Source organism: Nyctibius grandis, chromosome 3, assembly GCF_013368605.1.
Source record: "Nyctibius grandis isolate bNycGra1 chromosome 3, bNycGra1.pri, whole genome shotgun sequence".
In the NCBI taxonomy this organism is placed as follows: Eukaryota; Metazoa; Chordata; class Aves; order Nyctibiiformes; family Nyctibiidae; genus Nyctibius; species Nyctibius grandis.
The window spans coordinates 114,956,521-115,190,656 of NC_090660.1; the positions used below are offsets into that span (position 1 = coordinate 114,956,521).

A 234,136-nucleotide genomic window follows, 5' to 3' on the forward strand; every position below is an offset into this window, starting at 1 on the left:
TCTCATCACCCATGGGTGCCAAGGGGCTGTGTGGGGGTCTCGCAGCACCAGTGGGTGCCAAGGGGCTGTGAGGGGGCTCCCAGCACCCGTGGGTGCCGAGGGGCTGTGAGGGGTCTCGCATCACCCATGGGTGCCAAGGGGCTCTGCGGGGTCTCGCAGCACCCATGGGTGCCAAGGGCTGTGTGTGCGTGCACCCGTGGGTGGCAAGGGGCTGTGAGGGGGGCTCCTGGCACCCGTGGGTACCAAGGGGCTGTGTGGGGCTCATGGCACCAGTGGGTACCAAGGGGCTGTGAGGGGTCTCGCGGCACCCGTGGGTGCCAAGGGGCTGTGTGGGGTCTCTCATCACCCATGGGTGCCAAGGGGCTGTGAGGGGGCTCACGGCACCCATGGGTGCCAAGGGGCTGTGAGGGGGTCTCGCATCACCGGTGGGTGCCAAGGGGCTGTGAGGGGGTCTCGCATCACCGGTGGGTGCCAAGGGGCTGTGAAGGGTCTCGCAGCACCCATGGGTGCCAAGGGGCTGTGAGGGGGTCTCGCATCACCCGTGGGTGCCAAGGGGCTGTGAAGGGTCTCGCAGCACCCGTGGGTGCCAAGGGGCTGTGTAGGGGTCTCGCATCACCCGTGGGTGCCAAGGGGCTGTGAGGGGTCTCACGGCACCCGTGGGTGCCAAGGGGCTGTGTGTGCGTGCACCCGTGGGTGGCAAGGGGCTGTGAGGGGGGCTCCTGGCACCCGTGGGTACCAAGGGGCTGTGTGGGGCTCATGGCACCAGTGGGTACCAAGGGGTTGTGAGGGGTCTCGCGGCACCCGTGGGTGCCAAGGGGCTGTGTGGGGGTCTCGCAGCACTGATGGGTGCCAAGGGGCTGTGAGGGGGCTCATGGCACCCATGGGTGCCAAGGGGCTGTGCGGGGTCTTGCAGCACTGCTGGGTGCCAAGGGGCTGTGAGGGGGCTCCCGGCACCCGTGGGTGTCAAGGGGCTGTGAGGGGGCTCACGGTACCCATGGGTGCCAAGGGGCTGTGAGGGGGCTCCCAGCACCCGTGGGTGCCAAGGGGCTGTGTAGGGGTCTCGAAGCACCCGTGGGTGCCAAGGGGCTGTGAGGGGGCTCCCGGCACCCGTGGGTGCCAAGGGGCTGTGTGGGGGTCTCGCATCACCCGTGGGTGCCAAGGGGCTGTGAGGGGTCTCGCGGCACCGGTGGGTACCAAGGGGCTGTGAGGGTGGTCTCGCATCACCTGTGGGTGCCAAGGGGCTGTGTGCGTGCCCTCGTGCGTGTGGTGCCATCTGAGCCAGGGCTCGTGCCAGCGTTTCCTGACGCAGCCAGAAGCGAGAGGCGCGGAGCCGCAGCTGCCAGGGAGAGCTGCCCGCGTCAGGGAGAGCCCGTGGCCCCGGGGAGGGCTGCGGGTGCCAGCGCCCGAACCTCTGCCAGGACTCTCCTGGCGTCACGGGCAGAGTTCGGTTACTCAGAGTTTCCGTGGGGCTGACGCCTCCTGTGCAGGTGCCCGCACCCAGCGTGAGCTGCGGGATGGAGGAGACGGCCCCGAGCGCAGGGACCCCCCGCTCCCAGCCCGCAGCACGGGACAGGGCGACCCCCTCCCCACCCACCCAGGTGGGCCCCTCGCTGTGCCCCACCGGGCACAGACCCCCCGAGTGCCCGCCCTGCTCCCCGCACCCAGCGCGGCTCCGACGCCCTTCCCGGAGGCAGGAGCAGCGCCCAGGCCGCCCGCCCGCCGTCCCCACCTCTTGGCACCGGAGCCAGGCCGCCCGCCCGCCGTCCCCACCTCTTGGCACCGGAGCCAGGTGCAATCCTGAACCTGCGCACGCCAATAGTGCTGCCCGGGCAGATCCAGGCCCGCGCCGCCGCGCTCGCCCCGACGTCACGGGGCCCGCGGGGACCTTCCCGGGACGGGCAGCGAGCCTGGAGCGGGGCCGGGACGGAGGAGCCATCGCAAGGAGAAGGTGCTGGGGCGGCTGGGGGGGACTGGACGGGGTGGGGTGGGGACACAGGGACGAGCTGGGGTGGGGACACAGGGATGGGATCGAGTGGGGACACGGGGATGGAGCTGGAGGGGACACAGGGATGAGCTGGAGTGGGGACAAGGGGCTGGAGTGGGGACACAGGGATGGGATCGAGTGGGGACACGGGGATGGAGCTGGAGGGGACACAGGGATGAGCTGGAGTGGGGACAAGGGGCTGGAGTGGGGACACAGGGATGAGCTGGGGTGGGGACACAGGGATGAGCTGGAGTGGGGACACAGGGATGGAGCTGGAGGGGGGACACAGGGACGGAGTGGGGACACAGGGATGAGCTGGGGTGGGGACACAGGGATAGAGCTGGAGTGGGGACACAGGGACGGGATGGAGTGGGGACATAGGGATGGAGCTGGAAGGGGGACACAGGGACAGGCTGGGGTGGGGACACAGGGACGGGCTGGGGTGGGGACAGAGGGATGAGCTGGAGTGGGGACAAGGGGCTGGAGCGGGGACACAGGGACAGGCTGGGGTGGGGACACAGGGATAGAGCTGGAGTGGGGACACGGGGATGAGCTGGAGTGGGGACACGGGGATGAGCTGGAGTGGGGACACAGGGACGAGCTGGGGTGGGGACACAGGGATGTGCTGGAGTGGGGACACAGGGATGTGCTGGAGTGGGGACACAGGGACAGGCTGGGTGCACAGAGCCCCGTTGAACAGACTGGTCTGCGGTGAGCAGGGCCCCAGCACAGCACCCGCCGGCTCTGGCGCTGGCACTGGCCCTGGCACCGGCACTGGTGCTGGCACCGGCACAGGCGCTGGCACCGGCACAGGCGCTGGCACGCTGCTCTGCACTCCCCGGTGTGTTTGCGTTGGGGACGGACGTGGGTCTGGGAGCCCCAGGGGGTCTGCGCTAAGGGATGGGACTCACGAGGGAATAGGAGCCATGTCTGCTGCCCCGGCGTAGCACGGTGTGCTGATTTTTGGGAGCTTTTCTGTCCCACGCTGTCTCAGTGTGTGCCCAGCTGTGGCTGGTGATGGAGGCCATGAGCAGTTAAACCCCGGGCAGCTGCCCCAGGCTGGCCCAGGTGTGTGCTGGGACATTGACCTCAGGGGCACTAGAAATGGGGCAGTTGCTGGGGATGGGGGCTCTTGGCTCTGCTCTCTGCTCCCCTCCCTCTTTCTCCTCCTCCTCTCTTCTCAGTGGTTGTGATCCCAGGAGGATCTTGCCACCACTCTGTGGGCTCCCCTGCAGCAGCGTGTGCCGCAGCCGTAGCCCCAAGGCCTTGGTTGCCCGCGGCTCCCACTCCTCCGCACAGCCTGTACCCAGCCACGGGCCCCCTCCAGCCCTCTCCTGTGCACAGCCCAGCGCCGACGGCCTCACGCTGCCTCCAGCACCATCACTTGGGTGGGCGATGGCTGCGTTGTGGTTGATCTTTGTCTTTTTTCCCCCCATATTTCACAGAATCAATGAGGTTGGCAGAGCCCTCTGGGCTCATCGAGTCCAACCATTGCCCTGACACCACCATGGCAATTAGACCAGGGCACTAAGTGCCATGGCCAGTCTTGTCTTCAACCCCTCCAGAGATGGTGACTCCACCACCTCCCTGGGCAGCCCCTTCCAATGGCTAATGACCCTTGCTGAGAAGAAATGCTTCCTCATGTCCAACCTGACCCTCCCCTGGCCAAGCTTGAGGCTGTGTCCTCTTGTCCTAGCGCTGGTTGCCTGGGAGGAGGCCGACTCCCACTGCGCTCCAACCTCCCTTCAGGTAGTTGTAGATGGTACTTTAGCAGGCAAACCATCGAAAAGTTGATTTCTCACCGAGCTTTCGCATTCTCTCTCCAGAGAGTCTCGACAGCTGTGACAGGAGTGCAGCGGGAGGATGGAGAGCAAGCCAGCAGTGAATGGCCATGCTGGCCCCATGTCTCACCAGGGAGACACGCCGGGAGCAAACCACCTGTGCCAGGACACGTTGCCTGGCAAACAGAAGAAAGCAGCTGGCAGGGATGTGGTGGTGATGGATGCTCCCAGTGAGCCCTCGGAGGCAGCTGGCAGCATTGCTGGGGTGTATGTAGAGGCTTCAAAGAAGATAATGAGCTTTTATGATGCCACCAGAGAGCATCTTCTGAGCTTGGATCCGGCACTGTGTCTTCTCGAGGCCCAGGCAGCCACGGGCTCCGTCACTGACCCAGTGAAGAACAGGCACGTCTCTGTAGCGGAGGCCGTGCAGCTGGGGCTGGTGGGGCTGGAGCTGAAGGAGAGGCTGCTCTCTGCAGAGAGAGCTGCCACCGGCTTCGTGGACCCCTACACAGAAGAGAAAATCCCCCTCTACCAGGCGATCCAGAAGGAGCTGGTCGGGAGGGAGCAGGGTGCTCGGCTGCTGGAGGCCCAGGTTGCGACCGGAGGCGTCATGGACCCAGCCACAGGCTGCCGGCTCCCCGCAGACGTTGCCTGTGAGAGGGGATATTTAGATGAAGAGATGAGACAGCTCCTCTCCGACCCCAGCAATGAGGACAGCAAAGGCTTCCTCAACCCCAGCACGATGGAGAGGGTCACTTACACGGAGCTTATCAAGAGGTGTGTGGTTGATCCGGCCTCAGGCCTGCTCCTCTTGCCCCTGCAAGTCACGTTCGCGGGGCTGGGAGGGAGGGTGAGCAGCAGGGATCTGCTGGACTCCGGCATCATCAGCCCTGACGTGTTCAGAGCTCTTGAGGAGGGAAGAGTTTCTGCCCAGGAGGTAGCGGAGAACGACGCCGTTCAGCAGTTCCTGCACGGGACGAGGAGCGTGGCGGGTGTTGTCCTGCCTTCTGGTGAGCGGAAAAGCCTTTACCAGGCACTGAGAGAGCATCTCCTCGTGCCTGGTGCTGCCCTGATGCTCCTGCAAGTCCAGGCCTCCACCGGCAGCCTGACAGACCCCATAAAGAACAAAAGCTACTCAGTGGATGAGGCTGTCAGGGTCGGTCTTATCGGCCCGGAGCTTCATGAGAAACTGTCTTCAGCTGAGAGGACCATCACTGGATACAGGGACCCCTACACTGGAGAAATGCTCTCTCTGTTCCAAGCCATCAGGAAGGGCTTTATCCCCAGGGATCACGGCATTTGCCTTCTGGAGGCTCAGATGGCCACAGGGGGTATCATTGCTCCGGGCAGGCACCTCCGTGTCCCCACAGAGACAGCTTGCAAGTGGGGGTACCTGGATGAGACCACAAGACAGCTCCTCTCCAGCCCTACTGATGACATGAAAGGGTTCTTTGACCCCATCTCCAAGGAGAAGCTGATCTACGCAGACCTGCTCAAGCGCTGCGTCACTGATCCCAACACGGGGCTCCTGCTGCTGCCGCTTGGTGGAGACAGCAGAGAAGGTTCTGAGGGAACCCACCTCTTCATTGACCACAGGACCCAAACGACTCTGGAAAACACACAGGTACCCATTGCTTTAGGTAAATTCAAGGGAAAGTCGGTGTCTCTCTGGAAGCTCCTCTTCTCAGACCACATCCAGAGCGAGCAGAGAGCCGCTCTCACCCAGCAGTACCTTGCAGGAACGCTCTCTACGCAAGAACTGGGCAAGGCCGTCAGCGCTACCATCGAGGAAATGGCTTCCACTGCTAATGTCACCTTTGAAGGACTGAGGGACCGGGTGACAGCTGACCAGCTCCTGAGCTCGGAAATCATCAACAAAGATTTATTTAAGAAGCTGAAGGAGGGAGAAACCTCAGCCAAAGAAGTTGTCGGCATGGACACGGTCAAGAAGTACCTGCAAGGGACAGGTAGCATTGGTGGGCTCCTACTTCCTGACTCGCAGGAGAAGATCAGCATCTACCAGGCAAAGCGGAAAGGACTTTTAAGGCCAGGAACGTCACTGATCCTCCTGGAGGCCCAGGCTGCTACTGGATTTATCATTGACCCAGCTGCCAACAAAAGGTATTCTGTGGATGAGGCGCTACGAGCGAACGTCATTGGCCCAGATGTTTATGACAAGCTACTGGCTGCAGAGAAATCAGTCACTGGCTACAGAGATCCTTACTCAGGGAACAAGATCTCCCTCTTCCAGGCCATGAAGAAGGAGCTCATCGTCAGGGACCACGGCATCCGCCTGCTCGAGGCCCAGATCGCCACCGGCGGCATCATCGACCCCGTCAACAGCCACCGCATCCCCGTGGAGGTGGCCTACAAGCGGGGCTACTTTGACAAGAAGATGAATGTAATCCTTTCTGATCCCAGTGATGACACCAAGGGCTTCTTCGACCCCAACACCCACGAGAACCTCACCTACCTGCAGCTGAAGGAGAAGTGCATCGCAGAGCCATCCACCGGGCTCTGCCTCCTTCCTCTGAACAGCAGGAAGCGCCAGTTCATCGATGAGGCCACCAGACGCGTGTTCAGGAGCTCCTGGCTGCCGGTCAGGTTTGGGCGGTTACGGGGGGAGAAGGTCTCTGTGTGGGATCTGCTGAACTCCGAGTACTTCAGCGAGGGGAGGCGCCGAGAGATATTCAACCACTACCAGCTGAGGAAGCTCACCCTGGAGCAAATCCGAGTCATGTTAGAGGAGGAAATGAAAAAATGGGCCCCCATCAAGTTCCCAGCCCTGAGAGGCAGCGTCAGCGCTTACCACCTGATGCAAACGGGTGTCATTGACAAGGTCCTGTTTGAGAAGGTGTTGGAGGGATCCATCACGCCGGAGGAAGTCCTGCAGATGGACTCTGTCAGAAAGTACCTCTATGGCTCCGGCAGCATCGGGGGGATTGTACTCCAGCCATCAAACCAGAGGATAAGCATTTACGAGGCCATGAAGAAAAACATCATGGTACCAGGAGTAGCCCTCCCACTGCTAGAGGCCCAGGCTGCCACAGGCTTCATCATCGACCCAGTGAACAACCAGAAACTCTGTGTGGATGATGCCGTCAAGGAGGGAGTCATTGGGCCAGAAGTCCATGAGAAGCTGCAGCATGCAGAAGGGGCTGTAACAGGCTACAAAGATCCTTTCACAGGCAAGAAGATCCCGCTCTTCCAGGCGATGAAGAAGGGCCTGATTGCTGACAAACAGGCCATGCAGTTGATGGAGGTGCAGATGGCCACAGGAGGCATCATTGACCCAACATGTGGCCACTACATCCCCGTAGAATCTGCCCAGAAGAGAGGGTGCCTGGATGAGGACACAAGCAAGGCCCTTTCCAAGCCCACTGACAACAACAGAGCCTTCTGCGCCCCAGACAGCAAAGAGACCATGACCTACGCCGAGCTGATCGAGCGCTGCCAGAAGGACGAGACCTCCGGCTTCCACTTGCTGCCTCTGCCACAGACAGCTGCTCCTGCCTACACCGACGGAGAAATCCAGCGGATTTTTAAGGAAACTGTGGTGAAGAAAAAAGGGGTGTCCCTCTGGGAGCTGATCCACTCCGGGTATTTCACCGAGGAGCAGAGGAGTGACTTCGTGGAGGGGTTCCGGTCTGAGGAAATGTCGCTGCAGCAGCTGGTCGCTCTGGTGCTCAGGCTGGTTGGGGAGATGGAGATGAAAGCCCGCACCCACATCACCCTGGAAGGCTTGCGGGGCAGTGTCCCTGCGGTCTGGCTGCTGGACGCTGGCATCATCACTGAGAAGACGTTTGAAGAACTGGCTCAGGGCATAAGAACTCCCGAGGAAGTGGCTGCGATGGAGAGTGTGAAGAGGTACCTGCAGGGCACGGGCAACATCGCCGGGGTATTCATAGAGGCATCCAAAAAGAAGATGAGCTTTTATGAAGCCATGAAAAACAATCTCCTCCTCCCTGGGGCTGCTCTGAGGCTGCTGGAAGCTCAGGCAGCCACAGGATACCTGACTGACCCAGCAACAAACCAGAAACTCAGCGTGAGGGCTGCTGTGAAGGCAGCCGTTGTTGGTGAAGAGCTCACCGAGAAGCTCCTTCTAGCTGAGAGGGCAGTGACCGGCTACACAGACCCCTACACGGGGAGCTCCATCTCACTGTGCCAAGCGCTCAGGAAAGAGCTGGTTCCCCTGGGAGATGCTATTCCCTTGCTAGAGGCCCAGCTGGCCACAGGAGGGGTCATTGATCCCGTTCACCACCATCACCTTCCACTCCAGGCTGCACTCAAGTACGGCTTCTACGATGAGGACCTGAACCAAACCCTCTCTCAGCTGAATGACAGCACCAAAATCTTTTTTGACCCAAACACAAAGGAGAACGTGACCTACCAGCAGCTGAAGGACCGGTGCTTCCAGGAGGCTGAGTCGGGTCTCTGGCTCCTTCCTCTCTCAGAGAACGCGATGTTCTGCGTGGATGAACAGACCATGGAGGTGCTGAAATCTGTGACCGTTTGTGTCAACATAGGGCGGTTCAAAGGACAGACGGTGTCAGTCTGGGACCTTCTCAGCTCCGAATACCTCTCAGACAGCAAGAGAAGAGAGCTGGTGCAGAAGTACAAAGATGAGAACACTGAAGTGCTGCATGAAATCGTAACAATTGTCACCACCATCATCACAGAGACTGAGGCACAAGGCAAGAAGTTTGCATTCAAGGGCCTGCGGAAAAGAGTATCTGCCAGTGACCTCTTCCAGTCTCAACTGATAGACAAAAAAACCCTCGATGAGCTGAACCAGGGGAAGAAAACAGTCAAAGAAGTCACTGAAATGGACTCTGTCCGCAGGTACCTGGAGGGCAGCAATTTCATAGCGGGGGTCCTCATACAGCCAAGCAATGAGAAGATGAGCATCTACCAGGCCATGAGGAAGGGCATCCTGAGGCCAGGGACAGCGCTGGTGCTGCTGGAGGCACAGGCTGCCACCGGCTACATCATTGACCCAGAGAAAAACCAGAAGTTTTCAGTGGAGGAAGCGTTAACTGCAGGTCTGATTGGAGGGGAGATCTTTGAAAAGCTCCTCTGTGCAGAAAGAGCTGTGACAGGCTACACCGACCCCTACACAAAAGCCCCGATGTCCCTGTTTGAAGCTATGAACCAAGGACTGATTGTGAAGAGCCACGGCATCCGCCTGCTCGAGGCCCAGATCGCCACCGGCGGCATCATCGACCCCGTGCACAGCCACCGCATCCCCGTGGAGGTGGCCTACCAGCGTGGATACTTCGACCAGGAGATGAACCAGATCCTCTCCGACCCCAGCGATGACACCAAGGGCTTCTTCGACCCCAACACCCACGAGAACCTCACCTACATGCAGCTCCTGGAGAGATGTGTCCAAGATTCGGAGACTGGGTTGCACATGCTACAAGTTGTCCAGGAAGGAGGAAAGTACTTCTACATCGATGAGTTTACGAAACAGGTTTTGCGCTCAAAGCCCCTTGAAGTGAAAGTTGGAAAGTTTAAGGATCAAACAGTTTCCACCTGGGAAATTCTCTGCTCTCATTACGTCTCCGAGCAGAGAAGGAAAGAACTCGTGATGCAGTACAAATGCAAAACCCTCACGCTGGAAGATCTTACAGCCCTCATCCTCAAAATAATTGAGGACACAGAGCAAAGAGCAGAAGCCCTCAAGGTTAAAGGACTCCGGGGGGATGTGTCGATATCAGAATTGTTCAACTCTGAGATCATTGACAAGAAAACTCTCGATCAGCTACAGGATGGGAGCCTCTCGCTTGACAGCCTCGCAAAGAGTGACACCATCAAAAGGTACCTGCATGGCACTGGATGCATCGCTGGGGTTCTACTCCCGTCGAGGAAAGAGAAGATGAGCATCTACCAGGCCCTGAAGAAGGGCCTCCTCACAGAGCAATGTGCACTGGGGCTGCTGGAGGCACAGGCTGCCACTGGTTACCTCATCGACCCACTGGAAAATAGGCACCTCTCTGTGGATGAGGCCGTCTCGGCCGGGCTGGTGGGCACCGAGCTGCACGAGAAGCTCTTGTCGGCAGAGAAAGCTGTGACAGGATACACAGATCCTCACGCAGGAGACAAAATATCCCTCTTCCAGGCCGTAAAGCAAAAGATAACAGTCAGGGACCACGGCATTCGCCTGCTCGAGGCCCAGCTCGCCACCGGTGGCATCATCGACCCTGTGCATGGCCACCGCGTCCCCGTGGAGGTGGCCTACCGGCGCGGCTACTTGGATGATGATACGTTTCTCCTACTTTCTGATCCAGATCATGGTAGCAAAGGTTTTATAGATCCAAACACTCATGAGAAGATCAGTTACAGTCAGCTCCTGCAGAGATGTTCCAAAGACAGAGATACGGGATTGCACCTGCTGCAGGTCATGGAACAAAAAGATCACTACTTCTACATCGATGAGCAAACCAAAAATGCACTATTATCTACAAAGGTACAAGTGCCTGTTGGAAAATACAAAGGACAGGTACTATCGCTGTGGGAACTTCTCTGTTCTGAGTACATCACGGAAGAGAAGAGGAAAGAACTGGTGAAAAAATATAAAGAGGAATCCCATCGCATTCTCCAAGGGATCATTGATACCATATTAAATATCATTAAAGAAAAAGAAGAGGACAGAACTGACGTCTGGTTCCAAGGACTCAGGCAACAAATAACAGCATCAGAACTCCTCAGTGCGCAGATCATTACAGAAGAAACGATGGAAAAGCTCCATGAAGGAAAAGAGACGGCACAAGAAATAGCACAAATGGATACTGTGAGAAGATACCTTGAGGGAACGGGAAGCATCGCTGGCGTGCTAGTGCCCTCCAAGGCCGACCCCACCAAGATGGAGAAGATGAGCATCTACCAGGCCATGTGGAAGGGCATCCTGAGACCAGGGACAGCACTGGTGCTGCTGGAGGCGCAGGCTGCCACCGGCTTCATCATTGACCCGCTCACCAACCAGAAGCTCTCCGTGGACGAGGCCGTCTCGGCCGGGCTGGTGGGCAGCGAGCTACAAAAAAAACTTCTTTGTGCAGAGAGAGCCGTGACGGGCTACACCCACCCGTACACAGGACAAAAGATGTCCCTCTTCCAGGCCATGACGAAGGAGCTCATCGTCAAGGAGCACGGCATCCGCCTGCTCGAGGCCCAGATCGCCACCGGCGGCATCATCGACCCCGTGCACAGCCACCGCCTGCCCGTGGAGGTGGCCTACCGGCGCGGCTACTTCGACCACGAGATGAACCGCATCCTCTCCGACCCCACCGACGACACCAAGGGCTTCTTCGACCCCAACACCCACGAGAACCTCACCTACATGCAGCTCCTGCGCCGCTGCGTGCCCGACGCGGACACGGGGCTGCTCATGCTGCAGCTGATGGACAAGGGCTCCGTGCTCTACCAGCTGACCGAGGACGCCCGCAAAGCCCTGCAGGCCGCCCGCACCACCGTCAGCGCGGGGCTCTTCCAGGGCCAGAGCGTCACCGTCTGGGAGCTCCTCTTCTCCCGCTACGTCCCCGACCACCGGCGCCAGGACCTGCTGCGCAAGTACAAGGCAGGGACGCTCACCATCTCGGAGATGATCGCCCTCCTCACCGCCATCATCAGCGAGGCTGAGGGCCAGACCCACAGCACTGCCCTGGCCCACGAGCCGACACAGAGGGAGGCCCCGCCGCCGGCTCACAATGGCGAGGCCGCGGGCTCCCAGCAGGAGCAGGAGACGGAGCTGGAGCGGTCCCTCAAGTCCCACACCGTCCAGGTCTCGGCGGGCAGCTTCCAGGGCAGGAAGGTCTCCCTGTGGGAGCTCCTCTTCTCCACCTACGTGTCCGAGGCCAAGAGGCACGAGCTGCTGGGGAAGGTGCGGGCCGGGAGCCTGGCGCTGGACGAGCTGGCGAGGCTCCTCACCGTCCTCATCGAGGAGGCCGTGGAGCGCAGCAGCACCGTGAAATTCACAGGCCTCAGGAGGCAGGTGACCGCCTCGGACCTGCTGGACTCGGGCATCATCGACAAGGACACGCTGGCCGACCTGGTGCAGGGCTCCAAGACGGTGGAGGAGGTGACGCAAATGGCCTCCGTCAAGCGCTACCTGGACGGCACGGGCTGCATCGCCGGCGTGCTGGTGCCCTCCAAGGCCGACCCCGCCAAGATGGAGAAGATGAGCATCTACCAGGCCATGTGGAAGGGCATCCTGAGGCAGGGCACCGCCCTGGTGCTGCTGGAGGCGCAGGCTGCCACCGGCTTCCTCGTTGACCCACTCACCAACCAGAAGCTCTCCGTGGATGAGGCCGTCTCGGCCGGGCTGGTGGGCAGCGAGCTGCACGAGAAGCTGCTGTCGGCCGAGAGGGCCGTGACGGGCTACACCGACCCCTACACCGGTGACCGGGTCTCCCTCTTCCAGGCCATGAAGAAGGAGCTCATCGTCAAGGAGCACGGCATCCGCCTGCTCGAGGCCCAGATCGCCACCGGCGGCATCATCGACCCCGTGCACAGCCACCGCCTGCCCGTGGAGGTGGCCTACCGGCGCGGCTACTTCGACCACGAGATGAACCGCATCCTCTCCGACCCCACCGACGACACCAAGGGCTTCTTCGACCCCAACACCCACGAGAACCTCACCTACATGCAGCTCCTGCGCCGCTGCGTGCCCGACGCAGACACGGGGCTGCTCATGCTGCAGCTGATGGACAAGGGCTCCGTGCTCTACCAGCTGACCGAGGACGCCCGCAAAGCCCTGCAGGCCGCCCGCACCACCGTCAGCGCGGGGCTCTTCCAGGGCCAGAGCGTCACCGTCTGGGAGCTCCTCTTCTCCCGCTACGTCCCCGACCACCGGCGCCAGGACCTCCTGCGCAGGTACAAGACGGGGACGCTCACCATCTCGGAGATGATCGCCCTCCTCACTGCCATCATCAGCGAGGCTGAGGGCCAGACCCACGGCGCCGCCCTGGCCCACGAGCCGACGCAGAGGGAGGCCCCGGCTCCAGCTCACAATGGCGAGGCCGCGGGATCCCGGCAGGAGCGGGAGCCGCAGCAGGAGCTGGAGCGGTCCCTCAAGTCCCACACCATCCAGGTCTCTGTGGGTGGCTTCCACGGCAGGAAGGTCTCCCTGTGGGAGCTCCTCTTCTCCACCTACGTGTCCGAGGCCAAGAGGCACGAGCTGCTGGGGAAGGTGCGGGACAGGAGCCTGGCGCTGGACGAGCTGGCGAGGCTCCTCACCGTCCTCATCGAGGAGGCCGTGGAGCGCAGCAGCAACGTGAAGTTCACAGGCCTCAGGAGGCAGGTGACCGCCTCGGACCTGGCGGACTCGGGCATCATCGACAAGGACACGCTGGCCGACCTGGTGCAGGGCTCCAAGACGGTGGAGGAGGTGACGCAAATGGCCTCCGTCAAGCGCTACCTGGACGGCACGGGCTGCATCGCCGGCGTGCTGGTGCCCTCCAAGGCCGACCCCGCCAAGATGGAGAAGATGAGCATCTACCAGGCCATGTGGAAGGGCATCCTGAGGCAGGGCACCGCCCTGGTGCTGCTGGAGGCGCAGGCTGCCACCGGCTTCCTCGTTGACCCGCTCACCAACCAGAAGCTCTCCGTGGACGAGGCCGTCTCGGCCGGGCTGGTGGGCAGCGAGCTGCACGAGAAGCTGCTGTCAGCCGAGAGGGCCGTGACGGGCTACACCGACCCCTACACCGGCGACCGGGTCTCCCTCTTCCAGGCCATGAAGAAGGAGCTCATCGTCAGGGACCACGGCATCCGCCTGCTCGAGGCCCAGATCGCCACCGGCGGCATCATCGACCCCGTGCACAGCCACCGCCTGCCCGTGGAGGTGGCCTACCGGCGCGGCTACTTCGACCACGAGATGAACCGCATCCTCTCCGACCCCACCGACGACACCAAGGGCTTCTTCGACCCCAACACCCACGAGAACCTCACCTACATGCAGCTCCTGCGCCGCTGCGTGCCCGACGCAGACACGGGGCTGCTCATGCTGCAGCTGATGGACAAGGGCTCCGTGCTCTACCAGCTGACCGAGGACGCCCGCAAAGCCCTGCAGGCCGCCCGCACCACCGTCAGCGCGGGGCTCTTCCAGGGCCAGAGCGTCACCGTCTGGGAGCTCCTCTTCTCCCGCTACGTCCCCGACCACCGGCGCCAGGACCTGCTGCGCAGGTACAAGGCGGGGACACTCACCATCTCGGAGATGATCGCCCTCCTCACCGCCATCATCAGTGAGGCTGAGGGCCAGACCCACGGCGCTGCCCTGGCCCACGATCCGACGCAGCGGGAGGCCCCGGCGCCAGCTCACAATGGCGAGGCCGCGGGATCCCGGCAGGAGCGGGAGCCGCAGCAGGAGCTGGAGCGGTCCCTCAAGTCCCACACCGTCCAGGTCTCTGTGGGTGGCTTCCACGGCAGGAAGGTCTCCCTGTGGGAGCTCCTCTTCTCCACCTACGTGTCCGAGGCCAGGAGGCACGAGCTGCTGGGGAAGGTGCGGGACAGGAGCCTGGCGCTGGACGAGCTGGCGAGGCTCCTCACCGTCCTCATCGAGGAGGCCGTGGAGCGCAGCAGCACCGTGAAATTCACAGGCCTCAGGAGGCAGGTGACCGCCTCGGACCTGGCGGACTCGGGCATCATCGACAAGGACACGCTGGCCGACCTGGTGCAGGGCTCCAAGACGGTGGAGGAGGTGACGCAAATGGCCTCCGTCAAGCGCTACCTGGACGGCACGGGCTGCATCGCCGGCGTGCTGGTGCCCTCCAAGGCCGACCCCGCCAAGATGGAGAAGATGAGCATCTACCAGGCCATGTGGAAGGGCATCCTGAGGCAGGGCACCGCCCTGGTGCTGCTGGAGGCGCAGGCTGCCACCGGCTTCCTCGTTGACCCGCTCACCAACCAGAAGCTCTCCGTGGATGAGGCCGTCTCGGCGGGGCTGGTGGGCAGCGAGCTGCACGAGAAGCTGCTGTCGGCCGAGCGGGCCGTGACGGGCTACACCGACCCCTACACCGGCGACCGGGTCTCCCTCTTCCAGGCCATGAAGAAGGAGCTCATTGTCAGGGACCACGGCATCCGCCTGCTCGAGGCCCAGATCGCCACCGGCGGCATCATCGACCCCGTGCACAGCCACCGCCTGCCCGTGGAGGTGGCCTACCGGCGCGGCTACTTCGACCACGAGATGAACCGCATCCTCTCCGACCCCACCGACGACACCAAGGGCTTCTTCGACCCCAACACCCACGAGAACCTCACCTACATGCAGCTCCTGCGCCGCTGCGTGCCCGACGCGGACACGGGGCTGCTCATGCTGCAGCTGATGGACAAGGGCTCCGTGCTCTACCAGCTGACCGAGGATGCCCGCAAAGCCCTGCAGGCCGCCCGCACCACCGTCAGCGCGGGGCTCTTCCAGGGCCAGAGCGTCACCGTCTGGGAGCTCCTCTTCTCCCGCTACGTCCCCGACCACCGGCGCCAGGACCTGCTGCGCAAGTACAAGGCGGGGACGCTCACCATCTCGGAGATGATCGCCCTCCTCACTGCCATCATCAGCGAGGCTGAGAGCCAGACCCACGGCGCTGTCCTGGCCCACGAGCCGACGCAGCAGGAGGCCCCGCCACCGGCTCACAATGGCGAGGCCGCGGGATCCCGGCAGGAGCAGGAGACGGAGCTGGAGCGGTCCCTCAAGTCCCACACCGTCCAGGTCTCTGCAGGTGGCTTCCACGGCAGGAAGGTCTCCCTGTGGGAGCTCCTCTTCTCCACCTACGTATCCGAGGCCAAGAGGCACGAGCTGCTGGGGAAGGTGCGGGCCGGGAGCCTGGCGCTGGGCGAGCTGGCGAGGCTCCTCACCGTCCTCATCGAGGAGGCCGTGGAGCGCAGCAGCAACGTGAAATTCACAGGCCTCAGGAGGCAGGTGACCGCCTCGGACCTGCTGGACTCGGGCATCATCGACAAGGACACGCTGGCCGACCTGGTGCAGGGCTCCAAGACGGTGGAGGAGGTGACGCAAATGGCCTCCGTCAAGCGCTACCTGGACGGCACGGGCTGCATCGCCGGCGTGCTGGTGCCCTCCAAGGCCGACCCCGCCAAGATGGAGAAGATGAGCATCTACCAGGCCATGTGGAAGGGCATCCTGAGGCAGGGCACCGCCCTGGTGCTGCTGGAGGCGCAGGCTGCCACCGGCTTCCTCGTTGACCCGCTCACCAACCAGAAGCTCTCCGTGGACGAGGCCGTCTCGGCCGGGCTGGTGGGCAGCGAGCTGCACGAGAAGCTGCTGTCGGCCGAGCGGGCCGTGACGGGCTACACCGACCCCAACACCGGCGACCAGGTCTCCCTCTTCCAGGCCATGAAGAAGGAGCTCATCGTCAAGGAGCACGGCATCCGCCTGCTCGAGGCCCAGATCGCCACCGGCGGCATCATCGACCCCGTGCACAGCCACCGCCTGCCCGTGGAGGTGGCCTACCGGCGCGGCTACTTCGACCACGAGATGAACCGCATCCTCTCCGACCCCAGCGACGACACCAAGGGCTTCTTCGACCCCAACACCCACGAGAACCTCACCTACATGCAGCTCCTGCGCCGCTGCGTGCCCGACGCGGACACGGGGCTGCTCATGCTCCAGCTGATGGACAAGGGCTCCGTGCTCTACCAGCTGACCGAGGACGCCCGCAAAGCCCTGCAGGCCGCCCGCACCACCGTCAGCGCGGGGCTCTTCCAGGGCCAGAGCGTCACCGTCTGGGAGCTCCTCTTCTCCCGCTACGTCCCCGACCACCGGCGCCAGGACCTCCTGCGCAAGTACAAGGCGGGGACGCTCACCATCTCGGAGATGATCGCCCTCCTCACCGCCATCATCAGCGAGGCTGAGGGCCAGACCCACGGCGCTGCCCTGGCCCACAAGCCGATGCAGCAGGAGGCCCCGCCGCCGGCTCACAATGGCGAGGCCGTGGGCTCCGGGCAGGAGCGGGAGCCGCAGCAGGAGCTGGAGCAGGAGCTGGAGCGGTCCCTCAAGTCCCACACCGTCCAGGTCTTGGCGGGTGGCTTCCACGGCAGGAAGGTCTCCCTGTGGGAGCTCCTCTTCTCCACCTACGTATCCGAGGCCAAGAGGCACGAGCTGCTGGGGAAGGTGCGGGACAGGGAGCCTGGCGCTAGGACGAGCTGGCGAGGCTCCTCACCGTCCTCATCGAGGAGGCCGTGGAGAGGCAGCAGCAACGTGAAGTTCACAGGCCTCAGGAGGCAGGTGACCGGCCTCGGACCTGGCGGACTCAGGGCATCATCGACAAGGACACGCTGGCCGATCTGGTGCAGGGCTCCAAGACGGTGGAGGAGGTGACGCAAATGGCCTCCGTCAAGCGCTACCTGGATGGCACGGGCTGCATCGCCGGCGTGCTGGTGCCCTCCAAGGCCGACCCCGCCAAGATGGAGAAGATGAGCATCTACCAGGCCATGTGGAAGGGCATCCTGAGGCAGGGCACCGCCCTGGTGCTGCTGGAGGCGCAGGCTGCCACCGGCTTCCTCGTTGACCCGCTCACCAACCAGAAGCTCTCCGTGGACGAGGCCGTCTCGGCCGGGCTGGTGGGCAGCGAGCTGCACGAGAAGCTGCTGTCGGCCGAGCGGGCCGTGACGGGCTACACCGACCCCTACACCGGCGACCGGGTCTCCCTCTTCCAGGCCATGAAGAAGGAGCTCATCGTCAGGGACCACGGCATCCGCCTGCTCGAGGCCCAGATCGCCACCGGCGGCATCATCGACCCCGTGCACAGCCACCGCCTGCCCGTGGAGGTGGCCTACCGGCGCGGCTACTTCGACCACGAGATGAACCGCATCCTCTCCGACCCCACCGACGACACCAAGGGCTTCTTCGACCCCAACACCCACGAGAACCTCACCTACATGCAGCTCCTGCGCCGCTGCGTGCCCGACCCGGACACTGGTCTTTATTTCCTCAATGTTTTATAATATCATTGTAAATCCTTTTGCATTTTTTTCTTTCATGTTACAGCAGTTAACAATTTAGCTATTGTGAATATTTCTTTTGCTGTTGGTATTTTTCTTTTTTTTTTAATTCTTATTTTAAAAAATTCTAATTCTGTTGTGTGGATTACGTACAGACTCAGCCTACAGTGGTTTGGCCTCTCACTGGTATGTACACCCAATTTACTCACATGCTGTGCTTTCCATCCTCCAGTTCTCCAGCTCTCCATGGGATCATAGAATCATAGAATTGTTAAGGTTGGAAAAGACCTAAAAGATCACTAAGTCCAACCATTGACCCAATGCCACCACACCCGCTAAACCATGTCCCTCAGCACCACATCTAGACGTTTTTTGAACACCTCCAGGGATGGTGGCTCCACCACCTCCCTGGCAGCCTGTTCCAATGCCTAATGACTCCTTCAGTGAAGAAATTCTTCCTAAAATCCAGCCTGAACCTCCCCTGGCAAAACTTGAGGCCATGAAGGAGTTTTTCCTCATATTCAGATGGAACTTCCCATGTTCCAGTTTGTGCCCGTTGCCCCTTGTCCTGTCGCTGGGCACCACTGAGAAGAGTCTGGCCCCATCCCCTTGACACCCCCCTGAGGTATCTGTGAGCATTGATAAGATCCCCCTCAGTCTGCTCTTCTCCAGCTGAACAGCCCCAGCTCCCTCAGCCTCTCCTCGCAGCAGAGATGCTCCAGCCCTTGGACCATCTCCGTACCCTCCGCTGGACTCTCTCCAGTAGCTCCTGGTCTCTCTTGAACTGGGGGGCCCAGAACTGCCCACAGTTGCTCCAGGTGTGGCCTCACCAGGGCCGTGTAGAGGGGCAGGAGAACCTCCCTCGACCTGCTGCCCACACTCTTCCTCACGCACCCCAGGACACCATTGGCCTTCCTGGCCCCAAGGGCACATTGTTGGCTCGTGGGGAACGTGGTGTCCCCCAGAACCCCCAGGTCCTTCTCCGCAGAGCTGCTCTCCAGCAGGGGCCATTGTCAGAGAGCTTAGAGTCGGGTCAAAGTCACAAAGACACCAAGGGAGAAGCCTGGCCCAAAACGCCAGCTCCAGGGCAAGGGGAGGCGAGCGGACAGACAGACGGGGCGGTGGCTGGGTGCGCCGAGACCGGGCTGGTGGATCGTGTCGTCTGCGTCAGGAGGAAGGGCAGAGCCTGGGCGGGGATGTGCGAAGGGCATGAAAACATAAGTGCCCTGGGCAAGGCAAGCAGGGAACCAGTGTTTGGTGTTTCCCATAAGAACTACAGAATCCCAGAATCAATCAGGTTGGAAGAGCCCTCTGGGCTCATCGAGTCCAACCCTTGCCCTGACACCACCATGGCAACTAGACCAGGGCACTAAGTGCCATGTCCAGGCTTTTCTTAAACCCCTCCAGAGATGGTGACTCCACCACCTCCCTGGGCAGCCCCTTCCAATGGCTAATGACCCTTGCTGAGAAGAAATGCTTCCTCATGGCCAACCTGACCCTCCCCTGGCCAAGCTTGAGGCTGTGTCCTCTTGTCCTGTCGCTGGTTGCCTGGGAGAAGAGGCCGACTCCCACTGCGCTACAACCTCCCTTCAGGTAGTTGTAGACTGCACTAAGGTCACCTCTGAGCCTCCTCTTCTCCAGGCTAAACACCCCCAGCTCCCTCAGCCGTTCCTCGCAGGTCAGACCCTCCAGACCCTTCCCCAGCTTGGTCGCCCTCCTCTGCACTCGCTCCAACACCTCAACATCTCTCTTGAAGTGCGGGGCCCAGAACTGGACACAGGATTCAAGGTGCGGCCTCACCAGTGCCGAGTACAGAGGGATGATCCCTTCCCTAGATCTAGGCCTTGGGGAAGCGGCAGGAGAGGTTTCTGCGCGCAGCAGACGGCTGAGCTGCGGCGCTGGCTGCTGGGACGACACGAGGCAAAGGCTGCAAATGCCCAAAGGAAAGAAACGGCACGAGCAAGCGAGCCCTCTCCTCGGGGAGGGGGTCAGGGGACCCGTGCTGGGAGCGGGGCTGTTCAGCACATGCAGAAGCGTCTGGGAGGTGCTGTGAGCCGGGAGGAGCAGATGGTGTTCGATTATTCAGCTCTGCAAATAAAAGCGCCAGCTGCAAAACCGGCAGGGAGAGCAGGCAAGGCAGAGCGACCGGAATGAAACCAGCAGATTGTGTTCAAGGCAGGTGAAAGGGACACGCGGGGAGGAGCAATCCTGGTGTCCACACACGGCTTGGAGCTGGGACTGGTCAGCAGCAGGAACCGTAACGGATCGTTTGACGCGTGCTCACAGCAGCCGGAATAAATCACCCGTCAGGGTTAGCAAGGGAGCGCGCCCGTGCCGGGGTAACACAGGAGCTGAGCGCATCCAGAGGCACCACGTAACGCCCCGAGAGCAGAGCGGGCTCCCCGGGGGGGCTGCAACCAGGACCTCAGCGGTGGCCCAGCTCTGGTGGCCAGTGGGACCTGGGTGGCGCAAGGCAGCGTGGAAGGAGAGCACCGGCTCCTCTGAGGGTGTCTGCTCAAAGGAGCCACCAACGAGAACACCCAGGGACAAACCCAGCCGACAAGTGATATGGGAGGCGGTGATGGGACCAAACCCAGCCAGCTGCACCGGTTGGCCGGGGTGTGTGGGGTGAGAGGATGCTTATTTTTTTCTGTGGAGATTATAAGGAAACAGGGAGGCAAACACAGAGACACAAAACCTGCCCAATTAGTGTTAACGAAGAAAATAACCAGAAACAAACACGAGCCAGCAAAGTCCCCCCAGCAGCTGGGTGTGCATGTCCCCCCCCGCTCCACACCCGCTGTTGGAGGTCCATGGAGGTGGACACGGAGCTGTTGGAGCGAGTCCAGAGGAGGCCACGGAGATGCTCCGAGGGCTGGAGCCCCTCTGCTCTGGAGACAGGCTGAGAGAGCTGGGGCTGTTCAGCCTGGAGAAGAGAAGGCTCTGGGGAGACCTTCTAGCACCTTCCAGTGCCTGAAGGGGCTACAGGAAAGCGGGAGAGGGGCTTTTGACAAGGGCCTGGAGTGACAGGATGAGGGGGAACGGTTTTAAACTGCAAGAGGGGAGATTGAGATGAGATGTGAGGAAGCAATTCTTTGGTGTGAGGGTGGTGAGAGCCTGGCCCAGGCTGCCCAGAGAAGCTGTGGCTTGGCAGTGCAGGACCACCCTGGCTTGGCTGGTGTCACGGAGGTTCACCAGAACAACTCCACACAGATAAGAAACTCAAACAGACCTGACTTCCCAACTGAAACCAAACAGCCAAAACCAGCAAATAGGGACAACCAAACCAACCCTGCGATGACATTTAACGAGGTGTGGGTTCGTTAGATGAGTCAGGGATGTTGTTACTGCCCAACATACCCAAGAATGATGCTCTAAAGTGTGCACACACTCCCTCACAGATGGAAATCTCTCACCCAAGGGCACCCAGGCGACAGGATCACTCACCCAAAGGGAAAAGGGCTGAGGGCTCACTCAAGGCTCTATCCAGAAGGGAAAATCACTCACCAAGAAGGAGGTGAGGGCACTCAGTCCCAGGGTAGTTTCCTTGGGTGGGTTCCCTTCACAGACCCACTGCTGTGAGGAGAACCACTGCAAGGGTCCCATTTATACCCTGACCCAATCTGAACTGTGCCCATATATGGTCATGGTCCAGAACCTTCTCTGGGCCGAGGCGCCCCATTGGCTGGGAGCCTGCCTGGTCCAGAACCTTCTCTGGGCTGAGGCGCCCCATTGGCTGGGACCCTGCCTGGTGATCAGGGGGTCCCACTTTTCCTGCTCTCCCCACTGGGGCGGGGGGTGTGCACCTGCCAAGCAGCACGTGCCACCCTAAGGGCGCCAGCTCCCTGTCCCCTGCACGGAGGGGTGCCCTGACCACCCGCGTGGAAGCTGCCCATGCTGACCCCATGCCACGGTCTGTGGGGGCTGTTCTCGCCCCCTCCCCACCTTCCTCGAGCTCACAGCTCCTGCACCTTCACTGGCCAAAGCCAACAAGCCCTCGAGCAGCCCTGGGGGTGGGTCTGTAACCTCGATAGCCCCAACCCACAGCCCCAACAGTGCCCATGGGCACGTTCGAGGGTCAGCTGCTGGCAAAGCCAAAGGGGGCAAGCATGAGAACTGAAGGCCCTGCTGACGGCGTAGAGGGACAGACCCACCTCCCTCCCTGCCCGCAGCCAAAGGCGGACCTGCCGGGGCGCCCTGGGCACCTTCTGAGGGAGGGGTGCAGTCAGACCACCCTGTGCCCCAGCTCTGCACGGCACAGCGAGCCCCGTGTCCCAGAGCACCTCCTGGACGTCCAGGCTCCTGGCAGAGGAACATCTGCTTTTGCTTCATGCCCAGCCCCGGTGGGCGCGTTTCAGGGGTGCTCGGCCGAGCACTGTGAGTGGCAGCGATCAGCACGGCCTCTGCGAGTCCCCAAGGGCTCAGCAGGAGGGAGCACACATGGGCTCAGGCAGCCCCGAACCAGAGCAGAGCTGTTACGAGGGGCCCGTCCACCAGGCGATGGTCTCTGGAGCAGGATTGTCCCCTTGCTGCTCTCCGCAGGCTGTTCTGCCAGCGACCACCATCCATCATCTGTGTCTGGGGCACGGGGAGGAGTGGGGGGGACATCGCTCTGCATGGTGCCCCAAGGTCAGCTTGGGCTGCGGCGTGTCGAGGGTCCCTGTCCCTGCCGGAGCAGGAGCTGGCCCTGTGCCACCTCGGGGGAAGCCAGGAGCGTGGCGGGGGGACCTGGGCCATCCATCAGCACGCACCCTTCCCCTCGCTGGGCCCAGGAGCTGTGGAGGGAAGCTGGAAGCCAAACAATCAGCAAGTTCCTGGGAAAGGGCGTCAGGGAGCAGCTGCTGCCGTGGTGCAGCCCTGGCACAAGCCCAGCACCCCCGGCTCGTCACCCTCCCTGCCGCGGGCCAGGTCGCCCGAAGCACAGGGACAGCCTCGCCCATCCCCGTTTCCCAGGAATCACGTGTCGGGGTAGAAGATGCTCGAGAGCTGCTTTCCCACAGAGATCAGTTGTGCAATCACGTATCTCCCAGCCAGAACAAAAAGGATTTTTGTCCTCTCTGTTTGTCCGTGGTTACCTGCCCGTGCCCGTCCCCCAGGTGCTGGGCTTGGCCGGGTCCTTGTGAGTTTGAAGGAGGACATTTTTGTTGTTCTTTCCTCCAAAAGCATGTCGCGTTGCTCGGCGCATCTGGGCGAGAGCAGGCAGAGCAGCAGGAGGCACCTGCAGCCGAGGTGAAGCTCCCCCTCGGGTCCAGCCCCGCCGTCTCACACGCTCGGCAGGTCCCCGTAGGCTCCACGCCTGCCAGGAGCACCCGCGCGGCGCATGGGCAGGGCCACGCTCCGGGAATCCCAGCGCACGAGCTCCACACCGTGGGTCACATCGGGTGGAGGTGCTGGCTGCTGGTGGCTTTCTCTAGTTAATATCACAGGATCATCAGGTTGGAAGAGCCCTCTGGGCTCATCGAGTCCAACCATCGCCCTGACACCACCATGGCAACTAGACCAGGGCACTAAGTGCCATGGCCAGGCTTTCCTTAAACCCCTCCAGAGATGGTGACTCCACCACCTCCCTGGGCAGCCCCTTCCAATGGCTAATGACCTTTGCTGAGAAGAAATGCTTCCTCATGTCTAACCTGAACCTCCCCTGGCCAAGCTTGAGGCTGTGTCCTCTTGTCTTAGTGCTAGTTGCCAGGATCTCTCCCAGCTAAACAACAACCTGTTCTATCACCCCAGACCCCTCCCCAGCTGAGAAAGGGAATTGGGAAAAGGAGGGAGACTCCTGAGTCAAAATTTAAACAGATTTAATAAAAGAAACCCAATATCAATACTAATACAAAAGACACAAAGTTATACTTAGCTCACAGAGTGGTGGCAAGTTCCTCCTGGGATCACAACCATTGAGAGGAGATGGAAAAACAGAGGGAGGGGATAAGAGAGCAGAGCCAAGAGCCCCCTCCCCACCAGCTTCCCCATTTCTAGTGCCCCTGAGGTCAATGTCCCAGCACACACCTGGGCCAGCCTGGGGCAGCTGCCCTGGGTTTAACTGCTCATGGCCTTGATCACCAGCCACAGCTGGGCACACACTGAGACAGCGTGGGGCAGAAAAGGGATTCTGTACATTTTATTCCCCAAAACCAGGACACTGGAGGTGTGCTTGTGGGCACCCTTCTTCATCGGCCCTTCTCGGGGGGTGGCAGAGCAGCGGGTGAGCCCCAGGACCGTGCAGGGCCAGGTTGTCCTGTGCTAGTGGGCTCAGTCCCCCTTGGTGATGTTCGGGGCTGGTTCACTGCAGGCGATGTTTGTATGCGGCACAGGTCACCCGGGCTGCCCCTGGCAGAGCAGGTCCGTGCGGCCGGTGGTTGCTTTGCGGACACGTCCTGCGGCAGGCGTGTGCGGGCGGTCAGAGGAGTCACGCTCCGGCGAGCGTCCTGCTGTGCTCTCCACAGCTGTAACAGGACCTGGGCTCCAGCTCGGCGGAGGCATCACTGTGGGGGGATAAACCACAGCCTGGCTGACCAACGCGGGGTAACGCACCGTCCAGGGGAGCCACCAGCACCCCAGAGGTGTCCAGATGAGCTGGGCCAGCTCCAGGCCATGGTCCAGCGTCACCAGTCCAGCCCTGAGGAGCGCGGTGCTCGGCCAGGGTAACCAGCCAACGTAACACAGGTGGAAAATAGATGTCAGGCAAGGAAGGGCTTCTGAGGAGGGAGCAAAGACAGCAGAAGCGGGTCCCGTGTCCCCCCACACCCATGTGAGCAGAGGGGCCTCCTGCCCAGGTGCGTTCCCCAGAGCCAAACCCACTCAGTGAGTCAGAGGGAAAATGCCTCCATGTGCTGATCATCCAGTCGGGCCGGCGCCCACGCGGGCAGGAATGTGCACCCGCAGCAGGACACCGGGGCGGGCAGCAGCTCCTGCGCAGGGGCACCGGGCCACGCGCACCCACGCAGGGCACGGCACCGCGGCACACGCCAGCGCGCACGGCCGCGTCTGGGCGGCTGCACATGCAGGCTGCACAGGCACATATATACAAATATACATACACAGGGGCTCTCCCTTGCACACACACACACAGTCACACGTGCACACTCACGTGGAGTCACCCCCACGCAGAGCCACACGAGAGCACATGCAGTCACACACACGCAGGGGCACACAGAATCCCAGCCTGGTTGGGGTTGGAAGGGGCCTCTGGAGATCATCCAGCCCAACCCCTGCCCAAGCAGGGTCACCCAGAGCACGTTGCACAGGGTCGTGTCCAGGCGGGTTTGAATATCTCCAGAGAAGGAGACTCCCCCCCTCCCTGGGCAGCCTGTGCCAGGGCTCTCGCACCCTCAAAGTCAAGAAGTTCCTCCTCATGTTCAGATGGAACTTCCCATGTTTCAGCTTGTGCCCGTTGCCCCTTGTCCTGGCGCTTGGCACCACTGAGAAGAGTCTGGCCCCATCCCCTTGACACCCCCCTGAGGTATCTGTGAGCATTGATAAGATCCCCCCTCAGTCTGCTCTTCTCCAGCTGAACAGCCCCAGCTCCCTCAGCCTCTCCTCGCAGCAGAGATGCTCCAGCCCTCGGACCATCTCCGTACCCTCCGCTGGACTCTCTCCAGTAGCTCCTGGTCTGTCTTGAACTGGGGGGCCCAGAACTGCCCACAGTTACTCCAGGTGTGGCCTCACCAGGGCAGAGCAGAGGGGCAGGAGAACCTCCCACAGGTGGGAGCACACACGCAGTTACCCATGCCCTCAGCCACAGCACCACGGCACGTTCACAGCCACACCAACGATTGCACACCAGAACAATCCAACCAAATCCACCCTGGTCCTGGAAGCGGGCTCCGGGCGAGCTGTTCACCAGAGCCGTGGCCGCGGTCCGATGGGACGTGGCCCATCCCCATGTCTCGCACCAGGGCCAGTCACAGTGTCGCAGCCCCTTTCACCCCACATGGGCTGCTGGGGATGCCATGACACTGTCCTGCGGTGGTGGGATGTCTGTGCCTCAGCCGTGTCCTGTGTGCCAGCACAGGGCAGGGCCACCGTGTCATCCCCAGGGGCGGGGAAGGGGAGGATTTAAATTGGGCTCTTGCCTCTGCTGCTCATCCTGACTGAGAGGCGGCGGGAGGAGGAGGAGGAGGACCAGAGCCTGTGGGGAGCCAGCCGCCCTGGATACGTGTCCAGCAGGTAGGACAGAGGCACCGGGGCCACCACGCAGCCCCGCTGCATCACAGCACCCCCTGTGCAGATCCCTGCAAGGGATGCAAGGACCTCGCCTCTACCCCAAAACCTCGTGTTGGAGGGCGGCTCCGAGGCCCGGGGGCTGGTGGGCAGGAGGTCTCCAGGCAGGACTCGGTCCTTTCCAAGGGACAAAGTGATGGAGCAGCACTGGGGCTGGATGGAGCTGCTGCTTTGTGTCCTCAACGCTTCAGCTGGGCAGGTCGGGGCACTGGGGTATGGAAGGGAAGGAACCGGAGCTGTGGGACCTGCCTGAGCCTGCAGGCATCCGAGCCCGGAGGTGGCCGACCCACGCAGTGGGTCTCGGTTGGGGGCTGGCTGTGGGGTGAGCACTGGGCTGGGGGGGCCGGCGCAATGTCACCCCTTGGGGTGCAGGCAGGGCTTGGGACCACGGCACCGCCAGGCCACCCCTGCCCACCCTGGCTGGAAACCGCTTCCACTGGGGCCTCTTGGGCTGGGCTGCTGTGACAGCTCGACAGGACGGCCAGCTCCTGCCCCGGGAGCGGCGTGTGCAGCCCAGCCCCAGCATCAATCGGCAGCTCTGATTAGAGACCAGCTAATGACAGCTTGCAGCTGGGCAGTGTCTCTCCAGCACAGGGTGTTCACACGACATCCAAGCCCTACAGAGGTGTCGCCTGCTCCGGGGTGTGACACAGCACAGCGCTTTGTCCGGGACCCGGTGCCACCCCAGCAGGCAGCACAACCAGCCCGTCACCCCCCGGGAGGCTTCGGCTGCGCCGGGCAGGGGAGGGCAGGGAAGCTGCTGGCTGGGGCTGGAGCCACGAGTGGGCCAGAGCTGCCGGCCCAGAAGAGCCCGAAGCCATGGGCTGCCCAGAGAGGCAGGGGCTGGTCTGGGACTGACAGGTTACACCTCTCCGAGATCCATCTACACAAGCATCAATCCAATATTTAAATGGATCGAAAGCCATGACTCAGAGACTTCTAGACCAGTTAGGTAAACAGTCAGAGAACTAAGCTGCGGCCCTGATAGTGAGCTAAACGTATAATTAACGTCAGTCACTGCAGTTTATGGGAGATGGGTGTTCCCCAAGAGGTGTTTTGGGTTTCATTCTGCTGTTTTTACAAGCCAGTGGCCTCCATGTTGTGGATGCTGAAGGTTTACTGGGCTTCCAGAAGAGGCCAGGTGACCACACAGGAGACATCCCTCGAGGGTTACTGCACAGACCTGACAGCGTCCAGCTCACGGGACCCACGGAGCTGAAAACAGCCAGAGGTTGACACAGAGACCTGGGAAATATGACACACATCACCCTGCTCTCCATCCTGCCCTGCTGTCCACTCATGGCTCGGGATGGGAACATGACCCTGGGCTACGCAGACCCCTGGCCTGGCTCGGCACGGCTGCGCCGATGTCTGCTCGAGAGCACGGCTCCTTCCTCCAAAACACTCCAGACAGCACAGCCAGCACCTTGGCTGAGGGTGCTGCAAGTTTATGGGTGCTGCACGTCTATGGGTGCGGGGCCGAGGGCACCCGCTGGGCTGACTGTGACTGGTCACACGAATTGCAATGTAGGTGCCTGAATGGGAGAGCCCACGGCCAGCAGCCACCCGCAGCAGGCTCCTGAGGTGCCTGCTCGGAGTCCCTCACTACTGTCCAATTGTCATTTGTGTGTGTATAGAACTTTATCTACCGCTTTACCCACACCCCAATTAGCTAATAACAAAGCCCGGCCGTTCATGACCTCCTGCGGCGCAGGAGCTAGAAGCTCCCCGTGACAATCCTTTCCCTCAAAGTGTGATTAAATCACAGGCCCTGTTGCCACAGGGTGCTGCAGAGGCTGACACCAGAGCTGGACCTGCGGGCTTGACCGCAGAGGTCCACGGAGGTCCTGTGGTGGCTGTGGGCAGCGGCCCAGGGCAAGCCCAGCTGAGGATGTCTGGAGGGCTGCGTGCCAGAGGGCTTGGCCAGAGGAGCATCTCTCTTCACTGTCCCCTGGAGTATCTGGAGAGAGCGCCTTGGCCCTGCTGCAGGGAGAGCACGCAGTCAGACAAACCCTCCCATTGACTCTGCCCTTGTTCCCCAGTTGCTGGAACTGGTTAGAATGGTCCCTGGGATGGAGTCTGGCACCAGCCAACCAGCCCTCCCATGGACAATGCCCATGCACGGTTCAGAAGTCAGCATGGGCCAGGACCAGTGCCAGCGCGCCTGCGGCAGCAGACCCCAGCTTTGGAGGACAGGAGAGCCAGGCTGTCCCTGCCACCCTGCTCGGTGCTGGCTGTGTCCCACCACACTCGCAGCCTACCCAGGACCAGCATGAAGCCCTGCATCATGTTGGTCTAAGTGGACAAGAGCAGAAGATGACCTGCAGCCCTAGCCAGCACCTCTCTGCAGCTGGGCAGTCGCTGGTGGCAGTCATATCAGGTAGTCACTGCTGTTTCTTGGCATGACCTGTGCTTGTCAGATGACCACCAGCTAAATCTGCCAGTCCCAGGGCAGCACTACTGAGGGAACAGGGAGGTGACAGTGGCCCTGCTTCCCGCTGGCACCCTGCGGCATCAGCCCAAAAGCGAGCAGTGGCTGTGTCACCCAGGAACAGAAGATGTGGGCTTTGCCACCACATCCAGGGAGATGGCTTTCCTCACACACACCATGAAACCTGCACAAGAACCTGTGTCTTACCGAGTCTTTTCTTTCTCTCTCCTCAGAGAAACACGGTGCCCCACAGCAGCAGGACTGCTCCCCAGAGACAGAGCAGAAGATGAGTGGGCCCCCTCAGAACAACAAGTCAAGCGACACGGGAAGCGACCTGAGTGCAGGCGGACACAAAGAGATGGGTGGGGGCGGGAGCAACTTCATAGCTGGAGTCTTCATCCAGGCCATGAATAAGAAGATGAGTATCTACGACGCCATGGTGAGGGGGCTCCTGACACCAGGTACGGCCCTGGTGCTGCTGGAGGCACAGGCTGCTTCGGGGTTCCTCACCGACCCCGTGAGGAACGAGAAGCTGTCAGTGAAAGAGGCGCTGACGGCAGGACTCATAGGCAGAGACTTCTACGAGAAGCTGCTGTCGGCAGAGGGAGCGGTGGCAGGGTACACCGAGCCCTACACGGGACACAAGATCTCCCTCTTCCAGGCCATGAAGAAAGACTTCATCGTCAAGGAGCACGCCACCCGCCTGCTCGAGGCCCAGATCGCCACCGGCGGCATCATCGACCCCGTGCACGGCCACCGCGTCCCCGTGGAGGTGGCCTACAAGCGGGGCTACTTCGACCAGGAGATGTGCCAGTTTCTTTCTAACGCCAAGAATCAAACGAGAAGTTGCTTTGACCCCAACACGCATGAAAACCTCACTTATACACAGCTGCTCCGCCGCTGCGTGCCCGACGCGGACACGGGGCTGCTCATGCTCCACGTGATGGACAAGGGCTCCGTGCTCCACCAGCTGAACAAGGACGCCCGCAAAGCCCTGCAGGCCGCCCGCACCACCGTCAGCACGGGGCTCTTCCAGGGCCAGAGCATCACTGTCTGGGAGCTCCTCTTCTCCCGCTACGTCCCCGACCACCAGAGAGAGGAGCTGCTGCGGAAATACAAGGCGGGGACAGTGACCATCTCGGAGATGATCGCCCTCCTCACCGCCATCATCACCGGCACAGAAATGGAAAATGAGGATCTGAGCTCATCCACGGTTACACCCAACACCGAGGCGGGAGCATCACAACCAGTTCAGGACACGCACTCCCAGGAGCAACAGTTGAGAAAGTCCTTGAAGTCTGCAACCATCTGTGTCACTGCTGGTGAGTTCCAGGGGCAGAACATTTCCTTGTTGGATCTGCTCTTTTCCAAATACGTCCCTCAAGGGCGGCGGCAGGAGCTGCTGGAGTTGTACAGAGCAGGGATACTGACCACAGAACAGGTGGCTGCTGTGGTCACCACCATCATAAACAGAAGAGAAGCTGCAAATGCCGTGCTCACGGCAAATGCCAGAAGTCCACACAAGGCAGTGACAGGGGCAGAGGAAAATGGAGATGATCTTTCAGCACAAGGTGCACAACTAGATAACATCTTGAAGTCTACCACCATTGAAGTACCAGCTGGTGAGTTGCAGGGGAGGCAGGTCTCTGTGTGGGACCTGCTCTTCTCCCACTACATTCCTGAGGAGAAAAGGCAAGAACTTCTGGAGCTGTACCGTGAAAGGGTATTAACTCTGGAGCAGATGATAACTGTTGTCACCACTCTCATTAAGAAAAAAGAGTCTACAAGCAGGAAATTCCTAATTGCAGTCAAGACTCCTGACAAGGACACTGTGTCAGTGGCAGGGGAGAAGGATGCCAACTCCCCCAAAGAAGAACCATGGGAAACAACCTTGAAAACCACACTCGTTGACGTGGAGGTTGGGGAGTTTCAAGGCCACAAAGTCTCTGTGTGGGACCTGCTCCACTCCAAGTATATCCCCGAGGAGAACAGAAAGGAGCTGCTGGAGCTGTACCAGGCGGGAGAGTTGACCCTTGAGCAGGTGAAAACCGTTGTCAGCATGATTGTAACCAAGGCAGAAGCAGCAAGCGCAGAGCAATCCACAAATGCGAGTAGTCCAGGAGCAGAGTCGACAGTTGCAGAAGCTGAGCACGCCCACGTGCAGGAGGACAGGACGTGGGAAGAGACCCTGAAGTCCACCACGGTCGATGTGTCAGTGGATGGGTTCCAGGGGAGGCAGGTCTCTGTGTGGGACCTGCTCTTCTCCGACTACATCCCTGAGGAGAAAAGGCAGGAGCTCCTGGAGCTGTACCGTGTGGGGACATTGGCCTTGGAGCAGTTAATAATTGTTGTCACCACTCTCATTAAGAAAAAAGAATCTACAAGCAGGAAATTCCTAATTGCAGTCAAGACTCCTGCCAAGGACACTGCGTCAGCAGCAGAGGAGAAGGATGCCGACTCCCCCAAAGAAGAACCATGGGAAACAACCTTGAAAACCACACTCGTTGACATGGAGGTTGGGGAATTTCGGGGCCACAAGGTCTCTGTGTGGGACCTGCTCCACTCCAAGTATATCCCCCAGGAGAACAGAAAGGAGCTGCTGGAGCTGTACCAGGCGGGAGAGTTGACCCTTGAGCAGGTGAAAACCGTTGTCAGCACGATTGTAACCAAGGCAGAAGCAGCAAGCGCAGAGCAATCCACAAAGGTGAGTAGTCCAGGAGCAGAGTCGACAGTTGCAGAAGCTGAGCACACCCACGTGCAGGAGGACAGGACGTGGGAAGAGACCCTGAAGTCCACCACGGTTGAGGTGTCAGTGGACGGGTTCCAGGGGAGGCAGGTCTCTGTGTGGGACCTGCTCTTCTCCGACTACATCCCTGAGGAGAGAAGGCAGGAGCTCCTGGAGCTGTACCGTGCGGGGACACTCACCATTGAGGAACTCGTCAGCACCACCAGCAGTATGGTGACAGATGGCAAAGAAAGGCACCTTGCCACCCTTCCCCAGCAGACAGTGGATCTCCTCCAGTCCGAGGGCTCCTACATCACTTTTGGCCAGTTCCAGGAGCGGAGGGTGTCAGTGTGGGAGCTCCTCTCCACCAAGCAAGTCTCCGAGTACAAACGAGAGGCACATCTCGACACGTACGGCACGGGAGGGCTGACCGTGAACAAGATCACCATCACCACCACCGTCATCACCGGCCCACCGCGCCAGAAGCGGCTTCACCAGGACCACTAGCAGTGCCCATGCCAACAGAGGAGCGAGCTCTGCCCGGGCACCCGCGAGGGTTTGCTCTCCACACAGCTCAGAGCGGTGACAAACCTGCGTGGGGAACGGGGCGGGCGCCTGGGTAAACTCCTTGCTGTCTCAACCACTACTTTGCTGAGATTCTTTTTGCCCAACAGAGCTTTCCTGGGGGGTCTGGGGAGGGTCCGGGAAGGCTTGTGACTGCGGCGGTCTGCCCTGCACTCAGGCACTGACACAGGACGGGGAAATCGTGGCCAGGGGGGCTAGTGCCAGGGCTGGGGGCTGCCACGGCGAGCGGCCGTGCTGCTGCGGGGCGGGAGGACACCGCGCGCTGCTCCCACGTGTGCCGGGGAACCCCAAGTCCCCACGCTCGTAAGGTCACTGCCCGTCACGGGGGGAGCAGCACACACGGGAGCACCCCCCTGCTGCTCAGTGCGGGGAGGGGGGGCAAGCGTGGCTGCCTGCCCCTTACCCCTGCGCGCACACGCGGAGCTCTGTGTGCAGAGGGGTGTGCCATGGAGCCGTGCACGCGCGTGCCGCAGAGCGTGTGCCACACAGGGGTGTGCCATGGAGCCGTGCACACGTGTGCCGCAGAGCATGTGCACCAAGCCGTGGCGCAGGTACCACAGAGCCACGTGCCGCTGTCACGCACACACGTGTGCGCAGAGCTGCCGGGCCGTGCCCTGGGGACCCCTGTGTGGTGCGGGGGTGCCAAGGGGGACACGGGGCACATCCCACGGTGGCCGTCTCTGTGTGTGTGTGTGTGTCGCTGTTACCAGGCTCTGTCTGTGTCTGCGTGTGCCCACGTGACACGCGTGTGACACCGTGTGTGACACAGCTACCGCCCCCTGCCGGCACAATGAGCCTCTGCCGGGCCCTCGGCCAGGCACTTCGCTGGGCCAAGCCCTCGGCCAGGGCCTCTCCTGTGTCCCCAGCCTGTGCCTCACTCTGTCCCTCACCCTGTCCCCCAGTCTATCCCTCACCCTGTCCCTCACCCTGTCCCCCGGTCTGTCCCCCAGTCTGTCCCTCACCCTGTCCCTCACTCTGTCCCTCACCCGGGGCCCCCAGCCCGCATGCCCATGGCCGCCCCTCACCGCTCCCCGGGGCCAAGCTGCCCTCTGCGCCCCGTCCCGCCCGGTGTGGCCGTGTCACCCCGTGCTGGTGGGGCCTGTCCGCCCCATGGTCCCCGCAGCCCGTGGCCTGCCCAGCCAGGGACGCGGCCCTGCCCAGAGACACCTTGTGCAGCCGGGGGGGACAGGCCGTGCTGCCCCCAGGGCGGGGACCGCCAGCCCAGGCCCCCAGACAGCCCCTGCCCCAGCCTAGCCCCCCAGCCTGGGTCCCCCCCCCAGCCCAAGGCCCACCAGGGTCCCCCACACAGATCCCCTGCACCATGGCGCCGCCATGGCCCCGCAGCCCAAGGCCACAGCCCTGACCAGGCACCCAGGCCTTGGCCTGCCGTCCCCTGGGGTCTCATCCAGGCACCCAGCAGGTCCCACATTCCCCTCCTGAGGTGCCCTCGCCCACGGGCTTGGTGCTGGGCATGGCACGGCCTCCCTGCCACGCACCCCAGTGCCAGGGCCCATTGGGGCTCCCCAAACCCCCTGCCACCCACACAGGGCCACGGCGCTGGGGCCAAGGGGCTCCGCGGGGCTCTGGTACACACGGGGACGTGTCCCCCAGCCCTGCCAGCCCCAGCTGGGAATGGAGTTGCTGGAAGTTACTGGGACGGGCACAGAGAACAGAACACCATCTCCAGAGGTGTTCGCTGTCCCATCTCATTGCCCCATCTCGTTGCCCCATCTCATTGCCCCATCCCGTTGCCCCATCCCATTGCCCCATCCCATTGCCCCATTTTGTGAGGGCTCAGAGAAGCATAAGATTGATGAAGCACAGGGAAGGAAAGAGGAAGGACTGAGCAGACTCCCCCGACGGAGAGATGACCAAGGAGGATGGCACAGTAGTTGGCAGTGGGGAGACGAGTTTCCAACACGAGGATTGAGGGTCATTGCAGAATCCAGCCTGAAGCCAGCTGAGGTCAAAGGAAGTAATTGTGCATACGCTGGGTAGCTGAGCTGAGGAACTCCCTGCTGCAGGATGTCCTGGATGATAGAAGTTTCTATGGATCCAAAAAGCACCTGGAGTAAGTCACGGAGGAAAATCCATCAAGGGCTCCTAAACAGGAAGAGAGATCGTTGTTTCAGGAGCCACCAGAGGCACAAGCCTCTGGGGCCTGCGAGGACGTGGCAGAGCAGTGCTGGTGTACGCTTGCCTTGTGCTCACGCCGCGTCCTGCACAGCGGCTGTCGGCGGGTGCCAGGCAGATGCAGCCCCCCTCCACGCTCCTGCTTCTTGCAGGGGACTGGCACCAGCTCGTGCCACTGGCGCTGGGGCGGACGGGGGGCCTGGATTGCGCAGAGGATGGTGGGCAGGGGGCTCAGGTAGCCAGGGCAGTGAGGCTTCAGAAGGGGGTCAGTGCCAGCTCCAGCCTGCCCGGGAATCCGAGGCCGGGGGGTTCCAGATGGCTCCTGGGGCTGCGCTCCCACGGGAAGCGCTGGATTGCCAGAAAAGCAGCTGAAAGAAAACAGGACACTGTGTGAGGGAAAAGCTGCATACATTTGCATAGTTAAACGCTAGTTGCATAACCCAACGCATCTGAACAGAGTCTGAATACTCTTTGGAGGCGTGGGGGCAGCAGGGGAAAAGAAAAGGCTCGGGCAGGCGGAGTGTCTGGTGCCCAGCCCATGCGGGGACATCGCAGCGCAGTGGAGGTGCCGGGTAACTCCTGGGTTGTGGGAGAGGACGGGGGCCGAGCACAAAATCCCCAGCACCTGACCTGCTGGAAAAGGAACGGGCAGCCAGCAAGCCCATCACCGTGCCCACAGGCCAGGCGAAGCTGCAGCCCTGCAACCTTCACACACCGTCCTGCAGCGTGGGCTGGCTCCTACCCACAGATATTATCCTGCACCGTGGGTTGGCTCCTGTGCCGCTGCTCTGGCAGTTTGCTCCAGCTGCCTCCTCCAGCAGCCAGACACGTCCTCCTAGTTTTCAGCCAGCTCAGGCCTATTTCCTCTTACGCCAAACCTCTCCATCAGTTTAAGCAGATCTCCTCCTGCTCCGTGTTTACCACCGATGAAGCCACCCTGCGCAATCTTATCTCCCCTCAGCGTCTGTTTTGACAAGCTATCGAGCTGGGCTGCTCTCACCTCCTCCCTGCATTCCCTCGCTCATCTCAGTTGCTTCTCCGCCCTGTTTCTACAATGAATTCGTGTTTTTAGCACGGCTGGTCAGCCCGGGTGCGTGGTCTGTGAACAAGGCTCTCTACACAGCATGGGCACGATCTCCTCTGGAAACACACCCCAGCAGGGCTCAGAACTCACCACGTCCTCGTGCCGGCATCACACGGCAGCCTGCGTTCATCCCGAGGCAGGCAGGCCTTTTCCTCTTTAATACCTTCCAAATCAGGGGCGTAATTCATGGCATAAATGTTTGTTTAGTGACTCCAGGGCATGACTTTGCATTTTGTACCATTCCATCTCCTCCCGTGACTGTTAATTCAGCCTTCAATGTCACCCGTTGCCCCTGGACGCCGCTCCAGCCCTCCGCTCCCCCACTTCACCGCCTCACCTCTTAGCTGAGCTGACTGACTCGCACCTGGTATTTTATGACAAAGTCATTGATAAAAACATTAAATTAATTTGGCTCTTAGAGCCGACATCCTCACTCATAACCCCCCTTCCAGCGCTATCCAGTCTCCCCGGGGCAGACGGGACACGGGATGTGCCCACATCTCCACAGCAGCAAGGCCGAAGGCTGCTGCAGGAGACAGAAGTGACTTTTCTGTCCTCGCTGCTGTTTTGTGTGCAATTGTCTTGGTTTCTCTTAGCAGCACAAAGGGGGCTTTTAGCACCAAAGCTCCAGGGTGTCTCCAGTGACTTTTTCCCCCAAACCCCAAACGTGACAGCTACCATCATCTTTATGCTCAGCTGAAAGTCAGTCAGTTTCTCCTAACACAAGTTTTTAACTCAAAGAGAAAAGGAACAAGAGAGATGGTTATGGTGGAAGCCTCGCTTCATTTTCCACTTAACTGGTTCTATTTCTTTTTCTTAATAAAAGGTCAAAAAAAGTGTTTACGGGTTGTGGGAACAGGGAACTCCTCAGCTCTAATGTGGTGTAGCCCAAGCTACGCTTACCTCCTCACTGCTCTAACAGCGAAGATCACAGAATCCCAGACTGGTTTGGGTGGGAAGGGACCTTAAAGCCCATCCAGTCCCAACCCCCTGCCATGGGCAGGGACACCTTCCACCACACCAGGTTGCTCCAAGCCCCATCCAACCTGGCCTTGAACCCTGCCAGGGAGGGGGCAGCCACAGCTTCTCTGGCCAACCTGGGCCAGGCTCTCACCACCCTCACAGCAAAGAATTGCTTCCTCACATCTCATCTCAATCTCCCCTCTTGCAGTTTAAAACCGTTCCCCCTCGTCCTGTCACTCCATGCCCCAAAGATGGGTTATTTGCCCCAAAGATGGGTTATTTGCCCCAAAGCCCCCCAGGCCGGAGCCCCCTGGGCGGCAGCGGGCACCCTCCCTCTCCTCTGCCCAGAGCACTACCTGCAGCCAGGCTTCCCTCTGCGGGGGCCAGGAGCCAGGAACCCCTGGCCGAGGCCCCTGCCAGCGCTGCGGAGCGGCACGGAGCCCGTCCAGCTGCCTGCAGGCGCCTGCCAAGGCGGGCAGAGCGGGCAGCGAGGGCTGACACAGGCCAGGTGCCCTTTGTGCACGGCCAGCTACACGCAGCAAACGGGATGGAGTCAGCCTTGTGAGCTGTCAGCAGTCACTGATGGTGCTCCCAGGGTTTGATGCCCACCTCCCCGGGCATCCCTGCCCTTGGCCCTGCTCTGCGTTACTCCCAGGAGAGCTCTGGCCCCGCAGCGTTCGGTGCACGCCGGCCTGCCCGCCGTGGATCCACACGTCTGAACCACGCGCTGACAGCAGCGGGCTGCACACGCGTGTGGGTCACGCGTGTGTGAGGGACGCGTGTGGGGAGCTGCAGGGCGGGGGAGGCTGGAGCCTGCTGCATTAACTCAGCAAACACAAACAGATTCCAGAGGAGCGATGTGCTGGCCACATGTTTGCCCCGCAGAAACCACCAACAAACGCGCTGGAAGGAGACAGCGCCGCGGGGAAGATGTTTGTTGGCTGCCCAGGGCCGGTCTGGCACCAAGACTGACCCTTAAACCGGAACAAAGTGCAAGTTGTGCAAAAACACGCGACGTCATCACATCCCAGCTCTACCCATCAAACGCGGATAAAAATAGCCGGCGAGCCAAGAGGGGCCTCCGAGCAGGGAGGGGAGGCAGGGACGGGGCTGGTCGGCCATCGAACGCCAGCGCCCTGCGGAGCCAGCGCGGCCCCGGCCCTGGAGCAGCCGCTCTGGTACGGGGGGACGGTCCCAGATGTGTGGCATCACCGGGGCTTTCCTGCAGAACCCCATCCTGCACAGCCTTCTGGAGAGGAATCAAAGCAAACTAACGCAGCTCGCAGCCCTCTGCACCCTCCCAGCCGTGCCGTGGCTGAAAGCAGCGCGGTGCAGCCCCAGCCCCAGTCCTTGAGGGTGCCCGGGTCACCGGGGGAAGCTGGATGGCACCAGAAAGGAGCCCAGTTCCACATCTCCCAGTGTCCCCTTGCCCAGGGACTGCCGAGCAGAGCTGGTCCCTTCGCCCTTCCAGACAGTGGAAAAGGAGGACTCACCCCGAGCAGCAAATCCTTCCTGGAGCCCTGCATGGAAACCAAAGCCCTTAGACCCGTTCCCTCCCTGCCTGAGCTCCCCAACGTCCTTCGCCAGCCCCCAGCCCACACGGAGGCACTCCAGAGGTGCCCCTTTGCTCCCGACAAGCAAAGAGGGGCTCAGGGGAAGAGGGGTTAAAGGCAGCAGAAGCGCCGTGAGGAGGCTGGGTGCAATTTATGTACCTCAAAGGACCTTTGTGTATGAGCTGCCGACGCACAGAGTGGCCGGTCCAGGGACACAGCAACGCCCAGCTGAGGACACATCCAGCACGTGAAATGACGACAGCAGAGGTCCACAAAGAACCCATGAAGACCAGAAGTGTTTCCTCCGCAGACAGCACGGAGCAGCAGAGCGAGCAGCTCCCCCGGGTCAGATCTAAGCCCTGCATGTCCCTCCATCCTATTTTTGCTGGTTGCTAACAGTGGATCCCAGGAGGAAGAGCGCAGGAACCGGAGCAGGGCCGAGAAATATTTCATCTGTTGCAGACTCACAGCTTGACAGCCGCAGCTTAGGGCCCTCTTGAGCCAGAGGCTGCATCTGCGTCTCTGTGTTTAATAGCCCTCAATCAATTTTTCTCCCACAAATTTGCCTAATGGCTTTTAAAATCCTTTTCTGCTTTGGCCGCTGTAAACACCCTATGGCAAAGGATTCCACAACGTGTCACCCACGATCGTTTACCCCAAGACACACTCAGTAACAGCTTACTCCCATTCATGTGTTTCACAGCTCCTGCGTAGCCTTGTCACCGGTCTGGGTGACATGGTGAACACCCACCCCCACGTGCTCTCTCCGTGCCGCTCCTGGTGCTCTCAGCCTGCGTGTCCCCAGCTCAGCCGCTGCCCTCTGAGCTGAGCAGTTGGTTTCATGCGAGAGCTTGTCCACACTGGTGCCCCGTCCCGTGTCACAGAGCCTCTGCAGCTCTTCGCAGCCAGCTTCAGAGCTGACTGTCAATTCCTCTAACTCTCCTGTAAGGAAAGGCTTCCTACGGAGTAAATGCTACAGCAGAGAACAAACTTTGCATTTTTACTGTAGTCCTGTGTCTCCCATGACGCGTTTAGACCCTCATCACCCTCGGGCTCGGCGCACCCCCTGCTCACGTTCCTGCCTTCAGCGTTTTTGAGCACCGCCTTTTACCTCTTGGCCAGTTATTTGCTGACATCCCTTTTGGTGTACGCTTGGCCTATCTTCCCTGTCTGGACACGGCTTCTCCTTGCAGAGGGTGCCTGCCACCCCTGGCAGATCACCCCCAGCACAGGCTGTCCCCCCCGTCGGGTGCAGCCCCTCGGCAGAGCTGCAGCGGGGCTCCAGAGCCCGCGGGAGGTGGGGGCTGTCACAGGGGTGCCGCGGGGGCTCGCAGGTAGGAAGGGCGCCTGGGGTGTGGTGTGTGTTTTGTGTTCGGTTCCAACCTCTTTACTCCTTGTCCTTGTACTTATTCCCAGCTGAACTTTTGCCTTCCACTCTGATAAGAACCGGGGGTTTACTTTCCTACAGGTCCCGTCTGGTAGGCACAGGACAAGGTCACCGTGGGCGCTTGTGGCACCCGGCTCACAGCTGGCAGCAGTGGTGTGACGGGCATGTGTGCCTGGAGGTGGCCATGGCCCGGGATGTGCTTTCACAGCCCACGAGGTGGTGACAGGGTCTGCCAGGGCCAGCACGGGGCTCACGCTGGCAGCCAACAGCCTTCCCAGGGGGGTTTACCGAGGGCTTGGACAAGGCTGTGCCACGGGGAGCTGGCAGCAGCGGCGCGGGCCCGGCAGGGCCACAGGGCTGTAGCTGGTGGCACTGTCAGAGCAGCCCCATAGGCTGCCAGGCAGGACCTGGTGGTGGCCCGCACAAGGAAATGCCTCCTGTTCGTTTACACGGTGTTTCAGGGGACAGGATTTTGTGGACGACGCCTGGTGTGCACCATCGGTGCCTCCTTGTCCGATGGCCACCCTCCCTGCGGTCCCTCTCGGTTAACCACAGCGGCGAAAAGGAGTGACGGTGTGGAGGGACAGAATGTCTCCCAAAACAGCAGAGGCACCGGTGCTGTGTGGAAGCAGGGTGGGACAAATAATGAACGTGCTAAAAGAAACCGGAGATGGCCAGAAAGAGAAGAAAAACATCCCACGAGCCAGAAACTTTTCCAGAGGAATGAAAACATCTGTAAGACTTCTTGTGCAGGGCTGGTGAGGCGGTTTCTGGGTGCACAGAGCCTGGGTGGGCATGGGAGCCCAGCTGGGAGGGACTGGGAGGGTGGCAGGTGCCCAGGCGGGGGCTGGGGTAAGGAGAGGGCCCGGTGGGTCGGGGGATCATAGAACCACAGCGTCGTTTTGGTTGGAAAGGACCATTAAAATCATCGAGTCCAACCGTTAACTGGCACTGCCAGGCTAAACCCCCCCAGGTCCCTCAGCCGCTCCCATCACACTTGTGCTCCAGACCCTTCCCCAGCCCCGTTGCCCTTCTCTGGACTCACTCCAGCACCTCAAGGTCTTGCTTGTCGTGAGGGGCCCAAAACTGCCCCCAGGATTCGAGGTGCGGCCTCACCAGTGCCGAGCACAGGGGGACGGTCCCTGCCCTGGTCCTCGCCACACCATGGGACAGGCCCTGGGACCGCTGGGTCAGGCCGGGAACCGGGGCTCCGGGGCGGGTGGGACAAGCCCCGGGACGTGCGGGGAGCAGCCGGTAGGTGCGGGGTGTGCGGCGCTGGGGGCTGTGGGGAGCGGGGCTTGGGGGGCACCAGCCGGCCCCAGCGGCGGTGCGGGGTCCCCATGGAGCATCCAGGGACCGGGGAGTGTGCGGGGCCCCTCCTGCGGGGCGGGCCGGGGGGTGTGCGGGGCCCCTCCTGCGGGGCGGGCCCGGGGGGTGTGCGGGGCCCCTCCTGCGGGGCGGGCCGTGCGCGGCCGCACGTCCGGAGCGGGGCGGGCTGAGCCCGGGGCCGGCCCCGCACGGCGCTGTCAACCAGCGGCTGAGCTCGGCTCGGTTCATCTCGGCTCGTCTCGGCTGCCGCGGCGGGGATGGCGGTGCCGGAGCCGGACGCGCGGCTGGCGCAGGAGAAGGAGGAGGAGAGCGAGGAGGAGAGCGAGATCCTGGAGGAGAGCCCGTGCGGGCGCTGGCAGAAGCGCCGCGAGCAGGTGGGCGCGGGGCGCTGCGGGACGGGCGGGGCTGGGGCCGTGCGGGGCTGCGAGCCGCCCCCGGGCCGTGCGGGGCTCCGAGCGCTGCCTCTCGCCCGCCGCCGCCCCGCAGGAGCCCGCTCGGGGGCGGGCGGCGCCGCTGGCCCGTGTCCCGGGGCCGGGGCTGGGGCCGGGGCCGGGGCGGCTGCATCCCCCGGGCAAGGGCAGCCCGGCCGGGACCCGGTCGGCTCCCGCAGGTGCCCAGGGCGAGGGCGGTGGCCGCGGCCGGAGGCCGGTGGGGAGAGCTGCTCCGGGGGGAGCGAGCCGCCGGGGCGGCTGGAGGCGTGAGGGGCTCCGGTGCGGGGAGCCGGGCTGCTGTGCCCCGGTGCGGTGTGTCCCGGTGCAGGGAGCCGGGCTCGCCGTGCCCCGGTGCGGGGTGCCCCGGCGCGGGGAGCCCCGGTGCGGGGAGCCGGGCTCGCCGTGCCCCGGCGCGGGGAGCCCCGGTGCGGGGAGCCGGGCTCGCCGTGCCCCGGCGCGGGGAGCCCCGGTGCGGGGAGCCGGGCTCGCCGTGCCCCGGCGCGGGGAGCCCCGGTGCGGGGAGCCGGGCTCGCCGTGCCCCGGCGCGGGGAGCCCCGGTGCGGGGAGCCGGGCTCGCCGTGCCCCGGCGCGGGGAGCCCCGGTGCGGGGAGCCGGGCTCGCCGTGCCCCGGCGCGGGGAGCCCCGGTGCGGGGAGCCGGGCTCGCCGTGCCCCGGCGCGGGGAGCCCCGGTGCGGGGAGCCGGGCTCGCCGTGCCCCGGCGCGGGGAGCCCCGGTGCGGGGAGCCGGGCTCGCCGTGCCCCGGCGCGGGGAGCCCCGGTGCGGGGAGCCGGGCTCGCCGTGCCCCGGCGCGGGGCAGCCCCGGGCGTGCAGCCCGCAGCGAGGGCACTGTTCGCCGGGGACCAGCCGTGCTGGGCCGCCGCTCGCAGCCGGCCCGTGGGCCCCGTCGAAGGAGGCCAGGGCTGTCGGAGCCAGCGCTGGGCTCGGTCTCCGAGCTGTGCCTGCTGGCAGCGGTGCGGGTGGCCGGTGACCACGGGCAGGCCCTGCGGGAGCGAGGACTTGCTGGGTAACTCGCGGGGCAGGATGGTGACGGGGCTGGTCCCTGCACCATCGCCTCCAGGGCTCCACAATCCGGTTCCTCCTCTCCAGACAAGGGATTTGGCCCGTTTCAGCTTCTCTTCTCAGCCCGGGGGCTCAGCACAGCCCCCCTGCAGCGTGTCCACCAGGGTTTGGCAGTGTCACCCCCCTGCCCTCGCTCTTCCAGATGTGTCCCCCACACCAGCGTAACGACCACCTCCCCTGGCAGCGGAGCCCGAGCCTCCCTGCCTCTGTTGGGGCACCTGGGAACAGGGAGCAGAGGCAGCGGGTGAATCCTGACCCCAGGCAGGGGTGGGACAGCACTGACAGGCGCTATCAGCTTCTGGAGGGTAAAAGGGCCCATCAAAGGCCAGCCCTGATCTTTATCTTCCCACCACCACCTGCCAACGACCTGTCAGTCGTCCACAGTGCTCTAGGCTGGCTGCAGGCTGCCCAGGTTTTAGGGGCTTGGCTGAGATCTTGATAACCCGCTAACGTCGGTGCCATCAGCACCTGCCCTTCTCGTGTCCCTCTGTGCCTTCTGGTGCTTCCACACCCACACGTCACCCTTAGATCTCCGTTCCTGCTACCCTACCACCTCTGCCCGTGTCTCTACAGCAGGGTGTACGTGCTGCTCGGCTGGTGCCTGGCCCTTGTCCCACGGTGTGCACGGCACATGGTGAGTGGCACCACGTTCAAAATACCACGGCTCCTTCCCCTGCTTGTCCTCGGTGCTCCCGGAGTGTCAGATCCCACCCGCGTGGCACACCCGGGGTGTCGGAGCCAGCTGTATCTTTGTCTTGTGCTGTTCCATTTACCTTTTTGGGGACGGGCTTTGCTGTGCCCGTTGTTGGCCGTCCCTCTGTGCCCTGCGTCTGACCGAGCTCCAGCTGCTGGCGCAGGCGTCGCCGTGCCAGTCACCACCTATTCTGACCTAACGGTGACATTTAATGGTGTGGATTTGAACATTTAATTTCGACATGGGAGCGTTCTGGAGTGGTGTTGCAGTGGCTGGAACTGGCCCCTGGAGCTTTGTCCCCCTGTGCCAGCATGTGGGAGAAGTGGAAACAAATGTGGAGCGCAGCCCCGTCGGTGCCGTTCCCGTGCAGATGTTTTGGTAGCAGGTCGCTGTGCCGTGCTGTCCATCCGCAGGGAGGTTTTCTTGCCGCAGAGGTGAGGAGGGTGGATCGGCCTTTCCCAGGTGTCGCAGGGGAGCAGGCAGCCTCGTGACCCTCGCTGGTTTGCGACGCGGTCACGCATCACAGCGATGATTTGCGGTGCCTGAGTCACACCTTTGGCAGCACAAGAGGCCCGTGGACCGCTCCCCGGGTCCATGTGCCGTGCCGAGGCTGCGTGCCCCGGGGGACTGTCCGCTCCCCGGGTCCATGTGCCGTGCCGAGGCAGGCTGTGTGCTCCCCAGGTCCATGTGCCGTGCCGAGGCTGCGTGCCCCAGGGGACCAACCTCTCCTTGGGTCCATATCCGAAGCCCAGCAGCCTGTGTCGCAAGCGCCGGTTTCAGGGTCCGGGGTCTGTAAAGCTGCCGTGACAAAATACACGTGAACCCGCACGGGGAAGTGGTAGCACTGCCTAAACCGCAAACATAAGTGCAGGAAGTTTTGTGTAAGAGCCTCTGTTGCAAATCCATCGGTGCTGGGTTACGGACCAGGGAGAAGAGCCACCTCTTGCTGTCTGTGAGCTGTCGATGTGGGGTCTTCTGGCACGGCCGAGCAGCCGCTCTGTCTAACACACGTTCTGGTTGCCGTAAGCGCTTCAAGTATTTTTACCAGTGGGGATTTTCCCTCACTATCCTGATGATTCATTATCATTATTTATTCTGCTTTTACCAGAACAGCCAAGTCCTGTGAGGGATGCTCAGTGCTGTGCTTGGTCCGAGGTCTCGTTGTTTCAAGAACGGGTCAGCAGGGTAGGGGTCAGGGACCTGCTGTCCCTGCCGCAGGCAGAGCCCGGGCACGCGGCGTGGGGCAGTGCTGGAGCCGGGGGAGCTGGAGCGGGCAGAGCGAGCGCCCGGTACCGTGTGCTGATGCTCGGCAGCGTAGGCTGAGAGCAGGTTACGGTAAATCGCTGGTGTGTGTGTTAATGACGGGCACAAGGACCGCACCTCCGGTTCTACCCGTGGCCCTTGTAGCCGTGCCGCACCAGGAGGAACGGCTGAGGGAGCTGGGGGTGTTTAGCCTGGAGAAGAGGAGGCTCAGAGGTGACCTTAGTGCAGTCTACAACTACCTGAAGGGAGGTTGGAGCGCAGTGGGAGTCGGCCTCTTCTCCCAGGCAACCAGCGCTAGGACAAGAGGACACAGCCTCAAGCTTGGCCAGGGGAGGGTCAGGTTGGACATGAGGAAGCATTTCTTCTCAGCAAGGGTCATTAGCCATTGGAAGGGGCTGCCCAGGGAGGTGGTGGAGTCACCATCTCTGGAGGGGTTTAAGAAAAGCCTGGCCATGGCACTTAGTGCCCTGGTCTAGTTGCCATGGTGGTGTGAGGGCAATGGTTGGACTTGATGAGCCCAGAGGGCTCTTCCAACCTCATTGATTCTGTGATTCTGTGGGAAGATGCCGAGCAGCAGCTCACGGCCCTCCTGTGCAGCGGTTCCCCACGGTTCAGGTACGGACACAACGGCTAAAACGTGCCATGGCCGCAGGGCTGGACCTTGATGCTGAGCTGGGTCTGCCTGTGCCCACCACAGAAGAAAACAGTTCCCTTCACCGCTTCCCCTGCCTATTTATGGTGCATATATTTATGACAAACATGAAGTCACCGATTTCCACGAGCGGTTCAGGAAATAAAAGCCCTTACAGCATCTCTGTGACGCCTGTGGAGAAACAGCCCTGTGGATCCTTCGGTGGCCTCACTCCGTGTCGGCACAGCCCCGGTCCTGCCTCTTCCAGTTCCCTCCCTGTCGGTGTGGGAGCGCTGCTGCTGGAGACTTTTCCGTTTAGGAAGACGGGTTTTTTTCAGCGTTGGTTTGATGACTTCATTTACTTTTTCCATCCACCCTGTGGAGTAGGAGTGGAAGGGAGAAGAATCTTGGTTTACTGCTGACGTTTTGCAGCGTTCCCTATGAATACAGTTTCCTGAGTGAACCCTACACCTTGTTACTGAGATCAAACCGTTTTTATCCATGTTGCTTTGCTGTTGCAAACCCTTTATCGGTTTGGAGAGGGGACTGTTACAACCAGTAGGTATTTGTTGACCCTGGTGTTCACAGGCACTGTTACCACCGCGTTAACCTGTGACACAGACTGGGTTCAGGCTGTTATTTCAGCCAGCTCTCCAGTATCTCTCTGGGTGTCCATCGCTCCCCTCTGGTCACCTTGGTTAGTAAAAGGGTTAACGACTGAACGTGCGGTGATACAGAGCCCTTGAACTATGAGCTTTAACTTCCAAAACCAGCAGGACGAAAGAAAGGGAAAAGGGAAACAGTGACAGAAAGAAAGAGCAGAAATGCTGAAGCAGAGTTTAAAGAAAATAAAGTGATATTTAAAAATGTGCAAGAGGGGGAGGGTTTGAAGTGTTGCCATGGGCTCCCGCAGAGCAGAAAATTAAAACAAAATAAGGAAAAATAACCTGAGCATTTGAATGCGCTGAGGTGCGAGGGGGTTCCCCTTTTTAGGCGTTAATTGTGTTTGCAGTTTGCAGTGAGCATAACCAGTTCTGTGACAGATTATTTGGAAAGCCTCCAACTGTTTAATACTTGCCACCAGAGTTATTTTTGAAAGCTGCTTTGTTGCCAGCCCTCCCCGGAGACTGGGAGCTGGAGGGTGCTTTGTTGTGAAGTGCTTTTCCAGCACAGAGGGATCAGCTGAAGGACTTAGCTCCTTCTTTTCATGCCTTCTGTTTTTCCTGCTCTTTCCTGGGTTTGTGGCTTTTGTTTGCTGCGGTTTAACTTTCTGGGATGAGTTCACTTGTTGACCTCAGCTCATCAGACAGGTTCGTGTCCCAGGGCTTTGCTCCGTGCCCCAGACAGGAGGTGGGGCAGTGGTTTTAATCGAGGGTGCTTGTGAAGGCAGGACCACGCTGGTCGGACTCAGGCGGCACAGCTCACCGAGAGATGAGCTTTGCTGGCAGCAGGCAGTGAAGCCCTCAGCGTGTTCCGTGGGTCTGGCAGCAAACACGGCTTCGCACGCTAAATCTGGCGTCCTCGTCGTCACCGCTCTGGTTCGCGTGGGCGATGCGCGAGGGCTGTTTTGCCTTTGGCTTCGGGTCCGCTTTCCCTGTGCTGCTTTCTCCATTTCAAGGATCCTTTAATCCTTCGTGCTCTTACACCCGGTCATAACAATCCTCTGCCTTGTTCTCGCTGCTGGGGCGGGGGGTGACGTCAGCCGCGTGGCAAAGGTTAGTGCAGAAACTTGTCCTTTTTCATGCAGTAACATGCTCTTTTTATTCCCCTTCATTTTCCCCACAAGAAATGCCTTCCTGTTTGCAGCTCGTTGCTCCTCGGTGTGCTCCCGAGGCCCTGCGTGTCTGCTCTGGCTGCGCCGTGTCCCAGACACCCGCAGGGAGCAGTCCTGGGCTGCTCCCTCCAAACCACACACCGAAGAGAAGCACTAAATTTACCAGCTTTCTCCATGTTTTGTTCCCTTTCCTGGTTTTAGCCAAGCTTTCTTTGCCCTTTCATTGCTTTTCCCAGGCAGGTGGTTTTTGTTTATGGTGGCCACACGTTGCACGTGAGCCTTGCAGGCTCGTACCCCTTGTGTGTCCCTTGTCTTCTCCTTTCTGATGTGACCAGAGAACGTGCACAGTCCCAGAGGTTTCTATGTTTTACTCATGGGACAAGGGAGGTGTCCCACGGTCGTGTTACAAAATGGATTAAGAGGTGATCAGGTGCTCGTTGGTTGGCTCTTCCCTTTGGCACGCCGGCGTTTGATGGTTCACACGTGAACGGCGATGTTTTCTCTTCAGCATCCCTCCGTAGCGATGGGGTACCGGTCAGCAGGGGGTTTGTTAGTGCTCATTGAACCTGCCCTGCCGACAGCTCAGCTCCCGGCTCGGGCTCGCTCCGTGCCAACGCGGCAGGAGGGCAAATCCCCTCCCAGCGCGGTCAGCGGGGCAGGTCCCACCAAATGCCTCTTAACCGGGCTCATTCCTGCCGGTCACCGGGCTCCCTGCCTCACAAAGGGCTGCTGTTCGCTGCTCCCGGCCGGCCTCGGGTGACCGGCCAGCGCAGCCTGTGGCTGTCTTGGTGGCAGGGAAATAACGACACTCGCGTTGCCTCCAGCGTGCAGGATCCCAGAATCAATCAGGTTGGAAGAGCCCTCTGGGCTCATCGAGTCCAACCATTGCCCTCACACCACCATGGCAACTAGACCAGGGCACTAAGTGCCATGGCCAGGCTTGTCTCAAACCCCTCCAGAGATGGTGACTCCCCCACCTCCCTGGGCAGCCCCTTCCAATGGCTAATGACCCTTGCTGAGAAGAAATGCTTCCTGATGTCCAACCTGACCCTCCCCTGGCCAAGCTTGAGGCTGTGTCCTCTTGTCCTATCGCTAGTTGCCAGGATCTCTCCCGGCTCTTAGCTGGGCAGTGGAAAAATGCTCTTCTGTGCCTTCTTCTCAGCAGCGGAAGGAGAACAGGGGACACAGTGTTTGCTCGGGCAGCTGCTGGGCAGGAGGGAAGGGCAGCCATGGGAGTGGAGAGAAAGGAGAGGCTTCATCCCCCACTCCGGCGGGCAGAGGGGACGGGCTGGCCGGGGCTGCCTTTCTGCTCCGGATCCTGCCAGGAGAGGCTTCCTCTCCCTGTCCGCAGGTGTTAAACAGCGACCTCCCCGCTGCTGCTGATGGGCAGGGGGTCTCCTGGGGATGGACAGGGAGAGTTCGTGGAACAGGGCTGGGTGGAGATGCCACTTCTGCCCGGGGATGGGGGAGCTCCACCGCCTCACGTCCTGCTGGGGTACCACGATCTGCTTCCCTCCCTCGGTGCCCCCTGCCCGCAGCGGGGCCGGGCGCCTGGTTGTTGTTGCTGAAACGCCGCTTGTGCTTTTGCCCAGAGCTCTGCTCCTCCTCTCCTTCCAGTCAGGTTGGAAGAGACCTCTGGGAGCATCGAGTCCAACCATTGCCTTGACATGGTGGTGTCAGGGCGACGGTTGGACTCGATGAGCCCAGAGGGCTGGCAGCACATCAGCCCCGTGTCCACGTGGGCCTGAATTAGTGCCGAGAATCTGTTTTTGTGAGAGGCAGGATCGAATGCTTCACTGGAATCAAAACATTTGCTGTCTCATGTGTCCCTTCACCTGTTCGTTGTGTAACAGGATCGCCCGGAGAGAACAGGTTTGTCTGGCACCGCAGAGCCCTCGTCTTGCTCCTGCGCTCCCTGTGCCCTGCAGACAGCAGCAGGGTGGATGTCACCACCCGGCTCTCCTGTCCTGGCCCGGGGTGTCCCTGCCGCAGTCTCGGACCCTGGTCGGAGAGGGGCTGTCTTGGCTCTTCACCCAGGGAACCCCCCGTGCACAGCGGGACCGCGGCTGAGCCCCCCTCGCCCCGGGTGCCCGCTGCCCGCACGCTGCTGCTCCTGCAGCCTCAGCCCTCTCACATGTTTTCCTTTCCTTTTACACGTTTTAAAAAGTTATTTCCGTGTTGCGACAGCTGCCCTGCGTGTTGCATAGCACGGGGTGGTGGGGAGAGGGGTGCTCGGCCAGGGCCAGGGAGCCCCTGGTTCAGGCAGGCGAGGGGAGCCCAGCCCCTGCAGAGCACAGCCCCCGTTCCTCCGAGGGGACGGTCCCCGCTCCCCGAGGCTCGTCCCCGTGCCTCCGCAGCACCTCCTTGCTAACCGTAACCTGAACAGACGTCCCTGGAGAGGCCCAGACACAGCCTTTACTGTCTCCCAGGCTTACGAGGCGCTGGCGCGAGGGCCAGGTCGGGATTTGCTCTGCCGAAGGGCTCTCCAGGCACGGTGTGTTCCCGGCTCAGCCCAGCAAATCCCACCAGCTCCCGGCGCCCAAAGGGATAACGTGTCACGAGGATCAGGTGAACTGTGCACGCAGCGAGCATCGCCGTCGGCATGTCCTGCCAGCTCCCCTCATTACCAGCAGCCAGGGGTCCTGCTCTGTGGCAGGGCAGCACGGGCGCTGCCCCCTGACATGGGCACACGAGGGTTGTCACCTGTAGCATCGACACGTGTCTGCTGTCGCCGTGCGGCCAGGTGGGTCCTGGTGCTCTCGCCAGCGCGGCGTGGCTGGTCCTGGAGATCCTGGGGCCCCGTGATCTGGGAACCGCTCCTCTTGCTTGGCTCTCCCGTTGCGGGGCTCTTTGGCTTCGCCCCGTGTCCTCCAGACGGTGCCGTCCCTTACGGGGCTTTCTGTCCCCAGGGTCGACTCTGCAGCACCCATAGTGGTGGCTGCAGCCCAGGGGCAGGCCGTGGGGCCATGGGTGCTCGCAGGGTTGCTGCCAGCCTGTGCTGGGTGGGAAAGGGCCCCGTCCCGCACAGGCTGCGTGCCCGTGTGCCACAGGCGGCAGCTCGGGAAGCTCATCCACCTTGGCTCCGGTATAGACAGGGCGAGCGTACGGAGCGCTGGCAGCTGCTTTGCTCTCGTGCACATTCACGGGCCTTTGATTCCCAAAACTTCACCTTTCCCCTGGTCTCTGGCTCAGCACCAGTCCAGAAAAACCCCTGAAGAGGTTTGCTCCTCTTCCTTCCAGCCTCGGGACACACTGAGGCTGGGGGTCAGCCTCCTGGTGCATCCTCCAGCCTGGCCGGGTGTCTCCTCGTGGGCCCTTTAACGGCCCCTCGGTGTTTCTGTGGTGCAGCCTTTTTTGGGGATGGTTACGTGATGGCGATGCCTGGGCTCGGGGTGTGAGAAGGAGACGCACCATTTCCCTCCCCTTCCCCGCTGCTGCTTCGCATCTGGACGCTTCCCTCGCGCAGCAGCTGCCTGCCCGCATCCTGCTCCTGTGCCGAGGTCCTGCAGCGGGGCCACCGGCGGAGGAGGCCCCTGGGACCGCTCCGTGCTCAGTGTCCCGCCGTGGCTGGTGTGTGCTGGCACGGGTGGCGTGGAGGGGTGCTCGGGGGGGGCAAAGGAGGGTGGCGGGGTGTCCCTGTCGAGGGATGGGGCCAGCATGTGCTTGTCCTGAGGGTGTGAGTGGGGGTTTCTGGGGAGAAGGAGAAGGCTGGCAGGGTTCCCCAGTCTCCTAGGGCGACCCAAGAAAGGTGACAACCACCTTGTCCTTATTGTCATCTTCCAATGGGGTCCAAACGCCGGTGGCAGCGGGATGCCTGCCCGTTGCTCTCCAGCCCCGCGCCTGCCGTGCTCAGCCGCTCTCTGCCCCCGAACCGCATCACTAAGCCTTTCTCTGTGGACTGTTCCAGTCCTTGTTGACGTAAAAAGCTCAAAAGGGAGCGATTTATTGTAAGGTGCAACCTGATCTGTTGTAAACCCTCGCTGACTGGTCCCCAGTGGTCTCTCCAGGCCGGGCTCAGCTCCTGCCAAGGGCTTTCTGGAAGCAGCCTGAGCAGCGGGTTTGCCCGGTCCGGCGCTGGAGCCGTGCCTGTCCCACACGGTGCCCAGCAGCACGCAGAGCTGCCAGGAACTCCGAAGCCACGGCGTGAGATCATCAAGGTGACCCGTGCCGGTTCTGTTTGCCTCCAGTCCCCTCCGTGATTAGGACGCAGCGTTGATTTATTCGTGCGGCGCCGGAGCTCGCCGCGCAGGGCAGCTGTTCAGCATCAGTTTTATTGTCGCTCAGCACAAGACCGAGCACGTTCGCGTCTGCACGGAGCAGGGAACGTTCCCGCCTCTGTCTAATGCTCCTCAGCACGTACTGCAGCCTCCCAGACACCCGCGGATCCGCTGGCCAGAGCCGTAAGCACCAGGACACCCTTTGATGCTCCGAGGGCTGGGGGGCGGCGGCGGAGGGACGACCCCGTCCCTCTGCTGTGGGTCACTCAGGCAGGCGGCCGGTCCGCAGGGACATTGTGGCCGTGGCAGGTGAGGAGGTGGCCCCTGAGGGTCTCGGACACGGCGGTGCCTTCGAGCCAGGCGTCAGTGACCTCGGTGCAGAGCTCTGTTACCCCAGCATGTCCCTGTGGCTGTATGGGGCCGTGCTCTCCATGTGACCCCTTGTTCTTGGCCCCGTGGCCACTCACTGGTTTGAGGACAGGATTTGTCTCGAGACCATGAGCTGATTTCCCAGTGACATTTTTGGAGGGAGGCGGCGGAGCACCTTCCCAGAGCGCTCTGGGACCAGCAGACCCCCGTGGTGCTCGGGTGCTTGCCCCCAGCCACTGTCCCTCCCAGCACAGCCTCCACCGAGACCCGTCACTGGCTGCCGAGGGCTCCAGGACTGGTCCCCCTTGGCCAGGCCAAACCCTCCTGCTGCCGCCCGCCCTGGCTTTCACACCAGCACCATCAGCCTCGCCAGGCCCACGGCACGGGGCCCGCAGCATGGTGCGATGGCCCTGCCGTGGGGCAAGGGCTGAGCTGTGTCCCCGCCGCCCTGGCAGCCACCCCACCAGTGCCGGCTGTGTTGGCACTGGGAGCTCTGGGACTCGCTGGTCGCAGGCTGCGGTCAGCGGGGCCGCCCGGCCGTGTCACCGCTGTCCCTGCCGGGCTTGGCGCGAGGCACGCGGAGCACGTGAGCGGGGGAACAAGGAACAGAGGTGCTTTGTGTGTCCACAGCAGGAACTGGGCCACGAGCCACTGTCTGTGCCCTGCTAACGAGCCGCGGGGGCTGCAGGCCCGCGCCTGCGCCCGCTGTTGCCCCGTGCCGCCGCTGTCCCACCCCGCAGGTCAGGGCCTGCCTGGGACTCGGTGGTCCTGGCCTGGGGACTGGTGACCTGGTGCTGCCCCCAAGGCAGGATGGGCAGAGACCCAGCGCAGGGACAGGGCTGCGTGGCTGGGTCCTGCTGGACGTGGCCTGCGGAGGTGGCATCAGCAGAGCAGGTCCCCGCGAGGGCCTGGGGTGCAGCGCCATGACCTCAGGGGTGGGAACCCCTCGCATGGACCCCAAGGCATGGGGAGTTGCCCCCAGTCTCCTCGGGATCACAGAAACCCAAACTGGTTTGGGTGGGAAGGGACCTTAAAGCCCATCCAGTTCCACCCCCCTGCCACGGGCAGGGACACCTTCCACCACACCACGTTGCTCCCAGCCCCATCCAACCTGGCCTTGAACCCTGCCAGGGAGGGGGCAGCCACAGCTTCTCTGGGCAACCTGGGCCAGGCTCTCACCACCCTCACAGTACAGAATTGCTTCCTCACATCTCATCTCAATCTCCCCTCTCTCAGTTTAAAACCGTTCCCCCTCGTCCTGTCACTCCATGCCCTTGTCAAAAGCCCCTCTCCCGCTTTCCTGTAGCCCCTTCAGGCACTGGAAGGTGCTAGAAGGTCTCCGCGGAGCCTTCTCTTCTCCAGGCTGAACAGCCCCAGCTCTCTCAGCCTGTCTCCAGAGCAGAGGGGCTCCAGCCCTCGGAGCATCTCCGTGGCCTCCTCTGGACTCGCTCCAACAGCTCCGTGTCCTTCTGTTGGGGCCCAGAGCTGGATGCAGCACTGCAGGGGGGGTCTCACGAGAGCAGACGTTAAAATGATGATGTTCTGGCTTTGGTTTGTCTGCACCTTCTGATTTCCCTGTCCAACGTGAGTGTGACCATCAGCCGTGGGTGTGGGCTGGTCCCCCACGGCTGCTGGGAAGTGGGGTCCGTGTGGGTGTCCCCAGGAGTGGGCCTGGCAGGTGACTGTCACCGCCGGCTTCTCGCTGGGCTCGGAGAGTGGCGAGGGGCTGGCGTGGGGACTGCTCCGAGTCGCTGTCTCTCTCCTGCACCCTCATGTCCTGGAGAAGCGGTGTGGGCTGCCGGGGTGCCTGAGCTCCCAGGCAGGCAGGTCCCGAGGGCAGGGCAGGACGGGCAGCGCGCTGGGCTTGGCTCCGCTCGCTGTGTCTCACGCCTTCCCGTGCCTCGCAGGTGAACCAGGGGAACATGCCGGGCATCCAGAGCACCTTCCTGGCCATGGACACAGAGGAGGGCGTGGAGGTGGTGTGGAACGAGCTGCTCTTCACGGACAAGAAGGCCTTTAAAGCACACGAGGTGAGCCATCCCCCCGGGGGGAACCGTGCCCACCTCCCCTGAGACCCCCAGGGCGACAGCACCAGTCCCGGCTGCCCGTGGGCAGCAGCGCTCAGCGCAGCCTGTCCCACTGTGCCCCTGTCCTCGTGGCATTGTGCTTCCCCTTGGTCCTCTCTCAAAGACAGCTCCGTGTGCCCCCTGCACCCCAAAACCAGCCTTGCCCGTGGCCGGGGGCACGGCTGCTCCCCAGCCCCAGGTTTCCTTGCTCTCAGAGGTGTCCCGCTGTGCCCCAGGACCTGCCACCTCACCTGTCCTCTCTGTGCCCACAGGAGAAGATCAAGACCATGTTTGAGCAGCTGGTGCTTGTGGATCACCCCAACATCGTAAAGCTTCACAAATACTGGCTGGATGTGAAGGACTCGAAGGCGCGGGTAGGGAGGACTCGGGGAGACAGTGTCTGGGGGTCCCTGGGCTGGGGGAGGGATGCCAGCGGGAGCCAGGCAGGATCCCAGCTCTGTTCCTCACCCGGCTCCCCGAGACCCCCCGTCTGTCACTCGCGTGCTGCGGGCTGGTGCAGCCCCCGGGCTGGGCTGGGAAGGTGACACCTCTCTTCCCTCCCAGGTCATCTTCATCACAGAGTACGTGTCCTCGGGGAGCCTGAAACAGTTCCTGAAGAAAACAAAGAAAAACCACAAGGCCATGAATGCCAGGGTAGGTTCCTGGGAGCACGCACGGGGTGTCCCAGGTGAAGGGGGCAGCTCTGGGGGGGTCTCTGCTCTCTTATAAGGCACAGCAAGTGTCTGCGGTTGTTCCCTGAGTCACGCGGGGACTCCCTGCTGTAGGGAGATGGCACCATGGTGAGGGCCAGAGCAAGAGCAGGAGGTCCCCGGGCCAGCGCAGGAGCGGGTCCTGCTGTCAGGACGTGGCCCCGAGGGAGGGGGACCGGCTGGGGCTGCTGCAGCGAGGTTCAGCTGTGTGGGGCTGATGGCTCCCGGGGCTGCTCTGTGCTCCGGGAGGCCTCATCTCCACCATCCTCGGGGAGGGAAGGTGGGCTGGTGGCTCTGTCACTGCTTGGGCTGAAGGACTAGTTTGACCTGCAGACCCACTCGTTCGGGGTCTGGTGAATGGTTTTGCGGGCAGGTCTCAGCTGGCCGTGGCTGAGGAGCTGGGTGACCGTTCTGGGGACCCTGTGCTTGGCCTTGCAAGCCCTGCCGTGAAGCCTGAGCTCGGTACCACTCCGGTGCCCTTAGGCACTCCTAGGATTGAGACTCACTGTGGGTGTCTACGGAGAAAACCATGTGCACAGGCCCCACAACCGCAGCTGGCTTTGCCTCCTCGGTGACGTGTCTGTCCGTGCTCCCACCGGGGTTTTGGGGCTCAGGGGAGCTCTGTGTGCCGGGAAGGATGAGTGCTCAGCTTTGGTGGTGTTCTCTGAGCAGGGGGTGGAAAGGAGACTGTTAGAATCGCAGACTGGTTTGGGTTGGAAGGACCTTAAAGCCCATCCAGTTCCAACCCCCTGCCACGGGCAGGGACACCTTCCACCAGACCAGGTTGCTCCAAGCCCCATCCAACCCGTTGCTCTGGGCCAGCGTGAGGCACACCTTTGGTGACAGTCTGTGCAGGGTGGCGGAGGGCAGTCCATGGGTGGTGGGGAGGAACGATGTGATCCAGCTGCGGGGCTCCCACAGTGTCTAGCCTGACAGCCGCCCTGCTCTCTGCCCTAGGCCTGGAAGCGCTGGTGCACGCAGATCCTCTCCGCTCTCAGGTAAGCTCGCCATCGCACGCTGCCAGCCGTCCTCCTGGCCGGGCTGGGCGCCGGCATGTGCTCAGGGCCGCTCTGCGCTCCCCCAGCTTCCTGCACTCCTGCGAGCCCCCCATCATCCACGGCAACCTCACCAGTGACACCATCTTCATCCAGCACAACGGGCTCATCAAGATCGGCTCAGGTGGGGGCTCCGGGCGCTGGGAAGGGTCGGGAGGGGGAGGCCGAGGGATGGAGGGTGTGGGATGGCGTGCAAGGGGGTTCTGCTGGGCAGAAGGGGCAAGAGCTGCGGGGTCCCTTGGGGCATCACCCGTGCAAGGCCTGCAGGTACCTTCTCTTCTACCAGTCTACAACTACCTGAAGGGAGGTTGTAGCGCAGTGAGAGTCGGCCTCTTCTCCCAGGCAACCAGCGATAGGACAAGAGGACACAGCCTCAAGCTTGGCCAGGGGAGGGTCAGGTTGGACATGAGGAAGCATTTCTTCTCAGCAAGGGTCATTAGCCATTGGAAGGGGCTGCCCAGGGAGGTGGTGGAGTCACCATCTCTGGAGGGGTTTAAGAAAAGCCTGGCCATGGCACTTAGTGCCCTGGTCTAGTTGCCATGGTGGTGTCAGGGCCATGGTTGGACTCGATGATCCCAGAGGGCTCTTCTAACCTCATTGATTCTGGGATTCTCTCTGTCCCCTCTGCTCCACGCCTTCTCCCTCGTCACTCCCGGGTCGGCGCTGACGGCAGTCTGGCACAGGGTGTTTGCGAACGGTGAGCGTCCCGCTGCCACCTCCCCAGCACGTTGGTCGCGTCCCTGGGTCACCCTTCCTCCCCCACGGGCCCGGGGCACCTCGCCGGGAGGCTTTGCAGCACGGAAGGGCAGCCCTGGGCTCTGCGGGCATGGAGACCTCGTCCCGCAGGGAATCGCTGCTCCTGTCTGCGAGCAGAGGGGTCTGCGGGGGAGCGGGACCTCGCGGGGGGTGGGCACGGGCGGGAGGGCACCCGTGGGTGCGTGCACCCCTGGGGAGCAGCTCCAAGGAGTTGTGACACCGAACGCTCCTTGTTCCCCCCGCAGCCCTCCCGGACGACCTGCGAAGCCCCATCAAGATCGAGAGGGAAGAGCTCCGCAACCTGCACTTCTTTCCGCCGGAGTACGGCCGTGAGTGAGGGGTCTGTGTGCCAGGGTGCGGGCAGCGTGGGTGCCCTGGGGTCTGTGTGCCGGGGTGCGGGCAGCGTGGGTGCCCTGGGGTCTGTGTGCCGGGGTGCGGGCAGCGTGGGTGCCCCGGGGTCTGTGTGCCAGGGTGCGGGCAGCGTGGGTGCCCTGGGGTCTGTATTCCGGGGGTGCGGGCAGCGTGGGTGCCCCGGGGTCTGTGTGCCGGGGTGCGGGCAGCATGGGTGCCCCGGGGTCTGTGTTAGGGGTGCGGGTAGCGTGGGTGCCCCGGGGTGTGTGTTGGGGGTGTGGGCAGCGTGGGTGCCCTGGGGTCTGTGTTGGGGGTGCGGGCAGCGTGGGTGCCTGGGGTCTGTGTTGGGGGTGCGGGCAGCGTGGGTGCCCTGGGGTCTGTGTGCCAGGGGGTGCGGGCAGCGTGGGTGCCCTGGGGTCCGTGTGCCGGGGGTGGGTGCCCATGTGAGGCGTGGGCACAGCGTGTCTGCAGCAGCCCAGAGCTGTTCAGAGCATCCCTAACGCGCTGTCGGCCGTGAGTCACAGATCTCGTGAGAGCAAGTGACTGCGATAGCGTTGTGGGTGAGGGCAGAGCGGTGCCCGTGGGGACAGCAGCGGTGCCAGCACGGGGGCAGGCTGTGCGTTGGCAGTCACTGGTTAGGGGCAGGGTCTCAGCTCTGGGAAGGTCGGCGTGTAGCTCAGGAGCACTCAAAAGCGTGTGAAGTGGCACCGCGGTGAGGGAAAAAGGAGCGAAGCGTCTTCGTGCCACGTGAAAACTCATGATGTGATCCTCATCTTGAGTGTTTTGGGGCAAATTTGAGGGGAATAAATGAGAAAGGTTTGTGCAGGGAACTGGGAGAAAGTGTGTGCTGGGGTGGGGGGAGCAGGCGTGAGCAGAGGGGTGGGCAGGGGCGAGGGGGTGCGCGGGCAGAGGCGTCTGTAGGGCTGGGGCAGGGAGCAGGGGCCGCTCCCAGGGCGAGCAGGCGGTGGCCTGTCCCTCTGGCCCGACGTGGTTCTGGCGTGCTTTTGCAGAGAAGGCCGACGGGACGGCTGTGGACATCTTCTCCTTCGGGATGTGCGCGCTGGAGGTACGGAGCGGGACGGCTGCAGCGCCGGGGGACCCGCAGTGACGCCCGGTTACGGGGCAGGATTGTTTTTGCTGAGCCTGCTGGGGGTCACGGTGGCCTGGGGACCCTCCCGAGGAGGCTCCTTGCCCTTGTCCCAACCTCCCTGTGAGCTGGGATCCCTTGCAGCGATGGAGACATCTCTGCTGGGGTCAGCAGAGCATCTGCTGCTGCTGCAGCCCGCCCTGCCCTGGGCACAGCAGCGGGCTGAGCTGAGCTGAGCTGAGCTCGTCTGTGCTGGGCTGGTGCCTCCTCTTCCTCGGTGGGCTGGGAAGGGAGGGCGCAGAGGGCAGGGACCGGCAGTGCCGCTCCAGGAGGATGCGCAGCACCAAGCCCAGCTGGCCCGGGCAGGTTGGGGGGCTGCTGGGGCTGCTTGTGTTGTCCCAGGTCTGTGCGGTGCCCAGGGAGCAGCTGCCCGTGGCCGCGCCGCGGTGACCCTGGGAGCAGCCTGGAGCGCTGCTGCAGGGAAGAAACGGGCCCCGAGCGCAGCGACCCGGTGGCCAGGGAGCTCCGGGGAGCCCAGGGGGTCCAGAGCCCGGCCAGGCTGCGTGTCCTGGTGCTCCACAGGGGATGTCCCTTTGGGAAGCCCTCGGGGACTGACCCCGGGCTTGGCCGCGTGTGGACATGGCTGCGCTCCTCCCTCCTCAGATGGCCGTGCTGGAGATCCAGAGTAACGGGGACACGCGGGTCTCGGAGGAGGCCATCGTGCGGGCACGGCACTCCGTGGACGACCCCAACATGCGGGTGAGTGCAGCTGGGGACAGCCTGACCCACCGATGGGTCACGCGTCCCTCCTGGGGCGTGAATCTGCCCGCCAGCGTTCGTCCCCTCGGCTGGTACCCAGCACATCAGAGCCAGCCTGGCATCCCCGCGTCCTCCCTGGCCCAGAGCACGCCATGGCCGGGCTGCTGGTGGGTGCCAGCACCGTGCTGCCCGCCCACAGCACAGCCACATCCCTCGTGCTGCCAGGGACAGCCCCGGGGCCGGGAGGGAGCCGGGCTGGCAGCCGTGGGCAGGGAGCAGGGAATGTCCCGCTTTGCCCCCGGTTTATGCCTTTTCTTTGACCCCCAGGAGTTCATCCTGTCGTGCCTGACCCTCAACCCAGACAAGAGACCGACTGCCAATAACCTGCTCTTCCACCGCGTGCTCTTCGAGGTGCATTCCCTGAAGCTGCTGGCAGCGCACTGCTTCATCAACAACCAGTGTGAGTGACCACGGGGCCACCCGGCCCCGTCTGGGCTTGTGCTGCTGCCCCGGTGGAGCTGGGGGGTGATGCCCAGAGGGCTGGAGACAGGCTGAGAGAGTTGGAGAAGAGAAGGCTGCGGGGAGACCTTCTAGCACCTTCCAGTGCCTGAAGGGGCTACAGGAAAGCAGGAGAGGGGCTTTTGACAAGGGCGTGGAGTGACAGGACGAGGGGGAACGGTTTTAAACTGCAAGAGGGGAGATTGAGATGAGATGTGAGGAAGCAATTCTTTGGTGTGAGGGTGGTGAGAGCCTGGCCCAGGTTGCCCAGAGCAGCTGTGGCTGCCCCCTCCCTGGCAGGGTTCAAGGGCAGGTTGGATGGGGCTGGGAGCAACCTGGTGTGGTGGAAGGTGTCCCTGCCCATGGCAGGGGGTTGGAACTACATGGACTTTAAGGTCCCTTCCAACCCAAACCAGTTTGTGATTCTTATGATGTGGCAGAGACTGGGGAGGAAGGTGGTGATTCACAGACCTTCCCTGGGGTCTGTGCCGCTGTCCTGCTGCAGGACCTCCCCGCTGACAGCCCCTGTCTGCCTGTGCCCTAGATCTGATGCCCGAGAACGTGGTGGAGGAGAAGATAAAGGAATTGGACTTGAACATGGTGATGGCAGAGATACGGAGAGAGGGTCGGCCTGGAGCACAGTGGAGGTGAGCATCAGTGGGGGAGATTTCATCGCTGTGAGCCCAGGACTTGCATCCAGCCTGGTGACCCTGGTGCCATGGTCTAGTGGTCCTCTGTTCTGCTCTTCTGTCCTGCCTCTCCCAGTAACCTTCCCGTCCTGTTTCTCTCCCAGGTACTCAGAGGTCTCCTTCCTTGAACTCGACAAATTCTTAGAAGACGTCAGGTGGGTTGAGGGTGGTGCTGGCTGACCTGTAACGAGGGGGGCTCTGTGGCCTGCCACCTCCTCACCGTGCTGCCACTCCACGGGCTCAGATCCCCGGGCTGGGCCATGGCCTGGGCCATGGCCTGGGGGGAGTCTGGGGGGTCAGCACAGGCTGACCTGTGCCAGGGCTGTAAGAGGACGGGGCTCAGCCGTTTGTCCTCCCTCTGTGTCCGTACCAGGAATGGGATTTACCCCCTGATGAACTTCGCTGTTTCCAGACCCCACGCCCTCCCACGCGTACTCTCCCAGCCCCAGGAGGACCCTCAGAAAGCCAAGACTCCCACCCCGGAGCCCTTCGATGTGGAGACCAGGAAGGTAAGGTCAGCTCCAGGTGGGGATCCGTTTCGCCAGGGGAGGTTCAGGTTGGACATTAGGAAGCATTTCTTCTCAGCAAGGGTCATTAGCCATTGGAAGGGGCTGCCCAGGGAGGTGGTGGAGTCACCATCTCTGGAGGGGTTTAAGAAAAGCCTGGACATGGCACTTAGTGCCCTGGTCTAGTTGCCATGGTGGTGTCAGGGCCATGGTTGGACTCGATGGTCCCAGAGGGCTCTTCCAACCTCATTGATTCTGGGATTCTGTGTGATGCAATGTGGGGTTTCCACAAGAAAATCCATGTGTCACTTTAATAATATTCAAGGTTTCAGTTTTGCTCTTCTGTCCCATTTGAGGACTGGTCGTCCCATAAGGACATGAACAAGTATAATATTAAGACGTAACCAAGAGTTTGGGCAGAGTTTTAGGGGAAGCCTACCCCTGGCAACTGGAGCAGAAGAATTCATCCTGGCTGTAAAGTCTTCCCAGCGCTGGCCGTTGCGCGGGGCTCCCTTAGCCACCTCTAGCCAGCTGACGATGGGCACGGTTCTTTGGACGCTGGACTAAACTAACCCTCAGCTGCTCCAGCCAGGCCATTGCTAGAAACGTGGGTAGAAGGGGAAGGTCAGGCTGGCAGCTGGAATTGAGGAGTTTCAGCAGGAATTTGAGAGTCGTGCTTGGAGAGCAGCAGTAGAGCGGGGCTGGGGGAGCCAGAGGGACTGCCTCCAAGCTGATGTTGATTTTGGCCTCTTCCAGGTGGTGCAAATGCAATGTAACATGGAGCTGAATGAAGACAAGACCCAGTGGCACGTAAGTATCTAGCTCCTACTCTACATGAGGCACTGGGGCAAGACCTGCTCTCTGTACCCATCTCTGGCATCTCACCAGGGAAAAAGTTTGGCCTCGGGCAGTTCGCTGCAGTGCCCAAAGGGCTTGCTCTTGTCCCTGTATAATAAAAGAAGAACAACAAAGCCACCAGCCCCCTCTGGCTGCAGGACAGGAAGACCTTGACATCTTTGGACATGTTTTAACTCTACTTCTTCCTAGTTTAACAGCTGCAGGTTAGCTGTAACTGTGGAGAGACCATTCCTCTAGGACTCAAGCTGCTCTGCCAAGGACATCCAGCATCTCGGCAGTCACCAACGTCCTCCCCGCTCACCACTGCCAGCAGTTTCTGGTGCTGATGGTAGAGCCAGCACCTTTCTCTCTTATGGAGAAACTGGTGGTTGTAAAGAGCGCTCTCTTTTTTCTGCAGCTGACTCTTCTGCTGATCCTGGAGGACAAACTGCATCGACAGCTGAGCTACGACTTGCTGCCCAGTAGGTTTCCTCGCGAGTACGTTTGTGTGTGTGAATGCAGAAGGATTGCGTGGTGGCCCCGGTTGGGTTTAGGCTCAGATTGTGTTAGACAGATTGTATTTACAGCCAGCTTTTCCTTCCTCCTTGTACTGGGAGAGCAGACTGGACCCTAATATCTGTGTGGTACCAGTTCTTGTCCACTCAGACCCTGAGCACACGGCCTCTGGCACGTGGTGGTAACCTGCACTCCAAAGTGAATGCTGGGAGTCCACTGAGTGGCCATCAAGAACAGGCATTTCACCCTGGGACGTGTGGGGTGTGACTCGTGGGGTAACACCAGTGAATTCTTCCCTCATGCCCAACAGTGGTGGGGTCCCTGCACCACCTTCCAAAGAAGGTGGACTCTCCCCCAAGGGAACCCCGTGGCTCTGGGGAAGGGGCTTCTCCTCAGAGTAGGTCCAGCACAGCAGGCTCCTTCCTAAAGCACGCAGGAGCCTTCTGGAGGCCGTGCAGCTCGAGTCCCTTGATGGCTCACACCAAAACTAGAGCATAAAGCTTGGAAATCACTGCTGGGGAGTTGCTGCCCCACCAGCTCCCGTGTTTTTCTGCCTGCCTGCTCTGCACGCTGAGCCAAAACAAGCAGAAACTCCCCATGTGACACACAGCCAGGACCATTGTGCTGTGTGCGATGTGGGGCTGCAGCTCGTTCCTGCCCAGCACCTTGCTCAGCTCCCGGTCACTGCCCGCCTCTGCGCTCCCTTTGCCCCGGGGTTACTCAACAGTTACGGAGCCAACCAAGAGTTTACAGCTGAGAGACGTGTGAGCTTCCGTGTCCTCACCGTTCCTTGTCTCTGCAGCTGACAACTCCAAGGACTTGGCCACGGAGCTGGTGCATTACGGATTCATCCACGAGGTAAGCCTCCTGCCACCCCGCAGCCCAGCCCCCAGATCTGTGACCCCGCGTGCCTCAGAGGAGCCAGAGCTCCTCCGTCCCCTATTTTTGTGGGATTTTTTCTCTCCGTACTTCACTCATACCTAACTCCGGGTGGCTGTTTTGAGGGGACACTCAAATGGTGACGGCGGGGTTAAGCACAGGAACCTCGCAGTGATTCTGAGCGAGAACCAGCGTTGTGCCAAGGGAAGGAAGCCGAGGCCACCTCCCCTCTCCCAGAGGAGTCGCCCGGTAGCCGGCGTTGCCGGGACGGCTGTGCTGAGCTCACCCTGCGGATTTCTGCCTGTCGGAGATGTCCTGCCCCGGCGTTGGCCAGGCTCTCCCTTAGGCATTGCAGACAGCCCCAAGAAAGAACTCAGGGCAGCCCAGGCATTCAGACTGCTCAGCAGCGTGGCCTCCAGGAAGGGCAGCACAGAGAGAATTAAAAATATATTTATTTTTATTCTGTACAAGTTAAGAATTCTGGGGCTGTAGGTAAAGTTTTGGAGAATTCCCCATTCCGGATGCTGACGTTAGACAAGGAAGGGGTCAGCTTCCTCGAGCGAAAACTTTGTGTGAGTGCACCTGGAAAAAAGTACATTTAGCCTTTCTTCCTTCATTTGATTGAGAATTTTGAGTTTGTTTCTGGCAATTCCAAAACCCCTCTGTGATACAAGGCGGGGGTGTTTGTATCCTTTACATATAGTCGTGTATTTTGGTAATCTCTTTCTTAAGGGATAAACATTCTAATTATACTAGAAACCACCCACTCCTGAATGTGTCAGGAAAGAGATTTCTGTACAAAATAGTTGCCAGACCAATAAAAAGTGACGTTAATTTTAATTTTTGTTAGCAGTGAGGGTATAACTTTAGATCCAGTGGTCAGTTAATTAAGTTGAAATTAAACAAAAGAAGCTGGACCTGTTGTGTCCCTTCAGATTGGAAGCTCCAAAGAACTGTCTGCTCTTTTGCTTTTGTATTCCACCTGATACAAAAAGGCTCCATTCTTCATTGGGCGTTATTCAGTAAATATTATGGTTATTAACAGTGTGTTCCAGGTGTACTTGCGAGTTGTTCTCTTCCCAAATCAAATCTCAGATGTGACATTGGTGGCTTGGGATGGAGTCACATAAGGAAGGCGATGTCCAAGGTGGCCAAGGCAAACTGATCTCCTGGCGTGGTTTTTGTTTTATTTTATTTTATTTTAGGACGACTGTGAGAAGCTGGCTAACTTCCTGGAGAACACCTTCCACAAGTACCGGTCTCCTCCCTTGTGAGTCACCTCCCTGCAGCCTGGGACAGGGAAGTGCACCAGACTGGAAGAACCTGCGGGGCTCCTGACCGCACCTCCTCCAGCAGGACTGCCCAGGCGCTCGCTCCTGAACCCTGGCAGTCCTGAGAGGTGCGCGCCTGAGCTGTGGTGTGAGAAGGCAACGGCAAGTGGAGGCGTCGTCAGCAAACACAAGAAATCACACGTGCATCATGAGGAGTCGGGACCAAGCAGGAGCACGCGCTCCAGTCCCCGCTCCTGAAGCAGCAAGCCAGAGGGAGTTGTGAGGTGTGGGGGAGCGGGGCTGCACCCCCTCCCCGGTGGTGTTTGTGACGATGCAAAGCTGCTGCAAGAATCCCCCAAACTGATTAATTTCCCTCTGGGAACGATAAGCTTTTTTCACTGCCAGTCCCAAAGCTTTTCCTTTCCTCTTCGCCAGCCGGTGATACTGGCAGAAGGGGGGAGGTGAGCAGGCTTGGGAGGCTGTGGTGCAGCTTCCGAGCTGCCACGTTCCATTCCTTGTACCCAGTTTCTCCCGTTTTGTTAAGGTTTCCCCAGCACAGATGAACCGCTGTGATGCCTTGTAATGAGAATCGCACACCTTGGTGTAAGCTGGAGAGGACTCTGTGAGCTGGGCTTGGTGCGGCGTGAGAAATCCCAGAAATCCAAACCCACCAGCTGGATCCAGACACGTGGACCAGCGTAACCTCACTGGTGCTGAACACAACCCTTGTCATTCCCCCTTGCCCTTCTTATGGCCTTCCAAAATCTTGTGGCATCTTAGGGGGAAAACCCCTGATGTCTCTTCCTTCCCTGCTCCTCCTGTGATGGTTGGAACTTCTGCCGTTAGCCTGGAGAAAGGGGCAATCGGCTGCTGCGCACGTCGGGTTCGGTGGGTGAACAGTGCAAACAGGAATTATTTGTGTCGCCAAAGCCACGCAGTGCTGCCCCGTGCTGTCCGCGTTGTGCTGTGAGGAGCCAGCTGTACCATGCTGCCGCGCTGTGCCGTGCCGTGCCAGGTCCTCCGCGTGGGACCGCCCGCGTTACGCTGCCCGCGCCGGGCTGGGTTTGCCGTGCCGGGCTGCTGTGCTGAGCTGCCAGCTCGTGCTGTGTGTCCCAGTCGTGCTACGCTGCGCCAGCTTTACAAACACAAATCAATAAAGCCGCTGAAAGCCGCTCGTCTCGTCAGAGCGCTCGCTCAGCAAACTGCTCGGTCATTGCTTAGTCGCTCTTCCAGTTAAACTAAGATGTGAAATAGCTGCCCTGAGCGCACCAGGCTGACCCACCACATCGGGCAAAGTGGGTTGAGAAGGAATTCAGTGGAGAAACTTCATACAGCCGCTTGGTTTGGAGTCACTGTTTCTCCTGAACGAGTTTGCGCTTGCCTCTGCAAACCGAGAACTCCCTCCCTGTAGCGCTGCTTCGTTGCCCTGACGAGCTGGGTAGCTCTTCGTTAACACATTTCACCCGACCGAATTGATTAACGCTGTCACAGCTCAGCTTGTCCCGGGGGTTTCCCTGCTGCTGGCTGTGCCACGTTCAGCAGCGCTGTGTTCATTAACCAGCTACCGCAGGGTGCGTCCAGCACGCGACAGGCTGCACCCACGGCATCACAGAACCCTTCAGGCTGGGTGGGACCGCTCGAGATCTCAAGATCTCTGTGATCATCTAATCCAACCCCCCTGATCAGGCAGGGTTGGCTAAAGCAGGTTGCCCGGGACCACGTCCAGGCAGGTTTGAGTATCTCTAGAGATGGGATCTCCCCTGGTGTTCAGCCACTCTCACAGAAAAAAAACCACACGTGTTTTCCTACGTTCAAAAGGAATTTCCCATTTTTCAGTTTGTGCCCGTTGCCTCTTGTCACTGGGCACCACTGAGGAGAGCCTGGCTCCATCTTCTTTACTCTCTCACCAGATATTTGTGTACATTGATGAGATCCCCCTGAGCCTTCTCCAGGCTGAACAGCCCCAGCTCTCTCAGTCTCCTATGACAGATAGAATCATGTAATTGTTTTGGTTGGGAAGGACCTTTAAGATCATCAAGTCCAACCGTTACCCCAGCGCTGCCAAGGCCACCACTAACCCATGGCCGTCAGCACCACATCTACACGGCTTTTAAACCCCCCCAGGGATGGGGACTCCACCACTGCCCTGGGCAGCCTGTGCCAGCGCTTGACAACCCTTTCCAGGAAGAAATTGTCCCTGATCTCCAACCTAACCCTCCCCTGGCACAACTTGAGGCCGGTTCCTCTCATCCCATCACTTGTTACCTGGGAGAAGAGACCGACCCCCCTCGCTACACCCTCCTTTCAGGCAGTTGTAGAGAGCGAGAAGGTCTCCCCTCAGCCTCCTTTTCTCCAGACTAAACCCCCCCAGGTCCCTCAGCCGCTCCCATCACACTTGTGCTCCAGACCCTTCCCCAGCCCCGTTGCCCTTCTCTGGACTCGCTCCAGCACCTCAAGGTCTTGCTTGTCGTGAGGGGCCCAAAACTGCCCCCAGGATTCGAGGTGCGGCCTCACCAGTGCCGAGCACAGGGGGACGATCCCTGCCCTGGTCCTGCTGGCCACACTAGTGCTGGTACAAGCCAGGATGCTGGTGGCCTCCTTGGCCACCTGGGCACACTGCTGGCTCATATCCAGCCGCCACCGACCAACACCCCCAGGTCCTTTCCCTCAGGCACTTTCCAGCCACTCTCCCCCAGCCTGTAGCAGTATGGGGGGCTGTTGTGCCCCAAGGGCAGGACCCAGCACTTGCCCTTGTTGCCCCTCACACAGTGGCCTCGGCCCATCGATCCAGCCTGTCCAGACCCCTCTGCAGAGCCTCCTGCCCTCCAGCACATCAACACTCCTGCCCAGCTTGGTGTCATCTGTGAACTCACTGAGGGTGCCCTCGATCCCCTCGCCCAGATCATTGATACAGATATTGAACAGAACTGGCCCCAGTACTGAGCCCTGGGGACACCACTTGGGACCAGCAAGTGATGCTCCAGTCCCTTCAGCATCTTGGTGGCCCTTCACTGGATTTGCTCCGGTAAGTCCATGTCTGTCTTGTCCTGGGGACCGCAGCTCTGGATCCAGCACCCAGATGTGGCCTCACCAGTGCTGAGCAAAGGATCCATCCCCTCAACCAGCTGGTGAGGCCTTGCCTGGTGCAGCCCAGGATGCCGTTGATGGCCGCGAGGGCACATTGCTGGCTCGCAGTCAGTTTGGTGTCTGTCCTTCACAAAACTGGCAGCAGCAGTATGGCAATCCTGCCCTCACACTCGCAAGTCAGACATGACTCTTTGGAGTCCTGTCTTACAGCAAAGGGGATGTGTCCTCAGGCACTGATAGTCAGGTCTGATCAGCTAATTAGGATTGTAATTCCTGGCCATAGAGCTGTGGCACGCACACCTTTTAGCAGAGTATCTAGCCTTCCTTTCAAGATTGCATAATGTAGGAATCCACTGTCTCAGTCATAATGTTTTCCAGTGGTTAACTGCTGTCACTTAAATTTAGGCTAGAAATAAGGCACACTGTTTTATGTTCCAATTCAGATATTGTACCTTTATCTCCCAGATGAAAAGAACTTTTGCAATGCAAGACTCTCTCATCATAACAGAATTGAGATGTTAATCCATCTTTTAACTGCTTTTGATAAACTTTATTGGCCTGAACTTTCTAAATCTTTTCTCAGATAGGCTTTCAGAATCTGTAAATGTCTCATAGATTTTCCTTAGCTTTGCATCTCTCTTGTAGGGAGGCCAAGAGGCCAAAACATTCTCACGCCAGTTTAACTAATTAAGTGCAAGATGTAAGAGCACATCTGTCTGTCCCCTACTAACAGCATTTTCTCTTTAAAGCAGAACTGCCACCTTGGGGAGTGATGTCTTTTGGGGCCCTGTTTCACAGTAGCACTTCCATCCCCTGTGACAGGGATCACCCATGCCAGGCTGTTTGACCTTGCCTTTAAATTTGGATGCCAAGAGATTGGACCCACCTGAAAAGAATAAACAGTAAAAGGGACAGGCTGGGGACAAAGTCAGACACCAGGGCAACGGTTCAGCTCAGCAGTTCTCAGCTGACCTGCCCCAGATCTGCTCTCAAATTACACACTCGGACACTATAGATCTCCACAACAGGTAACTGGGGCTCTTAGCTCTGGATCACAGAATCCCAGCCTGGTTGGGGTTGGAAGGGACCTCTGGAGATCATCCAGCCCAACCCCTGCCAGAGCAGGGTCACCCAGAGCACGTCGCACAAGGCCGTGTCCAGGCGGGTTTGAATATCTCCAGAGAAGGAGACTCCCCCGCTCCCTGGGCAGCCTGTGCCAGGGCTCTGGCACCCTCACAGCAAAGACGTTCCTCCTCATGTTCAGATGGAACTTCCCGTGTTTCAGCTTGTGCCCGTTGCCCCTTGTCCTGTCACTGGGCACCACTGAGAAGAGTCTGGCCCCATCCCCTTGACACCCCCCTGAGGTATCTGTGAGCGTTGATAAGATCCCCCCTCAGTCTGCTCTTCTCCAGCTGAACAGCCCCAGCTCCCTCAGCCTCTCCTCGTAGCAGAGATGCTCCAGCCCTCTGACCATCTCCGTACCCTCCGCTGGACTCTCTCCAGTAGCTCCTGGTCTTTCTGAACTGGGGGGCCCAGAACTGCACACAGTTACTCCAGGTGTGGCCTCACTAGGCCAGTGCAGAGGGGCAGACATTACATGGACGCCCACGTAACGCCCAAGGACACCCTGCGGCAGGCAGGGCCCTGTTCTGAGTGCCTCTATCACGGCACGGCACGGCACAGCCCCTGCCTGCAGGACGGGCCAGGCTCGCAGCTGGCAGCAGCAACAGCAACAACTGGCTGGATGGCCGAGCCCAGAGAGTGGTGGTGGATGGGGCAAAGTCCAACTGGCGGCCGGTCACTAGCGGTGTTCCCCAGGGCTCAGTTCTGGGGCCGGTGCTGTTCAGTATTTTTATAGATGATCTGGACGTAGGGATCGAGTGCACCCTCAGCAAATTTGCAGATGACACCAAGCTGGGTGGGAGTGTTGATCTGCTGGAGGGTAGGAAGGCCCTACAGAGGGATCTGGACAGGTTAGATAGATGGGCCGAGACCAACGGTATGAGGTTCAACAAGAACAAGGGCCGGGTCTGACACTTCGGCCACACCAACCCCCTGCAGCGCTACAGGCTGGGGGAAGAGTGGTTAGAAAGAGCCCTGGGGGTGCTGATGGACAGCCGGCTGAACGTGAGCCAGCAGTGTGCCCAGGTGGCCAAGAAGGCCAATGGCAACCTGGCCTCTATTAGGAACAGTGTAGCCAGCCGGGCTGGGGAAGGGATCGTCCCTCTGTACTGGGCACTGGTGAGGCCGCACCTTGAATCCTGTGTCCAGTTCTGGGCCCCGCACTTCAAGAGAGATGTTGAGGTGTTGGAGCGAGTCCAGAGGAGGGCGACCAAGCTGGGGAAGGGTCTGGAGGGTCTGAGCTCCGAGGAACGGCTGAGGGAGCTGGGGGTGTTTAGCCTGGAGAAGAGGAGGCTCAGAGGTGACCTTATTGCAGTCTGCAACTACCTGAAGGGAGGTTGTAGTGGGGTGGGAGTCGGCCTCTTCTCCCAGGCAACCAGCGCTAGGACAAGAGGACACAGCCTCAGGCTTAGCCAGGGGAGGGTCAGGTTGGACATCAGGAAGCATTTCTTCTCAGCAAGGGTCATTAGCCATTGGAAGGGGCTGCCCAGGGAGGTGGTAGAGTCACCATCTCTGGAGGGGTTTAAGACAAGACTGGACATGGCACTTAGTGCCCTGGTCTAGTTGCCATGGTGGTGTCAGGGCAACGGTTGGACTCGATGAGCCCAGAGGGCTCTTCCAACCTCAGTGATTCTGTGATTCTGTGACCGCCCGAGGCCCGCGGGAGGATTCTGGCGGCGGCGGCGGCAGCGCTGCAGACCCCCCCCACCCAGCCGGGGACGACACCGCCGTGCAGGCCCGTGCAGGCCCGGGCCGGCCCGGGCCGCCCGGCTCCGGGGCACGGCCACCCTCACACCCCCGTCACGTGACCCCTCGGAGTTCTCGCGAGACGCGCCAGCCGCCGCCGCCGCGGGAGCTCTCGCGAGAGCGTCCGGTTTCGCGCGCACCGCGGAGCCCTCGCGAGAGTCGCGCGCCGACTGCCGACGGGGTGGACAAGATGGCGGCGACAACGACCATCTCCCTGGTGAGCGGGCGGCCGCCGCCCTCCCGCGGGCCAGCCGGGGCGGCGGGGCCAGCCCGGCCCGCCCTTGCGCGGCGGCGCCAGCCCGGCCCGCCCTTGCGCGGCGGCGGTGGAGTCGCAGGGCGGCGGGGGCTCGCCTCGGCCGCGGGGTGTCGCGTGCGCCGGGCCCCGCTGGGCCCGCCTGCGGCCCGGCCCGCCTTGGCCCCGCTGGGGACCGGGGGGCGTGCGGCGGGCGGGGGTCCCGGCGCGCCCGGCCGCAGGTCGGGGGCTGGGGCGGCTGTCGCGGGGTGACGGCGGGCCCTCCGTCGTCCGCGGGCGGCCTTTCCGCTTGTGCGGCCCGTTCCCGGGGCCCGCGGGTGAGGGGGGTCGCGGCCTCCCGCGGCCGTGCCGGTGAAGGTCCCGCTGGTGCAGCGGCCGGCGCTCCTGCCCCGCCGGAGCGGAGTTTCCCCGTCCCCCCTCCGGGCTGTCCGGGCGGCCGCCCCTTGGAGCTCGCCGGGGGCTGGAGCCGGGGGGCCCCGGCGGCGGGTCCGGGCGGGCGGTGCGGGGCTGCCCGGGCGGCCGCCGGGCCGCGGCCCTCATGGGTCGGGTGTTCTCCAGGGACAGTCGGTGTCTCGCGTGTGCTTTGTACCAGCTCTGGTGCTGAGATGGGTTCCGCTGTGCTGGGGTACGTGCACGTTACTCTCCTTGGGCTTGGCTGCTGGTTTCAAATATTCCCTTGTTTAAACAGTAGCTGGGTGCTGGGGCTTTTTAAAAATGTATTTATCAGGGGCTTTTCTCTCCCGGAGCCTTGCAGCCTGAGGTCAAAACACGAGCTGCTGGTCAGCTTTCGTGACAAAACGGCTCTGGTGCCCAATGGGCAGTGGTTATTTTTATAATTCCTGTTGCTCCTTCTGTGCATTCATGAAAGGACCCCAACAGTATTGATTTTTATGAGTCCTCTGTGTTTTCGGGAACATTCTTTAGAGCTTTCCAGAGCTTTCCTGAACGGACTGCTAAAGTTGTAAGAGAGCAGAACAGCACTCATTTCAGAGGCTTGTTTGTTTTCTCTGTGAGTTAGCCTTAAATAGAAGAATTAAAGTACTTCACTGGGGCGCTCTTCAGCCTTCCTTGCACCAGTCCTTTTTATTTTTGGCTGACTGTGGAATTGTGTAAAATGGAAATAAGAAACCTCTTAGGAGTGAAGCCTCCAGGGAAGGTAGCCTCTAATATAATTACGGATGCTGGGCAAGGGTGTCCAGGCTCACGTGCACCCTCCAGATACCATCAGATGCTCAGGGAGTACCGGCTTGGACAGACCATTGCTGTGACACAGCAGGATATTTCTTAATGTTTTTGTGTTTTCTGCTTCTCCTCCCCATTGTTTTAATAGAAAATACTGAATTTATTTCATTAATAGATCTAATTCTAAAGCTGCTCTGTTTTTCTTTAGGGGTCTGCCTTTGAACCCTGAAGGAGTTGTCTTTTTTCCTTTTTTTTGGATTCACAAATATTGGTGCTCATAATTGGGAGCAAATACAAATAACTCTCACTTTGTTTCCCATCTCCTCTTTGCTTGGTTAGGACTTTGTTGGGTCTGGCATTCAGATTGAGTGTTAAGATACAGTAAGGAGTTTGGTTTCAGAGCTGGTGCTGCCGTCGTGGGTGGCTGCATGAGCAGGAGCGAGGAGGTAGCAGTGGCACAAGGAGTTGCTGGCAGGGAGGACATAAGTGCTGTGACAGATACGGGTGGTGAGGAGCAAGGTGTGTGTTTTGAACATGCTGATGTTATTCAGCAGCGTTTGGCTGTAGAAGAATTCAGAGTGGCCGCTGTAAACTATGTCTCTGTTGGTACACATGTCACTTCTAGCATGTTTTGACAAGAGGCAGTAGATATCAGGAGCAAAGTGAAAAGGATTCTGATGAAAGATCATGTTAGGATACAAGCCTTGAGATGGAAGTGGAGTGTTTTATTTCACTTGCTCCCAGACTAGGTGGTACCTCAGCACGAATAACAAAGGACACAGTAAGAGACAGCCTTCAGGAGCAGGAATTGCAGCTTGACTGAGTGTTGCCTGCTTTGATTCAGTGTGGGCTTCTGTAGTGTGACTGGAAGAGATTTATGTTAAACTTCAGGACTGTTAAACATCTTAAATAGAGCACTCATTCCTGCCGGCTTCACACAATGAGTTAAAACACTTTTTTTCAAGTAGGTTCTTTCATAAACTGCGTGTTCTTTATGTGAGATTAGTTCTTGTCTTGCTGGAAATAATGTGAGTCTGACCATCCAGTATCATGTGTTAATTCATCAGCATTTTTGCCACTGTTTTTTTCCTTGCTGTGCTTGAAAAACTGACGTGTGGTCTTAGTGTTAATGGTCCTTAAAGTGAAGACACAATTCAGATGTCACAGAATCCCAGACTGGTTTGGGTGGGAAGGGACCTTAAAGCCCATCCAGTCCCAACCCCTGCCACGGGCAGGGACACCTTCCACCAGACCAGGTTGCTCCCAGCCCCATCCAACCTGCCCTTGAACCCTGCCAGGGAGGGGGCAGCCACAGCTTCTCTGGGCAGCCTGGGCCAGGCTCTCACCACCCTCACAGCAAAGAATTGCTTCCTCACATCTCATCTCAATCTCCCCTCTTGCAGTCCCCACAAGCACCTTTTGCGTGATCGCTGGCTTCTCTTCAAGTTCAACACTAGTGCCTCCATCTGTTTTAAATCTCCTTTCCAGGCTGGAAAGAAAATTGGCTGCTCTGTGATGTGACCAGGAAATTGGCCTAAAGGAAGTGCAGAGCTTCTGCAGTCTTCCCAGAACAGCTGCAACATTTACTTTGTGCTGGGACAATTTAAATCACGAAGGCTGGCTAGAAAAGCTGGAGAATTAAGGACAAGGGAACCTCAATTAAGAGGAACTCAGTTCTGGAATTTGGTAGACTTAGTTTTTCCTTTCAGCTAACTTTCTGAGAGTAGATTTGCGGTTCAGGCTTTGTACTGGAAAGAGTTGAATGGGAAAAATAATTAAAACAGAAAGCAGAGGGCTTTTGTTTGTCAAAAGGGGTGCATCTTGTAGGGAGACTGAGTTGAGTCTTATGAATTATAAACTCAAAGTTCAAAATGTTGGATGCTTTTCGAGTTTAGTGTATGCTTGTCAGATGTCATCAATCTCCTCACATTGAGCCCATCAGTAAACGTTTTTTGAATGCATCTTGTGTGAAAGCCACGCAGCTTGGTTAGAATATAAGACAGGAATCATCACTTCTTTACCCAGCCTGTCCTTTCTAGTCTCCTGCTACTGAGAAAAAGCGTCCCTATTTCTCATTTGAACTTTAGATAGAATTAGACTTTATACTGAGGTGGTTTTGCAGCTATAATTTTATTTGGTGCCAGATGCTATTGGTTACAAGAACAGGTCTGTGCTCCTGCCTTCTGTTACCCAGAGGGTTACTGTTGTGGCACAGGGCATCGCTGCCCTGGGGTGGCTCTGCTGGCTCTATTCACAGAGCGAAGGAAGTGCCCTCCATGTCCCAGTGAGGGATGTAGGTAAGGAAAGGACTGCCATATGCTGCTCCTGTGCAACCTTTATCTTCCCAACACAAGTATTTTGTCTGGTTCTCATCAGTAACTGTGGGAATCCCTTAAAATGGTGTTTTACTTCTAGGACAAACCTAACAGATATTTAATTTAGGTTCCTACAAAAAATGTTAGTAGCAGTAGGTCCTCCTCGAGTACGTGTAACTGTAAAAATTAAACTAACCAGCCTTGATTTTGACTGTAAAGTCATGTTATGGGAGGTAGTTTTGTATCTGCATTTGAGATCTAAAATTCAACTATAGTATTTACGGGATAAATTTCCTTAGCCTAGAACAGGTAATTAAGTTCCCCATGAAGCTTATGAGCACCAGTACAAGTTACTTCAAGACTGCATATATTGCTTTTGACCTGAAGTAGTTCTTAAATCTCTTCTGCATAGTTCGTATTTTCTGTACTACTGCCACAAGCAAGATAACGTTTGTAACGTGCAGTGGGCTGTTTGTGTGCTGCTCCTGGGGACAGAGTGGGCAACAATGCAAAATCCTCATAAAAGTGTAGATAATTATCAATGTAGAGCTGATGAAATGTCTCAGTAACTTGGTTGGTACCTTTTAGTGGTAGAAATGGAATCACCTGTGATAACTGATTAAATCGTTAATGTCTTGCTGAGGAAACTTATTTTTAAGCAATTAAATAATCCGAGACGTTTGGTGCCGCGGCTTTTGATCTCAGGACTGTGAAGGTGGTGTTGTACGTCGTAGCTGCAGGTGCTGGTCCTTGGTGGACTTCGGTTGTAAATGACCCTTCAGTGCTTCAGAACGACGTGTGGTGCTGCTTGTTTGGGTATTTACCCCAGTTCTCGGTCTTGTGAACTTTTTGCATCACTTCTGTGTTTTTCCTGCGCTCTTTCCAGACTCTTGAAGTTCTTTAGAATATATAGATACACCAAAAAAGGATACTTCATGTCTTTATTTGTCTCACCAGTTCAATTTATAAGGATAAAAACACTAGTGTTATTTCTGTGCATTCAGTGATGTTATTTGCCCTTTTTAACATCACGTAATACACTTGTGTGCAATTGCTTGCCTGTCTTTTTGCATTCCTAAAATCACAGCTGAGTTAACGTGTCCTTTCCTGCAGGAGGGATGCACGTGCTCTGTTGGTGACTTCGGTGACAGCAAGTTTTACCAACCCAGATTACGTTCCCTGAGCTGTTTTGTGCAGCTCTGGAGCCCTGAGGTGACCGCAGGGTTCTCTCCTAACTCATTTAGGAAAAGCAATCTGTCTGCTGAGTGCGTTTGTATTTTAATGAGGCGAAGGTGAGATTACTGTGAATATTCCTAATTGGGATGGTTGATTTTTAAACAGAGCTGATAACTAATTTTAGGAGGGAAGCTGTGTACGTGTGAAGCTCTGCCGGCGGAGCTTGGCGGTGCAGAGGGCTGGGAGGGAGAGCAGCAGCGAGGAGCAGCTGGTGGTCCCTCTGCCCTGCGAGGTTCTTGCTTGGTGTCTCCAGGCTTCCTCCTCGCCCTCACCTCCCTGGGGCTCTGCCCTCGCTTGTGGCAGGGGCTGGACCAGCTGTGGTGAGGCTTTCACTGAGCACTGTTAACGAGGTTCTCATGCTAAAAGGATTAATTGGGGAAATGGTTATTGGATAGCACTTAATAGGCTTTCTGCATGACGGGTACTGTGGCAATCCTGAGCGTTATTTAAACCACCCAGTTCCCTCAGCCTCTCCTTACAGGGCAGGTGCTTCATCTTGGTGGCCCTTTGCTGGACGTGGCTCAGTTGATCTGTATTTTGTGTTGGGGGCTCCAGAAGCGATGCGGTATCTTGGTGTGGCCTGAGGAGTGCTGAGGGGAGGGGAGGTCACTGCTCCCTCTCTCCGTGGGCTCCGTCCCTGTTGATGCAGCCCGGGGTGCTGTTAGTGGTGTGCTCTGGCAGCAGGGAAGGTTGGCTCATGCTGAGGCTACCGGGACCCTAGTTCCTTCTCCACAGAGCTACTCCTTAGCCTGCACCATTGCCAGGGTCTGTCCCAGGTGCAGGATGTAGCATTTATCCTCCTTGGATTTCATTAGCTTTTTATTGGCAGTGAACTTTTTTACCTGTGACATAAGCTGTGTTGGGAATCTCAAAGAGTTTCAGTTGTGTTTCACATGGGCTCCAGAATGACTTTTGCCAGATAGTGTCAAGAGCGAGCAGGAGAGCTATCTTCTGCTGAGAGCAAGTGGTGGGGAGAACTTGTGGGTTCGAGGAACCCAGCATGGACATTGACATTATGTGTAAGCTCTCTCGCTGCACACTGTGTTGTCTGCAGCTGCATTGAATGGAGAAGTGTGAGCTGAAGGATTTGTCAGTAAGAAGGTGAGACGATGGTCAGGGAGAGTGGTGGTCCCTTTTGGGAGGGAGGAATATGTTTCCTTGTGGCTTGCTTTCCTGTTTGTAATCAAGAGGGTCATGTGTGTCTTGATTTATTTTAGCACTGTCAGGAACAGCAGTTTTCTTCCTTTGAGAGCTGAAAATCGAGGTGCAGGTGGTTTCTGGGTTCCATGACAGAAGAGTTATAACGCAGAGCATACTGCATAGAAAGGTGACAGCTAGAAGATTTTTTATTTCTCAATGCTGATCCAGCAGGGAGGAGTCCTATTGAAGGCCATGAAAATGTGTCACAAGGAGTTGTTTGAAGGGTACGTAGATCAGTTGTGTGTGTGTATTTAAGACCTTCCATATTTTCAGGTGTTGGGCTTGTGTAAAATTTGGACGGTGGAAAAACCTTGGGCATGCCCCATGGTCTGGACTTCGGCAGCGCGTCAGTTGCACACGCTAACAGTAACAGAAGAAATAACCCACCAGCACTGCTCTTCCTGTGGGGAAAAAGTGTTCTGTAGGGGGTGGAAAGGAGCAGTTGCTGAAGAAATTAGTGAATAGTAAAAGGTCATCGAGCACAGAAGGGCTTGTGAAGTTAGTTTACAGCTGAATCCATGAAGATGTAGGTAGTAAATAAGGGCAAAATACTTAAATGTATTTATATATGAGAAGAAATATATATATTTCTGAAAAATAACCTATTGTGAAGTAAACACGTTGCCTTTGACCAGGCGCTGGGGTGATGCTTCTTCCAGGTTCACTACTGGTATGGGGTGTTGTGGCACGAAAATATTCAGATGAATAGGGGTTCCCAAGCACTGATGAGGATGGTAGAGCAAGGATTAAACTGAGTATACTGGCCAGGTGCTTTGTCAGTCCTTTTTCCACCTCTGTTTTATTTAATCTTCATGTTGTTTGCTTGTTGTGGTTCCTAAAATAAACAAGATTCTGTGTTTTTCTTTCTCTTGTGTGTGTTTATACTTCAGAGAAATTCTCAGCCATGTAATAAATTCCCAACGAGTGTGCCTGAACTCTTGGAGTTCAAACCACCTTAAAGGGCCCAGCAGCGCTGAGAAGCGATGTTCATAGCAACAGGTATACAGTTTCTACTTTCTTCTCTTTTAAAAGAAGCTCCTGTTCTCCTGCTTCTGTTGTCAACTTCTCTCCCATTTCTCTTGTTCCCTCCTGTTACAGTGCATTTCAGTAAGGCGGTTTTGCAGGTCGCCAGCCTTCGTACAAAGCACCAGCTGCTTTCCAGCAGTCGCTGTTACGTCGCTGCCTGGCAGACGCAGTGGATTGTGCTGAGCCTTTTCTGGGTAGGGGTATTGCCCTGGGGTGCCAGGAAAGAGAGCAGCAATAGGCTTGGTTCTCTGTGAATGGTGATAGACTGGGATTATTTTACACACTGTTGCTTTTCAGCTAGACTGGAGTATCCTCAGAGAAACTCTCAGCCTTCAAGGGTACATGGTGATAAATTCGTTACAGCTGCACCATTGATCAGCAGAGGCGTGTATCTCTGGCTGCTTTCCAGAGGGGCGTGTGGTGGCAAAGAGCTGGGAACCAGTAGTGCCTGGGTCTGGCTGCTTGGATGCTCTTTGTCACTTCTACATCACTTCAGCATCTTTAGTTGTCATTTTACCCTCCATGCTGTTATCAGCCAGTTTTCAGAAGCTGTGCCATTTAATGAGCTCAAATGTCTAAATTCCATTGAATGTAGTTATGCAATAGTCTTTATTTCTAAGGAATCATAACAAATTCTAATCAGTGGAGTAGCTTTTTTGATTGTGAACGGTTAAATTTGATAGCCCTTCCACAAATGTTTTTCTTCTCCCAAGTGTCACAGCTCCTGAATCACAATAGTTCAATTCTTAAAAGCTGAGAGGAAATGGAAATAGCAATAGAAAAAGGTGTGTGGGCTTTTTTAATTGTCTGCAGAAAACGAAGGAAGTCTCTGGAGTTGACTGTACAATAGCATATACGTAAGATGTAAACAGAGGGGAAGGGGAGCCGGGAGAGCTGGGTGGAAAACTTCTTTTCAGCCAGTTGGTTAAGAACAAGAATGATTTTTTTTAAATTATTTTTCGAATGTTCCACAATCAAATGAATCTTCCTGTCCCACACAGGTCACCGTTACTGTATCATTTTGCTGATACTTGTTTTCAGTCTGCCTGTGGGCTGTGCAATAGTATCTGTTCCTCAGCAGCGTGCACTGGAGTGTCCCAGTTCACAGCCGTTAAATGGCTCCAACTCCTCTGTCCTTATTCACGTGTCAGCTTTCTCTCGTGGCAGTTTTATTCCCCATGGGTCCTTGTGTGTTGTTCAGTGTAGCTCTGAACATCGATCCAAAGGGACCAGTGAAGTAACTGCAACTCCAGAACATTGTATTCAGATACTTGTAGAATATGTTTTTGTGTCAGGAGGGTTTGTTTTGCATCTGCTCTGTGTTTGTTGATCCCAGAAAATGCTCACAAACCCCTTATGGTGAACTTGAGACTGAGTGCACAAAACCAGAAGTCTCAATGGTTGCTATAAAATAGAGAGTAAGAATGATCTGGGACGTATCTCTCTGAACATCAGCGAACTCATCCTGCAGCTGTCTTTACTTTCAAGGTAGATTAAAAAAATCTTGTTTTCTGCAATTAACTTAGGTTTTTCCCATTATAATTTTTATACTGAAACCAGTGGTGTTCGCAGACAGTGTCCGTTCAGCCTGATCTGTGTCTGCTACTGCACAGATGAGGATTTTTGTCCGTTCTGGTATTTAAGTGGTTGAGGTTGTGAAGTGGATGGTTCCAACAGTGGGACCGTCGTGCTGTAGTCACACTCTCGCTTCTTCCCCGCTTGCATTGGTTTGGTAGGAAAATGGAGTTCCCCCGTGGTGCAGCGTGTGAGTCGGTCAGACCAGACCTGCTCTGCATCCTCCCAAGAAGTGGACGAGATCCCGTTGGGAAAATGAACAGAATTTACCTCATGAGAAGTTTCTGGTCCAATAGTCACCGCCACTTAAGTAAATGAGTTGCCAGAGGATCTCAAGATAAAGAATGATGAGGCAACGTGATGGCAAATGTTGCATTTAATATGTTAGAACATATAGTAATGTGTGTGTGGTGGGGAAAATAAACTGATTACGTGTGCACTGTGACAGGCTTTAAAATGGCCTTTTTTTCCTCTGTGTACTAATTAGGGCTTATCTCCTTAAAAGGAATGTGACCCCACTTTATACCCAGTAACACAAAAAATTTGGTTAATGAGCTGGCTAAGCAGCATTTAGCATCACTCCCCCCCGGTCAGTTGGGGGAAAGGATTCGTGGCAGCCCTGCCTCGAGGGAGAAGTAGGTGCAGGCCTCTGTGAGAGCTTAGAGGGGTGTCAGCTGAGGAGGTTTATCCTGCCGAGCTCTGTAAGGTCACAGTCCCTTGCCCAGGGCAAGGAGAGCACCTGGGCCAGCAGGAGAGCTGGGGCTCGCAGCCTTCGCGGTGGGGCTGATGGCCTCGGTGGTGGAGGGCTGTCACGGAGGAGCTTCTGTCCTTGCAGCTAGAACTGGGAATTGCTGTAGGTGAAGGAGGTGCTGAGGAGGCCGCGGGTTTGGGGGCTCCCTGGGCTCTGCGTTCCCCTCCTTCCTCGTGGGAGGACTTGAGGACTGTGACCTCGGGCCTGTGCTTGTGCCGAGGTGCCTTCTGAGAACACACGAGGAGCTGCTGCTTTTCTCCCCTCTCTGCTGCTGTTTACTTCTTGAACTTGGCAACTTCTGTGACTTCCGTAGTAATTTTTAAAACCTGAAGTACTACCCTAAGTTGAGAACACCATGTGAACGTGCTTGAGCTTCATTCATATTGAGGTGGCATCTGTCATTTACTGTGGAAAGAATTCATGTGGTTAAAGTATCTTAACTGTTGTGTGCTTTTCCTCCCTGTCACAAACAGAACATTCTACTTATCAATAGATAGAAAAAATATGAAAAATTGAACTGTCAGGGACCTTGTGATTGTGGAGGAACTGGGTGGCTGCTCTGTTGACTCCTGAGCATCACCGCAGTGCAGGAAGGGGCTGGTGTTCTCGGGAGCAGTGAGGTGGACGGTGTCGCCTCTCCTTGTGGAAACGTGCGGGTGCTTCTCCCTGCATCGCTCTGCTGTCAGGTACTGGACAGCTCTGGTGTGTCTGCAGAGTCGTTGCAGCAGCTCGTCTCGTTATCAGTGTGTGTTCCCCTTTGCCTTGTGGTAGGATGAAGAGGATGCAATGAAACACACAGGTTGTGTGCAGCCGTGATGTGGGATCTTCTGCTGCTGAAAGACACGTTTTTCTCTCTGAGGCTTCAGATGTAGCCAGAAAATGGCTTTTTGCTGTTCTGCATTTTGGCGTTACGTTCGTAAGATCTTGATGTACCTGGAAGATTATTTTTCTTCTGGAGGAGATGATCGGTGTCTTTCAGAGACATTTGTGCCCACAGGAAGCGTCTACGTTCTTAGCCAGTACCACGAATGCCATGAGCAAGTGATTATTCTGAGTGAACGGAACCAAATTAGTGGGAATACTTGCTGTTCCTCCTGCTAAAATGCCAATTACTTTATTATGTCTTTTCCAAGTGACAGCTTTGTTCCTATGCCAGGGGAGCTGGTTTGGTTTTGCCATCTGTATGGATCTGTTCCTCTTTTCTATACTGGATTTGTTACAGAGTGCTTACATATATCTCTTTTTATTTGGGTTTGTTTTTACTGGAGAACTGAGACATATGTAATAGGCTTTTAATGATGAACCCTATTTTGACTGGAAATTATATGATGGCACTTTTGGGATGCCAAAGAATAACACCCTGAGAATACAAGTTGGTGGATGCTTACCAGAAAGACATAAGCTCCCGCATCCCTTTAACCCAGACCGGGTCGATGCGTGTACCTTAGAGAAACCTGCTCCTCCTTAGGTGGTGGGAGTAACTGACCAGTTGTTTCACAGGACAGTGTAAAGCTGAAGGATGGAGGTGATGTGAGTGAGGACTGGGGATTATTTCATTCTTCTAACTGAAAATGTGGTGCTTAGGGAACTCTAAGTATCCGGTGTGTTCATCAGTGTAAAACTTACGATAGCTCTCCCATAGGGAGCGGCTAGAACATTAACAGGTTTTCATGAATTACTAACACTTTTGGGAAGACTTTTTAGCCAACTGTGACATTCTGACATTAAGTGCTTTGGGCTTCTGGGAACGAAGAAATGGGTCACTTTTGTGAGAACAGTTTTTCCACGAGTATTTTCTATTTTCTCAGGGTACGGAGTCCATTAAGATGGAAAATGGACAAAGCACGGCAGCTAAGCTGGGACTTCCTCCCCTCACCCCAGAACAGCAGGAAGCTCTCCAGAAAGTGAGTGAACCTGATGTGAATTTGCTTCTTGGCACTCTTGTTTGTTTGTTTGGGCTTTTTTTTTGTTTGTTGTTTTTTTAAATGAGCATCTGTTGCTGATGTTATAAAAGGGAACTCGCCTACCAGGAATATGTGTGGGGTAATGGTCGTGCTGTGTGTGGATTCACACTTCCAAATTTGTGCCCAAGAATTATTTGTTTTGTTTTAGAGTTTATAGATGCTTTTTGGGGAGCATGATGTGGAATTTGCTGTTGGGGTGGGGAGAGTGTTTTTAATTTAAAAAAAAAAATCAAAATCATAAGTAAAATAACATCTTAAGATCCCATTGTAATTCTAAGACAATATGCAACTGCCACAAAGTTACTGCGAGGAGCAGCCTGTACTCCACAAGAAATAGGTTTCAGATATGCTCCAGCTGGTCTTTTATTCTGTCCCCACAAGAACACATCATGAAATATCTCTGGTTTTCCCTTATGCTCCTTCCCATGTTGTTAAGAGACCCAGTAGCACGCAGCAAGTATCTTCAACCCCTTTGAGCCGACCTGTTTTAATCTAGACAAAGTTTCAGTCCAGCTCTGATCTCTGGTTGTTGGTCCTGTGTTATACAGCTGGTGGGGAGGTTACTGCTGACTTCTTGCCCACTTCCCTGATGGGAGGGAGTGATGCCTGGCTTTGAGAGGAGAGTGGAGCTGGGAAAAGAGGGGAAGGAAAACAAAAGGAGGGAGTGGGGGAACTGTGGGCTAGGTGTTTTCTGTGCTCTGGTGAGGCAAGTAAAGTATTGTTCTAGGCAGGCTTCGTGTGAATGTTCCCGTGATGTTGAAGCTGCTTGTGTGTGTGTTGTTTGGCTCACAGTGTGAAACGGCCTCGTTTCCTCTGGCTTCTCCGTAGCTGACAGCTGTAAATCCCCTTGTCCGTTTCCAGGTTTCCGAAGCACACGTCTCAAATCCACGGTTTAGAGCCTGCCGTTCCCTGGCACCTCCCAAACACGTACAGCCATGGAAAGCGGGTGCCTGAGGGTCTGGCTGGATGTGTTTGTACCATCCCACAGGAACAGGCACATACGTGGGTATTAGGTTTCCCCTGACAAAGAGCCTCCATGTCAGCATCACGGGGTGTGAAGCTCAGGCTTTCTCAAATCTGTAGAAGACAACGAAAAAGCCAAATCAGTGTTGTGTCTGCAGGCTAGGAACCAGAGGAGGAGAGCTGGAGCATTTTAGTGAGCAGAAGCAATGGGTTCTCCAAAGTAGAACAGGCCAGATGTGATAAGAGAAGAGAGGGAGTGCCCAGTCAAGAGACTGGACGTGGGGATTTGGGGCCCCCTTCCCTTTTGTAGAACCTCTTTGTCCAGATGTTCTCTGAGTGGAAAGGACTTGAAGGAGGCTATGTGTCCTGCCCTCGTCCCAGCAGGTAAGGTGCTCTGGTGGGCTCTAAGGGGCAGAGGGCGGAAGAGGGGAGATGCGAGGTGTTAGTGCATGCTGCTTTCCTGCCGTCGCGCCTGCTGCAGGTGGAGTCTGTCCGATCCTCTGCTCAAGCACTGTGCTGTATCTCAGGGCTCACCACTCCCAGATGCAGATCAAGATGTTAGTAAGCTGTTGGCCACTGGGCTAACGTACAGAGTGCCTTAGTGCTTAGGGCTGGAGTGCCGGAAAGTTCCACTGCCAGCCAGTGTGTGGTTCTGGGGAACTGTGGTGTAACATCAAGCATCGTTCCCTGCTCGGTGGTGTTGCCCCGTGACTCAGAGCCTGTGTTTCATTCCAGGCAAAGAAGTATGCGATGGAGCAGAGTATCAAGAGCGTGCTGGTGAAGCAAACCATCGCCCACCAGCAACAGCAGCTCACCAACCTTCAGGTGAGAGACCCTCTGAGATGCTCCTTCTGTGTCTTACTCTCCCCAACAAGGTGGAGTTCTTTTTGCACTTAGAACCAGAGCACAGCCCTGAGGCCTGCCTGGAGCCCGGTACATGGGCTTGTGTTTCCACAGTGAAATTGAAGTATACTGTCTTCAGCCCACTAAAGAAACACCCTTTATTCACCTGCACAAATTGCCCCCAAATTTCAGTCCAAGAGTGAATTTTTAAGGGTTTCTCTCCTGTTGGGTGGGCAAATGCTTCCTGAAATGCCAGAAGCCAAACAATTTGCTGTTTCACTTGCAGCTTACATCTAAGGTGGTGTCTAGGGTTACTGGGAACAGTATCCTTTCACCATCTCTTCTGCTCGAGGGGAGGGTGCCTGTCTCTCCTGGGTTATTGGCAGTGCTACCCTGTTTCCCTCCCCTTCACCCAGGTGCACTCTCAATTTCAGAGGAGGTCTGTTGGCTGTTCCTGCTAATGCTGGGATGCCTGTGCACTGGGAGAGCCCTTAACTGGTATTTAAACCTCCCTTCCTTCAGAGGTTTCTTGAACACATCTCACTGCCTTCTACTCAAAGTCAGGAAGCCCAAAATAATGGCTTTGGGATGTTGGATTTTTTTTAATGAAGCATCACTGTGGATGTGCTTGCCACATGAGGCAGCTCTGGCCTTTCAGGGCTGTGCATGTTTCTGAGTGTCTGACCTAGTTGAGGGGCTCCTTTTTAAATGCTGGGGGTGAATCAACGACAGTGGTTGCAGAGGTTACTATTGCCTTGAGTCCCCCCTGGGAGAAGACCCTGCTTCCTGAGGCAGTGGCAGCAGCACAACTCCACCCTGGCCTGGTGGGACTGGAATCTGCAGGGTCCCAGCGCTGGACAGTCCTTGGGACCAGGCAGTGAGGGGCAAGGAAGGAGAGGCCTCTCTCGCAGGTTCCCTGTGCCGCCGCTCTGCTTGAGTTTTTACAAACAGCCGTAGTATGCTCAGCTCCAACAGACTGAACTCTGTCTTTACTGTCTTTCAGATGGCAGCAGTGACAATGGGCTTTGGAGATCCTCTCTCACCTTTACAATCGGTCAATAGACATATTCACTTCTTCTTGGGCACTTTGTCTTAGTCAGGGCCTAGAGCGGGGAAGGATGTAGTGGTAACGCAATGCTCTTAATTCAACCCAGCACAACCCTCCCACATACCCACCTGTTATGGAGAAGCACAGCAAGCAGAGGCAAAGTGTAAGCTCCCCAGAGGAAGACGCTAGGCTGGGTGCAGTCTGCTGTGACACGGGCAGTCGGGGTCCTGGAGTCAGTTGGCAAAGGAAGCTTTAGATTTCCAACAGTTCTGAACACACCCGTGAAATTGTGGGAGCTGCATTTCTAGGGATGCTCCAGCTCTGAGGTCCTGACCTAAAACTAACTGCCAAGGTAACTCACAAACGGGCAATTTCTTGTGAAGCACAACCACAGCACTGGAGAGCTGGCAGCCGAGGTGCTGGGGAGGACTGGGGCACTGTAAGTTTGCAGAACATACTGTAGCCCAGACGTAAGACTGCTCTTACTGTGCATGTTTCCAGACTAGATGGATATGGCATGTTTCGAGTAAAGAAAAAGCAGGATGGAAGTAACAGAACCTGTGCAGTCCTTTAGTGCTGGAATTTCTAATCAGATGCCACAAAGAGCCTAATTCCCTGGGATTATGCATCCCCTCCTTTTTCCTAGACGTGTTGGACAATGGCCACTGCAATGAGTGTCCTATAAGCTCCACTCCGCATGCAAAAGTTCATGTGTAAATTCATTTGTAAATTTGTAAGTATTTTCCCTCTTGCTGGAATATAATATTTCTGCTTGGTGTAAAATGCAACTGGAGGCTTGTGCTCCAAAATGAAAGATGCACTAAAAAAACACCTGTTTTCCTTCCTTTAACACTGCCACAGTAGGTAGTCTGTCAGCAGGGGAGCCAAAATAACTTCCCTGGGGGTATGTAAGTTTGGAATGGAATAGCAGCACACATCTCCACGTGAATTCAGCATAGCTGGTTTCGGAACCCTCAGGCCCAACAAACTTCTACCAGTTAATGTAGCTGCTTCCTTGATTTTAAGGTTATTTTAAGGACTCCATCAGTTTTGCTTAAAAAAAAAATTGTCTCATTATTCGCAGCTGGGCAACAGATGAAAAGCGTGTACTGATAATGTAACAGGAAATGTTTAATTTCTCGTTAGCCTCAAGGGCATCGTCAGTATTGTGAGTCCCTTTCCTGAGACGTTCCTCCCTCCCTAGAGAGTCAGAGGCCACTGCTGATGGGACAGACCCTAGAAGCAGGGGGCTGCTCTGGATCATCTGGCTGTGGTACAGTTCAGGGTAGTTAGGATGCCCTGTCCTCAGCAAGGGCTTTATCCCAGAGCCCACCAGGAGGGTACTAAACGCACAGACCTCTGTCCCAACACTTCCTCCTCTTGACAAGACTCATCAGTTCTACACGAAGGAAGCGCAGCCTGGACTTCCCATGGCGGTACCTTAGTGCCGAGGTTAAAGCTTCCTGTCTGCTCAATCCTCCAAGTGTTACAGCTCAGGATTTCCACGTCACTTCAGCAAGATGAGTGCAGTTTCCTGGCGTCGTTGTGTTAAAATTGAAGCCAGTGATGATGGTTTTGCATCACCTCCTTTGTTTAAAGGAGCGCTCCAAGATGATGTTTTGGCTTGTCCTTAAAATAACCTTCATAAGCACTTCACAGGGACATTATATAGATACAGCCATTAGCTGCTGCCTTTATGAAGGTTGCAGATGCTTTAAACTCCATTTTATAGGTGGAGAAAGAGGGCCAGTGGCCAGTAACATGTACTTGGCGTAGCCAGTGACAACAATGAGATGTCCAGTCATGAGTTTGACGCTGTCATGTGCTCAGTTCACAGGTTACCTTGCATCGTCCCCCTAACTTGGTGCTACCGATTCCTGTTAGTGACCCACTTCTGCCTGTAGACATCACGGTCCACCTCAGCGCTGCCTTTTGTAGGCCCAGGCTTCTGTTATGTTGCTGGTGTAACAGAGTCCTCCTGACTCCACCCCACCTGTTTTGTTAGGATCTCTGCAGCAGTGTAAGATGTGGATTTCCTCCTGTAGGGATTGCTGCCACGGGAGAGGACAAATGCCGTTTTTCTTGCACCTGTTGCAGTGATAACTGAAAGGAAGGGAATGTCCTCTCTGTGTATAGACCCTTCAGGAGGTGAAACAATCCCTGTGCCTGGTGCAAGGCTGCAGTGTCTTGTCAAGGAGCACTCCTAGTAAACCACTAAATTTCTATCACAATCTGTGGCACCACGGGTGAGGCCCTTCACCCGGACACCTGGGGTTAGGATGGTGATGGCTCTGAACCCATAAACGGACACACTGCACAGACTGAGGGGCTGCTGATCACTGGCTTTCCTGCACCAAAGCTGGGAACGTGTTGGAGAACCTGGGAGACAACACGTCAGCTGCCCTGCGTGTACACGTGCCATAGTCCTCCTAGTCACAGCATTGCAGAGTAAATTGAAAACTTATTTTTAACTGTGTGAAACACTTAAACGCAGTCAAGAGGCAAGCTTAATGTCACCTCAGGAGCAGCAGTGTGGGGTGAGAACAATTCCTGTTTATAGTATCCGTGCTGTATTGAAAATAGGAGTTGAACCTTTACAGTTTGTTTCCTCCTATGGTCAGTGTCACTCACATGTGGGTACGATGAGGGAGGAGGTGTTCAGGTACAGTTTGTGTCCACGCCTCTGTGCCTGTCACAGATAAAACGCTGTCCCTTCCATTTTGGCACTGGAGTTGCAGCATCCCCAGACACGCCGGAGCCCGTTGTGCTCGTTACAGCATTCTGAAAGCCGGCCTCTCATCAAGGCTGTGATTAAAGACCCTCTTGATTGGGGTGGTGGGGAAGAGGTGGCTGTTCAGAGCTCCCTGCTTTGGGGCTGGGAAGGGAGAGAGGCACCACGCCTAACGCTGCGGTTGCCTGCTCTGCAACGCTCCGTGGCCCTGACTGCTTCCCTCCACGCAGAACAGGAGTGGGGCCCTGTGCACATCTCCAACGCACCGTAATTCAGTCTTGCTGGTCTTAGGGAGCTGCCTCTGCAGAGACCTGATTTCTGCCTTGGTCCCAAGACGTGCTGCTGGCCGAACCCGGCGTTTTTTGTAGGCAGCGTCTTCCCAGAGTAACGTTCGTTAGTAGCAATTCCAGAATTGCAATCAGGGTGACAAACAATTGAAGGATACTGCTTTTTTGGATACCTGCTGTAAGAAATTTTTGGATTTGTCTTGCAAACAGGTTTTCAGGCATACTTAGGAGAAAATAGCACAGAGACCTTCTCTGCACCGAAACTGATAAGGGCGGAGTCTTTGGGGGCTGCACCACTATCTGAGCCAGTAACGACAGGCAGTGATAAGTACTAGCACCACACACTGACCCGAGAGGTTTCGTTTAACCGTTTGATTTTGTTTGCTTTGCTTTTGAACTGTGCGGTGGAAGTGGTGCCTAGTACTGGATCTCGTACTGCCTGGGGCGGGGAGGGGGGAGGTGGTGTGTGATGCCTGAGGGAGCGGGGAGGAGGTGCCCAATGCCAGATCCTTTGGTGCTGGGGAGGACAGGGGGTGGGGGGGTGGTGCCTAGGCGGTGCCCAGTATCGCATCTCTTGCTGTCCCTTGCGGGAGGGAGTGGGAGGGGTTGCTAAGAGTGTCTAGAATTGAGACCTTTGCTGCCTGGAGGGGGAAGCTGTCCTAGAATGAAGTTCTTTCCTCCTCTGCAGGCGTTGCTGGAGATGTGATCAGGCTGGGGAGGGTTAGACCTTGTCAGTGGGGTTGGAGTTAAGGCTCCTGAGGTGGCAGACCCCATCTAAGCTTTGACTGCCCGTGGGAGTGAGCTGTACTGCTTATCCGCTCCAGCAGTCTGTGCCCTGAGCAGGAAAATACTTCTCTATCACTACGTGTGCCAGGCTGTGCTGCAGCCCAGTGAGGAGCTACCTGCTGTTGGGCCATAGCTCCTGGGAGGGAAGGAGGAAGGGAAGGAGGTCCTGACATCCGTGACCACCCCCCAATCTAACCAGCCAGTTCTTCTTTCCGATACAGATGGCAGCTCAGCGGCAGCGCGCCCTGGCCATCATGTGCCGCGTGTACGTGGGCTCCATTTACTACGAGCTGGGAGAAGATACCATTCGCCAGGCCTTTGCCCCCTTCGGACCTATAAAAAGCATTGATATGTCCTGGGACTCTGTTACAATGAAACACAAGGTTGGTTAACAGTTTTTTCTTCTCTCCAAGGCCTTCCTGAGTATATCCACAGAGGAAGGAGCCTTTACCCTCGTAGAGAGCAGGCTGCGTTTAGCACTTGGAGATAAGTGTTTGTAGCTGCCTGCTCCACTTAGCTTTGCAGGATTCTGTGGTGGGAACCAGAGGTGCGTGGGGGTGGTGTGCATGAAAGGTGCCAACCAGCTCGCAGTCCTGTCTGCAGTGGCCGTTTGCTGGTAGGCCTCTGAAGTATGAGAGGTGCTGGGAGCACGTAGCCTTGTGGCAGTACTTCTGCATGCGATTTTCTGCTTTAATAAAAAGCTTCTTTGAGGAAACATCTTCTCAGGCCACAACAGTAGGAGTCTGGTACGTGGGAAGTCTTGGCTGCATTAGCTTGGCACTGGATTCGAGACAAGGTACAGCTGGTATGATTCAACAAGCGTATCCTTCTGTCCTAGGGTTTTGCTTTTGTGGAATACGAGGTACCTGAAGCCGCTCAGCTGGCCTTGGAGCAGATGAATTCTGTCATGCTGGGGGGAAGAAATATAAAGGTGGGTAGCAGGCGTGCTCTGAGAATTCTTAGTTCTCTTTATTGTGAATGTGTTGGAGCGAGTGCAGAGGAGGGCGACCAAGCTGGTGAAGGGTCTGGAGGGTCTGACCTCCGAGGAATGGCTGAGGGAGCTGGGGGTGTTTAGCCTGGAGAAGAGGAGGCTCAGAGGTGACCTTAGTGCAGTCTACAACTACCTGAAGGGAGGTTGTAGCGCAGTGGGCGTCGGCCTCTTCTCCCAGGCAACCAGCACTAGGACAAGAGGACACAGCCTCAAGCTTGGCCAGGGGAGGGTCAGGTTGGACATGAGGAAGCATTTCTTCTCAGCAAGGGTCATTAGCCATTGGAAGGGGCTGCCCAGGGAGGTGGTGGAGTCACCATCTCTGGAGGGGTTTAAGAAAAGCCTGGCCATGGCACTTAGTGCCCTGGTCTAGTTGCCATGGTGGTGTCAGGGCAATGGTTGGACTCGATGATCCCAGAGGGCTCTTCCAACCTCATTGATTCTGTGATTCTGTGATGGTTTTCTGCCTAGAAATGCTTCCCACAGCACTGTGATGTGGAAGATAACCAAAGTCTGTTCCCTGACAGACCTTGATATCCAGCCTGTTGGGTACACAGTGGCTCTGGGTCCAGAGCAGGTTGGATCCCAGAGCTGAGTCAACTGTTGCCCTTTGCTAATTACGGCCTTACGAGGCGTTATGTGGTTGGAAGAGGCAGTCAGGTGGCCGAGTGCTTGGCTGCTGTAACTCCTGGTGAGTCACGCTGCTGCTCCTCAGAACGCCCATGGCCTGTTTGCTGTGTTCTCTGCAGGTTGGGAGACCCAGTAATATAGGTCAGGCACAACCCATCATAGACCAGCTAGCAGAAGAGGCGCGGGCGTTCAACCGCATCTACGTGGCGTCTGTTCATCAGGACCTGTCAGATGACGACATCAAGAGCGTGTTTGAGGCCTTTGGGAAGATCAAATCCTGCACGCTAGCCAGGGATCCCACGACAGGGAAACACAAAGGCTATGGCTTCATTGGTAAAGTGGCTGGCTGGGGTTTGGTGGGGCGTGGGGAGAGCGGTTGGGAGCATCCTTGTCTTTCTTTTTTTTTACTGTAGTGGAAGAGTTGCATTAAACAACGGAATAGAAATAAATTTGGAGCAGATCTGTGCCCGAACTTAGAAATATAATTAACAGCCAGATATTTTTAGTGAGTGTTGTGTAGGTTGAGAGAACTTGCCATGCTGACTGTTCTCAAGAGTGCTTGTGTGATCACGTGGGTGAGCTGAGTGAGCTGAGCACTGAGGGTCTTCTCACTGGAACTCTTAAGCAGTTGATTTTTGCAAACACAAATCACAATTGTGTGATGAGAGAGAGGCAGAGTTGAGGAGTGAAAAGGCTCATTTGTAAATACTCCTCTTCCTCGCTGCAGAGTATGAGAAAGCGCAGTCTTCTCAAGATGCCGTTTCCTCTATGAACCTCTTTGACCTTGGGGGTCAGTATCTCCGGGTTGGTAAAGCTGTGACCCCTCCCATGCCTCTCCTGACGCCTGCCACGCCGGGAGGACTGCCCCCAGCAGCAGCCGTGGCTGCAGCCGCTGCTACAGCAAAGATCACTGCACAGGTAAGGCACAGGGGATGTTGTGACCCTGCTAGAAACCAGCACGTGAGCTGTTCCAGCCAGCTGTGTTCACTGGTCTGAATGACTTGGCCTGGCTCGTGCTCTGTTCCCAGGACTTCACGCTTGCCCCTGCCACTTGTGAGGATCTGGTACACCAGGATTTGGGAATGGAGTCTGGCACAGCTGGTCAGAACTGTATTTAAAGAACTGGTGGGGGAAGACTGGAGGGGATTCCTTGTCTGGATAGGCAAACCAGTGATTAGCGAATGATTTTAGTAGAGGCTAAAAGAATGCGTGGAAGCACATGAAAGAGGGCAGGCTAATGAGGGCAGTGATAGTGGCATGAGCAGGACTCAGCTGTTGAAAAGACTCTGCCTGTGTGGTAAGCTGGAAGGCAACTGTAATGGCTTTAGGTGTTCAGAAACAAGGAAATGCAGTGATGGAGCAGAACTGGGTGTTGATGCAGGAGTCGAGGGGTTATCAGATTCAGTTTGCTTGAAGTACCAGAAGCTCCTGGCTGTGACCACTCGGCACTGGTGGAGGAGGGTTGCCTTTCAAAGCAAACCCCCGTATCTGTGTCCATCGTCCTTGCCTTGGGCAGCAGAATCTCCCCCTGCATTGCCATAGCCCATGGAAGAAAGAAGTTCCAGCACTGTTGGGTTCTTGGATTCTCTCAAGAAAAAAAATGGCTGAGGTGTGCAGCCTGTGTGTGCTGCTGATCAGCTGTGACTGGATTTAATTTTGTAAACAGCTCTTTTTTTGGAAAATATTTCTCTGAATCACAAGGTAAAGGCAGGAGTGGGAGGGGCTGCCACTAATGTGAAGCTCTCAGGTGGTTTGCATGTCCCCAGCAAAAAGTCCACAAGTCTTGGAACCTCTGCAGTCAACTAAGAAAGGAAGCTGAGGCCTGGCTAGAAGAGTTATTTGAATCAAAATCACTTTGGGAAAGAACTATTAACTCTTTTAAGCAAAGCGGTAGAATCTGTTACAGACCTGGGTAAATCTTACTGTCTGTTTCTCCAAAATACTGCAGGATTTGTTACTGTGAGGACAATTTAAAATTCTGTATATAGAAAAAAAGGTTCTGAAAGACCTCAGAGATACCTGGCAGTCTTGTTGCCTTCACTTAGACGTGGTACAGATCGAGGTACCCTGTCTGATTTGCCGTGTGGGTGGTTGTAGATGACCAGGGAAAAGAGTAAGAGAAGTTAGCAGAAGGCATTGTCTCTTATTTATGCTCCTGGCATGCTTCTTGTATGGAACAGCTTATTTTAAATAAGAACATACACAGTCATGGTCTGTAAGAGCTTTAATTTCACACTTTTTTAAACACAAGCTAATCAGTAAACGCAGTGGAGCTAAAGAAATCATGGAGACGAGAGAGAAACTTCAGTCAGACAGAAGAAGGACACGGAGCTGTTGGGGCGAGTCCAGAGGAGGCCACGGAGATGCTCCGAGGGCTGGAGCCCCTCTGCTCTGGAGACAGGCTGAGAGAGCTGGGGGGGATCAGCCTGGAGAAGAGAAGGCTGCGGGGAGACCTTCTAGCACCTTCCAGTGCCTGAAGGGGCTACAGGAAAGCGGGAGAGGGGCTTTTTACAAGGGCCTGGAGTGACAGGACGAGGGGGAACGGTTTTAAACTGCAAGAGGGGAGATTGAGATGAGATCTGAGGAAGCAATTCTTTGGTGTGAGGATGGTGAGAGCCTGGCCCAGGTTGGCCAGAGAAGCTGTGGCTGCCCCCTCCCTGGCAGGGTTCAAGGGCAGGTTGGATGGGGCTTGGAGCAGCCTGGTCTGGTGGAAGGTTTGGCAATAGCTAAAACATCCCTGTGTTATCAGCACAGGTTTTTCTCCCAAGCCTTGGTGTCTTGGAGTTCCTACGTTGCTCTGGTGGGCTGGGTGGCATACCTGTTGTCTTTGACAGTAGCACTGGAGAGCTGTCATGCTCAGAACCTATATCTGGTATTTCTTAGGTGTGAAAAAAGCTGAGCCTCAGCTGAGTGCACCCACAGTATGACTTCTTGATGCAGAATTAACACTTGGGGTTATTTTTGTCTTGCAGGAAGCAGTGGCAGGAGCTGCAGTTCTTGGCACTTTGGCAACCCCTGGGCTGGTATCGCCAGCCCTGACGCTGGCCCAGCCATTAGGGGCGTTGCCCCAGGCTGTGATGGCAGCACAAGCACCGGGAGTCATTACAGGTGTGTTTACTCTTTGTTTTGTCACTTGTGTACCTGTTGCAGAGCACAGTTCCCTATAGGTGGGGTCACAACTAAAGAGAATTTGAAGCTGAAATCCTCCTCCATCCCCTGCTTTGTAAAGAACTTTTATTTTTTTATTATTTGTGCAGCATAGCAGGAATTTATTTTGGTATATAATAGATACGACAGGAACATGAACTTCACAGCAGGAGTGCCTGGCACTCTGAAAATCTGGATGTTGTTACTCTGTGCACAGTCCTGCACTCTGTCTCCCTCCTGGGCAGGTTCATGATGCAACACTGAGTACTTACGTCCTGCACGCTGAGTTGCTGCTTATGTCTCCCTGGTCGTTGTTGGTGCAGAGCAAATAAAACCGTCTCGATTCTGTGATCCTCTTTATCCCTGGCTGGTGTGTACCCAGATGTTGCAGAACATGAGTTCTTTATGCTACAGAGTTTGTACTCTTACAGGTGTAACCCCTGCCCGACCTCCCATTCCTGTCACCATTCCACAAGTGGGAGTTGTGAATCCCATCCTGGCGAGTCCCCCAGCACTGGGCCTGATGGAGGTCAAAAAGGAGAAGGAGGAAGAGGAGGTGTTCCAGGAGTCGGAGAGGCCAGAGATGCTGAGTGAGCAGGAGCACATGAGCATATCTGGCAGCAGTGCCCGCCACATGGTGATGCAGAAGCTGCTTCGTAAGCAAGAGGTGAGCGCAGCGTGGCTGCCCGGAGCTGCTTCCAGCTGTAGGTGCCCCACAGGGCTCATGTGGGGCTACAAAGGCGACCTGCCTGCGTGCTGCTTGTGATGGTTCTTACTCTGCCTTTAGGATCTCCTCAGAGTTTCTCCGAGGGTTCAGAGCAGTCACTAGGCCAGAGGAGGCTTGGCTAGGAGGTGCCTCTGATTAAGCTGTGTGTTTAGCATCATTAAAGCAAACCATGATGGCCTTTTGGCTTATAATTAAAGTGAGACTGGCATGTGGTCAGGGGCAATCTGTTCCCAACTGTTGAGTCCACCTTTTCCCCATAACCTTTTACTGTAGGATGAAACTCTGAGGTGTTTATAAAACTAAACTTCACAGAAGCTACAATGAGAAAGAGGACAAGAATGAATGATAGAAAAAGAACATTAAACAGAACAATGGATTTATAGATTGGGGTTTTTTTGGGTCTGGGAAGGGGCTGTATTGATAATCATGGAATCACAGACTGGTTTCGGTTGGAAGGGACCTCAAAGATCATCTAGTTCCAACCCCCTGCCACGGGCTTCTCGTTTGGGCATTGACCAGAGGTTTGTTCCTACACAACTGAGTTTCCTGACATGCAGATTTCCTGAGCTCTGACACTGAATCGATGTTTCTTCTGTTTGTGAAACAGGGATGATGCTGACTTGCATGTCCTAAGGGAGGGCACGAACGAGGTAGCAGCAGTTGTTCTCCTTCACTTTCAAAGGGTACATAATTTTAAATATCTTGGAGCTTCTGGCTTAGCAGCCAGTTTGCCTCTGTCACAAGTCCTCAAAGAATCCAATTCATTTGGCACACTTGCTTGAAGTGTAGTAGTGTCAAAAAAGAGTCTTAAACTCCATCATTCCCAAAGCTGCTGGGCATCCTCACCCCATCAGTACCCTTGTTTTTGCTGTTCTCTCAGTAGGCCCCTGAAGGCAGTTACACAGACATGGGAGTAAGAACTGGAACGAGTATTTTTACCTTATTCTGAGCCTGAAATGCCGTGTCTGCCAGCCTGTGGTGTTGGGCAGGGCCAGGGCTGGGTGTAATGCATGAACAGAGAGGCTGCCCAGAGGGGTTGGGGAGTCTCCATCCTTGGAGACATCCAGAAGTCGTCTGGACATGGTCCTGGGCAACTTCGGGTGGCCCTGCTTGAGCAGGGGAGCGTGGCCCAGGTGACCTCCAGAGGCCCCTTCCAACCTCAACCATTCTGCAATACAGAGAGGTGCTCGGGCACAGAAGGGCTTGATGGGGGATGCAGGTGAGAGGTGTGTTGCCGGCGCTCTGATGGACTCATACGTCATTATCCCCTGTAGTGAAAGTGCCTGGTCAGCCATCAGCTGTCAGAGGTGTAAAAGCCCTGGTTAATCCTTCTGCTTTATTTGGAGATGAGGAAAAATTTTTAAAAAAAAATACATGGCAGTGGTGTTCAAGGTAAGAAGGCAAAAAATAACTGGGTAGGAATCGCACAAGAAAAATCAGAGGCCTCCAGGTCACTTGTGCCTCAAAGCTCTTAGGTGTAATTAATTCATTTGTCTTGGCTTGCCTTCTGCAGTCCACTGTGATGGTGCTTCGCAACATGGTGGATCCAAAGGACATTGATGACGACCTAGAGGGAGAAGTGACAGAAGAATGTGGCAAATTTGGGGCTGTAAACAGGGTCATCATCTACCAGGAGAAGCAAGGAGAAGAGGAGGATGCCGAGATCATTGTCAAGATCTTTGTGGAGTTCTCCATGGCATCAGAGACTCACAAAGCCATTCAGGCTCTGAACGGGCGCTGGTTCGCAGGAAGAAAGGTGGTGGCAGAGGTGTATGACCAGGAGAGATTCGATAACAGTGACCTGTCAGCATGAACTCTACTTGAGAGACTTCACCCCTGCCCCCGCTGCCTGTCTGGGGTTTTTTTAGCCATGTGTAAAGACCGCTGCAGGGTGGGCACAGATCTCTGTGATGTACTTGTAGTTTGGATAAAAGCGCAAAGAAAGCTGGTGTGATCCGTGTGTGTGTTAAAGGGGCCGGCGTCGGGTCAGCTGCGTCCGGCCCGGGGCTGGCCTCTGCCTGGAAGAGCTGCCTGAGCTCCTGCCTTACACTGTGGTCGCTTCAGAAACACTCAGGTCAGGATCCCACTGCGCCTCTTCAGGGGCTGCGATAGCAGATTTCTTCAGCGATGGGCCAGAAGTGGCTGGGATGGAGGAGGGAGTCTCTTCATAAAGTATTTCAGCAGCACCCTTGAGTGCTGCCGCATTAACAACACGGAGGGTGGCGTGGGTGGTGCTGGGGGGAGCTTTCCTGCCCAGGACCTGCGTGTTGAGCTTGGGCTCGGGAGCCCAGACACGGCTCAGAGCCCAGAGCTGAACCAGCTGGGCCTTTGTGGAGTGTTCACATCATGTTTGTTCTGATACCAGAGTTCGGACCTCCCAGTTTATTGGTGGGTCAGAGTTACCCTGGCTGATGCCTCCTTAACGTGCCAAAATCCGAGCAGCAGGTCCGGCCCTGAGCGTGGCCAGTGTTGGTGTGCAGCACCTGAAGTGCGTTTATGAAATAAACACCCAGCCCGTGTACTGTGGACAGCGAGAGGGAGCACAGGCCTGAAAGGAAAGTTTGGGGGTTTTTGTGTTGAGGACTCAAAGCTGCAGTAATATTGACAGAGCTTAAATGCACTTATTTTAGTAATCTTTCTGTCCAGCTAATGAGTAGGAACAGAATTAGCTCGTTATTTTTAATGCTTTGACTGTGCAAGGGGGTTACTGTGTCGGTGGTTGTGCACAGCACAGAGCTGAGGAAAATCATGGGTTTAGTTTAGAAATTCAAGTAAAGGAAGAACAGTCTCAAAGGAGCTTCAGGGGGAATTCAGGGTTGAGCCTGCAGCTGTGGGTTGCTTCTAAGCTTGGAGATGTTTTTAAAATTAAATTTTTGTATTTTGTTTCAAACACTCAAAACAGCCCTTCTTTATTGTAGGTTAGAAATTTGTATTTGCGGTTTATTTATGATGAATCTATGTTTACTTCTTGTACTACTATTGCCTGTTAGTTTAAATAACCTTTCTTCTTCCCTGTTCCTACACCCATTCCAAGTTAATACAAGCCTGTCGTTTGCAACCTGTGCTTTGACAGCCAAAGTCTCTTGGGACCAGCTTGCTCCTTCCCTGGCCATCTGCCCTAGCCGCCCTCCTTCGCATTTGTTACCTTGAATTTCCTTTTCTTGAAAGTACTTGATTGGAGCTGCTAAATACATCGTGCAGTGGGATTCGTCCTTCTTATCTGTGCTGGAATTGCATCATCCCGTGCCACCCGTGAGCCCCGTGACCTCTCCCAGCCACAGCACACTGGGAGCTCGCAGTTGCCCCAGTTTCACACTGCAGCACAGCTGCTTTGCTGCTTTTGTTTGTGATGCAGGAGAAAATTCACTATTTTTCATTGTTCCAGAGTTTTATTATTCCTACTAAAGAAAACCAAAACACCCCTCCCATGACTTGGTTGGTCTGTCTAGCTTCCACTTTCTGCTGTTTGCTCCTGTTCTGTTGGCTGGGTTTAGGAGGATAAAGACTGCACTGGGAGTTTCCTTGTGGTGTTGAGGGTTTAAAAAACCAAAGTGGATAAAAGCTGATGCAAGGGGAGATCATAGATTAAAGAATGACAGCTGAAGTGTTAATCAAGAAAGTTTTTGTGCACAATCAACCTTACTTGGCCAACAAGATGATATTTTACAGAAGTAACTTCATAAATGTCTTGACAACTCAAACCTCTGACAAAAGATTGTCAGTCTTGACTTCTGTGTGGCCTTCGCCCCAGTCCTCCACGACAACCTTGTAACTAAACTGGAGAGACACAGGTTTGGTGGATGAACTATTGGGTGGATAAGGAATTGGTTGGGTGGCCACATCCAAAGAGTTGTGGTCAACAGCTCCATGTCAAAAAGGAGATCAGTGCTGAGTGGTGTCCCTCGGGGGTCCACACTGGGACTGATGCTGTACAATACTTCATTGATGACAGTGGGATTGAGCACACCCTCAGCAAGTTTGTGGATCACACCAAGCTGGGTGGTGCAGTTGATACACAAGAGGGACAAGATGCCATCCAGAGGGACCCTGACAGGCTTGGGGACCTTGAGGAGTGGGCCAGTGTGAAGCTCATGAAGTTCAACAGGGCCAAGTGCAAGGTCCTGCTCATGGGTCGGGGCAATCCCAAGCACAAACAGAGGCTGGGCGGAGAATGGGTTGAGAGCAGCCCTGAGGAGAAGGACTTGGGGGTGATGGGTGACGAGAAGCTCACCATGAGCCGGCAACGTGCGCTGGCAGCCCAGAAAGCCAACGGTGTCCTGGGCTGCATCCCCAGCAGCGTGGCCAGCAGGGCGAGGGGGGGGATTCTGCCCCTCTGCTCCGCTCTCGGGAGACCCCCCTGCAGTGCTGCGTCCAGCTCTGGGGCTCCCAGTGCAAGACAGACATGGAGCTGTTAGGGCAGGTCCAGAGGAGGGACATCAAAATGATGCGAGGGCTGGAGCCCCTCTGCTCTGGAGACAGGCTGAGAGAGCTGGGGCTGTTCAGCCTGGAGAAGAGAAGGCTGCGGGGAGACCTTCTAGCACCTTCCAGTGCCTGAAGGGGCTCCAGGAAAGCGGGAGAGGGGCTTTTGACAAGGGCCTGGAGTGACAGGACGAGGGGGAACGGTTTTAAACTGCAAGAGGGGAGATTGAGATGAGATGTGAGGAAGCAATTCTTTGGTGTGAGGGTGGTGAGAGCCTGGCCCAGGTTGCCCAGAGCAGCTGTGGCTGCCCCCTCCCTGGCAGGGTTCAAGGGCAGGTTGGATGGGGCTGGGAGCAACCTGGTCTGGTGGAAGGTGTCCCTGGCCGTGGCAGGGGGTTGGAACTGGATGGGCTTTAAGGTCCCTCCCCACCCAAACCAGTCTGTGATTCTATGAATCTGAGATCAGGTGTTGTACAACACTGTAGTTAAAATGCTACAGCGTGAGCTAAACACAAACTGGATAGGAATAGCTGACAAAATGTAATACTTAATAGAAATAAAACTACCATTGAATGAGGAAGGGGTTTTTTCCCCTGGGATCATAGAATCAGCGTAGTTTGGGTTGGAAGGGACCTTTAAAGGTCATCTAGTCCAACCCCCGAGTATCTTAATAGAAATCTGATTTAGGCCAAATGTGGATGTGGCTTCTCCACGTCAGCCTATTAGCCAGGCTTCAATCTTTCTTGATATTCCTCTTAAACGGTTGTAGCCTGAACAGTTTTCTGACAGGGTGACGAGGTAACAAGGTGTCTTCAAGTCACTTCACCTTCAGGCTCTTTCAGACTATTCCTGCTGGCAGAACGCGCCGCTCTGCGGTGACGGTTTCCAGCGGGTTTTATCTGTGTGGGGCTGTCTCAGCTGGTCCTGGGACAGCACTGGTCTTCGGGGTGAACTGTTTGAAAAATGCAGGCAATTCAGAATGAGCTTTTTCCAGCAGCAACTTCAACATCTGGAAGCCTTGCCACGTGACTCCACACCCATGGACTTCCCTGGATTGGCACCCCTAAATTAAGACAGAGAACTGTGGTGGTCTCGTTAAGATTCAGTCTGCAGTAATTGCCTGAAAGAGGCAAGAAGGCTGAACCCGTCCAAATCTGCCTTCCTGTAGTTCCTGGGGTCTGTACCTTTAGGTGTGTGGGTACTGTGTGATAATCACACTGGCAGCTGTGGTGTGTCACAGAGGCCCGTGTGTATCTTGAAGTAGAGTGTGTGTAACTTGCTAGTACCAGGACTGACCGAAGAGGCACAGAACCGAGCAGCTGGGATGCCTTGTTGCTGTATTTATGGCAGCATCACTGGTGCCTCATCGGCACAGGGGTCAGAAACTTGAGCGTGGGCCTTCCCTGTAGGCCAAAAAGCACGGCTTTAGAGAGGACACAGCTTCAGTGGAGGTGAGCAGAACGCTGCACCACAGCAGCCTGGTACCCGCTGGGCAGGACTGGTCCTCAGGTGCTTGAACTGGATCATTTCGGTGTTACAGGAGCTTGCGAGCTCCCACACCTGTGGTCTCTGCTGGGGGACCTCTCCCGCCTCGGCAGGATTGCTTCCCTGAGGAACGGGGCTGGAGGTCTCACCCTGGCGGACACGGGTGCTTGAGTGAGCTCAGTCAGGGGTTTTGTGGTTCTGGGAGACTTTCACTGGAATTCACCTTGAACTGTTCCCCGCCGTTCCTGCGTCTGTCGCTCCTGCTTCTCCCCACCCTGCCTACCCCAGCTCTGAAACACTTCTGCCTGAGTCCCGTCCCTTAGATCTGAATGCTTGGGCAAAAGGATCACTAATCCCCAGCTTAAACCCTGCATATATACACCTAATTATAGAGCCGCATACCACTGGTGTTGTTTTTGGCCCAGGACCTCGAGTTTCAGAGCCTTAACCCGTGCAATGCTGCTCTTGTCTAGTCCTGCTGCTGACTTGTGCTCCAGTTTAAGGTCTGTAAGTCCTGTGGATTACTGGTGTGTTCCTGCATGGCGAGGAGAGGGCCAAACGCCACCGCAGAAGGCTGGTTAGGATTCATGCTTCTGAGACAATAGTCCTTCACCTCTAGCTGAAAACAAGGGCAGCTGAAATAACCTGAACCTACAGCCAAGGACTTTTTTTTTTTTGTATGAGCTGCTCCCCAGACTCTTCACTGGCAACTCTGGAGAGTTACTGCCGAAGCAGCCTGTCAGTCTTCCCTGCCAGTCCGTGCCTGGATCTCCCACACACAGATCCTGAAGCAGAGCTTCAGCTTTATCCCTTCTGTTCCCGTTGACATGAGACCTCTCAATGATGATGCTGCTTTCCTGCGAAGACCTGGTGCGGCTGCTGCTGGCAAAGATTGATCTCTCGCACACGCAATGGCACTGGGGTACCTGTATTTCCTCTTAGCTCTAACCTGTAACTCCTGGGGACTGGTGCAGAAGAGCTTGAGCCTTGAAGCCACAGGTCTTCCATTCTCTTTGACGCGGCTGCTTTTACCTTGGCAGTCTCTTCCCCAGTGTTCAGGAAAGTGCCTCGGCAATGGGGTAGTTTTCCATAAACGGGGCTGTATCACCTCAACTTTTCATCTGCTCTTCCAACACCCAGTCCTTGCTTTCTACAGAACAAGCCAAGCGGACCTGCACTAGGTGCCAGCTCTGCTGTTCAAAGGGCCCACCCCGCCCGAGGCAGTGGCCTGCGCAGGTTCCGAGAGAGAAGCGTAGAACAGGGCAAGCATGGAATGAAAATGCTTCAGGTGCCAAGAACTCAGAGGGGAGGGCTGTCCTAAGGTGGAGGCTGCGTCAGTCCATGCACCGCTAGCTAAATCCTCCGTTTCTGGGGCATCGTACGGCCCTGGACCTGGTGGATTTCTCATCCTTTCTAGGATGCAAGTTCCCCTGGCGCAGTCAGAGCCCTTTGTGCACAGCTCGGCTTCTCCCACTCTCTTTGACCCTCCTCCACTTGGCTACGAAGCTGAAGTACTTGGGCCTTCTTAGAGAAGAGGTTTTTCCTCTGGGCCTGTTTCAGTGAACTTCCCGCTGAAGCTGTCCCCGGTGCCTCCATGGGTGACAGATCTGGCCACCTTCTCGGGGGTTCTGAGGCTGAAGGGGGAGCGCACCAGCAAAACCCGCTGACGCAGGGCAGCCGTCTGCGACAGAAAGAGCTTCTGGGCTGTTTTTCGGGACGTGCTCTGGGCCCAGGCTTCCCGATGGACCCGTCATTTAATGGAAGCACATGGCAAATGGGGTGCAGTTTTCCAGTGAAAACAGAAAACCGCGTGGCTTGAATTGTCCAGTGGAATTGTCAGGTGCTGCGGGGCAGAGGAACGGCGTTGTCACCCTCGGGGGCTGCTCTGTGGCAGCCGAGCGTTCGAGTGTAATGAAGCATGGTCACAGAAAACTGGGTGTCTCAGAAACAGTCCTGCAAATTAAGACAGCACCACACGAGATGGAGACAAGGCTGTGGAGGGACTTTTCCAGGAATCTTTGATAAACTTTATCCTCAGTTTGGTTTGTAAGTCAGCGTGTGTGTTAGCACTGATTCAGCATCAGATCCTCCCCGCAGTGGGTGATCAAACCCTGACAGCAGTTCAGCGTGTGGGAGGCAGAGCTGGCCTCGTGCTGCACCTGCAGCAGCTGGATAGGGCAAGAGCAGCTTACACAGAAAATGGGGTTTCCTTCTTTACCAGTTAGGGAAGACAGGCTGCCAGAGAAAAGCACATCAAATCCCTGATTTGGGGAGAATCAGTCTGGTTCAGTGGCATTTCTGTGTCTCAGTGGTTTGAAAGATGAGCAATGAGCAAAGCCCTCGGAGCTTCCGTGACTGAGGGCTTACAAATGCCATCCTGTTGGGTAGCTGCTGTTAAACAGCTGCCATTGCTCAAAGGTGCTACAGAATTTTTGTTCTACCTCGAAGATTTAAACTCTTTAGTGAAACCATTTTCTTCCCACTCACAGAGCCCTTGAGAATCGTATCCAAACGAGTTAGCGCTGGGAAGACGTGCAGGTTCGTGATCTTAAACGCTGAGATTTACAGATCGATTTTTTCCCAACTTGCTGAAGTCAGAAACCAACCATTAGCAACCAGATTCATACCTGCTCTTGTATTAACATCTTCGTTAGCTTAGATGGGTCTTTTTTTGGTTTTACCCCTTATTTGTGTGCTTTCATAGAATATTTCTTGCTATTATTACTGTTGTAGTAGGCTGGATGAACCAAATTTATAAAATCTCCTTCCTGAAGAGTTTTCAGTTATTCTGATGGTTCTAGAAGCTGGTCTGAACGGGGATACAATTTGTAAGCTATTTTTTCTCGAACTGTAAGTGACCAGAACTGAGGCCTTTAAGATGTCTACAAGGACCTGTGTGATGCTTGTTTACCTGTCTGCTGTCACTGGATACATCCAAACAGTCCCCGTAGTTCAGCTCCCTCACAGGCACCTTTTGGGGCTGATTTCTACTCTGGGTGAATTGTTTCTGTTTCTCCTACATCATGTCTAACCTGGAGCTTGTGCGTAACTGAAACTCTTGTTCTTTGTCTCTGACATAACCTTGCTCTTGTGCTGAAATTTAGGCAGACCTATTCATGAAACCACCTCCAGAATATTGCAGGGTTTGCTTCCTTGTGCTGCCCCTCCGTTTTCTAGGAAACACAGCTGGGACACTCCTACGTTTTGGTACAAATGCTAATTGCTAAAGTTTAAATCTCCTCTTTCTATTTCTTGGTGGCTGATTCATCGTCTGTCTTACAGTTCCTGTAGTCACCCCTGGTTTTTTTCCTAGCTACCTTCGTGATTTCTGATGGGGCACTACACCAGCTGATGCATTACACCAGCTAGTACTTTTGCCCAGAAAAAAAAGAAACCAAACAATTTGTGTTAAGTCCCAGGTTAATGTGGTGTGATTTCTCTGTTATAGAATGCACTGCAACTGAGGCAAATGAAGGATTAATAAACCCAAATGTTTAAAAATTCCTTCCTTCAGAATTTCACAGCTGTTGCCCGTTAACTGATGGTGATGCTGAAAGGCCCTGCAGTTGCTTGGATAACTCTCACCTCCTTCTGCTTTTCACAAGTACTGGTGCCTCGCTCTTCGCTGTGTTGCAGAAATATTTCTGACTCTGCAGGATGGGGAAAGCAGAGTACACGGAAGGAGCCTGTGTACTGCCTGGGTTGGTTGGTGTCCGAGGCTGCTCCTGGGGTGCTGGGCTCTGCTCAGGGTCGCACAAGCGTGTGTGTGAAGAGATGCCACGTTCAAACAGTGAGGAATCAACAATTTATCTCTAAAGGTTTTACTGTGAGATAAACGTCCACTCTGAGAACTGGTGCGGAGGTGGAGACCTGTGTGCAAGGCAAAAATAGCTGGGACAAAGAATCTTGTTTGGAGAGGAGATGAGTGCAATGAGGAGGTGACACAGCTGCGCTGGAGGTGGGAAATCAAGAGGTTGTAAACTTGAGTGAGCAGAAATAACTGGGCAAGAAAGATAAAGGGTGATAAAGAGACCAGGAAACTGTGAAAGCGGTACGGGATGAGAACAGGGAAGACTGCAGTGTGCTGTGGACACTTAGAGGTAACAACTTTGGAGTTTATGCTTTAGTCCCAAAGCAACATCTTGGCAGCGTGTCCCAGGACTGAATGCACGTGTCGATTTGAAACCTCCTCGGTCATGACTGTGCCTTGCTGCGTGCGGGGGAGATGGAGATGGTAATTGCTGTTCTTTATTTCTCCTTTCGCAGCACTTGTTTCACAGCCTCTGCTCCCTTGACTCACGTTCTGTGAGGCATTGTTCGAGCTCTCTTCACAGACAACCTGTTTCATACTCCCGATTGCCTTCATATACTATCCTTAGTCTAACTAGTCTTTTAAAAACGTTGAAGGCTCACAGCACTTCACACAGCGATAGCTTTTCTCCAAAGTATTTTTCTAATAACGTCTCACATTGTAAACTTGGTACCCAGCAGCTGCCCGTTAAGGGTGCGTGTGTGCATATGGATTATTTAGGAAGCCATCACGGCTCTCGCTGTATAAATAAATCGTGGGCTACTGCTCCCTTCGCATGTTACTTCTCGTGGGTGCAGACCAAGAGCTCTCGGGGCGGAGGGTGACCGCACCGGCCCCCGGTGATCCCGGGCCGGGTTTCGGGGTGAGGTGCGGTGGGGTGACACCGCCCTCGGCAAGGCCGGGGGCTGCCCGCTCCGCTTCGCTCCCCCGGCACCCTCCCCGGGCCGGGGCTGCCCCGGCCTCTCGCCCCGCTCGGGCCTGGAGGGCCCGGCCCGCGCCCGCTCCCCCGCGCCCCGGCCCGGGCCCTGCCGCGGTGCCGGCCCGGGGGTGGCCGGGCGGGGCCGGGCCGGGCGCGGGGCAGGGCGGGAGCGGGCTCCGTTTCCCAGCGACGCTCGCGGGGGGCGGTGCGGCCCCAGGAGCCGAGCGGGCCCGAGCGCGGCGGCCAGGCCCGAGGGGCGGCGCGGAGCCGGGGCGCAGCCGGACAGCGGAACCGGGGCCGCCGCCCGGCCCGGCCCGGCCCTGCCGCAGCGCCCGCCCCCCCCGCCCCGCGCGTCCGGGCCCTCCCCCGGGCAGGCCCCTTCCCGGCGCGGCGGCTCCCCCGCGCCTCCCCTGCCGCCCGGCGCCGGTCGCGGCCGGGCCCCGGCGCGATGCTGCGGTGCATGCCGCCGCTCTGGCGCTGCAACCGGCACGTGGAGGCGCTGGACCGGCGGCACTGCTCGCTGCAGGCCGTGCCCGAGGAGATCTACCGCTACAGCCGCTCGCTGGAGGAGCTGCTGCTGGACGCCAACCAGCTCCGGGAGCTGCCCAAGGTGAGGCCGCGGCCCGATGCGGGCCTCCCGCGCCGCCGCGCTGGCCCGGCCCGGCTGGGGCGCTCGGCCGCGGGCCGCCGGTGAGGCCTCGGTCCGCTGCGGCACGGGGAGCGCGGCCGCCGCCCGACCCCGGGGGCCCGGCCCGGCCTGGTGGAGCTGGAGGCCGGCGGAGCCCGGCTGGGCCTGGCGGGAGGCCGCCCCTTGCAGCCTTTCCCCCTCAGCCGCCCCTCCGCGGGCACTGCCCCGGCCCGGCCTGCCCAGCCCCGCTCCCGGGAGCGGCCTTCTGCCGGAGGTGCCGCTTTCCTTGCCCCGGGCCCTCGGTGGGGGCTGGCGGGGCCGGGCGGCTCCGGTGTGGGAGCCCTGGGGGGCTTTCACGCTGCCCCGGGGGCCGGCGGTGCTCGGCCGGGCCGGCCCCGGGAGTGCCCGGCGGGGTGGTGGGCGCCGTGGGGGTGGGCTCGCTCCCCTGCCCGGTGCAGGGGTCCCCTGCCGCGGAGGAGAAGCGTTCTGCCTGAATCAGCAGTCCCGTGAGCCGCGCTCGCTGCTAAGCTAAGCACAGCGCGCAGCTGAAAACTCTGGTCTAATCCGTAAACCACAAAAGGTACCAAACGAGTTTGCTGAAAGCGGTGGAGGTGCTTCACGCTCATTGTCCGGGACTTCAGCCTGCGCTTGCAACTTCTGCCACGGTTCTGTTCCGCCGCAGCGCTCTGCACAGGTGACGCTGGTGGTAAATCCTCGCTGTGCTGCCACACACCACGCTGACACGTTTCTGGAGGAGCAGAGATTGCTCACAGACAGCTGCCGGCTCGGCCCAGACCCCCCTGGCTCCCAGAGGGTTTGGTTTCACGGGGCAGGGGCTCGAGCTCTTGTGCTTGGGCCCTGGAGGACGGTTCAGCAGGAACCCGGACGATGGTGGTCGTGTTCTGCTGGGTAATCTGGAGCACAGCACGCTGCAAACAAGAGCTGGAATTTGAACCTGCCTCTCGGGAAGGAGAAGGCCTTAAGGCATTACTGGGCCGTAGGATAGTCTGGAGGAAGTTTTACCATGTGTCTGCTGTGGTAGTTGTACCATTTTTAAAGAGTTGGTTAGGTATTACTTGTGCCAGAGAGAGAAGGTATTTGACTGGAGGTTGTTTGGATAGGTGCTCGTCAGTGATATAGAGTAAGCCACCTTTTTATTTAACAAAAATGAGAAATAGGTCATTATTTTTTCTTTTAAAGTTTCCTGTTGAATTACTGACACGTTATGGAATCTGCCATGAAATCTGGAAAAAACCCGACATGTAAACTAAAAACTTGGTGTTGATTCAGGCCAAAATAATTTGGTTCAGTTTTGTTAAACTGTACAATTTATGCATCCCTACCTAAACAGATCCTCTTGTATAGGAACGGCAGATTCTTGCTCTCCTGATGTCTGTAATATTTTTGTGTTCTGTTTTTCCTGCTTGTCTTCCTCTGAACTGCTGTGAGCCAGGCGGCTTGTGGGGCTCAGCTGTGAGGGCGCGTTGTTCAGGTGTGGAGACACTAGGATAACGCTTTACCAGCTCTGTTCCACCATGTAGCTTGGGATCTTGCGATACCTTAGGCAGGAATGTTTGTCAGACTACTGGAAAATGTGTGTTACAGGCAGGTTAGGACTTAGGAATGAGCGTGAGCCTTCCCTGCAGAGGAGGCTGATTGCAACACGTCTGCAGGGAACTTGCCGATCCTTGCGCTGCTCAACTCCTCCGTGTCCTGCTGAATAGTCACGGTCCTGCCTCGTGTTTGTGTTGTACCCGCTTGGACTGAGATATTACTGCGTTTTGGTTAGCTTTTGAAGAGCGCCTTTTGGATTATAAATGCAAATTTTATACTGACATCTTATTTAGTCTGTGATCAGGTGGATATAATCCTGCCTGCCAAAGCAGGTGCTGTGTATCCACAGTCCTAAACACTGTGTCTCCTCCTTGTTGTCACCCAAAGAGCTCGTGTTTGTGTTGTGTCTGTTCAGCTTGGGAGCATCGGAGCTCTTGCCATGACCCATCATGGGTTCCTCTCTGGTGTTGGAGTTCCCCCAGATTTTTAGACTCTTTGGCAAAGAATTATTAGAAAACCAACAGAGAACAGACAGATGAGATTCTGGTCCTCTAAAGAGATGTCGTGAAGTCAGAAGAGGTACAGAGAACGGGGAGCAGAAGATGCTGTGGTCAGACCCAATACTGCACAAGGAGCACAAACGTTTACAGGATCTCTTCAGTCTGTCTGGAAAAGATGGTGCCATTCTCCATCAGATGACAGAGGTCGGGAGTCTCACAGGTGGGCTGGAGGGAATGAACAGGGAGCAACTGGCCGCTGTTCCTTCCTGCACAAGGACTGGAGGGCATTAAGTGAAACCAGGAAGGGCTCAGTTCAGAGTAAAGGAGATCATTTTTCACGCAAAACGGAGTTGAGCTGAAGTGTGGAACCACTTGCCATATGATGTAATGGATGCTCAGACTTTACATGAGCTCAGGAAAGGTGGACCAGTTCATGGAAGAGAGAACGACCAAAAATGAGTCCATACAAAGACACCACCTCGCTTGTGCTGCGTGTCCCAGGAGAGACGCAGAGGAAGAACCAAGGTTCCTCGCGCTGGTGCCATGGGTGATCTGGAGGAAGCTGATCAGGAGGACCGCCGTTTGGTGGGACGAGGACGCAAGGTTAGATCCACCTGACGTTTGACCCAGCATGTGTCCTAACGGTTTGTGCTGATGGGACTTCCTTGAGCAGTGAAGAGGTGCCCTTCTTAGTCCCAGGCACACAAGTCTCGTGCAGGAAGGGCGTTATTTGAAGATATTGCTGTTGGGGGCCGCGTGGGTAGGGACGGGTACCAAACGTAGGAGTAAGGATCTGCGTGTTTTACAAGGTGGGCATGGGATGAAAATTGTAAATAAATTGCCTTCCCACCAGGGAAAGAGGACAGCACTGCTGGATTTGGGCACGTCTTTTCTCTGAGGGAGGGTTGGGGTAGGGAGGGTGCTTTCCAGCTGAGGAGCACTTCATGGAAACGTGCCTTTTGTGTGGGCGAGAGACGGGGAGGAGGATTTGTGTGTACCACAAAGGACGATGTGGGAAAGCGAAGTGTGCTTGTTTCATGGAATGGGGCTGCATGGACCCGTCCCTTGGGAGAAGGGTTTGAAGGGCTGCTGAGGTGTGCGTGGAGGGGCGGGAGAGGAGAGCAGCAAATGGAGATCGGTTAGAAAAACGCGAGTGAGAGAGTATGTACGGTCTCTGGTAGCAAGTGTGACCACAGCAAGTTTGTTTTTAAGGGCTCAAGCAGGATTCTTGGAGAAGGCTCCCATGTGGAGGTGGTTTTTGAAGCAGAAGTGGGTGGCTGGCTTTTGGAAAGGTCGTCCTGTTTTACAGTTAGCGAACAACTGCCTTTGAAAATGTTTGAGTTTATCAGACTCCTGTGGGTTTTCTCACCTAGCGCCCACTCCGAGCCCACCTCTGTCTGACGTGCCTTTGTTTGTCTTTATTCTGCTTGTTCCAGAGTCCAGAAACACCGGCAACCTCTTGCTCTTTCTGTGGCACCGTTGTCTCTGTACCAGAATTCCCCTGTCCCCTTCCTGCTGCTGCTTTGCTCTGATCCATGCGGTGACCCGCCTCCCTCCTGGCATTTCTGAACGCACCACTGCGCTCTCCTGAGCTCTCTCTTCCAGGCTGTGGAAGCAAACGCTTGTTTCTCTCCATCCTGCGGTGCAAATACTCTTCTATCTGCTCTTGCTTCTTTTTTATTTCTCCCATGTGGAATCTTGCCTGTTTTGAGTCCAGATTTTTCATTATGGTGGCTCTACTCTGGTTTGAGGTGACAGATTAAATCTGCGTTAGGAGCATCTGCTGCCTCGTTGCAGGCATTTGCTGCCAGGGTGATGCAGCGTGACTTAATGGAAAATGGTAAATTCCGTTTGATAAGTTCCCCGAGCTCTTCACAAAGGTGTCAGGATTCCAGAGGAGGAAACGCCTTGCTCCGTGCTGGCTTCTGCTCTACCTGGCTTGCATGAAGTGGGCTCTGCAGGACCGTGAGTGTGTGGCTCACCCCAGCAGCAGGATCCGTAGCAGGTCCTTCAGCGGGGGGTGTAGGTGGCGAGGATACAGCCTGCTAAATCATTACGTTAGAGCTACAAAAACCACCCAACTCATGTATTCCACGCTCTGTGAGCACTTCAGAGGTGCAGGTCTCGCCAGAGAGGAATGGACGCGGTCTGGAACTTGGAGGAGGAATTTGGAGGTGGCGGACGGAGCCAGTCACAGCCCAGGAGCGGCTCCAGAGGCTCTTGCTGGGTGTTCAGGGGAGTGCTCAGGTTTGGAGTATGGGAAGGCAAAAGGGAGAGGTCGGAAGAAACCTGGGTGGAGAAGAGCCGGTGTAGGACCTGGTGTAGGAGGAAAAGAGGGTGGAGCTGAGTAGGGACTGAAAGTTATGAACGTCAGTGCGGAGGAGGGAGGACCTGCTCTTCGTGTCGGCAGGAGCGTGTGGAGGGTACCGGGGCGGGAGGTGTCTGGGGCTGGGGGCAGGCCAAGGCATCATGCAGAGAGGGGAAGAAGGAGGAGATTGAAGAGCTAGCTGTGATACCAAGCTTTTGAGTAGTGGTGGTGCTGAAGAGGCAAGCCCTGGGGATGTCCGATGGCGGCGTTGCAGTTTCTCCATTTTGCTTTTTCCTTACTAAATCTCCCATGGCAAGTTGGGCCCAGTGCAGAAAACATTTTGTTTCCTACTGCCCGGTGAGCGGTTGTTAGCTTGCACTGAAAATCATGAGGGATGGACACCTGGCTAGAGCACGAGGGAGAGGAGGCCTTTGGGCCCAGTGCAGGTGCCTTCCTGTTCTGGCTTGTTGCTGTTTGCACCTCGGCCAGGCCGTTTCTAGGCCGGTAGAAACAGTCTGGGTTTCAGTGCTTCCTCCTCTTGGGCTGCCGCTGGCCTGGGGCAGGAGCGTCGGTGTCCTTTGTCCGGAGCCTGGGATCCTGCACCGAGCAGGGTGAAACCCAAGAGCCGTGTTTGTCACTTTCCCAAGACTAGGTGGGGCCTTGCAAAGCTAATTAAGAGCAGCTTTTAATTTCCTGGCATCTGGGGCCTGCAAGGAGGATCTTGGGGTTTATTTACTTCCATGGAGGAGTAAAGCTGCTCCTTTTAATCTCTCCGTGCTAATAGCCCTTCTCTGAGAAAGTCGGGGAGCCGCAAGTCATCACCAGACTCCTCCATGGTTCACCACACTGGAATGAGACTGGGCCAGCTTCGGTGCCCATCGAGGCTTGAGTGTGTGGTGGGCACCTCCCGTGTTCCACATGTGGATTCTTTGCATCCCAGGCTTTGTCAAAACTGCAAGCTGCATTTGTTTAACAAAACCAGTCAAGAAACTGGTTTCACTTGATTGTTGTAAGTCCTGTGCATAGAGTTGGCATGCCTCTCTGTTCCTTCCAGGAGTTCAGGAGCCCTGTGAGTTAGTGTGCACAAATGGATGGGATTTTGTTCCTCCAAAAACCAGGTATTCTGGATGTGCTGCTACCCAGAAGCTGAAATAATTACAGGCCATTTCACCGTCATCTCTTTCTGTGCAGTAACTGTCTGTCTGACAAATCCTGGGTGGTGGCTAGGGGGATTTAGGATTCGTGCTGGAGTGGTAGTAGCTGAGTATAGGCTCAGTTGTGGAAAAAAGAGCTAATAAAAGTCTTGGACATACAAACAGGGGAACAGGAAAGAGGAGCACGGGAGTGATTTTATGCGTTAAGGTCTACAAATGAGAGTTGACTGTTAATATTCACTTCTCTGAGCTCCAAGGTGTGTAGCTTCGTTGTTGGACAGGGCGTGCTGCCCTGTGTGGATCTCGAAAGGAGCTCAGGCCTTGGAGGAAGTTCAGGTGAGTGGAGCAGTGAGGTAAGAAGGCACACTGGGAGGCAAAGAGTTCATGAAGATTTAGGTGAGCGGCCTAAAAGGTGCTGCCTCTCACCAAATGTTCCTTTGCACCGGTTTTGTACAGTGTAGGGAGGTCATCAGTGAACGCACCTACTCGATCAGGGTTCAGCTGACCCAGTTATTGTGAACCTCTAGATACGGCTCTGTCATGGGGTCAATAACATCTCCCATGTCTTTGGGTGCATTGGCTGCTGCGTTTGCTGCGTGGGACGAGCTTGCACCTTTGGGGTTCCTCCTGCTCCTCCATGACCATTGCTGGCATGGGTTCACCCTCCCTTGCTGGTGTTCCAGGACGCTGTCTCTAAAGCACAAACGCGGTGTCACGGCGGCCCCGCAGAGCGTTGGCTCGTTACCTGACCTGCTCACACCTCTGCGATCTCTCCATTCCCTTTGGCTACTGTCTGAACGTCTGCCAGGAGTGGTTTAGGTGGCGTTTCATTGATGGTTAGAGGTAAAGGCAGAACTAGGTTAACCTCTTTAGGTCTCCTCTGACCTGTTGCGTGTGTTCCCCCGAATATTCCTGCATTTCAAAACCTTGCTGCACCGCCTGCCTGATGGGAACGCGGACGAGGCGGGGAGCAGGGGGGGATGGTAAGACACGCTGCGTGCTGAGGGATGTGACGGCCCGCAGAGCTCTTGCATTGCACGGTTCTTCGGGGTTTCTGACTCCTTTTCCATTTCTAGTCGGGGGTGTTTAATGGTGTACGTCTGAGCCGTTCCCCTGGGAGCTGCTTTGGCACCTTCCTGTTCTTTGTACTCTTCCTGCTCAGAGGGGTTGTTTGTGTCTTTTGTGTCTGAGAATCTCCTGCTGTCTCCTTCCACACAGGGACACTCAGCTCTTCTTTAAGACTTTTCCAGTCCCCCAAATGTGCTTCCACGAACCCCGGCAGTACAGTCTGCTGCACTCTCAATACCTTCCTCTGTACCAATTAATGAACTTGATCTTGTCTGCCTTGTCTTGGTTTCCCAGTTTCAGGGTTAGAGCTTATTTATTGGGGTTTGTTTGTTTGTTTTATGGTGCCTCTCTGCTGGAGATCCATCTCTTGTGTAAACTTACAGGGTGATTTCTGCCTCAAGAAGATACAATCCTATTTGAAACAATTGGAACAGGTTATTGTATAACTCTCGGCGTTTTTCCCTGTTGCTAATATTTGTGGCCGTACAGAAAAATGAATTATTTTTTTGTGATTGCTAGTTGACTTTGCTCAGAAGATGGTTCAGAAGAAGAGAACTAGGCTGGTGGCGCAGGTCCCTTAGTTATCCTGGAGAAGGCGGTTCGGAGGTGCCGGGGAGGGGGCAGGGTGGGAGAGATAAATGGAACAGATAAGAAAGGGAGAGAGGTCTTTGCGTGGTACTTGGGGTATATTGGGTTTTGCTTTTTCACCTGTAGCCAGAACGCTGTCCTGTGAAACGATCTTAGTAGGTCTCTCCAGATTAACCCTTTTGTGGTATTTCAATGGAAATGCCACTGCGTGCTCGGTGTGTGCTGCAGGGAGCGTGGCGTGTCGGTGGCACTGTCACCGTGCGGGACTGGGGTGGAGGCCCCAGTGCTCTGGTGGCAGTGAGGGGCTCTCTGTTCGCGCAGGTGTGCGGGGCTGCTCTCGGGTTGAGGACGCAGCCTGAGCCCGTGAAATGCTGCGGTCAGTAAAACCCCCTGCAGCTCTTCCCAAGAGTGCGGTGTTGTGGTGTCACGATCTAATTCTGGCGTGGGGATTCCCTTTCCGTGGCCCTGAACTGGTTTGTGATTTCACGTGGAGCAGAGCTTCCCCTGTGCTGCGCGCTCTGCGGGGAGCAGCTGCCGTGCCCGGCCCCGCTTACACGCCAGCTGCAGAGCCTTTGGCTTGGAGACAGACAGCTTTGTCTGGGCTGGAATGTGTTCCTGACGCCTAAGTACTGTTATATGTTTGAAATACATTCCTCAGGGCCTGATACGTGGGGTTAAATACTCGGAAATCCGGGCAGTCTGCGTTAGGGCGGGCTGTGTCGAGCAGCGGGAGCAGCCTGTGTGTGTGCGGGGTCGGTGTCCTCCCCAGCGCTGAGCTCCGGTGTGAGGGGCTAAACACCCAGGGCTAAACAACAACCTGTTCTATCACCCCAGACCCCTCCCCAGCTGAGAAAGGGAATTGGGAAAAGGAGGGAGACTCGTGGGTTAAAATTTAAACAGATTTAATAAAAGGAAACCAATATCAATACTAATACAAAAGACACAAAGTTATACTTAGCTCGTAGAGTTAACTTAGCTGGTAGAGTGGTGGCAAGTCCCTCCAGGGATAGTAACCGTTGAGAAGAGAGGAGGAGGAGAAAGAGGAAGGGGAGAAGAGAGCAGAGCCAAGAGCCCCCATCCCCAGCAACTTCCCCATTTATAGCACCCCTGAGGTCAATGTCCCAGCACACACCTGGGCCAGCCTGGGGCAGCTGCCCTGGGTTTAGCTGCTCATGGCCTCCATCACCAGCCACAGCTGGGCACACACTGAGACAGCGTGGGACAGAAAAGGGATTCTGTACATTTTATCCCCAAAAACCAGGACAAGAATGAAATGCTGCTGTATTGGGGTCGGCTGTTTGGGAAGATCCTTGTCTGTGCGGGCAGGTGGGTCTGTGTCCGCTGCCTGTGGTCTCGTCCCACGCCTGCTCAGGTGATTCACACCGAGTCTCCAGGGAACGCCCAGGTGCGAGGGCCTGTCTGGACCGTGGCAGTGGTGCCCTGCCCGTGGCACCAGAGCCGACCTGGGCCATGACAGCGGTGCCCTGCCCGTGGCACAGGGCTGCCCACAGGGCTGAGGTGCGGCCTCTCTGCTGGAGCACCGAACTGATGTCCTCGTCTCCCTGCAGTGGTCACCACTCTTTTGACCTCTGCTGCCATTAACTCCGTTATCCTCACTGAGTGTCAGGTGGAGTGACCCTTCTTCTTGAATCTAGCTATTCTGGGTGTGCGTATTGCTTGGGTTGGTTTGATGAATAGGGAGAGGCGTGTCTTGAGGTCACTGCTCTGGTGACGCAGCCTCGGGCTGACTGGAGGCGCTGGGCTCTGCTGGGAGCGGACGGGCTCCTGCTCTGCCGCGGGAGCCGTGCAGCCTCCGGGGCTGGCGTCCTGCCCCAGCTGCCCACTGTGGGATCCGAGTCTTTCTGGTTCTGTGGCCTCACACCTGCGAGGTGTTGGCTTTGATCGCAGTGACTGGGAAGGGCCGAGTTTAACCTTAGAGCCGATCAACTCCCAAGCATTTTGCTTTGCAATTTTTGCTTCCAGCTCCGCTCGAATCCCTCCCATTGAGCTGGCTTTCCCCAGGGGCCATCCCGTCAAAGATCAGCTCTTTCTTTCCTCAGAGATGTAGAAGGAGGGATCCCACCCGGTTCTGTTCACACTTGGACCTGTAGGTCTCCAGTACTGGGAAGGCAGGCACGCACGCTCCCGCAGAGCACGCAGCAGTCTCACTTCTGCGCACAACGCTTAAGGTGTCAAACCCACTTTTCACCAGGGAAATGTGAGTGAAACGCAAGGCTCAAACGCGTGGTCTGGTTTTGCTGCCAGCGTTTCGAGGAGCTGGCCGAGCTGCTGACGGACACCTCCTGCCCACGGCAGCACTCCTGTGCATCCCTCCTGGTTGGGGACAAGCATGGAGCGGTGCTGCATGCTGCTGCGAGCCCGGCCCGTGGTGGCACGGGAAGCCAGGCCGCCTTCTTGCTCGTGAATCACCAGGAGAATTGTAATTATTTTCCTGCTGCACAGCTTGATCCTGCCTTTAATTAAACGTGTGCTGTCCCGCTGAAGGCGGTGGGACTGCACCGGCCGGGTTTGAGAGTTGGACTCAATTCTCTCAAGAGTAATGAGCTGTAAGGAGGCCCTGTCCTTGTCACTGGCACTGCCGGGATCGGAAAGGTCAGCAAAACCTCTGCCGAGGGTCCCTTAGCCTGTGTTGGAGGAGGAGTAACACAGCAGCACTACTGGTGTGCGCAGTCCCTGCAGCAAATCCCCTGCTCCAGACGCCTCTGGCCGTTGTCTCGGGGGCAGCCTGTGTTGTCACAGGGTTTTTTGAGGAAAAGGAGACGTCTGAGGCCCGCTCTGTGGCTGGCAGAGCTTGGGAACACCTCGATGGTTTTGGCTGCAGAAGCCAAGCAGGTTTTGTGCAATTCCAGTGTGCAGACCGTGGTTATAGCGTAGGCCCAGTTCCTGGTCTCCAGATGTATAAATTGTCGCCGCCTTATTTCAGAGATGGCGTTCGTGTAAGATCACTGTGGCTCTGCGGTTGTGTCCGTCGGGTGTCTGACTCCTCCTCTCCTGCTGGCACGTGTCCTGCGCCCCTTCAGCAGCGCTGCAGCCGTCTCACCTTGGGAAATGCCCCGTCTTTGTGAGTGTATTTCGTTGGTTGAGGGGAGAAGTGTCCCTCCAGCCTGGTGGCACTTGACAGCTGCCCCCCTCCTGTCTGCTGCCTGCAGCAGGGCTCCTGGCCCCGGGCAGCCCCGCGAGCTGTCTGTGCTGCACAACAGCCTGGCTCCTTCTCCGGAGAAGCTGGTCGAGGAGCCCGGGTGTCCATTTGCCCTCCTCCCTCCTGGCCACTGTGGAGGTGGCTCCCCTCCAGGTACAGGAGGGACCATGGGGGGTGACTGTTGGAGGAGAGCAGCGAGGTGATGCTGGGGAACAGACCCCCGTGTCCTAGTCCCCTTTCCCTGGGTTTAGGCACGGTGCCTTTGGTGGGACTGATGTTTGGGGTGTGAAACAGGACAAACGCATCTGCCCAGATGCCTGGGACTGCTTCACACGTGTCTCAGTGTGTGCAGTGGAGGGGAGCAGTGGCAGGTGAGGGAGGGGCTGGAGTTCAGCCTCGGGCAGGCCAGAAGCCCCTTTGCTGTAGCCTCAAGAAAACAACGATTCAGAAAAGGGTCAAGAAACTAACCTGGGCCTGGGGCCGACCTGGAGGTGGAGAGCGGTCTGCACGCAGAAGCAGTCAGAAGTCCCAGGCTTCAGCACCCAAAGGCTTTCTCTGCTTGCTTGGCCGCGAAGATGCGGCGTTCTGCAGGTGGGATGGGAGCTGCAGGACCTGCGGGCTTGTGGTGCCACCGTGTGAGCCGTGGGTGGGCACGGGGCTCTGGCCTTGTTGCAGGGGCTCTGGCCGTGGCTGCCGCAGGCTGGATGCCAGCGTCACAGGCAGCTTGGTGCTCCCAGTAGATCTGCGTCCCTGACCCTGCGGTGCATCCTCCGGCTGCTGGGGTCGGTAGCGTGGGGGTGGCCGGCTGGGCTGGCTCTGTGGCCATTAATCCCGTGGGGAATGGTTGGCTTCCCAGTCCTGCCCTCAGGATTTTGCCGTTTCTGGGAAACGGCATAGTTGAGTGGTAGCTCAGAGGGTTTGTTCTGATCCTTTTATCCGTTGTCCTTTCTCCTTTTTTCCTTTTCCACCTCTTGATCTGACTGAATAAGTGAGCAGGGGGAGCAGGCAGGGCTCTGCTAAGCATTACTCTCCAGCAGAAAGGAGGCCCTTGGAGGTCATGTCCAGATTCCCAGCATCACTGTCCGAGTACTGCGGTTCTCCAGACTAACCTAATAGCTCCATTAACCTTTTGTTCACGTCCTGGGGCTTTGCCACAGCCTCAGTATTAATACTGGGAGCTTCGCAGGTGTGAACATCGACAGTCGAAGAGGCAGATTGAGATCTGGAGAAAGTACATCACGTCAGTAAGCTGAAGAAACATAACAGTTGGAGGTGTGCTGCTTGCAGGAGGAGGGTGGAACCTCCTTCAGACGTTTTCTAGGGCCTCTTATGGACACGAGACTGGGCTTACGAGGGCCCTTCATGACTTTGCTGTGTATACCCGTACTGTGTGACTTTGCACGTGCTGGATTGTTGTGCTGCTGCTCAGAGGGACCTTGACAGGCCAGAAGAATGGGCCAGTGGGAGTTTCTGTACCTGGGAGGAGTAACCTGGTGCATCAGTACAAGTTCTGCACTGGTGAAAGCACATCTGGAGGACTGTGTCCAGGGCTGGGCTCTCCAGTGCAGGGAAGGCATGGACGTACAGGAGCGTGTCCAGTGAAGGGCCACAAAGTGATTAAGAGATTGGAGTATCTGATATGGGGAGAGGCTGAGAGAGTTGGGACCGTTCATCCTGGAGAAGAGAGGGCTCAGGGGGATTTTACCAATGTGTACATGATGTCAGGGAGCAAAGGAGATGGAGCCTGACTCTTCTCAGTAGTGTCCAGTGGCAGGACAAGAGGTCGCAGGCACAGACTGAAATAGAGGAAATTCTGTTTAATCATAAGGAAACACTTTTTTTGTGTTACTGAAGGGGTGGTCAAACACTGGAACATGTTGCCCAGTGAGGTTGCAGAATGTCCATCCTTGGAGACATTCAAAACCCAAGTGGAGGCAGCCCTGGGTAACCTGTTCTAGCTGACCCTGCTTTGAGCAGAGGTGGGACTAGCTCATCTCCAGAGGTCCCTTCCATCACATGGTTCTGCTGGACCTGCCTCCACCATGCACGTTTGGGGTGAACTGCTGTATTTGGAGGTCCGCATCCCTCGCTGTCCTGCTACGTACTCCTTTGCAGTTTTGCAGACATTGGCTTTCTAGAAACTTACTCTGCGTTCTTAATTCATCTGGAAGCTCTGTGCTGGTGTCCGTGGCAGCGAGGTGCCTGTCTCGTGCTGATCGAGGCTGGGTGTGAGGGCAGTGTTGGCTCCGTTCCCTCGCTTGCAGGTGGCTGATGCAGCCGGTTTTGGAGCTGGACAGGCAGAGTTCCTCACGTAAGGGATGAGGAAGGGATGCAGGGGACTGTCACACTTCTGTCTGCTTAGAGTTAGGCATCTCCCTCTTAGTTTTGGCCAGCACCTCCTCTAGTGTCACCCATCTGCGTTGCTGGGGAGCAGTCGTGACATGTTGAGGGTGTGAGGCCAGCAGCTCCTTTCTGAGTCAGGTGAGTGTTTCCTCCTTCCTGGATTCGCTCTGCTTTCCCAGGCAGGAGCACGCCGTTGGCCAACGTGGGAGCCGTGGGCTGACCTGGCTTATGAATCAAGTGCAGGCAAAACGCTTCATGTGTGCTGAACTCCGTGGGCTCAGGGACTTCTGTGCCTTTGGGTCTTGCTGGGTGAGAAGCTCTGCAGAGTGTCGGGCATCATGTGTCCTAGATTGGTGGGCCTCGTCGTCGGTACGTGAGGCTCAGGGCTTTCTCAATCCACAGGTATTTCAGCAGAAGCCAAAGGTGAATCTGCCAGATGGAGCCTGTATTTGCTGCTACCGGTGTTTCTTGTTCTCATAAACTGGCTGAGCCTGTTGTTGTTGCTCTGGATGAGCTCAGATAAAACCACAGTGTGCTGTTTGGAAGCGTTCCTTGAGGAGACCTGACCTCGCCGCTGAAGATGAGTGCTGGGTGGTCAGGGGAGCTCTCTGCTTGCCTGGTTGTAATCTCTCCATTTGAAGCTGTCGTTTCTTTTCCTTTGCAATGATAGTTTTGACTGTCGTAGCAGTCATTCTGCTCTATTAGCCTGATACTTCTATAAAATTACTCCAAAGACAGAGGTCTGGACCAAGATGGTTGTTGTTAATGGCACTGGGGTTTCATCCTTTCTCCCTTCTGCCTGTATCATCATATTTCGTTATTGAAGTGGGTCTTCCAAAGTTGCTGAGGCATCAGACTTCATTAAGACAGAAGTCTTCCCAGGTTAATTGTGGTTAGCTGGACCTAGCGGACAAGCAAGTGTCGTGTACTCTTAACAGGAACAGAATAAATAGCTCGGGGTGGTCGGTTGGACTCGATGATCCCAGAGGTCTCTTCCAACCTGGTTGATTCTGTGATTCTGTGGTTGGCTTACCTGGAGTTTCTTGGGAACCCAGCCCATTTACAGCAGGGAGCTGCGTAACTCACCTACGTGTAGTTTCCACGTGACTGGTGTGGTTTAGTTGTGAAAGGTTTGTCACGGTCAGGGGTCTCCTGAAGTTTTGAAGGTTCTCTTCCATGGTTTATAGTGGTTGTGCACTTCAGTATTCACCTGGCAACAGCAGAAAGGGGCATTTGAGGCTCTATTTGGTTATGCAAACGGGCCTGTGAGTTTGACTTCATGTTGCAGGTACTACTGTTGACAAGGTTCTTTGTACATGACCACCCCCTCTCCACTCTTCCTGTTGGATGTTGTGCTAGAAATTCTCAGCTTTCATCCGTGTCTCTGGAGTTCAGGTCCTCGCAGGGTGAGGATGGTGTTCAGCTCCTCGCAGCGGTGCCCTGGCACCACGGAGGGCCAACAGCACATGGGTGTACCGACAGGAGCACACCAGAGACTGGAGGAGTCATTACTCCCCTCTGCTCAGCACTCCACAGACCACGCCTTGGTACCGCATCCATTGTGAGGGCCACGGTACCAGAACGGCATCGTCGAACTGGTGTGAGCTCAGGAGAGGATCCGTAGGGTGGACAGGGGCTGAAGCACTTTCCCTGACAGGACAGGCCGCAGGAATGGGTCTTCTTCAGCCTGGAGAACACGCTGCTTTGGAGGGGCTTCATGGCAGCCTGCCGCTGTGTACAGGGGGGTTATTGAGGAGACGGAACCCTGCGGTGCATGAGGGAGGGCGAGAGGCGGGGGGCGTCCTTGAACACGGTGCTTCCATCTGGTACAAGGAAGCTTTTTCCACTGTGAGGACAGTTAATTGGTGGACCCAGGGGTCCAGAGGATTTTTGGATCCTCCATCGTTGGAGGTTTTGAAAGACTTGACAAAGGCCTGAGCAACCTGATCTGACTTCATAGCTGACCCTGCTTTGAGCAAGAGGTTGGACCAGTTCAAGAAAGACCAGGAGCTACTGGAGAGAGTCCAGCGGAGGGTACGGAGATGGTCCGAGGGCTGGAGCATCTCTGCTGCGAGGAGAGGCTGAGGGAGCTGGGGCTGTTCAGCTGGAGAAGAGCAGACTGAGGGGGGATCTTATCAATGCTCACAGATACCTCAGGGGGGTGTCAAGGGGATGGGGCCAGACTCTTCTCAGTGGTGCCCAGTGACAGGACAAGGGGCAACGGGCACAAACTGAGACACGGGAAGTTCCATCTGAGCATGAGGAGGAACGTCTTTGGTGTGAGGGTGCCAGAGCCCTGGGACAGGCTGCCCAGGGAGGGGGGAGTCTCCTTCTCTGGAGATATTCAAACCCGCCTGGACACGACCCTGTGCGACGTGCTCTGGGTGACCCTGCTTGGGCAGGGGTTGGGCTGGATGATCTCCAGAAGTCCCTTCCAACCCCAACCAGTCTGTGAGTCTGTGAGTAGAGATCTCCCAAGGTTCCTTCCGACCTGAATTATTTCATGACTCTGTGGTAAAGGTCTGTGATATACAAAGGATTAGAAGGATATTACTTCATTACCACTTTTGACTGAAAAATCTGTGGATCTGCGTTGCCTTTTTTTTTTAAAGAGATTGAATTAATTCAGTTTTGTTTCAGACATTTTTTTTTTTAATAATATTCAGAAAACTTTGAAGTTGCGTGTGTTTCATCTCAACAGAGACAGTCGATATGGTGCTAAATTAGTGACTTGGTTTTTCTGCCAGCTGTATGAAACGGGGTTAACGTTGATTAGAAAAAGGGATAATTGCCAGTCTCTGAAGAGACCTTCGCTTAAGTTTTCACTTTTAGTTCCAGTAACAATGTTAAAATTAATTTGTTCTCCATTTCCAGTGTCACAAGTGAATCCCTTGTGCAGGCTCGGTAAGTTTGGCTGTTGGAGTTAGGAGTTGAAGTTCTCACTTCACAAAATAGGGAACTGAAAATGACGTGCTTGTTTTTGTGATCTCCACTGATGACTTGTGACTAGTTCGATTTTTTTTGTCACATCAAAATACTTTGTTCAAGTCCAGCTGAACTGAACCTTAAGAAGTGGGATGTGCTGATCCTGTTGTCTTGCTGTTTGCTGAGTGGAGATTTGTGCACAGATCTGATCACAGTCGTCAGCACAGCGGGGTTTGGGAGGTTTTTTGGTTACCTTTTTTAAAAAAAAAAAGAACGCTGGGGGACAAAAAATGCTGTTTAACTGACATAAAGCGGTAGCACACAAAGCAGGGTATGTTGGGACATTGTAGTTAGTAGATGTGTCTGTAAAGCAAAGTTAACTGGATGGGAAGAATTGTGAGATTGTCAGGACAGCCTAATCCTCCCTTGTGTCAGTAAACGCTGCCCCTGTGTCTCGCAGTGCCGCGTGTAGCATGACTTTATTCCAGTTTATTCTAAAAAGGTTTTTTTTTAAAAAAGTGTCCCCGTCTATTTTGAGACTGCCTAAAATTTGTGTGCAGAGGTGCTCGAAGTTTGGACTGCAGATGTTCTGTTCCCCTTGTTGTTTTCCAGCTTGCAGACTCGAGCAGGTCAGCACAATGTCTTGCCTGGAATTTCCTTGCATTCTAAAATTAGGAGAAGGATCTAGGAAACAATAGCAGGTCTCTAAACCTCCTGCTCTGGCTTGAACCTTGGTTGTCATTTAGACTTTCACCTACTTCCTTCTTACTAAACCGATTTGCATGAGATAAACTGAATTAGAAAGAGCTTGTGCTGTTCAGTGTCAAGAGGACCTCTGTTTTTTTCTTCTTTTTTTCACTTGCTCTGCTGGCAGTGGTGTCCTCTACTACTTCAGGACATCAGGAGTATGGATTGCGTCTCGCTGCTCTTCATCCCAGAGCACTTCTCCCTTTCAGCGTGGGCAGTGGCAGTACGACACCTCAGCGCAGCAGCGGCCATGCCGTGTTCTGCAGCCCCTCAAACTTGCCCCTGCGCCCAGCAGCGCTTCCTGGCTGAGATGTTTCTAGGGGAGACTGCAGAGGTTTTCATCGACAGCAGAGAAACTTCTGAAGTGATGTTGTTAGACCTCGTCATCATCCCTTCTAGGGGAGCGAGCAGCTCTGTGGTCTGTGCACCTCTCCACGGTTATGTTGTGCATCACCTTTTCGTGCCTTACCCCACCCCTGTCTGCTCCATATGATGGTGTCAGGGCAACGGTTGGACTCGATGATCCCAGAGGTCTCTTCCAACCTGCTTGATTCTGTGATATGATTGTTCTTTGCAATGTTAGAGCGACAGTTGTGGGTGTCCCACCACCCCGAACCAGAACAAACCTCAGTACCCCCACGGCTGTTCTGGGGAGGTCTGTCTCTGCAACCTTTTATGCAGATGATTACTGGAAAGGCAGCTGAGAAAGAAGGTTCAGACCTCAGATTCTCGTTTGACCCTTCCCAGTGTGGTCTGTGTAAGCAGCCCTGACTCTGGATGTGTTTTCTGATCTGTGAGTAATCCTGTGATTACATGTTCTCTTGCTTACAGCAACTGCCTCTGGCACAGGACAGATGGGATGATACACGGATTAGAAAGGGCTCCTGCGTGTCACTTTGTAGACCTCAGTTTGTTCCTAACCTCATTGCTACTTTCTTTTGCATCACGGCTTGAGTTTCCAGCTGCTTAAGGTTTGGCATCTAAAACTCGTGAACTGTTGGAGGTGACAGAGCTCTGGTCTGTACCGTGGCAGAAAACCGACACGTGACCAGAGACACGGCGTTACTCCGTGTGTGTGCAGCAGTCTCTGCCTTTGTCTGCCTGTGCACTTTGGGGAAACTCCTTAAAACTCTCTCGTTCTCTGCAGCGTCCCAGTGTTGTTTGTTTGTTATTCCCAGCGCTCCGACAGGATCCAGGAAATGCAGCAAACGCCACAGCCTTGGTTTCCATCCTGTCCAGTATCCCACGTCCGACAATAGTCAGAAGCAGCTGCAAGATTTGTTCAGTTGATAATTATAGTGTGTGTGTTTAGTAAACTTACAGAGGCTGTTGATGTCTAGAAGGAGTATGATTGATGGATCTTGTAATTTACCATTCATAGCTAATATAATTGACTCTGAGAGCAAGGGTAGGTGTGAAGTTGGATGCTGTTAGATGAGGACACCTCTAGAGGTCCCTTCCAGTCAACATTTCTGACTGGTGTTTCTAGAAAGGCATTTTCTTTCCTTCTCTAACTCTGTGTTGCTTGGGCCCCACAAATGGTTTGTCTGCTCCTCTTCTTTTTTGGTACAAGTGGCACAAACGCTTTCCCTGTTGGGGTAGGGACCTGTCGCTGATGTCCTGCACAGCAGATGTGTGCGACAGCAGGGACAGGACTTCCGTCTGGACGTCCTCATGCTTCTCCTTCGTTGGCTTCTCTGGACCAGACTCATGAACACTAGTGTCTGCTGGCAAGCTGCTTTACAGTGACCTCCTCGTCATGCTGGTATTTGAATGCCTAAGATGACCTGTTGTCTCAGGAAACAAGGAACATCCAGTTTGGATCATGCAAGGGAGGGAGAAGAGCAGTGGGATAATAGAGATGCTAAATGAATCATCAAGCTAAACTCATTAAATGCCTTTCTTCTTTCACCCTTGTCTCCTGTAGACCTTAATTGGGGTTCTCATCTGTGCAGCGACTGCACGTTGAGGACCTCACCAGGACAGAGGTTATGAGAGAAGGCCTCCAGGGATGGGTGCTCAGCTTTGCCCTGAGGTGGGAAGACAGATTTCCCACAGAGCTGCTGCTGACCCGGTTTTGTTCTCTCCTGTCGTAGCCTTTCTTTAGGCTTCTGAACCTGCGCAAGCTGGGCCTGAGTGACAATGAAATCCAGAGACTTCCCCCCGAGGTTGCCAACTTCATGCAACTGGTGGAACTGGACATCTCCCGGAACGGTAAGGTCAAAGCTAAATGGGAAGTGGCTGCCCCACAGCCCTGCATCCCTCAGCGTAGTGGTACTACCCTGTGCACTCGTCTTCTGGAAGAGGCAGTACCCTCTCACAGCCCTGCAGTCGTCTCTCATGGGTCCCCAGCTATGAAAATATGGTTGTTTTACTGTGTCTTAGGCTGTCACCAGTACCTGGTGACCCATTTTCCACATGATAGGCTCTTCTCAAGCCTCTTCTTTTCTTTCATGTATTTTTTCCAGATATTCCAGAAATTCCTGAAAGCATCAAATTCTGCAAATCCTTGGAAATCGCAGACTTCAGTGGGAATCCTCTCTCCAGGTAGGAAGGCATATGCAGCCCTTTTGACCAGCTGAGAGTGAGGGCTGAAGTTCCTCATTCTCCCTGGCTTTCTCTGGTCTTCATCTTGTCCTTGTGTCCCCTTGAAGTGGAGGCCTGGGATCAGCCTTTGCCCAGACCTGCAGGTGTCTGCTCTCCTGTCAGGTGGAGCACTCAGCGTAGGGAAGAGCTGGTGTGTGCTCCCTCTTCTGCAGGGCCTGTGGCTTGGGCTGATGAGCCTTTACTCATACTGGTGTGAATGGTGAGGACTTCTGTCCTCTTGGAATAAGTTTGTGACTCCCTCCCCACCCCTTCAGCCTGGTGCACAAACCAGAATGGATGTGGAGCTGTTGTACTACAGAGGAGCAGAGAAAGGCCTGCACGCTGTCCTCTGCTCTCTGTCAGTCCTTTCTGCTCTCTGTCTTCGTTAAGACTCATGATGGCCATCCTTTGAACTCTTTGATCGGTTTCCCTGATACCTCAGTGCCCAGAGCTGTGTCCAAAGATGGGAGACTCTGACTTGTCTCTTCAGTCTTTACAGCTCTTAAATTCCCCAGACATTATGGATTAAGTGTGGTTTCTCTGTTTGGTGAACCATGCTTTCAGGCACTGGTGTCGATGCGCTGTCTGCCAGGGTCCCTGTAGATGCCACTCTGACTCCAGATGCCCGAGCCCTTTGTGCCCCTGGGCAAGCACTGCCCAGGTCGCCCTTTAGATAGATTTAACCCCATGCTTCCCCCCTGTGGTGCCAGACACTGCCAGAACGGGGCAAGATTTTCAGTTGGTGAGAAGCCCTGCACCGCAGGAAGGACCAGCTCTTCTACCCTAGAAGTTATTTATCAGAGTCTTTCTGTGGCCCAGAGTTGTAAGATGTGTGTGGTGAGCAGTGGGGCAGGGAAGCGCCAGGAACTGCCTGTGAACAACAAGGGATTCCTCGTTTTCACGGGTCTTCTCCTGTTCTATTGCACCTTGGAGCTGTTATGATGGTACTGTTTGGTCCTGGGGGATGCTGCAGTGTCATCTACAGAAATAGCCTTAGATGGGCACTTGGATTGCTTGGTAGCCCTCCCTGCTTCCAAGTTTAAATGATCACATGGCATAATTTAGTCTGGGGTTTGTGCTTGAGTTACTGCAGAGCCAAGCTAGCACACTTGGACATGTCGTGACCTTGGTGGAAGGCAGTATTGTCTTGGAAACGGGGCATACCCTGGGTCAGGAGTCAGGGTCAGAGTTGGTTCCTGCTCTTCTCCTTTCCACATGTTGATGCCAATTGGGATAAGACTGACTTTGGACTCGATGATCCCAGAGGTCTCTTCCAACCTGATTGATTCTGTGATTCTGTGACTTTTTGGGGATTTAAGTGAGGAATTTAGGGCTTGTTTTGTGCACAGAATTAATGGTGTTTTTTTCTGTCATGCTTTCACAGGCTTCCAGAGGGCTTCACACAGCTTCGGAGCCTGGGCCATCTGGCCTTGAATGATGTGTCCCTGCAGAGCCTCCCCAATGACATTGGGAAGTGAGTATGCCCCCGTTCCTCATAACGGGGAGGAGGGTTGGGGTGGGGACACCAGGCTATTGGCGTGGCAACACTAGCAGGACTTGGAGGGGAAGAGCGTGCCATCCCGGTTGCAGCTTGCCCCTGTGCTCGACGTGCTGTGTGAGCACCTCTAAGCATTATTCTTGTTAAAAGACAACCTTTTTGCAAAGGTTCCTTTCCTGGTCCCAGCTGCATCTCCTCCTCTGTGGTCTCTGGCACAGGCAAGGAGTTCATCCAGGCTTCTCAAATCCCCTGTCGTTCCTTATTTTACGAGTGCCCGTTTGCCCCTTTCCGAGCAAGCGTGGTCTGTCCGACGATGTTGGAATGAATTATGCTGCTGGCAAAGGGCTGAGGCAAAGCCCCTGGTGCTTTCCCTGTGGGGTTCATTGCCCCTCCCATGGGATTTGGCTTCTACACATGAGGGATTTAATCTTTTTTGGGCAAACAGGCCTGTATGTGATACCGTGTTTCCTTGTCCTGAGTTTGGGCACAGTGTTGTTTCACCGTGATTTTGCAGTAAGCAGTCACCTTCATCAGAAGTCATTTAAGATCCTCTTTGTTTTTTGTTTTCCCCCGTCACCTCCATCCGTGTGTACACACTCAAGTACGTGCATTTGTGCAGGCCGTGAGGGATGGTCCCAAGGGAGGGGATATGAGCATCTCCTTGTATCTCTGAAGCCCTATTCAGTGAATCTGGCTTTCTTGCTCCCTTTTCTCTTGCAGTTTGGCAAACCTGGTGACTTTGGAGCTTCGTGAGAACCTGCTAAAGACTCTCCCCACGTGAGTGTGTCTGGTGGCTGCAGGAGTCTCCTGCCTGATCGTTCTTACTGGTTCTTCAGGACTTGCTGTTTCTGTAGTGCAGGCTCTAGCACTTTGCTTGGGAGGGCTCAAGGCTTTGCATAAATTAGCCACATCTTGCTGGATTTTTGTAAATTGGGGTGAGGAGGGAGAGAGGGCTGGAGAGCAGGGAAGGATGCTCAGAGTCTGTACTCAGCCTCTGTGTCAGGATTGACTTGGAATGGACAAGGTTCCACAAGAAAGCTGCTGGAAATAGCGAGAACCATTTTTCCTGGAGAGGTGGAGCAGATGATGGGTTCTTCTGGAAAAAGAGAGAAAAATGTACTGATGGTGTGTATAGGAAGAACTCTGTATACAGCGAAGTTCATAGTTTGAAGAGCAGCAGAATACGGCTGAAAAAACATCTTGCTTCTGACCTGTCTGTTTTCTTGGGTGTCCCTTCTGATTTGTTCTGGTTGAGCAGTTTGTGGGAATGGGTGGGCTGACTGGCTTTCCTGCAGCAGACAATCAATAAGCCAGCAAGAGAGAAGAGGTAAGTCTTGTTAAATGTTTCAGAGAGCTAGGGACAGAGGTGAATTCCTGGTAGAGGATCTGGTTGGTAGAGCTGATGCTATCAGGAGATAGGGTGTAGACAACTAATGAGTCTGTACATTAATCTCTGGTTTGGAGCCCATGAGAGTTGTTTCTTGAGTTTTCTAACCTACATTAGCTCTGTCAGCTTGTTTTCTGCCTGCTTGTCCATCCAATTGGTGGTTCCCCCAGTCTTCCTTGGATATATGTTGGATTCTACCTGACTTCTTTTCAAATAGCGGTGTGTTTTGGGGCCACACAAACTCCTCAGTGAATGTGTGAAGCATGCAACTGTTGTCACCTTTCCTCAGTGCCCTCTTCTATTCAAGTATGCAGTTTGGCTGTCTGTACTTCCCCCCCTTGCTCCTCTGCTTTATTTAAAAACGAGGGCAAAAGAGGCATCTGATGATCCAGTGTTCAAACAAGGCTTTGAGACTCTAAGTATTAGGGCTTTAGTCTTGCTGCTTCTGTGATGGCCATGCCTCCCTCACTGTGAGGTGTTCCTTTGACTCAGGTGCATGCTCTTCCTGATGGTTACTTTCCTCTGGGACCTGCAAGTACAGGCTTTATGTGACATCAGTTATAGCTGCTTATAGAATTCATGTGTCAGCTTTGACCCAGAGGACAAGACGCTTCCAAAAGGAGCTGGAAGAGTCTGCACTGGTCAGCTCCCAGGCTTCACGTCTGGTGGTTACACAGTGTAGAAGCATAGTTCAAATTAACACTGTCCTCTTGTCTCTGATGCCAAAGTCACTGGATCTTTTCTGCACAGAAGTTGTCAGCATTAACACCCTGTCATGGAAGGGCGATATTAAGAGACCAGGTGAGATGGCCTCACATGGAGTATAGCCACAAGGAAGAACGTGAGAGCCAAAGCTCCTTATGGCAGGCTGAGACCAGGCAAGCAGGAGAAGTTTGGGTCCTGGTGTTGGGACCTGTGTCTGTTCCTGCTGCCTGTTCCATGTGTTCTTTGTGTTCATACAGACAGGTACCACCACTGTGATACACCATGTAGATGAAGAGGTGCAGTAGCTACATCCAAAGTTGGGCTTTCAAACTGCAGTGAAGAATGGTCCCAGTGGCTTTTCACCATCTAGGAACCAGCAAGTATCTGGAGTTTGAGGATTCAGTCTATGACCAAATCCATATGATTTCTGGGGAGATCTCTCATGCCCAGTGCTCCCTTGTTTCCCTGTGTGACTTGTATGCCATCCAGCAAGATACTTGTAGCATGCTGTGAGTTTTGGGGGTTTTTCTCTGAAAGATAAGTCCAGGCTTGATGCTCATTCTGCAGTGGAATTCCAGCTTCTTTTCATCTTCCCCCAATTCCCCAAATTCTACTTCTGGGTGATTTCCAAAAGTAGAAAGAGGATCTCGAAGGCCAGGGCAATTTTCATCACATCTGTCAGTTAAATATGAGATCAAAATCAATGGCCAAAGAAATTTCAGTGGTACTGTCAGGTCTGAAGCTCTTGTACTTAGTCTGGTTGCAAATTGTGCCCAAGAATGGCTCTAAGCAAGTCCAAGTGATGTTGCCAAAGAGTAGAATGACGTATCCAAATGGATGGTGCTGTCAGTTTTCCAGGTTACTGAGCCCACTAGGTAGATGGGCTTCAGTGCTGTGAGTTTGTGACTGCATAGTGCACCAGTGTCCTTTTGATTGTTGTTGTTGTTGAGCTCCCTAAAAGATACAGCTTGCAATGACCTTGTCAAAATTTAATTTCACTGGTTAGTCTTCTGCTGTCACCTGAGTTCTGAAACAGTTTGTCGTGTACAGCTGATCATCACTCCTCATCTCTCCCATGCAGATGGGGTGCAGCTTGCCAGTCATTTGGGAAGGGCAGCTCTTGTTGAGGTGTTCTCATGGAATACACCGTGTTACCTTATTGCCATGTTCCAGTATTTAAAGGGTGGCTACAAAGAAGATGGAGACTCCCTTTTTACAAGGAGTCGCATGGAAAAGATGATGGGTAGTGGATACAAGTTATTCCTGGGGAGGTTCCAACTGGATGCAAGAGGAAAATTTTTCACCCTGGAACAATCAGCCATTGGAATGAACTCCAAGGGAAGTGGTGGATTCCCCAACATTGGACACTTCTAAGATTCAGCTGGACAGGGTGTGGGCCATCTTGTCTAGACCATACTTTTGCCAAGAAAGGTTGGACCAGGTGATCCTCGAGGTCCCTTCCAGCCTGGTGTTCTGTGATTCTGTGAGTAGTGGAGGGTGATCTATACTGAGGCATTTTGCAGGACCTCCCATATCAAAATGGATTCCACAGCTCCCTTGTTCCTATTTTGGGAATTCAAACTGTGAAGGGGCAGTCAAGGCTACTTCACCCTTCACAGAAGTCAAAGAGCAAAGGTGCAGTCATCATGAGAGACTGCTACACAACAGAATCCTTTTGATGGTCCTGTTGATAAACCTTTGCTTGAGTTAATATCTCAAAACCCACCACTGCATGCGGTAAGAACTTGATTTTCCTGTGTAGCCCACGTATTTTTATAGGCTGGCCCAGGCAAGACAGGTCTTTCTTATTGCTTTCTCACATATTTTCAGCCCCCGGCTTCCTTAGTTTGGATGGCGTTGAGATGTGTAGCTCTACTTCCAGAGAAATATAGTGATTTCTGTATTAGGACAATTCCTTATGAAGAGAATAAAAAGAACTGAAGACCCTTCACACTGGGGAAGTGGCCAGGGCTGAGATGATGGTTCTGCCCTGGTGCAAAGTAAAGAGAGAGCAACCTCCGTTTGGGGCAGTGAGAGTTGGAGTAGGTGGGGTAGGACTGAGAGCTGAGGACACATGAACACCTGGGCCATGTCAGAAGAACTGAATCTTGGTATCGTGGAGCTGCAGCATACAGCCTCTTGTATCACCAGGTCATGATGTGATGGGATACTCAGGGGCGTCCTCAGACCACCAGTGGTGATGGCCTTTGGGTCCCGTGCAGGCTTCTCGCAGTATCTTGCCTAGTGAGCTTCTTGTGTGTACGTCTTGGCCTCACCTGAGACATCGTGCCAGTGTTGTCTTTCCCTTCCTCTTAAGCAGCGTGGACATCCCATCGGGGCAGTTGAGGCTGCTGAGTTTGTCGTTCCTGTCTCTCCACGCAGCTGTGCTCCCCTTGCCTCCCCAGTACGTGTTGTCCTCTGCTGACTCTCCTGTTACCTGTTAGTCCGTGCCCAGGTCCCCATCCTTGCTACAAAAACAGGCAGCGGTGTTAAGGTGTGGCTTGTCATTTGTCATGTTTTTGCTCAAAGAGTATTTTACGGTGGGAGGGGGAGAAGGCAAACTGGTGACAGTGGAAACTGGCCGCTTTGGGACTGGTGCTGCTGGACCCAGTTCCCTGGGGCAGATGGTCTGGCCTGGGGAAGGGTACCAACTCCCCTGAACTGCTTGGCTCAGAGGGACTATGAAAGGGTCAGGATTGTCCCACCTGCTTTAGGAGCTATTAGAAATGATGTCATTTGTGAGATGCGTGTCCCACATGCTAACCTTTCTTTCTTTCTTTCTTGCTTTTCTCTCCTCCCCTCTCTGCTCCCCGTGTCTTGCAGTTCCCTCTCCTTCCTCGTCAAGTTAGAACAGTTGGACCTTGGTGGCAATGACCTGGAAGTACTGGTAGGTGCGGGATGGTGGGGAGGGACTGTGGGTGGTTGGTAGGGGCAGAACCCTGCATGTCTGTGGAAGCAAGTGGTTTTTCATCTGAAATGCAAAGAAATAGACCCCCAGGTTGTTTGGGAAGATTCTGATCTGCCCACCATGGCCTAGTCGTTGTTCCCAGCATAATGTTCTCTTCACGTGTTGGCCCTTGTGTCTTGCTTCCTGCTGTCGTCGTGCACAACTCGCTCTGCTCTTCCCAAGCACTTCTGCTCTGGGGTGTTAATCTTGCTGTCCAGCTCCTAAGGATCTTTCCTTTCCAGTGGACCCTTTGGTACCTCCTTTCTCTTCTGCGTTGCACCGCCCCCGCTGTTGGTTTTCACTTCTGCTAGGCCAACTTTCTGCCTTCCTCCTTTCTGATCTGATTTCTGTACTGCAAAGTGCAGGACCGTTCCACGTTGGTCCTGGCAGTGAAGTCCACCAGGCACGGGGTGGGTGCCCTCAGGACGGGGGTGCCTCCATGGAGGGCTCTCAGCGGAAGCGTCCTGAGAGCCAGGGCACAGTCTCGAAGTTCAGCTTGTCTTGGCATCCAGGGTCATCTAGTGATATTCCTTAATTTTGCAGCTATGGATTAAGCTGTTACTGAATCCCACTGTTAATGTTCTGGAATGCTTTTTGGCAGAAACTCCTCTAAACTGGGAGGCAAAGGAGCTCGTGCAGCTTGCTGTGCACGAGGCTGCAGCTCACTCGTGAGAGCAGTTGTGTGACGCCTGAGCCGTGCTCCAGCAAACCCAAACGCTGATCAGCGTGTGGGGTGTTGGTGGGGTGATGCTGTGAACGCACGCCCACCGTTGCTGATGGTGCTGCTCTAGCGTGTTGACTTGGCCGGTGTTATCCAAATGTTTGTTTTCATGTCTGAGAGGAGGAAGGGGAGACAGACACATTTCTTCTGTAAGGCCACAATTGCCAAAACCTTGTTTAGTTCTTGCCTTGCCTGCTGCCAGACAGTCCTTGCTGTTGTCTTCCATGTTTCCTTTTGGGACCTTCTGCAGTCACTTTGCCATCCCAGACATTTCCAAACACGTGTGCTTCTATATCGTGGCACCCCGACACGTTACCTTCATAAACCATGTGGTGACTGGTTCCAGGAGGTGTGAAAGCAGTAACAGTGTCTAGCTTGGCAGAGATGTGGTGTGATTTGTAGCATCCTAGAGCAGCTTCTCCCCTGCGGAAGGGACTGATGCTACGACTGTCCTGCTCTGTTGCAGCCAGATACTCTGGGAGCGCTGCCAAACCTGCGTGAGCTTTGGTTGGACCGGAACCAGCTCTCAGCCCTGCCTCCAGTGAGTACCTGTTCGGGACCATTGATTCACCACTTTGTTCCCTTCGTCAGCTGTTTCCTCAAGCCGTAGTGTCTCCTTTCTGATCCTAGGAGCTGGGCAATCTCCGCCGCTTGGTCTGTCTGGATGTGTCGGAGAACAAGCTGGAGCAGTTGCCCAACGAGGTCAGTGGGCTAGTAGCACTGACGGACTTGCTCCTGTCACAGAACCTGCTGGAATGCATTCCGGATGGGATTGGTGAGTGCTGCGGGGTGGGGAGCAGTGCAGGGCTTCACTGCCCAGGCAGTGCTCCTGGGGGGGGCTTCAGGCAGGAGTGTGTGTAACAAGGTATTGGGGCTTGATGGACATAGTCACAATAGCTGAGTGCAGCACCAGTAGCTGATGCTGGTGAGCAGAACTCTACAGGATGAGTTCAGGTTCTTGATCTGCATCGTGCGTGGGTGAAACACGTGAAGCAGCCTGGTGGGGAAGAAAGGGAGTGCCTGTGTTGTTAGTTCACATCGTCCCTGACAGGAGGCATTTCGGCCAGACGAACGCAGAACAGCGTCATTCTCTCTGTGGCATAGTTCACACCTAGCTTGTTGCCCTGGCCAGGTCAGCTGAAGCAGCTCTCCATCCTCAAGGTGGACCAGAATCGGCTGACAGAGGTGACGGAGTCAATTGGGGACTGTGAGAACCTGTCAGAACTCATCTTGACAGAGAACATGCTGACAGTAAGTACACCAGCAGCCACCCTGCCTCTCCTGTGCTGTTCAGTTTAGCCACGTGCCAGGGATCTTTTCCCATCTTCTGGCCTCTGAGACAGATCCCTGAGCATGTTCCAGCTGCTCTCCCTTCAGCTGCTTTGATGCACAGAGTTTCACCTAGCTCTCAGGCTGCTGAGAAGACCCTGGTGGAAGCTGCTTTCTCTCACTGTTTTTTTTCTCTGAAAAATTCTCTAGGATGGGTAGGATGCTGGCTCTAGGATAGCCCGTCCTGAAGCCCATCCAGTCTGATGGGAGCAGGACTACATCAGAAGCCACATTTGGCAAGGGGCCATGGAGTGCCGTGATTTAAGATGGCCCTGCTCCAAACTGCTCATGACTTGGTTGTTAAAACACAAGTATTGGGAATGGACAGATGAACAGGAGGAACATCTTGACCAGTGGTGTTCTGAGTGTGCTGTGCTGAGGTGAAGGGGTGGCGTGTAACAGTCTGTGAACCTGAGGGAAAATCTGTCCCAAAGTTGTAGTGAGAACTTTATCAAAAATGTGTCTGTTAGGAGAGAAGGAGCTTTTTCTCCCCAGCTGGAGGGCTTTGTACCTTTTTTATACCTTTATTCTACTGCTCTTATCTTCTGCAACTCCTGAATTGTCTCCTTCCTAGGCCTTACCGAAGTCCCTTGGCAAGCTGGCCAAGCTGACGAACCTGAACGTGGATCGGAACCGGCTGACGTCCCTTCCAGCTGAGATTGGAGGCTGTGCCAACCTGAACGTGCTGTCCCTGCGAGACAATCGCCTGGCCCTCCTGCCACCAGAGCTTGCCAACACCACTGAGCTTCATGTCCTGGATGTGGCTGGGAACAGGTCAGCAGCAGGAAGGGTAAACAGGCTTGTAGGCGTGTTCCTGAGGAGGCTGCTGTGGAGGAGCAGCACGGGCTGGGCCCTGGTGTGTTCTGGGAGACACTGGACCTGTGCTGGTCCCAGATCTGTGCTTTGGAGAAGCCCAGGCTGGCTGATGAGGGCTTTGGAAAGAGGGCGTGTGTGTCTCAAGCTTTGTCTGTGAATCCCTTCTCCATGTTACTTGGATACAGAGCAGAACTAATGCAGAAGCGTGGGGGCGTTTTGGCTTGCGTGAAGTAAAGATCAAGGGAAATCCCTGCTCCACTCTCTGCCTTCCTGCAGATTTTGTGGGTTTATGTCCTCAGTCCTCAGGTGATTGGTGCCCAAGGTGTGTTTATGATGTGCACAGCCCCACGGTGTGCAAACATCTTGTTATCTCTTCTGAACGATTCTGCAGATTTGAGCTGCAGTCCTGTTAGCTGAGGCTGGTATTTTTTGCAGTGGTTGGAAGCTGACCAGAGCTGCTGTTTGGAGCACTCTCTGTGTAGTGCTCCGTGAAAGCGTAATTTTTCTGTCTTCAAACCCTTCTTCAAAGTTCAGCATTTTCACTTTGCTGATGGGAGTCGTCCTCTGCTAAAGACTGATGAGGGTGGGTTGCTGGAGTCCAGTCTGTGGCTGTGGCGGAGCCACATGCAGCACGAGCCCGCTGCTTCAGTGTGTAGGAGTGAGGGATCCTGCAGTGGCTTTGTCCTTCTCCAGTGCAGGCGAGGCCGTCTGGAGCTAGGCTGAAGTTCTTTCATTGCCAAGTTTAACCAGCAGTTCTTTTCTTTGCAGACTGCAGAACTTGCCGTTTGCTTTGACAAACCTTAACCTGAAGGCCCTGTGGCTGGCAGAGAATCAGTCCCAGCCCATGCTGAAGTTCCAAACAGAGGATGATGAAAAGACAGGAGAAAAAGTTCTCACTTGTTACCTGCTTCCCCAGCAGCCCTCTCCCAGCCTAGGTAAGAGACTGCCTTAGGAACGCTGTCTGCAGTACCATGTGCTGTGGGGAAGAGGCCTTGGACCTTCCTCTCTGCTTGCCTGGACTGTTCCTCGTTACTCTGATACCTGCAGCACACCCAGGCTCCTGAATGGCTGGTGGCAACTTTCCGAGGCAGAGTTTGTTAAAACTGGGAAATTGCTTCTCCACTAGGTGGAAAAGAAGCTGCAGCCTAGTCTGCAGGTCTTCTGCTTTGATCTATGGACTGAGTAGTTCCTTGTCTGTAAGGTTTGCTTCCTGCCATGATGACATTCTTGTGTCAATGCTGCTGATTCATGCCTTAATCCTGCCTTTTTCCTTAGCTCTGTGGTAAGGAGTGCTAGAGATGAACCGTTCAGGGCTGCTGTAGGTCTGGTGGGAGATGTACGAGAGGTGACAAGATCTGGAGGCTGCATCCTTTGTCTTCAAGGCCTCTGTGGTTTGATGCCATGGGCAGATACAGCAGAATCATTGTTCACAAAGTAGCTCCCACTGTGTTATCTTTCTCCCCAGAGAATCTTTTGCAGAACAGTGTGGATGAGAGCTGGACAGACACCAATTTAAACAGAGTCAGTGTGATTCAGTTCCTGGATGAACCCAAAATAGATGATGAAGAGGAGTCTGGAGCTGAGAGACGGGTAAGAAGAAGAGTTTCTGGAGGCTTGTTGGCTCCCTGTGGAAACGTGGGCCCAATCTAAACTTTTTTCCTAAGATGGGGAGCCATTATGGTGTTCATGTTTCACCCTGAATACCGCTGCAGACGTGTGTTTCTTCAGTCCAAAGGGCATTTGGTGCCCTGAGGAGACAGGCAGGTGTAAAAGAGAACTCCCTGAGAGCCTTTGTGCAAATGTACCTTTTGGCAGGTGTCCCGTGGGAGTTGAGCTGCCTGCTAACGTGCCCCTGGAGTGTTCGAGTGGTCCAGAGATCCTGACAGAGCGCTGTCAGGGCTGGATTTTAGTTGACTCCCTCATGGGGAAGAGCTGCACAGCCAAACTCGAGCTGGGAAGTCTCTGCCCCTCCAAGCACGGAGCCAGACGCGAGCCTGTGCTGTGGAGTATCCTGGTACTAAAGCAGCTGAACACTGGAGACAGCCTCAAAAACTGTGGAAGATCATTGTGCTTTGATTGCAGATGCAAAGAGCAGGAAGAAAGTTTCTGTTTTCTGCAAGGACTCTGTTGGTTTAAATCTCCTGCAGGATTTTTTTCCCTTTTTACCTTGTGGAGAGCGATTCTCTTGAGTTCTGAATCCTTCTAATAAATTGTATTTGCATCTCTCCTTGTATATGCTGCTGGTGTTTGGAGGTTTTGTGGGGTTTTTTTACTGTTTTTAACATTGTTATTAATTTTAGAATGCTGTTTTTCTTGACTCTTAGCTGGGGTGGAACCAGCTAAGCATCACAAATTCTGGTAGCGTACGGGCTTGTCAGGCAGGTTGAGAAGCACCAGAGGGATTAAGAAGCTGCTCCACCTCTGTGTTCCTTCAGGGCTTTCTGTGTTGACAGTTTTGCATTTCCTAAGCCTGAAGCACAATGTAAAACTTCCCATCTCTAATTCCTCCCAGTCCCTGTGTCAGATGGAGAGCAGGGTAATGTCTGAGAGCGAGCTCTGAGAAGCGTTCCCTGCCTCCATTTCTCTTCCCTTGCCAGCTGGTGGAGAGGCCCAGAGAAGATCCTACAAGGTGACATTTGTCACATCCAGCTGGGGCTCTAGCACTGATAAAACCAGTGGTTCAGTCCTGAGGCGTGGCACACGCCGCTCTCCCTGTTGAACCTCCTGCCCTGAGTGTTTTTCTCTGGCAGGGCTTACAGCGCAGAGCAACCCCTCACCCCAGCGAGCTGAAGGTGATGAAGAAAGTGATCGAGGTTCGGCGCAACGAGGTGTACGCTGCAAAGCCTGACCTGGACCCGGGTTCCCCCAGCTCAGAAGTGAGTGCTGCTCGCTCAGAAGTGGGTAACCCTAGAGGACGTGTGGCAGAGCTGGGGCACGGGGAGGCAGTGGGGGTAAGCTGGGCAGAAGGGACTTGCTTTTGGGAAAGATGGAAGGGGCTGAGCAGGGATTGCCTGGACTGCGGGGGTGGGAATTGGCCTTGTGGTGTCAGCTGGGGCCACTGAGGTAGAGCAAGAGATGCAGCCAGGAGACACAGAATGGTGTAAGGGGAGCTGTGTGCATTGGTACCACCTTTGTCGTGATGCAGGGAGAGGAAAAGAATATTCCCAGTAAAGAATGATGGAAACAGAGTGCTCGGAGGAGGCACCTTGCTGCCCAGGTGTGGTACTAAGGATAAATGCTTACACAGATGGTGGAACAGGGGTGGACCTACGCGAGGTGCAGCGGGCTTGGCAGGGAAAGCAGCGGGCAGCCTGGAGGAAAAGCTGGTTCTGTTGGTACTGGATCATACCCCACCTCGCACCAGTCACGCTACATTGCCCCACCTGCTGCTTTGGTTTCCATCTTGACTTTTCCAATCGTCTTCTCAGGAGAAGAGGCTGAGCGCCACGTCAAATCGCAGCGAGGACTCCCACCGTTCCAACAGCACTGCCTCTGCTGACTTCAGGGGAGAGGAGCAGGGAGAGGAGGGAGAGAGGAGCTGGCCAAACGGGCAGGTGCCTGAGATACAGGAGCTGGAGAAGGAGGCAAAGCCCAGAGCTGAAGAGGAGCATAAAGAAGCTGCTGACCAAGAGGAGGAAGATGTGGAAGTGGAATACAATGAGGTAGGAGCCTAAGAACTGCAGCAGGGTCACGATAAAAAGTGGAAGGGCTTGAAAGTTTTGGAGAAAATGGTAGATGGATGTACAAAGTGGGCATCACTGGGGGCAAATACAGGCCATGGAAGCCAAGTGCAAGTAGAGATTCAGGCAGCCTGTGGGAGCTGGGTCCACGGGAGACTGGGAAGGACAGTGTGGGAGCAGACAGGGACTACGGGAAAATCAGGGTTACAGGTCTGAGTGCCCTCAGTCCGTGGAGCTGACAGAAGGTGAGTCTGGGTGAAGGAGTGGATATGGAAAAAGGAAAAGTACGGTGAAATTTTAAGGTGTTCCTGCATCATCTTTAGCACAAAAGCAGCGACACTGGCGTTGCCTGTGTTGGTAGTGGGGGACAGCAGGTGTCTGCACTGCCTCCAGATATGGCTGTTACCTGAGGCTCACAACCTTTCTGGGGCTTTGCCATTGTAGCCCACTGTACACTTCGCTGAGGACACACTAATACGGAGTGAGGATGAAGATGAAGATGAAGAGCGACCGTTCCCAGTGGAGAAACAGAGGCTTATCCGCAAGGACACACCCCATTATAAGAAACACTTTAAGATAACCAAACTGCCCAAGCCAGAGGCAGTGGTGGCACTCCTGCAGGGGCTGAACAGTGATGGAGTCCCCAAAGAGGAAGAGGAGTTAGGAGGCTGCAGTAACAACACAGAGCCTGAGGATCAGGAGGAAGCGTGGGATGAGGATGACAGAAAGAACGGAACTTTATCTGCTCAGCCGTCAGTGAAGGTAAGGTCTTGTGGGATGGGGGAAGGTCAGAGGGGTGCCAGGCCTCCCTGCTGCTACTTTGAACTACCAACCGGGTCGGTGTGGTACCAATGAAAACGTTGGCAAGAGGCTCCAGCACTTCAGGAGACACATGCTGGGGGTGGGAGAGCTGAAGTTCGTTCTGGGGCTCTCGTGATTGTCCAAGAGCTGAGCCATGTTGCTTGTGTCTGACTCCTTGTGCTGTGTCCAGATTCTTGCACCCTCCCCATGACGTGTGATGTTGTGTTCTGTGCTGCAAGAACAATCCTGTTGTCCCATCACTGACACGTTCTTCCATGCCTTGCAGTCGCCTCCTCGCTTGCTGGTTGTTGCACCTCATTTGCAGCAGGATGAGCTTTATCCCTGGGTGGATCTGATCTCAGGGTTGTGTTCAGGCTGCTTACACTTGTCTTTCTGCCACAGAGCTTCCTGGAGAGGAGTGGGTAGTGAGAGCAGACAGGAGCGTCCCTTCCCGTGGCTCCACCCTGTGCCTGCCCCAGCGCAGGGGCAGTCTGGTGAAGTGGGCGCTGGGATTTAGGGGAACTTGTGCTCTGGAGTTTTGCTGTTGCCATGGGGCCGCGATGGGCCTTTCTGGTTGTGCTGGAGGCTGGTGAGATAGGAGGTCCTTGGCTCTGCTCAGCCGAGTCACCACGTTTGGTTAGGGACACACAGAGATTCTGGCTTGAGGAAGATCCTGACAGTGGAATAGGAGTCTGCTGGTGAGGGACACTGCGTGAGGCTAGACCAGTTCTTAAGCTGGTGTGATGGTTTTGTGAGGTGTATTTGGCAGGTAGGGGTTAGGATGTGGCTGAATCTTCATCACAGTCTGGCACCAGCACATCTCATGGGTGAGATGTGGGTCTCTGAACTGGTGGAAGATGCTGGAGTAAAATCTGTTCTTATCACACACACTCCAGACCGTTGGGATCATTTCCACCCCACACTGAGGCTCACATTGCTCAGGGGAAGGTTCTTGCCCTCAAGTTTGCTTTGGAGCCTTTCTCTCAGTGGCTGCTTGCCTTTCTGTATCCGAGCTGATACAGCTGCTGCCTAGGGACGAGGCGTGGAGTTCCCTCACTGTTTGTGACGTTCTTTGGAGTGAAAAGGAGTTGCTGCTGTTTGTAAGAATGAGTGAAGCCGTCTGGAGTCCCCTTCATCCAACACCTGCCATACCTGGGAAATGCCCTTACCCAAAAAGCTTGTTTTAGTCAGGGACTCAAAGGTGAGGAGGCACCGACCCGTTGATGGGCAAACCCTGTAAGGTCTACACAGGCGTTGAGACCACGGGTTTGGTGTATGTGTCAGAAAGTTCCCTTTGTTGTCGGCTAAACCTTCTGCCTGGAAATCAGTCCTCCTTTTCGTGGGGCTGGTTGGACACTTGCTCCATGAAGGCAGATTTATTAGCTTGCCTCCTGAGCCATCGTCCAGAAGTGGGAATGTGGGGAGCAGTGTCCCTGGGCAGTGGAGTTTTGAGTAAAAGGTGCTGCCTACATTCATTGAAGAAGGAGGTAGGATAGGGTGTGCATCCTTGAGGAGGCTGAATCCTTAAACCAGAGGGGTTTTTGCAAAGACAGTTGGTTTTCAGGAGAAATACTGAGGTTTTCTGCATTGGGGAGCAGGCTCCTGGGTGTCTGGCAGGGTGCCCTGTTCCACTGGGGGCTCTTCCCTTTGCAGGAGGGACCGATGCAGTTTGATGTGGGATCGCTTCATTCCCGTGCAGCAGCTGGGTGGCACCAGAGGTCCCTTTGTGCTCTTCTCCTGTGTTGTTTAATCCTTCCTTCTTCACTGAATGACCTGGTACAGAGTGGGCAGAGTCAGCTAATAGTGTTCAGCTGGTGAGCTTGGTGGTCACAGCCTCGGAGTGCCAACGTGGACAAAGTGTGGCCTTAAAGATGCAGCTTCCAGCTGGCTGGGCCAGACGGCGCTGGCACTCTGCACGCTGTGAGCCCCGGGAGCGGCCCTGTCGCTGGTACTCGCTGGTAGGTGGTGAGGAGGAGTGGTGTGAGTGGGGTCTGCTCTGGGGCTGCGCGGCCAGACCTGTCGGAGCGGTGTGCGTTTGTGTTGGGTGGTGGTGGTAGTGGTGGCGGGTTTGGTTTATGCTCCACTAATCCGCATGCCTCTTTGCTGGTTCCTGTCCTAACAGGGGGTGTCGTTTGATCAAGCCAATAATCTGCTGATTGAACCTGCTCGCATTGAGGAGGAAGAGGTCTGTACCACTCCTACTGTTCTCTCTCTGCCAAAAATCATTCAGTCTGCTTGATTTGCTTCCCAGGCTCACCCGTTGTTGTAGGGGGAACTCTGATCTCTCTGGGTCAAGTGGCTTCTGGACCTGACTGATCACAAACACACAATGATTGTTTCCTCCCCTGCCTTTACCTCCTTTCCCTACTTTTCCATACCTGAGGTGAGAATGGCTGCTGCAGAGCAGGAGTGAGATGGAAGAAATGTAAAGAAACCGAAGGGGGCTGAGCTGGAAAGTTCAGTTCCTATTTGCTGTGCGCTGAGGAAAGAGAAGGTGGGAGAAAATAAATGCATATTCCTGGGAGTGGTGGGTAGCCCTGCAGGAATAGAGGCCTCGGGATCTGCTTGGTGCTGTGTATGACCCTTTGGGAGCGGGAGGAGGATCCAGCTCAGGACACCGTGCCACTGCATGAGCAAGGTGGACTGGAGCTAAGGATTGGAGCATCTCCTGGAGCCCCACTATAGAACCCCTCACATGTGGCACTGTGGGATGTCAGAACAGGGCAGGTGGCACTAGCGGGTCCGTAAAGCCCTTGGCACGTGGATGTGCCAAGGTTTAAAGTCCAGTGTCTCGCTGCCTTTGCTCATCCTCTGACCATGATTAACTCCCCGAACTTGTTTCCCAGCTTTCCGTGGGCTTGCCTGATCCTTCGGGTCAGCGGGCTTCCTGCGGGCGGTGGCTCCAAGGAGGCAGAGTGCTGCTGCCACTGGCAAGGGGCAGAAACTTGTCAGTACTAACGGCTCACCTGGAGGTGTCTTCCCTCAGGACAGCAGTACCAGACCAGGTATCCCATGAGAGTGCTGGCCTGGTTGTCCTGTGAGCTCGGCTCTTTGCTGCTCCATCAGGTGTACAATGGAGGCTTTTCTTGGTTTCAGAGCAGGACTTTCTGGGAGGGAGGTGACAAATCCTTTCCACTTCAGGCGCAACATGAGCTGGCTCAGATGTGGTCCACCATTAGTGTGTCCTGAAGATTTGTCCATCTTAGCTCTAGATCACTGAAAAACATATTAATATTTCTTGTGTTTCTCTTCTGCATGGCTCTTCTGCCACGCAGAGGCAGAACTGAGTACAGCCAGGTGCTTCCTGATCCCTCATTTGGGAAATCACTGTTCTTGGTCCTTCTCTCCAGCTGTTGGGCGTCATGTTCCATTTGCAGAGTTTTCTTGCTCCTCAAGGTGCAGTGGCCCAGGAGACATCAGTCTTGTATCAGGAAACAGTCTGCCTGCCTCCTCCTTGGCTCCTGTCCGTGCTCCACCTGCATCTGGTGGAAGTGCCTAGAGCTTCCCCGTGGTGGCTAGAGAGGTAGCTGGGGTGAGGCCCCAGGTTTGCTCTGGTGTCCCTGTGGGGCAGTCTCCTTTGCGCAGGTCTGTTCCCTCACAGTAAAGAGCAACACGGTAGGACAAGCACGCGAGAGATCCACCAGGTGGGTGGTGGTAGCTGAAGTCTCCCCAGAGCAGACCAGCTTTGGGAAGCAGTTGATTGTCCTACAGCTCTGGGGCAGTGCTCAGCTCAGTGGATGGTTGCTGACCTCTCCAGTCAGTGGCACTGTCGTCGTGGAATCATGCTGGGCACCTACCAGGGCGGCAGCTCACGTGGAAGACTCGGTCTCCAGAAGCACCAGTGAAAGCAACCTGTGTGACTCGGGCTGAGAGTGCCAAGAGCTGGACTTGGGCACTGCGTGGCTGGGACACCTCGCTGGTGCTCAGAGGGGTGCCCCGGCCATCCCTCCTGGCACATCGGCTGTGGAAAGCACGTGCCTCAGTGAATAGGTGGAGGACAGCAGGAGAAACTTTCAGGGCCTTAAAGACTACTTAGCACCTGAGTAGAGAATTAGCTGGGGAAGTGACCGATGCCAGAAAGAGCATCTACCTGCTGTTCCCAGGGATGACTTTGTGTCCTTGAGCAGAGCCTGTTATAGCTAAAGCGATGGGCTGATGAACCTGAGCAAGGCTGTTGGAGTGGAGAGCCTGGTGCCCCTGGAGCAGCACAGTTCAGGTTCATAATGCTGCTGTCATGTTCCTTGTGTAATTCTATACATCTCCTAGAAGGAACTGATGATTGTGTGCTCTTTAAGCCAAAACCATCATCCTGAGCCAGTAGAGCTGGAGACATCTGCCTGACTTCTGTCGGTACCCCAGCATGAGGGTGCAGGGAGGCTGGTGCTATGGGTGCAGCTGGTGCTTCCAGAGCTCCTCTAGCTGTTGGTGCTGATGGGACTCTATTACAGTGAAAGAAATAATTTGTTAAAGCACGTGATACCTGATGGTGGGTATCTGAGTTGTGCTGCTGACTCTGTTCCCAGTGGTTTTTGTCTCGGTCTCCACCTGCGCTGCAGAAGTGGCTGTGTCGGGGTTGTAGGGAGGCTTTTGGAGGAGAGGAGCAGCGTATCGAGCTGCTCTTTGAAGGCACGAGGTTGCACCTGGAGTCTGTTTTCAGATAATTTTTGAAGAACTAGTCCAGAAAGAGCTGCTGTGCAGGATGAAGATAATAGTGGAAAGAGGGTCCCAAATTCTGTTTAAGTGACCGATGCTGCTTTGTCTGCAGTCATGGCTGGTGTCATCTCTCTGCGTTTGCCCAGGCTTAACCCATCTTCTGCAGAGCACCTGAAAATACGAGTCACGAAGGGCTCTGCGCTGGCAAAACTTGTACTCGCTGAGGAGCCTTCAAGGTTTTTGCTTCTCCCAGCTGCACGAGGCCACCCAGAAAGGATGTGCTGCTAATTCCCCTCCTAGGAAGAGCTCGACTGACTAGTTGTCTTCAGAGCACCTTGACCTCCTTGCTCTGGAGTCAGAAGTGAGTAAAGTCTCCTCCTTAGAGGAGCCTTGTCCCGTGGGCATTGCTCAGGAACGTTATGGTGTGTTTGAGTGCAGGGCTCACGGCTGGCACCGCAGTTACTGTTTGCCCGGGGCAGACCGTGACAGCACGGCGTGGCCTGGCAGCGTCCAGAGCTACGGGGTGAGTACCTTGGTGCGTGGCGTGGGGCTGCCCCGCTGCTGCAACCGTCCCACTGGCTCCGAGGTTCTGCTGCCGCGCTGCCTTTGCGCTGGGACCTGTGCCTTGGGCTGAACGGCTGAGGGAGCTGGGGGTGTTTAGCCTGGAGAAGAGGAGGCTCAGAGGTGACCTTAGTGCAGTCTACAACTACCTGAAGGGAGGTTGGAGCGCAGTGGGAGTCGGCCTCTTCTCCCAGGCAACCAGCGCTAGGACAAGAGGACACAGCCTCAAGCTTGGCCAGGAGAGGGTCAGGTTGGACATGAGGAAGCATTTCTTCTCAGCAAGGGTCATTAGCCATTGGAAGGGGCTGCCCAGGGAGGTGGTGGAGTCACCATCTCTGGAGGGGTTTAAGACAAGACTGGCCATGGCACTTAGTGCCCTGGTCTAGTTGCCGTGGTGGTGTCAGGGCAATGGTTGGACTCGGTGAGCCCAGAGGGCTCTGCCAACCTCAGTGATTCTGGGATTCTGCACTGGGTGAGGCCGCGTACTCATCAGGGCATCGTCAGGCTTAGGGTTCCTGTGTAGCAAATAGGATTTCCCCACAATGTGTCCTGTAAATTTTAAACCCTGAGAAGATGAATAAACCTCTCTTGTATAATGCAAGAAAGATCCTGTCACCTGTATTTGCTCCTCTGGCTTGACTAGAATGTGCTTTCTGACAGAGCAGAGTCCTCTCAGAGTTATGAAGAGATACAGCACTCTGCTTTCTCTCAATTTTTTAAATGACTCCGGGTCCCACTGAGCAAGGAAAAATATGCCGTATTTTCTGTTTGAATTTGTCTGACTTTAATTTGTTGCCATAGGAATGTCTTTATGACCTTTTCCTGTGGGGTCGAAGGGCCCTTGGTGTGTTCTTTCTTATGCTGTGACCCCCCACCAGTTTGGAGGTGGAGATTGTGATCTCTGGTAGATGTACAGCTTCCCGTTCAGGTCTGATAAAGCACAGTTTGGATACGATCCACCTACAAAGTGACAGAGGTTATTTGTGTGTTGCTGCTTGTTCATCATAACGTATCACTGTGTCAGCTGCAAACCTCACCTGGTCTGGAGCTTCCTTAAGGACCAAGTAACAAACTGTGGAAGAATTTCTCACACAAGTGCAGAACTATCTGCGAGTTTCCTTGTCCTGCTCTAAGTGTGTCACAATCCTCTGGTTTGCTCTCTCAAATAGAACAAAAAGCAATAGAGGAGTGTTTTAAACAGAGAGAGAAGGTACCGTGTTTAAACAAAACACTGCTGCGAATCTGATTTTCACTTTTGAACTAGGCAAACGCGATGTGTGTAACAGATGTGGGTCTGGCTGCTCAGGATGAGGGTTATACAAAAAATTTAGGCGTTAAAATAACCCGTGTAGAAGTTAACGGGGCCTTAAGCATGTGCGTGCCTTTAAAAAGTGGTCCCTGCTTGCAAGGTCAATAGTATTTTCTGTCCGTCTCAGTGGAGGAGGAGGATGACTCCTGGAGTAGCTGTGAGACTTTGTGATGGAGGACAGTCACCAGCTCGGCTGCAGGAGCTGAGAGGAGGCACGACGAGGACAGGCTGCCGTTTCTGGAAGATACGCTTTGCCAAAAGAGCACCGTGCTCAATTCAGGAGCGACAAGCTGGGTTTGCAACGAAGATAACAGATTATTTGGAAGAAATCCTGAAGTCAAGTCTCCTACCACCACTAGCAACCAGATACTGTACTCTTATTTCACATCAGTCAAACTTTTTATTAAATATAGATTGTTTCCTCCTGTTACTCGACGCTTGTGCACACACTCAGGTTCCTCCTACTGGGAGAAACTAAAAACTTCTCCAGAGATTTCTATTTCTTCCATGATTAGAAAACTTTCTTGCAAGCTGGACTTGCATTTGTTAATTCATTGTTTTCTTTATATTTTACCTTGAAAAATCTCTTTCCTGCTGTCTGACCCTTTGTCTGCTTTTACGGACAGCAGTCACAACTCTTCTAGCCTTCATTTTGCTGGATTAAAGAAACCAAATTCTTCTCGTGTTCTCTTGTAAGACAGGTTTCCATTCCCTGTCCTTCTCGAAGCCTTTTCATTCACCTGTTCTACATGAGTTCAGGTTTGCTGACCATGGATAACGTGACAGAGTTTATTCAGACTTTAGTTCACTAAATTCCATTTTCTTCACTTCAAATGTGGTGGTTTCTGTTCGTGGATGGGAATGCTCTTTAGCTACCTGGCTGTTGTTCCTGCGCCCAACCTCAAGGTCCTCAGTGAGTTTTGTCCTCCAGACTGTTGGTGTACTTAAAGATGTCTCTGCTTGATGCCAGGTTTGGTGCAAGAATTTCCCATTTATCTCACTGTCACCTTGGACAAACGCTCTCCTACTGTGCTGTCTGCCCTTAGCAGCACGAAGTTGAAACAGATTTTAGAGAGCTGTAAATTCTCCAGTCCTTTGATTGTATATTAAATTATGGGCTAAAATGGACCTTTAGAACAGTAAGAAGTTATTGGGCTGAGAGGAGTTTGTAAGTGAAGTTTTGTGGTCAGAATGATGCACAATGAATGACTACACCAGCGATTTTACCACACAGAAAGGACAGGAATAAAAATTCTTTGCTGCTGAAGAGGGGAAGAAATACGATGTGTTTGTGTCGCTCACTCCAGCTGGATCTGCGGGACTTCCAAGGCTTTGCTCCTGTTCTGGGACTGGCTCAAGGCTCGGTGGCTTTGTCCAATACTCATTTTGTTTCCCTTTAGCTGAGAAATTTAACGTTTTTGGTTCCAGAGGGACCCTGCCCTGTTGCGTACCGTGGTTCAGCCAGCCCAGCCCCTTTCGGGATCCCCTCTTCTGCTGTTGGCGTTTCCATGCCTGTGGCAAACCTGGGTGCCCGTTGTGGTGAGGAGGAAATACGAGCTGCTTAAATCCCTGTGTCTGGAATTCATTAAAGAAAGAACTAATCACAGAACCATAAAACAGCCCAGGCTGGAAGGGACCTCGGAAGGTCCAACCTTCTGTGGGAAGGGCAGCCTGGATGAGGCTATCCAGCACCCTGACCAGCCGCAGCTTGAAAACCTCCACTCATGGGGACTCTGCCATGTCCCTGGGGAGTTTGTTCCAGTGAATGGTTGTTCTCACTGTGAATGTTTTGTCTTCTGTCAATGAAATAATATCTCTATACAGACACACACATATAGGTATGAATATTCATATCTATATCATGATATATGACTCTTAGATATGATGACCGAACCATCCGAACCGAGCAAGAAATAACCTCAGAGCCAGAAGACCTTCAGCTTGTCCCCAGCAGGCTGCTCCTCTGCCAGGGCGTGATCTTTCCTTCGTGTTCCTTTTTCCATTGTTCGTTTTTAATTTGGTTCCCAACAGCTCATGCAGCAATCTCCCACCTCCCATGCGGTCACTGATATTTTCAGCCTGTCCCCTTGGCCTCGCAGCCAGACACATTTAGCTCTTCTAATCTTTCCTGGTGAGTCAGTGCCCCTGGCTCCTGGACTCCCGTGTCCCTCACATTTACGTGCTCCCTGAGCACCCTCTTTTGTTGAGGAGTTCCTGGAAAAAGGACACGTAGAGCTGACTGCGCTGTCTGTGTAAAGGCGTCTCTGGTGGTGGGAGTGGGGCTTTCTTTGAAGCACAGACCTCAGTGAGACGTGGTGACCCTTTGGCTGGTGTGTCCCCAGGTCCTTGCGATCTGTAGGTTGGGATTTCTGGGCTGTTCGTACCGTTGTGCTGGGCACGGCGGAGCTGCTGCCCGTGACATTGCCTGATCTCTCCAATCCCTGTTACACACTTCAGTTCCACAGTATTTAGTGGTAATAAGTTATGTAATTTACTTGTGCTTTATATTAAAAAGCATTTTTTTAAGCCTGCTGCTGAAATGTCATTGGGTATCCCTAATTCCTCTGTTGTTACAAACATGGAATAATCAGAGAATCAATCAGGCTGGAAGAGCCCTCTGGGCTCATCGAGTCCAACCGTTGCCCTGACACCACCATGGCAACTAGACCAGGGCACTAAGTGCCATGTCCAGGCTTTTCTTAATCGTTTCCTATAAAGTTATTAATGGCATGAAAAGACAAAAAGATGTCTATCCCCACCATGTTTGAAGGCTCCTAACCTCCCTCATCCAGAACTATGAACACTTGCTCTGTCAGTGCTCTGGAATGAGGTCGGGCCTGGTGCAGTTCTCGGCAGAACCCCACTTCTTGGTTCCCCGCTGGCCACTGGGACTTGGCCTCTGCTGGTTCTCAGCTGGGGTGATGCACACCTAAAACCAGCATCACACGACGTCGGTGAGAATGTCTTGTGATGACAAGTTTCATGTTTTACAAAAGTCTGCTTACTAAATCTTTGCGGTTACTTTGTCAGCCAAGTTTGGAGTCTTGTTGAAGGACGAAGCAGAGGGGTGTGTGGTTTCTGAGAGATCTAATTTTCACAAAATGCAGCGAGTTCTTCAGTCCCTTTGCTGGAATTGATGCTGGGACAACGAGCTGATCGTTACAGGCATCACCCTGTGTGACCTCGGAGTCTGACAGCACAATGTCAGTGCTGCTTCAGGGAATCAAGATTCCAGAATTTTCTAAATGCTCCGTGAGCATATCAGAGATCTCAGTCAGTTGGTAGGACTCTTGGGTACAGGTTTTCCAGTCCTTTTGGCTTTCGATATGGTTATTACTTATTGATGATATTAAATGGTGACTCACCACCTTCACGTGATGAGCGCAGGTCATCGTGCTTCTGTCCCAATACGGATCAGAAGTGTTTGTGGCACGTTTGCCTTTGCTGTGTCCTTGTTGACAATCCAGTCTCACTAAAGTTCCCAGTGATGTAAGTGCTGGGAGTAGACACCTCTATGCCTCCAGATGCACAGCAGAAACTTGCTGCCTTCTGGAAATAAAGCCCTTAAACCCCCGCTGCCGTGGGTACGTCTGGAGGAGCAGCCTGGTCTTCAGCAGGTTCTGAGGTACGACAGCTTCACGCTTGGGCAGTTGAGTCCACGAGTGTCTGGTTCGCTGCCTCCGTGTCTGCCGGCCCCTGCAGGAGCCTTTAGCTGGCCCTCGCGAGGCTCAGCATCAAATTCTGTCTCAAGTCTGTCGGGCAATCCTCAGGGTACCCCTGGCTGCTGCTGAGGAGTGAGCCTGTCCGTGGATGCGGCACCTCTGGTTTCTCCAGAGCGGTGCGTTTGCTCACTGCGAGCTGGAAGATCTCGCTGGATCAAGTGATGCAGTTAAAAGGCAGAAAAATGTGTGGAAAACAGGTTGGGATGGAATGAGCCCTTGTTTGTGTTCCCCAGAGAGGAGCAGGCAGAAACAGAGGTGGGGCTGAGTGGGACAGAGGAGAGGGGAGGGAGGCACAACTGCGTCCTTGGCTTGTGCTTTGGTGCCATCGAGGATAAATGGGTTCCCCCGGGTCTCCAGTGGGGGTTCAGGGAGGTGACAGCTCTCAGCTGAAGTGGCAGCTTGTTCCGTTTTCCCACTTTTCTCCTCCCCCAGCAGCACATTTCTGTAGGGGTCACGGGTGCTCGTCTGTCCGGGAGGAGCCGGGAGGACACTCGGGCTGTGCTGCCCTTGGTGAAGGTTTGCCCGTCCTGCGGAGGAGGGAGCCAGGATCGGCTGGGCAGCGTGGCTGTAGGTGGGGAGCGTCACAGATGGGTTGTTAGGGCTGAGATGAGCTGTTGCTGAGCGGCTGGTGGATCCCTGGTCTAGGGGAAAAAATGCCAGAAGAGAAAAATACCAAGGAAGGTCACTGGGAAGAGCGATTGCGGGGTGGAAGCTGCGCTGTCCCGCTGCCAGGGCGGCTGCTCGCTGGGCTTCCAGGGTGTCAGGCGAGACGTCGCGGCAGTCAGGGCTGCTCTGGAGCAGCCTTAGCACAGATGCACTTTGGGGAAGAAGTAACTTACTGGTTTAGGGCCAAAAGCAGCGTGGGGGGTGTAATGGGGAATATTGGGTATATAACTGAAAGGCCACTATAGGCTGCTGGATCCAGTTCCTTCTTTCTCAGGTTTATGTTCATGTCAATTACTCTTTTCATAGACTTCAAACAAACATTCACCAGTTCAGTTTCTTGCCGTACTGTTTTTATGGGAGAAATAGTTTGCTTTGGGAGTTTGAAATCTTCTGTCCAGCCTGAATATATTTATGTCCAATCCAAGCCCATTTGCTGTTGTTCTAGCAGCGTCTTTAAGTTTAATTAGGTCTGGTTCCTCCTTGGTGTGTTGCTTTTTCTCTGTATGCTGATAGACATAAGGTTCTTAACCCTCAGTCCAGGTGACTTTTCTGGCAAATTTCCCCATATTTTTGGTCTGGTTTCTATGAATTTGTGAAATCCCTGGGGTTTGTTGGTTGTCTTTCAGTTAGTTTACACAATCAACTTACTGTGCAACTGAAAGTGACTTTCTGGAACCAGTGACACTGTCCATTCCTCGTTCATTGTCAAAGTGATCCTGTCCTGTTGATCCTGGCACTGAGCAAAACCATCAGCTGTCTTGGAAATACCTGGACCCTGTTATTAGAATATTCTCTGGTCCTTGTCTGCAGACCTAGTTTTCCATCATCTTTAGAAGTTTTTGTGTTGAATATGGATGTAAGTCTTTAGAGCATTACTAAAGTCCAGTGAGACTAGGAGAAAATAAGTGGTGTTTATTAGATTGTTAGATCCTAATAGACTTCTTCACCCAGGAAGCGTTAGTCTAGTCTGTAACTGGTTTTGAAGTGTGCTGTCCATGACATGCAATGCTGTCTCATGACTACCACATTTCTCTGTCTCACCTGGATAATCCCTGTCTCCCGATACTTGGATTTTACTCGGTCTCTAGGTCTTGCACTGGAGGTGTGTTCATGGTCTGTCTAGAATCAGGGGTTGCCTGTGAAGATCCCAGCAGCTTTCTGCTGCGCTGTTGACTGGGCACCAAAGGAAAGGGCAAGGAACCTCAGTTTAATTCTGCATTTCCTAGTCATGGTGGTTTGGTTTTGTTTTAAAATTAGCAGAATATGAAGCCCCACAGTCTGTTGCTTCTGTCATTGTAGAAGGTGAAGGGGGATTTGAAGGGAAGGGGTTAAGGGAAGCAAGTCTCCTGCTTCTCTGCCGCCCATACCATGGCCCAGCATACGCCAAGCAGCCCCGATGTTGAAGCTAGGCACCTCTGCAGCAGCCGCTCTCTGCTCTGGGCTTTGTCTCCAGAGAAGTCACACCTGGAGGGCAGCAAATCTGGTTCTCTCCAGGAGTCTACGTACATTTCTGTCACCTCACCAGCTCCTCGGTCCTTGGCCCTGACAGATCCCTGAGAGAGTCCTGTCTGTCCCATTCCTTTCCCTGTGTCCTACCACATGCTCCCTGTCTTCCTTCTCATGACCGGCGCAATGTGAACAGTTCCTGCTGGTGTCCTGATCATAAACAATTTCAGTTCAAGTTTGACCAAAAGTTCTGCTATTGGAAGTGGGCATAATTTGGTATGTAGAGGTGGGAGATAGGACGGAGAAGAGACTCCTGGAATGCACAGCTACAATCCAGAGCCTGCCTGAGCGGAGGGGAGAAGAGGCAGGAGCCAGCTGGACAAGGCAGATGGCATTTCTGGAATCATCCATTGATCTCCATCAGCAGAGCAAAGCCAAGTACCTGTCCAGGGTGTTCTGGAAGAGGTGCCATTCTTGTTCCTGCACACGATGTTGGGGTGGCCCTTAATCTCCCAGTAGTTGTGTGGAATTACACCCCAAAGGGAGCCATGTGGTAGAGCTGGGCTGTGATGTGAACACTGTCCCTGTTTCTTTGTCCAGTCCCATCCCACTGCCGCTCAGTTTGCGTTGTGGTGGACATCTCGTTCCGATGTTCATTACAGGCAAACTGACTCTTGGTCTTGAGATACGGTTCAGGACTCAGCTGGGGAAAAGGATTTGTTTGTTTAAATGTATTGGGACTTCGGTGCCTTTGGGGCACGGACACCACAGCTTACCCAAGCACGGGAGCCGATGCATGCAGATGAAGTCTGTACTCTTGTGCTTACTCTTTAAGTAGCCACCCCTTGCTCTTCACAATGTTTTGGGCGCTCTCCCGTCTGTACTGACCCGTAACCTGTGTCCGTTCTGCTTCCAGCTGACGCTGACTATCGTGCGGCAGACGGGGGGGCTCGGCATCAGCATCGCAGGGGGCAAGGGCTCCACGCCCTACAAGGGTGACGATGAGGTAAGACCCTGCACTGTGTAATTATTGAAGCACCCACTTTCAGGGAGTAGCTGTGTGTAGCTGGAGGTTGGATGTCCGTGTGTATCAGCTTTGGGGCTGGGCTGGGCTTTCCGAGCGAGGTGGGAGCAGCCCTCGAGCCACCGCGGAGCAGGAGGCTGGCAGGGCTGAGCAGGCTCCTGCCTCTGGAGTACAACGTGTTGTACCCCCCTGCTACAGACCGTGGTGAGAACAGCTGGTTCCTTCTCATCCGTGTCCTGATGTGCAGGGCTCACAAGACAGAGGGTATGGGGCTGTCTGCCACAGATGTGGTGGCACCAGCTGCGTCATGTTCTTGTCCCACTGGGAAAGGATTAAAGTGTCCTTCCCTTTTCCCCTTTGTCACCTGGGGGGTAGCCCTGCGATGGGATTTCCTGCCCCAGCTCCTGAATGGGGCGATGTGGCTGTCCTGTCCCCACACCCGGGTGTGGGATGGGCGAGGGATTTCCCATTTCCCTCAAGTTGAAGAGAGTGGAGTGGTCTCTACACTTTGGAGGGCTGAGGAATGGGCTCCACCTCTGCTAAAGAGTAGTTTTGTTTCCAGGGCATCTTTATTTCCCGTGTGTCAGAAGAGGGTCCTGCAGCTCGTGCAGGGGTTCGTGTTGGGGACAAGCTTCTGGAGGTAAGAACCTCGCTACTGGGAAGAAGTAAACACTTGTAATGACTCGAGAGGGGAGGGAGAGGTGTGGTTTGGTGTTTATTTGCGTCACGCTAGTTTGTGGGCCAAACTAAGCATCAGGAGCTGTGCAAGAGCGAAACAAAATCCCCCTGCCTCAAAGAGTTCGTTGTTTGATTAACGTTACTGTTAATCTTCTGCTGCTTTATAAGGACAGAAGTTGCTCTTGCGTTCCCTTTCCCCCAACCCTGAAACGTTGTGTAACCCCGGTGGGAAGAAGCACTCAGCAGCGTGTGCCCACGTCCGCAGGAGGCTGGCAGCGGCCTCTGCACGTCTGCTTCCCTGGGGGGGCCAAAAGCAGACCTGGGAAGGTGACTGGGTGACCAGGGAGCCAGCCACGTGCCGGGCTTGCCTGGCTTCACGTTATTTAAAAACAAGGTTAATTGTACAGGCTTGAGGTGCACTTGAGGAAGGATTGTTTGCGTTGTGGAGGGGATAGATGCCAGTACGGTGCTGGACAGAGATCAGAGGAGTAAGTGGTCAGTGTTTGGGGCACTGGCCTGGTGTCTCTGGGTATCTCGTGCACTCCTGCTCCCTACGTGTCAGCAGTGGAGGCCTGGGCATCGCCTGAGGAGATGTTCCAGCCTTTCTCACCTCTACCTGGCATTAACCATGGCAGAAGTCAAATAAAGAGCTGGGTGGTTCTGTAGTTAGAAGGTTTTATGTTGCTTCATGAGAAAAACTTGATTCTGGCGTTTCAGAAGTTGCCTTGTTCCCTTGTGCAGTTATCACAGGATTGTCTTGATAATTCCATGAAGTGTAAGTCCAAAAAGGAACATGCGCTTGGTCTGGCCTGGTCTCTTGTATGTTTTAGGGCCTTAAGTGCCACCGAGCATCCTTGTGCTGCGTGTGTCATACTGCATTTTGCTGCGGAATGACTTCCCAAAGGGAGTCAGATCTTGAAGATTTTGAGATGAATGATTGTTCCCTTTCCCAACGGTTAAATTCACGGCACCCACTATTTCCTGTAGAGTAGATCCCTCTTCAGTTACAGCTTTGGGAAAAGACACTTTTATTTTTCACTTCTGAGTCACTTCCCACGATGCCTGTTCATCTACGACTCCTGCCAAAGTGGATGTGCCCTCACAACGTAACTCGGAGATTTGGCATGTTCCTTCTAAAAGGCTGCGTGACGTCCACAAGTGAGATGAGACGTGGCTGAGGCACATCAGACCTGGGTTCCGTTCTTATTGGCTGTGAATTGTGAGGAATACCTCCTTACCCCTAGAGCAGGGGTACAGGGCGTTGCTCAGTAATGAAGCCCGTGGTGGGAAGAAACCCTAAATGCCACGAAGTGGAGGAAATCGATTTGAACATCTAGTTTTCAGGGTGAGAGCCAGACAGTCTTTCTTGTAAGTGTGTGTTGATAGGAAATGAGGTGGCTGCTGTGAAAAGAACGTTCTTCAGCTCCATGGGCCCCCACTGTGCATTTCCTGAGTCTTCTGATGTGGTGGGACTTTTCTGAAATCAGGGGAGCAAGAGTGGAGGGAATCAGGTGGCTTCCCTGAGAGCTGCAGAACCTGGTGACCTCCCTGTAAGTACTGTACTGGTTTTGCATGGAGGGGAAGGAAATGGGTGTTTCAGGGTATGAGGAGGTAGATGTCCTCCTTGAAGGTGAACAAGAAGTTGTGTCCACCTGAGTCGTACTGAGCTTTGTTAGGGGAGATAGTTCTGGGTGAGTGATGATCTGCTTGGGTGTTTGTTGCCTGCAGGGGTGATACAGGTGACAGGGAAGTTGGAGCTCCCCGTGAGGGAGAAGTCCTCTGAAAGGGCCTTTCCTGTGCTTGGCAGGGGCTGGCCTGGCCTGGGACAGGCAGCGCGTGTTGTGGGAGCCCCCTGTGCTGGGAAACTCCCTTCTGGGCAGGAGGCGAGGCCTGGGTGCCCCGCGGGAACAAGGTGTCCACCCAGCGCTGCAGGGGATGAGCTCTGCTTCCGTGGGGCAGCGGCTGCCAGGGCTGGAGCTGTCTGTGCAGCTCTTGGAAGGGCTCCCCACGGAGGAAAGGGTTGTGCCTGTCTCTCTTCGTCCCCAGGTGAACGGCGTGTCCCTGCACTGCGCTGAGCATCACGTGGCGGTGGAAGCTCTGCGTGGGTCAGGGAGCTCCGTCTCCATGACGGTCCTGCGGGAGCGGATGGTGGAGCCGGAGAACGCCATCACTGTCACCCCGCTGCGCCCCGAGGATGACTACAGCCCCCGCGAGAGGCGAGGGGGTCTGCGCTTCCCAGAGCGGCCCGAGGGGGCACCTCCCACGGAGAGATACTCCACCTGCCTCATGCGGAACGAGAAGGGCCTGGGCTTCAGCATCGCTGGTGGCAAAGGCTCCACGCCGTACCGGGCTGGTGACACGGTCAGTGGTGATGCCCTGGGAGGGAAGGTGCTGGCTCCCCGGGTCTCGGCACTACTTGTGGGAGCAGCGTGGGGTCTTCCTCCCCCGTGGGCAGGCAGCAGGGCAGCGTGGCGCTGGGCTGGTGGGCTGGGCGAGCTCCATGAGCCGGCATCTGCTCAAGTTGGGAAGGAGAGAAGTTCAGAAGGAGGTGGGGCTGGGGCTCACGGTCCCTGCCAGTGACATTTAATCTTGCCACTGTCCTCTTGACATATATTCTGGGCTCTCAGCCACATGAAGGCTTTGCTGCAGCTGGAGGTTTTGCAGGTGGCTCTAGAAGCAGAAGAGGGTTTGCGTGGAGTGAGGAACGAACGGGAAGTGCCAGGGGAGGGGAGGGGTCTGCGAAGGGGAAAGGGCTGAGACCTGCCTCGTGTCCAGGAACGGTTCTGGAAAGCCAAGCCCTGGTGAGGGGAGGCACAGGCTGCTCTGACCCTTCTGACTGTGTTTCAGGGGATCTTTATCTCACGGATTGCAGAGGGTGGCGCAGCCCATCGGGACGGGATCCTGCACGTAGGAGATCGGGTCATCTCGGTGAGTGTGGGTGTGCAGGGAAGGGGTCTGAGTCGGCTCCCTGCGCTTCCTCATACAGGGGCTGGTTTTCTGTCGTTGAAGCTGGATTTTGGGGGTCCTTTTTTCAGCTCCTGAGCCTTCTGGGAGAGCATTTAATCTTGGTGGTTCTACGCCTGCCTGTGACTGGTGGTGGGCGCAGTTAATGCCTCCGCTTTCCCCAAGCACTGCGTGTGAGCGCGTCCCCCCCGGGCTGCACTGGAGAGGGGTGATGGGACAGCACTGCCCCAGCCCGGTGCCCACCAGAGCCTTGGAGGACAGCCTCAGGGCTCTGCCGTGGCACGGTGTGCGGGGAGGGGAGCCTTTGGGGCCCAGCTGGCCGGCTGAGGCTGCCTGAGGGTGGTGTGGAGCTGGGCAGGGCGTACCGCAGTGCTTCCCCATGCTTTCCTTTGAAACTCTGACCCCAGTTTCCCCTCCTGTTTGTGCCCATGGGATGGATCTCTCTGCTGCCTCTAACCTCAAGTCTCTCTGCCTAATGTGTCACTTGCTCCCACTCCTGTGGGGAGAGCCTGCTGAGCCTCCCGACCCTCTTCCCGAGCTCGCATGCTGCCTCCGAGTGAAAGCTCCTGCATCCTGGTGCTGGTGGTGGGTTTCTGGTCCAGCTGGTGTGGTAAGAGCATGTGTTACCACAGAGCTGGCGTGAGTAAACACTGATACAGCCTTGTCAGTGCTGGCTTCTGTCTGCTCTATCCCTAGGCTGGGGGCTGTGTTGTATTTGCTCTGGCACAAAATTTTAGTGGAACTCTGGCCCAGGTCTGACATTCATCTCTTGGCAGGAGACTTGAGCTGGTACAGCATCTCTCTCTCCTGGCTAGTGCTCCCCCCTCCTCCCAAAATCAAGCCCTGACCCTGATTGTTGCCAGATAGCCTAAATTATTTTGATTTTGCTCATCTTTTGATGCTCCACCGGGACAGAGGCATGACTGAGAGGTGTAATTGCAGGCACACAGCCTGTCACAAAATCGTAGGATCATTTTGGTTGGAAAGGACCTTTAAGATCATCAAGTCCAACTGTTAGCTCAGAGCTAATCTTGGGGTGTTGATTTGCTCTACCTGTGGCAAGAAGGAAGCACAAGATCTCAGAATAGAGTCAAAAGTCAGACCTGTCTCCACCCCGCATTAGCAGCTCTATTTATATCTGTGGGCAGCCCCATAGGAAAAGCAGATCTAATTCCCTGGTAATAGCTGGCAGTGTGTGGGCTCGGGGCTTACAGAACCCGGGGCCTTTGTCAGATTTTGATGTGGACGAAGGCCTTGCTGTCATCCGTCCCCTGACACCCCCCTGCTGCACAGGTAGGAGGTCTGTCCGTGCTCAGGAGCGTGGCCCTCTGCTCCCAAGGGTGTTACCTGGGCTGAAGCGGGTGCAGTCATGAAAGGTTTGGTGCTGAGCATCAGCTGCAGCTCGAATCTTCTGCTCAGTTATGATGAAGCAGGAACAAATTATTGCCTTTCAGGAGAGCACGTCCCTAGTGTGGGCTGTTCACCTAACCCCCATGCCTTCCAGCAAGCGCCCGACTGCCGCTGCCCCAGCAGCTGTGCCTCCTGGCAGCACCTGCCCTCTGGTCGTGGGCTTCACCGCCAAGTGTGATGTCCGTGGAGTGGCAGCGTTACGTCCTGAGGCCTCTCATACCTTCATGGTGATGTCTGTCCTCGAGAATATCTGCTTGCTGTAAGGGATGCAGGAGCAGCTGCGTGGGTTTTGCTCCATCTCTGGTGAAATCTGGTGCTGGGTCAGAGCTGTGGGGCTGCCCCACGTTGAGAGCGTCTGCTCGCCTCAGAGCAGTGCCCGTGTGGTGTCGCGTCCCTTCCCTGTCACCACGGCTGGTTGGAAGCAGCAGTTGCCCACTTTTACTGGAAGGCTTTTCAGGATGCGGTGGTGGCTGGGGTGTGCGGTGCAGGTGGCGTGTGTCCCACTGTGCCTGCGTGGGGGAGCAGGAGGGCCCACGTCGGGGTACGGGCGGTTCGTAGGCCCGGCAGGCAGAGGCCCGCTTCCAAAGCCACAGTCTCCTCATCATGCCTCAGTTCTCACTTTGCCAAACAAGAAAACAAAAAGAATTTGTGTTTTCTTAGGAAAAGAAATACAGCACAGCTTCCTGCTCTTCCCCTGTGCTCTAACTGCTCCTGGAATTCTCTGCGGGGAAGGTCTGGGGTGGCTCCTTTTACTTTCTAAGGGAGCTTTGAGCACAGGGACTGAAGAGCCCAGCCTTGATCTCTCTTCAAAGTTAACACCCCACAAAGCTCACCAGTGACTGACTGCTAACTCTCCAGCTGTCCCCGTATTCTAGCGTGTCTTGAGAGTCACCACAAGCATCCTGAGAGTCCTTTTGGTGGTGGCAGACGTGGGGCAAGGAGCTGCAAGGGGGAGCGTTGGAGAGTTTGAGTCGCGGGATGGGAGTCAAGCGGGGAGGGCGCAGGATGGGGAGCAGTGGCTGGGGCAGCTGGTTTTTGGGGTAGCACTGGGAGCAGACTGAAGAAAGCTGTTTCTGGGGAAGGTTTAGAGCAGTAGTAGCACCGGGGGGTCCTAACGAGAGCACTCTGTTCACTAAGAAATTTGCCAGAATAATACAACTCCCTGGCACGCAGGAAAATGTGTGGAGCTGGGGAAGGACAGATGACACCCCTTCCCTTCCTCCGGGCACTTACGGAGCCGAGCTCCCTGGCTGGCCTTGTTCTCCTGCTAAGCAGAGACAGAGCAATAAAGGCCACCGAAAACTGGCTGTCCAAAAGCTGGGGAGGCCTCATGGTTGCCAGGTAATGGAGAAGTTAATGAGTAAAATGCCATCAAGGGTATATGTGATATACCCCTGGCTCGGGGAGTTCCCGTGTCCTGTTCACTGGTCCGGGGAAGTGCCACTGTGTGCTTTGGGTCTGACTGTTCTCAGGTCCTTCTCAGTGGCAGAAAAATGACGGCAGGGAATGCGTGAAGTGAAGGTGCCTGCAGCTGCAGGTCTGTCTGTGGATGTGTCGGGCCTTCATCTGGTGATGAGAACCGAAGGGCCGAGTCTCTTCCGTGTGTTGTCTTTGTTACAAAGGGGGGACCCGAGGGGATCCTCCCTTCCCAGCGCGCTGGGCACCAGGCTGCCACGTTCCCCCATGGCCAGGTCCAGCCACCAGGAAGGCTGAGTGCAGGTTCCAGAGAGGAAACACTGCAGGTGTGACTGGCCACAGATGTGCACAGACAAGAAGGGGTCGGTACCTTTACAGATAAACGCAAACAGTCCTCACAGGGCATGGACGACACCGACAGCTTAACCCCGTTCCTACCCTCTGGCTAATCAGGTTCGAGGTTTGCAAGTGGAACATGCACCTCTGCTCCCTCACTCAGCTGACAGAAACAGTCACGTTTGCAGGTCTCTTCTGTCTCTGGCCCAAGCGTCAAGTTCTTCAAGGCGCTTTGGTCAGACCCTGAGCCTTCTGTCCAGTTTCTGGGCCAGTTGTTGGGTCTTTCCATGGTTTGGATTCCTACTTGCTGGCTGGTACAACCTGGATTTTACTAGTAGATCTTGCACACGTACCCAGAACAGAGAGCAGACTCGCACAGTAAATACAGAGTTGGATAAAAAGATCACAGAATCACAGAATCAATGAGGTTGGCAGAGCCCTCTGGGCTCATCGAGTCCAACCATTGCCCTGACACCACCATGGCAACTAGACCAGGGCACTAAGTGCCATGTCCAGGCTTTTCTTCAACCCCTCCAGAGATGGTGACTCCACCACCTCCCTGGGCAGCCCCTTCCACTGGCTAATGACCCTTGCTGAGAAGAAATGCTTCCTCATGTCCAACCTGACCCTCCCCTGGCCAAGCTTGAGGCTATGTCCTCTTGTCCTGTCACTGGTTGCCCGGGAGAAGAGGCCGACTCCCACTGCGCTACCACCTCCCTTCAGGTAGTTGTAGACTGCACTAAGGTCACCTCTGAGCCTCCTCTTCTCCAGGTTAAACACCCCCAGCTCCCTCAGCCGTTCCTCATAGGTCAGACCCTCCAGACCCTTCCCCAGCTTGGTTGCCCTCCTCTGGACTCGCTCCAACACCTCAACATCTTTCTTGAAGATAGAGCAGACTGTGGTGAGGAGGCACAGGGCTTGGCCACACAAGCGTGCTGACCCACAGCCTGCTGGCGTGTGATCAGCCTCTTATTCTCCACCCTCTCCATTTTCCCGTGCTTGTTCCTCCCCTCCTCTCCTTGGCCACTGCCCTTTCCCACCTCTGAGCCTTCTGCTAAACATCCCCTAATAAGTTTTGCACATTCTCACAATCCCCCTTAAAACTTCCCGCAGCGAGTTTGCTCTTGGCTGTGGGAGCTGTTCGGATAACCCCGATTCCCTCTGCGTGTTCATGACCAGTTTTTGGTTGCACTTCTTTAATGTTACCGTCCAAGTGACTACGTATGTCCAGGAATCAGTGAGGGATCGGGCTCCGAAACCCAGCTGCTGTGGCTGCTACAAAGTCACGTTATTATTTCATAAGCTGATCAAACTCCATCTTAACAGCTGGTCTTTTCATGTCCTCATTGCTCATTTCAGAAAGCTTTTCCAGACCTAAGGACTAGAAACCTTTTAATTTTCAGCTTCAGCTTTTTCCTGGCAAGTTTTATCCTCTGGCAGTGCTCTGGCTTAGCTCTCCTCTGTGTTCTGTCCCTCATGGAGAACAGTCACATCCTTTCTGGTCCTTTGAGTTTCTAGGCAAGCTGGTTTAAATCTTAATTTTGTAGGAAGGGCTCTCTGTTCCCCTGCCCATCAGAGCAGCTTTTCTCTGCACATCTGGTTAACTTTCGGTAGATATTATATAAGATTCAGTAGACCCCCCTGTGCTGTGGGGTCGCTTCTGGGAATCACTGTTTTGTCCTCTTCCCACATGGAGATCTTCGGAACCATTCCTTTAATGCAACCTCTTAGACTCTTTTGTCGTGACCCAGTAGGAAAGCTGGGATGTAAAGCCGAGGAGTGACAGATACTCTCCTGGCAGTGAGGGAGCCAGGGCGTAGTCCGGGCAGTAGCTAGGTCTGTAGTGCTGCAGGAGGTGGAGTATCGTTCTTCATGGTCCCCTGGAGCACCACTGGTGCTGTTGGGCTTGGAGGTGTACGGGGAAGGTGGGAAAGGGGCTGGTCAGCTGTCTAGAAAGAGGATTGGGTCAGGTGGGAATGAGCCTGCGTCCCTTCACCAGATGAGTGGGGTAAGTGCTTTGGGGAACAGGCTTTGGAGAAGGGGGAGTGCTCCAGCAGAGTGGGGTCCCTCAGGGTTGTGGCTTACTGCTGAAAGTGACAGGGTGTGCTCGGGTGACGGTCTGACACGGAGTTTGCGGGTTGTTCTAGATCAATGGGGTAGACATGACAGAAGCCAGGCATGATCAGGCAGTAGCGCTGCTTACCGCATCCTCCCCCACCATCGTGCTGCTGGTAGAGAGAGAGGGTGCAGAGCAGCTCGGCGAGGGAGACCCGCCGGGCGCGCCGCGGGTGCGCATGCACTCCCCCCCGCCGCCCCCCAGCCACGGGGAGAGCCCACCGGAGGAGGCGCCTTCACTGCAGAGGAACCATCTGTCTAAAGGCCTGGAGGATCAGTATCCCATTGAGGTGAGTGTCTGTTGGAATATGGGACAACGTCATCTTGGGTGGTTTTCATCTGAAAAATGGGTAGTGTGGCGAGGGCTGGCCCGCTGGGTTATCGGGACGTTGAGAAGTGATGGGGAACCCCCTTAGCCTTGTTCTCACTCATGCAAAGCATCCCTGGCTCCGTGGTTTTCAGTGTTTGTGGTCCTTACGTGATATCCCTTACTTCCTTTGACTCTGCTTCTTGTTCCCTCAAGGAAATTCACCTTGTAAAAGCGGGTGGTCCCCTGGGACTCAGCATCGTAGGAGGCAGTGACCACTCGAGCCATCCGTTTGGGATTCATGAACCGGGTGTCTTCATTTCAAAGGTAGAGTCCTGGGTGAGCAGCCTGGCAGTGGGCATGCCTGAGCTGGTTAGTTGTTGGGGTTACGATGAAGGATTTTGATACAAGAGTCTGAGATGTGCAGTGTAGATTTAAAAAAAAAAAATGGGACAGGGAGAGATGCGTGCATATGTGAGGAGTGACCTTCTGCTGGACATACTGCTGCTGTTGGAGCATGTAAATGGCACGTGAAAGTCTTCAACCCGTATAATTCATGCTGAACTGTTTGAGGAGAATTAGCTTTCGAAATTGCTGAGCTTATGTTAACTTCTAATGACTCCTGGGAAGATGCAGGCACTTCAGAAGCCCAGTCCTTGCTCAGAAAGCGTTAGTGGGATGAAGGTGTAACTGCAAGAAGAAACAGAAGCGCTCTTCTGCGTTCAGGCCAGTGTCCTTGGACCTGACATTCTCTTTCCAGTGGAGGCATTAGCTGATGCTATTTAGAGACAGCACACAAGCCAGCCACTTGCTGCAGCTCATTCCCTTCACAGTCCCACACAGCCACACTCGTCGAAATAGGGATGTTAGAGGGGACATCCCTGCCCAGCCCTTTCTGCATCCATACGTCTCTTGTCCCGTGGACATGCTGAATCTGTCTCCTCTAACACCCGTGGCTGCAAGTCCCAGGCTTCATTACCTGTCACCTGAAGGAACATTCCTTGGTCTGCTCTAAACCAGCATCGCACTGGTCATACTGAGTGCTCCTCCATTCTTGGATTGACAGTTTGGTGAGCAGGAGCCCTGTATTCAGCTTGTTCATCACCTTCAGTGTTGTAAACCTAGCATCTCTCCAAGGAAAGATGGAATTTCCTTCTCTAATTGTAATAATGATTCCTTGTAGGTCATTAATTGTAATATTAATGATTCTTTGTAGGTCATACCCCGTGGACTGGCATCTCGCAGTGGGCTCCGTGTAGGGGACAGGATCCTGGAGGTAAATAGCATTGACCTGCGCCATGCTACCCACCAGGAAGCGGTGAACGCCCTGCTCTCCAACACCCAGGAGCTGACTATGTTAGTCAGGCGAGATCCGCCACCGCCTGGTATGCAGGTAAGCTCTGAGTAAGAGAAGTGGGGACAATTGCACTCTCCTTTATAGAAGGATCACCTTTGAAGGCGATTTCTTATCTAGCTGGAAGTTTGGGACTAGGATACAACCAAACTTCTGGTTGAAATTTCCTTCTCTTGTGGCAGAATCCAGTCTCTTGTAAGTGTATCCAGTCTCTTGTAAGTGCAGCTGAGGACTGTGGAGGGTCTCTTGCCATGCCCATGGTGATACTGTGATCAGAGAATGATAGATTTCGTGGAGTCCAAACCTGAACAGGAGACAGAAATAAAGAAAAGGGCAGAGCCTCATCAAAAGGAATAGAATTACAGAATTGTTTTGGTTGGAAGAGGCCTTTAAGATCATCAAGTCCAACCCTTACCCCAGCACTGCCAAGGCCACCACTGACCCATGTCCCTCAGCACCACATCTACACAGCTTTTAAATCCCCCCAGGGATGGGGACTCCACCACTGCCCTGGGCAGCCTGTGCCAGCGCTTGACAGCCCTTTCCATGAAGAAATTGTCCCTGATCTCCAATCTAACCCTTCCCTGGCACAACTTGAGGCCGGTTCCTCTCGTCCTGTCGCTTGTTACCTGGGAGAAGAGACCGACCCCCCTCGCTACACCCTCCTTTCAGGCAGTTGTAGGGAGCGAGAAGGTCTCCCCTCAGCCTCCTTCTCTCCAGGCTAAACCCCCCCAGGTCCCTCAGCCGCTCCCATCACACTTGTGCTCCAGACCCTTCCCCAGCCCCGTTGCCCTTCTCTGGACTCGCTCCAGCACCTCAAGGTCTTTGTTGTCGTGAGGGGCCCAACACTGCACCTGGGGAGCACAGGGGGTGATCCCTGCCCTGCTCCTGCTGGCCACACTAGTGCTGATACAAGCCAGGATGCTGGTGGCCTTCTTGGCCACCTGGGCACACTGCTGGCTCACGTTCAGCCACTGTCGACCAACATCCCCAGGTCCTTTTCTGCCAGGCACTTTCCAGCCACTTTTATCATAGAATCCCAGACTGGTTTGGGTTGGAAGGGACCTTAAAGCCCACCTAGTTCCAACCCCCCTGCTATGGGCAGGGACACCTTCCACTAGACCAGGTTGCTCTTCCCCCAGCCTGTAGCGTTGCGTGGGGGTTTTGTGCCCCAAGTGCAGGACCCGGCACTTGGCCTTGTTGCCCCTCACACAGCGGCCTCGGCCCATCGATCCAGCCTGTCCAGACCCCTCTGCAGAGCCTCCTGCCCTCCAGCACATCAACACTCCCACCCAACTTGGTGTCATGAATAAACTGTGCCAAATGAGTGAAAGGTTGAGTTCACGTCCTTTCCAGGGTGTTTAGAATGTGGCCAGCTACTAGGATTGTTTCCTCAACAATTCCAGTCTGAACTTGACCCAGAAACAAGGACACCTTTTCTGTGTTTACAGGAAATATGCATTGAAAAGGCTCCAGGAGAGAAGCTGGGCATCAGCATCCGGGGTGGAGCAAAAGGTCATGCTGGAAATCCATTTGATCCCACTGATGAAGGCATCTTCATTTCGAAGGTACCAGTGCACTAACTCTTGGTTGCATGCGAGGGCTGCTGTGGGAAAGGGTGATCACTGTTAGGTTTGTGCTGTGTGCTCTCTCCACTTCTCACTGGGTACATCAGTTCTCCTGGAGTATCCTCCATCCACTGAAGGAGACACAGGTTTCCTTTCGTATTTCCTCCTCTACAACAGCTACAAAGTCCCTTCTTTCATTTCCTATGTTTGTTTTTCTTTTGCCTTGTGTTTCCTCTCTTGCTTTTTTTTCCTATAACATGAACCCGTCTGTCTTTGCTTTTCCCCTCCATTCCTGTTGTTTCCCCCAAGTGCTCGTGGCCTTCATGCCCGCTCAAACACACATGCTCTTTCCTTCTTTCATCAAAAGCATTAGGAATTGCTCCCATTTCCTCCCATGCCACACACCGTGTGTGTAATTTGTTCCCTTTCCTTTGTAAATGCTTGTGTGCATTCTTCTTTGTCGTGTCACTTGTCCCCAAGAAGTAACGCATGTTTTCTTTTCAACAATACCCTCTGTGTAAGCTGATGCTCCTCCCAACCCTTATCAAAAAGAATTGCCTCTTCTTTCTTGTTAGCAACAGAGCACAGTGATAGTGGTGTGATTTGGGGTCTTGCTGCTGACCAAAGGGGTCTCTGGATGTTCACATCAGTGTCACTGGTTCCCTCTTTAGCTGGTACTGCAGGGTAGGAACTCTGCTCTCGCTCTGAAGGTCTTCATAATCCTTGCTGGATGGTGGACACTCCAGAATTGGCAGTTAACCCTTTCTAATAATTGGCTGCTTTCAAAGAAAGGGAGTACTCAGTATTTGTTGTTACTTGGCTATAACTTCTTTAGCTGAGTTTTAAAGTTAAAAGAGTGAATTCACTCTATCAAAGTAACAGTTGCACGTTCAACTGCAATATTTGTAATAGCAGTAAAAGAAAACATAAGATTATTGTAACCTACAATTATTTTTAATGATGAGGTTTGTTTTTATCTCCTTCCATGTTACAGCATTTGGGGGTTTGGAGGGCTTACAGTTCAGCCCCATTGCAGGGTTATTTACCCCCCTCCCCTCCCTGGTTTTTAGTAGTGGTGGTTTCAGCCTGTGGAGAACCGAAGCACCGAACTTTTCTGCTCTCCCTTCAGCTGTGTTACTCCAGCTTGATGTCTCTCATCCGTCCTAACCAGAGTGGTTTTTCCTGCTTCTTTTACTTTGCCTGTATATTTCCATAACCCAGAGACAAAGTAGTGCTTTTTCTTCTCCCTCCTCTTTGGATCTCTGATTATTACCTTCTTTCTCCTCTAGTTCTTCTTAATTTGCATTTCCATTGAGTCCCTTATTTGTCATTTTTTTTTTAAAGTTGTAACCTGATCCTTCCTTTTTAAAACCTCCTTGATGGAGTGGTACGAGTTGAATACCATGAGAAGTATAAATTATGTCCTTAATTTGCAATTCATGACCTGTCTCAGTGGTGATAGCTCAGTGTCCCTCAGTGACATGTCAATAATACAGACGACAGCTGGCATTAAGGACATTTTTCTACATTAACTTCACCTCCTCCCATTATTTCTGGGTGTTCTACTGTCACACTTGTGCACTTGCTCTCCCTGGAAAAGAAATTGTGAGTACTCGGTCTTTCTCCCTTCAGCTGCACGTGACCCTTTGTGCACGCACACGCACTCACGCACACGTAAATGTTTCCTTTGCAGCCCTGAGGAAGCTCTGTGTAGGCATGCATGGCTGCTTGCCCTCCCCCAAACCAAAAGAAATAAAACCAATAAATGCATGCAGCATTTTTCTCCTCTTTTTACAGGTACTTTATTAAACATCTATCTGTTGTTTTCCCTCCAGACCAGCCCTCATAAGCCCAACAAACACCCACGCCTTTGGTTGGTTTGGGGTTTTTTGCCTCTCTGATCCCAGCAGTACGTGGTGTGCAGCACTCCGTCCTTTCTTCCCTTCCCTGATGTTCCCTGTGCCTCCGTCCTACCTTGACAACCAGTCACGCCTGTCCTTGCGTTTCCCCACCCACAACCAGCTCGCTGTGCCCTTGTGCTCTCAGTCTCCTGGCACAGACCCACAGGCTCTGCTTGAGGCCCCCGACGCCGACGTCCTTTCTGCGAAGCCCTTGTGCAGCACTGGGCACAATTCTCTGTGTAAGGCTCAGGCACGCTGGTTCTCTGGCTCTGAGCTGGCCCTTGGAGCTGCAGCCCTTGGTTTGTCTCTGGTGGTCCCAGGGAGGGCTGTCTCTGTACCAAGGTCTTCATTGGATCTGGCTTCACTCTGTGTACGTCCCATTTTGTTCCAGGCGTTTTGGTTTCCCATTAGGAAAAGTAACGCCCGTTTGGTGGTTCTGTTCCTTTCCCTGAGGCACTTTTGTGTCCTGTATTTCTGTCTGGTTCCTGTAGCAGCTTCTCCTGTCACCTTTGTTGAGTTCTCCCTTCCCCAGCTTGCGTATTTCTCCTGAGCCTCACGCTTGCATGTCTGCGGGTCTTTAGGTTTTTTTTCTTTTCTTTCACTTTGTACCCACAGCAAGTCCTGCAGTCTCTTTTCCCTGTTCCAAAGGGGAAAAAAATGACTCAGACTCCTTGCCTTTATGCCTTTGTTGTGGTGGCAAAGCATGCACTCTCTCTCCTCAAACGTCCATGACAAGCTCTGCCTTTCCTGTGCCTGACCAATGTGCTGCACGTAGTGGCTTCCCCTGGTGACAGCTTGTGCACGAGGCGAGTACGAGTTCTTGTGACTTGCTGAGGAAAGAAAATAGGAGTTACACGTTATTTCTCTGGCAGAGAGGATGGAAAATGACAGAATAATTTGTTACACTTGGCTCTACCGCAAAGAGTGAAAAGACTTTCTGCCTCATTTGTCTTTATCCACAAAAATTATCCCTATCTTGCATTTTCTGTCTCTCTCCCAACAAAAAACTATTACACTTCCCTTTCTGTGAAGATGATAATAGATGCGAGAGCTTTCTTTCTCGCCTGCTTCATCGACAAAACAAAAGCAGTTTCTTTCCTTGGGACAACACATTTCAAATACAGATTCTTTTTGTTTCCCATAAGAGATTTCTTCCACACCTGTTTCCTCTACCAAACTGTACACGTTCTTCCTTTTCTACCCTCTCCGTAAGTACTTCCAGATGCTTTCCCTGACGTGTAGCCGCAGCCTTGTCTCCCCGTTCCCTTTGTACGCTGTCCCTCTCCTCCTTCTTCCTGCTGGTCCCCGTGCTCTCTCATCTCCTTTACCTCCTCAGGTGACATCTTGCTTCCCCCCGTTTGCTCTAGGTGAGCTCCTCGGGGGCTGCGGCGCGGGACGGCCGTCTGAAGGTGGGCATGCGGATCCTGGAGGTGAACCACCAGAGCCTGCTGGGGATGACGCACACGGAGGCGGTGCAGATCCTCCGAGGCGTGGGTGACGCGCTCCTCGTGCTCGTCTGCGATGGCTTTGATCCCAAGGCTGCAGCTGCCATTGAGGTGAGGACTGAAGGGCAGGGTGCCTCGCAGTGACCAGCACCACAAGGATCCCACCTCTTCATAGACAATTGCTGGATTTTTCCAAGCTTTTGCTGTACATATTTTTTTTGAGGTCCCATATTTCCAAGTCTGCTCTGCTGCTGTATGAACTGGAGGTGGTTGCCAGCTCATAAAAGCAGTAGTCTCTGAAGACTGTCTCTCTTCTACGGATTACAGAACTGTTTCACAATATCACTGCACTGGTTAGAAATGTGGTTTTCAAGCTAATTTTCTCCAGGCTATTTATGCCTATTTTTTTCTTGTGCCAATGTTATATTTAAAGTAAATTGTCTGTCTCTTTATTGGTGTTTGCCTTTCCCCACAGGGAAACACTTACCCATAGCAATCCTCTGCCTTCTCAGCTTTCTTTTCTCAAGGCTTAGCAAGTAGCTTTTTTATTCTCCACTAGGGTATGTGCCCTGTCCCTGGTCACCTTACCCCTTTTCTATTTCAATTTAAATTAATCTTTCTTAGACCTCAAGTTCCTTGAGTAATCAACAGCTGAAATAAGGTTTCAAGTTGTGAAGGAGTTCTGACTTGCCTAAGATCATCTTGGTACCTGTATCTGGGAGCCCAGGATGTGGGATGTTTTGCATGGCATGCCGTGGCCTTCCACCGTGTTTTATTGCCTTTTTGCTTTGTAGATGTCCCCAGGAGTTATTGCAAACCCTTTTGCTGCTGGTATTGGGCGCAAGAATAGCCTGGAAAGCATCTCTTCGATTGATCGGGATTTAAGCCCCGAAGAACTGGAAATCCTGCAGAAGGTGAGTATTCTGGCTGCAGCTGGGAGAAGGTTATGATGTGGGAAATGTTTCTGAAAATCACAGAATCCCAGAATCAATGAGGTTGGAAGAGCCCTCTGAGATCATCGAGTCCAACCATTGCCCTGACACCACCATGGCAACTAGACCAGGGCACTAAGTGCCATGTCCAGGCTTTTTTTAAATCTCTAGTGTCTCCCTTGGTGCGTGGAGTCTGCAGCATAACGGGTAGTGGCCTTCCTTTTTTGGGATCAGCAGGTCCCAGTGCTTCCATCAGGAATGCGCTAGGACGGGACTCTCAAAGCTTCCTGAGGTCACAGGTGCCCCGAGTGGGGAGAGAGCACGGGGTGAAACGGCTCTAACTTTGGTCTCTCCTAGGAGATGGAAATGGTGAGAGAAGCAGCTCAGTGGGAGAGAGAAGAAATGGAGAAAGTGGTGAGAGATTTTTCATGTAGCAGGATCTGTTCTTGACAGGGTTCTGCCAAGCCTGTGAGCCCAAAGTACCACAGATGATCCCTACCCAGCTGCTCCGTTACTCTGGCTGCTCTGTGGCTTTGCCATACCTTCCTGTGTACCCCTCTTGTGGTACTCCTCTGTTACTTAGAGTTTGTTACCTTCTGGTACTTTCTGGCCAAGCTGCAACTTTGAGGAAAATGGCCTGTTAGCTTTGAAGTCCCACACTGAGTCAGTTCTCTCTGTCCAGCACTCCATGACCTGACAGAGCTTTTTATGAGCAGAGATGAGAACACACAGCTCAGAGCTGCCCTGAAGTGAAGAAGTGGCACTGTTAATCACGAATTTGTGCTCTTCAGTTTACACAATCTTTTTTCTGATTCGTTACGAGAATTTTGTATTTCTGCCCGCTGTTCTAGCCTCTCACAGAAACAGATAAGCAGAGTCAAGCCCCTTGAGGACTTGGGTATTCTAGTTATCCCTCTTAAAACTAATAATTTATTCAATCAGATTCTTTTGGAAGATGAGGGAAAATTGAATTCTTCAGTACTGTCAATTAGGAATCCGCTCTCCTGGCAGATAAGGATGTGTACGTTTTGCAGGCGCTTCTTCAGGTTTACAGTTTAGATATACCTGATCTTTAGGTTCTTTCTGTAGTTGTAATCACTTGGCTTTTTTTACATGTGCTACCCCACAAGAGCATAGTTATGTTACATATAGACTGGTTAAGGGTTGGAAGGGGCCTCTGGAGATCATCCAGCCCAACCCCTGCCAGAGCAGGGTCACCCAGAGCACGTTGCACAGGGTCAGTCCAGGCGGGTTTGAATATCTCCAGAGAAGGAGACTCCCCCCTCCCTGGGCAGCCTGTGCCAGGGCTCTGGCACCCTCACAGCAAGAAGTTCCTCCTCATGTTCAGATGGAACTTCCCATGTTTCAGCTTGTGCCCGTTGCCCCTTGTCCTGGCGCTGGGCACCACTGAGAAGAGTCTGGCCCCATCCCCTTGACACCCCCCTGAGGTATCTGTGAGCATTGATAAGATCCCCCTCAGTCTGCTCTTCTCCAGCTGAACAGCCCCAGCCCCCTCAGCCTCTCCTCGTAGCAGAGATGTTGGCAATGCTGGATGGAGGTGGTCTTTATAATTTAATTAACACTTGAGATCTTTACTTGTTTTGGAAAAAATGATCGAGGTTTTGAATAGACAATGGCACAGACTGTAAGAAGATACGATTTTACAAAAGACTGGGGTAGAGAGACAAGAAGGGTTCAGCGTGTGGCAGACTCCCTGTGGAAGCTTTGCTTTGTCTTTGCTGCCCTACAGCTTAGACTGGTGTCAGCACGTGCAGGAATAAGACGAGGGATTTCTGTCCTAAGTATTTGCAAGGTGTTCTGAAGGTGTTTGAGATCTGTACTTAGATGGGAGTTCTTCCAGTGCAACAACCTTGTACAATAATATTCAACCTGATGTAGCTGAAGATGTCCCTGCTTATTGCAGAGGGGTTGGACTAGGTGACCTTTAAAGGTCCCTTCCAACCCAAACTGTTCTGTGATTCTCTGATTCTGTGAATAGTTTGGGTAGGAAGGGACCTCTACAGGTCACTCGATTCAGCTTAGAGCAGAGCCAATTTAGATCAGATTTAGGTTTTTCCTATAAAATGTCTTGTTCCTCACCTAGGAAGGAACTGAGAGAGGTTTGTTGTGGCTTCAGAAAGCCTGATTTCATAGTGTTCCTGGTACAGCAAAGGGTGTTCCTACCAGTTTTATGGTGGCAGCGTATGGATTTGAATACTCCCTAGGAGACTTCAGGTACTATGAGTCATTATCAGCATTTAGCAATGTGACACCCATCTACAAGAAGGGCTGGAAGGAGGATCTGGGGAGCTACAGGCCTGTCAGTCTGACCTCGGTGCCAGGGAAGATTATGGAGCAGATCATCTTGAGTGCCATCATGGGGCACGCAGAGGACAACTAGGCGATCAGGCCCAGCCAGCGTGGGTTTATGAGAGGCAGGTCCTACTTGACTAACCTGATCTCCTTCTGGGACAAGGTGACCCTCTTACTGGGTGGGGGAAAGACTGTGGATGCTGTCTACCTGGACTTCAGTAAAGCCATTGGCACTGTCTCCCACAGCATTCTCCTGGAGAAACTGGCTGCTCATGGCTTGGACGGGTTTACTCTTTGCTGGGTAAAAAACTGGCTGGATGGCCGGGCCCGAAGAGTTGTGGTGGATGGAGTTAAATCCGGTCGGCGGCCGGTCACCAGTGGTGTCCCCAGGGCTCAGTACTGGGGCCAGTTCTGTTCAATACCTTCATCAACGATCTGGGCGAGGGGATCGAGTGCCCCCTCAGTGAGTTCGCAGATAACACCAAGTTGGGCAGGAGTGTCGATCTGCTGGAGGGCAAGAAGGCTCTGCAGAGGGGTCTGGACAGGCTGGAGCGATGGGCCGAGGCCACTGTGTGAGGGTCAACAAGGCCAAGTGTCGGGTCCTGCCCTTGGGGCACAACAACCCCCCGCACCGCTGCAGGCTGGGGGAGAGTGGCTGGAAAGTGCCTGAGGGAAAGGACCTGGGGGTGTTTCATGTTCAGTTTTGCACAAGAGTGACAGAGATGGAACGTGTCTCCTTACGGTGAGGTTGTGAGCTGAAGAAATGGGAAGAGTTTTGGCTGTGCTGTCCTGACCGTTAGTCCTGTAGAGGTTTTCGGGTACCACTGTTGCACTCACTGCGTACGTATCTCAAGTTCAGTTCTTTGATAATTCAGTTTCTAACAGCAATGTCAGTAACTCCAGGTCTTCATGGGCTGATTCATGGTGCGTTTCTCTGTCCCAGCTCTGTAGCTGTAGTTATTTTTTCTCATCTTAATCCAGAGCTTCCCCAGGCTCCCCAGACGTTGTCAGAGATGAACTTTGAACTTTGCAGAGCTCCATCGGCGCTACACGGTCCTCGTGTCTCTCTTCAGCTTAAGACCTCAGAGAAGGGTCCCATACACGATTACCGTGAGCTTGAACACTCCCCTTACAGGTGACACTTCTCCAAAAGAAGCATAACCAGATTCAGAATAGACTTTCACTTAAATATGCCTAAATATCCCTTTGAGTCTCGTGATCCTCCAGAGCATCAGTGTCTTCTCATGGTGCTCGTTGTCTGGAGATCAGGGGTGTGACGTGGGACACTGATCATTTGCCAGTGGTAAGGCACAGAGGCTTCTGAGGAGACGGGCCTCGGTGCTCACCAGAGTTGTCAGGTAGCTCCTGCTGTGGTTCTTGGGTGCCTTCCCCCTCCCAGCCCGGGCCCCCGCTCGCTGCTGTGCGGGAGGAGCAGGAGGAAGGTTGCGATGCGCAATGGAGCGATGCTGCTGCTGTTCACAGCCCTTGCTCTGCAGCGTGGATGCTGGGCAACAAGTCACGGCAGTATGAACACACAGAAATCCTTCTTTAAGACAAATAACACGTTATTACCTTCCTCTTGCAGCTTGGAAGCGAATCCATGGCTGAGGCTTGGGAAGTCGCTGGTCACTCTTACAGTATTCGTGTGCTGCACTGGGTGGCTGAGAGCTGACCAGCCGATTTTAAACCCGACCTTATGCCTGGATGATTTCTGTCCTATATATAGTCTTCTGGCTGTGATGCTGTTAACAAGCACGTGATTTTTTTTAGGTCTTTTTCCTTAGTGACAGCTAGGCCTGTGCTCTGTAGATGCGTTGTTCCATTCCCTTCCAGCCCCTCCAGTCTGCTCTGTCAAGGTGTCTCTTCTAGCAATACGCAGCCTTCCCCTTCCCTTGGTGACGGTGCAGCTTGTGCTTGCGGGGGGCTTGAGCTCCCTTCGATTTTCCCCAGCGTTGACCCTGCTGAGGAGCTGAGAGACACCCGCTCTCTTCCCCTCGTCTGGTGACACCCCGGCTGGTGTACGGGGCGGCTGTTCCCGGCCGCTTTGCTGGTGATAACCGCGCTCACACAGAGTTCCAGCTCCTCCTGCCCCAGCCCAGCGTTCGTGCTGGGTTTCTGCTCGCCCTCTCCTCGTGCCAGCACTGTCCCCGCTCTGGAGGTGCTGCCCAGCACGGTGCTGACCTCTCTCCCTCTCTCTTTGCCTGCGCTGCTCGGATGCTGCTCTGGCTCCGCGCTGTCTCGCGGAAGGAGCGGATGCGTAGGGAGCGGGAGGCAGCCACGCAGCAGCTGGAGGAGGAGGCGGAGGTGAGGAGATTGATCTTACTTGGCAGTATTTCAGCATACGGTGTCCCTGAAAATAGCACTGGCGTCACAAAATCACTGGCTGGAGAGTCACAGAAGAGGGCCGCAGCCGGACTGGAAGGCTGGAGAAATCTCTAAAAGTGCTCCTTCCCCGTAACTTCTGTTCTGCACTCCCCTCCCTAAAAGACCTGACTTGTGGGTATAAGAGAAGATCTCAGAAATTAAGAAATCTGTAATATGATTGAGGAAGGAACGGTGAAAAACAATGGCTAGGGTTAGAAAGGCAGACAAATGCGAATGGGAAGCAAAATCCAACAAAGTCCTACGATGAGTGTGAGTTAAGGTTGAGAAGAGGTGCTGTAGAGGAATTGCAGATTTGCACTCTCAAGTGTCTCCAAATCCAGACTGGAAGCCTTTCTGGGTGCTCTTTGGAGAAAACTGGTATGTATGTCACGTCCTCCTCTCCCCCTGTAAGGGAGTGGACACGTGCACGTGGGGGCAGGAGGAATGGTGGGGACCTGTGCACCCGTGGGGGACCAAAGGCCAAGAGCAACAGGTTCTCTGCAGTATTTCTCAAGCCTGGCCTCTGTCGTTGGTCCCTATGGTTGTGTTTGGAACAGTTCTGGATTCATGTCCAGCCAGTGGGAACTTTCCACAGAGTTTGGAAATATAGAATCATAGAAGGGTTTGGGTTGGAAGGGACCTTAAAGCCCATCCAGTTCCAACCCCCTGCCACGGGCAGGGACACCTTCCACCAGACCAGGTTGCTCCAAGCCCCATCCAGCCTGGCCTTGGAGATAAGGCCTTGGTTACTACTAGGGGTGGTTTCCTTTTAATTGCTCTTTCTAGTTGATTTAGTTGACTGCTGGCCTGATCTCTTCCTGGTGTTTGTTTTTCTGTTCCCCCTCCCTTGCCCCTCTCCAGAACACCAGCAGTGAACCCTTGAGACTGGACTATCGGACCCTGGCTGCTCTGCCCAGCAGTGGCTTACAGAGAGTCAATCGCACTGTAAGTGAGGGGCTGTTGCGAGGTGGGTCCCTACAGGGGGGGGAGCCGTGGTGGTCGTTCTGTTCTCTGCCCTCTCCTGGTGCCCTGCTGTGAGAGCTGACAGGACGCTCTGCAGAGGGAAACTGGGAAGCAGAACTGTAGTAGACTTTGACACTGTCTGAAACAGGAGGTTCCACAAAACAAAGATTAGAATAAGAAAATGAGAGCAGAGAACCGGGTCACTTTCCATTTTGGAAAGGGAAGCGGCCTGTGTAATTGCTGAGATGCAAAAGGAAGTGTCTGGAACAAGGCAGCAAGAGCAGCCCAGCAGGAGAGAAGGGTACGTGTGAGTGGGAGAGCGCAGGGGATTTGTCGTGGAAGGGGGCAGCTACTGAAAGCTGCAGAGGAGGGAGGGAAGGGTCTCGCCAGCACAGAAGATGACAATGCTGTGTGCACGGCTTGGTCGTAAATTCATTGTGGGATGGTGTTCAGAAAGGAGGAGGGATGAGGGTGCTGATGCCAAAAGCCTTAAAAGAAAGTCAGGGTCCATCTCGGATAGCAAAAGGCAAAGTGGCAGCGATTGCATGTCATGACTTGGCGCTGATACGGCCTTGGGTGCTCCTGCCCGTGCATTTCAGTCCCTGATATGTCGTAGCAGCTCAGCCAAGAGAAAATCCAGATTCCACAAACTCCACAGATTACAAAGTCATCTGCCTCCTCTGTGTTGTTTAAAACCTGACCTCACCTCTCCATCTTTGCTCCTTTTGGTCCTGTGTTATCTTCCCTGCATCGTACCTATTCCACTGGGCTTCTGCCTGCTCCTTCACATTCCCTCAGTCGTCACCTCCATTCCTTTCCTCCTGTTGCAGCAAGACCACCCCTTGTTAACAGATTCTGCATTCCCATTGTGTTGCTTCAGGATCGTCTCGTTTACCTGCACTGTCTCCATCTCACTCCACCCAGACAGGTCTCCTCTCCTGTTCATTTATCCTCTCGTTGACTTCAGCCCTCTTGCTTCTCTGCTTTCACACTGCTTAGAGCCCTGCTTTGTCTGCAGCTCTGTCTCGTTTTGTTCCTCCCCGTGCTCACCAGCTTTTGGGTTTTCTTTCTGTTCACACAGAAAAGTATTATCAGGAAAGGTTTAACATATTTTTAGCATCTCTTAGTGCAGCTTAGAGCTGGAAACGGGGGAGAGCCAGCCCCACGCAGGCAGCTGCCTCTGCTGCACAGCCCTGGTGTCATCCAGAGCAGCGTTTGGGCACTTGTGCCTTCACCCAGGACCGCCTGGCACTGGAATGTGGGGCTGGCCACGCCGGAATGCCAGGCTGTGTGGGCGGCAGCTATAAATGGCCCGTTTCAGGGGCAGGGCCAAGGGGTGCCCATGATTATCCTTTTCCAGCTGTCGTTTGCCCGGCCCTGTCTTTGCTCTGTTTGAAAAACTATGGCTGTGTAGATGATGAGCATCTAGGTACGGGCTTCAGGGACAGCAGGGTCTGGTGTCCTTCAGGAGCTGCTCCTGGCCTGTCTGGGGACTGCCTGGGGACACACTGATCAGTCCAGGCAGCAGAAAGCACATGGTTCAGTTAGCAGTTGTCTGTCTCCAGACAGTCTGACTGGATTAAGGAGATGAATGCTGTTGCCCAGTTCCCTTGGAATTTTTCTCTTTCTTCCTGTCTCTAGGCCAACTTTCTCACCACGTACATTCTCCTCTAAACAGTGTCTACAAGTCTTCTGTCGCCGTGTAGTTCCCTGGAAGGGAGCTGCAGAGCCTGCTGTCCTTCCCTCCGTGGGACAGGAGGCGATGCAGACCTCTGTCCTGACTGCTGCAGAGTGCAGGTGGAGTGTGGGATTCCCCAAGAACTGCCCCTAAAGAAGGGGGCAGAGGGTTGTCTGCCTTGGATTAATCTGTGTTGCTGTGTGTTGGTCCTTGTGTGAGCAAGACTGAGCAAAAGCTTACTGAGATGCCAGCCTGGGTTGTTTGTATGCCTTTAAACCCCCAGCTGAAAAATTCCAGTTGGAAGCTGTGTGAGAATGCTCGTCCCAGTGGTGCCCTCCGGCCGTGCCAGCTTCTCAGCAACCCGGTGTCCGCAGAGTACCCAGGGCACTGCGGTGTCTGGGTGCTGCCGTCACAGCCATAAAAGAGCTGTTACAGTCTCTGTCTTCTGCACAGGGCTTGAAAACCATACCCCTGAGTGACAGCATGTAGCCACAACAGAACTGTTAATATCTAGTTTTGCTTTCTGGACTGTAAGAGATGGAGAAGACTTTACATCTCTCAGTGGCGTGTCACCACGGTTAGTTAATTAACAATCTGTACTTTCTAGTCTGAATCTATTTCCCTTCAGTTTCTAGCCACCGAATCTGTCTCTGTACTTCGTTAGGTTTAAAATGAGATCTGTTTCAGTGTCTGGGGCAGAGGGAGGGATCAGAACTGAAAGGCGTTTCTGCTGTATCTGCCTTGGAGGATGCGGGTAACACACGATCGTGGTGTCTGCCGGGCCTGGGAGTGACAGAGGCAGGGCTGGGAGAAGCACACGGCATTGCCAGCATCCTTGCTTCCCCAAAATAGAAATTCTTGCTTGTCTGATAAAAATATCCCCCTGTGAAGCTGAGGGAGCGAGGCATCCTGCCCTGGAGTAGCAGCAAGGGGTGGATGGAGTTCGGTTCCAGCCACGTCCACAAGCAAACAGGGATGGGGCTCCCCAGGGGCTCGGGGCTCCCCGCAGCCTTGGCGAGGTGCCCGTCCCCACAGCGCCCTGGAAGTGGCGTTTGCTTTTCCCGTTGTGTGAAGCAAAGCGGACCTTGGTGGTGGGACTCCCCTGGACCCCGGGCTGGTCGGGGTCTGTGCTGTCCTGTGTGGCGAGGGAGGGCAGCAGGGGTGCGGGGGGGCCTGGCTGCGGGACCGACAGACCCGCGTGGCAGCGGGGGATGGCGGGCAGTGCTTTCATTGCAGCATCCCCATGAAAAAATAATGTTCCTGAAATACCTTCTGCCTGGCGTAACTTTGTGTGCACCGGAGCTCTTGCTTGGGTAGTGTGTGGCACTCTGGGAAACAAAGGTTGGAATTTGGGTTTTTTGGTTTGCTTTTTTTTACACTGGAAAGTCACACAGCTACAGTAGCAAAATTTCTAGGGGTAGCACAGTCTTCGCTGTCTGAAGAAATGTGATAGGAGCTGGGGCTCTGCCAGCCACCGCTTTGGGTTGGGCTGGGGTTGAGGGGTTAGGGGAGGGCCTCAGAAATTCCTCAGCCTCTCAGCTGCCATTGTAGTCACCAGCCCACCCAGCCCCTGAGAGCTATTTTTGTGAACGCTGCCATGACACAGGAGCTGGAGAACGTGCTCTGAGCAGAAGGGGCCTGTCTGCTCCCCGGCGGGCGCTCGGCTAGGAGGAGATTTGATCGTTGCTCTCTGACTGTCTCTGCTTCCCTGAAGAAGGCTTGGGCTGGGGTAACGAACTCGCTCTTGTAGTGTTAAAAGAGGAAAGGTCAGTGCTTCGTCTTGGATGGGTGCGGTTGAGCCTGGGCAGAGCTGGAGCTCAGTTTCAGTCCTGCCTTCCATGAGGGCTCGAGGGGTGCGTGCTCTGTGAGCTGTCACTGAGCTCCCGGTTGCTCGTTGGTGTGTGCTTTGACGGAGTGGGGCCATAAAAGCGTGTTTGCCGACGGGGTGTGATGGAAGTGCATGGGGTGGGCGATACGGTGGCCACGGTGTAACTGTGTGGAAATGCGTTGGAGCGAGGCGAGAGGCGTTGCTCTGTGTGACAGCGCTGGAGCTGGGTGGGGGTACGCTGGGTGAGACAGCTGATGCCCGGCCGTGTGATGGTGGAGGTGGATTTGGGATGTGCTCCAGGGAGGTGGGAGAGGACGTGTGCTCGTGCAGGCTGTGGCAGTCAGCTCTGCTGGAGAGCAGCAGTGTCACCGGTGAGCTGCCAAGGCGCGGGCTGGAACGTGTGTGAGAGCTGGGGAAGCGCAGGGAGCTGCTCGTGCCTGGCAGCTACCTGGTGTGTGAGTTGCCTGCTGACAGCAAGGTCTTCTCCTGGAAGGAGCATTCGGGATCACGAGATCGGTGGTAGAGCAGAAGAGGGAAGGGATGGTCATGTGGGCTTTAGGACTGGGGTTCTTCTCTCCCCTGTCCTTCAGCAGCTGCTCTGTGTTTTCTCCCTCCTCTCCTTTACTCTGTTCTCCTTATTTCTTTCTGATCCTTTTGTTTTCCTCTCAGCTTGTTCAGTGTAATAAGGCCAGCACCAGCATGGAGGGCGGCAGTTCTACGCTGGCTCCGCCAGCGGCACAGGACAGCCGGGACCCGTGCCCAGACGCCGCGGCAGGCCCAGTCGTCGGGAGCGTGGCTGGCCGTCCCCAGGACCCCGCGTCGCCCGGCACGTGCACGAGCAGGGCAGAAAAGCCCCGGCTAGACGAGCAGGACCCCACGGGTTGCCCCTTGTCCCAGGACCAGATGCCAGAGGCGCCAGAGCAAGAGTGTCTGATCGACTCCCAGCCGATCCCGTTCAGCGCGAACCCCTTTGTGGTGGCCAACCGGCGGGGGAAGGCGGCCGGCAGGGCCTGCCTGGGGGGGCCACCGCTGGGCTACGGCAGCGGGGGCGTGCTGAGGACCAGCCTTTGCTCCCAGGCAAGCAGTCCCGCGGCACGATGCGTGTGAGGCCGCCTGCGTTGTACTAAACCCCCCCCGCATGCACCGGCCCCGGCGCCCGGCAGCACGAGGGCTGCGCGGGGCTGGTCCCCCCTAACCCGTGTGTGCCGAGGTGCCAGCTGCTGACGTGGCATTGCCAGCGTGCCGTGGGGCCCCAGGGCTGGCAGGCGGCCGCGCAGCATCCCTGGGCGGGCAGGAGTCGGGCCAGGAGCAGCGGCGTTCCCTGGGCGCTGCAGTAGTGCAGGGAGCTGGCAGGGCTTGCGGAGGATGGTGCTGGTGTCACAGTTGCGTATCTGGGCCTGAACAAACACGGCCGGTTTTAGACTTTGGAAAACCAAGAGGCAGCACAGCTGACACGGTTAATCCCCAGCCCAGGAGCGAGCTGTTCCTTGGAGTGACACGTTCAGCCTATCTAGACTTCCCCATTTCAGGGGAGAGCTTTGCTTTCTGCTCTGGGAAATCTGTGTGTAACTTTCTCACTGTGGCATAAGAAAACTGTGGCAGAGCGAGGACTAGACCCAAAGATACTGGGTCCCCGGTTAGCACCACTCCACTCTCCCCTTCTCCCTTTCTCAGCCTTCTGGGAGGTCTGAAAGGCAAGAGAAGCAAAACAGCCTCAAACAAACAGCCCCACACACAGAAGCGAAACCAAACGAACGACACAACGCCCAGCTGTAGTCCCCTTAGATGCTTTTAGCCTCGTTCCTTGGTGGGAATGTGTTTTTCACAGATGTGTAGGCAGATAAGCACAGAGCAGGGCACGTAGTTGAATCTCGGTAACCTCTTGTTGGAAGCCAAAGGCTGTGGTTTGGCCATTACAGACGTCCAGCTTTGGGGTTCAGAAGCCTGAAAGAGCAGCAGCTCACTGCAGGCAGCCTCGGGCCGGGTCAGTCTGGAGGGGGTGTCACCAGCAGCTGGAGCTGATCTCATGGCACGTTGCTGTCAGAAGGGATCAGTTCCCCCGTCTGCACGTTCTCCTCCTGCGTGCTGACCCCAGAACTGGAGCAGTTGTGGGTCAGCGAGGTCAGGGAGCTGAAGTCCTTGGAAAACAGCATTGCAGAGCAGCTCCTTCCTCGGGGCTCGGCAAGCTGCGTGCGCTGGCGTGTGGGGACACTCGGGTAGCAGCAGCCAGAAGCAGGGTGAGCAGGAACGCTCTTTGCGGTGGGGCATGGAGGTGGGTCAGCTGGTGCTGCGCATTCTCTGTCATTACAGTGCTAAGAAGGATCAGATGTTTTCTGTGCTCCAATACGAATTTCAGATCACGTCTCCTGGCTTGTCGGTAGAAATACTGTTGCCCAAGGCTGACTTGAATCGAATTAACACGATTCACTAGTGCATGGGTATGGCATTAACGCTTGCGGAACCCGAGGTGTGCTTGAACCGTTCTCTAGATCCCAAATGACCTGTTTCCCTCTTTAGGCATCTAAAATACTTTTTAAATCATGCTCCTTAATCTCGTGGACAGGCTGCAGGTAATTACTGGGGCTCTGCTCTCCTGTAGCTGTCGGGGCTGGCTGTAGGCTGGCTCAGCCTGAGCGCTGGCCATCGTAGGTGCCCCTGCTCTGGGCTACTCGTGAAGGTCTCACCAGTAGGCCAGCAGTCGTAGATGTGGCTGGGGGTGAATCTTGTCGTCTCCTTTCCACTGGGACCAGCTTTTTTTTGCTCCACAGCAGGAGGTTTGCCTCGACTGTGGCCCAGTCTGTCGAGGGCTAAAGAGAAGCTGGGGGGAGAGGATTCCTGGGGACGTCTTACAAGGCCGAAGGCTTTACCCCGATTCAGTTGGCCTTGCAGGGCGTTTGGGTAGGATCCCAGCTCCAGTGTTTAACACCATTCCCTTGCTGTTTCTAGCGCTTTTGGCAAGTTTCTGCCACGTGACAGCTGCTGTTGGGCCCAACGCTAACTCTGCTCGCGCGCTGGTGGCCTGTAGCCGGCCACGGGCTGGATGTCTGGTCTCCCTTGCCTCCTGCTCTCACTGCTAAGGGAGAGGCGTGGAAGCTGCTGCTGTACAGGAACTATGGAGCTTTGTCTTCTCTCTTTCAGGCTCCTGCGGGCGAGTCTGGGACAGGAACTTCCAGGCGTGAAACCCCCTATTCACCCGGTAACCAGCAGGTGAGACTGTGCCCAGGCCTAGCAACCCAGGGAAGGGCAGGGAGGTGTGTGCCAGGGCAGGGAGGTGTGTGCCAGGGCAGGGAGGTGTGTGCCAGGGCAGGGGGGCACCAGGGTAGGGAGGTGTGCTGCCAGGGCAGGGAGGTGTGGTGCCAGGGCAGGGAGGTGTGCCTTCTGACTAGAAGGGATGGGGTGAGGGTGATACTCCTCATTCTACACTAGAACGAGATCTAGGTACTAATTTGCTCTGTCTTTAAAGATCCTCAGCTCTCAGTTGAAAAAGAAGCCTGAATCCCAAAGGGTGGCCGTGTGGCTGCTCACAGAAAGATCTAGGATGGAAGGTCTGGTCTAAGACCACGCTCAGAGCAGGTCCAGTTAGATCAGGTTACTCAAGGCCATGCCCAGTTAAATTTTGAACACCTCTAGAGATGGAAAGTCTACGTCTTTCTAGATGCCAGCTCCAATATTTGACTACTCTTCATTGTGATTTCTTTTTTTTTTTTTATTTTAAACTTGTATTTCAATTAAATGTCCCTTGTCCCAGTTTGTCACAGGCAATTCTCGTAGTACCCCTGATGCTCTTGTTTGTCGGTGCTTTGGCGTTGGAGGCTCAGTGCCAACGTCCTTGCCACTAGCAACCCTCTGGCTGTAGTGCCACCTGCTCTTCTAACTCAGGGTGGGCTTGCTCGATGATAAATTTTTTATCTTTGGATCTAACTTTGTCGTTATCCAATTCGTGTGACAGCGGTGACCGCTTTGTCCTCTCACGGCAGTCACTGCTCTGTCAGTGGAAGCTTCTCAGGTGAAACTGTTCGCCCTCTCCTCCGTGGGCTCTGAGAAGATTAAACGAGGTCTCACTAATGCTCTCTATGGAGTTAAGAGCACCCCAGGAGCATTTTTGCAGGTGCAGGCGTTTGCCTTTCCAGTTTTAAGTTGGATGTCTCAAATCCCCTGTTACGTAGCACTCGCTGTAACTTGTGTCTGTTCTATCACTTCAGGGGTTTCTGGCTTTAATTCTCTGTAGCTTGAGCAACATAGGGAATAATCCATACAGCTTTTTTCTTGGTTTTCTCTTTTGTTTCTCTGTTCAAACACGCGTATGCCAGGAGGGATTCTATTAATTTCTTAAAGCATTTATAGCCAATTTCACGTCTTTGTCCTTTATTTCAGCCTTTTAAGCTCTTCAGCAGGTTTGCTCACTGCTGTCATTTCTGAGATCCAGTCTGCTTGTCACTCTGGTGGCCTCTTTCCTTACTTGGTCTGTGGCTGTTAAGAATTAGTGACTCTGGCAGTCGTCCTTGTAGGTGCCTTGGTGTCGCAGTGCTGAGCCCCTGGTCTTGCTAGTGGCCCTCTCAGCCCTGCGTTCTGTACACGAGCTTTGTCACCTTTACATGATTTAACACGTCCTGGATCAGAGCCTTCCGCAGCAGTCTCCTGCATCCGGTAAGGCTGTGTCTGGTGGATTTAGTTCTCTCTGGACAAGGAATGTTACACAAATGGAACAGGTCCAACAGATAACACTGAAGGACACAGGGCAATCACTAGCCCTGTGGCTTGTACATTTTCTGAGGATTCAGGAGACTTGACCTTCAGGTTGTTGCTCCGGAGTAGAAGTTCCAAGGAATTGCATCTCTCCTTCTCTGCCACCATCTATTTTTAATATAAATTCTTTGGTTTTGACAAAGATTTGGTTTTGACAAAGATTCTTTGGTTTTGACACATCTGGATGTGTTTAAGAAAAGCCTGGCCATGGCACTTAGTGCCCTGGTCTAGTTGCCATGGTGGTGTCAGGGCAATGGTTGGACTCGATGAGCCCAGAGGGCTCTTCCAACCTTATTGATTCTGTGACATCTTTTAGTCCAGCTGGAATTTATAGGCTTATTCCAGAGCCTTCAGAGAACTACTGAGGGAGGCTGAGCCCTGTGTCCTGAGGCTGGTGGTCTCGCCTGGCCTCGAGTTCTGCGAGCTTCTCGTGGGGGTGGCGCCAGGCGGGGGGAGGAAGGAGGTGCTCGTGGTGGGTCTGTGTGTGCGTGCCGAGGAGGGCAGAGGGGCTTTCTCCACGGCAGGTGGCAAGGAGCCGGTGGGGGCACTGACAGCTCTGGGCAGCTGCGGTCTCTGTGCTGGGGAAGGTGCTTGTCTCAGCCTCTCACGCGGAAAACCCGGTCTCTTCGTTTTCTCTCCCGCTCTCTCCCCTGACGACCCTCCCTGGCGTTGCCCCTCTCCAGACGCCTGCAGCCCCTCGGCCTGCTCACCTCTCGGGCAGGGAGACCCGCTTTGTAAGTGCCCGCTGGTGTGCAGTGTGCGCTGCTGCTCCGCGCTGCTCCGCCCGGCACCGCTGCCCGGTGCCCCCGGCTCCGCGTCCCCCGGCGCTCGGGCGTGCTGCGGGGAGCGGCGCCGGGGCACGAGGGGCTGTTCCCTGCTGGCTGCTGAGATGGCATCTGCGACCGCTTCCTGGCACAGAAGCTGCGGTGCTGATGGCTTTGCTCAAGCTCAGCAGCGAGTGCCGAGGGCCGGGGGGTGAGCAAGGGCCAGGACTAGCTGAGCTGGAGCGGAGAGCGGGAGGGTGGGGGTCAGCGCCCCGAGAAGTGCAGAGAGTTGTGGGTGCCTCCTCCCATGGCAGAGGAACTGGGAGCTCTTGCAGGTGGGGTCTGGACTGCTCCCCACGTGAAGAAGAAGGTATGGCGGGGTTAGGATGGGACCTGGGGGCTTTTCCCTGTACAGGGCAGGCAGCGGGGCAGGGGAGGGGTTGGCACTGGGAGTTTTATTTCTATTTCTTTTTGTATGGAGCAGGGTAAACTAAAGGTTTCCTGCATGGACTCCAAATTTACACCTGTATTTCTGTTTTCAGGCTTCCATTAACTTCATTACATCGCCGGATGACAGTAAATCAGTAAGTACATGAGACCTTATTGTAGTGCCTCTGCGTTCTCCAGCACAGAGCTTGCCTCTTCCTTCTCTGTGTGCTCACTTCCAGCCCTGCAAGTCTCACTGTTGGCTTTTCTTCTGTCTTCAGTCCTCTGCTACACCTCAAGCTTGTTCAAATGCACTAAGTCTTAAATATTGTCAATTTGAAAACTAGATGCAAGTGTTTTTGCAGCTTTTACTCCTGTTTACCCTTGCAGCTTTCACCCATGTAGTTTTTGCTTACTCAGTTCCTGCTTCTGCTCTCTTTGGTAGTAGATGTTTTGTGTGATGACAGCTAGGTCAAATCTCAGACTCTAGTCTCTGCTCTTATGTCTGCTTTTCTGATTGGAGCCCTAGCTGGGTCTCGGTTCATTTGCATCCCCAGCTTTTGCCAATACCCATCCCCAGCTGATGTTTCCCTACTGCATCTTCTGTTCATGACACTTACATCCTCCGAGCTTCAACATAACTCATGCCATGCCCCTCTGACCCTTGCAGCTGCTGCTTGTATGGCAGATCCTTCCTTGTGTCCTGGCTTCTCTGTAACCCACTGGTCCTGTCGTGACCCTGACTTGTCTGAATCTCTTTGCTTATCCAAAACACTTGCGCCAGAGGCATTGTTTGGTGGTTGCTTCAGTCGCTCTCCCTCCTGGTCTGGCAGCTGGAGCCAGCAGCACAGCTGAGGAGTTGGGCTCAAGTGCATGGGTTTGTCTTACTCACGTGCATGGCACAGACATCTCGCTGCCCTGACTGCTCATTTCTCTTCTCTCTCTCTCTCTCCCCCTCCTCTTCCTCTGCCTTTCCCCCGTTGTGTGGTATTGACACAAGCAGACCAAGCCAGGCGTCATTCAGCCTCTTGCCCGAGTGCGACAAAACGCTGCCTCACATAATGCGGAGGACGGGGACAGCCCCAATCCCTTCCAGCAACCTGAGCTGTGCTTCAGTATCCAGAACTCTGTAAGTGGATGCAGTTCCTTCTCGCTAAGCCGTGTCTGTCTGCCCTAGGTTGCTGTGGTGCCACTTTTCCTGGCAGGTAGGCTGAACACACCCTCCCAGGGCGGGTTTTGTAGTTTAATGATCATATGCCTTAGCTGGTCGTGTTGGCTGGGTAAGAACCCGTGCCCTGCACAAGTAGGGTCATGGGCAGTGCGTCCTATTCATTTTTCTAACGTAGATGAGCCTCACCAGCCTGCCTCTTACCCATTCAGGAAGTCGGCGTTGTTGAAACTGTATTGTGGCCAAAATCCCCAGAGCAGTTACAGTTTTAGATCCTTATTTGTGAGCTGTTGCGTTCTGTTGAGGTACAAATCTTTCAGAACCTTTGTCTATCAATATCTTGCATCTTGGAGCGAGAGCCAACACCACCTTGCTGATAATAAGTTTTATGATTTGCAAAATGGTTGTTTTTGAAAGATTCCTGTTCCCTGGGCTGTATGTTGATGGGAGAGAAAGATTCAGGTGTTTTGGTCTTTGTCACGATGGAAGACTTTTGTATGCCTGCAATATAGCCCCTCTCTTTTTATTGAAGCTTGTGTGACATGATAGCAAATTGGAGACCTGATTTGCAGACAAACAGCTATATATAATCCATGGAATTGGCCAAGATTCACATATTTTACAATCTCTTCTCAACTTGATGTGCTGTTCTTTAGCCTGTCCAGAAGGGAACATCATCAAACAACATAATTGAGCCTCAGTCCAAGACAAACCACGAACACCTGAAACTGGGTTAGTGCAGCCAGAGGGACTGGAGGAGTGACGCAACTGAAGGGGACTTGGTTTCTAGCAGAAAGGAAGGTGGTGTCATTTCCCCCTGCTCCCATTCATTTCTGTGATGCTTTGAGCAGGTCATCCCAACTCTTCTTCTTCCCTGAATGCGACAGGGGTCACAGGGGAGATAGGTGAGAAAAAGAGCAAAGACAAGTGACAAGCAGTAGGAGGGTCCTCTAGGACCTTATTAGATGTTTCTGAGTAAGTGGAATTCTGTGACGGGAAAATTTGAGGTCAAAGGCAGGTCTTCTCCAGGTTATAGATCCCTGAATGGGTTGGCACTTTGATTTAGGAGGCTGTGACCATTAGCCTTGAAGTATGTAGAAGTACCCACTCGTCATTTTATAAACAGAAGTACAACAGCCACTGCAAAAAACAAGTGAGACGAATAGATCCTTTCCCATGAAGAAGGCCCCTTTAGTCAGAAGTGCCAGATAAGGCCAGGGCTTATCTTTAATTTTCTAATTAAATGTTGCTTGTTCAGCCCTGAGGAGGGGTCAGAGTCAACTGTATAGCTGTCCTCTTCCAGCCCCAAAAGCCCACTGATTCAAGCAGGCACACGCTAGCTGAATTGGGTGGGAATCCTGAGGACTGTGACAGCAACGTCACCCCCTGGCCAAGAGATCAGTCACAAATTCTGGTCCAGTCAGTGAGGATCTGTCCCACCAGAAGCATCATTCCTCCACCACCCAAGAAACAAATCAGGGCCATGGCACAGGTGCTGCTGTATAGAGCACGTATACTGATAGGCTGCTCGTGTTTCTGCCCCAGGCTGCAGGACCTGTCCCGTGTATATTCCACTCTTCAAGCTTTGCAGGCTGAGTTGTGCTGTGTTTCCCCCATGCTCATTTTTTTATAACATCTGTGGTTGTCTTTGCCTTCTGTCTTTGTCCCTGTAGCAAAAGCCACCTTCCCCCCCCTCTCCTGACGAGATCCCCATCAATGTCAAGCAAGCATACAAGACCTTTGCAGCAGTGCCCTTGTCACACCCTCTCCTCGAGACGCAGGTAAGCAGTGCTGGCTGGGGGGATGTCACACAAACCGTGGTACCAGCCGAGGGTTGAGCATTGCAGACGAGCAGGGGAAGGCGGCAGTGATTTGTTTCCTCCAAAGACAGCTGTCATGAAGGAGGGACGTGCTGAGGTCCCCTTGGAAGTTGGAGTCTATTCATGGTGTGGACGGTCGCCCTGCAGAGTCCTGTCCATAAACGTATCAAGTCCTGAAAGCTCATTGAATTTCACGCTGCTTTTGTTCTCCCCAGACATTAGGATGCTGTTGTGTAACTGTGCTGTGCTGATATGAAGTAACTCTGAACTTCCACAGTCCAGGGCCAGGCTAAACATGTTCTGAGGAACTTTTTATTAGATTTTGATCTTTAACTTACTTGGAACTGTTCCTTCTTCCCTCCGTGTATTTGAATCACGGAACCATTCAGGCTAGATGAGGCCTCTGGAGGTCATCTGCCTTGGTCCTCCATGCAAAACAGGGCAACCTCTGACGTTGTGTGAGGCTGCTCAGGCCCAGTCCACTTGAGTTCTGAATTTCCAAAAATGCAGATTCTGAGGTCACTGTGGGCAATCTCTTTCAGTGTTTGACCATCTCTGCCATTTTGTTCTGTATGTTTCATCAGAATTTCTTCTCCTGCAGCTTATGTCTGTTGCCTCTCATCCTTTTGCTGTGCACCTCTGAGAAGTCTGACCTTGTGCTCTGTAACCCCCCTCTAGGAGGCTGGATACAGGAATTAGATCCCTCTCTCTTTTCCAGGCTGAACAAGCACAGCCTTCTGAGCCTGTTCATAGAATCATAGAGTCACAGGATGGTTTGGATTGGAAGGGACCTTAAAGAACATCTCGTTCCAACCCCCCTGCCATGGGCAGGGACACCTTCCACTAGACCAGGTTGCTCCCAGCCCCATCCAACCTGGCCTTGAACCCTGCCAGGGAGGGGGCAGCCACAGCTTCTCTGGCCAACCTGGGCCAGGCTCTCACCACCCTCACAGCCAAGAATTGCTTCCTCACATCTCATCTCAATCTCCCCTCTTGCAGTTTAAAACTGTTCCCCCTCGTCCTGTCACTCCAGGCCCTTGTAAAAAGCCCCTCTCCTGCTTTCCTGTAGCCCCTTCAGGCACTGGAAGGTGCTAGAAGGTCTCCCCGCAGCTTTCTCCTCTCCAGGCTGAACAGCCCCAGCTCTCTCAGCCTGTCTCCAGAGCAGAGGGGCTCCAGCCCTCGGAGCATCTCCGTGGCCTCCTCTGGACTCGCTCCAACAGCTCCGTGTCCTTCTGTTGGGGGCCCAGAGCTGGACGCAGCACTGCAGGGGGGGTCTCCCGAGAGCGGAGCAGAGGGGCAGAATCCCCTCCCTCGCCCTGCTGGCCACGCTGCTGGGGATGCAGCCCAGGACACGGGTGGCTTTCTGGGCTGCCAGCGCACGTTGCCGGCTCATGGTGAGCTTCTCGTCACCCATCACCCCCAAGTCCTTCTCCTCAGGGCTGCTCTCAACCCATTCTCCGCCCAGCCTGTGTCTGTGCTTGGGATTGCCCTGACCCATGTGCAGGACCTTGCACTTGGCCTTGTTGAACTTCATGGGGCTCGCACGGGCCCAGCTCTCCAGCCTGTCCAGGTCCCTCTGGATGACAAGGTCCCTCTCAAATGTCATGTCCTGCAGCCCCCTAATCATTTTGATGGCCTTCGACTTGCCTTGCTGCCGTTTCTTAGTGGCGTTCTTGTACTGGGGAGCCCTGGACTGGGCACGCTGCTCTTGTAGGCGCTGACCAGAGGAAGGATGGCTTCCCTGGGGCTGCTGGAGCGCGGCTCAGTGCGTGGCCAGCCCTTGCTCTGCCAAGGCTTCGTCCTGACCGATGGCCAGCGTGCTGCTGTTGAGGTGTCACCCGTCCCATCCCGAGGAGCTTGTATCCATGCATGGCGGCACTCTAGAGATCCCTGGAGCTGTCTATAGACAATCAAACTGATGCTGCGTTTGCTAAACCAAAGCAGCAAGACGCTGTCCCCTTTGACACCTCGTGTTTGGAAAGACCCTCTGCTCTCTTAATCATCTTACCGCTTTCCTTTTCCCCTGTTCCTGTCCAAATTCTTGCTGGCACATCTTGGGTGCGGATGAGAGATCCTAGTTCACAAATTTATTTCTGCTGTGGTTTTGTTTGTTCATTTCTGAATCTCAGTTGATGATACCTTTCCTTACACGTCAACAGATCACGCTCACCTTTTTCATAGTCTGGGAGCTGTGGCTATCCTGCGGGACTTGTGACAGCAGCTTTGTGTTGTGTCTAAGCTAACCCTGTCCTCCCACTGCCTGCCCTGGGCTGCTGCTCCTCTGGCCTCACATTGATCTGGTTTGGTAAATTAATATGGGCCACAAGTCTGTGTGTACTGTTTGTAGGGTTGATTTTTGGCCATTTCAGCTTTAGAGCCTGATGTACTCAGCGTTAGGTGATGGTCAGTAGAAGCTCAGGGAGGTTGGTAGCTGAGTCTGGGATGAAAAGGAGGTGGGACGTGTCTCCGTTGGCGTCCACGACCCACAGGCTGAGCCGAGTCCGTGAGGCAGGTGGTATCTTGTACGCAGATGGTTTCTCCAGCTTCACAGTCTCTAGCTGACGTGTCGTGGTTTCAGAAACAATTACTGATCCTGCAGTAGATCACAAAACTTATCTTTGAAGTCTCAGACAAATCTATGCAGTTTCTTTGTTTCAAAAATTATTTTATTATCAAAGGAGGATATTAGATGAGTCTTCATTGCACCTGTTCCATTTTAATATTTTCTATTTATTTTTGTTTTAATTATATTCATCCATGAATATTTGTCCTGTTGAAATTGAACGGACTGATAGCTGTGCTGCTCAAATTATTTTGCCTGCTTCTTGATTTTTAAGAATATAATCGCTGTTTTTTAGACATGAACTGCCACCCAATTAAGTCAATTAAAAACCCATGCTTGTCCAACTTGCAGTTTCACAACTAATTTCATTCAGAATTGTTGAGCAGTGATTATCTTGTCCCTGCAGGTCAGTGCATTGAGCTCTTAAGTTTTCTTCTGTGTTAGCAGCAATAATTTCTATTTCCAGACATTGGCTTTTTAGCCAGAAGCTTTTTTTTTCCTTCTCTGTTATTGTGTTCCTTACTTACACAAAATTAAAACTTTCTGTTAGTTTTTGGAGTGCGTTTGAATAAAGTTGAAGGTAGTTTACTTCCTCTCTTCTTGTGGTTCCTTTTCATTTGTATAATTAAAAAACTCCCATATTTTTAATAACTTTTTGGCAGTTCTGATTTTCCACTTACTGATTCCTGGTTCACAGATGGATTTTGTGGATCAATTTCTTTCTCTGCCCCTGTAGTTCTGCTCATCCAACATTCTGTTGTTCTGGTGAACACAGATCTCTCTTTCCTGACAGCGTTTCCACTTCTCAGAAGCAAATTTTCCATAGTTGCATCTTTGATTTAAAGACAGTCTGAGCCTCCTCCGTCTCGAGCTGCGCCCCGCTCCTGTTCTTCACCTATTTCCTCAGGTTTTTCAGTTTCTGCCCTTTTCAAAGCGGGCACCCTCCGTTTCTGTTCAGCCCTCAATTTATTGTGCATCCTCAACGCTCACGGCTGCCGAGCCCGAGGCGTTGCCTTGTGCCAGTGCTGGGACTGGTTTGGGGACCTGCCCATCGGCTCGTGGCCGGGACCGCTGCTGGTTGTGGTGCTGGTGACACCTGGCTGGGGGGCAGGAGCGGGGGTAGAAAACTGTCTTTTTAGAACGTGCCCGTTTGTGTCTGCAGGAAGTGCCTGGTCAGAGCAGCACGGAGGGTCCCAAGGCTGCCCCGGAGGTGAGCTGGGGTGCCTGGAGCTGGGAGCGGGACGGGGCCTCGCGGAGGATCCGGGGCTGCGGGCGTGGAGGCAGGATCACGGCGTGGGCACGCAGCGGGGAGCAGGGAGGAGGAGGAGGGTGTGCAGGCGTGGGGCAGGCACTGGGCGGTGGGCTCATGGCCCCGCGGGCAGTGCCGGGGTGGCTCTCGCAGGTGGCCGGTGTCGGGAGGGCGCTGGGCTCGGTGGCCCCACGGGCAGTGCTGGGGTGGCTCTCGCAGGTGGCTAGTGCGGGGAGGGTGCTGGGCTCAGTGGCCCCGCGGGCTCTCGCAGGTGGCCGGCGTGGGGAGGGCGCTGGGCTCGGTGGCCCCGCGGGCAGTGCCAGGGTGGCTCTTGCAGGTGGCCGGTGTCGGGAGGGCGCTGGGCTCGGTGGCCCCGCAGGCAGTGCCAGGGTGGCTCTTGCAGGTGGCCGGTGCAGGGAGGGCGCTGGGCTCAGTGGCCCCGCGGGCTCTCACAGGTGGCCGGTGTGGGGAGGGTGCTGGGCTCGGTGGCCCCACGGGCAGTGCCGGTGTGTCTCTCGCAGGTGGCCACGCACAGCCCCAGCGCGCTGCACAGCCCCGAGCAGAGATCCTTCCGCGAGAGGCAGAAGTATTTCGAAATGGAGGTGAAGCAGCAGCAGATGGATAAGCCTCCCAAGCGCGTCTCCTTGGTGGGAGAGGATGACCTGAAGAAAATGAAAGAGGAGGAAGGTATGTTGGAACCTGTGCGAGGAGATTTGGCCTGATGAGTGAATCCTTTCTCATGGGAGGCATGAGAGAGCACACGCACCAGAAGTCCAGCACTTCCCAAAGCCCACAGGTGGGCTGTAAGGCCTGGTAACAGCTTGAAGTAAGCGAATGTTGAGGAGTTCTGTGGATGCTCCACCGTTCCTGTGTGCTCTGGTGGAAGTGTTGGGGGGTCACGGTGTCCTGTAGTGGGTGAACACTTCAATAACGTTTTAAAAAGCTACTACAAATGATGATGTTTCTTTGTAAGGAGTCCAGGCTGATACGCAGCAACATGGGGCTGCCCACGGCATCCTCACATAGTATCTGACAGCAGAGCTTTTATTGCTCAGTACGCTGCTCTGGTTTTGCACAGAGCTTGCAACTGGAGGGAAAACAACTGCTATAGTTTTTGATGTAATTTCCTCCTCCTTGAGAGTTGTTTTAAAAGGTGATGAGGAACGATGTTAAGTGGAAAAAAGGGCTTCACTGAAATCCTGTCCTGTTCCATACGAAAATACAGCTGGTGTAAGATGAGTCTGTCTTTTTGGCAGCTCGAAAACTGCAGCAGAAACGAACCCTTCTGTTGGAGGAAGAGGCAGAAGAGGATGAGATGGTAAAACAGGTGCCTGAGATGAGCATGCAGTCCAGTGTCATCATCGAAGGGGTTGAGTACAAGATTGAGAGACTAAATGGAAGAAGCATCCAGGCTCCAGCAACTCGGTAAGACAAGACTGGTAGCTCAGTACCACCCACGTGTGTCAGAGGTGACCCAGGGAAGAGGGCTGGGCAGTATTTCCTCTTCAGCACAGAAGTGGGCAGGTTTTTCCAGCTCTTTTCAGAAGAGTAGTGCCTTCAGCTGTGCACTTGGGTATGTAGAGATGCTGATTTTGAGAGACAGCTAATTCAAGATGAGCCCTGATGCTGAACCTTTGCCTGGGGCTTTTTAAGACTTCTGTTTCCTGGTTCTCCTGGACTTGTCCTCCAGATCACCTTGGCGGTGTTTTTCTGATCCTTGGGCATAGAACTGGGGAATGAGAAAAGGCTTCTCATAAGATTTCAGATGAAAATGAGCTGAAGCTGTCATCATCAGACTCTTCTGAGTCTTTGGTACAGACATTCTTCTCTTCACAAACACTTCTGTTGTCAGTCTTACAGTGGCTGAGAACACCCTGTCATTTTGAGTCTCGTTTCTGTCCAGTCTCTGTTGAGGAACTTAATTCCCCAACACGTAGTGAATGCACTGAGACCTTCCACCTCTTGTGCTGACAGAGCAACTCTAGGGAAAGACAACAGCCAAATGCAAACCAGCTTCTTGGTTTGATGTGAAGATCTACTTGTCCCTGCTGTTTTCATACTGAAATGTGGGAGGTTAGAGAACAGTAGGGCTGGAGGGTCGTCCTTTGTTGACGTTCATGCATGTCTGACATCAGCAAAGGAAAAAACTGGAAGCAGCCAGGCTGCCCATCTCGTAATGGCAGCTGCAAAGAGCCAGGCTAGAGCTGTGCAGGAGCTTGGCAGCAAACACGACACATTACATTTGAAGAGAGAGCATGTGTTAGTGGATGGTTGACCTCCAGATGAAGAAAATGAGTTCTGAGGTTAGAGAGCATGAACATCTATGAACTCAACAAGGAAATGCTTGCAGCAACAGAGAAGGAGCTGTTGAGAAAAATCATTAAGGCTTGTGCCTTCAAACGGAACTAGGATCCAAGCTTTCTGGGGCTTGGATCTGTTCCGAGCCTTTCTTGGGTGTGCCAGCCTGTGGTACTGTTAGCTGACGTGCTTGTCTTGCTCTAGGCCCTCTGAGGTCAGTGAGAACAGCAGCTCACAGAGGAATTCACTGGAAGAGGGAATCAAGCCTGAACAGAGAACCAACTCTATGTCTGGGTAAGTGGATCAGCACTGTCCTTTGCCTAGGAGCTGCCAGGTGGTGGAGCAGGTGGCTCCTCCGTTGTAGCAGACATGGGGTGTAGAAGGAAGGATTTTGTGGAGAAAGGGAAACTGATGGGAACCATCTTCTTAAGAAAAACTCACCTCTGTTATGTGACCTTTCATTTCCCAAGGTGGTGTCCTTGGGTGTGGTACCGAACAGTTGGTTGGGGCTGTTGGTCATCTTTTATCTTGAGAACAGGCAGATAAGAGCTGTGGTGGACCAGGCCAGCCTACCTCTCACTGTTCTCTCTCTGCCCAGGCTGAGCCCGTTACATCTTGGAGTAGGGGATCAGGTGGCACCTGTGCGGACAGCCAAAGCTGAACGGCGGCACCAGGAGCGACTGCGAATGCAGAGTCCTGAGCTGCTGAGTGGTCAAGAGAAGGAGCTTTCTCCAGCAGAACGTCGTGCTCTGGAGGCAGAGAAACGAGCAATGTGGAGGGCAGCACGGTGAGACAGAAGAACCTTCACTGTTCCCTTCACTAGGCTAGTTCAGGAACAGGGGACCTGCTGCATGTCTCTTCAGTTACATGGTATTAAAAACAGGGAATAAACAAGCCTTCCTAAGTCAGGTGTCAGGGGAGGTTATGTAGTGTCTGTTCAAACAGTGCAAAGCATCCACGTTTGAGGTCATCTTCTGACAGTGACATGGGTGAGATGTCTCTTGTATTTCAACAGTGCTTGCACAGTCGTGAAGACAGTGGAGTTTTATAAAAAACACAAACACCTTTATGTGATGGTGAATGTATTCCTTCCCCCTCAGCACACAGCTTCCCCCCTCCTTTGTAACACATGAAAAAGTTTGTATTTATTGAAGCTGCAAGGTGACATATTCAAAATGAAAAATGCAAAGAGCGTTTCACATATCCAGTGTTCCTAGACTGGAAAACTTGCTGAAGCCAGGAAATTAGCAAGACAGGAGCATTCTTATCCACACAAGCTCTTTCAACAGCAATGAAAGAGTGATTAAAAATTGTTTTGGAAGAGAGAGAACTTCCTAGCTCAGAACTTAAGACTTGAAGCTAGTCCAGGCATTTACTGTGTCATATAATTCCTTTCAAAAACTACTCAAGCTGCTCCTATAACTAATTATAGTTTTCTTCCCATAATGTTCCTGTAGGAGGCATTCAAAGGACAATCTGAAACAGTCTCTCTTGGGGTTTGAATGAGAGCTTTTAGAGGAACGGGCTGCTAGTGCCTCATCCTTGCCAGCCTGCTAGATAAGACGCTGGAGGGATTACTGTGAGTTGTGATACTGCTTGGTAATGCCAGTGTTTGTGCGTAGACATGGATGATAATGGTGCTGTTACCTTCTGGGGAGGCTCTGAGGGGGAAGGTATATATAGTGGAATCCTCAATGAGAACTGGCTAGTTATCTAGGGCTTTGAGGGTACAAAGCTTCCCGTTGGTGCCTGATCATGTAACAGATCTGCTCATGGTTTATTTAGAGCTGCACTAATGTTCCTAGCACCAGGGCTTTTGCCCTTCAAGGAAAACTTTCTTGGTATGCTCCAGCTCTTTGCCTTGGATGACTCCTTTGCCTGGTCTGTCTTAGCTGGAAATTTTTTTCTGAAGCGCTGCCGTGCTGCCCTGTAATGTCAGAGAGCTGAACAGGTCACTGGAAAGCCTGTTCGTTGTGTGGAACCTTGATTTCATAGAATCACAGGATGGTTTGGGTTGGAAGGGACCTTAAAGCCCACCCAGTTCCAACCCCCTGCCACGGGCAGGGACACCTTCCACCAGACCAGGCTGCTTCAAGCCCCATCCAACCTGACCTTGAACCCTGCCAGGGAGGGGGCAGCCACAGCTTCTCTGGGCAACCTGGGCCAGGCTCTCACCACCCTCACAGCACAGAATTGCTTCCTCAGATCTCATCTCAATCTCCCCTCTTGCAGTTTAAAACCGTTCCCCCTCGTCCTGTCACTCCAGGCCCTTGTCAAAAGCCCCTCTCCCGCTTTCCTGTAGCCCCTTCAGGTACTGGAAGGTGCTAGAAGGTCTCCCCGCAGCCTTCTCTTCTCCAGGCTGAACAGCCCCAGCTCTCTCAGCCTGTCTCCAGAGCAGAGGGGCTCCAGCCCTCTGAGCATCTCCGTGGCCTCCTCTGGACTCGCTCCAACAGCTCCGTGTCCTTCTTCTGTTGGGCCCCAGAGCTGGACGCAGCACTGCAGGGGGGTCTCCCGAGAGCGGAGCAGAGGGGCAGAATCCCCCCCCTCGCCCTGCTGGCCACGCTGCTGGGGATGCAGCCCAGGACACCGTTGGCTTTCTGGGCTGCCAGCACACGTTGCCGGCTCATGGTGAGCTTCTCGTCACCCATCACCCCCAAGCCCTTCTCCTCAGGGCTGCTCTCCATCCATTCTCCGCCCAGCCTGTGTTTGTGCTTGGGAGAGACTGATTTCTGTCATCTTGTAGCATGTGTGTTAGACTCTGAAGCTGGCCCTGCTTTGAGCAGCTTTTGGATGAGGTGACCTCCAGAGGTCCCTTCCAACCTGAATTACCCTGTGAGTCTGTACTTAGTCATCTCCTTCCCCAGCTTCCCAGCAGTGGGGATGCCTGCTTACCAGCACGGTGGTGGGTCGGGGTGTCACAGGGTGTGCTCCGCCCTGGGCTATTGTTTCATGCTCCAAATCCTGAGGGATTCTGTCTGCTGCTCTGATTCACTGAACGTTCTGCTGTGTTTGGCACCTCACGCCTGTTCTAGGTGATGCTGTTCCCCTGGTTTTCTGCTCTGGCAGATGCTTCCTTATGGCGCTGCACAGATCTCTGAGTCCCTCCGTGCTGCAGGCGCGTGGAGAGAGGACTGTGATTGTGCTTCTGCGTCTCACGGGAGGACTGTGAGCGCTGAATACATTAAAAAGTGACTGTCAGTGTGATGCTGTGTAAGCACCACCGTGTCGTCAGGAGCAGACATCCTGCACAGCGTTGCTGCTCAGTCTTTGCACCTAAAAACAAAAGCTCCACTGTTGTGTTTGATCCAACAAAACAGAAGTTGTCTGGCAGGCTTCTCCTCCTGCAAATCAACATCATTGTGCTTGGAGAGGCCCTAGAGACTGATCTGTCATCCCTTCCCAATTAGACACGCAGGATTTTCTCTCCCCCATCCTCCCCTTCCCGTGCATATTTCCTCATACGCTGGGGCAGGCTTTACGAGGTAACGTCAGCTCTGGTTCCTCCTAAGCCGAAGCATTAACATATCCAAGGAATGCTGTAAGAAAAGCTTTGTTTAAGGTCGGTGAGGAAAGGAGAAACATGAGGCTGGCTGTGCAAACCTTTGAAAGCAAAGCCATTACAAGGACATTGCTCATGCCACAGAACGTGCACCACCTGTCCCAGGACTCTGGGTTCTTCTATGAACTTGGTGCTGTTGCCAGCAGATAAAGAAATCTGAAGTACGCTGGGGGGAGCAGGATTTTTTAGATGATCACATGATTTGCTCCTGTACCGTTCCTGTACATCTGCCTGTGCTTTGGGTTAGCTGGGATTTTGTTGGAATGGCTTAGGGCACAGTAAAAGTTGTGCATTACACTGTAGAAGGGTTGGTGAGTGTTGGGTACAGTGGCTCTGTCCACCATGGCCAGGAGAGAGATCCCTGCATTCCAAACCTCCCGTCTCCTCTCTTCCAAGCACGTTTTATTCCTGGAAAATGAACTAGTGAGGGGAGAACCTTTTAGAGGTGAGAACACACGACAAGGAGAAGCTGCTTGCAGCTCTCTGGCTTTTCCGTTATCAGATCCAGTGTTAACTGGGTTTAGGTTCTGCAGACCGGATCCTCGGCTCCACGTTGGTTCTGACACCAAGGTGTAGGTTTGTGCTCAGTTCTCAGAGAAGTGCCTGATTCCTTGGGTGGGGTTAAGGCCTTGAGTGTTTTGGCATTGGCAGGAATCAGTCGGTCACCATCGTGTGCTCCTTTTTGTAAGACCAGGATGGACTGTTCCCTGCTCCCACGGATCTCCCAGGGTGATCTGGTCTTCTGAGGATCCCTCTCCATACCTGTTAGAGCAGGCGTGGCAACATGACAGCAGCAAGGGCCCAGGTCTCATTTCCAGAGGCCCCCAGGCAGCACATTGCCCTGCACAGGGTGCTGCAGCCTCACTAACCTGTGTTTTCTTGGAATGCATGCCGCTGATTTTATTGCTTTCTTTCTAATCTTCTATCCTGTGCTTCTTTCCAGTTCTCTGGTCTGTGTGCTGTCCCTCGTGACCCCATCAGTTTGCACCTCCTTGGGCTTTCCCTTTTCTCCCCGTGCCAGCAGTGCTCTGCCAGGACGTGTGCTTCACACACACCCCCCCCCAGCACACAGCCCTGCGCTCTGCTGGGACAGACGCCCTGGGCCCCACCTACACCAGTGTTCTGGGCACACACACGGCCGGGCACTCGTGCCAGAGGGAGAGTGTGGTTGAGGAGGTGCAGGCACACGTGGAGGGGCAGGTGTCCAGCAAGGGCTCTATGCACCTTGGCAGCGTTCCTGCCATGCACAGGCTGTTACAGACACATCCCCTCTCCAGTGGCGTGTGTTCAGGGCCCGTGGCAAACAGACCTTCTGTCACGTGCTTGTCCACGCTGCTTCCCCTTTTCTCGTGGTCAGAGGTGCGTGCTGACCGGTGGTCAGGTAGATGTATGCAAACGTACACCAAGAGACTGTCAAATGTGTGCACACACTCTCCCGTGCCCTGTCCCTCAGGCTGCTCACACGTACACACCACTTTGTAGCCACCTCCTGGGCCTTTTCCACGGGGCTGCTGGGTGCTTCCAGTCCTCTCCGTGCCCATGGGGAGGGCAGTCTCTAGACGCTGAGGCTCTGAGGCTGATGCTTCTGGGGACATCACCCCAGATTGCCCTCTGGAGCTCCCTGCTTCTCCCGCAGCAGCTGGTGTTGGCCAGGATCAGATATAGGAGCCTGTTTTAATCAAAGCTACCCCTATATCAGGCCCATGTTTCTCCTTGCCAGGGTGTGTTCCTGTATCTGTTTCTTTCTTTCCCTGCGCTTGTCCGCTGCGATGTTCATCACCATCATCTCCTCTTCCTCCTCTTCTTCCTCCTCCTCCTCCTCCTCAGATCCTCAGCTCTTGAAGACAGTATTAAACAGTACGAGCAGGATCTGGCCAGGAAGCTGTACCAGTCCCGACAGTGGGCACCTGCTCCCGGGGCCAGGCCAGCTCAGATGTCTAGTGCAATGCAGAGTGAAGCCTCCAGAAGCCCTGGGTCAGGAAGCCAATCCAGGTGTGCACAGCCCCCTCCCTGCCACCCGCATGCTCGACAGTCCTCCGTGTCCCTGGCGCAGCGCTCCCGGCCGTGGCCTGCTCTGGGTAGGGAGGACGTGCTGGTGGTTGCTGGTGCCCGTTTCCCTGAGGTCCCACCGACTACCAGCACTTGTCTCAGTGAGAATCAGGGGGGATGCTGGGTTTGGTTTGGAAGAAGGGAGCGGATGTTTCTGAGGGCTGAGCCCACTTTTTCTTAGTTATTTCTTAATCTCCTGATGGCTGAAGAGGGTTAAGATGCAACACGCTGAGAGCACAGAGGAGAGTAAAGCCCTGAGAACTGATCCTACCCATCTGAGCCCCTGCGGTTCCTTTCCCAGCTTGGGTTGCTCTCCCACCGTACGTGGCACCTCTGGAAAGGCCTGCAGCTTCTCAGTGCGCTGATGCTTAGCTCTAGGCTGTGTTGTTCAGCACATGTGATGGCATGTGTGTCTTGGGTGACAGCAAACCAAGCTGGTCTCCTCTCCTCTTTGAAAGTCTGTCTGCCTCAGGGAGCCGCGGGTGCTTCGTTTTGCCCTTCTGCACCCAGCCTGGTGACCGTGGGCTGGCTGCTGGGCGCAGAAGGCGGCTTTCCCCTACCGAGAAGGTGATGTCTGATGTCTTTTTCTCCCTCATTTCTGAGGCAGGATGAAATCACTTGAACAGGATGCTCTTAAAGCCCAAATGGTCATTGCCAAGTCCAAGGAGGGGAAAAAACGCAGCACGCTGGAGCAGCTGGCAGAGTCACCTTCACCCGTTCCTACCCCATCGCCAACACCACTGGAAGGTACTGTATAGCTCACTCTGTCTATGAGGAAAAACTTAATCCTTCTCTAGCTTAACTTGCTTGAAAGCAGACCTGTTGAAAGCTATTTCCTCCTCCAGCCTAGACTGGCAGGTCCTTTGGCATCTCTCAGCAGAGGGGATGGGCCTGATCTGTAGAAAACATGAGAGAACATCGAGGTATGGTTCCAGGGAATCAGAGCAGAAACAAAGCCAGCATCAAGACTTGAAAAAAAAAAAAAAACTAGGACAGAGGCATTTGTTCTGAGGAGGCAGTGTCTTTCCTGAGCACACTTCAGGGGCAGGTTCGGGGAAGCGTTGCCTGTAGTGTAGCCACTCACTAAATGGTGCTTTTGTGTCCTCTTTTGCAGACTGCAGTCCCAGAAGCGTCACTTCACCGGGAAGGCTGGTATGACATACCTCTGCTTGCTCTCGTTCTCTCGCCTGTAATCCTGGGGTTTCTTGGTTACTCAGCTTGGGCGTGGACTGTGCCTCCGGGCCAGGGGATCCCTGCTTAAATACCTCACGCCAGGTCTGGCTGCGTGACGTACAGAATGGTGACGAGGGCACGGTGGATGGAGCTCTGCCATACCCGTTGCTAGAGGCATCCCCCCCTTTCTTGCAACGACAGTAACATCTGTTTTCTGTTTCCCCGTTTTATTATTTCATCTTTTTCTTGGTTCTTCATCTCCATGTTCAGAAAGCCTTTCACTTCAGAGACTTTGGCCCCTTGTTTCCTCAACAGCATAAAACTGAGAACTTCACCTGAAATGAGCATTTTTCTTTTTCTAAACACTGTATAAACGCAACAGGACGTTGCTGCAGAGAACTGTGGGCATTAGTGAGACAGACAATCGTGAGAGTGGGCGCAGCTGCCCAGAGAGGGGACCTGGTTTTGCCAAGGTCGCACCATACAGCCAGCTCTGGGGTGAAATCCTGACTGTGCTACAGCCATCAGGAATCTTGCCATGAATTTTCCCACAAAAGTAGGTTTCCTGCCTCACTTGGTGTTCATGTGCATTTTACTGGAGCACATGTTTCCTCTGCAACTTGGAACCCTTGTCCTGCCACCAGAACAGCTGAAAAGACAATGTCCCAGAGGTGCCTCATTGTCAGAGGCTGTGTCCAGGCACTCCTGGCACTGAGAATTACTCTGCTCCTCCTTTTATCTCTGCAGAGGTTGCTCGGCTTGCTGCTGGTTTTCCATCCATTTCTCTCCCCTTACCCTCTCTTCTCTGTTTCTTCTCTTTTGCTGTCCCTTCTAGTCCATGTCTGAAAAGAAGTTTGACTACCGGGAATTTGCTGCTATTCCTTCCTCCAAACCTGTTTACGAAATCCAGGTACAAACTGCATGCTGAGCCGTCTGTTAGGGTGGTTAGGGCTTGGTCTGGTGGAAGCGCCTGCGTGTGAAGTGATGACCTTCAGAGCAGAGGCTGGATGATTTGAGGAGGTCCTCTTTGTGTGGGAGGCAATGACAGCCAGCCGTGCTGTTGTGACTGAGGGCTTGTTGGAGACCGGAGTGGAATTGTGAAAAAGTTGGTCCAGGTGGTTTTAAAATTAGTGATAAAAGCTTTGCAAATATAGAGCAGCTACATCTTCACCTTAATTGATCCTGAAATGTTTTTAAATGAAAGATGAGAACTAAAAGGGAAGAAAAAAACCTAGAAATTATTGCCAATAAATTGCAAATTGGAGCAACTGTTAACCTCAAATTGGAACGTATCCAGCATCCTGCCCAAGCAGCAGCTGTGGTGACAGTTCCCGTGTGTTGTAACTCTGCTGTAGATGAACTGTGAATTAACCACGTGGTAAGAGACCATCAAGGTTCGAGGGTGAGCGCCGTGGTGAGGTGGTTGTTCTTCCTAAAAGAACCTCATTTCATTTAAGCTGCTTTGTCATAGAATCACAGAATGGTTGAGGTTGGAAGGGACCTCTGGAGGTCATCTTGTCTGACCCCCTGCTCAAGCAGGGCCACCTAGAACCAGTTGCCCAGGACTGCAAACTGCCTTTCTCTTATTGTCTGGGTCGGTCATTAACTGGTTCCATTTGTCACAGCTGATTTGAGCAGATACTGTATGTCTGTACATTTTTTTTTAGTTTCTTTATAAAGACAACGAAGCAGATACCTGCAGTGACGTTTGTGTCGTGTGTGGAGAGCTAGCAAGTACTGACATGGTGGGCTTTGCCTTGCTGTCATGGCACAGAGATCCCAGGTCCAAGGTGTCATCCTGGTGGCAGAGTTGCAGTTTGAGGATCCTCAGGCAGTTTTACATTATTTGATGGACATTCTTGGCTGACTTTCACTGGTGGTGTTGCTCAGCCCTTGGTCGTCACTTGTGTTTTTCTCTAAGCATCCCTTCCCTGCTGGGTGGGCGCCTGCCCAGGCTCTGCACCAGCTGAGTTGGAGGGCTGGCCCCTCGAGCCCCCGCGGCAGCCCTGGGCTAGCTGAGTTTCCCCAAGCCTCTGCTGGGGCCACAGTGCAGCACCGGCTCTTTGTGCAGCTGAGAAAGTGCCTCCAAAGGAGGCTCCACCTCCAGATCATCAGGCAGTTCCCCTGGACCCCTCTCAGCAGTGCAGTAGTGAAGAGACTGTGTTTCCTCCTGGCCACAGTCGCCCAACGTCGCTCCTTTGGGTCAGTGCAGCGCTGGCTGGGCCGTGCTCCTCGGCAAGGCCAAGGTCATCACAGCCCCTGTGCTCTGCTCTCCGCTGTTCGTGAAGAGCAGGACTTCTGCCGTACGTTTGCTTTATTTCTAAAGCACTAGAAGGGCTGAGATCATCTCACCCCCCTTTCCTGCCTCCTCCAGTTTTGCTGCTTGCACTGAACAGGCAAGTTTACATGGAAATGAGGGCTGCTGGCACTCACAACTGTGAGACTTCCCCAGTGCTTTCTGTGTAAGTGTGTAGAGCTGCCATCCTTTATCCTACAACTAAAGAAAAATGAAGCTACTCATCATTTGTGTTCTTGAGCTGAGCCAGAAGACCCCTAAAAGACAGATTTTGATCAGTAGTGGCCAGAACTTTCAGATGAGTTCAGCATTGTTAAACGTGCTGAACACTGAGCTCTTCTGAAACCCTCTCCTTACTCTTGTATGGCTCAGGGAAGCGTTGACCTTTCTGTCCTTGAAGCTCTATACACCGCTAGATTAAATTCTCTATTTCAGCAAAATAAGTAGGAGGTGGGACATCTATGCCTGTCCCCAGAGCAGTGCTGATTTTCAAGCCACCTCAAGTTCATGACCACAAGCCAAGTTGTTTTCTCATGGTATCGCTCTGGTCTGATGAGCGACAGACAGCTCTGGTTGTTGGAATGGCCTTCATTTCTTGAAGGCCTTAAAATCAGCAGGAACCGGTGGAGTTCCATGATGATCACTTTCTCCAGAGCTGCCTGTGCCACCTGTGGGGATGTACCTGCTTCCTATCCCACGTCAGTGCTCTATATGTGCCTGACTACACAGAAGTAAGTTGATTTTGCCTGAGAAGTGAGGCCTGGGAGCAGCCCAGAATTAGGATCCAGGACTCTCAAGGAAGTGTAGCTGATGTCTTTGCTGTCCTCCCATGTTTCTACTCATTTTCTATAGTCTTTACACTTTCATTCCTATCCTCTCCTCCCTACACACACAAAGTGAAAGGGGGAGAGCTCTGAGGGGCAGGCACACCCCCTCATCCTGCAACCCAGGCAATGGGCTGCTTGACTTCAGCAGAGAGGATTAACGTTGTGATCGTGTGTGTTCACTGAGGGTCGTGCCCTGGCTGCTGCATCACCAGCGCCTTGGAGGGCAAGAGGTTCTCTCTGGAGTGCTGAGAGGCTGAAGGTGGGGAATTACCTGGCACTGGTGTTACAGAGGTGGATGCTCACGTCTTCTGTTCTCTTCCAGTCCCCTGATGCAGCTGATGACCTCAGATACGTAGATGACAGAAATAACTCAGGTAAGCTCATGGCCAAAGGAGCCCTCTTTGTACGACTTGCTTCCCACCACGGCTCTGGAGGGCTCCTCTTTGCCTGCTTGTGGAGTCAGTCCTGAGGACTTCGCCTTCCTGCTGCTTCAAACAATGTCCTATTTTGTCCCTTCTAGAATGAAACCTCCAAACCCCCCACGTTCAGTTTTGGGTAGGATATGTGCATTGTGCTGTAGTGATGGCTAATTTGCTGCGAGTGGTGTGTAACAAGCATGCCTAGTTTTCTTCCAGTTGTGTGTTCTGGAGTAGAGTGGTAGTAGCACGTGGGTGGGAAGTTTGGCCCTCGGTCACCTGCTGTGAGTAGGTAACGTCCATTGTTCAGGGTCTGCCTTGTGCCCCTTTTGCTAGAGCGAAGAATCTTGCTGCTCGCAGCAGGCAGCTGCAGATAAATTCATCCTGGTTTAAGACTTGAGAGCATTTGGGTGCTTGAGTACCCAGGCGACTCTCCAAGTCTACGCTTGTGGATCTGTGTGCGCGGTCACCTAAATAACCAGTAATTAAACTTTGCTGTATCTGCTCAGGCTGTCCCAGCTATGGTAGGTCTTTCTGTCCCCAACTATAATAGACAGGTTCAGACTATCTCCCACTTCGTTCTAGGTGGCTGTAGTAGGAGTGTGGAGCTCAGCAGGGCCTGCCTGCTCCTTAGTAGCACTTCTGTTTCCTTCAACAGTTGATGCTGGTTTTCTTCTACCTATTTGCAGCTGTTTTTTCCCCCCTTTATTTTACACAAGGAACAGTTTCTCTCTCAATTTTATCTTGGCAAATCTCTGAGTAAAGGCTGCACTCCAGCCAGCTGATCCATAGGACCACAGACTGGTTTGGGTTGGAAGGGACCTTAAAGCCCATCCAGTCCCAACCCCCTGCCACAGGCAGGGACACCTTCCACCAGACCAGGTTGCTCCCAGCCCCATCCAACCTGCCCTTGAACCCTGCCAGGGAGGGGGCAGCCACAGCTGCTCTGGGCAACCTGGGCCAGGCTCTCACCACCCTCACAGCAAAGAATTGCTTCCTCACATCTCATCTCAATCTCCCCTCTGTCAGCTTAAAACTGTTCCCCCTCGTCCTGTCACTCCAGGCCCTTGTAAAAAGCCCCTCTCCAGCTTTCCTGTAGCCCCTTCAGGCACTGGAAGGCTGCTTAAGCATCATCCAATAGTGTAAAAATAAACACACTAAGTCAGCACGAGATTCTGGCCAGTCTGATGTGTCTGATGTGAGCCACTGGGAATGCCAAGAAAAGAGCATAAAAGAAGAAAAGCGTAAAGTGATTCCTTCCAGAATGCTACTCCAGGCTACAGCAGTCTGTGGTTTAGCACTTCCTAAGCCAGAGACCTTTAGTTTTAGAGCTGTTTATTTCTTTCTTGAATCTATTCACATTTGCAGTGAATTTCACCCTCCACATCGTTGCCCCATCACCTCTAAAATCCTAATGCCCTTTTGTGTAGTTGAGTTTCGTGTGACGATCCTGACATACAGCTTGGTGTCAGCAGCAGTTTCTCTCAATAGTCTTCATCACTTCTCATTCGTTACCAAATGCTGAGCCCAATGCAGACAGCTGCCCTGTGTTGTGATCGCAGGTAACATCTCCCTGCTCTTTTTCTAACTACTTACTCACCCACGAAAGGATGAGCCTTCCTACCCCATGGCAGCTTGTTTTCGTTAAGAGCTTTGGCTGAGGAACAGTCAAAAGTGTTTTCTTTAAAGTTCAGAATGCTGTGCTGAGATCACTTAACTTGCATGTCTGATGGCCCCTTTGGCAAATTCTAGTCTCAGAGGGTCTAAAAGGAATGACGTGGCTCTGAGCCGCACTGATTGCCTCCCACTCCCCGACCCCCAGCTGGATATTTACCTGCATGTGCCCGTGCCTTTCCTTCGTGCCTCTTTGCCTTGGTTGGAAGTCAGTCATCTGCTCCCCCATCCCAGTGTCCTTTCAAGACGTCAGACTTGTCACCTGCCTGCCTTTGGTTCTGAGGCCTTTTCAAGCAGGTTACTGCTACAGGAAGGATTCTGAATTATAACAACGACTCGTACTCGGTAGCAAAGGGGATGTTGCATCTCAGAGCGTGGCTCTGGCAGGCCACTGGGTACAGCTCAGCAGGCTGCACCTTGGAGCCGATGTATCTTCATAGATGGCTGCATTTGAGGTTCTCTGCTACGTTCAAAGACTTCAGAGAGGCTTCCCAGGAGCCAGTTTGCACTTGAAGGGAAAAATCTGTGGTTTTGTGGAACGTTTTTACACAAGTATCTCTCAGTAGTTGCTCAGGCCAAATCACTGCAAAGGGCAGATGCTCCAGGTGTACATCAAAGCACGTCAGATGAGCTCTACCAGCTCCTCTCAGGAGGGCAAGGAGCCGCTGTAAGAGTGTACTTTGGATGCAGAACACATCCTGAAAGGCCTGAGACCAAGTTAATGGAGAATCTGCCCTGCCAGAGTATTTTCCCTGGTGGATTCTTTTGGTGAGGGACCTGGGTCACAGTCTAGATTTCCAGAAGGAGCTTAGTTGTGTAACTTCAACATTAAGCAAGGCCGAAATGCCCACCTCTCTCGTTAGCTACAGCGGTGGTCATGCTCTCGTTAGTGCACGCTGCTCTGCTGAAACTCGTGAAATGCTCGGAGCCCCAGTGTGCACCTGAGTCTCACAGACTCATAGAATGTCTTGAGTTGGAAGGGACCCACAAGGGTCATCGAGTCCAGCTCCTGTCCCAGCACAGGACAGCCCCAATATACTTGATGTCTCTTAAGGCTTGGCACTGCTGATAATTTTCAGTGAACCGTGGGTGGTGTCAGGGGCAGGTGTCTTCCCACACATGTGACTCCTGCCCAGAATCCGCAGTAGTCGGTGCAGCAGCTACAGATCACCTAAAAGTTCTGGGCACGGGATTATGGTGAATCACTAAGACTTCAGCGCCATCTCAGTCAGCACCTGGGTACCCCCTTATGTCTACGTTAACTGCATCAGCTCTATACCAAATCCAGCACTTTCTCCTAAAGCCGTAACTTTTCTTGTCTGCGCAGTTCCCCCGGAGCAGGACGGGCAGCCAGAGGAAGAGGACATGTTAGTAACACGTGACCCATCAACACCTCCCTCATCAGCACTTGAAGAAATGGCCCTGTACAGCAGCAAGCGCAAACTCCGGCACAGCCGGCGCAGCTTGGAGGCTGCTGTTCCCACGTAGAAGACCGGCCGCCCCCGGGCGATGGGATGGCCCAGCACAGGGGGGTGAGCTCCCTGTGCCCCGGGACAGCACCGCACTGCCCACCCTGCTGCCTCCCGGGCTCCGCGGGGGCGCGCCGGGGGCAACTGACTTCCTCCAGGCTGTGAACCGCCCTCTCTTCTCACCCGATAACGCGCTGGGGCACGTCCCGAACCAAACGGGACACCACGAGACTTATCGATGGCAAGCTGAGAGGAGGCGTGGGCAGGACAGTGGGCAGCTGCAGCTTGTTAGCCTGTAAATATTGTGTGTGGGGAAGGGTAGGACAGGGAGAACAGGGGAGTGTGAGAGTGTGTTGGGCTCCAGCTGTTATTTCCTCAACTTGGATTTTTTTAGTGGTTAATGTGGGAGCTTCTACTCTAGTACGAATTAGAAGGAAGGGCCGGCCTGCCTTTGCTCCTATTTAATTTCCAGTCTTTTGCCATAAAGCACCTCCTTCCACCTCCCGCACCGGGTCACCGCACTTTCTTTTGGGAGTGTGTGGAAATGGGTAGCTTAGAGGCAAAAAAAAAAGAAAAAAAAAAAGGAATTTCAGTGAAGTGCCTCCCTCTGACACCGATACCTGTGTGCTCCAGCAGACACCTGGACAAGCAGGAGCTGTGCCGGCTCCGTGCCACTCGCCTCTGCGAGCGCAGCGATCCATCCCGTGTAGGAGACTGCTCCGCGCTGTGCTGGGAGGCCAGTGCCTACCTCGGCGTGTACACACGCGTGTCACAGCGTGAGCTGCGCTACGAGCACGCTGTGGTGTCAGGGGAGGCCGGGTCTGTCTCCTGTCAGCACCGCGACTGAACCGGTGACCTGGGGCAGAGGGGAGGAAGGAGCCGAGGAGCCGTAGCGAGAGTCTAGCGGCGTGCGTGTGTGCCAGCCCTGGGGAGCAGAGTAGCTGGGGGTTGGGGATGGGGCAGAGATGGGTATAAACAGCAGATGCGGTAGTGGGTTAGGATTCGGGAAATGGGGAAGGGTAGGAAGTGGCGTTGCTGGGGTCAGGGTAGGAGTAACGGGGTCTTACACGTAGGAGGAGACTAGTGGGCGAGTCCGCTGCGCTGCCCGCCGGCTGTGGGATGAGATGTGCCCTTACGGGGTGTCCCGTGTGGGGCTCCCGGGGAGCGCCTGCCAGGCGGGGGGCACAGCGAAGGAGGGGGCTGGCGTGAGCCTTGCAATAACCACACGATTTTACTCTTTGCCAGCCTGATGGCTTTGGGCCCCTTTCTGTGTCGAACAGGGAAAATACAATGCTTGTGCAAGAGGGAAAAAATGAAAATGAAAAAGGAGCAGGGGTGCGATTCCTGGTTTCCGTGAGTGGAACGAGGGCTGTGAACAGGTTCTGTATGGAGGGAGCTCTGCAGATGTGGAGGAGACAGATGCTGCTGCCAGCTCTGAGATCAGTCTCTGCTGCCCACTACTGAAGTAAAACATCCCTTTTCTTTTTTTTTTTTTTTTTTTTTAACGCCTCTAACAGGGAGAAAGGCATCCGAGCCTGGCAGCGACCCGATCTGCCTGCCCTGACACATTGGTGCTCTCTGCTGAACCCCGCCAGCAGTAAGACCAGAGCTGGACCTTAAGCCTTTCGGGGACTCCAGGTGGCTCGGGAGCGACAGGCACTTCTGCTTGTATATTTGCTGAGTGAAAGAACTGGATGCAGTTTCTTTTAGTCAAGAATCTCCCTTCACGCCAAAATCCAGTGGCTCATTTTAACTGACTTCGTAGGTTTTAATTTTACAGAGCTTTGAAGGGGGAACTCTGATAATCTGAAAGTGCAGCTCTGGCTGCTTCCATCATCAGCAATTTGAGCTTTTCCTTTTTAAATCTAATTTTAGCATTTGCTTTATAACAACAGAAATTTTGGAAACAATCCTGGATTGGTTTTGGTGACTAACTTGTGATTCTTTTCTTCTTTCCCTTTGCGGTACCTGGTGCCAGGCTCTGGGTTCTCTCCCATTCTCTCCTGAGAGACTCTGAGGGAAGATTAGCGCATCAAGACTGTAACTAGTGAAATTTGTACAACCAAAGAAATCTATTTTGTGGTTCAAGGATAATAAAGTTTACTTTACATTTTAGAACCTTTAGTTAATGTGGTTTGCCCTGTGTGAAGTCTGCAATTTCTATATCAGCACTTTGGGTCTTACTACTAGTCCCCCTCTAGGCCAGCAAACGTACTCGTGCTTGTCCTGCTGGTGTGTGCAGGAGTTACTGGTCACCTCGCTCGATGCCAGCTGCGGGAAGAGCAAGATGAGCATGTGCTACTCGTGTAAATTTGGTAGCAAAGTGGCATCTATGCTGGGCGGGGAGGAAGAGAACTGAAACCAGGAGCTCTCAGCTCCATCTTCATGTAGTTTGAAAGGGGGCTCCTTACTTTGGAAGTAGCAGAGTCACTGTTGGGGGGACGGGGGGAGCAGGGGTTTCTGCTCCAGAGAAGCTGCAGTAGTGGGGAGAGGAAAGGGGAGCAAACAGGTGAGATGATACTTGTAGGATACCGTGGGTTAGTTATCACATTCGTCACTGCCACCTACTTAAAAAACACCCCCCTGCTTAATGGGTGCAGAGAGGAGGTAAGGTGAGGAATGAGGAAAGCTGTGACGTGCGCTGGTCAGCGTTACAGCCTTAAGTCGGGTACCGATGCTGACTGCGGAGAGACTCAATTTCATCCACACGAGGGGCCCATGAGGCACGAATGTACCCATGTGCTGTGGTGCCCGTGTGCTGTGGTGCCCGCGCGCTGCACGCCCGGGGCTCCGTCTGGCGAGGCTGCTGTGTGCGGGGTGAGGACGGGTCCCTCTGCGGCCCCAGCCCGCAGCCTCACGGGTGGGTGGGTTTGGGAGCACCAGCCCTACGGCTTCAGCTCCATTTGACCGACGGGGCTGGTGGGCAGTTTGTGTGTCCACGTGTGTGTGAGCGCCTGGACACGTGAGTCAGGAGGGGGCTGGCACAGCAGCAGCCTGTGGCGATGCACAGCCTGAGCCCTGCTCACCACCCGACGTGGTATGAAACACAGCAGCAAGATCTTCAGCCTCTTGGCTTTCTTTACTTCGCTCTACTTAGAAAAAAAAACGATTTTATTTACATGATTAAAGTTTTCAAAAACACTGTTTAACTGGTGAAATACTAACACATTTCATGTAGCCCAAACAATTTTCCTTAGTCTGGCTCAATGGATGGCCACCAAGATGTGCCAGCACAGAGAAAGAGAAGCAGCCTCAGTGGGAAGAGGGCAGAATTCCTTTTTCTAGAGACAGTGTCATGCTCGACCTTGGCCTCACGCTCCATCCTTCGTGACTGTTGACTTGCAGGTGCAGCTGGAGAAGGGACCTTGTTGTGTCACGTGGTACCACAGGAACAACCTTGTCAGTTCAGCTTGGAGGGTTCAAGAGTCTCAAGTGTGGACTTACAGAGACTCAATATATTTCGCAGGTCCTCTCCTATAAAATGGAATTCTAAAAAAAAAAAATCTCATGTTAATATATCTTTTTTCCTCCCCACTTAGACTGTAGTTTTCTTGGGCCAGGTTTACTGCTTTGTCTTTATGTGTTACCTGACACAACTGAGCCATGATTAGGACACATGCACTGGTTCTCACTTTCGACAAAAGTAAACGTATTCTCGTAAACATCATCAGCAACCTGCCTGAAGGGAGGGTGTAGCACAGTGGGAGTCGGCCTCTTCTCCCAGGCAACCAGCGATAGGACAAGAGGACACAGCCTCAAGCTTGGCCAGGGGAGGGTCAGGTTGGACATGAGGAAGCATTTCTTCTCAGCAAGGGTCATTAGCCATTGGAAGGGGCTGCCCAGGGAGGTGGTGGAGTCACCATCTCTGGAGGGGTTTAAGAAAAGCCTGGACATGGCACTTAGTGCCCTGGTCTAGTTGCCATGGTGGTGTCAGGGCAATGGTTGGACTCGATGAGCCCAGAGGGCTCTGCCAACCTCAGTGATTCTGTGATTCTGTAAGAACTGGAGCAGGTCATTAGCATAATTTTTCTCAGACAAAAGCTCGTAGTAACATACACTTATAACAATGCCAGCCTGAAAGCCCCACCACCACCACCATACCCACCCATTGCATATACACGGGGGGGTGAGGAATCCACACCCATGGATCCGCAGTGAGATTTCCCCAAGGGGTCCATGTTACGGGCCCCATCTCCAGTTAGCGGACGGACAGGAGGACAGACATGGTTGCTGTGATGGCAGGTGGCCCAGAGGTCTCAACACTGAGCATATTCAGAAGCGTTTCCACGCTAGAAAATCTGTCTGGCTGTTTCACCTCTTACATGACGACCCTGCTGATGGAAGCAAGAGAGCAGAGCCTGAGTCCAAACGCTCTACTAGCGGAAGGGACAGAAAGGTGTTCCTGCAAGAGTGTCTGACTTGTGATAGCTACTCGCTGTGTCCACAGAGCTAGCAGCAATCGCCTCTGGTGAGATGTTGCTATTGGAGTACAGACGGAGACAGACAACCAAAAGTATTTTTCAGAGCTTTATAGCTTCCCTTGGTTTTCAGGCGTGCTGGAAGGATGCTCTTATGTCTTCATTAGCTTAGGAAATTTATTTAGGGTGGTGATTTTACTATAAATAGGAACAAAAAAAACCCAGTTCAATTCTGTAGGGACAGTGCAAAGATCTTCAGGGTTGCCCAAATGCAGAATAGAGTACAGCTGGGTAGGCAGGTTTGCAAGCCTCTGGCAGCTAAATGCGTTGCGTACCAACACTGAATCACAGCCATGCTACTGGGAGCGTGGAGGGCACGTTAATGGCATAGTGGGACATAGTTCTAGGTGCAAACTTGCAAGACATGAAGTAAAACCTGCTCTACATAATACTGATTTTGTGCATTGTAGTTTTACTGGAGATTACCCCACAGCTGACCACCATATCTTGTTGAAAGAAATGGGAAGGAGAAAATTATATTGAAGCACAGAGGACAGCAATGGGCAAGAACTACAGCAAGCTAAATAAAACACACAGTAATGCATATAAAAAAATTCTAAAATGCAGCTTGTGAATGTGCACAGGTGGCCTGGGATACTCTCTGGTTTGTGACACTCTCTGGTTAAGGGCGTGTTTCAGCATGAAAGACTAGGACAAGAAGCAGGATAGGTAATAAACACAGAAGGAGGAGGAGGCGATGATGACACCTGAGGAGCTTCATAGGGTTATGTAAAACTTATCATGGACTGTCCAGGGGATGGGCCAAAGGTGGAGAAAGGGAGAGCTCAAGGTGTATGGGACAAGAATGGGAGGGTGAGGGATACAAAGGGCTGCTCTTGTGTAACAGGCTCCTGCTGATGTGGGTGCAACTTCTATAACACGTTAGGAACAGGAAGACTAATAGGAAGCTGCTGAGCCCAATAACCCACCTTTAAAAGGGACTCTTTTTTTTTTTTTAACGAGACAGTAATTGCAGAAAAATCTGTGCAACAACTTAAGCCCAGTAAGATCAAGATCAGATAGTACGGGGAAGAGCTACTGTCCTAAACCTGTCCAAACAGAGCAGAGCATTAGTACCCTGGACTGATCTGATGACACCTACACTGTTGCCTAATTGAATAACATCTTACAGAGCCCTTCTGTGGAAAGCTGGGAATGGATCAAAGACTGTGGTAAAGATGACAGCACCCTTCTGCAAAGGGCAGTCCCAGCAAGAGTAACTTATGGCATTTACATGGTGGGGGGGGGGGGGCGGGGAAAGAAGAAATTCTACACAGAGGATAACTGGAGTAGATGGGAAGGACTCTTAGTGCTAAGCATGGACTAAGCCTGCAATTCTTTTTCTTTTTTTTTTTTATTCATGAGACACTTTGTGCCCAATATCTTACCCAAAAGCCTGTTCCTCAGGTCCTGCTAAGTGCAAGTTTTCTTGGTTTCAGGCTTAAGTCCTGTCTGGTTTAGGTAAACAAGGTGAGGGATGGCATTCTGTGCTCCTTCCCTGTGTTTCCCTCCATGTACAATGGTAGGCAGGTGTCTCGAATACCTATAGGATTCCCTTCAAGGACTGTCTACTAAGAGCTATAACGTGCTATCATGGAAGCTGCAAAGCACAACAAATTTACCCACGTGGAGTCAGCTCTGAGGAACCTGCAACGTGGAAACACTGGGGATACCCGGAGGATGGAGAATGGAGTTTTCCAGTCTCACCCACCTGCCAGCTGCTCTGGAGCCAACACGCTGGACTAGATGAATCTGTAGTTTTAAACTCATCACCCCTTCTGCTGCTGCCACTTGTGGTTTTAGTGGACTCTGTTTACAGGTGACATATCGTAGATGAAGCAGTGACAGCTCCTAAGGACAGAGCATAGCAGGACCTCCGCTATGCTACAGCCGGCACTGCCAGGCCACCACCGCAGGCTGGCTTGTCCCTCTCAGGGCCGCAGGCAAAGCCACTTCACTGGCTTCCAGGTCTGTGCTGTTTGACCAGTGTGTTCCCATAAATCGTGTCGTGACACCACAGGAAAGCTGCAGCTTTTCCAGGTGAACAGTGTCAATGGCTGACTGCCATGTGGACAATGCAATAATCAACGGCCAACTGCATGTGGACAAAAGACAGAACCTTCTTGCTAAGACAAAATGAGCTGCCCACCTAAACCAGAGACAAACTGTCCCATACCAAGGTCTGTGACAGGTCCCAAACAGCCTCCCGGACTGATGGAGACCTGGCAGCTTCACAAAGGTGCAGCCCCTTCTGTAAGAGCAGATGTCCCCTTCCTGCCAAAAAGGGCCAATTCCTGATTTCCTTCAGCCAGACACCACCTGCCCCACCCCACGCTCATTCCCTTCTTTGAGGTTTCCTCTGCTTTTTCTTTTTAGGCTGCACGGTAACCAAAGCACAAACTAATTCACACCTTGCACCAAAGCCAGGCAGGGCTATAATAAGGGTATAATTAAAGCATTAGGTTAAATCAACCTATTTCACTTTGAGCTGAAAGCGGTCTATAAATAAGTGTTCATACAATTAGTGCCTGGGTCTTACCCGAGATAGCACTAGCAAAACATCAGACTGTAGTAACATACTGCTGTAGGGTGGAGCCTCTGAAAACAGCCTATTGCTGCTTCATACATGAACTTGTCATCTCATCTCAGATGTTATACATATGAGAAACCAATAACAGAACAATTACTCTTATAAATGATAGCTCTTTTCCCCACCTCTTCTCCTATGGTACACAAAAAGTCTCCGTTGTCAGCATGGCTTGGAAGATAGGCTGCCAGAGTTGGGTTTGGGTGGTTTTTTTGTCCATCCCAGTGATCTCCCCTATATTAGTAGCATTGTTATGACCTTTCTGCTTGATGCAAGCTTGAGTTCTCACCATATACAGATATCATGACTTCAAACTCACTGTCCACTCCAATGGATTTTGTCTCCAACATCTTCAGTAGCACATCACAGAATCCCAGAATCACTGAGGTTGGCAGAGCCCTCTGGGCTCATCGAGTCCAACCGTTGCCCTGACACCACCATGGCAACTAGACCAGGGCACTAAGTGCCATGGCCAGGCTTTTCTTAAACACCTCCAGAGATGGTGACTCCACCACCTCCCTGGGCAGCCCCTTCCAATGGCTAATGACCCTTGCAGAGAAGAAATGCTTCCTAATGTCCAACCTGAACCTCCCCTGGCCAAGCTTGAGGCTGTGCCCTCTTGTCCTATCGATGGTTGCCTGAGAGAAGAGGCTGACTCCCACTGCGCTACAACCTCCCTTCAGGTAGTTGTAGACTGCACTAAGGTCACCTCCGAGCCTGCTGTTCTCCAGGCTAAACACCCCCAGCAACCTCAGCTGTTCCTCGTAGGTCAGACCCTCCAGACCCTTCACCACCTTGGTCACCCTCCTCTGGACACGCTCCAACACCTCAACATCTTTCTTGTGCGTCTTCACCCATCTCCTGATTACATCACACCGTGCAGAAACCAGAATTCTGTACAAAACAGTAGCAATGAGGCTAAAATACGAACCATATTCCAACACCACATTGCACTTCTGCTCTTGCAGCTGCCCCTCTCTCCCTCCTTCTCCACACCAGGGAGGCACACAGTAATGTTAGTGCTGCCTTTTGAGCACATGAATTCTGCAGGCAACAGAGCTTGAAGAAGAAGTAAGGACTATAGCCCACCGTGAGTATGAAATAGCATGCTGGCAGACAGGATTTTAAAATACAAATGCAAGATAATGCTCACCAAAAGAAACAGTTTAAGTTCTCACTGGGTTTATTCAGGAAGACTCAGACAGAAAAAGAATCAGAAGGAATCATTATGCTCAATGAAAACATCTGTTGAAGGCCGGCATGGGTCGGTATCACTGGTATTTACAACACCAAGCACTACACTTCAATAACAGAATAGGTCCTTTTGGGCTACTGGTTCTATGGCATTTCATCCTGGTGGGGAGTTTGGAAGACATTAATGTGACCAGGCCTGGAGTGAGCATGGCCATGGGGATACCAGAATGCTTGGTCCACCCACTCCGTGGTCTCTTCTCACCACGTCACACACTGCCCACGCTCCTGTTGCTCCTTGCAACAGCAGGTTCAACACACATTGGGGTCAGAAAACAGGTTTAGCCCATTGTCTTGCTCCAGGCTCCAGTGACCAAATTCAGGGCTGCCTGATGGGTACCCCTGAATGCTCTTGATGACATTATTTGCAGAGCTTATGATCCTCTGCCATTTCTTGACCATCCCTTTCTCTGCCCATCCTCCTTCATTTTGGTCTCCTCCCATAAAAACAACCAGCCTCTAATACTTCTTCCCCTTTGGTCCCAGTTGTGGTACATTCACACCTAAATCTGGTCCTGCTGTTAAGGTCACCTACTCACCATACCTTTATGATACAGTGACTTAAGGACTTCTGGCCTAGCAAGTCTCTACTCCAAAAGGTCCCCAGTACTCCAGTTATCTGCAGCGTTCCTCTGCTCCTCACACAATTTTCCCTTAACGACCTGTGAAATCCAGCCATCCCTCCCAGCACTACTTGCAACTTTCGTCAGCTTCTCACATGGTTGTCTGTGGTGTCGGGTAATTTCTCACATCATGGCCAGCGCTGTCCCATGTCCTGTCCAAGTTAGCTTGGTCGGCTGTGTGCAGATCAAACACTTCCCAGCAGAGGCAGTTTAAATGTAACCTTGTTTTCTTTTAGTTTATTGCACCCCTATATGAGACAGGTCTTTGATTAATTACTGCATTTTCTTCTAAGACACAGGTATTTGTCTATCTAATTTATCTCAATTTGCAATGAAATTTCTACTTCCAGGTCTGTGTTAAAGTGGTTTTTTTGGTTTTTTTTTCGTTTGTTTTTAAAATAGAATGTGTCCTGTGGTACTGTGACAGCAGGTGCTGTGTCCTTCAATGTCTCTGCAAAAGTGGCTAAAATGGGAACTTGCTGGTAAACACAGAGTGTTCGAAAAGCCACCCGTGTCCTGGGCTGCATCCCCAGCAGCGTGGCCAGCAGGGCGAGGGAGGGGATTCTGCCCCTCTGCTCCGCTCTCGGGAGACCCCCCTGCAGTGCTGCGTCCAGCTCTGGGGCCCCAACAGAAGAAGGACACGGAGCTGTTGGGGCGAGTCCAGAGGAGGCCACGGAGATGCTCAGAGGGCTGGAGCCCCTCTGCTCTGGAGACAGGCTGAGAGAGCTGGGGCTGTTCAGCCTGGAGAGGAGAAGGCTCCAGGGAGACCTTCTAGCACCTTCCAGTACCTGAAGGGGCTACAGGAAAGCGGGAGAGGGGCTTTTGACAAGGGCGTGGAGTGACAGGACGAGGGGGAACGGTTTTAAACTGGAAGAGGGGAGATTGAGATGAGATGTGAGGAAGCAATTCTTTGGTGTGAGGGTGGTGAGAGCCTGGCCCAGGTTGCCCAGAGAAGCTGTGGCTGCCCCCTCCCTGGCAGGGTTCAAGGCCAGGTTGGATGGGGCTGGGAGCAACCTGGTGTGGTGGAAGGTGTCCCTGCCCGTGGCAGGGGGTTGGAACTACATGGGCTTTAATGTCCCTTCCAACCCAAACCGTCCTGTGATTCTATGAATTGCAGATGTGTCTTCCAGGAGATGATTGATCTTACTTTGCAGTATTTCAGCATACAGTGTCCCTGAAAATAGCACTGGCATCACAACATAATGATCTATCCCAACAGATAATACTAATAAAGACCCATGAAAGTTATAATGAGAAACAAATTCAGAAATAGCGCAAAGACTGGTGAACAGTGCAGTGGCAACAGCCCTTGGTCGTGTTTAATGTGAAGAATGTAACGTAAGTTCAGCATACCATAACAACAAATCATATTAAAAACCATAAGTGTAAAACCCAAATGATCTGTCCCTGAAGTGGCCACACACAGAACCCTTTGACTGAAAAAATACTCTCAAAGAGCACAAAAAACTGAATTCCATGCATTAAGTTCCAGTATTACTTGGCAAAACAACAATGAAAATTTATAAGTTTCTCTTTCAAGAGTAAGGTGAATATTCAACACTCAAGGATTTTTTCAAACCAATTAAAGATGGCTATGAAATTAAAACCCAAACACCCAATCTCTCTATAACGGAGCTTAGGGAGGAATGAGTCAGTGTTGATCACCAGGCTGGAGATGCTTTTCCAAGCAGCTGAAAGAGGTGCCAGAGGCTACGCATCGCAACGTGCTCAGAGTGGAAGATACACAATACTTAGAAGCAAGCTCCTGAATCTGAGGTAATGACAAAACACCCCATTTTGGTATTTTGTGGTCATTTATGTGGTAATGCAAACCCCTACTAGTTTACTACTCAAGAAACCTGGGGGTGCTGAAACATTTAACCCTACTTATGCTACCTGGTCACTAGTGGTCAGATAAAGGCATGAGTAACACCCGAACTACAGCAGCTGGGTTAGCGATTGCTCTGTCACCCAGGGAATCCAGCACTGACCCCTTGCTGATTCTCAGTAAAACACCAGCCAGCTCACCTCTGTGTTTGCCTCTGAATATTTAAGTTGTGCTTGCCACCGAACACCACCTCAGTGTCAGAACCACTCGAGTGCTAATTCCAAAATCTTTTGTTTATGACACATTATTTCAAAGAAACAACAAATCACTAGTGCGTGAATTTTTGAAAAGTTGCAACATGCCTTGAAAAACATTCTTGCTTCATGAGACTTAATGAGTAGCAAGACAATGAACGATTCTTGGAAGGACTACACTCATAATTTTTAAAGACTTGGGAAAGGAGAGGATGACATAGTTCACAAACAGTAAATGTTGCACAAAATGTTGAATTTTATGATAGATATTCAAGAACTTACAGATCTGCATGAAGAAGAGTTACAGGAAAATTAATTAGAGCAATATGCTAAAGAGCAGCAAATATAAAAACAGAAGACTGAAAACCATCAATAATGGAAACGTACACAAGTATGTGTTGGAGCAGTAGGAAGTTCAGCGAAGGAAGCTGGAAAACACACTCGATTTCCACTCAGTTTGTTCCCAAATTTAATTGATGTGAATTTACAAACTTGCTGAAGATCACATCTGTCAGTTGTAAAGGGGAGCTACTGTAGTGACATTTGAATGAGAAGGGTTAGATGATCACGAATGGAAACACCCAGACGGTTTCTCTCTCCTCTTTTGTAAGCAAAGCTTTTCCATCTCTCCACTGGATTTAAAAAATGTGCATTAAAAAGCTATGGCTGAGAATGACCTCTGCTGACAGGAACACGAACTGCCACGGGCAGAGCGATGGTGGGAATTCAGCTGCGGAAAAGCTACAGAGCTTCTTCCAGCTTTAAAAATGGAACATCACCTACCTTGGCCAGGGCCTGCTCCGGCTGTCGAGATTCAGCTTAGCATAGAAATAGAGCTTGGACAGACACACAGTTTAGTCCAAACACTTCCAGATGAAAGGCTCATACTAGTTCAGAAAGGTTTTACACAACACACACAAAACTTTAATCACTAGGAAAAAATTTCTTTAGGGGAGAATCTTCTTGTCATGAACACTTGAAAAAAAAACCACCTGAGGAAAAGCATACATAAACTGAAAAAGAGATGGGAAATAGTGAGTTGTTTAGAATCATTTCTTGGATGCCTTAAAATGTGTTAGAGAAAAACTACTGGATTAGCATCAGACCAAATCAAAATAAAAAAAATCACAGACTCACAGAACGTTAGGGATTGGAAGGGACCTCGAAAGATCATCTAGTCCAATCCCCCTGCCGGAGCAGGATTACCTAGACCATATCACACAGGAACGCGTCCAGGCGGGTTTTGAATGTCTCCAGAGAAGGAGACTCTACACCCTCTCTGGGCAGCCTGTTCCAGTGTTCGGTCACCCTCACCGTAAAGAAGTTTTTCCTCATATTTATGTGGAACCTCCTGTGTTCCAGCTTGCACCCATTGCCCCTTGTCCTGTCAAGGGATGTCACTGAGAAGAGCCTGGCTCCATCCTCATGACACTTGCCCTTTCCATATTTATAAACATTAATGAGGTCACCCCTCAGTCTCCTCCAAGCTAAAGAGACCCAGCTCCCTCAGCCTCTCCTCATAAGGGAGATGTTCCACCCCCTTCATCATCTTCGTGGCTCTGCGCTGGACTCTCTCTAGCAGTTCCCTGTCCTTGAACTGAGGGGCCCAGAACTGGACACAATACTCCAGATGCGGCCCCACCAGGGCAGAGTAGAGGGGGAAGAGAACCTCTCTTGACCTGCTAACCACACCCCAGGATGCCATTAGCCTTCTTGGCCACAAGGGCACACTGCTGCTTGAGAGAAGACATGGAAGAAATCACAAAAATCTCTCTGTGCACCCATGTGAAATGATAGTACTAGCTGGCATCATCAGGAGGCAGGAAATTAATAACTGATATAAAGCAATAATGAAAATCTACAAGTCAGTAGTCTCCTCCCAAAACAAAGCTAAAGATAAAAAAACAGGAGTGAGGAGCTCTCTCAGCCTTTCCTCACACGTGAGGTGCTCCAGTCCCATCACCATCCTTGTGGTCCCTCACTGCACACTCTCCAGCACGTCCACCTCTCTCACACTGAGGGGCCCAGAACTGGACCCAGCGCTCCAGGAGTGGCCTCACCAGGGCTGAGCAGAGGGGAAGGATCACTTCTGTCAACCTGCTGGCAACGCTCCTCCTAATGCGGCCAAGGACACCATTTGCTACCTTTGCGGCAAGGGCACGTTGCTGCCTCATGCTCAACCTGGTGTCCAGCAGCAGCCTCAGGTCCTTTTTTGCAGAGCTGCTTTCCAGCTGGTTGTCCTCCAGCACATACTGGTGCGTGAGGTTACTCCTTCCCAGGTGCAGGACTTCACGCTTCCCCTTGTTGAACTGCAAGAGGTCCCTGTTGGCCCATGTCTCCAGCCTGCTCAGGTGCCTCTGGATGGCAGCATGACACTGGTGTAGAGAATCATAGAATCGTTTTGCTTGGAAAGGACCTTTAAGATCCAACTGTTACCCCAGCACTGCCAAGGCCACCACTAACCCACATCTACACGGCTTTTAAATCCCCCCAGGGATGGGGACTCCACCACTGCCCTGGGCAGCCTGTGCCAGCGCTTGACAACCCTTTTGGGGAAGAAATTGTTCCTGATCTCCGATCTAAACCTCCCCTGGCACAACTTGGAGTACCAGCCACTCCTCTCGGTTTGGTGTTGTCTTCAAGCTTGCAGATCACTAATGAAGGTGTTGAACAGGACTGGGCCAGCATTGACACCTGGGGTGTACCACTGGTTACTGGCCTCCAACTGGACTTTGTGCCACTGACCACCACCCTCCGGGCCTGGCCGTTCAGCCAGTTTTCAGTCCACCTCACTCTGTGTTCATCCAGCCTATTCTTCATCAGCTTTGCTATGAGGATCCTGATGCTACGGGAGATCTCATCAAAGGCATTACTGAGGTCCAGGTAGACGACAATACAAATGTTCTAAGACAGTTAACTGAACTAAGTCATCGTATTTGTGAAAGCAACTGGCTAAAGAAAAGCCAAAACGAAGGGCAAGTGTGCTAGGCCGTACTAACAGAAGTAACAGAAGTCCAAGTTAAATATCATGACACCAAAATCTGATCTCCAGTTCACTGACTGTAAATTGCTCCAGATTGTAGCAGGAGATACCCCTCTCACATGGTGATGCCTGAATTTGTGTGTCTTAAGCTGAAACCACTTATACCTCTTACAGCCTCAAGAAAGAGAGGGATGTACGGCCTCTTCTCTTACGGACTCTTCTCCCAGGCAACCAGCGATAGGACAAGAGGACACAGCCTCAGGCTTGGCCAGGGGAGGTTCAGGTTGGACATTAGGAAGCATTTCTTTTCAGAAAGGGTCATTAGCCATTGGAAGGGGCTGCCCAGGGAGGTGGTGGAGTCCTCATCTCTGGAGGTGTTTAAGAAAAGACTGGACATGGCACTTAGTGCCCTGGTCTAGTTGCCATGGTGGTGTCAGGGCCATGGTTGGACTCGATGAGCCCAGAGGGCTCTTCCAACCTCATTGATTCTGTGATTCTGTAAATTCAGAAAGGAAGGCAGAGGGGTAGCACCTTGCCCAAAGTCGGTGGGCACTAACAGCAACAGTTACTGACTCAGGCACAGGGACAGTCCCCGTGCTTCTGTCAGCAGCAATTTCTTAAGCTTTATTAACAAAGTGGCCTCCCACTATCACCACAGTCCGTGGTAAGATCAGATACACAAGCTCCTTTGATATCGTAGCCAAGTCTTTCCCGCTGAGGTTTCTTAGAGCAACGCTGTAATGCAGCAGCAGATCTACACTTCGTTTTTTTTAAAAATGGTAACAAATCCCCTCCTTAGCGCACACACTAAAGCAACATCTCTGGATCTTAAAGCCTCTCAGCTGCTTTACCCCCTTAGTTTTTGCTTTGTGAGCAATTCTTGCACTCCACGATCTCCAGCTGAGAATGATTTATTTGTTGGTATAGCAAAAGTGATTTTTAGAGCCTCTGCATGAGACCAGCACAAACAAGTGTGGTCTGGCACAACTTTGCATTCTTTTTTCTTATTAACCATTTTTCCACTCTCTGGAGGACAGGCAGAAGCAAGCAAGCATGCCTCGGGCCATTTCCCAGAGAAGAAACTTTTACAAGAGTCAAAAAGTTGTTTAATTTCGCTTGTTTTGGAAGCAAAAAACCCAACCAACCACAAACAAGAGTTTTAGCAGGTCTTTAGTGGATGCCGATGTTCCCAGGGCACTAGCACGTAACCAACAGACCTTCCTACATAGATGCCTGCCTGTATGGGCTTCCTCGTCTGCGCAGCTCTCCAGTATTATGAATTCATCCACATCATAACCACGGGAAAGCAACAGCTCACTAATTTTGCAGAAACTGAAGTAAGTGACAGGGTAATCGTTACCTGGCCAAAGCAGCCTGAGAACAGCATCTTCTTTTGGGAGAAATGGGACAGGAGTAGCTGATAATATTCCTCTTTCTCTGCTCCTTCCAACACCTCTCAGAGGGAGACTGTGCAGGAGTGTTCACCGAGACGGGGGATAGGAAATTGCAGCAGGCTCTTGTAAAGAAATAAGGAAAGAAGACAAAAAAACAGAGGTAAAAGTAATGCTTTAAGGGTCATTAATTTCATTCTTTCAGTCACATTTCTTCTAACACTTTGTTTAATTTTGTTTTAAACATGCCTCAACAAATGATCAAATAAAGCATCACGTTTCCTAGCAAAGCCTGCAAGCCTTTACCTGGATCAGCGCCACTCTGATTTAGCAAATTTTTCTTTTTAATTTCCCAATGACGCTAAATCAGAAACCACAGCAATAAACAAAGAGAGACAGGGTAGAAAGAGGCAGGGGCAGGAAGAACAGGAGATCTGCCACTCAACTGTGTGGAAAAAAGTTTTCCTCTCTCTGCTACATCTGCCACAGCCAAATAGGCATTAAATTTTGAAAACACACAACAAGAATCTCAAGGACAAAGGTCTGAGTTCATCCATCCCAATATAGGGTGGGAAGCTGCAAGTATAGTAAATATTTCCAAGCTCCTTAAATGTTTCAAGTTACCCTTTCTATTAATTTGTCTAATAAATGGTAGGACCTCTACCTACAAACCTATATAATTTCTAATATGCAAATTCTAGTTATTATAAATCAAATTACTCAAAATAAATTAAAGAATAATTTTATTTTAAATCTATAAATAAGGCTCTAAGGAAATTAGGCACTTTGTCTCTGAGTTCTTAAGTCCAGCTGACTTGAATATCAAAGCAGCTCTGCTTCAAAACAGAAATGCTAAAACTACCACAAATCTGTACCCCAATCAAACAAGAAAAATGTACAAAGTTAATTTCTAAAGGTAACTGTATGGATATTTCTCAGGAAAGCTATTGGGAAATATCAGAATTTACAAGATATTAAAAAGAAACTGCTCAAAGCAAGCTATGGGAATAGAAGGTCAAAAAGAACAAATGCAAAGTGAAAACTCCCCCCAAAACCAAACTCACTGTACACTGCAGAGTGTATGGGGGGGAGAAAGACAGCTCCTGGGAAGGAGTAATAATAGGAAATGGAATTACCTTGCTGGAGGTACAGAAAAATTCAAGAATCCTGTTATCCCCAAGAAGACTGTGTCATTTGTACCCCAGAATTGGAAGGGATGGCACACCAAATCACAAATCCAAATATGAAAAAAATATTTTAAGAAGTCTTCCCAGCGTAGCATTACAACATAAGTTACTCAAAGCGGCTCGCTCGCCCCTAGTCCTCTTCCAAATATCATGTTTTCTCCCCTTACAGTTCTGGAATTTTATCACAGTAGCTCTGGAGTGGCACAACAATCACTTAACCCTGGCCCCTGTTTAAGTCGTAGGGCCCCATTCCCCCACTCTGGAGACCCCCCCTCTTCCCCAGAAGAGTTTCCTACTTCTCCTTCAGGCAACCCAGGGAATTCCTTCCTCCCCTTCCCCACGCGGCCATCATCGCCCTTGGGTACCTGCTGCGCTGTGCCACCCAACACCAGCCCCATCAGCTCCAACACAGCCAGAGGCACCGGGCTGGGAGCCGAGCAGCCTGGCTTATATTACTGGCTTTCACCATATTCCTTTTTGATTATCTCATCATCTCTTTATCCAACAATTTCATCTGAAGCACTCACTGCAATATTTTCTGTGCTAGAAAAAAATTAAATAGAGCTTCTATTCAAAATACAATGCCTCTTCTGGAAGTTTTCCTGAGTAACAGTTTAGCAGCCTGCTGACACAACCAGAAATGTCACAGTTTTCAGACATGACTGTCTCCAAACTGAATCAGTATAAAAGCCCAGAGTTCTAAGAGTATTTGAGGATTTCTGTTCTGTGCCTGATGCGTTCTGCCCCCCGTGTTACAGTCCAAGTCACACTTGTGTTCCCACAGAATCCAGCCAAAGTCTACATGAAACTGCAGTCTCGCGCTCTGTATTTCAGCTCACCTCGCTAAGTGTGCTTGGAGCCAGACGACCCGCAAGCTTCTGTGTCCTCCTGATACTACACCACCAGATGCCTCAAGCAGAGAACAAGATCCATGTGCTGTCAACAGAAGATAATTAATTAGGTGAAATACATTCGCAGAATCCTAGGGGGAATGCCATACTCTAGCCCAGGGAGGAAAGTAAGAAGCTGCCAAGGTCCCCACTCCAAGAAAAACTATTTTCAAGTCCCAAATCTAGTGATCAGTTTAAGAGCGAGCATTTTAAACCCTCTGAGAATATGGCTTCCCTAGACCCCTTCAGAGGTGTATGCTCATATACGACCAGTCTTTGAGGTATGGAAACGCAAAAGCAAAACAACCCAAGGCAAAATCTACTTCATCGTGCATCAGGGGAAAAATGGTCTGAAAGATTTTCAACATGTCTCAGCTCAGCCTGCACCCAGGGCTAAACAACAACCAGTTGTTCTATCACCCAAGACCCCTCCCCAGCCAAGAAAGCAAATTGGGAAAAGGAGGGAGACTCGTGGGTTAAAATTTAAACAGATTTAATAAAATAAGGAAAACAATATCAGTGCTAATACAAAAGACACAAAATTATCCTTAGCCCACAGAGTGGTGGCAAGTTCCTCCTGGGATCACAACCGTTGAGAAGAGAGGAGGAGGAGAAAGAGGGAGGGGAGCAGAGAGCAGAGCCAAGAGCCCCCGTCCCCAGCAGCTTCCCCATTTCTAGTGCCCCTGAGGTCAATGTCCCAGCACACACCTGGGCCAGCCTGGGGCAGCTGCCCTGGGTTTAACTGCTCATGGCCTCCATCACCAGCCACAGCCGGGCACACACTGAGACAGCGTGGGACAGAAAAGGGATTCTGTACATTTTATCCCCATGAAACCAGGACACAACAGTTTAAGTAACTTAAATAAACCCCGTAAGAATTCATAGCTTTAATTTACCTGATACACATCTGAGCAGAGAGACAAGGCCTAGGAAAAAAAAGCCCCTTCCCACTGTAGGTGGGACCCTGAGCACAGAGACAGAAAGATCAGGGGACGAGAGGTCCCAGCACAGACTGCCGAGTCAGATGAAAACGGAGCGCATACCTATTTAATCATATTCATACACAATCTACATTTGCAAGAAGTTGCAACATATTTGCATTCTTAGCACTGTCTCGTCATATTAACTGAGCGTCATTTTCTTTTCCCTGAGCAGCCCTCAGCTCAGGTGAGGTCGCCTGCACTGTCGGCAGGGCAGTGTTCCCATGTCCCCCTCCCAAAGGAGAACAGCGCCTGCCACGCAGCTGATCATCTCCAGTAGTTTGGGCTTTGCTTCCTTTTGCTCACAGGACTTTAAGAATGAAATAGAGTCATTTGGGGTTCTTTTAATTCAACATTCTTGGAGATGGACGAATAGTTAAACTAAGGGCCTATAACTTAGGAAGCTTGTGGTCAAGCTCCTGCTCCATTACAAATTTACTGGGCAAAACTTCCAATAAATCACTTCTCATTAGCAAGTTTTCTAAGACATGGGAAAATTCCCTTTTTTTTAGACAGATGTTCTGAGAGAATTCTCTCCTATTACAAAGTACCCACCTATGCTGCTAATATTGCCCTGCTAAATTCACTGACAATCCTTGCGACTATGGAATCATTGACAGTTCCTGTTTGCCTTCACAGCAAAGCTGACAAGTCTGTTTTGCATGTCTTACTAACACACAAATTAACATTTTCAAGCACTTTCTCTGCAATTACTTCACTGAATAGTACAAAAGGACTCAGTACTTCCATGATGCTTAGTACATCTTAGTTCTCTTTTACCTGTTCGGCACAAATTACTAATTCTTTTTAGCTTCTACTGTTACCTGTCAGCACCAATACCCTTGTGACACTTGCTCCAATTAATTTAAAAACTGTTTTTCCCAAACATTTTTCATTGTTCCTGATGATAACCAGCACTGGCATTCTCTAATTTCTCTAATTCACTAATCTCCAAGACAGCTACAAAATTGCACCACTTGCACATACATATTATTTCCCTTTAGGAAAAAAAAAAAGGGAAACAACTGGTGTGTACTGTGGGCAGTTAAATGCCTGTCTGCTGCCCTTCTCTGCTGCAGCACCGCTCCTGACGCAAGGAAATCCCATTCTCCACCTTACTCCCAAAGCAAGCCCAGACGTAGAAGCAAGCAATTGGAAAACATCCTCTATCAACACATCTTCCAGCGATCCCACCTCAGCACCATCTATGTTAGTGGGTTGGTTTTTTTTCCCACTTTTTTTTTTCATTATTAAAGCTCCTTTTCAGCTTTATGAGTAGCAGCTTTTCTGGTGCTTTCCTGACATTCATCTTCCTGGAAGCAAGTGCAGGTCAGCAGCTTTGTTATTGTTTGTCAAATGACCACACACTCATTGGGAAGCGGTCACAGCACCAAGCCCGTCCGCGCTCGAGCGACGCCCTTAGTCACACGGTTTCGTGCCCGGCAGCCCCGCGAGGAGCACGGAGCTGCCCCCGGTGACCTCGTGGGTCCCTCCCGACCGGAGACACGCTTCGGTGCCGCCCCCCGCACACCGCGTTGCGGGGAACGGCTGCGGCGCCGCGCCGCCACGGGAGGCCGCGGGGACGCACGGGGCCGCCCCGCCCCGCCTCGGCCGAGGCCCCGGGGGCGGGCGGGCCCGGGCCGTGTCCCCTCCGCCGGGAGCGTGCGGAGCTGTGCTGTGTCCCCTCCGCCGGGGGCGGGCAGGCCCAGGCCGCGTCCCCTCGGCCGGGCCTCCACTACAGAACCTCTTTACCTGCGATTTTGCTGAATTCTCAATTATTTAATGACTTTAAACTTAGATTCTTCTACAATATGTATCCACTGCTAAGTGGTGCTGTTTCCTCTTTTCAGGGAGGACAGAGACAGTGCATCTTCTGACTTTAAAATATGTTCTTCTTCTCTACATGCTACAATACTGGTTTGTATAAATAAAGTCTAGATTAGAAATTAAAATGTGACTTTTGTAACTGAAGATAGAGACTGACAAATGGAGTGATGAGCTCTGGGCACTGGAGATCTCTTGAATCATAGAATGGTTTGGGTTGGAAGGGACCTTAAAGCCCATCCGGTCCCAACCCCCTGCCACAGGCAGGGACACCTTCCACCACACCAGGTTGCTCCCAGCCCCATCCAAGCTGGCCTTGAACCCTGCCAGGGAGGGGGCAGCCACAGCTTCTCTGGGCAACCTGGGCCAGGCTCTCACCACCCTCACACCAAAGAATTGCTTCCTCAGATCTCATCTCAATCTCCCCTCTTGCAGTTTAAAACCATTCCCCCTCGTCCTGTCACTCCAGGCCCTTGTCAAAAGCCCCCCTCCAGCTTTCCTGTAGCCCCTTCAGGTACTGGAAGGTGCTAGGTCGTCTCCCCAGAGCCTTCTCTTCTCCAGGCTGAACAGCCCCAGCTCTCTCAGCCTGTCTTCATAGGAGAAGTTCCTCCGGCCTTTCTCACGTGGGGAGACACTAACTGGCCAGGCCAAGAAGTGTGTTTTCTCTTAATCAGATCATACTGGATGTTCAGCCACCCTGAACCTGAACACCACCCTGTCTGCACTGGGGACTTGCCAGTCTAGTCACAGGTTAAGGCCGAGTTACCAGATCACAGGAGCCTTCATTCCTTAGGACCCCTCCTGCATTTTTCCCCAGAAGGAAAGCATTGGCAGCAGTAGCTGAACACTCTGGTAAGAAAAAAAAACAACAATAAAAAAAAAAACATGCTGGTACCCAAAAAGTGCTGCTATACAACAGATACTGACAATAGTGACTCTTCCTCTTTAATTCCCCATCTAGCCCATTAATTTAAGGCAGTTTTCATTAAAAAACCCAAACAACTTATAAGCATAATAGTGAAACTATGCAAGGCTACATTCATGTTCCTACTCCCATAATTCCATTCAGACATTGGTCCTGCTCGTTATAATAATGTTGTATTTCTCCACAGTCACACTTTGGGGGGGGAAGTTCTTCACAATAAAAAAAATCACTATGAAGAACTGGAAGGGGAATGAAACAGGTAGCTTCTGAAGAGCCTGCTTCAGTATCTGTCAGCAAAGCAAGGTTGAGAGGTCAAAGACTGCAGACCTAGGAATTCCTCAGTGATGCACAGAGCCTGCCTTCACTGCTGTCTGTGTTTAGCCCACACCCAGGGCTAAACAATAACAGTTTTTCTTTCACCCAGTGTCCCTTCCCTGACCAAGGAAGGGAAATGGGAAAAGGAGGGAGACTCATAGCTTAAAATTAAACTGACTTAATAAAATAAAGAAACCAATATAAATGATAATACAAAACACACAAAATTATACTAGCTACAAAGTTGCAGCAAGTTGCTCCAGGAACAGCAATGGTTGGGAATGAGAAAGAGGAAAGCCAGGCAAGAGGAGAGCAAAAAGAACCTCCCCCTCCCCAGCAAACCCTCCCTTTTACAGTGAACTTGATGTCAATGACACAGAACACACCTGTGGGCCAGCCTGGGGCAGCTGCCCTGGATTTAACTGCTGAGGGCCTTGATCACCATGGCTGGCCACAAACTGAACCAAAATCCCAACGAAACCAGGACAACTGCATAAAAAATAAGTTCACGGCTGAGTGCCAGTTAGTACCTGTGACTTCTTGATACTGAGTTGGAATAAAAACCGGCAGATCTTGTTAAACAACTTCAGACTGGGTAGATAGAAGGGAGAAAGCAAAGCTGCACTTAACCCAGATAATCTAATACATAAAAACAAAGTGCCTGGAACAGATCAGAACCAGAAGTGGCAGACATGGTTAGTCACAGACGGTAAGTCAAAAGGAGCACTCACCATCTTCTCCTCCGTTGTAACAGAGTCCCGGGGATCTGCAATACCAAAGTAAGCAACACAAAGAACAAGATGAGTTACTGTTCTCCAGGTCCCAGGTCACCTTGGCTTGTCTCTGTTTATGGCACCTTTGGGGCAGACAGTGTTCCTGTTCCTTGTATGCTGTCGGCGATCGTGGAGGGCCAACTGCTCTTTAATGGATGGAAGCCAGGGGCCAAGCATGGTAATATGGTGTCACCAGGCAGGGTCGGGGTGTCACCAGCCGGGGCTCAGTCCCACAGTGCCCAGGCAATGGGAGCAGGGTAGGCCCTGTGATGATGGCAGACAGGGTCAGCTGAGAGTCCAGACCACCAGACACGCTTGTGGTGACAAGGCAGGTCTGAGGCCAAACTGGGACGTCAATCCACTGGTTGGGGTCACGTCCGGTGACGGTGACCAGGGTCAGACACAGCTGATATCTGAGCAGGTCCATAAGGACAAGGCAGATGTGAGACCAAGCTGGGTAGACAGCCACAGGCTGGGGCCCATGTCTGTGGGGGCCAGACCCAGGCACGGCTGTTGCTGGGCTGGACACCAGGACTCCCATGATGTAGCTCAAGCAGGACAGAAGGCCCAGGTTTGAGGTGAAATGGAGATCCTGGGCCCATGGGGAGAAGGTAGGGGTAAAGGCCGTAGGAGAGGCTGGTGAGGGCCATTAAGGCCTACCCGTACACCTGATATTTACACGCGATGTTTGTGTTTAGTCCCTTCTCTTCCTGTGTTTCTCCTCTGGGTATTGTATGAAAATGTCCTTCCCATCTAAGAACTATTCCATTGTCACTGCTCTCCATGAGATTTGTGAGGTTCGGATTCTAACCTGGATATGGATATGGTTAAATAGTTTTAGGGAAATGAAAAAGTTTTGAAGGAAGGCAACCAAGCACGATGCAACGTGTAGAGTGGGATCACGCACCACCTAGAAATACAATCAGTGTGTATATTAGTGAATGCACTTTGTTCAGGGCAAAACACGAGTCCCTTCTGCAGGTCACCTTTAGTCAGTGTTTCAGAAAACAAAGACACATGATCTCAGCTAATGCAAAATAGGAAAACAGTAGAGTCTATTCCATCCTACCCTCTAAAACACTGACAATCTCCAAACTTTCCTTCTTTCCAGCTTCTCTTCTAGGAAAACTGTTAATTCCCCACAGCTAGAAACATCCTGCTAGCCAGCACAGTGCTGTAGAAGGCCAGTGGCAACTGTCTTTTTGAAAGGACAAACACTGACCTCTTGGCTGGTCCAAGCAGTGGCACAGATAATAGCTTCAAACAAGAACAAAGATAATTCGATTACAAAGAAAAAGAGAAGTGAAATGATTGGATAAGGTAATGACAACAGTGCTACGAATAAAACTGAAGCCTTTCCAGTTTGTACTTCCCTCCTAACAGCTTTTGGTCAGGACAGGCAGTGGACAAAACAAAGAGAACTGCAAGGTCCCTGAAGCCCGAGGCACACTAAGGGAGTGAGGACACGGCCAAAGACAAGCCCCTGTCAGGCCGGATTTTCCTGATGCAGTCCAGCCTGAATAAATCCCTGGTGAGAATGGTTCTGAACAACGGGCTTCCTGGCCACAGGTTTCACCGTGATCAGTGAGGGGCCGCAGTCCTTCCAGGCACAGGCTGTCATTTCCTTCCAGTCCGCTGTGATTTCCAAAGAAGGATGAACAGTAATACCCTGGGGGCAGGTGTCGATGTCTTTCTCATGTATTTTGGCCAGGTTCATCTATGTGTTCTGCCAACAAAAATCTAGAACTGGACTGAGGACAAGTCAACCTTGGACACGCATTCCCGTGTTATTATACGGTTCGTTCCTGCCAGTTGTGCCAATGCACTAGTTTGCGGAGCCATTATGTGAACTGGATCAGGAAACAATGCCAAATTTTAAAAAGTTTAGAAATAAAATTTCATTTAACAAGGTTTAAGGCGAAGCGGCAGATGTATAGGTGCAAGTGTTAGAAACAAGAAAATTCCAATTAAATGCAAGGTGCAACCCAGTACGCAACAATACAGAGCATCCTTATTATTGTGGACCACCCAAGGAAAACCAATAACGTTCTTCATGGAATAATCATACTTTAAGCAGCTTCCCCAAATTCTGGATGCATTCTTTCTGTCTCTGAACCAATTATTCAGGTCTGAGTTTCCTGCATTGACTTACAGCTTATGCATAATGTTGGCATCTCAGTTATTCAAATTCTTTGCTTTCACTATTCTCCTCATCTCTGGCAAGCCTATGTGCTGCATGGAAGTTTTGTGGCTCCATGGACTCTTTAATTGGCATAAGAGAGTGGAGTGGTTTTATATACATTAATTTTACAACAGAAGTAAGTTAATGTAACTTCACCAAAACTACTTGATGCCACAGCATCAGTTTTGTTCATGCATCTGCCACTGCTGTTATCTAACTCACGGAGGTGAGCGTGTGTGCAGGTTACTATGTGTACTTACTCCTTTGCAGATCAGAACCTGAACGTCCCTAAGCAAAAAGGAAAAAAGAGTCACTTTGCCAAATGAGCACAAACTTTTAAGATCCAAGTGTCAGTTCTGTGGCACTTCAAAACACAAATTTGTGCCATACCCTCCTAAACGCTGCTGGGTCCCTAATAATATTTCTGTGCAGGCTACTGCCGAAAATGGAGTTCACAGAAACACTCTAGCACGCGCCCGACCAACAACTTTGTGTGCTGTGGTGCTTCTCTTTTAAAAAGAGCAATACAGCAAAGCTCTCCCAGCTGTTGCACAGCGGTTTTTACCCCTTCTTAAATTCGTTTATGATCATAGAGGTGCTACCAGCGCAGCTGATGGGCTCAGCTTTGGCCAGCGGCGGGTCTGCCTCGGAGCCATCTGGAACTGGCTGTGTCTGACATGTGGCCAGCGTTTGGTGTCCTCCCACCCCACAGCTACCAAAACCTTGCCACAAAAACCCAATATACCATTACTCATCACACGTGTTTGTGCTACGTGCTGGGTTCAGCCCAGTGGATCACCACGTTGTGATACAGATCACACAATTCTCCAGGGCAGAGCAGCAAGCTCTCCTGGACCGGCGTGCGCAGAAGGCGGTGGCCTGCCCACCTCTTCGGGGTGTTCAGTGTCAGTGTCGTTTGCTGCTTGCTCGGGGAGCGCTGAAGTCTAACAGCTGTAGCAACTGCTACGATCTGAAACGAGGCTCACTCATTTCACACTCTTTGTTTTATCCCCCTGTCGCATCATGTCATTAACCCAGATTATACGCAATCTGGGGCAGCAAGTGTCTCTCTACTACTGGCTCTTTGTTTGAAGGCAGTTGGCATAAAAGAGCCCTGGTGAAGACATTAGTTACAAATAGTAATTATCTAGATGCGTTACTAAACTAATCCAGTATAACAATGCATACATACATTATAATTAGTTAAAAAAAGCAAACAAAATTTACAAATGAAAGCAATGGCTGAGGATTCTTCAAAAATAACCAGTATTATCTTGGAATAATATAGGAAAATAAACACAACCAATCTTCAGAATAAAAAAAAGCAGAAAAACTTTATTACTAATTATTGATTGGAAAGATGCAGGTAATACCATCATGTTATAGTGTGATGATGAAAGCCTTTTTAGACTATTAGGAATACCCTTTCTGAAATCAGCCATTCTAGGTAATTTTCACTCAAGAATGCAACAGAAACTGGCTCAGGAGATGTCAAACTACTGAAATGAAGTTTTTAGACCTTGGAATAGCACTATAATTTTGGTGATGTATTTGTGTATACAGCAATAGTGAACCTGAAAGTAAAAGTAAGTGTCCAGTTTGATAATCAGGTTTTTAAGTTAGTTTTGAAAAGCTGGAATAAAAAAGGTCCACAAATACGGTTTAAAGGATAGGGGGAAACAGAAAACATTTAAAAATGTTCACTGTATTTAATAAAGAGAAGATTGAAACGTGATGTGTTTATTTTAGTTACATTACTGAGAAATACTTTAGTCAAATATAGGTTATCACACTCAATGCAAAATTAACTAGATTAAATTCTACGTATGGTATGACATAGAAGGCTGAAGCAGAAGAGTGACGGAGTTTGTTTTGACCATAAACTCTACGACGGCAAATGCCATTACACTGGGATCTTCCTCAAGTAATAAATATCCAAGAAGAATAATTCAAACAGGACCTTGGTTGCTGACAGAATCTAGAGCCAAAGTTCACATGGATTTTAAGTTCCTTTACAGATCATTTTAGACTCTATTACAAATCATTATTAGTTAAGGAATAAAAGGTTTGTAAAGCCACGCACTGAAACCTTGTAGAAAATTTTTGTGAAAGAGTCTAGATGTGACTTTGTGGGGGATTTCAACAATTCGTATTTCAACATCACACAGGGAAAAGCCCCAAACTCGTATTGAAACTTGCCTTCCTTATAGTCGTGTTTGGTTCAACTCATTCTGAATCTCATCTTCAGACTTGGAGTGCTATTTATCTGATCTAAATGTAGGTGTCTGTATCCAGGATTGATGGTTTGGCTCCCTCTGTACCCAGTGGGGTGCAGCCGCAGTTCATCTTTCTGGTTTTGAAGGTCTGAACTGCATCCATGGACCTATTGACAAGCTCTCCAAAGACTTTGAAATGACCATGGGATCTTGCCCTGATGTAGACACCTATGTGGCAGTCACCAGTATGTTCAGTCTGGTAAATTCTGCCTTCAACATCCGTATCATAACCAAGATGCTACCAGCAATCTCATCACTTTTTTGGGCCTCAAAAAAGATCCTTTGCATTTTCCTGACAACAGAAAAGATACATTATCTCAAAGATTTAAATAATCAAATAAAATTCTACATTATATTAGAGAGCAAAAATGCTCTGTCCAAAGAACAGAAGAAGAAGAAGGAGGAAGAGAAGCCAAGGAACTGATGAATCATTGCCTCGATAGATCTGCCTCAGCCACAAATGTGTTAGCTTTCAGGTCGTTTCTTCCTTCCTTACTGTCTATGCATCTCCATTTTCTAGCATCCTACAGCAAATCAATACAAAGGAGAAGAAACTGGAGACACAGTGGCTGAATAAAACAAAATAAATCTATGCAGAAGCTGTATTGCAGGCCTGAAGCCTTCCAGTACTTGCAAGTACTGTAAAGCCAGACTCAGATCCGAGTATCCCAAACTCAAGTGTGAGTTGTCTGTTCAGGCATCCAGGAGACCTAAAGAACCACAAAAGATCGTTAAAGGCCAAGCCTTAAACACAACACTCTGCATTGCAAGAATGACAAAAAAAATACAACAATAATAACTGGAACATGACTTTGAAAGATATTTTCTGCGTAGGAAAGACGGAAATGAAGGTAAAGATCATAGGGCAGTAATTATATGTGCAAGTGCATAATGTAAAGAAACCAAATAACAGATAAGGTGATCTCTTCAGGTGCATGTAAATTTGAGAAAAAAATCTACCAGGAGTTTGCAAATAGCATCAAAAGGTTTATATCCATATGCACATTATCAGGAGGTATTAAAAGAGGAATAATGCTACCAAGAATTATGAAAATCCTTAACTTCCCAGACACAGATTGGAAAACAGATGGTAGTAACAAAGGCTGTGTCTAAGCAGTCACACAGGTGATAACCAACAACTTCCTCACAGAATAATCCCAGACCCAGTAGAAAGAGATATACTTTAAAATTTTGTTTTGCTAAGTAAGGGAGATTTTGTTGTAACTCTGATCATAAAAAAAACCCTCCATTTGAATGTTGATTCAGTTTACATTAAATGGAAGGAGTAATAAAAACAGGCCTGTATCTAAGCTGCTCACTTCTAAAAGGGAGAAGCACTGACAAATTAAGAGACGAGTGTAACTAGTCAGACTCACGACTTGAACATGAAAGGACCTTGAAACTTCTTTAAGACAAAGGTGCTAAAACTCCTTTTTAGCATTGGCAGCAGAGAACCGGGTAACTGGGGACAGGTGTCCTGGGCCGTGCTCCTGTCTGTGAGTCTGATACATCCGTCTTCACTTCTTAAAGATGCTGCGTTAGAACTGTAGTGCCAGTTACGACTGAACTGCTGATAACTTCAGTCGGGGCAGGAACCACCTGCATCTTTGTAAGAGACCTTTCACTTAGAAAGTCAGTTTTCTTTGTGCTTAGGGGAAACGTTCTGATGACACAGACTCCAAGACAAGCAGCGTGCCAGTGACGCACAGCCCTACTTGTCTGTTGCCACAACCTGCCTACATCATCAAGACAGCACAGAAGGTTCAGATCAGCTCATGGATGAAAACCAGTTAGTAAAAGGAGAACCAAGAAAGTGGTTATAATGTTAGGGAAACTAAAGTATTTTGGAAAGCTTTCTATCACGTGTACACTTCTCTGGCTGAAGGTACACACAACTGGAGCAGTCAGTGTGTAGTTTAGATGTATTATCAGGCTCCCAGACATAAGCAGCTTTAAAGAAAACTCCCATTAAATATTAGAAAAAAAAAAATCACTGTGAGGGTGTCAAGCACAGGAACAGAAACCCACAGGGGCTGTGGGATCTCTGTCCTTGGATATACTCAAAAAACAAACAAGCAAGGCACTGAATAACTTGATCTAATGAGTTCTGCATGGAGTATGGGTGTTGGATCAGATGACTCCCAAGAGATCCTTCCAATCAAAATTATTCTGACTTTATTCTGTTTTTTTTCTTTCTTAAGCTATACTCTCAGATAACAGCAACAATGAATAACAATTTCTCCCAGAGGATTCAATCCTATCCCAGTGGACGATGACTTGGATTAACCAATCAGACCTTAACTTTACCAAATACTGCAGAATATTTCCTCAGCAGTGCGTTACCCACAAGAATATCAAACTGACAAAGTACTCTTTACACTGGCTTCTCTTTGGATAAACACACAAATTCTAAGTTGTGCACACACGGAAAATACAAAGATCACTTGATGTTCTAAATTGTGATAGAGACTGTCATAATCATCCCAATGGCACAACAGAACTTCGTCTATCAAGTGGAAATTTGCTTATGCTTACTTGTATTTCCATACACACTTCTTTCTTTGATCTTGCCTTTTCTAACACAGATAGCAACCTGAACATTAAAAACAAGCACAGAACATAAAAGCCCTATCAAATAAAAATATTCCAGGACATACACAATTATACCCAAGAGGAAAGGAAAAGAACAAGGCAGAGACATTAGTCACACAATAACGTGCTACTGGAAAGCAGGTACTTGAGGCTGAAATCACCGAAAAATTAAGAAATTACAGAATTAAGATTGTCTTATGTGTACAGATGGCCATTCAGCCTGCATTCCCTATATCCCCGACTGCTAGAGATGCTAAAAGGTGTGATTCTGAAACCTTGAACTAATTACTCACAGCGAGTGGAGCATTTTAAATGTTATATTCCTACTCCAGTTCCTTTCCTCCAAAATGGGGATAATCACACCATCACAGCCCAATTGAGTACTGAGAAGTTAATTGGTGTTTGTGAAGCATTCCAGTAGGATACTGATGAACAGCGTGGCGACACCTACGTGGAAGTTAATAACTCCATTCAGTGTGGTGTTTAAGTGGCATGTGGTGAATAATGCCCAGGGCGACAGAGGGAAGGATGATTAAAAGCAATATCGACCAGTTACCTCCTCAGCTGGTACTCTCCATCCTTCACATTAAGTGAAGTAACCACCTATAGAAAAAAATAGCCCACAAATATGTAATTGAAGTCTGTACCATCATGCTTATTTCCAAATTCTGAGGACATCCCCTCTCATCTTGGCACCTTGATATTAAATTACCTTTTATAATGCATACACTAAATTATCACACAAGCACACGGCCCTGTGGAAGGAAGCACGACCCAGGAGCACACAGCACCATGTGTGTGGGCATGCACTGACTGCACTGCACGTGCATATCAAGGGCATGTAGCAACAGGACAAGCGGTAATGGTTCTAAACTGAAAGAGGGGAGATTGAGATTAGATATTAGGAAGAAATTCTTTGCTGTGAGGGTGGCAAGACCCTGGCCCAGGTTGCCCAGAGCAGCTGTGGTTGCCCCCTCCCTGGCAGGGTTCAAGGCCAGGCTGGATGGGGCTGGGAGCAACCTGGTCTGGTGGAAGGTGTCCCTGCCCGTGGCAGGGGGTTGGAACTGGATGGGCTTTAAGGTCCCTCCCAACCCAAACCA

General features: G+C 53.6%; 4 protein-coding genes across 21 annotated transcripts; all 4 read left to right on the forward strand.

Moving 5' to 3' along the window:
- The first annotated feature begins 3,847 nt into the window (after positions 1-3,847).
- EPPK1 (epiplakin 1) lies at positions 3,848-31,595 on the forward strand. The gene is given in 5 exon segments (XM_068397229.1): positions 3,848-17,002; positions 17,004-17,024; positions 17,026-17,689; positions 28,597-30,725; positions 30,789-31,595. Coding segments are annotated over 5 exon segments (16,776 nt in total).
- Positions 31,596-40,325: 8,730 nt separating this feature from the next.
- Positions 40,326-63,732, forward strand: NRBP2 (nuclear receptor binding protein 2). Its single transcript, XM_068396008.1, has 18 exons — positions 40,326-40,496; positions 52,489-52,611; positions 52,920-53,021; positions 53,212-53,301; positions 54,315-54,355; positions 54,442-54,536; positions 55,086-55,109; positions 55,414-55,497; positions 56,530-56,585; positions 57,270-57,365; positions 57,693-57,825; positions 58,408-58,510; positions 58,657-58,707; positions 58,926-59,061; positions 59,815-59,868; positions 60,314-60,377; positions 61,214-61,269; positions 62,496-63,732. Exons 1-18 carry the CDS (start codon positions 40,380-40,382, stop codon positions 62,562-62,564), a joined length of 1,494 nt encoding a protein of 497 aa, XP_068252109.1. The 5' UTR covers positions 40,326-40,379; the 3' UTR covers positions 62,565-63,732.
- Positions 63,733-68,648: 4,916 nt separating this feature from the next.
- Positions 68,649-94,112, forward strand: PUF60 (poly(U) binding splicing factor 60). Of its 3 annotated transcripts, XM_068396209.1 has the most exons (11): positions 68,649-68,733; positions 79,863-79,958; positions 81,717-81,806; positions 82,828-82,878; positions 86,898-87,059; positions 87,515-87,607; positions 88,414-88,627; positions 89,022-89,212; positions 91,267-91,402; positions 91,873-92,108; positions 93,682-94,112. In XM_068396209.1, the coding sequence occupies exons 1-11, from the start codon at positions 68,707-68,709 to the stop codon at positions 93,979-93,981; spliced, it is 1,596 nt and encodes a 531-aa protein (XP_068252310.1). In that variant the 5' UTR covers positions 68,649-68,706; the 3' UTR covers positions 93,982-94,112. The 3 variants fall into 3 exon arrangements, with proteins under 3 accessions (XP_068252310.1, XP_068252311.1, XP_068252312.1); XM_068396210.1 differs by lacking the exon at positions 82,828-82,878; XM_068396211.1 differs by lacking the exons at positions 68,649-68,733; positions 79,863-79,958 and adding an exon at positions 81,065-81,365.
- Positions 94,113-103,218: 9,106 nt separating this feature from the next.
- SCRIB (scribble planar cell polarity protein) lies at positions 103,219-205,815 on the forward strand. 16 transcript variants are annotated; one of them, XM_068396677.1, is made up of 46 exons: positions 103,219-103,412; positions 121,874-121,991; positions 122,246-122,324; positions 123,748-123,837; positions 124,582-124,638; positions 128,777-128,840; positions 130,088-130,162; positions 130,252-130,396; positions 130,754-130,872; positions 131,525-131,724; positions 132,535-132,701; positions 133,232-133,356; positions 134,517-134,642; positions 135,195-135,428; positions 135,891-136,208; positions 138,370-138,432; positions 149,521-149,610; positions 150,191-150,268; positions 152,353-152,667; positions 153,154-153,234; positions 158,580-158,837; positions 159,071-159,181; positions 160,071-160,247; positions 161,660-161,776; positions 165,045-165,233; positions 165,917-166,036; positions 166,412-166,468; positions 170,615-170,671; positions 171,593-171,676; positions 175,870-176,277; positions 178,339-178,407; positions 180,630-180,680; positions 181,253-181,294; positions 182,137-182,265; positions 183,978-184,085; positions 187,850-187,897; positions 188,458-188,623; positions 189,193-189,361; positions 190,439-190,528; positions 190,833-191,021; positions 195,621-195,785; positions 196,450-196,589; positions 196,957-196,994; positions 197,851-197,925; positions 200,461-200,512; positions 203,556-205,815. In XM_068396677.1, the coding sequence occupies exons 1-46, from the start codon at positions 103,251-103,253 to the stop codon at positions 203,714-203,716; spliced, it is 5,976 nt and encodes a 1,991-aa protein (XP_068252778.1). In that variant the 5' UTR covers positions 103,219-103,250; the 3' UTR covers positions 203,717-205,815. The 16 variants fall into 16 exon arrangements, 15 of the variants coding, with proteins under 15 accessions (XP_068252778.1, XP_068252776.1, XP_068252770.1 ...); XM_068396675.1 differs by having other exon boundaries at positions 182,140-182,265; XM_068396669.1 differs by lacking the exons at positions 166,412-166,468; positions 170,615-170,671 and adding an exon at positions 200,659-200,693 and having other exon boundaries at positions 203,556-203,643.
- The last annotated feature ends 28,321 nt before the right edge of the window (positions 205,816-234,136 follow it).

Excerpts from the sequence above, each read along its gene's own strand:
- PUF60 (XM_068396209.1), top strand. The coding sequence starts at position 68,707 with ATGGCGGCGACAACGACCATCTCCCTG. Across the intron at positions 68,734-79,862 it reads CGACAACGACCATCTCCCTG|GGTACGGAGTCCATTAAGAT; the intron begins GTGAGCGGGCGG and ends CTATTTTCTCAG. Across the intron at positions 91,403-91,872 it reads AGCACCGGGAGTCATTACAG|GTGTAACCCCTGCCCGACCT; the intron begins GTGTGTTTACTC and ends GTACTCTTACAG.
- NRBP2 (XM_068396008.1), top strand. The coding sequence starts at position 40,380 with ATGGCGGTGCCGGAGCCGGACGCGCGGCTGGCGCAGGAGAAGGAGGAG. Across the intron at positions 53,302-54,314 it reads ACAAGGCCATGAATGCCAGG|GCCTGGAAGCGCTGGTGCAC; the intron begins GTAGGTTCCTGG and ends TCTCTGCCCTAG. Across the intron at positions 55,498-56,529 it reads CTTTCCGCCGGAGTACGGCC|AGAAGGCCGACGGGACGGCT; the intron begins GTGAGTGAGGGG and ends GTGCTTTTGCAG.
- SCRIB (XM_068396677.1), top strand. The coding sequence starts at position 103,251 with ATGCTGCGGTGCATGCCGCCGCTCTGGCGCTGCAACCGGCACGTGGAG. Across the intron at positions 188,624-189,192 it reads GAAAATGAAAGAGGAGGAAG|CTCGAAAACTGCAGCAGAAA; the intron begins GTATGTTGGAAC and ends TCTTTTTGGCAG. Across the intron at positions 190,529-190,832 it reads AGAACCAACTCTATGTCTGG|GCTGAGCCCGTTACATCTTG; the intron begins GTAAGTGGATCA and ends CTCTCTGCCCAG.